This window comes from Aristolochia californica, unplaced genomic scaffold (genome assembly GCF_029961685.1).
Source record: "Aristolochia californica isolate CCGP_79_NKW_82.1479 unplaced genomic scaffold, dmAriCali1.0.hap1 SCAF_12, whole genome shotgun sequence".
Taxonomy (NCBI): domain Eukaryota; kingdom Viridiplantae; phylum Streptophyta; class Magnoliopsida; order Piperales; family Aristolochiaceae; genus Aristolochia; species Aristolochia californica.
The window spans coordinates 19,037,050-19,264,543 of record NW_027181793.1 but is presented as its reverse complement, the minus strand read 5'-3'; the positions used below and the strand labels follow the sequence as shown (position 1 = coordinate 19,264,543).

At 37.5% G+C, this 227,494-nt stretch overlaps 14 protein-coding genes across 29 annotated transcripts; 5 read left to right on the top strand and 9 right to left on the bottom strand.

Annotated features, from left to right (window-relative positions):
- Positions 1-1,298: 1,298 nt before the first annotated feature.
- LOC137946646 (putative pentatricopeptide repeat-containing protein At3g11460, mitochondrial) lies at positions 1,299-3,873 on the bottom strand. The gene is made up of 3 exons (XM_068792973.1): positions 3,797-3,873; positions 3,620-3,703; positions 1,299-3,515 (listed from the first exon to the last, which is right to left on the bottom strand). The coding sequence occupies exons 1-3, from the start codon at positions 3,871-3,873 to the stop codon at positions 1,553-1,555; spliced, it is 2,124 nt and encodes a 707-aa protein (XP_068649074.1). The 3' UTR covers positions 1,299-1,552.
- An 8,748-nt stretch (positions 3,874-12,621) lies between these two features.
- On the bottom strand, positions 12,622-28,580 carry LOC137945353 (oxysterol-binding protein-related protein 1C-like). 3 transcript variants are annotated; one of them, XM_068791213.1, is made up of 10 exons: positions 27,465-28,580; positions 27,019-27,375; positions 24,891-24,987; positions 19,865-20,313; positions 18,975-19,130; positions 16,945-17,112; positions 16,714-16,854; positions 13,417-13,647; positions 13,184-13,297; positions 12,622-13,028 (listed from the first exon to the last, which is right to left on the bottom strand). In XM_068791213.1, exons 1-10 carry the CDS (start codon positions 28,044-28,046, stop codon positions 12,861-12,863), a joined length of 2,463 nt encoding a protein of 820 aa, XP_068647314.1. In that variant the 5' UTR covers positions 28,047-28,580; the 3' UTR covers positions 12,622-12,860. The 3 variants fall into 3 exon arrangements, with proteins under 3 accessions (XP_068647314.1, XP_068647316.1, XP_068647315.1); XM_068791215.1 differs by lacking the exons at positions 12,622-13,028; positions 13,184-13,297 and adding an exon at positions 16,388-16,452 and having other exon boundaries at positions 13,560-13,648; XM_068791214.1 differs by lacking the exons at positions 12,622-13,028; positions 13,184-13,297; positions 13,417-13,647 and adding an exon at positions 16,519-16,580.
- Positions 28,581-39,056: 10,476 nt separating this feature from the next.
- LOC137946645 (uncharacterized) lies at positions 39,057-40,382 on the bottom strand. Its single transcript, XM_068792972.1, has 3 exons — positions 40,101-40,382; positions 39,655-39,993; positions 39,057-39,563 (listed from the first exon to the last, which is right to left on the bottom strand). Exons 1-3 carry the CDS (start codon positions 40,380-40,382, stop codon positions 39,057-39,059), a joined length of 1,128 nt encoding a protein of 375 aa, XP_068649073.1.
- A 4,768-nt stretch (positions 40,383-45,150) lies between these two features.
- On the top strand, positions 45,151-52,057 carry LOC137946448 (mechanosensitive ion channel protein 1, mitochondrial-like). Of its 5 annotated transcripts, XM_068792743.1 has the most exons (9): positions 45,151-45,372; positions 47,934-48,072; positions 48,166-48,971; positions 49,105-49,382; positions 49,487-49,587; positions 50,202-50,309; positions 50,571-50,792; positions 50,984-51,128; positions 51,876-52,057. In XM_068792743.1, the coding sequence occupies exons 3-8, from the start codon at positions 48,256-48,258 to the stop codon at positions 51,095-51,097; spliced, it is 1,539 nt and encodes a 512-aa protein (XP_068648844.1). In that variant the 5' UTR covers positions 45,151-45,372; positions 47,934-48,072; positions 48,166-48,255; the 3' UTR covers positions 51,098-51,128; positions 51,876-52,057. The 5 variants fall into 5 exon arrangements, with proteins under 5 accessions (XP_068648844.1, XP_068648846.1, XP_068648842.1 ...); XM_068792745.1 differs by lacking the exon at positions 47,934-48,072 and having other exon boundaries at positions 48,250-48,971; XM_068792741.1 differs by lacking the exon at positions 47,934-48,072.
- A 1,789-nt stretch (positions 52,058-53,846) lies between these two features.
- On the top strand, positions 53,847-72,159 carry LOC137946323 (uncharacterized). Of its 4 annotated transcripts, XR_011111059.1 has the most exons (11): positions 53,847-54,220; positions 54,325-54,390; positions 64,385-64,465; positions 64,570-64,623; positions 65,114-65,182; positions 70,538-70,600; positions 70,741-70,823; positions 71,299-71,364; positions 71,440-71,561; positions 71,752-71,896; positions 71,979-72,159. XR_011111059.1 is itself a non-coding variant. In XM_068792565.1 (9 exons), the coding sequence occupies exons 1-9, from the start codon at positions 53,996-53,998 to the stop codon at positions 71,477-71,479; spliced, it is 747 nt and encodes a 248-aa protein (XP_068648666.1). In that variant the 5' UTR covers positions 53,847-53,995; the 3' UTR covers positions 71,480-71,742. The 4 variants fall into 4 exon arrangements, 1 of the variants encoding a protein (XP_068648666.1); XR_011111058.1 differs by having other exon boundaries at positions 71,752-72,159; XR_011111060.1 differs by lacking the exon at positions 53,847-54,220 and adding an exon at positions 58,008-58,054 and having other exon boundaries at positions 54,352-54,390; positions 71,752-72,159.
- Positions 72,160-79,235: 7,076 nt separating this feature from the next.
- Positions 79,236-82,859, bottom strand: LOC137945996 (LRR receptor-like serine/threonine-protein kinase RGI1). The gene is made up of 2 exons (XM_068792129.1): positions 80,027-82,859; positions 79,236-79,868 (listed from the first exon to the last, which is right to left on the bottom strand). Exons 1-2 carry the CDS (start codon positions 82,854-82,856, stop codon positions 79,387-79,389), a joined length of 3,312 nt encoding a protein of 1,103 aa, XP_068648230.1. The 5' UTR covers positions 82,857-82,859; the 3' UTR covers positions 79,236-79,386.
- A 19,452-nt stretch (positions 82,860-102,311) lies between these two features.
- On the bottom strand, positions 102,312-118,601 carry LOC137946644 (pyruvate kinase 2, cytosolic-like). The gene is made up of 14 exons (XM_068792971.1): positions 118,597-118,601; positions 118,485-118,539; positions 118,316-118,393; positions 118,103-118,234; positions 117,662-117,742; positions 116,494-116,562; positions 116,315-116,404; positions 104,325-104,469; positions 104,097-104,185; positions 103,403-103,495; positions 103,242-103,309; positions 103,044-103,143; positions 102,872-102,928; positions 102,312-102,679 (listed from the first exon to the last, which is right to left on the bottom strand). The coding sequence occupies exons 1-14, from the start codon at positions 118,599-118,601 to the stop codon at positions 102,527-102,529; spliced, it is 1,215 nt and encodes a 404-aa protein (XP_068649072.1). The 3' UTR covers positions 102,312-102,526.
- An 8,655-nt stretch (positions 118,602-127,256) lies between these two features.
- LOC137946643 (pyruvate kinase 1, cytosolic-like) lies at positions 127,257-131,267 on the bottom strand. Its single transcript, XM_068792970.1, has 5 exons — positions 131,123-131,267; positions 129,947-130,043; positions 129,767-129,864; positions 127,952-128,107; positions 127,257-127,400 (listed from the first exon to the last, which is right to left on the bottom strand). Exons 1-5 carry the CDS (start codon positions 131,189-131,191, stop codon positions 127,257-127,259), a joined length of 564 nt encoding a protein of 187 aa, XP_068649071.1. The 5' UTR covers positions 131,192-131,267.
- A 5,435-nt stretch (positions 131,268-136,702) lies between these two features.
- Positions 136,703-171,177, top strand: LOC137945639 (TOM1-like protein 5). Of its 5 annotated transcripts, XM_068791595.1 has the most exons (11): positions 136,703-137,588; positions 137,943-138,063; positions 157,745-157,823; positions 164,176-164,274; positions 164,380-164,493; positions 165,525-165,682; positions 166,540-166,615; positions 166,715-166,800; positions 168,515-168,676; positions 170,194-170,521; positions 170,935-171,176. In XM_068791595.1, exons 2-10 carry the CDS (start codon positions 137,963-137,965, stop codon positions 170,507-170,509), a joined length of 1,191 nt encoding a protein of 396 aa, XP_068647696.1. In that variant the 5' UTR covers positions 136,703-137,588; positions 137,943-137,962; the 3' UTR covers positions 170,510-170,521; positions 170,935-171,176. The 5 variants fall into 5 exon arrangements, with proteins under 5 accessions (XP_068647696.1, XP_068647695.1, XP_068647694.1 ...); XM_068791594.1 differs by having other exon boundaries at positions 136,703-136,970; positions 170,194-171,177; XM_068791593.1 differs by having other exon boundaries at positions 136,703-137,066; positions 170,194-171,177.
- Positions 171,178-172,780: 1,603 nt separating this feature from the next.
- Positions 172,781-175,888, bottom strand: LOC137946224 (uncharacterized protein C57A10.07). The gene is made up of 3 exons (XM_068792442.1): positions 174,888-175,888; positions 173,613-173,737; positions 172,781-173,255 (listed from the first exon to the last, which is right to left on the bottom strand). Exons 1-3 carry the CDS (start codon positions 175,459-175,461, stop codon positions 172,935-172,937), a joined length of 1,020 nt encoding a protein of 339 aa, XP_068648543.1. The 5' UTR covers positions 175,462-175,888; the 3' UTR covers positions 172,781-172,934.
- A 2,683-nt stretch (positions 175,889-178,571) lies between these two features.
- Positions 178,572-193,976, bottom strand: LOC137945962 (zinc finger CCCH domain-containing protein 55-like). Of its 2 annotated transcripts, none has more exons than XM_068792080.1 (4): positions 193,810-193,976; positions 181,726-182,226; positions 179,239-181,183; positions 178,572-178,689 (listed from the first exon to the last, which is right to left on the bottom strand). In XM_068792080.1, the coding sequence occupies exons 2-4, from the start codon at positions 182,118-182,120 to the stop codon at positions 178,660-178,662; spliced, it is 2,370 nt and encodes a 789-aa protein (XP_068648181.1). In that variant the 5' UTR covers positions 182,121-182,226; positions 193,810-193,976; the 3' UTR covers positions 178,572-178,659. The 2 variants fall into 2 exon arrangements, with proteins under 2 accessions (XP_068648181.1, XP_068648182.1); XM_068792081.1 differs by having other exon boundaries at positions 179,239-181,177.
- Positions 193,977-202,497: 8,521 nt separating this feature from the next.
- On the top strand, positions 202,498-205,932 carry LOC137946642 (glycolipid transfer protein 3-like). The gene is made up of 6 exons (XM_068792969.1): positions 202,498-202,636; positions 202,749-202,804; positions 203,151-203,281; positions 204,300-204,435; positions 205,219-205,362; positions 205,897-205,932. The coding sequence occupies exons 1-6, from the start codon at positions 202,498-202,500 to the stop codon at positions 205,930-205,932; spliced, it is 642 nt and encodes a 213-aa protein (XP_068649070.1).
- Positions 205,933-215,153: 9,221 nt separating this feature from the next.
- On the top strand, positions 215,154-221,522 carry LOC137945812 (ATP-dependent DNA helicase Q-like 1). Of its 2 annotated transcripts, XM_068791854.1 has the most exons (10): positions 215,154-215,317; positions 215,885-216,249; positions 216,926-217,183; positions 217,590-217,753; positions 217,873-217,969; positions 218,089-218,132; positions 219,010-219,124; positions 219,199-219,552; positions 219,964-220,188; positions 221,275-221,522. In XM_068791854.1, exons 1-10 carry the CDS (start codon positions 215,200-215,202, stop codon positions 221,383-221,385), a joined length of 1,851 nt encoding a protein of 616 aa, XP_068647955.1. In that variant the 5' UTR covers positions 215,154-215,199; the 3' UTR covers positions 221,386-221,522. The 2 variants fall into 2 exon arrangements, with proteins under 2 accessions (XP_068647955.1, XP_068647956.1); XM_068791855.1 differs by lacking the exon at positions 216,926-217,183.
- A 1,351-nt stretch (positions 221,523-222,873) lies between these two features.
- LOC137946641 (endoglucanase 10-like) lies at positions 222,874-225,382 on the bottom strand. Its single transcript, XM_068792968.1, has 6 exons — positions 224,998-225,382; positions 224,605-224,915; positions 223,917-224,384; positions 223,704-223,833; positions 223,417-223,592; positions 222,874-223,251 (listed from the first exon to the last, which is right to left on the bottom strand). The coding sequence occupies exons 1-6, from the start codon at positions 225,380-225,382 to the stop codon at positions 222,874-222,876; spliced, it is 1,848 nt and encodes a 615-aa protein (XP_068649069.1).
- Positions 225,383-227,494: the final 2,112 nt, after the last annotated feature.

Below are 227,494 nucleotides of genomic sequence, written 5' to 3'. Positions count from 1 at the left end.
GTTATGATTAGGATTTATTAGTGATAATCATATGATTAATTATAATTATTAAGTGATAATTACTATAACTGCACAAAACCCTCCTCCACACAACCTCCAGCACCATTGTAACATGCTGCGAGGGGAGGGCCACATGCAGCTGCACAAGGCCTCCTCGCATTGCTCCACCCTCCAGCGGCCGCGTGCACGCAGCCTTCTTGTGCCCTACTCCTCTTCTCCTCCTTATAAACAGTTTATTCCACAAAATATTTCAAAAGATAACTTGAATTTGGGGCCTCCCTCATTGCCGAAGTAAAAAGTTTGCAGGAGAAGAGCATGTGAGAGAAAACAAGGGTAGTAGCAGCAAGAAGGAAAAGAGAGGGAAGGAGAAAGAAACCTTTCCTATCGAAATTCAGTTTTTGTTCCTCAGCCCAAAGCTCAAAACGACAAGGAGGTGAATTTCCATCTGATATCGATTTCTTGAATTGTTGCACTAAGTTCTGCATCTCGCTCAAAGGTGAGAAGAACCTTATGACAGCCAATTATTCAAGCATTTTAACAAAAAAAATCTACAGAGCTTTGTCATTTTTGTAGTTAACCATTGCTATTTACACTTGACTGGTTCCAGAATTGAACAAAACATCTCGCAAATTCAAGATGGGCTTAAAAATGAAACAGAAAACAATGAGAGAGAGTTCATATGACCCTATTAACAACAACTACAACTTCTTCTATGAATAACTTATTATCTCAATTTAACCCATACCACCACTATGCCATGGATCGGTTGATCCATCAAGTGACCCCATTAGACCTTTTCCCTTCAAGCATGCTTAATTCTACTTCAATTCCCCAAGTATCCAACCAATCCAGTTCAGAAACGCTTTAGTGTACATGATGGTTAAATAAGCTGAAGCCATGAAAGGGTGAAATAGTGGAACTTCGGATGGAACACTCCTCTCTCAGTATACTCTTTTAGTTCAATGGCTTAATCAAGCACAAAATTAGTTTTCAGAATTCATGATGGACAGAATGAGCTATAGACTCCACAACAGTGAGAGGGGAGTTCAGATGACATGCTAATCACCTCTTATCAAGAATTGAAAGGAAAAGGTGAGGACGTGTACAATCAGTTAGCAAGCATACCTTGATCTACAAAGGAGGTTAAGCCTTTGAAAACAGATTCTACAGAGATAAATAGTGTAATAAGAAGAAAAAAAATCCAATGAAATTTTTATTGTTATCACTTTTATAAATTGATACAAATGTTGATGAAAGGAAATGTTTCAGAAACATATAAAAAAGATATACACACAATAAGTGAGACTCTCACCTTTTAGCTAGCACATCTCATGAAGATCATGTAGATTAAAGCATTGTCTTTTTTTTTTTTTTGTCCCCTCCTAAATCTCTGGCAGGTAGCCAATGAATGTCTTAGGATTAGTAGAAGCCAACAAAATTGAGGCATAAGCTAGAAAAACCCTTCACAATAATAACATACTCAGGCCTTGTTGTCTCATAGTTTACCAATATCTGAGGATCTGAAAATAACCAATGATATGGACCCCATCAATCACCAGTAGTCATTACAAGAACAACTTCCATCCTCAAAATGATGGAAGCGGGTAGCGTCTCTAACAACAATTACCCGATTAGCAATCTTAGAAACAGCCTTTATAAATGAATGACAATCTCCACACACCCTCAAGTTCTTCATCACCAAAATCTTTGTTCCTGAATTTGTGTTCAAAAGTCCAAACATTATTGCTAGTTTTTCACTATGCACCCCTGTCAAATCGAGGATATCGTCTGCTTCTTTCTGACCTGTATCATGACATTTGATCTTGCATAGCTCACTCACTGAAGTCTCCAGTACAGCTAACATATTGTAAATATCTTTAGCTTGTGGATGAGATCTATCACCAACTAAAAATAGGTGAATCTTCCCTTTGAACTCAACATAGCTACAGCCTGGCTCCTTCCTTAGTCCTCTCTCTCTCATCATCATTCGAACTCTTGCTATACCTTCAAAGCTCTCTGCTTCTGTGTATATATTAGACATGATAACATAATAGCCAATGTTTGTTCGTTCAAGTTCAACTACATGATCAAAAGCAAATTCTGCAAGCTCAACATTTTTGTGAATTTTACAGGCACCCAAGAGCGCACCCCAAACAGCCCCATCGGGTCGTACTTGCATTGACTTAATGAGATCAAGTGCTTCATTGAGGCGGCCTGCACGCCCCAAAAGATCCACCACACAAGCATAATGCTCTGGCCCTGGTCGCACGCCATAACAACGTTCCATTGTTTTGAAATGTAGCAATCCTCTCTCTGTCAGGCCTGCATGGCTGCATGCAGATAACACGCTCACAAGAACCACACCATCTGGCTGAATTCCAGACCTTATCATCTCTTCAAAGAGTCCCAATGCATCTTCCCCATGTCCATGAATCCCATAACCAGATATAATAGCTGTCCATGAGACCAAACTCTTCTCAGGCATCTCATTGAAGAGTTCACGGGCACGCACCAGCTCTCCACATCTTGCATGCATATTGATCAGTGCATTTGTCAAAAATATATTGAAACCAAACCTGCTCATTGCAATGTAGTCTTCAACTTGACGGCCAACACCGCTGGCGCCAAGGTGAGCACAAGATGAAAGAACACCGACTAGTGTCACCTCCTCAGGCTGCACCCCAGATGATACCATCTCACGATAAAGTTCTACAACACAATTAGCATGACCATTTTGGGAGTAACCTGAGATCATCGCATTCCATGAAATCAACTCTTTCCTTGGCATCTCATCAAACAAAAATCGAGCCAAATCGATTGACCCACACTTGGCGTACATTGTTAGAAGGCAATTCCCAACAGAGGTATCCAAGTTAGTACCACACTTGACATTGCAAGCATGAATGGCCATGCCAGAGCTCAAATGACTTGGAGAAGAGATACAGGGAACCAAACCAAGCATTGTAATGGAGTTGTAGCTGACATTAGCCTGGCGCATGTGTTGAAAGAGAGACAAAGCATCGAAGGTGCGGAAGCTGGCTGTATAGCCGGCTATAAGCGCGTTGTAACATGGAAGAAGGAAATCATTGTTGAAACAACAATCTGACCCAGAAATTTCGTCAAACAACTGTTGAGCAGACGAGAGGCTGACAGTTTTCGAGTAGAAGGAAATTAATGCGGTAAGGACGAAGGTATCAGAATGAGACCCAGTTTTGAGAATATGGCCATGTATCTGAGAACCACAAGATGGAAAAGACAGAGTAACGCAGGACTTGAGCACAAAAGGAAAGGTGAAACGGTTTGGAGAATGGCCGGAGCGAAGAAGTTGGAGATACAGGCGCAAGGCCTCGAGGAAGAGGCCGCGTCTTGCAAGGCCTCTGAGGCGTGAGTTCCATGAGGATAGGAAGTTATACTTGTCCGGATTTCTACGAGGGGGCCAAGACGGTTTTGCGTCTGCTAGGCAAGAGGAGACGCGGGGGGAGCCTTTCAGCATGTCATGGGAAACAGCGGCTGCCCTGAGTGTCGGGAGATGACAGTGAATTGGAGATGAAAATTGGTAAAGAATTCAGTTCAAACATGAAGACTACACAAATGAGTGAGAACTTCAACTGTTTAACACGATGGGACTTGATTTGATACTTGATCCACTATGCTTCTTTCAGCACTTACAAGACGACTGTAGCTAAGGTGAACATTTGGATGACTTTAACATGATTCACACATCATCACAACGAATTCATATGATGATTTCCAATGCATTTGATGTAAGTTTTGATTTTGTTGGGATAGTTTGTACTCGTATTGTTTTTTGCTAGAAGATGGGTTGAAGCCCACAAAACCAAAGAAGACCCACATGTCCAAGAGAGGTGGCATCATGGCAAATAAGGAGATTTCTCAGAAATATGACACAAAGGATGTAATTAGTCAAAAAGGAACATGTCTACTTATGTATTTTTTATATGTAAAGTTTATAGTCGTAAGGGCATTATGGACATTATAACATCTTCTAAAAAAAACTATAAATAGAGGTCATTGGCTTGGGTAGAGTATTCCAGCTCTTTCCCCTTCTCTTAAATCGTCCAAGCTCTCTCTTAGCCTAAATGTTCTCTCTCTCTCTCTCTCCTCTTACTTTGCTCGAGGTTCTAATCATGAAAATTCAACAATTTTAAAGGTGGTGCTTGTCAATAACATTGATCATCTCCATATCCGATACTTACTGAAAAGATGGAGTAAAGGTGTCAAGAAAAGTGAGATTTAATGATAATCGTGAAAAAGTTATTCAAATAAAACCCCCTACAACAAATGGGAGGCACTTTGACAATCTATCCTATAATATGGTGAAGGTAGCATCAAGAGCAACCAATGCTAAAGAGTCATATACATTTTTTTACTAAAATCAGCTAAGGGCGACCATAGAAAATAGATGAAATCTTGAAAATATTGCTCGAAGTACAACTATGAATATAAAAGAAATAGAGGAACATACTGAAAATAGATGTGAAGCCGACCTCACTTGCAAAAGGAATGGCCGGAAAAGAACCACTTTTGAGGCATGAAGCTACGCTTTTGAAATCAATTGAATTAAAGGTACTTGGTATTGTCACCAGCATTAGGCTAATTCTTTGGCAAAGTGCGACTTTGCATCAATAAGTATGTCTACTTTCTTTATGAATAGTAATGTGTCTAAAATCAAAGTTTCTAATTTAAAAAAAAAAAATAGTAACAAGTCCTTTTGGGCAACCTTCAGAAAATAGATTGAGTACAAGAGGCACTAGAAAATAAACACTAGTTTTATCATTATTTCTCCATTGATCAAGAAATAAGATAAAGTACAAATCGTGGTTTTATACATATTAGTTAATTCCTACAAGAACTTCAATAGAAACGTTCAAGTATGAAACTCTTATAACGAAGAGATTTATTGTTTTATTTTATAGCTCTAAGATAGAGATAAAACATGTTTTATTTTATCCCTAAGTGGTTTTCTTTTTCTTTTTCTTTTTTTGAGTAGAAGATAATCAATAAGATTGAAGCCTAATCCTATATATCATGTTCTACAACGAGCATTTAGTTGGGTGGTTGATATACACTAGAACTATCAATTATATATATTCATCTAACAAGAGAATGAATGCATCGTAACCTAGTAAATCGGTGGATCTAATAGAAGAAAGAACAACTCACCAATAAAAAAATTTTAGATTTGTTTATGATTATGCACACTTAATAGTCGCCTTTCTTCCCTAATATTAGTTGGATGATTAGAGGTAGCTTCAAAATCATTTTAACTCTCATGACTAGATCATGTGCAAATAATAGGTTTTTAGACATTTAAATCAGTAATCGGTTTGTACATCCTTATAACAACTTTAGCCCTATCATTGCCACCAAAAAACATGAAACAAAAAGAGCCAGCATGGATCCCCTTCTTGGATAAACAGAAACAATTTATCATGTTAATTTATAAAAGAAGTTGTGAAAACCTAACCCATGCATAAAGTTGGAAATGTTGATCAATTGAATAGGGTGAAAAAAAGGGGAACACCAATAATTAATGAACCTTGAAAATTTGCACACCCAAAACCATGGGATTGACTAACTTGTCCACAAGAATTAATTTTAATCAAATCCATAAATGAATAGAAAAAAACTCCTCTTTCTCATTGTTCTTTAATCCATTTATTGTCCATACAAGTATAGGAAAAACTGAGTTTGGGTTGTGATCCACCTTTTGTATGCAGGAATATCAGAATGAGAGAGCAAGATACTAATGTCATCTCACAATTCTCAAAATGGCATTCAAATAATACTTAAAAATGCATACTGAACTACCTCTAAGAAGTCAATTTTTTTTCTCAATGCACAAATATTACAAAATAGTACAAAAAATACTTTGCAATCAACACTGCACCCAAAAGTAGCATGAGAAAAAAATTAAACAAAAACGCCAAAGTTAAGTTAAAATGTGAGAGTAAGATAAAGATATATATATATATGGATTTCTCTGTGGCAAGCAATCGTCAACTCTACTGAACTCCCACCTATCGCCATCTACTATGTCACGAGTTCTCTCTCATAAATGTTACCTTTGTAAAGTTAAATATATTTCCTAATTAGTTCTTATAGTCCAAGGGAGCTACTATTAATATATCCTATGAAAGGACAAATCCAACTTACCACTCTCCTTATAAAGTACTTATGATATGTCAAGGCAAAGAGTCATACAATTTGAAATATGTTTTCTTGAGGAAAGTGACAAGCAATGTCCAATGGTCTGTTCAACGCATAGGGATAAAACTCTATGGGCATCTCTTGTCTTCTCTTTATCAAAAGATAACAACATATATGCATTGAAGTTATATTGTTTCTTTCCACCTAAAATACTTATCCTTAAATATCCTCAAGTTAATGATGAGAGCATCAACATCCTTTGACATCAGTTGGTATTTTAGGATCACATCCAACAACCTCGCTAGCTTCTATGTTAGCTTTGTAAGCAGAAAAACACCAAACAATATGGCCCCAAGATAGAAATATATTTTTTTATTTATATATTTTCAAGAAATCCTTATTTTTAATCGTATTAGTGCCCAAATAAGAAATTGTTTACAAATTTAATGAACTTTGGCCATAAAGGTTGTGAGATGAACTTGATTAGATAGATAGATGGACTCAGTCGGAATTAGTTAGGCTTTATCTTATTTTAAATTAAGAGACTAATATGAGGACTTAGGATGCTTAATTTGTAACATCCTAAGGCAACATTTGGCTCTGCTCTTTGGGGTCCAAAAGCGCTTTTTTGTATCTAAGATCAGGTTTTAGAAGAAAAAAAAACCAAAAAAGGTTTGGTTGAACTTTCTCTTTGATACTAAAAGAGGACAACATTGCAGTTTGTTGTAGTCGAAAAATTGTCTTCTACAGGGAGAGATGGAAAAATTGTAGTTGGACAGATATACTATCATTATATTTTTAAATTCCAAAAAATCCCTTCTTTTAATTTTCCTACAGGAGAATCTTCTCTCTAGAAGAATTCATTCTCCCTATTGTTGAACGAGTCATGTAGCTGAAAGAGAGAAATGATTCTTTTCTCCCTTGAAAACCTGTTTATAAATCTACATGAGCATGGGACTTCATGAATAAATTATCAAGGGCATTTCATGCTTCTTCTAGCAATTTTATCCTTTATTTTTTTTAATACAAGTATTTTGTTTCTTCTTACCAATCTTGAATAAAATAGGGGTAGCTTTATTTTTATTTTTTATGATTTTTCATACTTGATTTTTGGAATATCAATGCTTTTTATATCTAATTTATGATGGAATAGCTTACTATTTTTTTAGTTATTCTCCTATGATTGTGGTGGTAGTTGTATAGAAAGGGCATTATTTGATACTATTTTATTTTCCATATTCTGATTTTGGTGCTTCATCATGAAAAAAAAGATAGTGAATTCATTGGGATAGAAGACAAAACTGATAGATTGCAAAATGAATTTGTTTACGAAAAATTAAATCGTTACTAATGAGAAAGAACATTATGCAACAAATATTTTGAGAATTTACTAGTACGAAAGAAGTTGAATAAATGAATTTCAAGGTGAAGTATTAAATGACATTGCAATACATTTTGGGCTAGTTAATTTAATAGTGAATTATATATGTGATATTTATAATATTATTTATTTGAACGGTTCATAAATATTATATTATTTATATTTTGTAACAAATTTCTTTCCTGAATATTTTTATTTTATCAGTTTTTAATAGAAATAAGAATATTTTTATATTATGTTCTTATTTGGATCAATTATAGTTTTTGTATATTTATATGCACATTTAAAAAATACTAACATAATTAGAGTATAACTTTGAAATTTGGCACACCAAGTAGTTCATATATTAGTTTTTTTATCATAATATTTCATAACTCAATCTACTATTGATGTCTTGGATCTACTTTTTGGAATAGTACGATGATTAAATATACTATCCCAATAATTATAAATAAATAATATAATAAGGGTATCCTAGTTAATATATCTTTAAAATATATTTTTTTATATTGGTGTACCAAACACAATGTGCAACTTTTCTACATTCAAAAGTTTTTTTTATTAATTATTGTTGTTGACCTAGGTTGACTCAAGTCCCTGATTTTGAAGATTACAAAACTTATGCTAACGAGTTGATAATGTTAAATTAAGTATTTCAAAATGAAGAAATGCACATTGCTTTCAAGACGCATACACAAACAAAGTCCATGAGGAAGAACCGACAAAATCAACACAAAAAACCTCAAGCAAAAGAATGAAAATGTCATCTTAAAGAAGCACCTATGAAGAAAGAAAGATGAAGACTTGAAGATCTAGAGTCTAAGTCTCATAGAAAATCTCAAGAACTCTAGCTACGTAAGAGGAAAGCTAGCCAACTTCCAATTTTTAGGTAAAAGTATGTTTTGGAGTATTAGAGCATGATTTTCTAAAACCGTGTTTTAGGAGCAAACCAGCTTGGTATCTCTATCCAAGAAGTCTTATAGTTTACACTTCTAGCTATCTTACTTTCACCACTTAGCCTAAAAATGAATTGGATTGATTTAGAGTGTGCTAACACTAGTGAAATAAAGCAAAGTTATTACTTTCCATGGGTTTAAGTTAAGATATTGAATGACTCCTATTAAGACCTTTGGAAACTTGTGAATTTTACCAAAATTTATAAGGTATTTGATCTAGGGTCATTTTGGAGATAAAAGAATACAAGTTAGTTATGAAATCTTTGAGTTAAAATTAAATCTACCTCATTAACCAATCTTCAACTAGTTCTTGTAGAATTAAGTTGAAACTTAGAATTAACATTCCACGGTAACTAGCATTTGTATAAAGCACTAGGTTTCAGCTTAGTTGAGGATTAAAAAATTAAATGAGCATGAAACGTTGAGCATAGATTGTCGAATCTATTACTCTTAGTAGTACCTGAGTGAATTTTGACCTAGAACACAACTTGAGATTTAGATCTAGTCATAAGTTCAAACTTAGGAAATAGTTGTACCCACAACAAACTGAATTTAAATTGACATAAACATTTAGCCACTTTATTGACATGAACTTAGTTCATAATAATTGATTTGCTACTCTTATAAGTCCTAATGTTTGCATGCACTTCGGTAAACTATAAGCGTATATTTGGTATTTTCCCTAAATTAGAACAATTACACATTGATGGAAAGGTTAGTTTTTTAGAGAAATAAAACTCAGTGAAATTGTATGCCTTTTTATACAAACTAAATAAGCCTAAAAAGGGGGAGTAAAGGAAAGTTTAGAGAAAAAGCTAAGGTTTATGGGGAGTGTAACTTTATGGGTACATTAAATTAGAAGAGTTTCCTAAGGCAATACTAGTTAAAGATCTAAAGGAAATATAGTCAATTTCTCATTCCCTCTCTAAAGTCTTTCTGATGATAACAAAAAAAAAAAAGGGAGAAAGTAGAGAGCAGTCATCTAGGGGGAGCAAAGTCCTTGTCTATAATGCTAGAACTTTAGGACTTTATTTCATATGGTTGATGTAATATGGAATATGAATTGAGATATTATATATTGGTAATAGTATAAAATTTCTAAAATTATCAACATATGTTGTCTTTTGTATAAAATTCAAGTTAGGGATTTTATCGTTAACAAAAAGAGAGAGATAGTTAGACCTAGGAGTAAAATCACACTAGTCTCCGTTGTTTTAATGATAACAAAATGGATAGTTTGCAAATATGCTACTAAAGGTATTATTAATGCATTTTAGACACATGTCTTCTCGTACAAATATACATGATATATGGAAAAAACTCAAGATAAAATATTTAATAATCAAGTTATCAAGTTATCAAGTCAAAACCCAAAGCAAGAAGACATTGGAGTAATGTTGTAAAGAAGAACTTACAAGAAGAGGAGCTCAAAAATTGAAGTCTAGGGTTTAGGATAAAAGTCTAGAACTCTAGCAATGTACGAGTAGTCTTCTATCTTCCCAAAACACGAATTAGAATAAATGGAGCACTTGGTCATTCAAAATTTTCAAAACTATACTTAGAATCATCAAATATATGTTTTATAAAAGTTTTAGAATTGTACTAAAATTATTCACCGGATATAAACTTCATTTTAAACTCAAAACTCATTCTTTTGAACTATATTGATCATTAAATTTAATAAATAATATTAAGGCATTAGATTTCAATGACATCTTCAAAATCATCATAGAGATGCTTTAATATGTCTTTGGAACTATCCTAAAAAAATTGATCAAGTTTTAATTCATTTTGAATCTTGAAATGGGTTAAAATTGAAGTGTTATGTATAACCTAGTAGCGATAATCAATCATTGACTGACAATGATTGCTCATCCTTTATATTACATAATTGATCATCCAGAATGCAGAATGGCAAGTTATTGAAGTTTGATAGGTTATAAGGCATGATCAATCAATTGAGAATTGTTGGCCTTTGAAAATGCATGATCAATAAAATGATAAATCATTAAGTTATGGGAGTTCAAACAACAGAGTTATTGGAGTCAAATGATCGATCATTGGAAAGTAAATGAGAACATACTCATGGAGCGGTTTTTTTTTATAACTTTTCTCTAATATTCTAAAATGGCTAGTTTTGCTTTCTAACTCATAACTTGAGAGGTCTTATGCACATTCTTGTTAAATCTTAGGATTCCATTAACCCATGTTTAAAGCTGCTCAACAAGAGGAAGGAGAGTGAGAAAGAAGAAAAGAAATGAGGAAGACTTGATCGAGAGAAAAGTCAAGAGAAGGGAGAGAAATGCGAGGATGAGTGGAAATAGTAGGGAGAGATATTAGGGTTTTGAATTTATACCCTAATCCTCCCCCTTGATTGCTTACAGGTAAAAAATTACATTACCCTCCATCTTGAGGGTTGAAACTAAGGACATAATTTAAAGATAAATTACAATTATGTCATCTTCTTTCTTGCCTTCTAACACTGCCCCTCGAGCTAGGGCAAAGACATCATAAACTCCCAAATGGGATCATGTAAAGCTTTTGAAGGAATTGGCTTGGTGAATATATCAACAACTTGACCTTGAGAGGGAACATAATCGCTTTAGATATAAAAAAACGATGACACCTGATCTGTTGCTAACAGACTCCTGCTGTAATACATTTCCGGAGAAAACTGGAAGCAAACCCTGTTCAATTAGAAACTCCAACAGCAGTTCTTATCCAACCACTTTTTCGAAAACACAGCAGCAATGATACCCAAGAAAATCAGTTTTTTTTTTTTTTTCTGAACTGGAATACAGCAGCAAATATCTCACAAACTTGTCAACTTATAACTATTCTGGATATCGTAGCAGCAACCGGGCTGAGGAATTCATCAATGTCCTTGACTCTTTTAATCATGGTTCAGGCATGGAGTTTTCGAAAATAACGCCTCTTGATTCCTCTTGGAAATCCAGCTTTCCAAAGGATGGATTGAGACAGCAGCAGCTTACGACCAAGAGATTTTCTGCTGCTCTAGAGTGATGCATAACCAGCATAAAAAAATAAAAAAACAGCTTCTTGAGCCAATTACCAACGGGAATGCATATATCAATGAATCAGATCTGATTCCAATGAAAATTAAAGAAAAGATCACCAGCTGCAGTCTTGTATAATTCTCTCTGTATCTCTTAGACTTCAAGTGTAGAAAATAACACAAGCTGAAAGGAAAAATCTTATCTTTTGATCCATCCCATGCAGCAGCCAATGTCAACCGTGCAGATAAGAAAATCTGGAATCCTAAGACCTCTACTTTAATACCATGTTAAATCTTAGGGACTCAATTAACCCATGTTTAAAGCTCCTTAACAGAGAGGAAGGAGAGTGAGAAAGAAGATAAAAGGAGGGAGACTTGATAGATTGCTTAGAGCTTTTATAGATTGCTTAAAAAATAGAAAATAACATAAGTACCCTCCATCTTGAAGGTAGGAAATAAAGAAATGTCTTGCAAATTATTAGGAATTCATTGTAGACTTCTTTTGGGATAAAGAAGTATTTTGAATCTTCTTTGTTGTTCCTTGAAGACCTGTAGAGATCTGGGGTTGCTTGTTAATTTGGGGGGAAAACTGTAGATAAGAGGAACGCTATTGATTTATGAAGCAGCCGACTATTTAAAGCATTGAGTAAACAAAAGTTTTTGTAAATGCCAACTTAAGTGCTGAGGTTTAAGATGGATGATTCAAGAGAATAAGCCATCTAAAAGATAAAATATTCATCAGATGCTTCTTGATGAGGAGGCTACTTTAACGCAGAACCCTAGGAAAGCAGATCGTTTCAATGGACTGTTTGTACCGTCATATAGGAAACAGAGCCATAGGAAAATCATTTTTCCTTTAGTTAATTTTCTAATTGGAAAAAATTCCTTTTGAATTGGGTTAGATATATGGCACAGATTCAGTTAAAAGTTCCCATTTTGGGTTCACTATTTTGCAGCTCATAATTGCCCAAAGTCATCCAACACGAAAGTAGAAAGGGTCCAAACCCTCAACTTGCCTTAACCTCATAGTGAACAAAATTAGAAACTGAGGAAAACAACAGAGTGAACAAAATAAATGAATCACAGACACACTTACATTGGAGAATAACTAAAGAATAAGTGAATTGAATATTGAACACTTTCTACAAAGAAATATCATCTACATCAGTTCCTAACAGAGAGAAGAGGGGGGGCAAAAAAACAAAAGACATCTTTTATTACATGTAGTTTTGCTTTGAGCTTCCTCACAGCTCAAGAGCTCGAAATTACCGAGCCTCAGGATGATTCTAATTTAGAAAGGAATGACAGACGACAAAAATTAAAATCTCTATGCATCTCAGTCGAAAATTTGGTCAGTAGGTACCTGGCCGAAAATATCGGGACAGGACTCCCAATTGTTCTGTTCCCTGGCTTCCCAGTATCCACCCACATATCTGTATGTGTCTGTTGCTTTGTCCTTGGCAAACCACCTGGGCTTCCAACCCCTTTCTTGCATCTTCCGCGCCTGCCAAATCAAAATTCTACTTTGAGCAGCTTCATTTAAAATGATCTTTGGTTGGACAGATACTTAAGACGTAACCTCAGTATTACAGCATAACTCCTAAATAATTAAATCCATTTCTAACTCTTTTTCATTAATTCAGTAATTAAAAGATTTACCTGACGTTGTCTCTGCTCCAGTCGCAACTTCTCTGCATTAGCCATTTCATATTCCCCATTCTCCAGGCATCGCTGATCTGGCCGTAACCTAGAGTCCGTAGGTGGCAACTTCTCCTGTTCAACAATAACTATCAAATAAAGGAGTTCTACCAAAAAAAATGTAACAAAACTGCTACAGCTACAAAAAACCAATGAATGATCAAACCGAAAACATAGAACGAACAAATGTGCACCTTCAAGCCAGGGGTCAGCTCATTTAAGGTAATAGCAAAACGAGTCAAGTTATATCTGGTAGGGTTCTCAGGTGGCTTGCTCCTTTTCCAGAGCAAGCAGGCCCCTGCCAAGTGTTCTGGGCCCTTGGTTTTACCAGAGCAGTCCCCGAACACATAATGCATGCTCTCATCCCATTTCCCAATTAGAGTAGCCACTGTTTTCCCACTCCTATCCTGTACTATACCATGGACCTGCAAAATGTAGGAGACATGCATTACAACCTGCCGCAGAGAATTATAAGAGAAAGAAATTAAGTAGTCAGCAGTACAGGATGAGTATAAGAAAACTATAAGAGAATCAATATCGACACTAACACAACAGAGGTTCACAAGGAAAAAAAGAATTTGTTACTTTTTTGGAATTTTAGCTACATTGAGAAGTTGCATATTAGCTGACAGGCTAGAAACAGTCTAAATACCATAAATTACACAGTCGACTACACTAATCGAGTTGGCAGTATTTCACACTAGGTCAAGACTACACGTTTTCTGGTTTAACAAGCTGGCACAAAAGCGATCAATAAACATTTAAATGCTAAAGAAAAACAAGTCTAAACCCTAAACTAGAAAACTTGCTTGAAATGACAAATTCTTTGCCCCTATAAATTTGATCAATTTCAGTTACCCTAAAAAAGAGGTCCTTTTCGTTTTTAACATGACAAATGATGTATTCTTTTAAGAAATTAATATGCCTAAAATAAACTAAAGTATGTAGACAGAGATGGAGCCTCCAATAAAAAGGTTTTGTTCAAAGAGTCCATATCATGCCAAATCGTCAGTAAATGGTTGGCTTCAGGGCCTGAAAGTTGTTGACAAACAAGAGAAAAGGGAAGAGGGGAGGAATGATCAAACTCCGAGCAACCATACATCACATCCACCTTTCATCATCACTGAACCGAAAAGGTGTTCTTAAATAACTTAAAGACTTCAGAAGAAAAACCAGCACCACAGCCTTGGTATCCACATGCCCAAAAGAGGCAGGAATACCAGTCTGAACCTCAAGTGCTATTTCTGATCAATCTGCCACAAAAATCCAGCATGATAAATGCCCGTCATAACCGGATTCCCAATTCCTATGTCTGGAAATTTGCTTCTTCAAAAGAGGATGCTACACATAATTTCACAAGAACTCAACATCTGGAGCAATATCACCCTTCATGAGATTTTTTCTCATCTCTTTCCTTATGCACACTACCAACTATGACATGCTAGCTACAAAAGTAACCTACAGGCAATTTAGCCAACTATCAAATTTTTGGAAGAGTCCAGAAAGAAGGCGTGGATTTAACAGATGGCGGAATTTTCACAGCATAGCATGATAAACATCAAAGACAAGGATAATTGATTAAGAGAGTCCACTTTTTCAACAACTACAAGGAAAAAATGACACTTTCCCTCCACCTCAAACCAGACTTGGACTGAAACGTACTCATCCTAGTTGCAGGACTAAACTACACCCAGCCAAACCACAATTCAGGAAGCCAGTTTCAAACATATCTGGTAGAAAAGACCATTTATTGACAGATACATGCCTGACAAAAATCATTTGGTAATAGAATCTTCAGCCTTCAAGCAGAATGGACAAAAAAAATCAATTTCGTACTCCAAAGAACTGAATAATTGAGGATGCAGAATATGAATCTTAGAAGAGCTTTCTCATTCTAACTGCATCACCACCTATCTAAATTGCACAGCCTACTAATCAGATGGACTGAAATGATGCTCTCACAGGGAAACGACTTCCATGGGTACTTTCTCATTGGCCTCTTTATACGATAAACTTGTTCTCCACCAACCATTGCATCAGCAGGTATAACACAGATATCTGTAGAGGCCATATCAAGTAATTCGTAGCAGATTTTGAGTGCCCAACAATCACAGGAAACAATGGCCACTCAGGGCCATCTGTGTAGAAATCCTTGAGGCCTTGAAAATTATCCATAACAATAAGATAAAAGTATGAGGATGAGAATCAACAAATAGAGGTTTGCAACAGAAAAAAAAACATCTACAATCACGTTTTTTACATTTTTCCTTCCATAACAGATTTGGATACGTTAGGCTCAACCTCTCAAAAGAAAAAGAAGATTAAGGAGGATATACCACATACAAGATATATGTATTACACCAGAGAAGCAACTTTGCTGATTTTTTTACGAATGAAATGCAAACATAAAAATGTATAATCTAGTTTTGCCCCACTAATATGAGATACATATAAGAAAGATGAACCATTTACTGAAAAATAGACATACACATGTATTACCACTACCACTTGGGCATTATTTATGAGTGCACCTAGTTGGCATAAGTTAAACCAGAGGTACTTGTTCCATATGATCATGGACCTAGTTGTATGCTCAAAGATGTAGACAGAACCAATTAGATATGGGAGGAGGAAAAAAGAAGATATCAAGTCTAGGATCATGCTTCCATGACAAATGGAACCCAATACAAATATGAAGTGAAAAATTTCAGTAAGGACACCTAAAGACACACTTTAACAGAAGATCTAGCAGGAACAATATGGAGGTCATGCAAAATATCATAGAAGATCCGGCAGTAACGATACTGGAGGTTATGCAAAATATCAGCCATCAGTACCTCCTTGCAGAAGAAAATTGTAGTTCAAGTAATGATGATCTAACCACTAAAAGAAAAGACTTACAACAGTGCTAATGGCTATATGGTCAATCAAAATAAATAAAGAAAACTTCTACATCAGTAAAAGTAGAAAAAAAACAACTGACTGGGCTGATGATATTGTCCTGCTCATTCTGCTCCCACTTCACACGAATAACTATTTTCATTAACCAGACTTGCTTACATGGTGTCCATGAGTTTAGATGAAAAAATCAGGGCAAAACACAAAATATAGTTGGGATAGAATTAACTGGTAGGACTTGCTGATGGACATATGGACTACATACCCCCAACAAGACAAAGATGCTTAATTTGTCCCGTCGAGAAACACTAATTGTTACTCCAAAGTGGCATCTACAGAAGGCAAGTTTTAAATCAATAAGAACTTAGATATAATCTAGAAGCTAAAGCACCAGGGGAATGTTTTTTCAGCTTAACTTGTGATAATCGATCAGCTTGAACCCTTGAGACCCTTCTGTTGTCTGCAAAAGGGTTCAAGCAAATTGAATAACCAAATATTGGGACCAATATGTCCAATGATTATGAAGAAGCCATTCAATATACTTTTATGAGCAATACCGATTAAATATACATGAAAAATGAAAAGAAAGAAACCTGGTGAGGATTTCGGTCTATGATCGACTGCTCTTTGAATTTTAGCTTGCACGAATATTCATGGTCTCCTTGTACACGCATGGTCCCATAGTGATCGCAGTAAAGCTTTCCTAATATAAGGTTGTAGATGGAAGTGGTGACCTGAAAGAGAATCCCATCTCAAATTTAATATCAGGGAACATATAGACTAATAGTTAGAAAAGAGTAACAGGAAAAGCATAAATTCCTAACCTTGCTCCACTGAAAAATTTCCCCATCATCAAACTCAAGAGTGAGAAGTCCAACTGGATCAAGCTGTATAGATCGTCCCCAAAATTTGCTTTTTAAATTACTATCCCCCCAGAATTTCCATCCCCTACCTTCGCAATGACAAGCAACAATCATGGGATGATGGCTGACCTGTCTCAAATTAAAACATGAAGTTTTATTTTAGAATAGCAATCCAGAGAGGCATTTCCTCATTCAAGACTCCTTATACTTGGAAGAAACAGGCTAAAACATTTTATTTTTTAGTGATGAAGAATTTTATAAGCACAGAAAAAGGTGCAGAAAGCCCCAACAAAGGCAACAGAAATAGTGGTTTGATTAATCGGCCATTTAAAAAACACCAAAAACAACAGAAGGATATAATCAGGTCTTAGGCACATCTCAAAATAACATAGCCAAAAAGAATATTTTCACTTTTTTTTCTTGAAAGGTGATAATTTTAATTAAAAAAAGAATAAGGGCACAGAAACAACTACGCCCAGAGCATTTTGAGGACAGAAGATGTTCCATCATTTCATTTTGAGGACCACAAACAGTTGAACAGAGGAACTTGGGAAAGAAGATTTTTTTTTTTTTTTTTCTCGATTAGGTTGGAGAGGACCTTGAGGTCAGGGTGGCAAAGGTATTGGTGTGGGCAAAGGGGGAAGTTGGGGTGTGGATGTCAGGGAAATACTTAAGAGTGAAAATAGTATTACTACTATGGCCTTGAGATTAAATAGTAGAACCATTTTGTAGGGGACTTGAATATAATTATTCTTCCTGTAGGAGTGTTTTATAAATATTGTGACAGCAGGGATTAAAACCTAACTTAGGAGGTCAACCTCCCTTGAAGTGAATCAAATCCACTGCATTTGTGAACCAGTAATCCCCATAATATCCCACCACATTTGCTCAATTTACCACCAACTTTGTCCAATTTCGTCCATTTCCATTTCCCATCCAAACCTTAAAAAATCAATAGATATCGTAAAAAAGTAAAGATCACAAACAATGTTACAGATAGAAGGGCAGGAATGGACTAAAGACGTATCCCCCATCCAACAATCATGAGGATTTCTTGGACAATTTACACCAAGAAGAGTCAATTCCTATGTTAAGCACATAGCCAATACTACCCAAAAGACCAGCCTATTAGGAGCGGAAGGCATAAGTACTTAACCCAGGACCACAACATCACACCCGCCCTTAAGAGCCAACGACTAAGGCGGCTTAGCACATAGCGACGAGAGAAATAGCCGAACCGGGAAACCCTGCATTCCGGGGTTCGCAATCACCCACGTCCATTGGGAATCGAACTCAGAACGTAGCGCAAGCTCTGATACCAAATGTTAAGCACCTAGCCAATACTACCCAAAAGACCGACCTGTTAGGAGCGGAAGGCATAGGTACTTAACCCAGGACCACAACATCCTATCTGAGGTGCCTAATGCAAGCTGGATTGCACAACAAACACCTTGCTCTCCTTCCACAAAAGAGGAGATGCAACTCAGCAGTTTTTCTATATTTTATTGATCTGCTTGCTTTTATGTCCTGAACACATCGCTGCTCCTTGGAGCTATTTCTCATCATATTTCTCTTCCTTCACTGAGAAATATTTTCCCACTCTTTAATAATATTCTCACTATTTTGAAGGAAAAACTAAAAAAATCAACAACTTAACCATTCAGTTGACTAAGATTCCTTACACAAAACAGAACAGGATAGAGATTAAGTAGCACAGCCATTCAAAGCTTTGCAGCCTTCATGTGGGTATGAATTCACTAATAGAAATGAAAGAAAAAGAATACTCAGCACACTTCATATAAACAGAATGAAGAATGCAGAAGCATATTTATAAACAGATGGTATTTAAATAGCTACAAATACAATTATAGAAGAAATGAACAATGTCTAATTTTTGCATAAAATTCATTTAATTAGAGATTTTAAAAAGTAAATATAAAGCAAACAATATTAAGGTAACACCAACTGAAGAATTTAGAGTGGAGAAAAACCTTTTCTGAGAAAAAGTGTAGCCCTTTGTCTGGGTAGTCAGCTTCATATGTCTCCCCCAAAAGGGGATTAAATGGTTTACAATTTCGTCCTTCAGTAGAAGCATATCCAGAAACAGCAAATGCAGCAACATTGAGAATTCTCATTAAGCTGTTTCCCTGTATGTATTCATGACAAAGTCAGCATTTCGTGAAAAAAGTTAAATCAATAAACCATATACCACTCTTATGTCAAAAAAGTAAAATAAGATAATCATAAAAAATGTAAATGAATTAAATATGTATATTTGTGCTGTTCATAGCACAGCACATATTTTTTGCAGAAGGTGACATGTCAAATATGAAGATTCTAATGATGGAAGATTTAGTGCTTCAATCAACCAGCACACACAAACTCAATTGCCTAGTTGCAAATATTAGACAAGGAAGAAAATACAAACATAAGTTCCACAAAAAATTCAATCATAAAAAATTAAAATAAGGTGCTACACAAAGATAAATCATAAACACAAATGAGGTGGCCCAAGCTCTATCATTCACAACGAGAATCCTTACTAGAAACTGCCAACTTTCCATCATTTATTTTAACCTGAACCCAGAACATCCAGATCTGTGGTCAGGAAAATATAAGGCTGATTAGACAGCTACACATCAGAAAGTTAAACACATTAAGATCGTGTGATTTTTGCAAAGTGACCAGTCTTTGATTGAACATGCTTATTTTTTAAACAATTCAAACTCATTTTCTCCCTTGATCCTAATGAGATTAAAACTGATAATGGAAAACATATCAGACAACAACACCCAGAACAAATTACATAATCATCCTAATGGAGCTGGTTATCATGTTTCAGAATGTAAGACACACAAATATACTACCTTATAGAACTCACCCTTTTGCCCCACTCATATGCTCTATCCAGAAGGTAGGAGTATTCAAGATCTTCAAGACACTTCTGTAAAGAGGACAGAGGCTCATTGAAGTAGACAGGCAAACAAACTTTGGTAAGATCTTTCCCAATATTATCTTTAATCATAGACCATAGGCTGACCCCTTTCTCCTTCTCAACGGGCTCTGGCAGCTTTTTACGACGTTTCACATAAGGGTAGTTACAACCCACAGATTTCATGAAAGCATCTGACTCATTCTCAGATCCAACAGGATAAAACACTTCATCATCAGAATCCAAAGACGACCTCTGAAAGTCTGATTCACTGCTTTTGAATGAACTTGATGACAGAAAATCTCGAGTGTCGAAAAATGCATTTTCATCTTCATCTGTTTCTTCCTCAGCAGCATCTTGTCTTTCATTGTCTTCATCAGATTCTGTCGCACTCCTTTCTAAAAAATAATATTCACATGGTAAAGATCATGAGAAAGACATCAAGGAAACCAAACATAGAGTCAAATTAAAAAGCTTCAAGCACAAAAGGCTAGAAGAACCAACACAAATTAAAAAACAAGAAAATGATGCAAGTCAGCTTCAACCAATGTCATTAACAAAAATAAAACAAGAGAACTAATCATAGAATTGGTGATTTCTGCATATTTAACCATTTAGGAAATACAATGAATATTATCTTTGTTTCCTTGACACGTCAAAATAGGATATCCACTTTATATATTGCGGTCCGCACTCTATCCTCAGGGGGGAAATAGATGACAGGCTAAGAGCTACACTATTGGAGAATTAATTAAGCATTGAAGACTGGATTTCTTTTTTTCTTTTTTAAAAAAGGTAAAGCTTTTTTCTAAGGACAGGAATACAAACTAAACAAAGAGTCAAAGTTTACAGGCAAATGAGAACATAGGTAGCACCTTAGCCAGCTTCCTGATGGAAAAATTCCCAAGAAAGGTTACACCTGTCTACTGAAAGAAATTTAAAAAAGGCAAAAGCAGTTGGATACAGCATTATGAGAGTCATTGCAACAAATGCTGGAAGGACTTTTGTAGATCAGTGAATTTGATTAAGACACAGATAGCTCATAGACCACCTTTTTTTGTTTTTTTTTTAAATAGCTCATAGACCACCTTAGGGTAATAACAAGACCGAAAATCTAGGAGAGAGTTCTCAGTTGTCAGTCCATAAAACCAAATAGTCTAGAGCACACATTTTTAGGCCTTAAATCAATTCTTTGAATCTGTCCACCATGTCCACAATAAGATCTTTTTAAATGGTCCACCATAAGATATTAAATAGGAAAAATAATTTGAAATAGATTATCTTTGATAGGTTTAGAATTAGCACTGTGCCACCTTAGGGTAGTAACCAGACTGAAAATCTAGGAAAGACAGTTCTCAGTTCTCAGTCCATAGAGTCAAATAGTTTAAAGCACATACTTTTAGGCCTCAAATCAATTCTTTCAATTTATCCACCATATCCACAATAAGATTTTATTTTTTTCATGGTCCTCCTTAAGATATTAAAGAGGATGAATAATTTGAGATAGGTTATCTTGGATAGGTTTAGGATTGGTGGTGCTGCAAGGTATTTTGATGTTCTACTGAGAAGGAAGTTTTTCATTATATTTTGGAAAATAATAAAAGCAAAACATAAACCCCTTGATATTATTTTGCTTCAAGAACCGCATCATAGCCCATGGACTTATCTGAATATCACTTTTCAAAATATAAAACGATGTCCCTTCCTAGCAATTATTACAGACAAGAATTGAGAAAAAATATTATATCCTATTATCTAGAAAAATTGAGGTTCAAGTGATTTTATTCACTTTAGGTAAACAGAGGAGGCAACCCATTCATGTACAACAGGAAAAAAATATGAGAAAGTAGAAATAACATCAAGAGCAAGAGAGTGAGAAGCCACTATAACAAGGCATTCATGCCTAACTCCTCTGAGGCAAATGTGAAATACAATTTCAATGCACTATTGCAAACTGTACATTGAAAAATTATTTTGCTTGTCATTCAAAAAAAATTATTATTTTAATGGTCATTACTATTACATAAATATTGTAGGCAAAATTACACTAAGCTCTATCACAGTATCTGACCATAATAGGATTAAATAAACACCGAAGAGAAACGGATCTCATATTTTTCCTTGTCTACATTGAAAGACACCATGAGACTTGACACAAGACCTAGGGGTAAGAGACAAGGGTTCAGCAGATTTCATCAAAGGTCATCTTCCGAAGTGTTATTCCTAAATACTAAAAAAATTTAAAAAAATATTTGCTTGGAAGAGACCAAGGCACTTTACAGGGTCCTGAACGGTGTTATATACCCAACCTGAATCAGGTTCAACCGAACCTGGTCTCCTATCTGGGACACTATGGGAAGAGACCAGGAAATGGGTCAACACACAGTTAAACTGGTGAACTAACTGATCCCACCCAGTCATCCAAGTCACTCGACACATGGGAATTCCCTTACATGATGCAAACTAGGGGAGAGGACTCACCCCCTCCCTTCTCATTCGGCACCGGCAAGGGAGGAGAGGGCAGCGCCCTCCTCCCCCTTCCCCCCTCTCTTAGTTTTTTACAGAGAGAAGGGGAAGGGGATCTAGATGAGTGTCCCCGTCCCTTTCTAAACAAAAGGAGAGAAATCCCCTGCAGTTTTACGATGGCGGGGAGGCGAGAGAGATCTCCCCCATCCTAGGAAGTGTAGAGGAGGGAACCAAGGGTGGATATCTCCTTATCTGACCCAGAAAAATTATTTTAAATAATGACATCATTCTGAGTCAACCAGCAACCAAACCCAGCTGATCAGGGTTCAATTGTAACCCATTGATTCACTGGCTTAGTTTTATAACTTTGTTCATAAAGGTGCTTTCAAGGGAAAGGTGGGGAACAATAATTATCAACCCTGTGAAGAACACAAACAGGTCACCAGGTAAAGTGGACTGGAATTACTAAATTAGACATATCCTATCATTATTTTACTTTCTAAGCAGCTCTCATTCTTCGTTTTTTGAAGGGTAAAGTTTTGTTATAAAAAAGGAGAACAAATACAACAAAAGAGGGAGAAAAACCCAAGAAAGAAAGGAAATAAAAAAGAAAAGGCTAAAGGGACAAACTATGCCCTACAACGAGATGTTAATGCCAAGCTCCCTCCTTAGCCAAGAAATAAGTCATCATGTTAGCCGACCTAAGAGTGTGGGACCAAGACACCTCAAGGTGTGGGAGATGACCTGAGCTTCTGTCACCAAGTTGTGAAACTTCTAAGGAACCTCTATAGATTTTCTCCATCCAACCAATGACAATCCTGGAGTCCCCTACAACAGCAATATGGCCAGCAATGTTATCTTTGAAAACCTTTAGCCCTTAAGAGTAAAGCCATAAATTTCAGCTCCAAGGGAATCTTTAACACCAATTGGCCCTGAGTGAGCAAGGAGAGTATTTCCAAAGTTATCCCTGAAGAGTGCCAAAACACCAGCTACACCGGGGCCTACAAAGAGAACAACTGTCAAAGTTCAACTTGATGGTACGCTCAAGTCCGGAACAACCACTACATTTCTAAGGAATAGCTAGGGGATAAAGAACAATATATAAGATCCAGTTTTTTTTCTTTCCTTTTTTTTACTGAGAAGAGGGGACATAATTTGATTCAAATCCCTTGAGTGCTGCAGCAGAAAAGATTCATAAGGACTCTAGCCTTAATGATTCCCCCAAAATATTTTATCTTTCCAACCCAGGGGAGGGGGACTGGGTAGACATTGCTCAAATAGATCCAAAAATGTATTTTGGAGCCAATAATTAGTTTGAAATCTCAACAAAAAAGAGTTCCAAATCTTGTTTGCAACACCACAATCGACCAGAATGTGATCAATGGTCAAATTAGCCTGTCCACAAATATTGCATAAGGGAGGCTGCCTGAAAACATGCTTGAAGAGCAGGTCCGTCATTAATAACTTGCCATGATAATGCACCAAAAAAAAAAAAAGAGAAAAACCTTAGGAGGGCAAGGGTTTTCCAAGCCAGAGCAGCACAAACAGTGTTAAGGCCTTCCATTGGTAAGGAAAGTATAGCATGAGGCAACAGAAAATTGTCCCAAAGATGTCCACCTCCAAACAATTTGATGTTAAAAGGGATATCTCAGCAAGAAGCTAGCCTACAGAGTCAAGCTCAAACTCATTAAGATCTCTTTTGAGATTTAAATTCTAACTTCCCTTGGAAGTAATGCAAGAGCTGCCCACAGATATTTAAAATCTCAAGCCATCCTGAATAGAGATGGGAAAATATGAGCAGGGAACTAGCTCCAATCATAGTATCATTCCAGAATTGAATTTTATTGTCACTCTAGACATTGAATTTGATTCCTTAATAAAGAGAAGCAAGAGCTTTAGGATTTCTTTTGATACAGTAGATTTGGTTGGCATTGCCTCTGTCGGCAGTAGGAAGCCATGCATTCCGGTCATACCCATATTTGTCAATCACAATCTCCATCCAAAAAGATGCTTTGTCATTAGCATATCTCCACAACCACACGGAAAAGAGGGTATACTTTTTTATTTTATGAAATGGCTCTTACTAGTGTTAAAATTTAGGCTTTTGTTTTAATGTTGAAAGGATTTTATGGTTGAAACAATTTTACATCAGAAGCCGAAGAGGACTCTCAGCCCTATAGGCAGGAGTGACCTACAACCAAAGAGGAGCAGGAGACACCTTCCTTAGTTAAGAATTAGTATTAAGATGACCAAAAGAAAAATAAGAAAAATTGGAGGAAACATAATGAAATAGATCATCAAAAAGGGTACTATTATCTATTAAATTATTCTGGCCATAGAAAGAAGAACGAAAGCGAGTAATTGAGCACACAAGCAAGAGAGAAACAGAGGAAGAGAGAGAGCGAGAGAGAGAGCAAGTAGGCAAATCTACCTCCCTTTTTTAATAAAAGTGAAATAATCATTGCAAGTGATCAAGATAAAAAGGGTTTAGAAAAAATATGGGTCATACCACTATATTTGTCATCCCTTCGTCTAGAAGAAGCTCCACTGTCAATTTGCCTTTGACTCTCATCAACAACAGTATTCTCCAGATCAACCTTTTCTGTCTACATCAGCACAGTGAATAACATAATTTTTTCAGTCTACTTTTACATTGTGGCCACCAAGTATATGCTAAAAAAAGATTGCATCATTGAAAATCATATAATAACTGCCAATCATTTCTGAACAGGAGGAAAACTTTATCAAAACCTTCCATTGAAGAAAAAGAAGAGAACATTGTGGTAGATTACTTCTAAATTTATGCCATTGAATTTCTCCTGGAAGCAAAGGTTTCAGAACTAAGCTATATGATCTTTGCTATTGGGATGACAGAATGTCATTAAGTTAACAGTCTTTCCAAACAGAAAATTAAATTGAAAGAATGACTTAATTTGTTAATAATCAATGGAAATAACATTAGCTTGAATCTGCGATAACATAGAGAACACTGAAAGTTGAAGGGACAAATTGGACTGTTCATGTGCTACCTATTGGACTGAAAAGTTCAGAGAAAGTGAACTTATATCCATGGGATGAAACAAAACTATAAACGATCAGCTACCTGCATTTGCATCTATTCAAAATGTTCCCCTTTCATATGAGAGAAAGGTAAATGAAGTAAGGAAGTTTATCCAAGTCAAAACATTCCATGGGCACTTTTAATTTCTCCACTCTATGTGACACCCATTCTGTCTTCCCATCTTTATCTATTTGACTTCGTCGTTGTCAACATCATTATCAACAATGTTTTAAATGCTCATCACCATCACCCTCATCATTGTCATCATCATCCTCCTCCATTGCTGACTTATCCAAAAGAACTTTTTCATTGTTCTAGTTACCTACGTAGCATGACACTGGGAATTCTTCCATTGCTGGAAGTTCAAATTATTTTAGATAAGACACACTTTCTAGGTCATAAAAGCCTCTTATAAACAAAAAGCACATAAAAGAAAGTAACATATCCACATAAGAACTGCTGGCCCGGGAGGCATCTCAAGATCTGCTTTCACATTCAACAGAATAGACAACTCGTAACTGCATAAGATATGCTTTCAAGTTCAACAGTACCATCTGTTGGAAGGTATAATTAGTTTTATTTTAGGTAACTTTGTTTTCTAGTAATAGTATCCTAGGAGTAGGGACATGGATGTAATTATTAATAGTCCTTAAATTATTAATATTCTTTAAAAGTCGCATATAACAGCAAATATTGCAAAATTTGATACACGTGACAATAATACTCCCAAGTAACTCTTGACTTGCAAGGAAAGGGTACAAGTGACAGTATACAACAAACTGTAATGTCTTACGCTCTTAGAAAACATATGGATTTTAGGGAACACTGCATTCCTTTTTGTTTAATGAGATCTCACATCTCCAAAGAATAAACAATTAACACATATGTGACTATGAGGAAATAATCTCAGCAAAGAAAATTGAATTCAGTATATAAGAACATCATTGAAGTTAGTAGCCCATAAGGTTGCAGTCGAAATATATAATTAAACAAACAAGAAAATTTGGGAATACATTTTTCAGACTAATAAAAGAGTGATCTTGCTGGTGCTCTCCAAAGAGTCATCCAACAGTAAGACCAATGGAACAAAAGAAGATGAAAGTTTTGTACAAAAATTTAAATCAAAGCATTGGAGTTTCACGGACTTCATGTTTAGAACTACATGTGTGCATGTTCTTTAACCAAATCAAATAAAAGCATAGCAAGTACAATGGATTAACACATGTAATAGTAAAAACAAAGATAGGCAACAAAACAAAACAAAACAAACAAAAAAAACAAATAAACAAAAGGGACAAGCTTTATACCACTTCCTATCGATTTTCAAATGATGAAATCATTACAGGAAAGAGTTCATTTTAGGCTATATTCACATTTTAAACAAAATTACACCAAAGAGTACCAATGTCTCCACTAAAATTATCCTTGCATGAGGCTTTAAAAAATAACAAGCCAAATTTATAAACGAAGCTAGTAACACTTAAGACAACTGCATATCTTTAAAACAAAGAAAACAAATAATATGAAATCTAAGAAACAGAATACATGAGCTCTGTAACTTTCAGGTGATTTCTACCTCTAGCTGACGCAACGCATCCAGAAGAAGCAACTGTCTCTGCTTCAACGCCACCAGCTGGTTATGCAATGCCATGAACTCGTTTCGCATGATCTGCTCACTATCTTGAATTGCAGTCTCACTCAAGCCCTCTTCCAATAATCTTTTCCTCAACTTCTCCGTAGAAACCACAAAATTATCCGCTGGAGCCATTAACTCGCTGTTGGACAGTCTCGGGTACAAATCTTTGACCGCCTGCAAGGCCTCTACCCAAGTCGCCCGATCGTCTCTCGTCTCGGCACGAAGATGGAGCCTTTTGGTCCCAGTAAAAATAGAGAACCGCTTGTCATCCGACTTGCTCTCTCGTATGGAGGATACCTGATAGGAACCCAAAATTCGACATCGAGATCCCGATGCTGGAGAATTCGAACCATTGTTCAAAAAAAACATCAGAAGAGCAGACTTACCTTGAGGTGGACTTCCCCGAAGGCCTTCCGATGCACTTGCGAGTGGCCATTCCTCCTGCGGTAGATTCGCTTCATTGACTCCTCGCCAATGACTTTTGATCCCTTCTCCGCCTCCAAATTGAGCTCGATCTTATCCCGACCGTGGATCTTATAATAGGAGAGCACCCCATCTTGGAGGACGAACCACCTCGGTCGCCAGCCCTTTCCGTAATTGACCCACTTATGCAATATGCCCGAGATGCCGTTCCCAACAATATCATTCAAAATCACCCCGCGGGGATCGAGATGCTGTGACAAATGGTCGTGGAGGACCATCGACCGCGAGGAGAGATCGATGGACGACTGTAAAGAAGAGCGTGGCCGAAGGTGGGTGCCGTTAGAGAGATCCAATGCCGCCAACGTGTACGGCGAGAAATCCCGGCTTTTGTTGGACGCCATACCGACGGAGTCGCATCTTAAGGCGGCAGAGCCTGGCGAGGGCGACTGCCCCGTCGGCGACATGTCGAGCAGGCTCGTCAACGTCGACGGAGTCGGTTGTGCCGTTCGCTCCGAAACGGTGGAGACACAACAGAATGGATGCATAAAAAACCGATCAAAACATAAAAAATTCGAAACAAAAAATGGCAAAAACCAAAAGAGAGAAAGAAAACGATGATCAAAAAGAATAATCAGATCGCAAGAATGATCGGATTGCAGATTGCAGCTCCCCGCCGGATTCCACCATCTGGAACAAAAAAACAGGGGAACAAAGAGAAGAATGGCGAGAGACTACGAAAAAGAAAGCACCACGGATCCGCGAAAAAGTCGGCGAAGATATTGATTTCCGGTAACAAAAAAAAAAAAGAAAAAAAAAAGCCCGTAAAACGTGGAAGTGAAAGAAAGAGAGGGACTAAGGAGACGGCGCGCGTCTACCCTGACACCTCAAATTCAACCAACCAAATACGCATCGCATCTATCTCCCATCTCCAATTATACCTCCGCCCAAACGACGCGTTTATCCCCGACGAAATGGGAGCTGCCCGGCGCCGGAGGACGGATCCCGTCGCCGATCCGATCTCCGAAGCCCGACCCCGTTTTGAAAAGTCGGTTGTGGGAGTTTCGTGTGAGAGTAGACGTTTGTACCTTCTCGTGGGTTCGCAACTTAATACAAAACAAAAGTTGCCTCTTGGAGCTTTTGCTTACGTGAGGGTCGATTTCTTACGTGCGACGCGTTATCTCCCCCTCCCGGGGGTGGCCTCTTCCTTACTCAAGCAAGTATTCTGCGTTTCCCAATCTTTGTTTTATCGGCCGATATGCTCCTTGGTATCAGCCCGATACAGGCTTCTTCCGTGGTTTTTTTCCTTAAAATCTAAATTTTTGAGAGGGTAGTCTTGTCAATTCCCATGTGAGCTTCCTTGTGGTCATGCCTCATGGGTCTCCACCACCCACGTCGTATATGGCCGGCCATCCATGTTGTGGGGCTTGACCCGGAACCGGTCCAGTTGGGATTAGGCTGAGTCAGCTCGGGTTGGGACACTCAGTCAAGGTGGGACCCAGAGGACGAAACGCCGGGTCAAGATTTGGACTTTAAAGCGCGGAGATGGCCTAAGAATATGCCCTAAAAGAGTGCCCTCACGGAGGTCGTTGTAGTCAATGATTTCCATTATCATTGCGCATGCTTAACAAGTTAAAATAATCAAATCGATGATTGGATTAAGATTTGATTATTATAATTAATTACCTAATTATATGGGACCCACGTAAAAGGGTCCTTCAATATCCTCCTCGATTGTTGCTACGATTTCCTCCTTGATACTCGGTGGTGAAAAAAGATGCTGACTTATTTATTTACAATAACACCATTACCTTAATTTAATAATTAAAATTTAATAAAAATAACATCCATATGAGAATTAACTCAATTTTTGGATTTTTTTTAATTCAAAATTATATGTAAATTAATTTAAATAATAATTTCAAAATCTAAAACCTGCATAATCTAGGGTTTAGAGTTTAGGATTTGATATTGATATGCTTTTAACCTGTTCTGTGTTAATGGAAGCATAAGAACAAAAGGATCTAATACTAAATTCTCCTTTGTGGGCACTAAACTAAATTTAATATTTACAATCAGTCATTCCAAAGGCAATTGGGTTTGTTCTTGAAGACTTATTGTCCACCTATAGTAGTTGGCCTTGTTCATAGGCATCAAATAGCCTTAGCATTATTATTTAAGGGTTGCCCCACCCCTCTCCCTTTGGTGTGCAAATCGGTTATATATATTATTTGTGTTCATGGATTGTTAGGTCATAATGCTTGTTTGCCATGTTCCCATTTAGTCAAGGTGGTTGTACCAATTGTTCGCTTATATTTAAGGTAACATATTAATTGATACACCTGATATGTATCGGATTTTGAGGTATTTGATATGTATAAAAAATCGGATATGTCATAACTGGTCTACTATGAGAGTTGTCTCTTAACTTTGTATATTGTTTTGATGTGGTAGGTAACACATAGAGCTATGGTAAGCCCCTTATCTAAGCAATTTAGTGGGAAAGGACTATTCCAATTCTTTAATACTTCTATTTGAACAAGAATAATCCAATAGCAACCGACACGAATTTATGTGAAATATGTTATTTATTCTAAAATCAAAGGACTATTTATATAAAATATCCTTGTTTTTTGTCTTTCCTTAAGAAATCTAGATACTTTGATGAGTTCGTTAAAATATTTCTATTTGCAATTTTCAAATATTATCCTTTTAGATATATATATTTTTCAAATGCAACCAATTACATGTCATAATTTCATAAAAAAAAATCAAATTTCTAAATAAGTACTTGTCCCATAAAAGTTGAGAATAAATGAGTAATTAAAATTTTAAAATTACTTATTATTTCAAAAACTAAAAACATAGAGGAAGAAAAGGAATGAGAGGCCCCTTATGTTAAATTCAAAAAAATTACGTTTATTCTTAGTTAGTTCAATAACCTAAAGGGTTGTTCTCACTAAGTTCAAATAGTTGACAGTAGTCCATCTATCAATTTCTAAGTAGTTTGCTAGGTATACTCTTTCTTATTAACTAATGGGCGTCCTTTGAATGTTTAGAAGTCTATTGAGTTAACAGATGGAGTCTTATTAGTCAATCATACTTCTCTTTGGCTATTTGATGTGTAGTCATTAGTTGAATTAACTATTGGTTTGATTTTGATTTTATATATCTCACAACATTAGGGGTGTCAATTGTATTCTCTACCCAACTTTCCATTCATCAATTATTAAATGGAAAAAAATTAAACAAAAAATCTTATTCGATTAGATATTTGGATAATATTAGCCGATTAATTGTCTATCATTTGTTGAATAGAAATGAAATTGAGTAAGGGTTATTTTGTACCTATTGAACATATCATGTTTACACCCATAAAAGCATTTATAATTAGATTGAGTTTGGGTTTTACACTTCACTATGACAAGTAATGTCTATGAACTTTACAAATTGAACAAATTTCACTTGACTATGAATAGCAATGGGTTGGAGTTGGACCGGTCAACTTAAACATATCTTATTATTGAAGGAGTTGACCCAACTAATTGTTGAATGAGTTGACCCAAGTTATTGTTGAATGACTTGACCCAACTTATTGTTGAATGAGTTGACTCAAATTGTTCAATTCCATGTCTCCATTAAGTAATCGTAATACTTGTCTTAGAGCGTGTGTAGACGAAGAAGGAAGAAAATGGATGAAGTGGTATAGAGAAGAAATAGAAGAAGGAAGAAGAAAGAAAGAAGAGTAGACCGAGCAAGAGAAAAAGAGTGAGAAAAGGAAAGGAGAAGAAGCTCAGGGTTCAAGTACTTTCCTTTATCCCCTAAATTTTTATTTATAATATTTATTCAAGAACAATTATAATATTACCCTTTTTCATGAGCTGAAGTAAGAGAAGTAACAGAAAACCCAAAGTAAGAGAAAATTATAAATTAACTCTTTGTACTCTTAATTCTTCAACACTCCTCAAGTTGGTACATATACATCATAGACACCTAGCTTGGAATAAGTAAAATGGCACACTCTTATTGTAAAAGCTTTGATGAATATATCAACAACTTGATTTTTGGAAAAGATATGTTCGAGATATATGACTCAACGTGCACTTTTTTTTGTATGAAATGATAAATTATTTCGATAATTTTGGTCCTTTCATGCAAAACAAACTTCAGGCAATGTATATAACTACTTGATTGTCACAATGGAGTTTCATTGAAGTATGTTGTGAAACCCAAGTTCATATACAAGAGACTTCATCAACAACAATTCACTTACTACATGTGTCATTACCCAATATTCTACTTTTACACTGGATCAAACTACAACGTTTTCCTTCTTACTCCATCAAATTTATAAATTCCCACCAACTAAGGTACAATAGCTTAAGGTAAATTTTTTATCATTTGCAGAACCAACCCAATCGGTATCTGCAAAGCTTTCAATGTTGAAATTTCCACGACATTTGTGTAAGAGGCCCTCTCTAGGTGATTGCTTCAAATATCGCAATATTCTCTCAAAAGCATGTTAATGGGAGACTTGTAGCTTATGTTTATATTGATTAACAACATTCATCGTAAAGGAAATAGTTAATCTAGTAACAGTGAGATAGATTGACTTCCCCTCCAATCTCTAAAACCTCCCAACATCTACATCTTGGTTTGAACCAACATATAATTTGACATTTGTATCTATCGAAGTATTTATAGTCCAATAGTCAAGCATACTCGTCTCTTTGATTAATCAAGTACATACTTCCTTTGTAATAGGATACTTGAGTACCTTAATTTTAATACTTCATTTCCAAAACCATACTTGAGTAGACTATATAACCTACCTTTCACTTGTTGAAGTCTATCTTAATCACTTCCTGTCAAGATAATGTTATTTACATATACTACAATGAGTATTAGTCCAGTAATCGTATATTACACAAAGATCGAGTAATCTATTGCACATCTAGTAAATGACTACGCTCTTTCGTGAGAAACACTCTCTCACAACATTATGGGAAAATAGATTGGGGCAAAAGCTTGTCTATCCGATGTGGTTGACAACTCTACCAATTTCAACCAACTCTTTAATAAAGTAATTACAACTTGGTCCATACTCAAGAAAATCTCCATACTCTATCTATAATTTCGCTAATGAAGGAATTAGTTATTAGTAACTAATCAGTTATAAAGATTTATTAGTTAATTCTACTATTAATCATATAATATTAATTTAATTTAATTAATATCCAATAGTAAATATTAAGTAATGTATAATATTCATATTTAATAATTATTTACATTAGTTAAATAAAATTTAATTTAACCACAATGTTATGAAATAATTGTAATTATAGTAATTTAATAATAAAAATTTAACCTAGTCTAGAAAAAACTATTAAATTATAATTTATTTAATCAATTACCCAAATTAATCACATTTAATGTACTTATAATGTAATTAAATAATAATATCTATATTAATTAAGTCATTTACCTTAAACATTTAATTTATAAGTAATCTAACTTATCTAAAAGAACAACTAATTAATCCATTAAACAATTAAACTATTAATCAAGTAAACTAAAATGGTTATACAATTGAATAAATTAAATTAATGTAATTAAATTTTAACGTAATTAACTAACTTCAGTCGATGGACAACACATTTGAAAAAGTATAAAAGCAACTATCCTTTAAAAGCAAAGCTAAGATGTCAATTTTCAAATTGGAGTAATTGACATTACTTCATAAATCACAAATATTCATAACAAGTCATTCAGATTTTTTTATTTATGCCTATTCAAATAAATATAAATAATATATTTCTCCTTATGTGAAGATGTTATAAGAAAAATAATCTATGTCAATCCAATCACTCATACAAAAGGAATCCATTACAAGATTTATCAAGGAGAGAAATTTTCATTAAAGGACCCAAGTAACCATCAAATAAATGTATACATATTAGTATTCTATTCAGAGTTACTAACTAAAATCCTGCGAAGCGCTGATGCCGATGGCAGAAACCCTAGACATTGTACAGCAAGAGAGACAGAATGAATAAAGTTGGAGCGAACGGAGAAAGCAGAAAAAGAAAGCAAAGAGCGAAAATGAAAGACGACAAGAGAAAGCAGAGAAAACAGAGGGAGCGAAGATGGGGAGAAAAAAATCGTCGGGAGACGAAGGCCGAGGGGGAGGGAGAGAAGAAAGGGAAATGATGATAATTTTTTCCTTTCAGGGGGGGGGGGGGGGGGGGGGGAGCAACGCACGTCACGCGCTTCAAGTGGTTGATGCGAAAAATTGGGTTGAATCCGAATTCCACGATTTTTGCCTGAGATAATGAAATGAGGTGATTCACTTTCCATGTAATTCATTCTACACTAACGATGTTATTTAATGAACTAGATAATGCGAGGAAAATTCATTCCACTTCATTGTGGACTAACCCCCCCTTAATATGCACATCTACACAAATATTTATCATAGGCTTAGCAACATCCTTGATCATAATAATATTGTGATGGTAATTTTTATCATCTTATTATTTAGAACCATTAAATTCATATTAATCTAATTTTTTAATTTTTTATGTTTCAGGATTTTTTTTTAGGCTTAATATATGCCACTTCATTGTCTTTAAAGTTTTTAATAGAGGAAAGCGAGAAAATTACAAAAATGGTAATAATATATAAAAAATTCAATTTCTATTATTAAAAAAAATCTTGAATAGGATGTCTGAATTTCATATCTTACTATTATTTTTTGCAACTCTATTAAATTCATTTAATACTTTTGTAGGACTCATATTCATCAATCAATGGTTGTGTAATTAACATGCCCTGGAATGAAATAATGCACTATAAAAAAATATTTACATTGTCATAAAAAATATATCCATTATATAAGTCATTTAACATGTATAAAATGTAGCATGATAAACCCTATTTATGGATGAAAGTATTTTTCTTACCAATGTTACAAACTTATTATTATTATTATTATTATTATTATTATACATAAATGTATGAACATGACATGATTATTAATAGTATTCAAGAGCACAAGTATCATAAAAAAATCACAATTAAAATGCTTTCAAGTACCATGGATTGTATTCTACAAGATTGTAGTGGATTTTTTTTCGGTTGCACAACAACTGAATTGCATAAAATCTTTCATGTAGCATTTATTTATTTTAATTGAAATACATTATGACAAATATACAAATTAAGCAATTACTAACATAAAAAATTTTCTTTGCCAGAAAATAATTCATCTATTTTTTAAGATTGTTGGGTTCTTGCTATAATTTTAAAATAGAAACTAATGTTTTTTATGGCATTGAAAATCAAATTACAATACGTGAAGTAAAAAACATATCGACTCGACAACCATAAATATTATTCCAACAAAACAAAAAAATGAATATTGTTCTTGATGAAAATTACTTGAACCACATAGCACTGATATTAATAATTTTAAAAATGATGATGCAAGATATAAAACTTTTTAAAATATTATTTAATTTATTAGACTAATATTGATATCTAATGAATTTAAATTTTTACTTTTATAGGTCAACAACAAGAGAAAATGAAGACAAATATATCCATGCACAAGATTTCATTGAAGGCCAAAATAAAAAAAAAGGGTATCAAATTTTAATTATTAAAATATTTTCTTAAATATACATATTCAACAAACTTTATATTAAATACAAATAAATTATTATCCTAATAAACTAGATGTCATTCCTTGGTAAATTGAGCTAACCCAAGTTGATGATGGGCTTAGGTAAATTTTCCATCTCAATTTTTCATCCACTAATTAGGGATGCTAGTAGTAATAACTTCACAATAGCTCAAATATCAATTGGCATAATTTTTTTAAGAAGAACCAAACTAAATCAAAGAGCCCAAGTAAGTGACAACTTGAACCAACTCGGCTCAAGAAAGAATCTGAGCCCAACATTCCAATTTCAACTTGAACTCAATTATTGACTTTAGTCAATTAATCATGCTTTTAATTAAGGAAATTCCTGGCTACCCAAAAATCATATATTTCTTAATAAAAAAGATGATAATCATATTATCCACCAAATCATGATCTTGAGAAGATCTTTCATAAAATCAAGCACTTCCAAATATAAATAAGAAAACTTACCCTTGTATTATAACACCACTTACCAAAAAATCATTTTTTTTCTTGCTTTAATACTCAATGATATCAAATTAGATTCTAGCAATCTTTCCAAATCACCAACAAAATCTCACAAAATTCGTTCTTGACCAAAAAAGTTCATAATTCAGAATAGGAACACTTCTTATCTTTGGCAAATAAATCAAGAAAAGTTTCTAAAGATTCTTTTTAGATATTGTTAGTTAATAAAGATAAATTTTCCAAGGGTAGATCATAATATATTTTCTTGATATTATTGATCAATAACAACAACTCAAAAATTGAAGCAAAAAATTTGGCATAAATTCGGATATTCGCATGCAACAGGATACCATCATGACCTTTGATTCTTTCATTGTGAATATCTCCTTAAATATAGATCAAATTTACATAGAATTTTCTCCTTCTAAAACTAAACTTAAATACCTTTTATAAAGTATAACTTTTCTTCATAAAATATACTTTTTAGATCAATAATCTAAGAGATTTTAGACTCTGTAATCTAGTCGAACTGAGTACTCTTTCTCATTTGGCAAGTATGACCATTGACTCTTTCGAGATCGATATCTCTATATAAAAACCATCAGATTGAGAATTGTTTGAATAGGTAAGAAAATAGACTTAAATATATTTTTTTTGATATATAATTCTCCATATAAAGTCGCGTTTTTTATGGCATAAAATGACTCAAAAGTTGAACCTTTTTGTTGATGCAACTGTTATGCTGCTTCAGATATTGATTCTCTTTCTATAAGAATATGATCTCAATAATTATTTTCGAGTTGGAAACTTGATTCAATTATCTTTCCAAAAATATATAATTTTCTATTTGAAACATATGGTAAGGGAGTTAAAATCCAATGAAAAACATGAATTGGGAAAGAAGACTAAAGGAAAAACGAGAAACTCCTTTTTTTTTTCTTTTTCTTCTTCTTCATCTTCTTCTCCTTTTCCATCTCAGATCATTGCCCACTCTAAGGGTTGAGAAGAGGAAGAAGAGTTGTTGAGGGAAGGTAAGAATGACGAATTTGGAGGAGAAAAGAGGATGAAGAATAGGGTTATGGACATATTCCAAACCCTCCCCCTTAAGCTCTATTTATAAATGACAAAAGTACCAATTTTATAATTATACCTTTCACCCTAGTAAGAGTAAAGAAGAGACAGGAAACATAAACTAATTGCATTAATAACACTTCATATTCATATATTGCAATAGTTCATTGTTTAGAACATTGCAGTAAATTCATTTGACTACTAAAGATCTATATAACCTTTCTAACTGATTTGATTTTGACTTTGGAAGCTCTCACATAAGTTCACAGTTTACGGAGTGAGATTTAGTTTTTTGTACTTGGTTCAAACAATATTGTTGCCTAAATTGTGTAAGGTGATGGATAATGGATAGAAGTATTGTACTACTTTCGTATGCTGCACAATCTGGCCTAAGTAGTTCCACAATCTAAGGTTGCCTATCTGGATTTGCTTCAACTTTGTTTTCCTGGTCGAATTAATTAACATTATGTTTGTTCAAAATCTTATAGAAAAAATTCCTACACAATTGTATTCAAAAAATATATATCACAATATAGTAAAATACCATTCGCTTATGGAACTAAAAAAAAAGAGAGCATGGGAAGAATGTTTCACATGTAAAGGTGTTTTAGTTTTGTTAGTTTTTTTATTCTTATTTAGTTGTTTAATTATTTTAACACTTATCTTTTAGTGTTTGACTTTGGGTATAACTGAGACATGAGTAATTTAATTGTAACCTCATTCTTCTTGTTTAGTCTATTAAATAGAGGTTCATTGTACTTAGTTACAATTAAGCCAATAAATTATTTTTCTTTCCCGTAAATTTGACATGGTATCAGAGCGGGTTCTGTGAGTTGACTCTATCATCCTACGGAGACAACGAAACACTCTCTTGTTCCGATGTGATTCTTCCTGTTAGTTTTCATTATTTGTTTTTTAAATGATACATATATTTTTCCATTTTCTTAGAGTAGTCACTGACATTCGACTGTTAATCCTTCTGTGATCCATAAGCTCTATCGGTCGCTTGAATCCCCAACCTTAGCGTGTTTATTCTCAACCAGAACAAAGAAGGGAGTCTTCTCAGAAATATCAAACTTGATGTAGCCGTGGCTACCCTAATGGAACTGGTTTTGCTCTCAGTTCAGTAGAGCGTCTTGTCATTATGGAGTTCTTTAACTGAGGCCAAGTAAAAGTAGAAAACGAACATAAAGATCCGAGTCCGAGGAGATGAAAGTTTCGATCCTGTGAAACATCAAATATTTGCATTTTTACATGGATTTTAGTACCAGTATCCACAAGCTGACGATCCTCATCACAAATTTCCTACCATCGGTCCACTTCCTTCTCATATTCGAATTCCTTGTCTCTAGATTCAGTAGAGTTGCGAAAGTTTCTCCAGCAAGAGAAGGACCAAGCGATTATTAGATGAGACGGTGGAGAATTCCCCTCCGAAAGTTTCTCCTCTCAGTCCTTGTTATACTACGACTTGGAAGAATAACCTGGCTGAGTAGATCAGGCATCACTTGGGTTTTTCCTGCTTCTCGGTTCGAATCATTCTTCAAGGACTCGACTGGAACGAGGATTGTGGTTTCTGCTACCATCCACCGGAAAACAGGCCTTAGGTCTATTCTGGTGTTATTGTTGCTGAATTCAGGAGGCAATGAGCTCTAACGCACGAGTTTACAAATCATTTCAGTGCTCCTCCCTTCTCGGTGCAATGGTTTCTTCCAAATCAATCGCCATCATCTTCGCCTTCGCACTGCCATTCCTGGGTGAAGCTATTGAATTCTCATTTTCTTTTATTTTCTTTTCTTCTCTAAAGGTTCCAAACAGACCCTAAGGGTTGATGTTTATATTTGCCGATCGAAGCATTGTCGACTATATTTTAACACTGGTCTTGCTGTCGAAAAAAGGTTTATCGATGGTAGTCTAAATTATATTGGAAACGCCAAACCATATAATTTATATTGGCTAAAAGGGGTTTCTCTTATGAAAGTTATCATGCTGGATTAAACCAGCAGGTTCAACTGCTCGATCCAATCCACTTACCATATCACCATTTAGAACGTAATTATATTGAAGGGGTACTGAACAGTCAATCACTAGTCAAGGAATGTTGTAAATTTATGAACAAAAAGGCTGTTATCAATTACAAGATCAGACTCCTGTCCATTGGAACAGAAATCTTCTCTCCATTTGGTGCAATGCACTCGATGAGGTTCTCTTTTCCAAATCATGGGTATGTACACAGTGGATTGTCACTCATCCTGGTTCATCTTCCTTCTAGCTTCGCCACAAATAAACAAAACTAGGACGAAAATAGCTCTTTCCCGAAGAGCATACGAAGGAGAGATCAACCAAGGGGATTTTCTCCACCGTCCAGGTCCTTCTTCAAGTCTGAAGGTGGCAAAAAGCAATCCATGGACAAACCCCAAATGTTGAAATCAACTTCTTCGATCTCCCAGACCTCTTCCATCTTCCGCTTGTGATTAGCAGACCCTTCGCCATATCTAAACAATGTCACTTGAGTTCTACCTCTATGAGCGATCTTAATACCATCAATGTAGCGATAGTCCTCGATTACCGATTCCATGCTGTTCTCCCAGAAGACACTTTCGCCTCTCTTGCCATTCATTCTTAGTAAATGGGAATCCTCGAATTGGATCAACAATCCTGTTCTGTGGCTGAAGTAGCCCCATAAGGTGTGGTGGATGATCTCGAAACTGCTACCGCTTCGAGCTTGGAGTGTTGCAGGGCTTGCATCTAGCTTGAGGATGAAGCAGTCCTCGTTGTTAATGATCTTTTCACCGATGCAGTGCGCATCTGCAAACAAGTTAGCGGTCGACCTCGGATCCAGACCCTGTAAAAAAGCAACAGCATAAGCATCATTCATGAACGATGATCACAATTTATCAGCTCCAGGTGAGGGGAGGTTGAAGAGGAAGCTATACCTGTAAGAAACGTCGCAGAGGTCGGGGAGGGCCCCTGGAGGCATGGGACTGCTGGGAAGCAAACTGTCTCCAGGCGACCTTGCCATCGCTCCCAGCGCTTACCTTGCACCCCGACAGGATGAGCTCCAAGTACCACAGATCCGGGTTCTTCTGCCAGAGAACGAACCCTCCTATATCCCCATTACCCCTCAACTTCACACTCTCATCACCCATATGAAACTCCGACGCGCACATCTTCACCTTGCCAATGGCGTACATACTGTTCACCGAGTTCAACGCCGCCGGCCCTCCGGTCGCTGCAATGTACTGCTGAATGATGTACTTGGCCGTGGAAGCTTCCTGCAACAGAAAAAACGATCGAGCCTCTAAAAAAAATAATAATAAAAAAAAAAACGGAACAACAAAATGTTACAGATCGAGAACTCAGATATGATAAAGAGATATACGATGGAGCAGTCTTTGATGGGTCGAGTGGGCGCTTGATCAGTCTGAATGGGGAGAGGGATGAGAGGCGATCCGACGACGTTGAGCAGAAGCAGCAACTCGGCATTGCGGCCTGCATTTCCCGGCGACTTATCGGTACCTTGAGACTTCATCAACATCCGCATGTTCTGCCACCGGAGGGCGTTGTTGCTGCCCATGTTGGCCAACATTTCGTCCGGGATGGGGACCTCGAGCACCGTTTCAAGGCCATCCTCTCTATCAAAATTAGGGCACAACTTCTTCATCACAGAAGAGCAACAATAGCAGAGACTTCTCCGGAAATGTTCTTCTTCTTCAGAACTGGGAGAAGAAGAAGCGGGGAAAGGGGGCCTTAGGGGGAAAGGCTGCCCTTCCCTTTTCCTCTAACCTCCGCTAGATCGGCCAACGGTAGACTGGTATTGAGAGGTGGAGCTTACCCTACTTAAGGTTTCTCCTTTCTTGTAGAAGACCTGCGTGCCCGCTTTTGTAGCCCAACCATTCGCATTAGAGCCTCTCATTTGTGGACGATGGCATCCCCTGAACTAAGCTCCGATCCCTTGAGCTGGCCAATCACTTGGGGACATTAATGAAACTGGTTCTTACCAAATATACCAGGTGATTTGCAGGGATTTTCCAAAACCAAGCTGTCCAAGTGATCCAGTTGGAAATCTTTGGTTTACTTCTCTTCATTAAAACAACCATTACATTTGCAAAACTTAATTGTATCAAATTCTTCCTGAGAAATTCTTTATTTTTTTTTATGCCTTGTATATTATCACCTATCTTGCTACAAAAAAGTGTTGTAATCCTCCATAGCATCAAACAACTCCTATTTATGCAGCCCATAATCATCTTTAGAGCGGATTGGGTAATAAAACTTAAACATCTAAATCGATCGATTTTAAGTTAAAGAATAGATTGGGTCTACATCCAGACACTAATATATATTAGGAAGTCGACGACAAACAATTGACCCTGAGTGAGACGTTTAGTCTTAGATTTTTTTCCCTGTTTGCGTCACCATAATAAACAATAGAAAAATTAGTTATGATGTTTGTATTTATACTAGAAATATATTATTTTTTTATAAATATTAAAAATAAAGGTAAAATTAAGAGATAATTTATCAAGATTCTGTTAAGCACCTAGCCAATACTACCCAAAAAACCGGTATGTCAGGAGCGGAAGACATAGGTACTTAACCCAGGACCAGGGGGTCACTGTGGCCCATAACACCACATCCTCCCTTCGCGAGCCGATGACCACAACGACGCAACGACATAGGCCCGACCCGGGTTCCATTACCTGGTGTTTCCCCTGGCCCTACCTGTATTTTAATCCAGTCTTTGCGCGCGACACAGTGACATTGGCCCAACCTGGGTTCCGTTACCTGGTGTTTCCCTTGGACCTACCAGTATTTAAATCCAGCCTTTGCGCCATTGCTGGGAATGGAACTCGCGACCTAGCCAAAACTCTGATACCAAATGTTAAGCACCTAGCCAATACTACCCAAAAGACCGACCTATTAAGAGCAGAAGACATAGGTACTTAACCCCAGGACCATAACAGATTCACACTAATGATTCTAGGTTTATTTTTCTTGTAGTTTCTTATTGAAGCAATATGAAACTTATATTCTATAATTTCTAACATTTTTAAAGGTAAGATGAATCAAGAAGAATCAAGAGAAAAAAAAATTTGTACCTAAAAATGACACAAATGCTGAAAATTTTTCTTTTAATATTTTTTTTCCTATGCTTTCTTATTGGCACACACACGCAATTAGAGTGAATTAGAAATCATACTCTAATTAAGTTACACTATGTTTTTCCAAGACATAGATATCCCATACATGGATGTCTATGTGACTATGTCCATTTAAACTTAGATATACCTAATTCCATTAAAATATTAAGAATTGATTTTTTATTAGGATTTCCATACATTAATGTTAGTTTGGTTATTTATTTTAAAAATAAAAAATGTTTTATAAATTCAATTAAATAATAATAGTCTTGTAAATAAAGTAACTCCTATTGGGGGGGGGGGGGGGGGGGGGGGGGGGGTGGGTAGTCGACAATGAAGTGGAATGAATTCCCCCCACATTACTTAGTTCATTCCACTTATGGCGTTAGTCCAGAATGACTTGAATTGAAGTAAGATAACACCATTTCATTCGCTCAAGCAAAAACCGGGGAAAGCTGTTTCCTACCTATTTTGCGAATCATCAACTTTCCACGCGCGACGCGTGTTGCTTCTTCCCTCCCCCCCGCTATTCTGCTCTCCCTCTCGTCAGCCTCTCCAGACGATCTCTGCTCCCTCCCCGACCGTTCAGCAAAGTATTTTTTCCTCCCTTTGCCCCCACCCCCCGTCGGCCGTCCTCCCTCTGCCCCCACCTTTGTCGCAGAGCCCCTCGGCCTCCCTCTCTTCCCCCCCCCCCCTCCGCGATCGTTCAGCAAAGTATTTTTTCCTCCCTCTGCCCCCACCCCCGTCGGTCGTCCTCCCTCTGTCCCCACCTCCATCGCAGAGCACGGGAGGCTCTGTCGCAGAGCCCCTCAGCCTCCCTCTCTTTCCGCCCCCCCCCCCCCCCCCCCGCCCCCGTCGACCTTCCTTCCTCCCTCTCTCGACCTCTGTCGCAGAGCATGGGAGGCCAGAGCCCCTCGGCCTCCTGGCTTCTCTTCTCTCTCGGCCTCCCTATTTTCTCCCTCTCGGTGCACCGTCGGAGCGTCGCCTCCGTCGCCGTTGCTGTTGTCCGCTGCCGTTGCCGTTGCCATGCCCGCCGCAGAGGAAGACGAAGACGATGTTTAATTTTTCCTAACTTAGGAAAACTTAAACATCGTCATAATTGGTTTAATTATCCAATTAATTAAACCATTAGTTTTTCATTTTTTGTTAATATATTATTAATTAATATTATTTAAAATGTATATTATGTTATTGATAAATTAATATATTTTTTTATTTTTTATTAAAATAGTGAGTTTTAATGTTAAACTATATCTTATGTTATTATAAAATAATTTATTTATTTATTATATTCACTTATGTTATTTTTAACTTTTTTATTTATTTTAAATAATTTATTCTAGTCACACGTAATTAGTATATTAATTTATAATAAACTATAATCATTAATTGGTTTAATTATCCAATTGTTATAATTAATTAAACCGTAATTATTGTTTTAATTTATAATAAATTATAATCATTAAGTAATATAATAAAAAAATTCATTAATTAGGATATTAATATATTTTAATACTACACGTTAAATCACTTATAAGTGTAGTAACCACGCTTATTTTTGTTAATTATATGTTTAATTATATGTTCTATTTAAGTATATTATAAAATGTTACTTATTCTTTTTTTTATATCATATTTTTCATTTGGGGGCACTAACACTGGAATCTATTTTCCAACCACTTGAACTCATCTATGGGGGGGTTAGTGCCCCAAAGTGGATTCTTTAAGATCAAGTCATGTCCAACATGAAGATCATGTCATGTCATGTTCATGAAGATCAGGTAATAATTTGTGTTAGTGTTGACGACTTCATGTGCACTGGAAAACAGTTTCCAGTGTTAGTGCCCCAACATGAGAAAAACATAAAAAACAAGAGAATTTCTAAACCTTTACAGTGCACTTAATTATAACATAATCCTTAAACCCCAAATTAGGTAAAACAACCATTATTACTACACGAATAAGTTATTGAATGTATAATTAAATATACTAATATATTTATTAATTGAATTAGATATTTTATTGTACATTAATATGGTAATTACATGAGCCAATGAAATACGTATATGATTAATTACAAATAATAAATAAATAACATTATAAATAAATAAAAAAGTAATACATTAAGTTATTAATTTATTAATAACATATGATATATTTTAACCTAAAAATGAATAATTTAAGAGAAAAAATTGATCTAATCATAACTTTAACACACTATATATTTGTACATAATATATTTTATGTATTATTAATTAATAATATATTATCACAAAATTTAAAACCATTGGTTTAATTAACTATAACAATCAGATAATTATGCCAAAATAATTTATCAAATATTTATTTTAACAATATTTTAATTATAACTATTAAATCACTATTTTAATATAGTAATTTATAAATAAAAATTATAAATTAATAATTTTGATGAAGATAGTTTAATTTTTCCTAACTTAGGAAAAATTAAACATCTTCGTCTTCCTCAGCAGCGAGCCAGCGGGGCGATGGTGAGGGGGACGGCTAGGCAAAGGCAACGACCGGCGACAGCGGCGGGCAATGCCGACAGAGGCGGCGCTCCGACGGTACGCCGAGAGGGAGAAGAGAGGGAGGCCGAGAAGCTCTGTAAATGCTCGACCTCCCGTGCTCTGCGGGAATGAGAGAGGGCTGCGGAAATGAGAGAGGGAGCAGAGAATGAGAGAGGGCTGCAGGAATGGAGACTAGAGAGGGTTGCGAAGACGAGAGAGGGTTGCGGGAACGGAGACGAGAGAGGGCTACGGAATGAGAGAGGGCTACGGGAAAACCGGAGAGAGACGACGGTAGTAGAGAGGGAGACCGGAGAGAGACGGCGGAGACGAGAGAACGAGTAGAGAGCTTGGGCTTCACGGAGACGACAGAGGGCTGCGGGAACGAGAGTCGCTGTGTGCGGGAATGAAACGATCGAAATGAAAAAAAAAACAGAGATGGTCGAGCCAGAGAGAGCCCGCACGAGAGAATCAAGTGGATGATTCTCAAAATCGGGCGAAAAGCACTTTCCGCCCGTTACTCTTTACACATGAACTCTTGGTTCATGTATATTCATGTACATGACATGAATTTTGGCGCCCCCTAACGACATCAGGATATGAACTACATAATGCGCTTGAATATCATATCCTGAGTCATGTACACTAACCCCCCCTATATTAACACCCAAACACGAGTTGAAGTGGAAGCACTTCTTTTCACTTCAATTCAATTTTCCACCTCATTTCACGTCATCGTCGACTAACCCCCCCCCCCCCTTTACTGAAGAAACTTTCAGGTGCTCCCATGTGTTGCCTCTCTCAAGTTTGGTCTCGAATCTTTCCTTTCCTTACCCGATGAATCACCGGTAAACTCCTCCTCGAGGTCGACCTCTTATGCTCGTACTTCTCTCGGTTTCTCCCCAAAACAGACCTATAAACAACATATTCACTTTCATTTCGCCGTACAGTTCTCGCGAAGTCCTTCTTCGATCTTTTAACTAGTGTAAGTTTTGGATCGGTTTTCGTTTTCTCTTTTTCTATTATTCAATTCACTTCTTCAAATAGAATTCGAACTCGTTGCTTCAATATTTCAATTTTTGCAAGTTCGTTCAGATAGCTAGCTATATTCCATCCTTTTTTTTATATTTTTTTGCAGTTGTGCGGCTGGTTTCGCCCATCACTTTTTCTCTTTTATGTGGCTTGCTCGTAATGCCTCAACTAGGTCGTGTTCCAGCTTCTTGGATAAAGAGGCATCAGATTATCATATTTTATGTCTCCCTGATTATAAACTAGGAAACAGATTTTGATAGGATTGACTCGAAGTGTTTTGGGCTATATGTATTAAATTTTTGAGTATCGAATATATGTACAGCAGAGAGCGATGTTCGTCATGCTGTTTTCCTTGGGAGTTGAACCTAAATTTTTTATACTTATTTATGAAATGTAAAGCTTTTGATGAACCAAATAAACACCCTACCACTAATTAACCACCTCTCGAAGTTAGGTTCTGATCAAGCCACTTCACTGCTTGTATTGAACCAGTCATTCTACCTAAAGCTGGCATTATAATGAGCGTCCACACTTGGATTAAGTTGGGAGATGGGGCTGACTCTGCCTGAAACCTGATTTCAAGGAATATCATAAATAGAGGATTTTATTTGGAGAGTGTATAAGAAGCTGAAGGATCTAAGTTTGATTTGAGGGGAATAGAACTAGTTATGTTTTGAGCTAATTGAAATTGGTTCAATTTAGAGGGTCATTCGATCATTATAACTAAAAACTTTCTATTTATTCTATTTCCTCAAATCTTGTTCCTTCCTAATTGGCATCTTTTTTCTATTTTTGAAATTTATGTTCTTCATATGTTTGTTTTACTGTTAGTGATTGCATTTCTCTGTTTTGAATGTTACTGTGAAGTTTTTTATTAAATGTTGATATTTTGGATGTTTGTTTTCTGTTTGATGTTTTATTTTTCGAAAGCATTTTTTTTTTTGTTTAATTTTGATATACTAGAATATTTTATGTTATACTTATGTGCTGGACTATTTTTATGTCAGTGCGAAATTTGGTTTTTGTATGTTAAATTTTTGTTTCTTATATGTGCTGTAGTTTTTAACCGTCTCAAAGGCATTGCATGACCCTCAATATGGATGTGCAACATATGCTACCTAAGAAGTCAAGTGGGTGTCCAGATAAACTGCTGAGAATTTCATTGATGAAACAATGACCCTTTTTCCAAAATGTGTCCTGAATATGCCCTCTTTGCTATTCCTACCTGGTGGACTTGAAGACTACTAAGATTGTGTTTTTCAATAACAACTATTAGAATTGAGATTTCATGAAAGAGGGAAAGAGAATGCTGCAGGGGTTACAATAATCTCAGAAAGAGAGGAAAGTACATGTGAAAGCCTACACAACATCTAACATTTGGGGATGGAGTTGCTTACAGCAAGACATAGTAAGGAAACTCCATTATTAGTTCAGATTCAGTTAGACCATTAGTGGCTTTAGGGATGTGAGTTCACATGATCATTTTAGTTCTACAAGTATCAAATATCTCATTATAAATATATAAGTGGGGTCAAGAAGCCTTGCTTCTATAAAACCAGCTGATATGCTGAGTGGCATTCGTTCAAGGCTGAGGAAACATGTCTCACTTTTATTTGAGGTCATGAAGAAGGGCATGAATCTTTTTGTTGATTGAATCTGAATAACAAAATGGAACCGTGTATACCAGATGAATTTTTTATCGGTGGCCCTGATGCCACTGTCTCTCCCTTCTGGGCTTGGGGTTTCTTTGGGAGTTGAGGTCAAAGACTGCTAAGACTTGATACATTGCCAGGTATGATCTTTGAAAACCCCAGAGTTAGGCTTTATGGAGAGCTCGGTGAGGCATTTGTCTGTTAGTGAGAGTTCAGTCATCATGAATGATTTTACTTTTCATTTTTATGGCAACAAAGATTATGTTTATTATTTTTGGAGTTTGGCTAGGTGGAATTGGGTCCAACCAACAGGTTTATAGAGTTAAATTTCCATAAGTTTGAGAATTTCAATTTTCATATTCCCTTAATTTTTTTTGAAATAAATCTCTCCGTTTTACCCTTCAACATTTTAATGGGAAAACAAGTTGATAGTGCATTAATCACTCCTGGAGTGAGAAAATTAGAAAGTATGAGAGTGGAAATGAAATCAAAGGATGCTGGTAACCTAGCTGGTTTTGAGTCCATATTCTGTTGAGACAAAATGATACCATCCTCTTTCTTGCTTTGATCTATGGTTCCTTCTGAGTTCTGTACACTGTCGAAGAGAAGCTCCATATGCTACTCAAAAGTCCCCACAAGTTTGTTGGATTTGGATTGGGGCCATGCTACATGGTAATCACTTTTTCCCCTATTAATTCAGAAAGAGAGTTCAATGACCATAAAAGTGTAAAGTGAGTTTTTTTTTTTTTTTTTTTCCTTCTAATCTCTGGGCATAGAAAAAGCCCTCCAAAAGAAAATGTCTTTGGTTGTATTATTGGTTAATGTTTTGATATGAAATTTTCAGTATTACCTTTTGAAACAGGTTGTTTGCTCTTACTATCAGTTAACCCTAGGCTGGATTCTAACATTTGAACTCTAAGGCACTTCTGGATTGTGATACTTTTGGTTCTGAATGGCTTTTGGAAGGTCGAATAGATGATAGTTTTGATAAATCCTTATATGTAAGTTCTACTTTTTACAATGTGCTAAATGGTTGAATGCCATGACTGTTTCTGCTGCCTTTTTAGAGCTTAATGTTGTGTTTCTTGTCGCAGATGCACTCTGTATCAACAGTCTATACTTTTAAATTTTAGTCATTAAGATTCTCTCCTCTCTGTTGTCCTTTTACTGGAGTGAAGTGGATAATGGCTGCAGTTAGAGCTTCATTTGCAAAGCTATTTCATGGCAGCGGCTGTTACAATTTGAGGAACCAATCTCATCAACGATGTTGTTCTTATTCCAATGTATCAGAGTGCACTATAAATACTTTTTACATCACTAAAGCTTGGTGCCCTTTTGGCGGTTCTCAATTTACAAAGGATACTCAAAATCGTGGAATTTTTTCAGCTTTTTCGTCTAGGTATGTACACAATCGAAATGCCTTATTTGGCGGTGCCAATGCCATGTTTGCTCTTCGACCATACTCATCAAATGTTGGTAGGAAACTAGATGAGATTGGAGCTTCAGCTTCACCTATTGATAACATGAATACAGATGGAAGTGATTGGAGTGATAGCCTTCAAGTTGCTTATAAATCTGTTTTGGATGCTTCAAGTTATGCCAATGAGAAGGCCGTAGAAATGGCAGATGAAATCGTTCCATATGTTCAACAGTTTCTTGATTTGCACCCTTCTTTAAAAACTGTCATCATTCCAGTTGGTGGAACCCTTTCTGCTGCACTATTGGCATGGATTGTCATGCCTAAGCTTCTAAGAAAACTTCATGAGTACCTGTCGCCTGGACCTTTTGCACTATTGTCAGGAAGCATAGGACAGGAGCAAATACCATATAAGAGAAGCGTTTGGGGTGCTTTGGAGGATCCTACACGATATTTTATAACCTTCATGGCTTTTTCACAGCTGTGAGTTCAAGTTTTAATTTTGTTTATTCCTTTTAGTCAGCTTAATACATTTTTCTCATGTTTTCAGAAAATCGCAATTGTTTTAAGCAGTTAATTAATTGATTATGCATTTGTTCTTAATTTTCTTTTCCAGAGCTGCATTAATTGCACCAAACTCGATTACTTCTCAGCATGTTGTGCAAGCATGGAGGGCTACATTTGTTCTTGCATTTGTGTGGTTTCTCTATCGTTGGAAATCTAGTGTGTTTACCCATGCCTTGGCCACTCAAAGTGTATCTGGGCTTGACCGGGAAAGGTTGCTAGCTTTAGACAAACTCTCATCACTCGGCCTGCTTGTTCTTGGATTTATGGCTTCCGCTGAGGCTTGTGGTGTTGCTGTCCAATCCATCCTGACTGTTGGTGGTATTGGAGGTATACATAGCAAACATGCATGCATATGCCCTTCCCTATTTCTTTTTGTGAATCTTGTCCCTCAATAACTTTATCGGACCAAAATTTACTTGTCTTGGATGCAGGGGTAGCTACTGCTTTTGCTGCTAGAGACATCCTTGGCAATTTGCTAAACGGGTTGTCTTTGCAATTCTCCAGGCCCTTCTCTGTCGGAGATACTATCAAAGTATGCACTTTTTGTTTCACAGCTTAGTATCTTCTGAGCTAGTTCTTTATTTCCTGTTCATTTGTGCTTTATTATTTGTAGTTTAGATATAAACCTTGAAGGATTCAATTCTTTTTGTTAATTTGTATGATGTTTGTATCCTGACAAGCACAGAGCATGTTGATAAACTAGGACTTCAAATTGCTGTGACTCCATTTTTTGAGAATAATGTCCATCTGTCTCATAAGGTTGTGTTGTTCTTTTTGTTTGGGAAGTAATCAGTGGCTTGGAGTGACTAGAATTTTGATGAAATGAATCTTACCTACATGTTCATAGGACTGATAAATATTCATGTTAGTGGATTTGGATTCCACATTCTATGCTTGCTGCACTTTCACATGTCCAGTGCAATGAGAATCAAGCTTCCGCTTCAAGTCTTTCATTATGTCTCTTTGTTTATATGCTTATATTTTGGTGCATCTGATCATCAATGACTTTTTGAATTTAATACTTTGTCAATCTGATGTTAATTTTTCGGATATTGATGTCTCAGTGTACCATTTGCAAAATATGTTTGTTGTTGATCTGTATTTTAGTTGTCGTGGAACTGCCACATGCTAATTTCTTTTCTGTAGGCAGGATCAATTGAAGGTCAAGTTATAGAAATGGGCCTTACGACCACATCATTGTTGAGTTCTGAAAAGTTTCCCATCACTGTTCCAAATTCACTATTTTCAAGTCAGGTGTTTCTCTCCTTCTGAATTTCAGTTGTTTGAGAAGTCAGGAACAATAATTAATAGATGAAATAAATGACAATAGAAAAAAATAGTTTAAGCAAAGTACCTATAATTGGTTACTGAGAGAAAGAAAGGAATCAACCAGTAAGACATGTGATAACAAATCCTTTTGAAGGAGTTACTTGCAACAGGTTCACTCTTTCTTTCTCATGCATGAGTAAAATCATCGTAAATAATAAAACTTACATTTGCTAGCAAATTTTGTAGGCTATTGTGAATAAGTCGCGTGCAAGATGGCAAGCTATTGTGACAAAGATTCCATTGCAAGTAAATGATCTGGCCAAGATTCCCCAGGTTTCAGAGGATGTAAAATCTATGCTACGATTGAATCCAAAAGTTTTCATAGAGAAAGAGGCTCCCTATTGTTACCTTTCCCGAATAGAAAATTCTTTTGCGGAGTTGACCATTGGGTATAATCTCAGGCATATGGTAATGTTTCCTTTCTTTTAAGTGTCCCTTTTACTGAACCCTTTAAATCATATCTTTTTTAATATGTTGATATCAACAATCTAGAAGTAATTCTTTTACAAAGAATTGCTTGAATTTCGAACTCTTAAAACCGCTAATTTTGTTAACTTTCATAATACAAACTAAAAGTAGCATATTGGCCGTGCTTGTAGAGTCGAGAAGAGATGTACAGTACACAACAAGATATTTTACTGCAGTCGATTCAGATAATTAAGAAGCATGGTGCTGAACTTGGTAGTATCCTGCAAGATTGGAGCTCTCATTAGTTTGCTTCGCAAGGATTTCTTTTTCCTAAAGGTTTGGTTACCTGCCTCTTATTAGGTTACCAGACTAGATGAATGCACCTGACAATGTACTAGTATTTTGGACTTCTCTATATGGCCATATTGACCGTGAGTAACGTTTTAAAAATGTTTGACCATGGATGTGTCATGGGTTTGATTGCATCTACAACAGAGAACCTTAACTATCCATATTATGGCATTTTAAACGCAGTTCCATTTGTCCATTCAATCACATCTGAAAGTAAGTGTGTAAAGGCGAATTTCTTATCTTTCTATAATCCCTTTGACTTGCATTTTGTATCTTTACTGTTAGTATCCTCCTTGGCCTGTCAAAACTTCAGTAGATGAAGGTAGGTCTCCCATGTGAACATAGCTTCTCCTATTAAGATGATGTGTGTCTCCTTTTTTTGTTAGTTTTGTGTAGTGATCTGTTTTTCAATGCTTGAACTCATTCCGTAGTTCAAAATTTCGTACCTTGATATGAAGGCCTTGTAGGAGAGTTTTTGGTGCATTAGGGTTGGTGATTTATGACATGTTTTAGCAATATTTTTTTGGATTTACTTCAGTATCTATTCAGAAAAACTGGGTAGCTTTATGGATCTGTGACACTGGTCGGAAAGAGAGTTTGAAAGAGATATGGGTGTTCTTGGTCAACAAGCTAATTTACCTTGGAAAGAAATGGGTTTGAGACATCTCACTTTCGAGTACACAAGTATAATTTTTTTGAGATTTTGCAGCTGAAGGGTTTTTTTTCTTTCAGAAATTGAAGAGCTGCCAGGGCATTGACAGGTTTAATCTCTACAGGCATAACGAGTTTAGCTATACTGCCGTTCAATTAGGAAAAAGAATGAAATGTCTTGATGTAAATAGAAGATTTGAGAATTTTTTTAGGGAGTCTTTGTAATTAACTCTTTTTTTATAGTATAACTTGTACCTTTCACGTCACCTGGTTTTGGTGTTTCAGTTGGGAATGGTGAATAAGCTCCTTTTAAGGTAGATTCATCATAATATTTTTACATGATGGAAACGCCAAATTAAATTTTTATCCTTGTAAAACTTGATTTCTGTCAGTGCATATAAAGGTTGAAGAGGCCAGTCGCCTCCACCCCTGCTCATGCTTCTAGTCTTCATCTTGTCAAAAGAAATGCGGCAAAGTCACAAACTCGAGTCACAAGACTTTGGGATCATCTTGAGTTCATCTCAAGTTGCCTTCTTAAGTTTGTATCGAGGGATCATAGTACTTGTTAACTTTTTCAATTCCTAATTCAAGTTGCCTAGACTTCTTCATGAGTTGCATCAAGGCCCTTCTTCTGTATATAAATAACTAAAATCCAAGTCATGTCACTTTATCATGCTAGTGCTAATTAAATTGAGCAATAATAATTATTTTGTTTGAAGTAGTGTTATAAAACTCAAACTAGATCAGCTAGTTGATCCAAACTCAACTAGACTTATGTCATTGTCCATATCAAAGAGGAAAGGCACATGGAAAAAATTCAAAACCTGGCTTCCGGTCTAGATGAAGGAGAAGGTAACGGGATAGTGGCCATGTCCCCCTCTACTCATTTGTGGATGTTAGAAGGTATAATTAGATTATATTTAGTTTACTTTATTTTTTTTAAGAGACTTGTTTCCTATAGGATGTAGTTTCTTTGGGTCTACAGGTGGTAGGGATATGAATGTAATTTTTAAAATTATTTTAATTATAAATAGGGGGAGAGGAGTTCGCAAGCTTTGATCCTTTGCCATCTTTTTCTCTTGCAAATTTCCAACGTAGTATCAAAGCAAGTTTGTTTACGGCTTGTGGGTTGACAAGGTCAACTTATAGAGATAATGTTTGTTGGAGAAGAAGTTTAAGAAAGTTTACATTCTTGTAAGATCTCCTAAAAACAAACTTAGTACTCATTGAGGTTGTCATCTTGTTCAGTTGTGTACATCTCCAAAAAAATATCATAAAGTTTTTGAAGATTGTCAGGGTTGATTGTATAATTTGATACAAGTTTCCCACATAATTTTTGCAGTGTCCAAGCAAACAACATTATTTGTAATTGATTCTTACATATTGTCTATCAACTAACTAATAACCACTTGTGTCTTTCTTTAACCTCTGTTGATGAGTGTTAGAGGGAAGTGGTTTGGTCCATGACCAACAAGATCTTTAGGAATTCGGAATCGCTTGATTGATTGTGACCATGAAATTATTGGGTATGGCTTTGAGAAGAATGTTTGTTAACTTGAAACAAAATCATGCTTGCCTAACTTGTGAAGTGAATTCACAAAATCTTTAACAACATCTACCATATTTGGCAAAATAAAAACAACTTAGAGCCAGAGTAACTAAAAAATATATTGCACCATTGAATTGGGCAAGTAAAAGAACTAGAGGCATGAAAGGGAACTTAAAATGCTAGAATTGAGTGGTTTAGACAGCAAACACAAGAAGCTTGCAAGGAGTGACAAAAATTAGTAGTAGAAAATTGTGAACCTTGCTCTGATATCATGTTAAATTGAGTCGAAGGTTTTATCCCAAAATGACTAATCACTTAGAAAACCTCTTCTGCCAACTAATAAATACAAGATTTCTATACTCACGTGAGACTAATTTAGGGTTTAATAGTAAGAATTGAGAGAAAACTTAATCGGAGGTTCAAGATATCTTAAACAATGAAATTGAGTATTTGAACTCCTAATGGCTTCCCAAAAAACCAAAATAACAGATGATAGACTCCTATTGAGTGGTGAGAGAACTAAACGTTATCTTATGGCTATCGCACCCACCGGCGAGAAGCAGCTCTTTTCCGAATTGCGGTAGTTCGTGAAGGTGAAAACTCGTCTAGCGGATAGCCGCATAAGGAAGACCCTCGAGCTCTTAACATAATCATGGCAACCGGAATTGCCTCCCCAACAGCAGGCGCCCTGCATTCGACATTATGCAGATTTATACTTCCTACGAGGCGCTTTGTTACTCTTAAACGAACTTCTTTCCCCGCTTTGTCACGCTCTGCTTCCCTACCACTCAAGAGGTCGCTTCGGGACTTTAGAATTCGAGCTGCAAGAACTGAGTCTAAAGGCGTCTCTCTTGGCTTCAGGGCTCCTGACTTCGAGGTTGTACTTCCGGCATCTCCGAGCAGAAAAACTATCTGGGTAGTGTTATTCTGTTCCAATTATTACTTCGGGAGCTTTAACTTTTGATCAGTTGGTGCTTTTAGCTTGTGGAGCCTCTCACTAGCAAGGTGTGGAAGTTGGATGACTTTGAACCATATCCCGCGTTACTGGTAAATGCCCAAAAGCTTCTTTCTGCATTTATCACTTGCCCCTGGTGAACTTTTCTCTATGAATACACTTTTCAACTGAAATACAGACCTCTTCAATTTGTCAACAGATAAAATATCTACCCCACGGATAAGTAAAATAGACAAGTTTTATTTAACAGCTAACCTCACGTGCATTTGCTGTGTTTATTCTCATATTTTTGTGATTAGAAGCAATTATGGTCCAGTAGTCATTCCATTTTACCTTCAAAGGAATACCTTTTCTGCCTTATTGGTTATCATCCTTAACAGACTTTAAGTAATCTGACTCTCCATATCCTCACTGCCTCTCCCTTCACTTCCTATTTCCGTTTCCTCTCAGTCACCGAGGCCTAGCGCTCAAACATAAAATGGAGAAGGAAGGGAATGGGTGCATGAAAAAGATGTGGATATAGTGGTGTCTGTCTTTACTTGTTTCCTCGATCCTCCATTTATTTTTTACTAAATGAAGTAAAAATGGAACAAAAATTCTGACCCAAGTAGGCTTAGTTTACCATCTATTATATGGAACGAAAATAGGTAAGGCTTAGTCCATACCCTATTAACAGATTACCTGATTATATATAAGAATAATTTGGTAAATATTTGAGTGAATTCATATTTGAGAAAAAACATGATTCAAGTGTCTTTTTCTAAGGATTTTATAATGTTCTTTTAAAGATTTTGTGATACATTCGAATGTCATTGTTCTTAGGCTTTTGTGTATATGACAGTTTCGTTTTTTTATAGTTTTTATGATTTATAATTTTTTTGAGTTATTTTTGTTATTATTCCATTTATTTACCCTCTTAGCTATTCTACCATTCAATGAATAGGTAAATAATGATATATAGAACAACTTATTAGTTCTATATGTTGACAATAGCGTATACCATTATACCATGTTTATAAATGGAGTGTTATATGACATAACTTATTTCATTCTGTTTATATACCATCTACATCCCTATGTGGATATATGTGCATTTGTTCACTTAAACAAGCTTTAAGGAAATTGACTTCTTTGATTTCACATCAGTATCTCTATATGTCCATTTATACTTGTAAGATGGATCAACTTTAAGAAATTTGTGAGTAATGCATATAAATTCTTGAGCTATTTATGATATTTTTGCCCCCAAGATAGAGTGTAATCCGTTGCTTTGCAGTGTGGGTTTGAACTTTTTCGTAGAGTCATGGATATGATGAAATGTGCAAAAGAAATGGGTTTCTTCAGGTTTGTCTAATAACATGATGCAAACCCCTAATGTGTGGATTAACAAGAACACAGACTATGGTTGGAACTTTTTCCATTTCTTTAGTTTTCTTTTTGTTACTTCTGTAATGATGATGAATTTATTAATTGAGCACAGTTACAAGACTGAGAGACAATCTTAAAACAGTGAGTTTCCTATGTTCAGGAAAAAGTTCCAACAAGGTCTCATGGATCTTCAATTTATTTAAGTCATTTACTGGTGTCTGTGAGTAAGAAGAACTTCTGTCCAACCATACATCTGACCCAGTGGAGTCAGAGTCAGTCAGAAGCAGAATGAAATATTATTACTTCTAGACAATCTTAAAACAGTGAGTTTCCTATGAGAATTGCTCAGGAAAAAAAGTTTCGATAGGGGGTCATGGATCTTCAACTTATCAATGCCATATGCTGCTGACCTCAAGTAGGAAGAACTTTCGTCCAACCATCCATCTGACCCAGTTGAGTCAACATCAGTCAGAAGTAAAATCCCAGTGTTAGAAAAAGAATAAAACATATTTTAGTCATTTAGGTAAAAACTTGGCTTTAGCAGAGTATTTATTCTGTTTGGGGAAGTTTGGGTATGAGAATGCAGCAGCAAATTTTTTCAGAACATCTGGAATATGTACCTACGAAGAGGGCAACTCCAAGGCTCCTTAAAGAATGAAAGGATATTTTTTAATGACTTCATACCTTTTATCAATCCTGGGTTTAAAAAGCAGTTGCTGTATCTCCTATCCATACATTTCTTTGAGACTGCCTTTATCTGGTAATGGGAAAAACCATATTGATTTGGCCTTTTTGCTGGACTTTATTTGTCAGAATACTTTCTGTTTCCTTGAAAGACAGACAGAAGAATACAGTAGAACATGAGCTTTGGAGGCCTTCCAAAGGATCATCTAATTCTAAATTTGTTGAGCATATGATATGACATGGGGAACAATGAAAAATTGCATAAAGAATTCTGGAAAAAATCTAAATATGTTAGTTACACATATTCCTTGTTCATTCTCTTCCTATGATAGCAAAATCAGTCTCTCAATCAGTTTTCACCGAAGAATACAGTAGAACATGAGCTTTGTAGGCCATCCAAAGGATCACGTACTTCTAATATATTTAGCATATATATATGGCACGGAGATCAATAAAATGATGCGTAGATGCTCCTAAAGCATTCTGAAGAAAATCTAAATTCATTATTTACACTGATTTATTGTTCTTCCTTTGAGAGTAAAATCAGTTACTTATAAACAGTTCTGTCTTGCTGGCTATTATTGCAATTCAGTTACTGCAGTTTGTTAGGAGCAGCTGATGCATGGAAAGAAATAAAGATATAAAAGGACAAATCCTTCAAAATGTCTCAAACAACTTTCCTGACAAGTTTATTAGTGAACTATAGCTAGCTACTAGGGGCTAGTGGATCTAAGAATGGATGTTCATGCCAATAAAGTTGCCACCTACCAGGTATTTTTGATACCTTGACCAGTGATTCTTCAGAATCATGCCAATCTGCAGCTCTAGATGTGACTGATGTTAGAGGTGCATCAAAATCCTTGAACATCCTAAACTAAAGCCAAAGTTTCTTATATTAGTGGCAATTGATAATCATACTCCAACTACTCACTAAAGGCTTAGAGTTGTTACTAACAACTGCATCTTCTACCTCATCCTTGCAATGCATCTATGAAATCCAGGGAGGTTTCACACATGAAAGGGGCATCCATATTTGGAAAATAGAGATGTGCAGTCCCTACCATAACATGGAGATGGGGGTCTACCTGTAGACCTATCTGTGTCATGAAGATTAGGATGTGGTCTTTGTTGAGGGGGAGTGAGCCGGCTCGCGAGCAATTTGGTTTCGGCTCAGTTCAGTTTGATTTTGTTTTTTGAGTTTGAGCCGAGTTTGACTACTGAGTGAAGCTCATTAGTCGAAACAAGTCGAACTTGAATCCAGTTGAACTGTGCTCGTAAGTTTGCAAGCCGGCTCTGTGAGAACTGGGTCAAAGTGCCAAACACTTATTTCAAACATGGTTCAAAAGCCAAACCAAATAATGATTTCAAATTTTGGTTATGAATGCTTATTCAAACTGGCTCCTCCTAAGAGAAATAAACAAGCAACTTTATAGTAAATGCTCTGAACTTTATTTAATTGACTATCTTTTTTAGTTTTTTCTACACTATTTGTTGAGAATTCTGCCCCTCCTTCCTCTCCTTTTGCTTTTCTCTTTTTCTCTTCTTTTCATCTCTTCTCTTCTTTTCGGAGAGTGATTATTCTAATTCACTTCTACGAATAATGTCGGTTTGTAAAATTTCATCTCATTAGCTCTTTCCTCTTTTATTGTTTTTACAGATACATGGTTTTGACCTCTGCTGCCATCATGGATGCAAGCCTTTTTTGTACGTGTAGGCATCTCCTGGCACCTGGCACCTTCCTCTTTCTCTATTGTTTCTATCTATTTTTATTTTGTATCTTAAGGACTCTACTTTCCCTTGTTTTGCTTATCAATTGTATAACAAATAGAAAGAACAAATTTTCTTCTCTCCTTGTGTAGTTCAGAACAAAAAAAATTTTCTTTTTCTTTTTGGTTCTTTTCTTCCATGAAAGGGTCACATAAATAACAACAGTTTCACCCATAGCGATATCCTAGCATTTTTGTTTTTAATTTCAAAAGTCTATCTTTCTCATTTCTCTCTTGGCTAATCTGTCTCTCACAATTGATTCTTGTTAAGTTGGGTCCAAGGCCTTATCCCAAAATGACAAGCCAACTTAGGAAACCTCTTTCCCAACTAATAAACTCAAGATCTTTGTACTCACTAATCAATGTGAGACTATTCCTTAACACTCCCCCTCACGTGTAGACCATTTTTTTTGTGGCTCTACAAGTGGATAATTTAGGAGTAGGCAGTTTAGGTGTAGGCCTTCTTTTGTGGCTCTACAAGTGGATAGTTTTAGGTGTAGGCCCTCTTTTGTGGCTCTACAAGTAGATAGTTTTTAGGTGTAGACCCACATATGAGTACTTGCTCTGATACCATGTTAAATTGGGTCTATAGCCCTATCCCAAAATGACTAGCCAACTTAGGAAACCTCTTTCCCAACTAATAAACTCAACATCTCAACCGTGATGCCTTTCAATGTCATACATTTATATGTTTTTGTTGAAGAGTAGGTATGGAAGAGTTTCACATGACTCTCATAGTAAGAAGTTTCACAGAGCCAGAATTAGTATGGTGGAGTTTAAGAAGAGTCTCCTGGAAGGAGGTATCTCAGAAGATTCTCAGTTAAAAGTGTTTTAGTTATGTTAGTCTTCTATTTTTTTTATTTTTTATGAATAGGTGAATAATGTTAGTCTTCTATTTATGTTCAGTTGTTTAATTGTTCTAGGACTCATCTTTTAGTGTTTAACTCTTGGGTGTAACTGGGACAAAGGTAGTTTAATTGTACTTGGATTCTATTTTTTTCCTTTATTATAAATAGAGGCTCATGTACTCAAATGACAACAAGTTAATGAAGTTTTTCTCTTTTCAAAAAATTCAACATGGTATCAGAGCAGGTTTTGTGAGTTGACTTAGTCAACCCATAGAGATAATGTGATCCTTTTCTGATATATCATCTCTAGAAGATTAGGTTCGTATTCTATCTTTTTTCTTTCTTTCTTATTTTAGTACCCGTTGTTTTCTTAGTGTTCGCACCTGCTTATTTAACTTTTCGTATTGCAAATTGACGTAAAGATCTTCGAGTCCACTTTCCAACGCAAAAAGAAATCAGAGTTTTCTACAAAGAGAAATCAATATTTGAAGTAGCAAATGTTAGACTGTAAGAGAGGTTTGAGCAACAGTAGAAAACTTCAACTTTCGAGGCGTTTTATACTATCAAGAACGAGACTTTATATGAAGAATTATTTATCAAAAGAAAATTCTGTAAGTCTATTTTCTTACCTATCCAACCAATTATATCGATCTCGAAAGAGTCAATGGTCTTGTTGGCCAAAGAAAAAAGAGTACTCAGTTCAGCCAGATTATAGAGTCCGAAATCTATCAGATTCCTTCTCTCAAAATAAGTATATTTTATAAAGAAAAATCATACTTGGATGAAAGGTATCGAAGTCTAGTTTTAGAAGGAGAAAATTTCATGTCAATCTGATCTATATTTAAGAAGATATTCGCATTGGAGTCGGTACGGGTCAAACTACAAAATGACGAAAATCAAGAGGTCATAAAAGATTCAAGAACGAATCTTTATATGTCAAATTAGGTATCAATTTAAAGCTCTTCGAGTCTAGTTTCTTGAGCAATAAACCGTTTGTGATTCTGAGCTATATTTTTTGAGATTTTGATATCAAAAGTGGCAAATGTCAGTTCTGCCAAAATTATATTTTTTTCCTATTTTCTCTCCTATTATCTCTCCATGCATTAACGTGAATTGAGTTTCCTTTTTTCCTAAAATCCGAGTTTTTTAGAAAAAAAACTCTTCTAATTAGAGAGTTTTGGTCATACTTAATCACTCCATGATGTGCTCATTCAAGGCATGCAATATTTTGTTTTAATGTTGCTTTCAAGTTTTGCGTTTTTGTTACTTAGTTGATTATCTTCCGCATAGTTAACTCAGAAAAAATTGAGGTCACCCCAAAAGAGTTATACTTGGTCAAATTTATTAAAATCTACCATTATAGTCTTCCCTAGTTATTTTTTTTAAAGTGTCATTTTGGAAGTATGAGTATTGCATAGTCGCCTCCTTTCTGTTAAGGTTGTTTTCCTCTAGTATTTCTTCAGTTTATCTTCTTGTGTTTTCATCACTTCAGAGCAATGCCTAGACCCACTACCTAAAAAGTATAGGAGAGTGCCCAACATCAAGTCTTTTGTTCTTCACCCAATAGGTAATTTGTGTTTGAGCTACCCTTAAAAAGTGAAGCCTCTTTGTTGTACCCTAAAGTTGGGCTGTTTTTTTCGCCTTTAAAATTGAATGGTGTGTTTCAGACTATGACCATTTTGATTGGTGTATCGAGTTTTGTTGTACGACTAAGAGTGATTTTCTTCTCCCATATTGTGTTTGTCCAAGTTAGATCTCTATGTCAAGTACAAGAAAGAAGTATTTTGCTCCACATGTTGTGGTATTTTTTATGTGACCAAAATATTCAAGAAAGGGGGAGCACAAAAGATGAAGTTTTTGCATCTATGAAGAATTTTTTTCAGTACAAGAAAATTGAAGACCAAATTTTTTTTTCATTGCAAGCTGAAGTTATAAACTCTAGCTGGAGGGGGAGTGTTGAAAGCTGGTATGGAAGAGTCTCACATGACTCTCACACTAAGAAGTCTCATAGAGCCATAATTAATGTGGTGGAGTCTAAGAAGAGTCTAATGGAAGGAGGTCTCTCAGAAGAGTCTCAGTTAAAGGACAAAAGTAGTTTGATTGTAATTGGATTCTACTTGTTTCTTCTATTATATAAATAGAGGCTCATGTACTCAAATTATAACAACTTAGTGGAGTTTTTTTTTTTTTCCCAGAAATTCAACTGTTATAGTAGCTTATTCTATATATTTAGCATTAGTATTATGGTTTTGCGTGTGTGTGTGTGTTGGGGGGAGGGGGGGGGGGGGCGGCGGAGGTGTTATAGACTTTAAGTAATTGGGGGTATTTTAGGAAAATGTATGCCCATGAGTTATGCTAATAAAAGTAGCAGTTTGACCAACCTCAAGGCAGATTGGATTGACTCCAAAGCACTGTATTTTCAAAGTTTAAGGAGCTTCGATTCCTTACCAGATTGGAACCAATTCACATTCAAATCCATCCAATTTCATACTCTCTTCCTCTACGCGTTTCTATTCTATTCAAGACGGAATTATCTTGATTCAAGGTTGCTGAAATCTGGTATTGTACCAATTAGTATTAGAGCAAACGGCTAGTGACTGTGGGTACTAGCAGATTTATCGGAGGAAGATCTTGTGGTCAGTACTATATTTGTTTAGTTTAAGGGATTGCAAACCTTTCAGGTGCTTTTTGCTCTGCATGTACAATCTGGCATATCAGGTGTTCGGCAAAAAGCCCAGATGATGAACTTGAGACAAACTACCTTGGAATCCTCGGCCACATGCTCTGATGGGTTGAAGGAGAAGTTTAAGGGGGTCTACATGAAGTTAGACACATTGACACTATTATTTGAACCCAAATTGACAACGTTGCATGATTTGCTTAAGGAAGGGGTGGGTCAACAAGATAGGGACCAGTGCAGCCCTTCACATGCTGGATTGAGTGGGGGCAATTACCAAACAACTGCTAATAGAACAAGGGTCATGCAACTTGACTACCCAACATATAAAGATTATGGCTAGCCCATTGCATGTGTCAAGAGAGTCGAATAAATCTTTTATTATTAGAACACTCAAGAGGATCAAAAGGTGGAGTAGGCCACAAAGATTAGCTCTTTTACTCTTAATAGTATAGTGGAGGTCATAAGGACGGTGAATATACATGAAAAGAAATGTAATATCCTCCAATCCTGGGGATGGCCCCAAGACCCACTTTCACTCCCACACAACCCGCAAGTCAACTAGCTCCATAGAGACCAGCTGCCAACATTAGGTCTAAGCCTTTTCATGAACTTACTCAGGAGGAAAGGGGCAACAGGTGGCTGTGAGGATTATGTTTTAATTACAATGAGCACTTTGCCTGGGACATTAGTGCACACTTTTTTAGTTATTGCTTTATGATGAGTTAGATGAAATAGCTAGTGGGGATGAAGTGGAATTCTAGGCTAAACTACAGGAATTTTACTCTTAAGAAGATGATAATGACTCTCTTATTCTTTGGTACACTCAGATGATGATGGCTTCCTCTTGAAGGAGCTGCACAACATTCCACGCAGCCGGCACATTTGTGTTAATGGGCACCTATAGACTGAAGTATTGGTGAAGTGGAAGTATCTTCTTGATTCTAGTACCACATGGGAGACTTAAGAGCATTTCTGCTTGCAATATCTATTTTTTTCCGAACCTAGAGGACAAGGTTCTTTGAAGGGGGTAGAATGATACATTTACAGTTTTAGTAGCTTGTAGTATGGTTTTAGCATTGTTATTATGGCGGGGTAATTTCTATCAATTTGGATTATTTTAGTAGAAATTTTATGTCTTTAGCTGTGTAAGGGTATTTTAGTAAAATACATGCCTTCAAGTTTACTTTCAGACTAAATTTTCGAAGTGGATATCCGATCCCTTCTTGCATCAGAACTAACTCTCTTTCAAATCCATCCAATTCCATACTCTCTTCCACTACATGCCTCTCTTCTATTCAAGACAGAATTATCCTGATTCAAGGTTGCTGAAATCTGGTATAGTATCACAAGGGTTCTGCATTGAGCCAAGTTCAAGCCTTTTGATTTTTTCTTAAGCCGGGCTTGACCTCTTCAATAGACTTGAGCTCGGTGGTTATAGTTTGAGATAAGCTCGAACATACCAGAGGTCGAGCTCAACTAGGCTTGTTGCCACCCCTAGTCTTTGTGCTAGCCTTCTAACATAAAGAAGAAAAGCATAAATACAGTTAATTGTGAGATAACATATACTGTGAGGTATTATTCAATTCAAGTTTCACTGGGTGAAAGGGGCAGCGTTGCAAAATGGATGAAATATAGTTGATTCGTAAAGCTGGAATATGAGATACCCAACCACTACCTGCTCAACTAGGAAATTCTTGGTTTTCAAGTTTCAAGAGAAGAACTTGAGATTTCTTGTGCTGTTTTGTAAGTAGCAATAGCTAAATACAAGAGAAAAACCCACTAAGAAATTATATCTGCAAAAGAAAAAAAACAATGGTACCTCACAAACTAAAAAAAAAAAAACTTGTATTAAATTCTCAAAAAGATCTATAAGTTTTTTTTTTTGTTGAAAAGGTAATGATTTTATTGCAAACAAAAGGAAAACAGAAAATACATTAAGGGAACCCTCCCCTTACAACAAGAGATTGCATCGAGATTCCTAATTTAGCACAAGAATCAACAATAGAGTTTGTTGATCGAGGAATATGAGACCAAGTACATGAAATAGAAAAAAAAAAAGGTCCAAAATATCCAGAAAACATCCCAATGACACCATGGAGAGCTCGAGAAGAGTACCAGTCAATCACCACTTTGGAGTCTCCTTCAATGATGAGGGGGCTGCTAAATCGGTCATGGAAGATGAGAAGACCATGAAGGAGGCTTGAAAGCTCAGCAATAGCAGAATCAGCATCGCCCAGAGGTTCAGAATATGAGATGGGGAGGGGGGGCATCTACGTCATGGAACACACCACCAAAACCCGCAACTCCAGGTTTGCGTCCTGTCGAAGTTGAGTTTAAGGGATCCATGTGGGGGAGGCTGCCACCTCGCAACTGGGAGAGGCGAATATGAGATGATCTAAAGTTATGACAGATTTATGAACTTGTTAAAAATAAGTGACATCACCAAAGTAGAACTTTCCTATGACTAAACCTCCCAATTGCAAGTGTGTTGTGACTTACTAAATGGAAAACCACTTGCTGAAAAAGAACTCCAGCAACTATCTAGATAGAAACTTCCAATGTTGGAATCACAAACTTTGGGACTTTTCTAAATTGACTATTAATAAGGAAGACTAGTTAACCCAAGACTTTCCTAAAATAAACTCTCCTAATTTATACTGTAGATTAACAAGGAATTTGTTTCTTTTCTTGGCAGTTATAGTGGGGTCCTAAGAAATCTGATTCCTCTACTATTATGCAGGTGATGTTTATATGCAACCACTGTCCATTTGTTAAACACTTGAAAACTAGTATTGTAAAGCTTTCAAATTTTTATATGAAGGTATGTTGTCTGGCATGCACACAAATCTCTGTAGTTTCTCAAATCTTCACTATTATGATGGCAGAAAAAAGAAAGTAACACCTGTTTCTCCTGTGAGACTGCAGAAAGGACTAGCTGTTGTTGCCATCTCTTCAAATTCCATGGTTACTCATCCACAGGTAAAATTTAAATGATTCTGGAGCAATTGATGCATTGATTCCCATATCCATTATTATCATTCAATAGATCTGCACTCCCATCTGAATGGTTTGACTATCAATAGACAGGATGGAAGTTTTGCTGCAGGACAAATATCACCACCCACGAACTATTTCTTACTTCATCAATGTGAATTCGGTTGTTTCTCTTTATATTTTATATATTCATTTATATTTCATGTCTTGCTACAAAATGTAATAAGTCTTGTCAACGTAATTTTTTTTCTGTATGATAGACTGCTTAAGTGTTCTTGGTTATAGGAACACTTTCCTGTCGAGTAGCAGTGAGTTTGCTTAGTAGGCAAATTTTGCTTCCACAACTGCTTACTCATTTTCTGCATTAGCTAAACTATTTCTTGATTTCTTAGAACAAGATAATAAAAATCTGATCCTCTGCAATGTTTGCTATATTTTACTTTTCTATCATCGTTTTCTTACTTTGGACTTGCAGGATGGACCGGAATATATGGCTGAGGAAGCTAAGCTATTCAAATATCCATTCCCTTATCTATATGATGAGGTAAGTTTGTAATAAAGCAAATTGGCTGCCTCCATTCTACTAGCATCGAGTAAATTACTTTGTACATGCGTTTCTAAATCATCATGTCGAGCAATGATGAGTTGGCAAATATTTTTAGGTTGAGCTGATGAGCATAACGAATGTGGACTTAGGCAAGTTGTTTATTCATTTGCTAGTTGGAGGGCTTAAGGAAATTAGTGGTTTTTTTGTGTAACTCTAGTTGGTTACTGGTGGGGGCAATTGGATGCAACTCCACATTTTTCATAGATTGTCAAGAACCTCAGATCGAAATTGAACACCTTTGGTCAAACTATTATCAATGAAAGTAAAAATTCTAGCAAGCACAACCAATATAGCCAATAAAATAGGCCAAAATTGGTCTTTAGCAATCAGGTGACCTACTTATTATCTTTGATTTAAGGACAAAAGTTCTTGACCCAAACCCTGATTAGAATAACATTCTTTACCATGGCTAGGGTTGTTCGACATGTGGCAAAAAGAAAATTGGATGTGAAATGAATTCTAATATGTCAAACAAGCAGGAAAAGGTGGTTAAAAATGACGTGGGATTGATGTAGGAATAGTGTCATTTTAGGATTGCAAGTGCCTGGCTATACAAAAGCTTGCTCATTCCTTGCCCTGCACCACCTTGTCAAATAAGAAGTGTTCTGACCCACTTTGGCTAATTTTTTAAAATAATAAGTAATATTTTTTAATTGGTCCAAAATATATTGTATATCTCAGTTCATATTAAAATAAAATATCATGATATTTTAAAGCTCCATATAAATTATGCTAAGTTAAAAATTAAACATTTTATTATATTTAAGTTATACTAAGAGTAAAAATATAAGCTTTTAGGAGAAAAAGAGAGAAAAGGAGGAAAAGCTTGTTCAACACTCAATGGGGCAAGTGATCGACCCCCTCTTCTATTTATTCATCACTTAAGTGACTTTGAGGCCAATTACAAAATACCCCTTAAGACCCAAAACTCCATATCTTACAAATTACACATCAACATAATATGAAATCAGGCCAATAGACTTCTAACATTACCAAATCATGTTGATACTCCTACAAACTCATACAGAATATATCAAATGACCAAATACCCTAACTTAATTTTTAACACTCCCTCTCAACCCGGAGCATATATGTCAAAGTCTATCTAACTCCATTGTTCATGACTTATGGGGATGTTCTAATTTTGGATGGCTGGCTATTAATGTTGTTGGCTTCTTTGGAGGAGTCCTCCTTTGAGGTGATGGACCATTTCATTGGCACCTTTTCTATCGGCATTAAATTACTGGACAAATGTACTGGCTTTACTTGGGGCCTTGCTGGAATTTATGGACCCACCCGTTATTGGGATTCTCGCTTTCTTTGGGAAGAGCTCTTTGACCTTCTTCCTTGTTAGCCTGTCCCCCCCCTCCCAACAACTAGAATATGTCCCACTATGTGCAGTTTTGCTGACTTCATTGGAAGCTTTGAATTGGAGGAGATCAGCCTTTTTTGACAAAACTTTTACTTGGTCCTATAGGCAAAGGCCTCCTATCCTATTGAAGCTTGACTATTTCTTTGCCACTAGTGAGTGGCTGAGACTTTATGCAAATGTTTGGGGCTCACTTACCGTGCGGGCTCTAATCATTAGCCCATCCAGATTGATACTAAAATTGACAAATGGGGCCCGACTCCATTCCAGTTTGACAACTCATGGCTACTTGACAAGTAGTTTACCGACTGGATTAACTCATGGTGGGGATCTATTGGGGGTACAAACTTTGATGGTTGGAGCCTCCCTCGCAAGTTAAAGAGCTCAAGAGTAAACTCAAGTCCTGGTCCTAGGAATGTCGTCTTTTTGCCACTTTTGATAACTCTTCCCTCGAGTCTCAGATTACTGACCTTGACTTAATTGAGGAGCAAAGGTGCCTTTCTTACTCTGAATTCTCTCACCGTGTTGATCCACACCGAGTGGGTGCAATAGAAGTAGCAGGTTTGTTTTAAGTGGCTGGCTGAGGATGATGCCAACATAAAATTCTTTCATGCCATTGCCTTGGCCCATCAAAGGACTAACTGGGTTACTTCTATGTCTATTGACAACGATGTCATCTTGGATAGGGCCTCTATTACTAACACCTTCCTTAGTTTTTTCACAGATTTGTACAGGGAAGAATATAGTCACCGTCCTTGGCTCTCACATCTTCAATTCTCTTCGATCTCACCCACGTTGGCTGCCTTCATTGAGCTTCCCTTCTCGTATCTTGAGATTGAGAACACCGTTATGGGCCTTTCCTGTGATAGTGCCCAAGGTCCTGACTGTTAAAATGGCGAGTTCTACAGATTATGTTGGCCTACCTTGAAGACAAACATTCTCTCTATAGTTCACAACTTCTATGACCAGGGCATCATCTTCAAAAGCATTGATACTTCCCTCGTCGTTCTAATACCCAAGAAAGCAAATATTGAGTACCTGCGTAATTTCAGACCGATTAGTCTTGTATCCAGCCCCTACAAGATAATTGCTCCCATCCTGGCCTGGCACCTCAAGGTTATTCTCCCCACTATCATTCACAAAGGTTAGAGTGTTTTTTTCCACGGTAGAAACATCCTGGACTCTGCCATGGCTGCTCAAGAGATTATCAATCACCTCTCCAAACTGGGCCACCCCTGCTTTGTCCTCAAGCTTGACCTTGAGAAAGCCTTTGACCACGTGAATTGGACACTTCTCGACGATGTCATGCAGCATATGGGCTTTGGGGACAGATGGAGATTTTGGATTTGGAGTTGCATTTCGTTGGCCTCTTACTCCTTGCTCCTCAACAACATCGTTTGTGGCTACTTTCATGGCTCCCTTGGCATTCGGCAAGGAGATCCCCTCTCTTCGCTAATCTTCAATCTTATTGCCGAGTACCTGTCCTCCATATTATACTCATCCCGCAACCTTAGTTGGCTTGATGCTATATCGGATTAGAGCGCCTTTGATATCCCATTCCTCCAGTTTGCAGACGACACAATTTGTTTTGGTTAGACTTTTTGAGATCACATCCGGCCAGAAGATCAACTGGAGCAAGATGACTATTATGGGAATTCATATTGATCCCCTTTTACTATAACTTATGGCAGACACGTTGGGTTGTTCGATCATGACTCTCCCCTCTACTTATCTTGGGCTCCCCCTCATTGACTGTAGTCCATGGAAAGGGCTTTGGGCCCCGGTGATTGAAAGACTGGAGCGTTGTTTGTCTACTTGGAAAGGACGGATCCTCTCTAAAGTTGGCAAATTGACGCTGCTCAACTCGTCTTGCAGGTATACCCAACTACTTCCTTTCTTTTGTTCCTTGCCCCGACTCTTTTTGTCGGCGTATTGACATGATGAAAAAGTGATTCCTATGGCATGGAACCAATAATGAGTTTCATTACCATCTTGTCAGTTGGGATGATGTTTGTATGTCGAAAACTATGGGTGGATTGGGGATTAGACGCACTAAGGATATTGGAGCCGCTCTTCTTCTCCTCAAGTGGTTTTGGAAACTTAATTCTAGCGCAGCGGCTTTTTGGAAACCAATGGTGGCGTCCAAGCTCCGCTTTCTTGAGGCTAGACACTTTGGGTTGTTCGATCTTGACTTTCCCCTCTACTTATCTTGGGCTCCCCCTCATTGACTATAGCCCATGGAAAGGGCTTTGGGCCCCGGTGATTGAAAGACTAGAGCGTTGTTTGTCTACTTGGAAAGGGCGGCTCCTCTCTAAAGTTGGCAGATTGACACTTCTCAACTCGTCTTGCTGGTATACCCAACTACTTCCTTTCTTTTGTTCCTTGCCCCGCCTCTTTTTGTTAGCACATTGATATGATTAAAAGGCGATTCTTGTGGCGTGGAACCAATAATGAGTTTCATTACCATCTTGTCAGTTGGGATGATGTTTGTATGTCGCAAACTATAGGTGGACTGGGGATTAGACGCACTAAGGATATTAGAGCTGCTCTCCTCCTCCTCAAGTAGTTTTGGAAACTTAATTCTAGCGCAATGGCTTTTTGGAAACCAATGGTGGCATCCAAGCTCCGCCTTCTTGGGGTTAGATGGATCATTGATTGCAGCAGGCGCAACCTCTCTCCCCTCTGGAGAGCATTTCACCATTTGTTCCTTGTCTTCCAGTTTGTTGTCCGGTATTTTGTTGGTGATGGATCCAATCTCAATTTTTGGACTGACTGGTGGGCAAGTGCTGGCCCTCCTGTCTCTTCCTTTCCCCCATTTCTCCAGCTTACTACATGTCGTGACCTTTCTGTTGTTGATGCTTGGGTTAATGGTTCATGGACTTCCATTTGAGATGTGATCTCATTGATGAGGAGGGTATTGCCATCTGCAGCTGATTGATGATCTTGGTGATGTTATGATTCAGTCTCATGTGGCTGACTTGATGATTTGCCCCCCCTCCCCATGTCAGATTCTTCCTTTGGAATGCTTGCCACAACAGGATTTTCACAGCTAACAATCTTCTTCGGCACGACAATTCATCACTAGATCCTCTCTGTCCTTTTTGTGGGGTTGAGGTGGAATCTATTGGTCACTCCTGCATTGCTCCTTCACGTGGCAAGTTTGATCATCTCTCCTCAGTAGCTTGGGCCTCCAGTTTTGCCTACCTCAGGACTTGAGCACGCTGTGTCTCTACCCCTCTGCGTCTCGCCTCCCCAGACTGGGCGGGCTCCTCCTATCTGCCTGTGTTACCCACATCCCTTGGTGCCTCTGGAAGGAGAGGAATTCTAGGAGGTCTCTTCTGCTCATGTGCTTTTGATCTGTCTCTTGCTTTTCTTTCTTTCGAGGGAGAGTGTTAGATAAAGTTGTGCTTATATGTACTCGTGGTTGTTTTTTTTTTTTTTTAAATTAGGAGTCCTTATTTTACACAGCTATGGTCAAAAGGTTCTTTTGTCACTAGATAATATTTTCAACTATTATAAATAAAGAGAAGGGCTCGACCTAATTCTAAGGGAGTATCTTCTCCTCGTGTGCTTTTGATCTCTCTTACTTCTCTTTCTTTCTCTCTCGAGCTCTCTTCTCTTCTTCTCCCACTTTTCTTTCTAGTAAACCCTCTCATTTAAGCAAGAGCCCACATGCATTAAAGCCTTAGAATTTGACACCAATGATCCTCCTCAAGTTTTTGTTTTCTTTTTTCTGGTTTTGTGCTGTTTTTTTTATTTCCTTCTTGCCAGCCGTGATGGTTGTTGATGTAATTTGTATATTCTTTCTCCTCGTTAATATAATTCTCACATTTGAGAAAAAGAAAAAAAGCAAACAAAAGTATCTACAAAAGTTTGTACTTGTATTGCTGAAATATTTTTTAATGGGGCATGATCTGATGCAGTCACAAGATGTTGCACGGGCTTTTGGTGCCATCTGTACACCAGAGTTCCTCCTATTCAAGAAGGTGATTGTGTCAAAAATTACTATTTACCTTTTCCATGTCTGAAATTCTTGAAATGCCTGTAACATCTCTGTAGTGCTGTAATAGATCATTCCTAGCACCTTTCTGCTTCATTCACTCTTCATAAAGTAAAATTGCAACAGGATGGACGAAGACCATTTGAACTTGTTTATCATGGTCAGTTCGATGACTCACGGCCAAGCAATAGTGTTCCTGTCACAGGAAGGTATGCAGAACATCTATTACTCTATTTCGGGTGCTTAACTGCAGTAGCATTAATGCTTTAACATTAATTCCTGCCTGTCTAAACATTTCACATTGGACTACTCTAAATAGACGCTTCTTTAGCACTGGCTGACGATTTACTTTTTTACCATGGAATTAGTGAGAAAAGAGTAGGGATCCAAAAATGTCGTTTTAGGGTGCATTTCCTTTTCGGTTACTTGTTTTTTCTTATAATTGGACCCTTTCCTGAGGAAAAGCCTTTGAAGCATGTTACTTACGATGACAGCTGTCACTATGTTTCAACCATGTATAATTTGCACACCCTTTGTCGTGTATCATCATGATAAGTCAGGCCTTTAAAGTTTTAGCTTTTCGGCGGTGATCATTGAATATCCATTTACATACTGAATACATTCGTGAATGAAGCAGGCATTATCATTGTTAAAAATGTTTACCGTGTGTTCTATTTTTTTAAGGGACTTGAGTTTTGCAATTGATGCTGTTCTTAGTGGTCAACCTTTAACCTCAGTGCAAAAGCCCAGGTAGCTATCTCCTACTTTTCAGGTGCCTCTGTTTGAACTCTGCGTTGTTGCTCTAAGTGCTTTTTATTTGTCTAGTGTTGGATGCAGCATCAAATGGCATCCTGAGGAGAACTAGTAATCCCTTGCTGCCGCTCAGTTTCATGAGGGCCTTGAACGCTGCAACAATTAAATTGGCAAAAACTTATCCATCTGAAATGGTAACTCTCTTTTGAAACTTTGAGCAGAATTTCCAACTAGATGTGCAAAACAAAACAAATACTGCTTTATTTCAGTGTTTTAGTAAAAAAGAGGAAAAATATTTTTTTCCCCTGATGACCAATTGTTTTCATTCCGGAAATGTCTAAACTTCTTGATTTGGACATGAACTTTGGAAATGTCATCTTGCAGGCAAGTTTACAATGAACTTTGGATAATCAAGAGCCTAAAACTTGAACCAATTCTGAACTGTTGCTAGTGATTTGAAGTTGCAAGAAAGTGAGAAAAGTCTGCAGAAATGTTAAACGCAAAAAGCTTTAATTAGAAGTACTCACTTGTAAGTGTTCCATAACACAATGACTTTACTAATTACTGGAGACTTGGGCTGTGGTTTAGTGGTCTCATTATGGGGTTAACAGGAACCACCCCTGCGCCTCAGTTATTTTGGACAACTAGTTTAGTTGGTGGCAGCTGTGGAAAGAATCCGAGATTGTATGTTTGCTAAGGTAGTGTGTTTGTCCAAGATTAGTAACTAGAGAATGGTTTTAGAATTGCCGATTTGCAAGGAGGTCGTCAAGGTTTATCATATTCAGACTTTAAACCATCCAAAAACTTTGCTATGCAAATTTGTCTTTGTTGCTTCCAAAGCTATTTTTCATTAGTAGTTAAGTGATGGTAAATACTAACCTTTTGGAGTATGATTTGCGGCTCATTATAATTGTTTTACCTTTTTTCAAATTATTAAATTGAGTCCAAGGCCTATACCAAAAAGACTAGCCATCTTAGGAAGTTTTTTTCCCAGCTAATAAACTCAAGATCTTTGTACGTCATTTTGGATGAGTTTTGGATCCAATTTAACACAAATTAAACAACTTGTCATACAATTTGTAAATTCTTGATAGATTACTTTCCTAGGTATATATCGATTTAAGAGAATTTCAAATTTTTTTTGTAGTTTCACAATTTATAATCTTACTTCCGAGTTTGGATCCTATGCTATTAAGTAGCCAAGTTATAACTTGACTTTCTTTTATTTCCTAACAAGTTATTGGGAGATGAGGTTCATCTCTAAGGTATGTAGTCTTTGTGTTTGGTCTTAAGATAGATCTTAACTAACTTGGACCAACATAAGTTACTATGGCCATTTAATTTTTCATTGGTAATAATAGTAATTGCATCTTTTCCATTTGAATTTCTTCTCTCTAACTTGAGTAAACACTTCACTAGAGTCAACCATATTAAACCAGAACAATTAGATAAACAAAACTCCCAAAAACTTCAACACAATGTCTATTATAAGCTAGTGGGCCCCACACAAGAGCAATTAGGGTAATGAGCAACTTCAATGTGGTTCTAAATTCTAATTATCTAATTCAATATGTAGCAGGTATAATTGCACTCAATAAATCGAAATTTGTCAACAAGATAGATGATGTTAGCACATCAAGAGAGGTGATGCAAATAAAGATGGAGCTCAGGTGACTTGCATTGATAATATTGGTACAATCTCAAAGGATACTACCCTCTAGGAGTACAAACTTCACATAGAATTGCACAATTGGAAGTATAAAATTTGACCTTTAGCTTCAATAAGAAGAAATCTTGGAATTTCCCTTTTTGAAAGTATGTGTAACTTAGAGAAGAGAAGAATGATCACCTAAAAAAGATTTACAATGTAAAAATTCGAATACGATGTACGAATATGATGTAAAAATATAACCTTAGAAGGGAAAATAAAAAAATGAAGAAAATTTGAGGGAGTAGAGTGCATTGTTTTGCATTCAATGGGGGTAAAAAAACATCTTCCTCTTCTATTTATTTCTCAGTTTAACTTTTGTATCCATTTACATAATTGCCCCTTACAGCTTTAAACTTCACATCTCCCTAATTACATATCAAAATATGATGTAATATGAACCATAGACTCCTAACACTCAATCAAATTTTCTAAGATTCCTACAGTAGAATATATAAAATAATTAAAATGCCCTTAATATTTGACACACTCCATGTATAGTTTTGAGCATAAGAAGCGATTTTGCTACTCAAATCCCACTTATGCAACGAAAATTTTATGTTACACAAGTTTTACTAGCCTTGTGGAAACAAGTCACTGTGCTTCTTATCAATTGTGGAAACAGTTCTTTTGTAGTAATTTTTTTTCCTTCGCCAAATGAAATAACATTAATCTTTTCGACTAAGAGTGAACTCACCTTGAGTTTGATGCTTTTGTTTCTTCATTTTAGACATTTAAATGACTGGTTTCTAAAATTTCATAAATTCAAACTTTCTTGACTGTAATTTCATTTGTTCATGTATTTGAAATCTCTCTAGATTTAAAACTGACCAAAGTCAAATGCCTAAATTTAAAAGATCCATATTTCATTCTTACCGATCCCTTTTTTATACACTTAATAATTTGGGCTGGGAAGGACTGAATTGTAGGTTGGCAAGAATGTTATTAACCCAGACTCGATGAGGTGACCGACTTTAGTTTAATATGCTTCAACTAGGTTTGACTGCAAGTTGAATTGACGATAATATCGTAATGATGTTATCATGCAATTTTTTTCTAGGGCAAGGGAAAGTGGGTGTGGAAGATACCCCCACCTCCACTAATGATATATGTCTTATAAACTATTCACAAATCATGGTACAGTAAGAATGACATAAATCATGGATGGAAGTGAAAAGCACCCATAGCCACAATTTTCTATTAACTCAATGGGAAGATATTTGTCACAATCCATGGAGTTGGAATTGATAATGGAAAATTTTATTTAAAAAAGAAAAAGTCAAAGATAGTGGTTTAACCACCCATCCTTAGCCTATTGAGAAATTCTCTAAGGGTCAAAATTTAAATGACAAGAAATTCTTATGGAGCTATTGAACCTTACCAACTTTTTAATACAAAGTTTTTAACAAGTTCTACTGTAACTTTATCACAATTCTTGAAGTTATCAAAATATAGCAAAGATTAAATTTGAGGCTAGTAATAAGTTCAACACTAGCCAATTAAGGAAATCTAAACTCAATCATCTGTTTGAATATAGGACTAATAAAGATAGTTCGTCAAGATCAAATCAAATGAAAAGTTCAAAGAATTGGACCTTACATATCCGACATTCTGTAAATCTTTCATTGTTTGTATTTAAGGTCACACATCTTTGCAAACCAACCAACTTTACATGTCAATAGGAGCCGATTTGGATAATTTGTTATTTATTCATAAGTCAGGTCAGTTTTTCATACTAATTTTGATTTATATGGATGATATCATTGTCACAAGAATCAATGAAACCTTTGTTAGTTAGCTCAAGAAACCACTTCACTAGCATTTCCAAAAAGACAAATTTTGGAATTGATTAAAATATTTATTGGGCATTGGATTTTTTTGATAGGTTAGGTGTCTAATTGTAAACCAATCACTGCCCTTTTTGCTTGAACTTGTAATAAATATGAGATTATTGATGACCTTATTGATGCTTCTAAAGTAATTAAAATAATACGAGACCATTATAATATTTGATTTGTCTAGGTTATACATATTTATCATTTACTAGATTTGTTAGTTCAAGCATATTTTGTCATTGATGGCAATGAAAGCTTCGAGAACAACTATTTGCAAGGTTGTGGTCAATAAGCTAATCTCAATAATTTACTTGGCTATTTTGACTCAAATTATGTAGTCAATCTTGGCATTAGATAGTCAATTAGTAGTTATGTTACACTTTTGGTTTCAATCTTATATTATGGAAGAGCATAAAATAGTGCATTGTAGTTCACTTCGGTATTGAAGTAAAGCGTCGTGCCATAGTCGTTACTATTGTATTGATTGTTCAGGTTTGGCAATTGTTACATTATATTTTAGGTTCTTTAGGTGACTCTATTATCTAATATGATAATAAAAGTGTGATAGTTATAGCTATGATGATTATTTTCTTCCTTCTTGATCACTTTAAGTATATTGAAATAGATTGTTGATTGATTTAAGAAAAAAAATTAGTTTAGTGAGATATGAACTACATATATACCTAGATATGATTAGCTTGTCAATACTTTCATAAACCTTCTTCCTTCACGACATCTAACAATGGGTGGGAGAGGAGAGAGGTGTCGGTCTTCCTTTCACGACATCTAACAATGGGTGGGAGAGGAGAGAGGTGTCGGAGAAACATAATTGATAAAATCTAATTAAAATCACACAATACATGAAGGTACATGGTTCAAGTGTTGCCAAATCCATGAGAAAATGTTCTTAGATGATAAATTCATTGTTCTAATGTCAAGATTTTATTTCTTGGTTTATTATTTTATTATTATTTTCCCTTTTTCAGGAACATGGAGTGTAACTTGGTCTAGTTCTTCCATGTAACAACACCAGACCCATGATCACATACATGAAAACTACTCCACCTCCTTTCTATCTTCTCTAAAGAAACAAAAAAATATTTTTATGTGTTTTATAAGCTAATTAAATATGGGATTCATGACTACCTAATGTACTCTTACTATCATGTGGCAATTGTGATAATTTTGTTCTTTCTTACTACAAGTAATTTATGATACAATATTAGCTAATTCTCTTTATTATCCTTCTATATTCGAGTATATTATGTTTGTTCTTTCTTAGTTTTTAGGACAAAATGTTGGGTCTTAAATACATACATATCATGGTACTGAATGTATTGGATCAAGATCTCATGCCCAATCTGAATCTAAGTAAATTTTGCTTTCTTTTAGGTTTATACAATCATTATATCCTTTTAGTAAAGTGGATTCCTTCGTTATTGTTCCTTACACATATCAAATAATACACTTCAAGGTTTTCCAATTTTCCACTCGAAGCTAATGCATAAATTGACAAATTTGATTTACAATATGTTAAATATGTTACAATTACTCGTACTTACTTTCGCAATATTGTTCGTGGCATGCAAACTTTAAGTTAACTTCGTGCATAAGTTAATTCTATCAATGTCAACGCCTATAAAGTATCTTAGTGGTTCTACATTAAATATCATCTCATAGTAGTATAACTACAATGCTCTCCCAAATCTTCAAATGAATATGGAGTGATATTTTTCTCCCTTATCAAATTTGTTCTTAAATACAACATTCTAAAATCAATAACTCTATATCATTTAAAAAGAAGAAGAAGCAATAACACTATATGTGAAAACATATGTTTCAAATCATAAATAGACCTCTTGAGCTAACAATTATACCTTTTGGGATCACAAAGTTTGCAAATATTCCATGTACACCTCTTCTTTGCGTCTTTGAAACACCATCATGAAAAACATATTTCTAAAATCTACCTTATCAAAAGACCACCTGAAATGCACTACCAAAGATAATTTAATTTTTAGATTTATAATTATGATTATAAAATTGAACATTTTTTTAGTTAAAATCATACAACAAATTATACAGTTTGGCTACTAATAACTTTCATCTAAGTTGTGTATTATAAACATATATATAGTTGTAAAAGTTGTTCCGTCCACTCTTGTAGGCGGTAGCTTTCTGCACTTAATAGACCGGTCTTTTGGGTTGTATTGGCTAGGCATTTGACATAATATCAAAGCTGGGCACGCCACGCGTTCGAATCACGTGAGAGGCGGTCAAGAATGGGTGGGGTGGGTGTCAGAGTGGTTTCGTGCCGCACCTAACAGATCGGTCTGTTGGGTATATTGGGTAGTCGCTATCAATAGTACTTTTAAAAAAAAAAATTAAAAGATATTATAAGTGAAGGGCACGGAAACTTTTCATTTTTCCGATTTTCTACACTGAAGAACATGTTTTTTGGAGGAAGAGAAGAGACCCAAACAAAAACGGAGATACTACTCTATGATTTTCCAATAGGTCTCAGTGGAGGAGTGTTTCCAACACTTTTTTTTTTTTTTTTTTTATCTCAAAACACATTAAAATCTGCATATGTTTACATTCTTCTCTACATCAATTGGCAAGAGGACTTTAATCTTCCTAGTGCTGGTTGCAAAACCATAATTGTACCTTGGTTCTATCTAAAGATGATTTTGATTCATATCTCCACTGAAAAGTGCCTTAGCTGAATACTTGGCAGCCTCCACTAGTGTCCCCTCAATGGAACATGATACACTAGAGGAAACACTAATTCTAATGAGCCCTTTCCTTTTCCAAATTGCTTGGAACCCAAACATATGAACCCAGAGTTTTTCTTTAATTCTATTTCATATTTCAGATTGCTTCTTGTTTGCATGAACGGCCTAATAGAATCAATGAAGTCCTATTAAAAAAATTACTATTGGAGATAAACATAAAAACCTTATAAATGGCCGGATTTTTTATTAGAAAATTTTACATTAGGATTTTTATTTTTAATAAGCTCATTAAAGTTTTAAGTATAGATGAAATGGTTTTTATTGATTCGATCAACAAATGGAGTAAAAGAAATAGTTTTACTATTTAATAGGCACATGTAAAACTACTATTTACCTGTCATCTGTCGACAACGTAAGAAGAATACCCACGAAAAAAAAAAAGATGAAAGATAAGTAAGAGAGAAATATATTATTTAATAAATGTTCCAATCTTTTGGAAGTTAATTTTTCTCTCCTCTTGATTTTCTCTTGATTTTCTCTTAATATATTAAATATTAATATATCATCTAAAAATAAGAGATTTTATCTATAGAAAAGGAGTTTGCAACCCTCTTTATATGTAATCCAAGATAAGGCTAAGGTATAGTTTAATTGAGTGTGATTTTTTTGTTTTTTTGAATAACAGAGAAATTATTTGTAAAAAAAGAAAAGAAAATAAAGTAATAACCAGAAATTTTGTACTTAAAAAATAAATAAAATATTAAAAAAAAAGTTTATTAGGGTTTTGATTGCAAAAGAAGGAAAGGAATGGAGTAGGCCTACCATATCAGCTCATGGTGGGCAGCAGTGTCTGCCATTAGAGAGTGATATGTGAGAGCTATCCCCCCTTGCCCAACCTGTAAAGGAGCTCAAAGAAACTTGCAGACACTCTCACATGACCAAAGATCCACTACACAACATTCCAATGTCCCTATCTTGGTCTGGATGTATTTTAAGCAAATGGGTGATGGAGAATAGAAGCAGAATTAAGATGGAGAAAGAGAAGGAGAGAGAGATATGGATGATAGAAAGAAAAAGAAAGAAAGAAAGAAAGAGATGGAGATTTCTCTTCTGACTGGCCCCATATTTGGACCCATCCTACTTTCCCAACAAATTTCCAACCAGGCTCTGCCAGGAACAATGGCACTTTTTGTCAGCTGGAGTGCTCGTGTGAGATAGCAACTGGTGTACCATATGGGTCCCACTTGAGAAGTGCCTGTGATGATAGGTTGGGCCATCTCCAGGCCTGTACTGAAATAGACTTTGCTTGTCGATTTCAACCAAAGGCTTACAAGGGAGAGGAATTGGACAGGCTTGTTTTCTGGAATTTTGCTTCAGTCGGCACACAAATCAAATTTCCCACTTATCCCTCTTTTACTATGTATTCACTCGATAAGATTTGATTAAAATCTTTATAATCATTGAGAGTTTACAGTGAATTTATAACTGGTCTTCTACCTCTGATTCCGGTAGTGGAAACCTGGTAATGGCGGTCTATCCTTCACACACTCATCAGTAATGAAACTTCCCTTACAAAGGTTTGAGCATTTAAGCATTTATATCACACCCAGATGCTAATTCTAATGCTACAAATGGTTACTTGGAGGTGAACTTTTGATGTTAGTTTTGATGCTGCAAATGGAGCAAAAAGTTTCAGGTTATGAATGAATTTTTGCAAACATGTAATATACAATTTGAACTCTCATTCAAAAACCACTCTGGAAGTCGAACTGCAAGAATAGAGCAAAGAAGAGGCTCCAATAAGAGGTTCAGATGGTCTGGAGAAACTGCTGCAGTGAGCTTCTTTTGGGTCAGTTTTGCATCCTTTTCCAAGCAAATCAGCCTGGGATTCTTCCGTCTCATGCTTAATTTCCAGCAGCATTGCCACTACATCATTCATTGTGGGTCTCTCCTCTGGATTATAATGCACACACAGGAGAGCTACACCCAGAACTTGAACCATTTCTTGTAGCTCCGACTCCGGCCAGTCTCGAAGTCTCTCGTCCAGAACATCTGTTGCTCTGCTTCCTCTTCTTTGCAATTCTTTCTGAACCCAATTCACAATATGGGTACCTTCAGGAATCCGACGATCGATGGGAGGCATCCCTGTTAACACCTCCAGAAGCACCACACCGTAGCTGTATACATCACTCTTCTCTGTGATATTCATACTGTATCCATATTCTGTGATGCCAACAATGACAAAAGTTAAACGAACTCAACAGCTAATTCAAGGATGAAAGCAAGTTTATAACAGGGATCGACAGTGTAGAAAGAAGGGTAACAATCGGAGAAACTGTGAAAAGAGTAGGAGGTTTAGGAGAGAAAGGAAAATCTCTTACCAGGAGCAATGTAACCATAAGAACCTGCAACAGTGTTGCCTGATCTTGTATCGTCTGATGAATCAACAAGCTTAGCAAGGCCAAAATCTGCTAGATAAGCCTCAAATTGCAGGCCAACCAAGATGTTATTGGCTTTAACATCTCTATGAACAATTGGAGGAATACAGTCATGGTGAAGATAGGCAAGGCCTTGAGCTGCCCCGATTATGATCTTGTACCTTGACTCCCAATCCAAAAACTCTCTCTTCTCGTGAAGCAATTCAAACAAACTTCCATTGACAATATAATCGAACATGAGCAATTTTGTGTGTCTGTTTCTGCAACAACCTAAAAGCCTCACTATATTTTTATGCCTGATACAGCCTAGTGTATTGACCTCTGCTGAGAAAGAGTCTCTTTCCAGTAACTCTTCTCCTTTATTCACTGGCCACAGCTTCTTCACTGCAATAACTTGTCCATGTCCAATCTCCACTCTGTAAACCACCCCGGAGCATCCTTGCCCAATAATGTTTGCTTCTGATAGTTTCTTAACAACATCATCAACCGAGAAATTTATCTTTTGATAAGGCGTCATTTCCCATTCACCACAGTTCTCTTCTTCTTTCACTCTCCGGAGTGCTCTTCTTTGAGCATGGTTGATCAACAGTATGCCCATTACAGTGAGCAGGACTCCGGATGCTATGAAGAACAAGATGCACATAATGACATATCGTGCAAGATTTTTTCGGTGGAGCTTCGAACTGATTCGAGCAGTTTTAAATTGAACAAAACACTGGTTCCCACTGGTGCAAAGCTCGGGATTGCCTGTAAGAGCTGGTAATGGGAGCTCATGGAAGAATGTTGTGTCAGGAAGATACCCAGAGAAATTATTGTGTGAAACATCCAAGCTGACTAGATTTTCAAGCTCACCCAATATGCTCAGACTTCCTGTCAGCATGTTGTGAGAAATGTCCAAGCTTGCAAGCTTTGAAACACTTGAAAATCCTTCTGGGATTGGACCTGAGAGATAATTCCAACTCAAGTTTAACGAGATCTCCAATCCTTGTAATCTGCCAATCGCATTAGGGATCAAACCGGAGATTCGGTTGCTGCTCATGTCCAGCAACTCCAAATCTTTGCAAAGTCCCAGTGACTCGGGAATGGAACCAGAGAGATAATTTCCACTCAAGTTGAGTTTATTTAATGAAGTAAGCTTACCTAGACTCTCTGGAACAGAACCGGAGATTCTGTTCATTGAAAGGTCTAAAACATTGAGACCCAAAAGAAATTCCAAAGAAGAAGGTATTGTACCTCGGAGCTCATTTTGATGCAAATCTAGCATCTCTAACTGAGAACAGTTGCCAATTTCCGGAGGAATATCACCCACAAGCAGATTTTGAGATAATTCCAGAAAGCTCAAACTGGTTATACTGCCAATTTCCGGTGGGATTCCACCGGTGAACCGATTAACTCCCAATCTTAAGCGGATCAACCCAGTGCAGTTTCCGATCTCTGGCGGAATATTGCCCGACAACCCATTTGAAATCAGCAAGAGTTGAGTCAAGTTCTTGAGATTGAATAGGGAGCTCGGAAGTGACCCTGTAAGGAAATTATGGGACAGATCCAGAGCGTGAAGTTTTGCACAGTTGCCCAACTCGGAAGGTATACTGCCGTGAAGCTGATTCTGCCATGCGAAGAACTGAGTGAGCTCTTTCAGCTCCCCAATCTCAATCGGAATTTCACCTGTAAGTTGGTTATTATCCAATTCAAGCTGTTTCATGCGCGAGAAATTTCCTATAAAGCTCGGGATGACGCCGGAAATGTTGTTACTAGATAAGAGGAATAACTCTAGCATCACCAAATCAGAGAACTGTGCTGGGATTCCGCCGGTGAGGGAATTGAAGGACAAGTCTACGACTGTCAGTTCTGTACAGTTACCTATAGTTTCGGGAATATTTCCAACCAAGTTGTTCTTCCAGAGGAGAACTCTCTTCAGATTCTTCAACTGACCGAGCTGGGCAGGAATCTCCCCCCAAAGCTGATTTTCATAGAGAAACAGATTTTCAAGAGAAGAGCAGTTGCCAATTTGAGGAGGAATTTTCCCGGATAGATTCGCAATGTAGATTGAAATTGTCTGGAGTTTACTAAGTTCACCGATACTCGCTGGAAGCTCACCTGAAATCGACGTATCTGCGAGACCCAGAAAAGTTAGTTCCTTACAATTTGAAATTTCTCTCGGGATTTCTCCATAAATACCGGAGTTCCCTCCAGCGCGAAAGGTTTGTAAGCTTGACAATAGGCCAAGTTCTTTCGGGACCTTTCCGGTGAGGAAGTTATCCACTAACTCGAACTGCTGAAGCTTTGAACAATTTCCAATTTCTCGTGGGATTTCACCTTCTAAAGCATTAGAGTTCAAGGCAAGGAGGCTCAACTGGGAGAGTTTTCCAATATCTGGAGGGACAGTCCCAGTGAGAGAATTGTAGCTGAGGTTCAAAGTTGTCAGAGACGATGATAAGTTTGAGATGGATGGTGGGATTTTTCCAGTGAGGTTGGTCTTGGATATGATGAGAGTGTTGAGGTACCTGAAGGAGATGATTTGAGTGGGGAAGGGGGTGGCGAGATTGATGGATTCGATTCTGATTTCTGAGACAAACCCATCATTGGAACATCTGATGAAATCCCAGTTGCACGGCCTCTGGTCACTTGGGTTCCAAGAATGGAAGAAAGAAGAAGAAGAAGAAGAGTTGAAGGTTGAAAGCCATGACAGGAGGGAAAGACCTTCATCATTTAGCGCAGAAATGGGCAGAATGAATGAGATACAGAGGAGGAACCAGCCTAGTGTACATGACATTGTGTGAACTTCTGTTTGATTCTGTAAAACATTCTTCGTTCTTCCCACATGTAAGCTTCCGGTGGTTTAAAAACTCCTGCCAGCCGTTTCATGCACAGACCACGTTTGGCAGAATGCCCATTTCTTCCACCATGAATTACAACTTGGGGGATAATCGCTTGTTTACTGCTTCCATCGTTTTGTTTATCTACAAAAATTTGCAGTGTTTTGATCTTTTTCTAAATTCCAGGAAAAGAATGTTCAAACTGATAAAGACAAGGCAAAGATGACTATCCAGATAAATGGCCTCTTTTTTGAAAAATACTCTTTTAGATTCAGATGTAACAGCGTAGCTTTCATTTCTTGCTTTTTCTACAATTAGTTCTATTCTCATTGTTGTTCATGTCGGAAGTCACTGCAGCTGCATTTTCTACAAAACAAGAATAATGGCAACTACGGTGAATGCGATGGATGTAGTGACAATGTAGATGTTAAACTTGTCAAAAAAGTGAAAACTGTTCTTGAGTCCTCTCTCCTACACTCGGCAACACTATACTGGTGAAAACTAATAAGAAGAGTAGCTCTTTAAAAGAAAAGTATCTTTTTAGGATGTTCTTTTTCTATTATCCCATGATAATATTACCAAGATCTCTTTTTTTGTTATTGTTATTCAAAGTTTGCTCAAGCTTTGTAAGTCATCTAATTTCCTTCAACCATCAAGCCAAACATCTCACAAAAAAAAATTTGTTAAACACAAAATTACAATGACTTCATCACAAAAAAAAAAAGTTTGTGGTTATTTATTATTAAGTTTGTCATAATTCAAATGGTTTCTTAAGTTTCATTAGTCAAATAATGTCATGATTTAGTTTGCATCATCGTGACATATGGTGACGGTTGTGGGCGGGTCTAAGTTGGGTTTAGCTATTCAATTATACGACCATTCGCACACCAATATACGAGAATTTGTTTTTTTTTTTTTTGTTTTTTGCTTTTTCGCTCTCCAGTTTGTTCCACATCTCTAATCACCAACATAAATCTCTTCTTTTTTCACCCCCATAATAAATTATCTATATTTTAATAAATAAAATTCTAAAAAAATAAAATATTAACGAGAAAAAAGGAAGCAAAAAATCAATGTGGGTATCAGTTGACAAAATAGGGGAAAAGGGGGAGAGAGAGATTGAAAGAGAATCGAAAAGGGGAGTAGAGTCGCATATGACACATCGAGGAGGGATTTTTGCATCTTATCTCCTCCTTGCATGTGGTGGGGGGACCCTACCACTAAATGGGAAATTAACTAAGAAAACAAACAAGACCTAGGGTCTCTTAATTCTTTGGAACTCTCTCAATTTCTCTTGTTCTTGGGCTACTTGAGAAAAGAGAAGTCGATGCAAGAAAGACTCTAGAGATGGGTTTCAAGGAGAAGAGAAGATAAGAAGAGGCATGAAGGAGGAACAGAATGGAGAAAAGGGTTTTTGGAAGTTCTTTTCATGTTCTTTCTCCCACAGGTTGTATTGTCAGATATTCTCTTGATTCTCTGTATTAATGCTTGTGTTTTCTTCAATAGTAAAAATTTGTCTATGCCTTTATTGCTTCTGTGGTACTTAGGTGGGTAAAGTGCCCAACAATTGGTACGATAGCTATGGTTTGTAAAAATGGTTGAGTGGAAGGTAAACAGTAGTGACCTACAAATGTCATCATTAAAATATGATATCGAGAAATTTGATGAAAAATAATTTTTTTATTGTGACAAAGTATAAACATTTTGGTGCAAAAGATATTGTTTAAGGAATCGAAGAAATATAAATATTTTCATTGGAGACGAGGAGTTGGAAGGATTACAGATGAAGACAATAAGTACAATTCGATTACGTTTGGCAAATGAGGTGGTATATAAAGTCCTTAGTGCAACTTAACACCGAATTTATAGCTACAACTGTACAAATTATATACGACAAAGAGTCTTACAAATAAATTTTATTTAAATAATAAATCACTGCCTTTGAATCACAAAGGGGACAAATATATTAGACCATTTTGAATAAGTTCAATGAGATTATTACACAACTTTTTAGTATAAATGTGAATTTAAAAGATGATGATAAGGTGTTGATTCTTCCAAAAATTTCCTTCCACCTCTCATAAGCATCTAGTGGTTATGAAAAATAGACATTGTATGTGGAGGAAGTCACTAGTATGCTCTTATAAAATAAGATCTAAAAATCACCTAGCTCAAGCAATAGAGAGGGATTACTTGTAAAGAATTCGGATAAGGAAAGGGAAAGGTCCAAGGAAGAAAGACAGAAAAAATGAAAGGTCTAAATCCAAATCCAAAGGCACAAGGAAAAATATTGTTCTATTTTTGGTAAATGAAGCATAGTTATGATTAGAATAATGGTATGGTTAGAGCTTTGGATGTATGACATGTGTTAGAGTTGAAAAAGAAATATGTTTCCCTTGGTGCTTTGAATTCAAATAGTTGCATATACAACAAAACTAGTGGAATCATTATTATAGTCATCAAGGGAGAAAAGAAAATTATAAATATTTACTTATCGATAGGCAAAATTATTGTAGGTGGAATTGACATAACGACTTGTGATAGCGATGCTATAGTTTTGTGGCATTTATTGTTAATTCACATAAGTGGGAGGGTTTATAAGAATTGCATAATTGAAATATACTCCAGAATATTAAATCATATATGTTTAATTTTTATAACCATTGTGTTCTAGGAAGATAATAAAGGTGAGTTTTAAAATGTTTACTCATAGAGCAAGAAATTTCTTGTGTATATTCATGCAAATGTTTGAGGTCTAACTAGATGTTGAGGTATTTCAACATAGCTATAGTATTTTTCAATAAATATTCAAGTACACATTGCAAAATCTGAAACTTCATTAAAATTTGAAGAGTTAAATAGAAGTTGAAAAATAAGATAGTGAATAGGTGAAGTATTTAAGAATTGACAATAGGGGTGAGTCCACAAACTTTTTTAAATTTTTCGTAAGAAGTGATCATCATTTCACTATTCCAAGAATGGCTAAACAAAATGAGATGGCTAAAACAATGAAAAAGAAAATACTTGAATGGAGAAGTGAATACAACATGTTACATTATTAATTGGTTTCGATAGGAGTTGACCCAAAGCAACAAAGGAGGTTTGATTAAGTATACCAATTGCTTATTCTAATTTAAGAAAACTTAGAAAATGACCAGTTCGTAGTCTGATTCGGGTGCTTCCGATAACACATGTAAAAGGATGTGAGTGCTTATGAAGCTTTAGAGGCGAGGGAGTAGATGGTTAACTTCATCAATGATCGGTGCCTAGACTAAATCTTTTCCAATTGGGGAATTCGAACAGGGAGTTCAATTTATATTTATATAAAAGATAGTCAAAGGTCAAAATTTTGAATCAAAATAAAAATAGTGTATTTTCTAGTATATTAGAGGAGAGTTAAGTGTTATCGATGATGAAACCACAATCCCAAGAAAACTAAAATCAGCATACACCTATGTTTGCGGAAGCTTATTTGTTAAAATGTGTCATGTCTATGTGGAGTTTAAAAGTGAAAACAAAATGGCAAACCCTAGGGAGATAGGAATCACAAAACTTTCAGCCAATTGGAGTTCAATAATGAACATGGAAGAGAGACACTACTGAGTTGGATATAGATAATTTTGTAAGTAGAGTTCAAGTTGAACAATTACAGCTAGAACTCTGTAATACTGCAAATGGGAAGGGAAGAAGAAACGTAGGAATACTAATTTGCTTAGGGTTAAAGTATACGGTTTATTTTGCTTTAATAGTGGGTATGGATCATCCAAACACATTCATAGAAGCAATAGAAGATTAAATGAGTGATTGAATACCATAAAGGAAGAGATTGATAGAGACCCAAAATTATCCCCAATGAAGAAGAAAAGAAGAAGCAAGGAAAATAGAAAATGGCACCACACAAAAATTAGAAAATAGTGCCAACTTCCTAGAAAATAGGAGCTCAAGGGTAAGATGGTAAATTTATCCCGCAAGGGCCTGGTCAAAGCTAAATTCAAAATTGCCTCTCTTAAAGAAGATGGAATCTTGTTAGAATAGAATGAGTTTTTCCTTTGATTGATGTAATCTATTAAATTTCTAGAATCTCTCTAAGATTGATGTAATATCTCAATCTCATAGGATCTCTCCTTAAATTATATAATTAGGGAACCCTAATTGATGGAAGAGTTTCTAAAATAATGCATAGGAAAAAATATAAATAGGAGTGTTGGCTGAAGTAAAAATCAATCATGTCTTTTCCAAATCTCTCTTTCCCCTAACACTCCCCCCCCCCCCCCCCCCCCCCTCTTTCTCCTCTCTCATTCTCTCTTTTCCTTCAAGATCTCGCTCTCCCTCTACTTTACTTCTCTCTTCTTCCCATGTCTCTTATTCCAACCCTATTAAACTCTTATTTTCAACTCTTCATTTTAATTTTAGAAAATATAAGGACCTACTAAAATTATGGTTCTTATCAATTGGTATCAGAGCAATCCTTCTTTGAGACCTACTCTGTCTCAACCGTTAACATAATTGAAGGTCTGTTCGGCTAGTCTGTAAATCTAGTGTTTAAGTAGTGTCGCCTAACCAAGAAGAATATTGATGTGGAAAAATTATACTTGAATGAAATATATTAAAGTCTAGTTTCAGAAGAAACAAGCTTCAAGTCAATCGAATATATGTAAAGAGAGATATCTCTATCGGAGCTAACAGGGGACCTGTTGTTGAATAAGTCAATTCAAAAAACCAGAAATGATTCAAGATGAGCTCTTTATCTATCAAATTATAAACCAAGTAAAAGATCTGATAAAAAAATTGGTTTTCAGAGTTATATTTGGAGGGATATCATCATAAGAACCCACAAAGGTCAATCCTACAGAAACTTTCTTTCTTTGTTCAACCTATTTTACCTAGCCCACCTTTTTTTTCCCCTATTACCTAAAAGCCTTAAAATTATTTATTCATCTTACTCTACATCATAGACCTTATCCTAGAGTGACATTAGGTCTACAACCAACCACAAAAAAAAAAAAAAAAAAAAAAAAAATACTTTTCCCCACATCTTAGAAGAAATAAACCCCCCATTTTCTCTCACAAACGCCCTAATTTCTCTCCTAATTTTTTCACCCAAACCCACACTCTAGAACTTAAAAAATCACATACCAACCTCCCTAAACACTCTCCCTCTTCTATAAAATCACTTATACCTAAAAAAAATAAGCATGGTGAGCAAAGGATGCCTAGACTAACAACAACACCATGAGGTTGTTGCAAGTTACAAGTTAAGCCAAGAAAGTTTGGGTCCAATGATCACTGATTTGGAAGGGCAAATGCAACTCCTAACAAGTATGTTTCAATCCTACATGGAAGGAAGGGTGGTAAAACCACCTTCCCCTCCTCAACAAGCAATAGATCATGGAACCTCAATAAAATCTGTTGTTGGTAAGTTTTTGTTGTGGACTCAATAGCACACCGAGTCACACAACGAAGAAGACAACAACAACTCACTCAATAGGATTTAATTGTTATATTTCTTTGAGTAGGATTTATTTCTAATATTGTTTTAAGTAGGATTTATTTCTTATATTGTTTTAAGTAGGAGTTATTTCTAATTACTTTTTATGTAAGGGCATTATGGGGAATTATTGTAACCCTAACTCTAAAACTCCCTATTTAAGGGATAGGTATAAATGAAATAGGTAAGCTTTGAGATTTTAGAATAACCTAGTCTAAATAGGTTGGGATCACCTCTTGATCCCGAGTTTAGGGTTTACTCCAAAAATCCAACCTATCATTCACCCTCCATTTGCCATCCATCTTCACTCAAATTCATCCACCATCATCCCTACTAAGAAAAGGAGCTTCCTGCCCCTTTTCCGAGCCCAAAGAGGAGGTCTATCCTCCTTCTCGGCAGCAGCAGCAAGAGAGGCCCAATTCCTCCCTTACCAAGCAGCAAAGTGAGGATTTTTATCCTCAAATCTTGAGCAATTCCTGGTGCAACGTGGGAGTTGATCATAGCATCAAAGAAGAGGTATTAATCTATCCCAAACTTGTGTTTCAAGTTATTTAAGAAAGAAGGATTGCATTCTTAGCTAGAGCAGCAACAAAGAGGGCCAAACCCTCTTTGCTGTGACCAAGAAAAGAGAGCACCTTGCTCTAGCAGGTCAGCATTGTTGTGGGGTCTTCTACCTAGCACAACAACTCGGTAGGACCCTCAAAAGAGGATCTTTCCTCCTGGCCAAGCATTGGTTAAGGAGAAATACTCATACACAGACCCTTGACGTGAAGTGAGTAAATTCTGAGTGCTGGATTCACAAATCCCACGCCGTGTTACTCGATCCATGACCCGGGACCGTAACAACTTGGTATCAGAGCAGGGTAACATGGGGGATAATATCAACAATGAAGAAATCCAAATCAGGATACAAAAGATAGAAGATAGCCTTGAAACAGCACAACCAGTGTTGGGAAAGGTTTGTGGTTTGGAAGAAGAGATGAGTCGAATCATTAGCATGCTACAGGAGTTGAGGACAGAGAGACATCAGAGTCCAGAGATGAGAGAGGTTGCTCAACCATATCACAGAAGAGGGGAGCAGTGGCCTGGGCGCACTGCTGTCCAAGCACCTCAGCATGGAGGCACAATCCCAAGGTACACCAAGTTAGAGTTTCCCTCTTTCAATGGTTCTGTGGATCCCGTAATTTGGTTGCATAGATGTGAAAAAAAAAATTGAACCAAGGGACTACTGAATGGGATAAGGTGAAACTAGCCTCTTTCCATATGACAGATGAAGCCATGTTATGGGTGACTCAAGTAGAGAAAGAGAGACCGGGAATGACTTGGGGAGAATTTAAAAATCTATGCACAGTTAGATTTGGGCCTCCCGCCAACAGCAACCCCTTGGGAGAGTTAGTCCTATTGAGACAAACGGGTTCGGTGGAACACTATCAAAAATACTTCCAGGAAAAGTTGGCTCGTGCTGGAGAGAGGGTATTGGTTGACCAACAGGTCTCCTTATTCACAGCAGGTCTCAATGAGTATTTACGGCTAGAGGTAGAACTCCTTATGCCCACGGATCTAGCTCATGCCATGAATATGGCCCGAGCAATGGAACAACGACAACAGTTGCAGCAACGTAAGCCGGGTTGGTCGAGTGAGAGGAACACTTCCTCCACGTGGCAAGGGTGCCGCTATAATTCATCTCAGGGAGCATCTACAGCAGCACAATCCAGACACACTCCAACTACGACTCGGGTAGCCGATCCCCGCCCTGGTAATTCCCTACCGAGCTTTATAAAAAAATTGACGAGTGCAGAGATGGCAGAAAGGCGGTCCAAAAATCTCTGTTATAACTGCGATGAGCAGTATCGGGTCGGACACCAATGTAAACGATTATTTTGGCTCGAGATGGAGGATTCAGAGGATCCAAAGGAACCAGAGGATATTATCGAGGAGGAACCACCAGAGATATCCTTGCATGCTATTACTGGGCAGAAATCGCCTACTACAATGCAAGTCCGAGCTCATGTCATCGACCGAGAACTGGTGGGATTAGTCGACTCGGGGAGTACACACAATTTTCTGAGTTTGACAGCCGCACAGCATCTCCAGCTCTAGATACACACTCATCCGACAACCACCGTCTCAGTGGCCAATGGCGAGAAGGTCCCTAGCTATGGGATTAGTAAGGCGGTAACTTTTTCCATTGGATTTACTTCATTTAATGCGGAATTTTTTGTTATTCCCCTAGCGGGATTTGATATGGTTTTAGGCATTAAATGGTTACAAACATTGGGGCCCATTCTGTGGGACTTTTCGGCTTTAACCATGAGCTTTGATTTTGCGGGAAGTCGGGTGCTCTTACAGGGCTGTCAGGTGGACATGGCCCACCGCATACACACTTTGCAGACACAGGATTAGCCTGACAGTACTAGTGATGGTCTGGTTGAGGAGTTCTATGACCTCTTCCAGGAGCCTTCGGGGTTGCCTCCCATGAGGCACTGTGACCACAGGATCTGTCTGAAACCAGGTTCTGAGGTAATGGTCGTGCAACCATACCGTTACCCACACCTTCAAAAGGACGAGATAGAGCGTCAGTGCCATGAGATGTTGAAACAAGGTCTTATTCGTCCCAGCCGTTCCTCGTTCTCTTCACCTGTCTTACTTGTGAAGAAACATGATGGGACATGGAGGTTCTGCGTGGATTATCGGGAGTTGAACGTGTAGACAGTAAAAGACAAGTTCCCGATTCCGGTAGTGGATGAGTTACATGGGTCGTGGTTATCCACTAAACTCGACCTCCATTCGGGATACCATCAGGTCTGAATGTACCCCTCTGATATCGAGAAGACGGCGTTCCGCACGCACCATGGCCACTTTGAGTTCGCCGTCATGTCGTTCGGGTTATCCAATGCACCCTCCACTTTTCAAGCTTTGATGAACGAGGTATTTAGCCCCTATCTTCGAAAATTTGTTCTTGTATTTTTCGATGATATTTTGATATATAGCAAGTCAATTGAGGAGCACTTGGCACACTTGAGGATTGTTTTCGACTTGTTAAGAGCACATCAGCTCTATTTGAAACACTCCAAGTGTTCTTTTGTGGCTTCACATATGGGATATCTGGGACACATTATCTCACATGAGGGGGTTACGGTGGATCCCGAGAAGATCCGAGCTATTCACGAGTGGTCGGAACCACAATCGTGTTCTGCATTACGAGGTTTTTTGGGTCTTGCGGGCTACTACCGTAAATTTATTCAGAACTATGGGCCAGTGGCAGCACCATTGACGAGTTTACTCAAGAAGAATTCCTTGATTTGGAATGAAGGGGCCACAACGTCGTTTGTGGCACTCAAAGCTGCCCTCGCATCCGCACCAGTATTACAACTTCCCAACTTCGACGAATTGTTCGTGGTAGAGTGCGACGCTTCGGGCGTGGGCATGGGGGCCGTTTTACAGCAGCTGGGCCATCCTATTGCTTATTTTAGCAGACAGTTGGCAGTCCGCCATCACAAACTGGCAGCCTATGAGCGCGAATTGATTGGGTTGGCCAAAGCGGTCCAACATTGGAGGCCTTATCTCTGGGGCCGGGCTTTTCTCATACGCACGGATCACTACAGCCTTAAATTCTTACTAGAACAACGTTTGACGACGTCGCCACAACAACACTGGATCAGTAAGTTGTTGGGGTTTGACTTCTCGGTGGAGTATCGTGCGGGGAGATTAAATAAGGCGGCAGATGCCTTGTCACGGTGTTTTGAAGATCAGCAGTCGGTCTATTCTATCAGCCAGCCGAGATTTCTCATTATGGACTTGGTGCGAGAAGCACATGCTACTAACCCTGCACTGCAGGAACTGCATCAGCAAATCTCAGAAGGGACAATGAATGTGAAGTGGTCCATCCAGGATTCACTTATTTATTATAAGCATCGGATTTTCCTTCCACCTGAGTCCAAGTTGATTCCAGCTATTCTCTCGGCCTACCACGACAGTACACACGAGGGGATCCAGAAGACCTTGCACAGAATTCGAGCTGATTTTTACTGGCAAGCCATGAAAGCCTCTATTGCGACTTATGTTGGCGACTGTCAGGTATGCCAGCGCAACAAAGCCGAGCACTTGACTCCAGCCGGTCTTCTCCAGCCTCTGGCCCTTCCAACGCAGGTTTGGGCCGACATTTCAATGGATTTTGTGGAAGGCCTACCCTTGTCAGCCTGCAAATCCGTACTTTTCGTAGTGGTTGATCGATTCTCCAAGTACGGGCATTTTATATCGATGGCTCATCCGTATACAGCAACACGGGTTGCTCAGACTTTCCTGGAGCAGATAGTCCGCTTACATGGCATTCCAGAATCCATTGTGAGTGACAGAGATGCAGTTTTCACGAGCACCTTTTGGCAGAAACTGTTTCGCTTGAGTGGGACGAAATTGACGTTCTCCTCCGCCTATCATCCACAGACAGACGGGCAGACTGAGGTGGTGAACCGCACCATCGAGATGTATCTACGGTGCTTGGTGGGGGATCATCTGCGGCAATGGGTTCAATGGCTTCCGTGGGCCGAATATTGTTACAACACTTTGTTCCACTCTGCATTGCAATCCACTCCTTTTCGGGTTATATATGGCCGGGATCCACCTCGCCTCCTCTCGTACAACCCAGGGTCCACCCGCGTGGACACGATTGATCAGGCACTCATAGACAGGGATCTACTGCTACAGAATATCACAGAACGGCTACGACATGCCCAAGCTCGAATGAAGAATGTATACGACAAAGGCCATCGTGAGGTCTCTTTTGAGGTTGGAAAGTATGTGTGGCTACGGCTCCAGCCCTACTGTCAGCAGTCTCTAGCGGGACCTCCACGTCATAAGCTCTCACCCAAATTTTTTGGGTCGTTTCCCATTCTTCGACGCGTGGGACCAGTCGCCTATCAACTCAAATTATCGGACACAGCCAAAATTCATGATGTGTTTCATGTCTCTCTTTTGAAGCCGCATTCCGGAGCACAGCCTACATCCACTCCATTCCTACCACCAGATGATCATGGTGAGGTTATTCTTAACCCAGCTGCGGTGTTACGTGCACGGCTGACCAATGATCATTGGGAGATTCTCGTTCAATGGACGGACACTAACCCCGATGCTGCAACATGGGAACGTGTGGACATCTTCAAACAAGTCTACCCAGCTTATGCGCTTGAGGACAAGCTCTTTCTCCATGGGGAGGCAAATGTTGTGGACTCAATAGCACACCGAGTCACACAACGAAGAAGACAACAACAAGTCACTCAATAGGATTTAATTCTTATATTTCTTTGAGTAGGATTTATTTCTAATATTGTTTTAAGTAGGATTTATTTCTTATATTGTTTTAAGTAGGAATTATTTCTAATTACTTTTTATGTAAGGGCATTATGGGGAATTATTGTAACCCTAACCCTAAAACTCCCTATTTAAGGGATAGGTATAAATGAAATAGGTAAGCTTTGAGATTTTAGAATAACCTAGTCTAAATAGGTTGGGATCACCTCTTGATCCCGAGTTTAGGGTTTACTCCAAAAATCCAACCTATCATTCACCCTCCATTGCCATCCATCTTCACCCAAATTCATCCACCATCATCCCTACTAAGAAAAGGAGCTTCCTGCCCCTTTTCTGAGCCCAAAGAGGAGGTTTATCCTCCTTCTCGACAACAGCAGCAAGAGAGGCCCAATTCCTCCCTTACCAAGCAGCAAAGTGAGGATTTTTATCCTCAAATTTTGAGCAATTCTTGGTGCAACGTGGGAGCTGATCATAGCATCAAAGAAGAGGTATTAATTTATCCCAAACTCGTGTTTCAAGTTATTTAAGAAAGAAGGATTGCATTCTTAGCTAGAGCAGCAACAAAGAGGGCCAAACCCTCTTTGCTGTGACCAAGAAAAGAGAGCACCTTGCTCTAGCAAGGTCAGCATTGCTGTGGGGTCTTCTACCTAGCAGAACAACTCGGTAGGACCCTCAAAAGAGGATCTTTCCTCCTGGCCAAGCATTGGTTAAGGAGAAATACTCATACACAGACCCTTGACGTGAAGTGAGTAAATTCTAAGTGCTGGATTCACAAATCCCACGCCGTGTTACTCGATCCATGACCCGGGACCGTAATAGTTTTTTTGTTCACCACCACAAGATGTTTTCACAACACTAATTTAATCAATTCCAAACACCACCCACATACTCCACCATTACCCACCTTAATGCCACAATATCTCAAACCTATCCCCAACATCAAAAGACTTACTTCCACTTTCACTCTCAATTCAACCTACCTCTAAACCAACTCACAAATCCAATCATCCACACTACATCTCAAAAATAACACTCATTATTTCCCTCCTCACCCCAACTCATATAGATCACCAATGTTCTATTCACATACAGCTCACCCAATTCCCTCAAATTCTCCATCCATCTCAATCTCTCCCTCTCCTCCCCAAACAAATCATCTCTATCTCCACCACTACAACCATGAAACTAACCACCAAACTATGCACCACCAAGTTATTCTTCTAGACACCCATCCCCATGATGATCTCCCCCCCATATTCCTTCCAAGAACCACACCACACATGATATTCCTTTTTCTTCTCACTTTTCAAATGCAGACCCTAACTTGCCCCAACCAATCAAATCTCACTCATACCAACAACCAAACCCTCACCCTCATACAGCACCTATGTATTACCCACCATCCCATTCAGCACAACTATGCCCTATTGTCCAAGACCAAAATGTTTTCACTCTAAAAAAAGCTTGGTTGCACTAAGATTTATCTCCCAAACTCAACAATCACCAACTCAGCATACCACAAGAGCATAAGCAAAATAAGCTTAACAAAAAATATGCATCATGGGAGATTGAAGACAAGTTCTTACAATGCTTTCATTGTACTTCAATCTTAAGGACAAGATTGATTTTCCATAAAGGAGGAATGATAAAACCCAAATTTATGTGAAAACACGCATGTACCAAGCTAGGGGACAAGTATAAATTTTAATTTGGTGGGCATTTATTTGTACAATGTAAGGGGCACCACCTTAAGGGTAAATGTGGCAATTTGATTTTATTTTTTAAGAAAATCTAGGGTGTGCTACTTTCAACACGTGAAGATGAATTCCTTCTATGATTCCTCGACTTTCGACCTTTAGGATAATGTTGATACTTAAGAGGGGTGGAATGATAGAGACCCAAAATTACCCCCAACAAAGAAGAAAATAAGGAGAAATATAAAAAAATGACACTAGCCAAAAATTAGAAAGCAGTGCCAACATCCTAGGTAAAAAGGTAAAAAAGTAAATTTACCCCCAAGGGGCTGGTCAAAGCTGGATTCAAACTTGCCTCTCTTGAAAAAGATGGAATCTTGTTAGAATAGAAAGAATTTTTCCTTTGATTGATGTAATCTTTTTAAATTCCTAGAATTTCTCTTTGATTTATGTAATATCTCAATCTCCTAGGATCTCTCTTTAAATTATGTAATTAGAGAACCCTAATTGATTGAGGAGTTTCTCAAATAACGCATAGGAAATAGTATAAATATGTGTCTTGGTTGAAGTAAAAATTAGTCAAGCCTTTTCCAAATCTCTCTTTCCCCTCTCAAATTCGTACCTAGCAACTCCCCCTCTCTATCTCCCTCTCTTCCTCTAGTTTACTTTTCTCTTCCTCCCTCTCTCTTATTCCAAGCCTATTAACCTCTCATGTTCAACTCTTCCTTTCACTTTTACAAAAGATAAGGACCTCGTACAATTAAGTTCTTATCAGAGATAAAATCTTTTTAAAAAAACTTGAACTTGAGAGTTGGTGACCCTTCAAAAGGAAATGATCTATCGGTTGTAAGTAGGTTTTCAAAAAGAAGTCATTCAAGTAAAAATGAAGCAATGAAATACCAGGCATGTTTTGAACTGAAAGGGTATGGACAAAGGAATGGTGGACACTTCTATTTGGGTCTCACTTGCATCATGTCCCACCACTTAATGGGTAAGCAATGAAGGGAAGGGTCATTTAAAGTGAAGGATTAGGTGTAACACAAAGCGGAGAACAAAAAGAAAGAAAGAATGCACAAGATAGTCTCACACCTCTTTCCAATTGTGTGTTATATGTAATGGGTGAGTTAGCCCCTCGATTCTTTTTACATCTTAGTGGGTGCCCATTTATTTGTAGTGTTGTCACCTTCTCCTACAAGGTCAGTTTGGTTTTTCTAGGAATCTTAATGACATACTTTCAATGTAAACTTCACTTTTTAGTGCACATGACTTCATAATATGAAAAGAAGACTAATTGTGGAGTTTGCAAATGTTGTTCATCTCAAAAGTTGAGAAGAGTAGTAAAGTGTTAAAACCATGTCATTGTTAACAAAAAGGAACACCTCATCGTAGCATAGGCATACTTTAGGGTCTCCAACCCAACTAATAGGTAAAAGTCGAACTAATCCCTAGTGTAAGGGCAAGTCGCTTCCCCATTTTCTATATCTTAGCAAACTGAATTTTCTATTGGATGTCTACTAGCTTATTCAACTTACTAGTGCATGCATTTGCACATTGTTGTAGTGTTGTAGTGTGGAATGAGACCTCGTGACAAAAAAAATCATAGGCCTTACATAAATTATTTTGATTATAGATGATTTTGAACCATTTTCGTCTCAAATTGACTATTTTATTTTAGATTTCCTAAAAGAAAACTTTCCATTTTAGTACATTAAAATTAGTGCCTTAGAAAAATAAAATCTCAATGAAGGTTTACCTTCTCATCTACCTACCTTTTACGATTTTATTGAAGAAAATGTTAAAATGACTATTTCCTATAGTAAAATTAATATTAATTTTCTTCAATAAGTATAAGGTTTTGAAAATTATTAATACTACAAGATAGACCAACAAGAAATAAAGAAAGGTTAAAGTTTACTTGGAAAGGAGCGGAAAAACATAAAGACTTGAAGAAAGTCAATACAGCAAAAGAACCAAAAAAAATATAACAAAATGGAAGAGAATTCATGTAGTTAATCTTAATAAAACAATCATAGACACTATAGTATGAAAGATCAAAAAGATACTCCAAAGGATAAGCTAAGAGTAGAGAATATGACATTTAGGAGGAACATCAGTGAATATGCTCCTTTAAATCATACTATTTTTTTTATCAACAATTATCATGGAGTAACAATTAGAAAACTTTTTTTTTCGCACAATATGCATCTAAAACTATCTAGAATGACACTTCAATATTTCCCATTTAAAATGTTCACTCCATTGTATTTTGTCTCTATAGCATTATCTCGCATTTGCATAGGAAAATGAAAAGAAAAGTATAAACTAATTCAAAATGTATTCTTAGCATGACTTCCCTATGTGGTGTTACCAAATGTTCATAGATTTTAACATTTTTTGAAAAATATAATTTGCATAGTTAGGAGGATGTTGGTTTCTTAAGATGCATAGTGTTGTGGTTAACAGTGTTCATGTATTATTGGAATAAAATCGGTTGGACTTTCACTTGTATGAACAAAATGGTTGGACTTGAATTGATCAAAGGAAAATTTTTATTTCCTATTACTAGTACTTCTTAGCTTTCTATGGCCACTAACACACCACTATTATTTTATTTTATTCTACTAGGTTTCAGATTAGTGCATCAGTAAGTAAGTCCCAGAGGTTGGATATATAAAAGCCTCGACCAACCCAATTCACCTCTTTGTCAGTGTCTTATTACAATTTGTTAACCAACTTTCTCAATTGGAGGTGTTTCAAATGAGAATCCACCATTTCATTGTCATTCAAAAGGGCGTAACTTTAAACAATCTAAAAAATAGGGTCAGATTAAGATTCGTATTATAATGATCTTAACTCTTATGCCTATGTTAATTTAGTAACTATTGGTAGGGTTAAAAATTGGAATTTCAAGTAAGAATTAAAAAGTATAAATCATAAAGGCTACTCAGTAACAATTTTTTTTGCTCAATGAAGTAATAAGATTGAAATAAAATGATAATCTTCTAATTAATAGAAATTAAGACCTGCAATGTAGCAATATGTTTGTTGCTTCTAACATTTTTATACTGTAACTATGCAACTTTTTATGGTTTTAGGTGGTTTCAAAGTTTCCACTTAATTTCTTTATGTTTGACATTATATTATTGCTTTACAATGAAATTTAAATTCTTTATTTTTTATTCTTGATTATGTGAATCAAGTAATTGAATCAATAAATAATAATATAACAACTTTAGGCAATTGTAACGAAAAGGAAATAGAAACACATATATCTAAATGAATACAAACTAAACAATTGTTAATCATTTTGTTATAATTTGAGGCATAAAAATTCTTCAATAAAAAAAATAGTCTCAATTGTTATATCAAGACCTTGATAATTTATTTTTATATGTTTTGGAGGCATTGAAGCATAAAAAAGAACTTGTCACCAAATGGAATTGCACAATGACTCTATGTCACATGTGTTATTATTGCATAAAGGACACACGTTCGTATCAAGTTAAAATATTTGACTTAAAGATGTAAAAAGTGAGAGAATTACATAACCAATCTAGGTCTCAGGTACCTTTTCTTTTCTTGAGACAAATGTTCAAAACTCTGTTTTAAATTGAACTTCTATCGTTTTGTATCTATGCTACAAGTATACATCAATTCATTGTGCTATCAGATAAACTACAAGATACAAGGTTCTATTTTAGATATGATATGGTGCCTACAAATGAATTAATCATTAGTCAACCAAGGAAGTTAATATAATGTTGTCTATTATTTGCCTAATTGACAAGACCATTTGTTGATATTGAATTGTAGGTGTAAATCTACAAGTTGTGCTCTTTGCACTTGTTCTTGCATAATTTTAATTTTTTGGATTGTTGTTTAATCTTCATATATCAACTAATGGTAGTTTTAAATTTACTTTTATATTTCTTAGCTTATCCACCAAATACAATGATGTTTAGCTTGTAACATCAATAACGTTTATTAAATAACATTTTTTTTGAAATTTTTTCTAATTAATGCAATGATGTAAGCTTGTTCTTATATTTGATTATGTTACTCGTCAAAATTGAATATTTTAATTTTTTTAGAGGCCCTTGATAATTTTAAGAGCTCCTAAGCTAAAATAATTACCTTATCTGAAGAGATCGTCTTACAAAACTTTAATACCTAGATATAAGATTTTCAATAAGATTCGAATATCATTTAAGAATTTGTTGAGGGTTAACATGTGCTTCAACTAAGACAAATGTTAATGACTTTGGTTCAAATAAATACGTAAACGTCTACCTACTTGAATGGATGAATTGGTTCATCTAAAACCCGTCTGATCAAAGAATTTAATTTGGTTAAGTTATACTTGTTCGTAGAATTCAAAATTAATAGTAGAGTATATAAAATTCAAATGGGTTAATAGAAATAGAAGAAAAAAACTACTAATCAATTTAAGATTTTGGTAATATTTAAATGAATAAAATTGTGAAGGATAGTGTCAAGTATATTTATTATTAATTATGATGCCCCATCCCTAGACCATGTTGAACCATAGTTGAACTACAACTAGCCATAGCACACATTTAATATCCTGTCAGGTTTTTATAGTTTTGAAGCACACTCTACTCCAAACTCCATTCCTCTCCTTCTCAAAGGAAAATTGAAATTTTAAAGAAAAAAGAAGGAAAAAATTACTTTCTTGGGAGCAAGTGGAGTGACATTGTCCAATTTGAGAAAACCAAAGTATCAAAGGATGCCCACATGAAACCAAGTTTCTCAGTTGGGGATGGGACGAATACTTTTAAGAAGAAGACAAGAATGATATTGTTTTCTTTTCTAAAAGCTTCTCGTCCTCTTCTTCTAAAATTACTATTTACTATTGGCATACTCATGTGCAGGCAGTGAAGACTGAATCCACCCATGTTCTCCATCTATAACCTCCATTTTCACCCATCTACTGCAAACTACTTTGAGAAAACTTAAAGCTACTTGCAGAGAATGTTTCCCTGGAACACAGTTTTCTCTTGCTATGTGACATCTGATATGATAGACTGCTCTTCAAGTAAGAAGCATTGGTTGATGTGAAAACAAAGGAATCAATAATGATGAAAATAATGATTTGATAACTGGGGCAGATCCCCCACCATGAATGACAAGATGATGTTCAGTAAAAGGTGACCTGTTCTTCGGAACTAAGCAAGCCAAAACCCTTTTTTTTTTTTTTTTGAAGAGATAAGGAAGTATTTGTTGTTTACCTTGTCACCATATGCTTGGGACCCGTGGAAAGGTTTAGTACATGAATCTGACCCATCCTTTTTGGGTGCATGAACCTCAACCAACATAGGGGTCTCCCCTTTAATGTTTTTATGAAACTCCCACCATGATCTGCTCATGAATAGTCCCCTCACCTTTTTGTCCCGGATGGTTCCAAGATCAGACCGGGTTTGGGGTTTTTGGGTTATCGGGGACCGAATTGGGTTTTGAATCTAGTTAAGTTTGGCGGAAATTATAAACGTGAATTACTTTTTTTTGTTAGTGTACTTAATGTCAAGCAGAGTGTAACGAATTTTCTTGAATTAATATGTACATTGAAAAATTTAATGCAAAGTGGAAAATAAATTTATTAATAAAATACTTGGATAGATTTAACTTTATTAAGAAAGTTTTATTTAAAATTTTAATTAAAAAAAGATAAATTTTTACTTAAAAAATTAAATTAATTAAAAATAAAAAAAATATACCTAAATAAAAATGAAGATTTTTATAATGTATAGATACTTAATAAAATTCTTACTTTTACAATCTTTGACTTATCACTCTTAAATTAGTAATTTAATATACTATTAAAAGTTATGAATATAACAAATAAATAAATAGGATATTTTATTAATAAAATAAGATAGATTTTTATTTAGTATAAATTAATACAATAATTACAAAGTAAAATAAAAACATTAATTTAATTAATTATTAAAATAAAAATAAAATTACTCTGTATACTTGATCAAATTCTTATTTTTATAATATCTTAATTATTGCTCTTAAATTAGTAAATTATCATAATATTAAAAGTCATGAAATAATAAATAAATAAATAAAGTATTTTATTAATAAAATAATATAAATATTTTTTTTAAAATCCATCTAAATTAGGTTAGTATCAACACGAAGTGAAATGACGAATAAAAGTGAATTAATTGGTCTCATAAAATGAATTCACTTTCCTTGTATCACTCACTTGAACGAGTATAAATGAATTACCGGTAACTCTCGAGTTTTGGTGTCGTAAGACATGTAAATGATTATTTAGGTGGGTATCCAGTCATTTTAAAACGTACAGAATTTTACGCGTTCCAACAGTTGATGAATGGTGATGGCAGAGGAACGTGAAAAGGTATCTGCAAGCCCAGAAGCCGACATGAAGAAGAGATATCATACCTGCTTTAAAATGCTGTTCTTTCACTTTCTTCGCTTCTTGCGAATTCAGATTTTTTTTTTTTTTTGGGCTGGGACAGGACCAGAAAGCTCCACCCAGCAATCAGTCGCGCACTCAAGCACCACCTCTCATCACAAGAGGATCACATTAAACATGAGATCTCTCCTTTCATCTGCCACTCTCGTTTTCTCTGCTTTTCACCGATGTCTGACAGGGTTGGGACCTTGCTGATAAAAGAAAGTTCTGTTTAACGTTTTCATGAAACAGATCGTGAGCGGCATCAGCCAAGACCGTCTTTTAAGGAAATCTAGTGTAAAGAATCAAAACTTGAGAGAGTCTCTTCAACTGTTTCCTTGGTAAATTCTAGTTAGTTTTGGGATGAACTTAACAAGGGCAATGACAGACACATCAATTATTTCACTTCTACTCCTGTCTGCCGATGTCAGAAATACCAGCAAACTGCAGTTTGTGAAGATTCCAGCTACTCTTGATGGAAAGAGAAGCAGAAAAAGAATGGGTTGTTGTCATTCTCTTTGTGACCAGATATAGGTGGTTCACCTGATTAGAAGCCTCACAGAGGACAGACATAAAACAAAAGCAAGACAGATGAATGGCGCAGTTGAGGTTATGCTTTCAGTAAATGATAAGAAGAGATGGCCAAAAGAAAAAATATGGAAACACAGGCTTCCTGCACGCCCATTCATATCTTCAATCACAAACCTCAATGACCTTGAATACGGCCGAATCACCTATCTTTTGGAAGACAACCACTCGATCATTAGGCTTCAGTAAACCAACCATCTTGCCATGACTCAAGGCAAGTGCAAGGCTAGACTCCTCGCTCGGGCCTTCCAAACCAACCTGGGATATAAATTAAGAGCATTAAACGAGTCCCACGCACTATCTAACTCTGTTGTTGGAGGTAAAACCAGAGATGTTTAACTTGGGGACAGCAGTTAATTTTTTGTGATTTCTTATCGAGTCAACACAAGTTGATCATCTCACAAGTCCTATGACGGAATCCATGCATGGCTGAGAGATTCTTGATCTTACCTGATCATGACTTGCCAGAATAGGCCACAGTCCTCTCACTGCAAGACAATGCCTAGCCTGCATCACATATGTCCATCAAATTTTACTTATCTTGTGATTATCACTACAGAAATGAGAAAGGCATCCAGTCTTTCAATTTCCCCATAGTTTTTTTGGCCTACAAAGAGGTTACCTGTGATATACCAGCAAAGCTCCATTTCAAGGAATTTCCTTTAAGATGTGGGATCACAACAGCCAGAACAGGAATCATAGGTCTATATTTAGCAACCAACCTGGTATATGAACCTTATTGACTTGAGTGACCGGAAAAATTTCATCATTTCTTATTATACATGAAAATCTGGATCTAGAAGTGGTCATAGAAAGATACCTTGCAGCTCTTCCTGTGGAAGTGAATGCAACAATTACTGATGCTTTGACTCTATATGCTGCTCCCACCTTTGCAAAGAATGAAAAGCAAACAAAACCATTATGCTCTTAGTGTCCATCTGATTATTGATAATCACAACAAGGGACGAGATGAAATACTACCGCAGATGAAGCAACTGACTCGGCATGTGACATGGGCTCAGCATGGTGGGCAATTCTCTTGAAATTAATAGACTGGTTGTAAACAGCTTCAGCCTAAAGATACAGAAGCACTCAGTATCCTCGAGATCAATACTAATAATTTCATAATTCTTTTTAAGGTCACGGTTGTCATCTTCTAAAAGCATTGAAAAGAACAGATAGAAGAACTCTTAAGAAACACAAATGCCACAAACAAAAAGAAGGAAAAGCCCTCCATTTTCAAGTGAAAATAATGGTCCTACTCTAATTAAATTGATCAATTCAACTCACTCTAAGATGAGGAGTCCACGCTTCATTTTATTCACACATGCTAACATGGAAAAACTCTTCAAAAGCATACTCCCAAGACGAATGCTTTAGAAATCTTATAGCATAAAAATTATCATTTTGGCACCTGCACTATGTTTTAAAAGATGGCCAGATTTGATTGCTTATTTATGTAATTACAATTTTGCACCACTTTAGGTGGTCTCATTGACAAATCAATACAGTTACCAATTTATGGTACATTACCAACATTTAACACCCCCTAAGTGGCAGCAGAGATGTCAAGCCAGTCGAATGACTCACAAAATTGTGATGTCAAGACCGAAGTTCATTCACTGTAGAAACCAACAAGCATGTATTATAGAGAGGTAAAAATGCAGAGCCTTACTTCAGCACATATTCGACCCACAGTTTTTATTGTTTCTACAGGATAGAGACCCCGTAGCGTCTCTGCACCTAATAAGATACCATCGGTTCCTGCAGGGGGTATTAAAGATGCAGTTCACGGTTATAATTAATTGAAAATACATGCAATAATATGTACAAGGATAACTAAGACTTTATTGTTCTTTTAAGGAATAACACTCTATTGTCAGCATCTTAAGATTACACCAACCATCCAAGACTGCATTTGCTACATCAGTTGCCTCTGCACGAGTTGGGCGCAGGTTGTTGGTCATGCTATCAACTACTCGAGTGATTATGGCAGGCTTTCCAGCCAAATTGCACTTGTGTATGGCATATTTCTGAAACAAGAAAACCTGATAGAGAGAGAGCATGCATTAGTATGTGCAAAATTCATGAAAATCTAGAAAATGTTCAGTATCAGCTAACTGTAGAATGGCAAAGGCCATTATTCTGACATGATGGTCTTTTTGTTCATCAGGGGTATTTTTGTCATTATGGTGTCCAAGGTTATAGTTGTAATTATTCCACTGACTACTACTGCATTACAGTTCAGAGGTAATAGTTTATTTTGTCAAGGGTAGTGTTATATTTACTGAAACTGTAGTTAAGAGACTGCTACTAATTGGCTTAGGGGTTTGGGGGGGAGCAATTTAGTCATGGAGCTTCATATTGGGTTGATTTGTATCTGCTGTCCATTCCTGCTCCCAAATTGTACCTTCACAGACTTTTTTTCTGGTTTACAATTTGCTATTGCTGTTTTCTGCTAGTTGTCGATAGCTGCTGCTGTCTGAAGTACAATTATAATGTCATGGTACTGTTAGATATGCCTTAAGTGCTGGTTTTAACATTGTGGTATTTCTCTGGTGTGAATAAGAGTGAAATCCATACTTATGCAAGTTATTGTTTGATTCTGATTGCTGATTAATAGTGTATTTTGCTGGATTTTGGGGGCTCAAGTCTCATAGTGGTTAGTTAATTCCTCTACAGAAGTTATGGCAGCTCCTAGAGAAGTTGTAGCCTGCTAGTGCTCAGATTACTACAGTCAATTGAATGGAAAGAATTCTACTGTGGGCTAGAACAGAAGAAAAATCTTTTTCGGTGCAAAGGAAAGGCTTCACTTCATCAGTGCAGCATTTCCATCTCCTCTACCCAAGCATTGGAGATGTGAAAATTTTCTGGTAATGTCATGGCCACTTTATGATCAGAATTATTCATTTTTTTAACAAGCAAAGCTAGAATGAAAGAGTGAGAGCCAAAACAGGGGGTCTCCCAAAACAACGATAGATTGGAGAGAGACTCCTTGTTTGGCAAATTAGATCTTCATTAATAATTAGTGTTGAACCATTGCTCAATATGTGCAGAATAATTTATAGAAGAGATTCTCTTGGGAGAGGAATCTCTATAGGATATTTTTCAGACAAGTATGTCACAGATTTTATTAGTGAGATAGGTGCCATGTGGCAGGAGATTAGTTTCTATCACCCGTTCACTATGGATGAGCAGTAAGCTCAGAGACAAACAGAGAGTGAAAGACGCCCCTCCTTCAGCCTCTTGGCCCATTGTATGATCTATGCACGCCTAGGTGTTGGCTAGTATAGATGAACTTTACATGGAGAATCTTTGTGTTAGGGTGTTTAAGAGTTTAACCTGCAGTTACATCAGTTACTAACCCTGGTAACGAAACAAATACCTGTCTTAAACACAAATTTCACACAGGCTATCAAAAGCTGAAGGGGTGGTTAAAGAGGCAAAGGCTGAGAGAGGGAAGGTCGCAGTTGTAGTCAAGGAGATAGGAAGTATGTTCATCATGGCATTACTAATTACTTTTCTTATTGGTGTAGGGACAAATTTGCTAAACCTACATGGGCCAATCAGGCTATGCATGAAGGTGGAAACACATCTGCTGGTGGGACTAAATTTGATGTGATGCCAAGTTCTAAGGATAACCTTGAGAAGTTGTTACAATTTGCACAGTAATTTGCAGTCTACTTCTTCCTCAGCTAGTGCCACTTTGTCTCATCCAAGTATTTCTGTTTTTCATCTCTTCATAAAAAAATGGGTCATTGAATTAGGTGTCGCAGCCCACATGATAGGTAACCCTCATTTTTTTCTGTTCTATCTGTAAAACTACATCCTCTGGATCTATTACTTTGGCAGGTGGGCTGAGTCTCATGTGCAGTAAAGGATGGTTGAGTTACTCCTATTTTTCTTTTGTTTCATATACACCAAAGTCTCCCATAGCGGTACAGGTTGGTTTATGATGTACTCCTATGTTTCTTTTGTTTCATATACACCAAAGTCTCCCATAGTTTGTTATCAATGAGTCAATTACCTAAGCTTTGAATTGTACAGTCACTTTCTATCCTTCTATATGTGTGTCTGTCAGGACTTTTAGAAGAAGAAGATGATTGGTAGAGGGCATGAGAAGAACAACTTGTATTATCTAAATGGCGTGATTGGCTGGAGATCTCAAGCATTACAGCCATCTGTGTCTTCATATGAATGACACCTTTGGCTTGGTCATCCATCCTTAGTAAGTCTCCACCAATTATTTCCTTCCCTAAGATCTATGTTAGCTTTAGATGTAGAGCCTGACAGGGAGGGAATTATCACTGAACAACCTTTCCTCTTCAAGTCAGTAACAGGTGTTCTACTCACTTTCCTCTAGATCATACAGATGCCTCTAGTCCATGTCGAGTACCAAGTCAATCTCTTTTCAAATGTTGTGTCTTTTGCTAATGGTTGCAGTATAGTTACTTGGATTTACTTGTTGAAAGACAGATCATAAGTTCTCGATGTGTTCAAACCCTTTTATAATGAAATAAAGATTCAACTGGCTTCAATATTTCTGTGTAAACATCAAACAATGGGCTTGAGAATAAGAGTAATTTTTTATTATTATTTCTATTCATTATATGATCTTCTACATCAAATTTCTTGAGCTTTATCCTGATACGCCTTCAGTCTTTTATGTCATTAATAAGTGCTTTGTAGAGGTTTATTTACATTTTTCTTAGAGGAATACTATTATTGTAAGCTAGGGAAGGGGCAATAGAGTCAATTGGACTGATGGAAAGAGGGATATAAGGGAGCGCTTAAATTGTAGGGGTAAAGTTGTCTTTTTCATTAGGTTTGAAGGACTGTATAGAAAACCCTACAAGCTGCACAGCAAGGCAGAACTTCCTCTTCAATTTTTCACAATCATATCATCTCCCCACAATAGAATGGACTAACTGGAAGAAAGAATATAAACCTTCTCACTATTGCCTGTACTCTCTTAGGGAGATGTGTCTTGCCTGCTTGTTAATTAATTGCATTACCATTCAAAAAATTAAAAACTTGATTAATTGCATGTCTGCCTGTGTTGTAGAATAAAATTCCTACTCAGGTTTTGAATGCAAATATTCTTTTCTTTTTTTTTGCCATCTTATTTGTTTGGGTGTACTTTTTTTTTTTTTTTTAGAAGAGGTGTGAACGTATTACAGAAGAAAAAAATTACATACCTTGAAGCTAAAAAGACATTTCCTCCACAACAAGATGTTGGAGGGTAACGCCTTTTTTCGCTTAAGCATCGGCTAAGTGATTAGCAGATCTTGGAACATGTTTCCAAGTGCATTGTAAAACAGAAATGAACTTACAAATTTCATCAAAAAGCTCCCAATGACGCCAAGGAGGTTTTGATGGCTTCGAGCACCAGTTAATAATGACTTGAGAATCCCCTTCAACCAAGAGAGCACCCTCCTTTTTTTGCTTGAAAAGTTTCAGTCCGTTGAACAGCCCATGCAATTCCGCGCAAGTAGAGTCAGATACTCTAATTGGACCCGCATATGTGAAGAGAAGATTCGCTTGATCATCGTGAATTACTCCACCAAACCCAGCTGGCCCCGGACACCCGAGAGCACTTCCATCAAAATTTAGTTTAAAATGTCCAAGAGGAGGTTTGGACCATTCAACCATTACAGGGGCCTTCGATGGAACAGACATACCCACAACATTTCACCAATTTTCACGCATGTTTGTCGCTTTTAAGTTACAGAATTCTTTGCGAAGGAGAACCCAAGAGCTAACTTGACCGATGATCTGCTCACAAAGAATATTTCGAGGGAAAGCTTTCTGATTGAATTTACGATTGTTTCTTTCTTTCCATAAATTCCACGTAATGTGCCCAACACAGCAAGAGATCAAAATTTTCCCCAACTTTGGAAGATGCGAGCTAACCAAAGTTAAGATAGTGTTATGTAAATCTTGCGATGGGCAATATAATAAACCGATTTTGTCCATTAATTCGGTCCAAATCTTATGAGCATATTCGCAATGTAGAAGCGTGTGATCTGCTGTTTCAGGGGATGTGTTGCAAAATGGGCATTCTGGATTAGGAATATTAGTGTCACGTCTTTGCAAAGCGTCAGAAGTTAAGATTTTCTTATGACATACCGTCCAGATGAAGAACTTAACTCGAGGAGGAATCGGGAGCGACCAAAGGCAGCAGGATGTTCTGCGTGGGGAGGCGGATACGAAAGCATATGATGGTACGCAGAAGCTGTAGAGAACATACCTTATTTGTTCAGCATCCAGATGAGTGTATCGGTAGAGCTTTTTAAAGTCACATCAAAGAGCAAGTTGACTAGGCAAGTGGCTTCAACAGCTTCAGAGTCATTCAACGCTCGCCTGAGATGAAGATTCCAGCCGCCCGAAGACTGCCAATGGTCAGAAACCATTGTGCTACGAGATCTTGACAGTTGATATAAACGTTGATGACTTTCCTTTAAACAACTTGACCCTATCCACCAATCCGTCCAGAATAGAGTATCTATACCGCTCCCAATGTAGCATTTGACGGCAGATTTGAAGGTAGGTAAGAGTTTGGCAATTTTCTTCCAAATAGGGGATAACTTGTAAAATCTTTCCCCGTCCGTCCACCAGCCATTGTCTATTCCGGATTTTATTGCAACCATTCGGCGCCACAGCAGATTGGGTTGCATGTTGAACTTCCAAATCCACTTTAAGAGCAGAGCCTTGTTTGTGGTAGCAATGTCCCGAATCCCGAGGCCTCCCATTACAAGTGGTTTACAAACATCTACCCATTTTACAAGATTAAACTTTTTTTCCCCATTTGGCCCATCCCATAGGAATCTTCTTTTCAAAAATTCAATTCTATCCCGAATAGATGTTGGACAATGGTATAAAGATAAAAAATAAAATGGGATACCATGAAGGCAAGATTTGATAAGATAAAAATTTCCCTTTCCAAGAAGCCAAACGCTTCTCAAGCCGCTCAACAACCGGAAACCAGGAGTTTTTAGTAGGCAGGAGTGGAGTCAAAGGTAAGCCCAGATATGTGCTCGGAACGGACGCTACCTTACAACCCAGATAGTTCGCCATTGAGTTGAGAATAGAGGCTTCAATATTAAATCCAAAAATTGATGTTTTTTCGCAGCTAATCTTTTGACCCGAGGTCAATTCAAAGATGTTCAAAATTGCTTTCATGTGTTTAATTTGTCTCATGGACCCTTCTCCAAAAAAGATAGAGTCATCAGCATACTGTAGAATGGGAACGTCTTGGTTTGGATCAGAAAAAACAAGACTTAGCCAACCCGAACATTTGGCAAACCGGATCATAGAGGTAAGGTTTCCAACAAGAGTAAAAATAAATGGAGATAGGGGGTCGCCTTGTCTTATCCCCCTAGAAGCTTTGAAATAACCTCGAGGTTTTCCCTTTACCAAGACAGAATAAGGAGAGGAAATACAGCTCCTCATCCAGAATTTCCATCTTGTGCCAAAACCCATAGGGTCAAAAAGATAGTCCACCAGTTTCCAATCAACCCGATCAAAAGCTTTCTCAAAATCAATTTTCAAAACAAACCTTGGAAGGGAAGATTTTTTAAAAGAATCAAGGAGTTCATGAGCTGTTAGAGAAGAGTCCATGATGTTTCTGTTTCGGATAAAAGCACTTTGACAAGGATTAATTACCTTGTAAAGGATTGCTTTCAGCCGATTAGCCAATAGACGCCCAATAATTTTATATGAACTGGAAGTGAGGCTAATAGGGCGAAAATCTTTGGGTAACTCCGAATTAGTTTTTTTAGGAATAAGTGCAATAAAAGATGCGCCGATTCCAGAGTGAGTTATTCCCACTTGGTGAAAATTGTGAACGAGGGCACAAAGATCATTTTTTAACAGGTCCCAAAAACAGTGATAAAATTCACCATTAAAGCCATCTGGTCCGGGGGCTTTATCTTTAAGAAGGTCAAGGACAGCCCGTTCAATTTCTTCTGAGGAAAATGGTTTTTCAAGATCAGTAGCGTCTTCAGCTGAAATGTGCTCGAAGTCGAGCTGATGGATATTTGTACATCATTTTTGTCAAATCTATAGATAGAGTGTCACCTAGATTTTTTATGTGTGTATTTTTGGGATATTCTTGAGTTCAAAAGGGATACAAATGTTTTATATCCTACTCGTAAGGTTTATATTTCTGCTGATTTGACATTCTACTACTCTTCCTCTTCTAGTTAGCATGCCTTGCTCTATTCAAGAGACACAAAAGCCCTAACAGGTGCCGTAGTTGGATGTCTCGGGGTATTCACAGTTACATATCATCTAGATGGATCTATTAAAAGGTGGCCAAGTTAGATGCATAGGTTGTACCCAAACTTATGGTGTAGATCACTTTGAAACTTTCTCACTTGTTGCAAGTAGAGTTTAGTGTACATATTGAATTCTATAACTATAAGGGTTAGACCTTGCATCAACTTGATGCAAAGTGTTTTTCTATATGTAGATGCTGTTGAAGAGGTGACACAGATTCCAAGATTTATTGCTCAGGGGGTGATAAAGTTTGTAGGTTACAGAGGGTAATATATAGTTTAAAACAAGATTAGAGTGTTTGGTTTTATAAGGTTTTTAAGGCAGTGATAGTTTTGGCATTTAAATGAGGTGACAGATTCTTCAGTTTGTGTCCTCAAGCACGATATTGAAGTTGTATTAATTGTTTATGTTGACAATATTGTTTTTTTTAGTAGTGACTTGTCAGTACTTGAGAACATTAAGGCATATCTGAAGCAACATTCTCAAAGCAAGGACCTGGGACATTGGAAGTATTTTCTCAGGATCAAAGTTTCTAGAAATAAGGCTGAAATTTTATTGTCTGAAAGAATGTACATGATCGATTTGTTGTTTGAGACAAGCTGACTTGGCACAAAAGAGACTCATATGGAAGCCAATGTGGATTTCCAAGATGATTACTCTCACTCTGAAAGACAAAACTCAATGGGAAGCTTGTGGCATGTTGATCTATGCCAGAGTAACATAAGGACATTTCTTATGTAGTCAACTTACGCAGAATCAGAGAAAAATCCATCAGGATGTTGTTCATGGAATATTGGGTATATGAAGGTGCACCAAATAAAGGGTTGTTAAATAAACCTCATGATCATCTTGACATCATGGATTTTTCATATACAAGTAACAAAGTTAGCGAGATGTCAACTAATTGTTACTATAATTTTATGGGAGAAAATTTAGTCACATGGCAAAGTAAGATACAGACAATGGCAGCTAGATTGAGTGTAAAGGGTGAGTATAGGGCCGTAGAGTGAACAACATGTGAATTAATGTGGATTAAGCCTTTAGTGTTGGACTTTGGATTCACATTTGATAAGCCCATGATAATGAGGTCTGATAATTAGACAACCATTTTTACTCTACAAGAGGATCAAGCTTATTGAACTGGATTGTCATTTTATTAGAAATACAGCCATGAGTAGAAAGATCACAACTCCTTAAGCATATGATGCAGACCAAGTTGGAGACTTCTTGACAAAAGCTTTAAACAAGAAATAACTCAATGTGCTTTATAACAAGTTGGGATTGTTTGATTATAAATGCTTCAGCTGGAGGGGAGAGTATTTGTGATATTTGTTTTCTTTATCAGGAGTACTTGGTCATTATGTTGTACAGGGGAATAGTGGTAATGTTGGAAGATGGGCCCAAACCCACACGACCAAGGAAGGCCCACATATCCAAGTGTTGGAAGATTGACCCAAGCCCATAAGACCAAAGAAGGTCCATAGGTCCATACAATGATGGCAGAATGGTAAATAAAGAGTCATCTCATAGAGATGGCATTGATGTAATTAGGTTAAGTTCTAGGGGCATTATTGTAATATTATAGTTAGATTAATCTATAAACTGAGCTTAGCGGGAGGGTTAGGATAATAAGTCCATAACCTCTTCTTCATCCTATTTTCTCCCAATGGGTGTCTCTCTCTTTTTCTCCATGAACTAAATCCATAGCCATAAAAATCAACATGGTATCAAAGCAATGATTTTTAGGACTCGTAGCTATGTTTTTTAGCTACGAGTCCATAACCCTTTTTTTTTTTTCTTTGTCATATTCTTTTTTTCATAGTTATTGGGACTTCGTTTTTTATATTATTGCTCATTTTCTTCTGTTTCCTGGCAACGTGGACGGCAGTAACCAGTGGATCATTCTAATGATTCGAGGAAGACGGATTTTTTTATGGCGCCTCATCTTTATCGCTGACTGTTGTAGCAACCAAACCGTGCAACTCGAAGCCCTTTGAATGGTCTATGATGAATCGCAATGTTTTGATTTGAAGCTGTTTTTTTCCAGCCCCGAGACTCCTCATCGATGCACTTTCATCACTTTCCTCGCCTGAACCGACGATTCATCACCGACAACTCGACTCTACCACTAGAATCTGGTCCAGCTCAAGGGCTGGTGCACTAAACAAGGAAAAGTGCTCGTCGACTTGATGAAGTCATGCAAAGAAAAAAATACCCACGAGAAGAGTTTTGGATATTATTCTGGGAAGTCGTAAATCCTTACTACTACAAACTCGCCATCCCTTGTTTGAGTTGCTGTATTTTATTTCTTTCTCTGGAACAAACACTTCACCATCTCTCTGGCGTCTTCTACAGAGAAAAGGACAATGGCGATAATACGAAGATAATCTACTTGAAGAATATTGCTGGAAAACGTATCCGAGCAAGTTTCTAGCAACTTTTCGTTCCCATTTTTTGCAAAGCTCCCCTCCAGCAATCAACCAGCATCCAGAAAAAATTTCGCTGCTGCTTATTATCTTCTAGCGAACCAGGAAATCTTCCAGCCGTAGAAATAATCTGATTTCGGAAATTCTGTCACTGGCTCTTATCCTCTTATTACGGAAGATTAATTTATTTCAAAAAAGGAGGAACAATTGTTCTTCGCTGATTTATTTTCTCCGCTGCAGAAACAGGTGCTCCATTGCCATTTACAGAGAGCTGTTTTTTTCCAAAAACTCTTCTGCTGCTGCTTATCCAGGATCTTTGATTCAGAGGCTGCTGATTTCCCGTAATTCAGAGACTGGATTGATTAATTTGCCAACAAGATTATCTTCAAAGATTTATCTAGAGATCCATACAATCTATAACTGTTTCCAATATCTTGGGTTGATCTTAGTTTCCAAAAACATGTGATATTCCCCTGTTCGGAAAGATCACGAATCTGTTCGGAAGTCAGCGTCACACTAAAAGGCAACGACACTGTTTTTGTTCATCGACAGCTCTGTTGCTGTTGCCGGGGACGACGACCCCAAACTCCGCTTAGTCATCTTGCCATCACAGGCCTCTGCTGGTTAACAGTAGATTTCGAAGAATTCTTTTTTCCCGACTGGAAAGTAATCTCCTTGTTTCAGACCACCGGCTGGTTTATTTTGGGAAGTCTCTGACTAGTTGGAACTTGCTCTGTATTCCGTAATTTCCAACCAGCACTGAAGTTGCCGACGTCGTCAAAATCATACCTTCGACGTTGTTGGGTTATCGTGTTCATGACATCATGTTCTGCTTGATTCCTGATGATGTTTCTTATTTCGGAAAGTTCTCTGGCTCCTCGGATATATGTTCCAATCTCTCTGCTTGGTTGCCGCGGGAGGACGAAGATGTCATGATTGCTACCAAAGACAATGACACTGTTTTTTAATTAAATTTTCCTAAGTTAGGAAACTTGGTTTAATCAGGCGGCGATTTAGCTCAACCCGGACCGGGCCTAGTTAACCCAGCAACCCGAGGCTACTTACTGGTTTTGTTCATGACCGAGTCAATTCGGACCAACTTGGACCAGGTCAACTTCACTCGGTCCACTTTTTCTTTCTTCGGTATACGGGTCTGGATCCCAAGTTCTATGCCGATTCCTTCTGCGACTCGGCTATATTGGTGATATCTGACTCGACTCGACTCGACTTGGTCCCTTTTTCTTCGGCTGGATTATTATTTTGAAGTATTGGCGGTATATTCCTTGGTCAACATATTATTTGGTGCAGATACTCGCATCGGATTATTTCATGGGTCCTTTTATAAGGATTTTTATTATTCGGTACGTGTTAATGGGCCCAGGCCCATTTTAGCTGTTGCTATTGTGTCTCTTTGGATGAGACATTATTATTGAAGAAGGACTTCTCAATTACTGATTTTTATCAGTATCGGCTATTATGATAATGAAGAAAGCCAAGGTGGCCCCAGAATATTATCTTCTGGGTAATTACCCATTACCCCCCTTAATTGGTATTTATTACTCCTACCATTTGAGAGTTGGTGTCCTATAGAGGGAAACGGTGATGGAGGAGTTTTATTACACTTCTGAGCACTGCGTATAGACCCATTACCTACAGAAGATAGGAGTGTGTCCTACATCCAACATGAGTTATGACTGGAGTATGGAGCAATGTCCTATAGCTTGGAGTGATTTTACTCTCACTTATCTTATGCCAGTTGGGCCTCCTAGAAGAGACCACCAGCGTGAGGGGGAGTGTTGGAAGATATGGAGGACTGTCATTTTATACGAGAAGATCTTATACACCGTGCATGATGTTCTCTCACCCCAACTTGAGGGGGAGTGTTGGAAGATGGGCCCAAGCCCACACGACCAAGGAAGGCCCACATATCTAAGTGTGTTGGAAGATTGGCCCACACATCCAAGAGATATAGAAGATGGGCTCAACAGACCAAGGAGAAGGCCCACAGGCCCATACAATGATAACAGGATGGTAAATAAAGAGTCATCTCATAGAGAGCATTGATGTAATTAGGTTAAGTTCCAGGGGTATTATTGTAATGTTGTAGTTTGATTAATATATAAATTGAGCTTAGGAGGAGGGTTATGATAATAAGTCCATAACCTCTTCTTCTTCCTGTTTTCTCCCAATGGGTGCCCCTCCCTTTTTCTCCATGAACTAAATCCATGGAGTTCTGATATCAACAGTAATTGTTCTACTCAATGCTATCGTGTTAGAGTTTGATGATAGTAGTTTATACTGTCAAGGGTAGTATTATATTTACGTAAACAGGAAGCTAAGGGGCTGTTATTGGTGAGGGCAATTTAGTCAATGTAACTAATTGTTACTTATGTTTATGAGATATGAGGGGTCAAACCCAAACCCTCTCTTCTCTTTTCATGCCACAAACTTTCTCTCTTCTCCTCATTTCTTCTAATTTCTCTCCAGGAATTCAATCTTAATCCATTTTTACAACATACCCATCTTTCACTTAAAGTGAATAAATCATCCTAGATTGCAGCCAACAAAACAAGGAGCCGACAACTCACAAGGGAACTCGATAAGCATTTTTTTCCTTTTTTTTATTTAAAGGATAAGAATATCATAAAAAAAAAAGAAATGAAGGAAAGACAAACAATTTTTGTACCAAAAGTGGCAAGAAAGAGGTAAAAATGAACCTTTCACCTATGATATGATACATATTTACAATATCAAAATTTCTGACTAAAACTTTTCAAAAAAATATAAAACATTGGTGTGTTGATGCCCCCAAAAGTTTTCTGTTCGCGACCTTGCTGACATTGGCCATATAAATCAAAAGCTTCCACAAGTTTCTATTTGGTATCATGTATTCCATCAGATTCTTTCTCACACTGATTCTGAACTGGTACCAAGTAATTGGTCTTGCTAATGGTCCTTACTTTTCATGTTTTAGCAAATGAACATGATTTGTTTTCTTTCTTTTCTGTTTCTTTTTTTAGATGTGAATCACACTCATACATAACATCCTAATCCCCTGGTGAGATTTGTATCCTAGACCTCAGCTAGAAGCCCTCATTTAGCCATTGCAAAAAAGGCCTAATACACTATTGAACACAGATCATTAAATTTTACTTTATAGGAATACTTAAAAGTGACGACTGCTTACCTTTTCAGGAGGGAGGTCAATTCCCAAATTCCCACGACAAAGGATAATACCATCTGCTTCTTGAAGAATTTCATCAAAATGCTTCAAGCCCTGTTATACCACCACAAAGTATGATGATCTAAACGCCACAGAACACATGAAGGACATCATCAACTTTCTGTTCATTACATTTTGTATACCTCCACATTCTCAACTTTTGCAAAGATCTGTGTTTCCTCAAGATTGTGTGTTTTAAGGAAATCCCTTAGCTGCACATTGAAATTAATATTTAAATCAGCCCAGAAAATGCAAATTTAGTGATTCAGGGTGGCAAACTGTATTTTTAGACATCAAATGACTGTCAAGAAGGATTTAAGCAACATATAAATTCTTTAACTGAAAAACCCACAAAGCATTACATTTCATAGACTAATATTTCATTTGCATTATGGTTCGTGACATTTCTGAAATGATTTTGAAATGCTTCATGTGGTTTTCTGTGCTTCTTTGGCAAAGAAAAGACATGTGTTCCTACACTCTTTATGTTTCTATTTGCCACTGGTGCAAGTCCATCTCACTGCACACAAGAAGACTGGCCTATATGCTAAAAAGAATTTTTACTACATAAGTTGCTGAACCCCTAACACGAGCTACAGATAGAATCTGGTGATTAGAGGAGGATAAGTATCTCAAGTAGAGTTGTATCAAAGAACACAAAACAATTGAAAAGAACATAAACAAGTGAAAAGACCCATCCAAAGCTACCTTTATAATTTTAAAGTAGCACAAAATTTCACAGGCCTTAGAGTCAATCCACACATAAACTGAGCTTCTTTAGGAATAAATAATATTTTGCAGACAGACAGAGAAAGAGAACAAAAATATAAGGAACCATATAAAAGGAAACAATACTATCGGCGCTCAAATGGGGGAAAACAAACTAAGGTTTGACTAACAAACAAAGACATCCTTGGACTTAATTTCATAGATTGAATAAGAAAAATAGTAGAAATACCTAGTGTGCGATACATGGACTCACACCACATTCAGCCATTAAAGAAAAGAGAGCTAGTTGAACCCCACATTTTGAATAACTTCTCTATCGACAAAATCAGCATACCATCAGCTATGGCAAAAAATTGTTGATAAAGACCCAACATTTAGGCAGCTGATTTATGAACTAAAAGCTGACTGTCTTGGCCAGTCCCTTTTAAACTTCAGAATTCAAAGTAGGACAACTGAACGGCTCTGAAGATTTATAGGCTTCAAGAGCCTTGAAGTCACCGTTTTTAGCCATCAAATTTCTTCTCCATGAAAATAAAGATAGAATTTAAAGCAAAAACAAGCTACTTGGATACAGAACATCACCTCACATACATCCTCTGCATGGCGTGTATAAGATAGGGAAATAAAATCAACCTTGTTACGAGAACCCCATGATGAAATCACCTTTTAAAGAACAGGAAAAGGACACAAGAGCAGGTTAGTGCCTGATGCAGTCAATCACAACAGTTTAATGCGGGGCCTGATGTTTTCAAGCAAATAAAGACTTATTGTTACAAACTATCAGAAAGTTTTCTTCTCATTTTAAATGATTTATCAGAGAGAGAGAGAGAGAGAGAGGGTATGGTTACAAGAAAAAAGAAGCATAGATCTGTAAGAATTTCAATTTCTAAAAAGAGTAGATACCCTTAACAAGAGAACTATCAAACAAAGCACTGCTTCCCTGTGATTTTCATGATCAGTATCAAATTTGAGAAAACAACAGCACATAGGAGAAGATGTGATCATAAGATTACATAAGACTACCTTCTTGTCAGTTTCACTCAAAGTGGGCAAACTGATGTCGACTTGGGATACATGCATCATGAAAATGAAACCTTCAAGTGTCGCTGTGTTCTTCACCAGACAAATAACATCTGACCCATTTGTGTCCACTACCTTTAGAAAAGGTAAGAACTGCGATTAACATCCTGAAAATTTTCTCTGGGCTCAAATAAATAAATAAAGTACATCACCTACCTCAAGCCATACTGAGGTCGTTTCACTTCCTGTGAAAAGATGTTGGCCAAGAAAGATAGTGTCTCCTTGTTTAACTGCCTAAAGTACAACAGGGGAAATGTAAAACAACATCAACAGAAACTCAGGAAAAGCATTGTTGATGCTGCAATTCTCATAATGCCTAAAAGACCTTTTTTAATGGAAAACAAAGAACGGGTATTGTTTCTAAAACATAGCCTGTGACACTATAAACCCACCAACAAACAGAAAAGTGATTAACAAGAAATTATAACAAGGGAAACCTCATTATCTCAAATAAACCACACATACTAAACATATGATAAACAGATGTTTAAAAGTTATTTTTCTCAAACATGAAGCCTGAAGGTCACAATATTTCTTTTTTTCAACCTTGAGGTAATTTATTGATGATAAATGTTGGGTCCAGTCCACCCCAAAATACCTAACCAAGTTAGGAGATCGTTTGCCATCTAATAAGAACAAAATCTTTCTCATCTTCGACCCGTGTGGGAATTTTTTACATACTCCCCCTCATGTGTGGGCCTCTTTGTGGCTACACTTGAACAGGTCCAGGTGGAGGCCAACAGCCAAATATCCACTAATACCATAACAAAGTTGGGTCAAACTCCATCCCAAAATGACTAGCTAAGTTAGAAGGCCTCTTTCAAACTAATAAGCACAAGACTTTCTAATCTTTGATTCATGTGAAACTATTCCTAGCAATTGAAGGAGGAAAAAGAGAACAAAGAAGAGCGACAATTCTGTGTGCCAAAGATACAACAAATGGAAAAATAAACCTTTAATAATTTTTTTATAAAAAAGAGATCATGAAGATCCACTTTATCTCCCAGTAAATCATCCATAGTTTGATTAACAAAGAGTGGAATGTTGGTCCGGTAAACTGCAGATAGAAAGAGATCAAGCAATGTCGGAAGTCTTTCCACAAAACTGAAGCTATCATAAAAAAATATTCAACATGCTCACACCAGCCAATGCCCACTTTGGAATCACCTTCCACTAAAAAGGGTATTCTGGATTTAATTTCTAGTGACTTAAACCATGGAGCAAAGTTTAAAAAAAATTGGAGCAAACAATCCTAGACTTATATTACCTATACTCTATGACTAAGGTGGGTTGACAAGAGAGGTTGTTAGCATATCGAATGCATTAAAATGATTATGTTTTAAATGACCCTCAATTTATTAATTAGGAAAAGACTTTGTAACTTTGGCTAGTAATTTTGGAATAGACCAGGAAATTCCAACAAATTCAATCTTCATAGAGTACAAAACACCATGAAGCCAAGGAAATGCACCCAATGTGATGCTAGATGACTTCCTTGAAATCCGTCAAGCATGAACCACCATCATATTTTAGCTCTTGCTTATCATATGACAAGGCTCTGAAGGAGTAAAATGGGAGATCGCAGAAACAGAAGAATTTTCGTTCCACTTCGAATGATTAGCACAATTGGGTAGCCATGAAATCAACAAGAGGCCTAGATGGATAATCTCCTCAATTAACTGATTTGGACTTGCTTTAGAATGTCCTACAATTATTTTCATTCCAATTTCACCGTGTTTCTCTAGAGATTTTCTCCTTTCCTAAAGGAAGCCACCATATAATTGAGAAATTAAATAATCGAATAAGGCAGGAAAGAGGAAGTGAACATCAACATGTAAAACACACGTACCACAAAAAGGAAATGAAAATGAGGTTTATACAAACAAATGCTCATTTCGCATTAAAAATGTTAAGGAATAGTCCCACATAGATTAGTGAGTACAAAGATCTTGAGTTTATTAATTGGTAAAGAGGTTTCCTAAGTTGGCTAGTCATTTTGGGATAGGGCCTTGGACCCAATTTAACATGGTATCATAGCAGGTACTCATATGTGGGCCTACACCTAAACTATCTACTTGTAGAGCCACAAAAAAGGGCCTACACCTAAAACTATCCACTTGTAGAGCCACAAAAGAAGGCCTACACCTAAACTGCCTACTCCTAAATTATCCACTTGTAGAGTCACAAAAAGAGGGTCTACACGTGAGGGGGAGTGTTAAGGAATAGTCCCACATAGATTAGTGAGTACAAAGATCTTGAGTTTATTAGTTGGTAAAGAGGTTTCCTAAGTTGGCTAGTCATTTTGGGATAGGGCCTTGGAGCCAATTTAACAAAAAAGATTGCAAAGACAAACACCTGATGCAGTACAATAGTTTACATTTAACGGATAATAATTGAAAAGGCATCCCCAGATTCATCCTCAAGATTGACTTCGGAAAGGCATTTGACAGAGTTAACTGGAAGTTTCTGGACACCTCCTAGGGAAGATGTGATTCAGGGAAAAATAGGGCTTCTAGATCCAAAGTTGCATCTCCTCTGCAAGCTACTTCGTCCTTCTCAACGGAACAGTTTGTGGGTTTTTTAAGGGAACCAAGGGAATCAAACAGGTAGACCCCCTCTCGCCCTTGCTCTTCAACGTGGTAGCAGAATATCTATCCTCCTTGATCTACTCGGCCAAGAACATGGGATGGCTCCTTCCCACAACAGATTGCACAGCCTTTGATATTCCGATTCTCCAGTTTACGGATGATACTATTTGCTTCAGGGCTGGTACTATGGATCAGATCAGAAAATTGTGTGTCGTTCTAGGATTATTTGAATTGGCTTCCGGTTAGAACATAAACTGGGAAAAAACCACTCTTCTTGGCTACCACATTGATCCAGCTGGGCTTCGGGATATGGCGGACTACTTGGGATGCTCTGTGGGAAATATGCCAGCTACATATCTTGGGCTCCCACTTTTCGATTCTCGGCCTTCAGCGTCACCATGGTCCCCCCTCATTGAGAAATTTGAAAAGAGGTTAGCCACTTGGAGGGGTAAACTCTTATCAACAGCGGGGCGTCTCACTCTCCTCAAGTCTTGTCTGGTTGGGCTGCCAAATTATATGTTATCATTCATGCACTGTTCGGCCTCCATTTGCTCCAAAATTGATGTCATCCGTCGGCAATTTCTATGGAGAGGTCCAGAAGACACCTTCAGATACCATTTGGTTAGTTGGAAGGATATTTGTATGCCTCATAATAGGGGAGGATTGGATATCCGGCCTACAAGAGAAATGAACAAAGCTCTTATGCTCAAATGGATTTGGAATTTCAACAATAAGCATAACAGTGTATGGAGGAATATGGTGAAATTCTACCTTCAGTTTTCGGGTGCCTGGTGGAGAAAGGGTGGCGTTGCTCGCCTCCTTTCCCCGATATGGAAATCAATTTTCAAGCTCCTTCTAATATTCAGATATGTGACCTCTTTTCAATGGGAAATGGAAGGACCATTCTCTTCTAGTCGGATGAATGGTGTAGCCCCAATCCCTCTCAGAGGACTTCCCGAGGCTGCATAGGGTGGCTAGTGACCTCTCTTGCTCTGTGGCTAATTCATGGAGTGATCAGTCGTGGATTAAATGATGAGGAATCGTTGGCTTTTTTCTCTCTTCTTACCAGACTCAGTAGTACTATTATCTGGGAGCACTCAGTTGATAAGCTGATTTGGAAGACCAACAATAATGGCCAATTCACAGTTACTTCTGCTTACTCTCATATCAGAAAGCAAGACTACAGTATTCATGAGCACAAGGCGAATTTGGCTTGGAAACTCTCTGTGCCAAGCAAAATCAAATTTTTCGTGTAGTCGGCCATCAGAGAACAAATTCTTACTTCGGACAACCTTCATAGAAGAGGTTTCACCGCCCCTGATCTTTTTTGTCCCCTTTGCGGTGAGTGTGAAGAGACAGTCTAGCATGTCCTCTGACACTATGGATTTTCGTGGCAAGTTTGGATGAAGATTTTTCAGAAAATTGGGCTCCAAGTGGGGGTACATCAGGACCTCTTTAGGACCTTTGAGATGGTTCGAAGGATTCTCCTTCCTCGGCTGGGCAAGTTAATACTTTTGGCCTGTCTTGCGCATGTTCCATGGTGCATTTGGCTCAAGCGGAACAACCGAAGATTCAACTCCAAAGCAAGCACCCCGGACATCATGGTTTCGCATGGCGTTGGCCTCATCTCGAGTTGGCTTGATACAAGGAAGGATTTTGCCACTCTATCGGGGGTTTCCCTTCAGGAAAATTGGAATTTGATCGCTCATATATCTGACCCCAGCAGAACTCCGAGTATGGCCATCTGGGATCCTTCTCGTTGCGACTGCATTAAGCTGAATTTTGATGGTAGTGCTATTGGATGTCCTGAGCCGGCTAGAGTAGGTGGTGTGTTCAGAGATCACAATGGAGACCCTATTCTTTCTTATGTTAGTCCTGTGGGCATTGTCGATTCTAATACTGCTGAAGTTAGTGATCTGTTGTTCGGCCTCCAAATCTTCAGGGATCCGTCTCCATGGCAAGTTAATTATTGAAGGCAACTCGAAGATGGTTATTAGTTGGTGTTCCAAAGACAGCTTCCCCCCTTGGCGCCACTAGCCCATCACTGATAGTATTGTTGACATTGTATCTTCTGCTCATTGTAATTGGAATCTCATTCTTAGATCAGCCAACTCTTTGGCTGATAAATTGGCAAAATTCAGAACTTCCCAGCAATCTTTCATTGTTTGGGAAGGCTTCCCTCCTTTGTAAATTGCTCTTTTGAACTTTTGTCTTAATAAAAATCAGCATCATTTCAAAAAAAAAAAAAAAAAAACAGATAATAATTGAAAGCTTCCTCGGGAGTGTAGGTAACTAAAATTTCAGCAACTACTTAGAAAACTACCTCTGAATTCAAGTTTGATCCGTAAAATTTGAAGGACAAACAGTAAAGGTTTTGCAACCATTAAGAAAAAATAATATATAGAGAAAAACCATCATGTAAAAAGTGTGAAACTTAGAGAGAGAGAGAGAGAGAGAGAGAGAGAGAGAGAGAGAGAGAGAGAGAGAGAGAGGAGAAGACAAAAGGAAGCGGAAGCTCTAAATGAGCTGCGTTGAGGCAGCGGGGACGGGGTTGGTTTCCCAACCCTGTTCTGGTTTTTTTTGGGGGTTTGGGGATCAGGTTCGGGTTTTGGGAAACCCATCCCTAACCCATCTTGTGCCCACCCTTAGTCTCAAATATACTTTGTCCTCCTTCTACCCTTCAAGAACATTTTCACTGATCTTGCCCAATTGAGATAGTTCGGTCCAGTCAACTTTTCAATAGTCATAAACACAACATCTTCACCATCAAATCCACCCACCTCTCTGGATGGTACATAAAATTCACCCAAATCAGCCATAGAATAAGTATAGAATCACTAAAAAATATGATTTCAATTCCCAAGCACCATCGCAAATTTCAATGATCTAGGCCCCACTTCGTTAAAGTTAGGGTTAGGGTAGGAATGACATGTGTGCAACTAGTATGCACTCAAATCAACACCATATAGCAATTAGATAGAAAATCTTTCAAGAATATCGATTAGGGCTGACATCAGCATAAGAATTGATGACGCAAGCACTGGTCTAGGGATAGTTGATGCACATCCCAAGATCACTCAAAAAGAACCCTTTTTAGGGAAATAAAAGCATGGATAATCCTTCAAAGGATTATTGAACCAGTAACCTAGGGTTATGGCAAAAGAAAAATGAGAAAATTGAATTTTTACCAACCAATCACTTAGGAGATTTGAAAAACCCCGTTCTTGTGAAGTTATCTAGATAAAAGAAGGGGTTTTACTGGCTAAGATGCACTCCCAACAACAATCACGACTCTAATACCATGTAAAAAGTGTGAAACTTAGAGAGAGAGAAAGAGAGAGAGAAGAGGAGGAGAGAGAGAGGGAGAAGAGAAAAGGAGGCAGAAGCTCTGAATGAGCTTTATTAGCTTTATATGAAAAATTACAAAAATACCCCTCTTTACATAAAAAATCACTTATTCCCTTATAACTCCCATTCTACTCTTCTTATGAATATGAAAAATTGTACATAGACTAAATCAAACATGCTGAACAAGATAGATGTTCGATCATGTGAAATGACCAAAATATCCTTGAGTTGATTTTATCACACATCAAGATAAGGTTATCCAACAAAGCATAAAAAAACAAAACTTCATTAATAGACAAAAGATTATTTTGTGTTACATATGAAGCCCTTTGATTGACATAAAAATTCAACTAAAGACAACTTCTTTTCTATCTCATTCGAGGACTCAAACTCCAATTAGAATATAATAAATCTGATTTCACTTGTTTGACAAGAAATTTTTAAACACATGATTTTAGGGTGATCTCGTGCCCACAAGTATCTTTCATCTAACTCTTCCACATTATGATATATTGCATCATTCTCCTCTTCTTGAAAGAACTTGCCCTTGAGTCATTACTCATGTTCCCCATAGTAAGAAAGAAGATGTTTACAATAAAGACATTACTAGTCTACAAGTCAATAGATAGGTCCATCTCATAAGCATCATCAATTATTCTTGCAAGTATCTTACAAGGCCCTTTTTTTTGTTCCAATTAATGATATTCACCGCCAAGATATTATTCGTTAAAAAGCTAAACCAAAACTTCATCACCAACTTCAAAAGCAAATTCTTGCATATGTTTGTCAATTTTACCCTTGAATATTCCATCTAGGATCTTTTTAAAATGATCATCTTCTACTAGTTGCTTTCAAATCATCTCAAATATGAACACGTCAACTCACCTAGAATATAGATGTGCATACCTTCTACTCAATGCTTTGGCCACCATGTTTAGTTTGCCTGATGTATGTCTAAGAACAAATGTGAATTCTTGGAGATAATTTACCCACTTGACATGTCTTGGATAAATCTTTTGTTGGCCGCTTATGTGCTTTAATGCCTCTTGATCATAATTCAATGCAAAAACTCCTTGCATAATAACTAATGCTTCCAAAACATCAAAGCCTTAACAATAGCATAAAACTCAATATCATAGATAAAATAGTTAATTGTAGCTTCACTCAACTTAGCACTAAAAAGCCTACAGGTCATGACTTTTCACTGAGGAAAACTTCAATTCCTACCTGAGATACATCACAATCTAGTTTAAACAAGACAATGAAATCTGGTAAGGTCAAGCACGGTGCACTAGTGAGCAACTTTGAAGTCCACTCAAAAGAACCTCATCACATCGGAAATAGGAGCTAGGATGATGCCAAATGTGTAAAGATTGAGTCTGATCATCCCAAAATGACTAGCCACTTTGGAGGCATATTGCTCAACCTAATAAACTAATAATTTTTCTTAATATTTATGGATGTGAGACTATACTCACTAACACTCCCCCTCACATCTAAAACTTACACACACATCTGAGAAGTGGACAACATAAATAAGGTACAAACTCAACAAAGTGTAAAATGGGCCCAACAAGCAAACGTCCTGCTTTCATATCATGTAGGTCGGTTTCATCACAAAACGACTAGCTACTTAGGGGGCTTATTTCTCAACCTTACAAATCAACATTTTTTCTTAACACTTATCTATGTGGGAGTGTTCCCACATCACAAAACGTTTTTACAAAATTTTGAGAAAAACTAGCAAAACCATAGAAGAACCTTACCTTCAATGCATGGGAAGGTGGGGTCCACCAAAAGATTGCTTAAATTTTGGCTGCATCTAACTTGATATCCTCCTTAGAAATCTCATAGCCCACAATATGAGACTTGATGTGGCTAGAATGCCTTTCTTAATGTTGACACATGGTCCTGCTTTCGTAAAAGTCTCCACAAACTCGATGGAATCGGGTGTCTTCAACATACTAATAATACTGTTTAAATTCCTGAAATCAGTTATAAATGATCTAGAACCTTGCAATAGAACTTGGTTTGGGACTCTCCACTATAAGCCTGAGTTTTGACAGTAGACCCTTGGAGCCTTGACCCAACATATTCAAAACCACACTAAGGACCTTCACATGAATAGGTTGTTGAAAATAGCCTCACACTAGATTCTTAATGATCCATAATCTAGTATAAAAGAACTTCACTATGGAAGAAAGGGAATAGGGTGCCCAAACAATCTTATGATGGTCCTTCAAACAATAAAGCATGGCATTGAGGCCTACAATCTCTTTTCTTCAGCTGAAACATACCAATTTTCCTTCCATCTCTGGAAGAGAAAAATGGAATGTCAAAGCTTGGAAGGATGGGAAGGCGTAAAGTGTTTGATTCCCTTCATGAATGAACGCATTGCATGAAAAAAACATGTAACCTGGCTTGTATCGTCTAAGGGACGTGCTCGATGGTTAGAGCAAAGAGACATAGGAGGAGTTGCGGAAATGGCTGGCATAAAAGATGAATGGGAAGAGAATTGCATAGTCAAAAGGACATCGGATTGCTCCAATGATTACCCTAAAGGAAAAATATAAAGAAAAAAATGGTGGCAAAGAGCTCTTGGAAGTAAGTTATCAAGTTTAGGTAATTAGAGTAACTAAATGAATTAGAGAACCTGCTCAAAGGCAGGATCCCATGTTTTGAAACAGCGCTCCCACTGGGGTTACATGTTTAGAGATAGCTCAACAAGGATTCTTGTCGAAGGAGAATCTTGACCCAAGTCAACTTGGTGGAGGGGTGAAGGAAACTCCATTAAACTTCTAGTTTTTTATGAAAGGCAATTTTATTAAGAGAGAGAACCAAAGGAAACAAAAAGGGGGGAGCTAACCCCTAACAACAAAAGATTGCAAGGAGGCTCCCTGCTTAGCCAAAACATTGGCCATGAATTAGCTGATCTCGGGATGTGAAACCAAAAACAATCAAAGAGGCTAACAATTTCCATAATTTCAAAAAAATGTCCCAATGATACCACGGAGGCGTTGAGGATTGCTCACACCAACCAATCACCACCTTAGAGTCTCCCTCAATGTGAATGGGATCAACGCAGTGATCAAGGAAGACACGGAGTCCATTAAGGAGGCCATGGAGTCCGCAATATCGAGAGGGCCAACGAAAGAGACGATCTAGATCCCCAGAGAGTCACAAATAACTCCGTCGAATCCCGCTATCCTAGGGTTGCCGAGGGAGGAACCATCAAAGTTTAACTTAAAGACGCCAAGCAGCACTTTGTGCTGAGATTGAAATGCCAGTATGAAACATGTCAGCCTCTGCAAAATCCAGCAAATATGATTGTATGACATGCAGACATGTTGCCTGCTTCTTTTTGTCGAAGGAAGCCGCTTCTCTCCCTTGGATGTTTGATTATCACATTATGGAATTTGAGGACACTTTGCCATCTCTTGTGCCTATATTCCTAAAACCTGGATTCACCAAAACAGTTGTAGATCCATTCCTAGAGGAGGGATTGCTCGTCCATATTTTGTTGAGAATAGCTAATTCCCTTCGTAACCTTTTTTTTTTTTTTTTTGAAGTTCACTAGTTGGCTATCCTTCTTATATAAATGATTTTTCACTTTAGCGTTCCCCTTTTCAAGGTGAGTTATTCTCTCCTTCTCTTTCTCTCTATTTATAAAATCAATCTACTAAACAGTGAAAGAAAAAGAAAAATAACATTTGGCAAACAACATTTGAATAGGCATGAATCCTTTTACAACCATGAAATATTACTGAAATAATCCAAGACAGAAAATTTAGATAAACAAAATAATATACGAGTACAAATCTTGTAGAAGTAGAAACAAACCAAATCTCAAACATACCTTAGCAAGAGCAAGATAATTAATAGGTAAAACCTCATGTGATGGTTCCCCAGAGAGATCTGGAGTAATGGTAATATGATCATTAGCCTTCAGCACAATGGGTTTCCCAGATTTATTAATCACTTGAATCTCAGGACCAACTGTGTCCAGCATGACCTGAACAAGAGTGAATAAACAATACATTTGCAGAGATCAACAAACTTTGTTGGACTGCCAAAAGCAGACTTCAGTGTATGTATATAAAATTTCTGTTAAAATGATTGAAAGTCTATACTAGAGTATTCAATCTACAGGAATTGCAAGAGCTCCCCTCCTTATAAATAAAAGAGAGAACCGTAGCCCCAATAAATTGTTGGTGTGTGCAATCTCCAATTAATACTGCGAGTACAACCGATCAAATTCATTGAGAAAACTAAGATCTGTACTCGATTAGAGAAACAGTATAATAGACAAGCTCATTCTAAGCGAAAAAAGGTTGTTTTCATGATGTTTAATAAGCTTATGATAGAATTTGATTTTTATTTTTTCCCAAAAAATACTTCCAAAATTGGATGTGAAAGGAAACAACCAACATCAATTTTGTCAATCCAGCTTATTTTAGAAAACAATATTGGAACTTCTTGAGAATATCTAATTTTGGATCAAAAGTTCGAAGCATGTGGACTTGATGTGCTGCCTGCTAACCAGATTGTCAAAGAGAAAAAAGTGTACATGTGTGTGTGTACGTGTGTACGTGTGTACGTGTGCGAGTGTGTGATGGCGCACATGTGTGTGTGTGTGTGTGTGTGTGTTTGTGTGGAGAGAGAGAGAGAGAGAGAGAGAGAGAGAGATTAGCCTCAGATTACTCATAAAGCATTTCTATGTGAATATGTCATTTCTACAAGGGCCTAACCTAATTTACGTGAGCAGTGTCATCCATCTGTGGAGGAGAGACAAATGAGCCATATTTGTCAAACTTGAGCTCTAGCCATAGTGGCATGTTAAAGTTATGCCAAGTTGTTATGACTCACCTGTTAAATGTTGTCAAATGTTAGCTTGATATAGGTTACTCTAGATTTTGGATGAAGGATTCTAATCATTTCAATTTAAACCCGACAATAATATGAAGCTAATATGCATCATAAATACGCAAACATAAGTCATGCATCCATGTCCCTATCTGTGTGACTTAAGTCCAACCAACTTTAGCTACACCCACCTATTTCTTCTTTAAAAAATTATACTAATTACAGGAATGTCATTTACTTTAATATATTGTCTTCATTATATTATTAAAAAATAACAAAAATAAAAAGAAACTCAAAATGAACATCAATCATGAATACATGAGAAAAATATATAAAACAAGAAGAAATCAAGTATTAAGTCATTCAATTTAAATAGTTTAATATAAACAAATTTAAATCTATATATATAGATATATATGTATCTACATATTGATCTCTGAGCATTTTGAGGCATTAAAATTAATTATTTCTCTGTTGAAAAGCCCTTCTAGTTTGTGTTTTATTTTCAGTTTTCTCTTTTCTAACTTTTAGATTGATATGATTAGTTCATTATCAGATAAAACTGTACATCAGTAACACAAAAATGTTAGTTTTTATCAACATTCTAGTATCATCCTAGTGTAACTCCATCCACGTTTTCCTTTTCAAAAAAAATACATATACGCATAATGTACATATGTACATTATGAATATTTATACATGTTAGGTGCATTACAAAGACACCTGTAGACAAAGATAGGTAAACTATCAACATAGTCATAATATTTTGAGAAAAATAAAGTATAAACAAGTGGAATTTGTAGCTTACAGCACATAGTTTTTTCACATTTTCCATGGCAGCCCTCAAACTGTCAAGAGTTTCTTGGTGGTACTCATCATTTAACCAAGAAAAGTCAAAGCGTGCAACTGCCAAGATAATACAAGAAACATTTGTCACAGAAATGCTAACATAATACATGAGTTAATAGGCATTATTTTTTATAATCACCTGACATTCCTGCCTTAAGGCATTCAGATAGCACTTCAACTGAACGAGATTTAGGCCCCAAGGTCCCAATAATTTTAGTCAATGATGGGGAAAAATTCTGGCAAGGTCAAACACCATAATCAGATTCATAGGGTAAGAACCTTAAGATTTAGTTGCAAACAATGAGAAAACGATAAATAGAAAAAAAAAAGTAGATCTTAAAATAGCTGTAATGGGCTAAAATGTAAATGATGAACAAAACACAAAAGACCAACATAGAAAAATAGTAGAGCTTAAAATAGCTTGAATGGACTGACTGACTTTTTGTTTGAATGCTGAACACCTGATCCTGGGGAGACTTGGATCCGAAAAACGTGGATGGAGTTACACTAGGATGATACTAGAATGTTGATAAAAACTAACATTTTTGTGTTACTGATGTACAGTTTTATCTGATAATGAACTAATCATATCAATCTAAAAGTTAGAAAAGAGAAAACTGAAAATAAAACACAAACTAGAAGGGCTTTTCAACAGAGAAATAATTAATTTTAATGCCTCAAACTGCTCAGAGATCAAAATTTACTGTGAGATGGAAGTTTTTTAGGACACAGACTGCAACTTTAGGCACCAAAAAATAGGAAGTCAACGATGAGTTTGAAAGCAAAGGAACATATTGAAACAATGAGTTTGAAAGCAAAGGAACATATTGAAACGAGTTTCAAAACAAAGGAACAAATTGAAACAATTGAGTTTGAAAGAAAAACTAGCTAAACAACATAATGAGGACAACAACAACAAGACGCATAAAGAACGAAACTAATAGCCCGAGATAAAGTTCATAATGATACACCAGATACGAAAGCCGGCTCAAATCTGACAACATGTGCCAAAGCACCACAACCAAAGCAACGTGACCAGATCAAGGATAAAAGGAGATTCAAAAATGTAGAAAAAAAGGAACTATATGATCTACGATAGCAAAATGGAAAAATATTATGACCTAAAATGTCCATTCAACGGCAGAAAAAAAGTTGACAATTTGAAGATCAAAGAAGTCATAAGAGAAACGAACTTAGCCAGCACATACAGTAAAACCACGATATCACCACATTGCAGGCAGACCGATAAGTCCCCTGATCAAGTCGCTTATGGGGAAAAAAATGAAGCTTGTCGTTCGTTAGAAGGAGACATCACCTGTTTAGCGGACATGAGAAGAGAAGCAAGCCTTACAGGCTCTTCTACCACCATCCGACCACCCTGCATTGTGTCCCACCGTTTCGATGAAGAGCCCTGCAGCTAGGTATCGCGTTGGGAATCAGAGTCAGAAGTTACGAAAGCAAGTTCGTTAGAGGAAGCGGAGAAGATGGCCGTTGTATAGTGAAGACGAGCGTAGGTGGCGGTTTGGTACTAGCGGAGTTGTTGGAGAAGTTGGAAGAGGTTGAGTGACGGAACTAACGAAAAAAGGACTACTCCAAATTAAAAACAATTTTTTGTTGAAATTTAAATAATAGACGAAAATAGATAAATACATGATCTTTTCCAATTTTTTAAATATAAAATATTCATAATTATTTATGATAAATGCCACGTCCATAACCATCGCTTTGAAGTGGCATCAATATAATTACCCTCTCCACATAAGGACATGGCAAATGAGGTAATTTAAAGATCTTCTCGTAAGGATGACACAATAGTGTAATTATCTAAGAAGAGGTATGTTTACTTATGTTTTTTTTCCTTTTCAAATATTGTAACCCTAAGGGCATTGTAATTATTATAAACTTTATTCCACAACTATAAATAAAAGTTTAAAGCATAGGGTAGATCATAAGTTTCCCCTCTCCTCTCTCAAATTCGTCCTTAGAATTGTCTCTGCTCCCAAGTATATTCTTTTCTTTTGGAGATCAATGCTTCATGATTTTCCGCAAAATGTTTTAGCCCATGATTGGTTTTAATTAATTTCTTGTCTTGCAATTTTTTAAATGGTTTCCCCCTTTTCTTGTGTCAAAACTAGTCATTCTCATTAATCAATTGATTTTAAAGGGTCAAATTTTGGAAGTATAAGTGTTGCATTGTGTGCCTCCTTTTGTTTGAAGTACGAGTGTTGCTACCTTTTACATACATTGTTGAGTGCCTCTAGTATTTCTTACCTTTTTAAAGTAAATAGTCTCTTTTTCATGCCCTAAAATTGGAATTATTTTTTGCCGTTGCAATTAAGCAGAGTTTTTTTTTTCAAACTTCGATATTTTTTTACTAATGTCTGGAGTTTTGTTGTTTGTCAAGGAATAATTTTTTTTCTCATATTTATTTTGTCCTAGCTAGGTTTTTGTGTCTTTTTGATCCCCAACTTGAGGGAGTCAACTAGTAAAAGAAGAAGTACAAAGAATGAAAAAGTTTTTACATGACCAATGATCAAGAGTTCCACAAGTTGTTATTGAGAACATCGGGGGAAATGGAAGATGAAGACTTTGACACAAAGATATTGAAGTTTTATGTCTATAGAAGCACATAGACTTGATGATGCAGGCGAGAAAATCTGATGCGGGTATATATTCGGATCCTTAATCGAATATGTGTAACAAGTCGGATCCTTAGTCAGATTGATGTAAATAGTCGAATCCTTAATCGAATCTTTAGTCGGAGTTTGTCCATACTCGGGTCCTTAATCGGATCTGTATTGAACCCGGGTTGAACCATAATTCTTAGGGTTCGGGTTCGTGTTATTCTGAGTTGCAGCCCGGGCTTGTCGGGGGCGTTGAATTTGTTTAAAAGGTTGTTTAGGTTTTCTCTGGGTAGTTGAATGATAATTATATTTTGAATCGACTTAGAGAATTTCTCTACGATTTCAAGGCGGATTCCTTACGTTCCTCCCGTGATTCTCAATTTGATCCGCCTACAGGATAATCGCTATCTTGTCCGGCGTCAGTTAGTATCAGAGTTTTAGACTCAGGAAGAAGCTGATCTAGCCAGAGACACTGCAGCGAGCAGAAGGGTCGACGAAGATGACGTCGTCGCCGTTGAGCTACCGCTCAACGTTGTTGCCAGAAAAAAAACTCGGGATTCGATCGAGCAGGTGCAAAATTAGAGCAGAAGCTCTGGAGTTGCCGAAAGATAGGGAATCGACAGGGAAAGGGTTCGGCATCGACGTCGTCACCGCCTGAACTATCGTACGATGTTGCCGTTGCCGTGGCTGGAACAACCGTCGACGGAGTTGGCCGAACGGACCAAGTTCGGGACTGACCGAACACAAAGGTGCCGAAACAGAGGTTTCGTGGTGCCGCAACAGCGGTTCGTCCGAGAGAGGAGAACCTTCGGCGAGGCAGGCGCACCTCGGGTTGCTGGAGACGACGGTCGGAAAGGGCCGCCGGAGAGGTCTCGATTTCGTAAAAAAAAGGGGCTCCGAAATTTCCATCGGCGTCGGGACAGTTTCCAGCGTCGAGGTATTTTCGATTTGAGGAAAAACCCTAAGTTATCTTATTTCTTTTTATTTTTTTATTAAAAAAAAGTGGACAAATATTGTCTTCCATGGCTGGTGGTCGTGGTCGCAACCGTAATGTTGAAGCAGTGATAATGGAAGATTTGCAGAGGCAAGTCGCCAAGTTAGTGAAAATTGTAGATTTGTAGAGACAAGTTGCAGAGTTAACCTAGCGTCTCATGACGCAGGGTTTTAGGTCTCATGAGATGGAAGCTCACCATTACGATCCCAGGTTCAACAACCAGAGTTTAGGATTCAGGGAGCACTGCTGTCAGGGAGATCAATCTTTCGACCTCGGTTTCAGAGGAACGCTACCCGAGTTTTCTAGTATGTTACAGGCTGAAGGATTCATCGACCGGTTACCTGACAACGAGGCATTTGGTGACCCTGTGTATGATGATGATGTTGAGGAACCTGTGTTTGATGCTGATGATGTAGAGGAAGGCGTGGTCCATGAGATTGACGTGCTTGGTGACCCTATCTATGATGATGCCGATGTTGAGGAAGACATGGTCGGTGATACTACGGGGCTTGGTGCACCTATGTATGATGTTGCTGATGATGGTGTTGTGTTGTGTGGTGATGGTCATGTGCCTCTGGTTGTTCGTCAGAGTTTGGTGCCTCCCCAGGGGGCTTTCGGGGATGATTGGCTGAGAGCCAATCTTTTCCACTCGACCTGCTTCGTTGTTGATCCAGTCTGCAGTATGACCATTAACCGTAGTATTTGTGCGATTGTTGTGTCCGACGCGACTGTTCGATCTCGTAAGGCAAGACCCACTCATCCTCCACTCGCCATGTTTTTAGTAGAGGTTGAGCATGGAGACGTCGCGGAGGATCCACCTCTTGGCCTGCCGCCTGAGCAGGCAAAGCTGGCCATTCTCATTTGCGGACTTCAGATGTTTTTCATGTCTCACCCTTGTGTCCTTCATTTTTGGGTTCCACTAAAGCTATTATGAACTCGAGGGCGAGTTTTTTCTAACCCGAGGAGACTGATGCAGGCGAGAATATCTGATGCGGGTATATATTTGGATCCTTACTAAGATCTTGGGTAACAAGTCGGATCCTTAATCGGGTCGATATAAATAGTCGGATCCTTAATCGAAGACAAAAATGAAGCTTGTCATTCATTAGAAGGAGACATCACCTGTTTAGCGGACATGAGAAGAGAAGCAAGCCTTATAGGCTCTTCTACCACCATCCGACTACCCTGCATTGTGTCCCACCGTTTCGAGGAAGAGCCCTGCAGCTAGGTATCGCGTTAGGAATCAGAGTCAGAAGTTACGAAAGCAAGTTCGTTAGAGGAAGCGGAGAAGATGGCCGTTGTATAGTGAAGACGAGCGTAGGTGGCGGTTTGGGACTAGCGGAGTTGTTGGAGAAGTTGAAAGAGGTTGAGTGACAAACTAACAAAAAAAGGACTACTCCAAATTAAAAACATTTTTTTGTTGAAATTTAAATAATAGACGAAAATAGATAAATACATGATCTTTTCCAATTTTTAAAATATAAAATATTCATAATTATTTATCAAAATGCCATGTCCATAACCATCGCCTTGAAGTGGCATCAATATAATTACCCTCCACATAAGGACATGGCAAATGAGGTAATTTAAAAATCTTCTCGTAAGGATGATACAATAGTGTAATTATCTAAGAAGAGGTATGTTTACTTATGTTTTTTTTCCTTTTCAAATATTGTAACCCCAAGGGCATTGTAGTTATTATAAACTTTCTTCCACAACTATAAATAAAAGTTTAAAGCATAGGGTAGATCATAAGTTTCCCCTCTCCTCTCTCAAATCTGTCCTTAGAATTGTCTCCGCTCCCAAGTATATTCTTTTCTTTTGGAGATCAATGCTTCATGATTTTCCGCAAAATGTCTTAGCCCATGATTGGCTTTAATTAATTTCTTGTCTTGCAATTTTTTAAATGGTTTCCCCCTTTTCTTGTGTCAAAATTAGTCATTCTCATTAATCAATTGATTTTAAAGGGTCAAATTTTAGAAGTATAAGTGTTGAATTGTGTGCCTCCTTTTGTTTGAAGTACGAGTGTTGCTACCTTTTACATACATTGTTGAGTGCCTCTGGTATTTCCTACCTTTTTAAAGTGAATAGTATCTTTTTCATGCCCTAAAATTGGAATTATTTTTTGCCATTGAAATTGAGTAGAGTTTTTTTTTTTTTCAAACTTCAATATTTTTTTACCGATGTCTGAAGTTTTGTTGTTTGTCTAGGAATGATTTTTTCTCTCATATTTGTTTTGTCCTAGCTAGGTTTTTGTGTCTTTTTTATCCCCAACTTGAGATAATCAAATAGTAAAAAAAGAAGTACAAAGAATGAGAAATTTGGTAGAAAGCTTCCATGAAAAAGTTTTTTACATGACCAATGATCAAGAGTTCCACAAGTTGTTATTGAGAACATCAGGGGAAATGGAAGATGAAGACTTTGACACAAAGATATTGAAGTTTTATGTCTATAGAAGCACATAGACTTGAGCTACTTGAAGACCAATTTTTCAGTTCTTTTTATGCTTATGAGATTATGAGACAAATTTTGTAACAAGTTAAAACAATATACTTCGGTTTGAGGGGAAGGTATAATTAGGTTTTATCGAAAGTGTTTTTTACTTAGAAACTAAATTTCTAGGGTTCATAGGCTATAGGAACATGAATGCAATTTTTATATATTTAATTTATAAATAGGAAAGGGGGGTCGAAGTTCAACATTTTCAATAACCAAGATGGTTTCTCAAGGATGGGGATTTAGGTCAACTAGGTGGCTTCCTAGAGGCTAATATTTATCCTCCTACATATTCTCCCTTCCTTGTCCATTATCTTGGGTGATTTACCTCTTCTCCATTTTTGGATTTATTTTCATTCTTATGATTTTAGGGGGGGTTAGTCAACTTGAAGTCCGAGATGAAGATCAACCGTATTTAGCCCTTCATCAGTTGAAATCATTTCATCTGGATACTGGAGATGAAGCGGTTCTTCATCTCCACATTATAAAAAAGTTTTAAGTGGTTTCCCACTTTTTTTGTCATTCATCGAGATGTTAGAATCCAAAATATTTTTTTTTTTATAATTTTATTTCTCCTAGACTTCGAAAACGACCTGCACTCCCTCCTCTCGACCTTCGCCGTTTCGAAAGTTCCAGAATCTCACTCGCCTTTTTCATAATCCTCGTCATCACTGCGGACCCCACGAAATCCATCTGTCGTTCATTATTTACGTCAGGCCAGTTCATCTGGTTCTGTTCATCTGGTTCTTGCCAGCCGTGCATCAATACCCTCGGGAATCGACCTTGCTCGTTAGGCACCGCAAAAGGCGCTCCATCGTGGCACGGAAACGTCCGAAAACACTCTGTCCTGTAGTTGTTCCCTCCTTTCTTTTATATGCTTTTTTTTCCCCGTCTCTCACTGTCATCTCCCTGGCGGTGCTCCCCACTCCTCCTTTCCGTTCTTCTTTTATTTTCGGCCTACCAATGCGACGGGCATCTTCCTCCCTCTTTCCGGCTCTCGACACCGAAAGATAAACCTAGCGGGAGTCTGGAATAACATCACTTGCTCGGTATTTTCGGTCTTTTTTTTTTTGTGTTTGTCTGAGTTGTTTGGTTCTTCGAGTGGAGATTCGGCCCAAGCCTTGATTTGAACTCCGTCCTTTCAGGTGCTTGATAGTTGTTGGTTGCGATCTGCGGACTAGTGATCTTGGTTTTTATGTTAGTGTGCTGTAGTCCGCGTTAAGATGGAACAGTTTTTGAGTGTGTCCGATTGTTGATTTTCGTAAAAATTGTCTGATATTGTTGAGATGTCAAATTCTCTTATTGGCATATGCGCGCCAAGAGTGTGTACTTGTTGTGTCGTTTTGTATAGAATCCTCGCTTTATGTGTCTGTGTGTTTTGTTTGTATTCCATGGTTTACATACTGGATTTAACTTCTGTCCTGATTTAACTTCTGCTCGATTCTCGAAACCGAAACTCTCTTCCATCTCTATTCCAGTCTGACTTCTATTAACAAGAAGTGCACCGTCAAATTTTTTGTGTATATACTTTTTGGAAAAATGTCCTGAATCTTTTGCAGTCCTAGATTCTGCTAATTTGCTCACTTTAATGATGCAACCTGTAAAACACTTATAACTAACTTTGCCAGCTACGTCATTTTTGGGCACAAGTTCTTTATTCGTCGACGGTACATTTCAATATCCTGGTCTCCAGTTTATGATTTTGAAGTTAAAAATATTTTCCTACTCTTGATTTCATTTCTGGCATGAGCACTGACTTTCTTGGTTCACTATTTAGTGATATCTGAAGTGTTTGTTTGTATTAATTTAGTGTCACTTGGAGTTGGTATTGGTTCTGGCTGTCATTACCTTCTGTGGAAAGTATATTATGAAGCCTAATTTTAGGACTTAGTCATGCTGATGTACTCCTTTTGTGATGATATAATTGAATTTTTTAATTTCGTCTTATTTTATTGAGTTCTTATGCAGAAGTAATTTGCCTAAGTTGCTCTACGTTTTTGGTGTTTCTAATCTACTTTTAGGTGGTTTGGGGCTTCAAACGATGTCGTCAGAACTTGTACATTTAGCAACAAGTGAGAAACTGAAGGAGATGGACTGGCAAAGAAATATTGAAATTTGTGAATTAGTTGCTCATGATCACGGGTGTGTTGAGGACCTTACTTCTTTTTTGGTTTAAATTCTTACAATTCGTGAATTATATATCTACACATTTTGTCTTTTCCACCAACTGTTGGTTGGTTTCTTTAAATTTGTTTTCAGCCAGTTTCTATTTTATATGTGCTCTTAACTTTGAGGAGGAATTTTAACATTCTAACTTTTTTTTTGTGGCTACTTCTTGTATGTATCATGCTGCACCACTAAACTGTATGAGTCCGTATGTATCTAGTTTAATGCTGCACCACTAACTGTACCACCATTAGGAATTATACACATACACACCGCTTCCCATAGTGTTCTTACCTTGTCTTTCTTTTCTTTATATCAGACCTTTATTTCCAATCTCAAGTAGATAACATTCTAAAATAGCTCTGTTGGAAATTGTAGCCCTAGGGCATTTTAGTTTGTTTATTTAAAGGGTATTTGTTGTAATTCTATCCTTCTCTCTCATAGGATGCTGTATGAGTCGTTATATATCAAGTTTAGCCGATCTTTATTAGGTTGTACACTTTTTTTCATGTTACTTGGAAAGATAGGCATTTTTATTTCTTTACTATAGTTTTCGTTAAGTAATTTAAAGGAGAGATTCAAGGTCAGGCTCCTCAAGGCTGTTAGACTTCCTGTGGCATCTCTCTTATCTGTAGCCTTCTTCTTGTTTGTTCTCCCTATAATTTTTTTTCTGGCCTATAATCTTGCTCCTTTAGATGGTACCGTAATGGGGGGCAAATATTTGGTGTGCCTTTTGGGTTAAAGCATGTTTATGTCCTATTCCTGCCTGAATGGTGAGCTGCACAGGTCTTTGTTTAGAGACCAAAATGCTATTATTTTACCTCTTTTGGATGAAACTTGCTTTTGGATTCCGTATCATGCAGAATTGATGAGTTATGAAAAATATGTGATTTGGGGAGAAAATAGAAGAGGAAAAGAGTTCTGGAAGAGGGGAAACTTTGCCTCCTTGGAATCCAAACCAAAAAGGCCCTTCCTGTTTCATTATTTATTATTTTTTTTGAAAAAGATGTATTAATAAAACGAGAGAAATTACAAAATTTGGGGGAGCATGTCCCTTACAACTAGCGATTGTAGGGTAGCTCCGTGCTTGGCAAGCACATCTGCCGCCGAATTTGCGGATCTCGGAATGTGAGTCCAAATACAAGAAATAATTGAGGTAATTTCTAAAATTTCCTTAAAGGTATACCAATGCCTCCACGGGGGAGAGGATGCACTCTCACACCAGCCTATAACCACTTTTGAGTCGCCTTCGATATGAAGAGGCCCACTGCCTTTATCTCTGAAGACGCAGAGACATGTGAGGAGACCATATAACTCTACAAACGTAGAGTCAGATATACCAAGAGGGCCAGCATAAGTGAAAAGCTGATTACCGGAATGATCTGAAATAACTCATCCGAAACCAGAAATCCCAGGATTACCAAGAGACGAGCCATCAAAGTTTAACTTGAGATAACTAGGATCGAGAAGGGTCCATTCTTGCATGACAGAAAGCTTTTTCCCATTGTGCATCATAGCCAAATTTCTCTAGTTTTCACGAAAAGAGGAGCCCAGAAAGGAAGAGAAGGCTTTCTTGGCCATAAGCCAAGTTGATAAATGACCTACCACTCGGTCCGCAACCCGATCTAAAGATTCACATTTTGCATCAAAATGTCTTCTATTGCGCTCATTCCAAAGCCCCCACGGTATGAAACTGGCACAAGCAGAGAGCATCAGTTTTCCAAGTCTAGGTAGAGGGGTACCATTGAGAGATTTATTGAACGAGAGTAGATCACCTGCCATGCAGAATTGTAGCCCAAACTTTCCAAGAATGCTGGTCTACACCTTCCAAGAGAACATGCATAGAAGTAGAATATGGCTTGTAGTTTTAGTGTCAGAGTTGCAGAATGGGCACAAGGGATCAATGGAGGGGTGTCCTCTTCTTCTCAACACGGTTGCCGAGAGAATCTATCCTTGACACGCACTCCACATGAAGAATTTTATCTTTGGAGGGGCACATATACGCCATACAAAGTTGATCTCATTCTCCCTCCAAGACGAATTACTGCCATTTAAGAAGCCATATGCGAATGAGACCGTGAAAGAACCCTTTTTATCTGGCCACCAAATGAGCTTATCGGCCTCCAAAGGACAGATTTTAACCGAAGCAACAATGTCCATCAAACGACTAGCCTTCAAAGCCTCACTATCCGAGAGACCCCTTCTAGGATGGAGGCTCATAACCCCCCCTCAAAAGCTTCTGCTACTAATATGTCTCTGCGAGACGTGAGGAGAAAGAGACTTCTGAATGCAACCTGCAGAGGCTCTTGCCCTACCCACAAATCTTCCCAAAACTTCAGTGATTTGCCATTGCCCACATAGAATCTACTTGCATAATGAAATTTTGGAAGCAGAAGGTATAAAGCTCTTCATATTGAGGAAAGACCTCTTTGATTCCCACCAGGCATCCACCAATGAGGGTTCCCACCCAGCTTAGCGAGAACCATTTCTTTCCAAAGATTTGAGGAGTGGGTATTAAACTTCCTTAGCCATTTTAGTAGCAGTGCTTGATTCATGTCCCTAGATTTTCGGATTCCCAGTCCGCCCATATTCTTCGGCATGTATACATCATCCCAACTAACCAAATGGTATTTAAAAGCATCGCTCGATCCCCTCCATAGGAATCTTCTTTTTAGCCTATCCATAGCCTTACAAATTGCAACGGGACAAGGCATAAAGGACAGAGCATAGTTGGGGATTCCTGCAATGCAAGACTTGAGAAGGATGAGCCTCCTCGCTTTGCTAAGAAGACGCCCCTTCCATGAGGCAAGGCCGGATTCAATTTTTTCAACCAGCGGATTCCAAAGACTCTTGCATATACGACCATTGAAAAGAGGTATACCAAGATATGTTGCAGGTAGGTGGCTTGTTGTGCATCCAAATATACTTGCCATCTCTGTAAGAAGCTCAGGGCTAACATTGAAGCCTATGAGAGAAGTCTTTCCCCAATTTACTTTTTGACCAGAGGCTAATTCAAAGAGCCCTAACACAACTTTAATCCTTCTTGCACTATCAATGTTGCCAACTCCAAAAATGATGGTATCATCTGCATATTGAAGAATGGGAATATTAAAAGCTTGACTGGTACTAGTAGGAGGAAGCCACCCAAGATTACCTGTCGAGTAGAACATCACAGATAGAAATTCACCAACCATATTGAATAGAAGCGGGGAAAGTGGATCTCCCTGTCTAATTCCTCTGGTCCCTTTGAAATAACCACATACTGAGCCATTGATGAGGAGAGAATACGATGCCGAGCCCACACAACTTCTAATCCAGAATCTCCATCTGTTGCCAAAACCCATCTTTTCCATAATCTCATCCAGCAGGATCCAATTTACTCTGTCAAAACCCTTTTCAAGATCTAGCTTCAGGGCAATTCTTGGGTCCTTGTTGTGCCAAAAATGGTCAATAAGTTCATGTGCAGCCATAGTAGAGTCTAGAATCTCTCTTCCTTTCAAGAAAGCGCCTTGCCCTTTGTGAATAACTGTTGGAAGGAGAACTTTTAGACGGTGAGCCAAGATTCTGGCTATAATCTTATAAGCACTTGAGACGAGGCTGATAGGTCTGAAATCCTCAAGTTTCTCCACACTTGGTTTCTTCGGGACCAAGGCAATAAAAGACGCGCCGATACTATTGAATGTGATCCCATTGTTGAAAAACCCATTAACTATGGCTATGATATCCCCCTTGAGACGAGGCCAAAATCTTTTTAAGAAATCTCCATTGAAGTCGTCAGGGCCCCGCGCCCTACCACTTTCCATGCCTAAAACAGCACGTTCAACTTCTCCGACTAAAAACGGCAACTCTAGGAAAGAAGCAGTAGTTGGACAGAGACGAGAAAACCTGATATTCTGAAGTTTCGGTCTATTAGGGCATTCCTCCGAATATAGGTCTGTGAAAAATTTGAGCAACACATTAGTAATCGAAGTCCGACATGATGTTACCTCATTATTAATGCATAATAAGGTAATACGATAGGACCTACGCTTAGCCAAAGCCACTGCATGAAAAAACTTTGTATTGGCATCTCCCTCCTTTAGCCATTTAAATCTGGCACGTTGTTTCCAACGGACCTTCTCTTGATGGAGAATTAAATTAAGATTAGAATTTAGAGAGATTTAGGTAGAGAACTCCGTTGGAGATAAATACCTCTGTTCTTCCGCCAAGTCTAGGTCCGCAATTTGAGAGAGAATAGAAGACTTCTCAGCAACCAGAGAGGAGCGATGATTTGTGGCCCATTCCTTAATTTTCTTTTTTAGGAGTTGAAGCTTTAGAGGAAAAGCACACTCCCGCTGCCAAGATATGGACCCGTAGTCCACCATTCATCAATATGAGCCTCAAAAATTTTGGTAGATAACCATGAATTCTTGAACCGGAAAGGAGAAGGACCCCATTTCTCGAAAGAGGTGGTCAACATGATTGGCCAATTATCTGACCCCCCACCTTGTTCAGAACCCGACCAGAGACATTCCCAAATAACTGCAACCAATCAGGACAAGCCAAAAAATGATCCAATTTTTACAAAATTGGCTGCTGTTGGTTGTTCGATCAAGTGTAATTTTTCCCTGAGGGGGGGGATCTCATCCAGCCCACATCCACCAATAAAGTCGGAGAAACCCCTCATAGAAGTAGAAATGCGATTGACCGGCGGTTTCTTCTCATTGCAGTATCGAATAGCATTGAAATCACCTGCGAAAAGCCAAGGGAGTCTCCAGGACTGGTAGAGGTTACTGAGCTCTTCCCAAAAAAGGCCACTTTCACGGTAGCTAGTCGGACTGTAAACTCCCCCTACACACCAGATTCTACCCGAGGAGAGATCCCTGAGCTGCAAACCCTAAGAGAAACGACCTTCAAACACTTGCAGGGAATTCAAATGGGTCGTGTCCCAAGCGACTAGGATACCTCCAAAATGACCAGCAGCGTTAACAACCACCCATTTTATAGAAGAATTCGCCCAAAGCTCTTTGACAATAACATCGAACATCGCTTGACATTTTGTTTCTTGGCGGATTACAATAGAGGGTTTGAATTGAGAGAGGAAACTCGAGATCACTCCCCGCTTCCGGAAAGCCCCAATTCCTCGAACATTCTAGGAGAGCACGATCATTTATTACTGTGCTTCAGGACTCCAGATGAATTCCTGTCCCCAGGCAACGGACCTTTGAAAACTGCTCCCATAAGGCAGGCCAAAACCATCATTTGTTGCCATGTTTCCTCATCATATTTCTGACTTTGGAGTTCCTTGACCAGACGACCAGGTCTACGAGGAGAAAGAGGAGTTTGGGCACTGACTGGTCTCTCCTGATTTTGGGGGTTAACCGACACCGAACTTCCCAAAGCAGTAGTATCTATATCTTGCCGTCGCCTTCTTCTTTGGTAAGTAGCAATGACTGGGGGAGAGGTTGGGTTTAGATGCGGCTCAAGATGAGAGTTTTGGGGCACCATGGGCGGTTGAAGGGGCAAGTGGGATGACGCTGGTATTCCTGATCCGGGGGAGCGAGGGAAATTTGAGATATCAGAATCCTTACCAGTGATCATAGAAGGGCCTTGATCAAGTTGTTTCCTTTGGCTAGTTTCTCTTAGAGGCTCGGGAGTCGTGAATTGATAGTCATGGTTAGTTTGAACATTCCGAAGTGAGAAGGAGAGCAGGCATGTTTCAATGCTCGGGCTGATGTAATGGTTCTGCTCGGAATCAGTGTTGTGCTGAGAATACACGTGACACTGATCGCGAGAAGGTGGAGAACAAGGACGGGTTGAGAGGGAAGATGGGGTAACGAAAGGACCTTTCTGGGGGGGAGGGTTGGTTAAGCAAGTTGCACGACAACTTTTTTGGGAATTTGAGAAGTGAGATAAGGATGTTGGGGAAGAGGAGGACGTTGGGGATTGTGGGATTTCAGGGTTCGAAAGGGTAGGGGTAGGTGAGTGGGAGATAAAGATTTGGGGATTTGAAAGAGTAGATGGGGGGATTCTTGAAAAAGACACTGAATTTTCTGACGTACAATTTGAAAATTGCCTTGAAAAGCGTGTTTGCCCTTCTTTTGACGTTGAGCCGAGCCAACTCCACCTATTGAATAATCCCCATTTGAATTTGAACAAGCCATTAGACCTTCGAAGCTTGCACCTGAATTGGACTTTGGTCACCTTTTTGGAACTGCCCTTCTTTGGGCGGGGAGCCGGAGTATAAGCACGCTTCGCCCTTTTGACGTTCACCATCTGTTTTTTATTTTGAAATAGCAAATACCGCTTTGGAGAACGTGACCGTATCGGACTTTGTGTGAATTTTTTGGGGCATATACGGTGTTTGAGGACACGCCATTGAGTCTTCGGGAAGCTGCCCATCCTTGGGGGCAAAGAACGCTGCCAATAGCTAGCTGTTGCTCCTGTTTGCGGACACGTATTGGAGTCATCGGGACTCTGTCCAGCATTGGACAGAGCGCCACGCCAGCAGCCATCTGCTTCTGGGACTCCGCACATAGAGTTTGATTTTGAAAATGCATTGTAAACTTCAAAAGCCGAGTTGTCAGGATCTCTTCTCGAAATACTCCCCCGAGATTTTAAATTTGAAAGTGAGTTAGATCCAGAACTCGGCAAGGAGGTTGACTCACCTGGACCCGACGGGTTAAACCCTGAGTTGACTCGGTTGGGAGGTGAGTTGGAATCCAAAGGTGGTCGTCCCCTTCGAGTCTGGCGAAATTCCAGCGATCGCAGAGTCTTCATGTCTCTGAAAGATACCTCAATCCAGACGAAATTCCCACAAAAAATTAGCTTTGTGAAGAGGGTTTCATGCCAACACGAGTTTGGGGCAACGAAGGCCGTGGCAGTTTCCATCTTTCGTTTCTCCATCATGTTTTCTGCCTAGAGTTCAATTGGAAGTCCTTTGACGGAAATCCATTGTCCGTGGGGATGATGCAAGGTGGTCTTCCTCCCATTCCGACATTGCTATCTCTGTTTCGAGCTCCCATAAGCTTGCATCGAGGGTTGCCTCCACTTCCTCCCTCGAATTAAGAAAAACCAGCCACTGCCGAGAGCTCAGCCAGGAAGTTTTGGGAAGGTAGTCGACTTGGATTTTATCTTGGATCCAGGATGCGAGGGATTCGTTTGTCCAAGCGTCGGACTTGGTCACCACCTTGAGAGCTGATTGTAGCGTCTTAAATCCATTCGAGAAGAGGTCAGAGGGTAAATGTATGACAATGTTTTGGGCCTTGGAGGGCGGGGGGGGGGGGGAGATTTTTGGGCGGACGGTAAAAGGCAGCTGAGGTTCAGAGGTGGGTTAGATTTCTGAGATGGAAAAGGGAGGGGGAAGAAGGTCGTCTTTTCTGGGGGGAACGGAATGAGTGGATGGAAGTCTCGAACCAGATTTCGGTGGAATGAAGCTTAGTATCTTTTCCTTCAACTCTTTCCAACAGAGCGATGCGCCAAATTTTTCTGGGAGGTAGACCTGGGCTATGATCTACATACCCCTGCGCTGGACGATTTTAAGTTCTCTCGTTCCTCTTTTTTAGAAAACCGAGACGGAGAATGAGAGTTCTCTGATTCTGATCTCTCGAAGCCGAGGGATAGCTGACATTTCGTCGTCTACGAAACAACTCACAAAATCGAAGGCTTCGGCCAGCGGGATTAAGATGAAGGATCGTTTTTTACCATTTTTCATGGTTAATCGTATCACCTTGTCGAATCTTCCTGGTTTTAGCTCCAGCGAGATTTCCGAATTCCCGCAAACCCACGATGCTTCCCCTTCCTTTCGTTTTTCTTTTTTTCCGGAATTCCAACCCCTTGCTGTGCACCATTTTCCGTCTCCCTTTGCCTCCACTCGGTTGAGATCGAGAAGTCCGGCAGAGCTGGAAAGGTTGGAGACTTTCATCGCCGTTGTCGTCGTCTTCATCGGCGTCGGCGTCGTTGTCATCGTCGGTGGTAGGTGCTCAGGCGCTTCCCCACGCAGTGACTTTTGGGGAAGAAGTGTCGTGGAGGGGGAACACTCCTCCCAACGACGCCTCATGCCTCTCCCAATTCCTATAACTCTTTTTCATTAGTAGTAAATGGGTAACAAATGCTAATTTTCCTTCTTGCTTCTTTTTTATTTTTTTTATTTTTTATGAAGATGTAATTTTATTAAAAAGAAGGAAGAGAAAACTACAAAACTACAAAAGCCGAGGGCGCAAATCCTTAACAACGAGAGATTGCAGGAAAACTCCCTCCTTGGCAAGCACATCTGCTGCCGAATTAGCAAATCTCGGAATGTGAGACCAAATACAAGAAAAGGAAGAAACAATATCCAAAATTTCCTGGAATACATCCCAATGCCTCTATGGGGGGAGAAAAATTGCGTTGGCACCAACCAATCACCACCTTGGAATCTCCTTCGATGTGAATAGGCCCACTACATTTGTCTTTGAACACCCGCAATCCATTAAGAAGGCCATATAATTCCGCCGACATTGAGTCGGATATGCCTAAAGGACCAGCATAGGAAAAAGATTGATTCCCAGTTGAGTCTGAAATGACGCCCCCAAATCCCGCGATCACGGGATTTCCAAGAGAAGATCCATCAAAGTTTAGTTTTAGGTAGCCAGTTTCCGGAGGGGTCCATTCCTGCATAGCTGGGATTTTAGCTCCGATGTGCATCCTCGCCAAATTGCTCCAGTTGTCTCGAATGTCAGTGCCTTTGAAAGAGGAGAGGGTTTTTTTTTGTCAATAACTAGGTTGATATTTGCCCTATCACTCTATCAACAATTCTAGCCTCATATTCACTTTTAGCATCAAACCGCCTTCTATTCCGTTCATTCCAAAGCCCCCAAGGAACGAAGCTAGCACAAGCTGAGATAATCAATTTACCGAGGCCAGGAAGGGGATATCCCAAGATCGACTTGCAAAAGCTTATCAGGTCGACAACAATACAAAATTGAATCTCCAATTTGCTTAAAATAGAGGTTCACACAGTCCATGAGAATTGGCACTGAAGAAGAGTATGACTGGTGGATTCATCTTCATTGTGGCAGAAAGGGCATAGTGGATCTATAGATGGGTGACCTCTTCTTCTGAGCACATCAGCCATGAGAATTTTACTTTTGACAGGCACTCCACATGAAAATTTTTACCTTAGGGGGGCCACATAGATTCCAGACGAAGTTGATGTCATGCTCCCTTTGCGTCGGATCCCAACCGTTGATGTATCCATATGCCGAAGCAACTGAGAATTTCCCACTTTTGTTAGGCCACCAAATGAGCTTGTCTTCATTGGAAGGCCAAATTCTGACATGATTCAAAGCATCTAAGAGGCTGTTGGCTTCCATGGCCTCCATGTTTGTTAAACCCCTTCGGGGGTGTAGGTTCACATTCCCTCCCTCAAAAGCATTCGCAACTGTAATTTCCTTGTGAGTGGAGAGAAGGAAAAGAGTGCTGAAGGAGTTCCGTAAAGGTGCCTGTCCTGTCCACCAGTCATCCCAGAATTTAAGAGATCTTCCATTACCCACAAAAAATCTACAGGCTGAAGAGAAATTCTGAAGAAGCAAAAAAATAGATCTCCATATTGAGGACAGTCCCCCAATAAAATCAGAGAAGCCTCGCATAGAGGCCGAAATTCGGACTGCCGGAGGCTTTTTTTCTTGACAATATCGGATAGCGTTGAAGTCTCCTGCAAAGATCCACAGGAGATTCCAATTCTGCTTAAGAGTATTAAGTTCCTCCCAAAAAGAGTTCCGATCTCTGTATCTGGTCGGACCATATACTCCTCCCACACACCAGAGTTTCCCGGAGGAGAGATCACGAAATTGAATACCCAATGAATATTGCCCCTTAATGACGTTGATAGAGTCAAAGAAAGTTGAGTCCCATGCTAGAAGAATACCTCCTGAGTGACCAATAGCATCCACAACTTCCCATTTAATTGAGGGACACGACCAGAGCTCTTTTGCGATGGTATCAGTCATTTCTTGGCATTTGGTTTCTTGGAGGATTATTATAGAAGCCTTGAATTGAGCGAGGAAACCTGATATCATGCCGTGCTTTCGGGCGGCGCCAATACCTCTGACATTTCACGAGAGCAAAATCATTTACTATCTCGGTTTTGTACTCCTGATGTGATTGTGTCTCCCGGTAACTGACCCTTGTATACAACCCCCAATATGCTAGCCACTCTCATCATATTTTGCCATGTTTCATCGTCATATTTATGACTTTGCACTTGGAGGGCCTTCACCAAACAAGCAGATCTATCATTTGGAGCGGGAGATGTTTTAACCATGCTCATCTTCTTAGCCAGTCTGTTAGATTGCCTCCTTTGTAGGGCGGTTTCCACTTGTCTTCTTCTTCTTCTGTTTTTGGTCAGGATAGGTGGAGAGGGTGGAGCGGAGGGTATTTCTGGAGTTGAGTTGGAAAAGTCCAAATTGGCGGTCTCCATGTGAGTATTCAGAGTTTGGGTAGATTCCATCTGCCTCTCTGTTCTTCTAGATTCAGGGTCCATATCAGGCTCAGTTCCTGAGGGAGTTTTTGGGCCCTTTGTTTGACTTGAGGAGCTATCTTCAAGACTGATATTAGAGTCCTCTTTTCGGTTTTCTGTAGTCCGGGGTTGACTACCTTGCTTGTACCCATCGAATTCAACATTCTGCGTGTTAGGGCCATAGGGATAGTCTTTCTGGGGGGAAGGGTATTTCTGGAAATGGGAATCAGGTGGCAGATTTTTGATGGGTGTGGGGGAGGGTGAGAGAAAAGAGGTGGAGAAAAGAGAGGATATTTCCGGAATTTTCAAAATCAGCCACGCCGGTACTAGAAGAGCAGCCATAATCAGAATACTGTTCAGGAGAATCAGGGACGGACTGAAGCTCGTTCTGCGTACCCTGCGCACTCATGGGGTGGGTAGGCTCGCTTTCCGAGGCAAAAACTGATTTCGGAGAGGCTTCCTGATTCATCAACTTTGAATTTGAAAGTGGGCTGTGATTTTTAAAAAAAAATTTCCGGAAGGGAGCTGATCTGAGACGTTACCCCCATTTGCTTTTTCGAAAGTTGGGCCCGAGATTAAAGTATTTGGTACCACACCTCCCGTCTTCCCAGATAGGATAGGCAGATTTGAATTAAATAGCTCTGACACGCCATCAATATTCCTCGGGAGGGCACCCTCTGACGCACCGTAAATGGTTCTCGGCAGAGGGGTTACTGGCTCGTATCCCATCTTCCCAGATGAGGGGGACGGAATTAATTTTGAAAATTTTGACTCATAGTCAGTGGGTCTCGGGATAAGGGAAATCTCGGGATAGCTCTTTGCTGAAAGATTTTTTGAATTTAGACCTGAGTCAGGACTCGGGAGTGGGGATGACTCACCTGAGTGGGAGATATTCGGACTCATGTCTCCGGAGTTGACTCGTTCAGTGCTCTGAGAGGCTGAGTCCGAGGTCGAGCTTCTTCTTCCTCGCGTCCGGCAACGTTTCGGTGGACACAGTATGCAGAGGTCCTCAAAAGATACCTCTATCCACACGAAATTTCCCCCGAAGCAGAGCTTTTGGAAACATTTCTCGCTCCAGCGTGAGTTTGGATCGACGAATGCCTTCGCAACTTCAAGGTCTGTTCCCTCCATTGTGGCGTCCGACCACTTGATGACCTTTCCGAAGGTTACAAAAATCTCGTTGAGAACCTTCATCGTCCACAGCTTGATCGAAAGGCCGCGGATCGAGATCCATTGGCCAAGGGGCTTGCATATTGTAGTTTCTGTCCACTACGAAACACAGGTCATCTTCTTGGAGCCATTTCCTGTTTTCCAGGATTACTTCCGTCTCCTCCATCGATTGTGGAAGAACAAGCCATTTCCGTGGCTCCATCCTCGCGACCATGGGCTGTGTTCAAAAGAAGTCTCCGAACCAAATCTTGAGGTTGTCGCAATTCCACTTCTTAGAGGTCGATTCTACGATCAAGCCGGCAGTGAGGTTTTTCTTTCCATTTTCGAAGATTTCGGGTAGTAAATCTATGGTAGGAAGTTGCTGTGTTGTGCGGGAGAAAGTAGGGGGGGTTGATACGGGGGACGGTGGTTGGGAGGCTTGACGGTTCTGAGTGGATTGGGTTAATGGGGGGAAATTTCGAGGATCGTTGATGAGAGGAAGGCTTATTTTCCTCGTCGTCGGCTTGAAATATATAGAGTGCTTCTCTCTAATTTCCAGAATTACGGCTCGCATCTCCTTCCAGCACTGAATTTGCCCGAGCGTCTCCGGTAGTTATACTCGAGCCATTATGATGAGCTCACGTCTCTGTATCACCTTCAGTTCTCGAACGCCATATTTCCTGAATACAGAGAGGGAGAAAGAGATGTCTCCAATTCTGAGTTCCCGAAGTCTCAGGTCGTGGCCGGCAAGAGCATCTTCCAGGCAGCGGGCGAAATCCGAGAGTGCAGCCATGGGAATCGAGTTAAAAGAACTTTTTCGGCCGTTTCGTATCGTGATTCTCACCACCTTGTTATTTCGCTGTTGATTTAGAGTCATTGTGATCGCAGAGTCGCCGTATCGTCATGTTCTGTCTCCCGGCTTCCCATTTTCTTTCCTTCTGGTTGTTTTTCCTTTCATTGTGCTCTAGGGTCCATCCTCCGTTGTCGCCTGCGGATTGCCTCCGTTTGTTTGCTGCGGAAACACAGTGTCGGGAGTAAGCACAACATCTGGCTTGCCGAGATGTAGGGGACGATTTTTCTCCTGCTTCCCAAATTCCGATAGGGCCTTCTTCCCGAGTGACGATGATCCCTCATCTTGCTCCTTCCGTCGCCGCTCCAGAGGTCGCTCCTATCGCCGCTCCATTCAACCTTGGAAACTGCCTTCAAAATATTGAACACCTGAGAATTCCAAAACCAGCAAATTCAATTCAAGACCAGATGTTTTTCCTTCTTGCTTCTTTATAATCAAGGTTTAAGTGAATATTTACGAAAGGACAAAAATACCCCTCAATACGCAAAATTCCGTCTCCTAAAATACATGTCTAAATTGAATAAAAATTTAACTAGAGATAAAATAAGACATTCTCTACCTAATAGCCATACTATAAGAGAAAAATATGGAATATATAGGAATTGACCAAAATACCCCTAAACTTGTATTTTAACGCTCCCCCTCAAGCTGGAGAGTAGATATCAAACAATCTCAACTTGTCACTAAAGGATACATGTTCGCATTTTCCCCAAGGCTTGGTAAATATATCTCCCGGTTTAAAGACTTTACATGGTAAGAGTTACCACCTTCCCCTGCATAACTGCATCTCGCATGAAGTGGCAGTCAACCTCTATATGTTTCATTCTTTCATGGAATACATGGTTATTGGCAATAAAAATGGTTGTCTGGTCCTCACAATTCATAACCATATGGTCAAGTAACGTAAAACCAAACTCAAGAAGCACAAACTTAATCCACATAAACTCACTAACTGTATGAGCCATTGCTCGATACTCGGCCTCTGCACTGGACGTAGCCACAAGTATCTGTTTCTTTTTTTTTTTTCAGCTAATCAGGTTGCCTCCAACAAAACAACAGTAGCCTGATGTAGAACATCTATCCATCTTATACCCAACATAATCAGCATGAGAATACCCAAGTACATCAATTTTTCGTAGACTAATAGGTTGGTCCAAGTCAAAGTAATAGGATCTGCAGGCAATGAGGAAGCTGGTGGATCATGAGAAGAGAGCTTTATAGAGGTAACTGCTAGAGGCATTGTAGGAGTACGGGAGCGACGACTGTAAACGCGAAGAGGCAATGAAGAACTCAATGATGCTGGTACAACCAAAACTGCAACAGGAACAAGACTGTTTGAAGGAGATCCATGTGATACAGGAAGCTCAATAGATGATGAAAAATACGGAGTATGTTCAAAGAGGTCACATTGGCTGACACATATGTCTTCGGTCGAATAGGATCATAACATCTGTACCCTTTTTGTCGACGAGAATATCCCAAAAAAACACATTTGACAGACCGAGGTGACAACTTATCGACCGAAATTCCAAACATATGAACAAAACATGTACATCCAAAAATACAAGGAGCCACACCAAACAACTTACAATTGGGCTTTAAAACCTGAAGAGGAACTTGACCACTTAAAACAGACGAGGGCATACGATTAACCAAGTAGCACGAAGCTAAAACCGCATCTTCCCGAAAAGATTTAGCAAGATTCATATGCAGTAATAGTCTCCTTGTAACCTCAAGGAGATGTCTATTTTTACGTTCAACCACCCCATTGTGTTGTGGTATATAAGGGTAGGATGTTTGATGGGTAATACCATGAGAAACACAAAATACTGAAAATTTATGGTTAAGATATTCCATACCATTGTCAGTATGAAGTACATGAACACATGCACCAAATTAATTTTTTATTTCATTGACAAAATTGAGGAATACATCAAATACTTCGGACTTCTCCCATAGGAGATACATCCAAGTGACTCTACTGAAATCATCAATGAACGACACAAAATATTTAAAACTAAATGGGCTAGAACCTAACATGGACCCCATACATCAGAGTGGACTAATTCAAACAACTTGGTGCCTTGACTAGAACTAACTAGGAAACTGGATTGGTGATGCTTTCCCAGTTGACAGGATTCACAATCAAATAAAATATCGGCTGGCAGAGAAGGAAAAAACTGATGCAACTTAGCTAGTGATGGATGTCCCAAGCGCAAATGCCACAATTAAGAAGAATTTGCAGTAGTGAGAGCTACAACTCGAGAAACGGATACATCATCCAGCATGTAGAGCCCTCCCTTCTTATGTCCTGAACTAATCGTCTATTTCAATTCGATGTGAAGAATGTCTTTTTATATGGTGATTTACATGAGGAAGTGTATATGGAGCAACCTCCTGGGTATGTTGCTCAAGGGGAGATAGGAAAGGTGTGTAAGTTTCAGAAGTCTATTTATGGACTTAAATAGAGTCCACGGGCCTGGTTTGAAAAGTTTAGTGATGTGGTACTGCAATTTGGGTTCTATAGGAGCCATTGTGATCATTTTATGTTCCTACTTAAAAGGAAGGCTAGTATGGTGGTTTTGGTTGTCTATGTAGATAACATTGTGTTATCTGGTGATGATCTTGATGGTATTACAGAAGTTAAACAATATCTGGCCACACATTTTCAGACAAAGGATTTGGGCTCTCTCAAGTACTTCCTTGGCATTGAAGTCGATCATAGCAAGTGAGGTATTGTTCTTTTTCAGAGAAAATATAGGAATTGACCAAAATACCCCTGAACTTGTATTTTAACAAGTTATATGCTTGGTTTGGTGAATTGTGTCTTTGATTGATACTGAAATTCAATTTGGAAATAAGTTGTATATCTTGTGCAAATAGTAGGTCCATATAGAAGTCTAATTTGTGATTTCTTCTCTTTGTAAGGCTGGAATTGGGTTTAATTAATTTTGATTTTCTACTGAATTTTGTGCTGATGAGCATTGGGTGTTGAAGTATGGCCTCTTCTAGTTCAAGAGAAGTGAGTGATACCTCTGACAAGTCTAGTAATGAGGATGAAGAAATACTCATGTTCAGATCACCACCAATAACAGGTGGTAAAATCTACCTATTGTGGTCTAGGCTGTTAAGATAAACTTTGAAGAAAGGCAAAAGATTGTCTTATACGAGATGACTCCTCATCTCTTCCTGTTGAATGGGAAAAGAAAAATGCATTAGTTGTAACATGGTTCTTAAACAACATGGAGCTGACTATGAGTAATCAAACACTCTTTTCTACAACTGCTAAGGGCATATGAGACTCAGCCAAGAAGATGTTTCCACAATATAGGGAATCTATCTAAAATTTATGACATATTATAATTTTTTTGCTTGTCAGTGAGAGAATAGTGTGTTTGCAAGTTCATTGGAGAAAATGGCTGCAATTTTTGTCTACCATCCATTTACTTAGTGTTGAAATATCTGTAAAAATGGTATTTTGATTATTTACCATAGTTTATGTACCTCCTAGGATATCAATTAGCTTTCCTTTATGCTAGAGTTATATGGTTAATTTGTTTTATTCTGAGATGTAATTAAGGAGATGGTCTGGTATTGAGGGAGAAAAGGAGGGAGTTAGACTTTTTTTTTTTTTCTTAAATTTCCAAGTTGGGACCCTTGCGGTATAGTCCCTCGCTTGAGGGGGAGAGACAAGAATGTACGAAGCACAAACTTGAAAGTTTAAGACAGTTTTTGGAAGACAAACTTTTTGTTGAAGACTAGTTTTTGTATTTCTTTTAGTGCTTAAAATGGAAATTGAGAGACAAATATTTTTACAAGCTAAATCTATGTGCTCCAGTTTGAGAGGAGTGTTGGAATTGAAGGGACAAAATTACAGCATTTACGAACCTCTCTCCCTTATTTATAACTTAATCAATATGAAGACTTACAATCTTGTCTTGCACCCGTTAAATATCAAGAATTTACTTTCTATGGGAAACAACTTTCGTAGAAACAAAGTAAACTAGGACGGACAAAATTACATAAATGAAAAATGATTAAATACCCCCCAAACAGTGGGCTTTATGTAATCCGCCGGATGGAGCAGTTACGCTTGCGTGTAGAGTAGTTTACACCATTAAATACAATCCCGATGGAACTATACAGAGGCATAAGGGCAAGACTGGTGGTCAAGTATTTTGACACATTCTCCTAGTTAGCTTGACCAAGTTTTGTTAAAATTTTCATTTATTTAGCAGTAAATAATGGGTAACTTACGTTTCAATTAGATGTAAAAAATGCATTCTTTATTGAAATGTTATAGAGGACCTGTATATAGAGCAACTTCGCAGTATGTTATTTAGGGGAGAGTGGGAAAATTTGTAAGTTGAAGAAGGCTGTATATGGCCTTAATGAAAGTCCTTGGGCTTGACTCGAGAGAAAGTCCCGGAGACAGATTTTGGACCTAGTCCATGTGTAAAGAAAGGACTTAATTGCATGTCCAAGAGAGTTAATGTGCTGCTGTTAATGACTATTGCTTTTGGGAATTCAACACAAGTTGCGTACCAGGTGTGAACAGGTGGGTGACAGATGCCAACCAAGATCAAGACAGCAACTGTTCTTTACTGACGTTTGGAGAACCCATTGAGCCCAGAAGAACTCCAAATACTAATTGACGGCATGGTGACAATTCAAAAGCAGCAAGACTAGAGAATCATTGCTGGGCGAGCACTGAATGAGACAATGCTCTATAATTGTTTCCTTTGCTGCTGCTCTATGATCATAACCCGAGTAGGAGGACCCTAAGAAGATGATGATTAAAGAGAAAGTTGAAGTTGCTGATAGTTGGGAAAGTAGAAGTTGCTGATAGTTGAGAAAGTAGAAGTTGCTGATAGTTAACCCGAGTAGGAGGAGCCTAAGAAGATGATGATTAAAGAGAAAGTTGAAGTTGCTGATAGTTGAGAAAGTAGAAGTTGCTGATAGTCGGCTGGGTGCTGCTGCATGAAGGATTAAGAATTTCAAGTGGTTCCATATCAGCCACCATCACAATGAACTCTGAAATACCCTTGTTTGTCTGCCATGTACATCTAAGCAGCCATCAATGACCAGAAATATATGAGCCGGCATTCTTGAATCAAAACTGAATAAAGCTGGTCTTCGATTTCCTGTTCGGATATAATCCACCATTCGATAAGAGAGTTCAAGGCAGCTATTAAGGTCTTTCTATCTGCTAAGGCAACCTTATAGGACTCTGCGATTGGTCTCTGAAGAAAGACAGCTCAATTAGAGTTCTGATTTTGCATGCTGGGCATCAAGAGGCAAAGCCAAGCAATATGAATGACTAGAGTTTCTGAAGTGCTTGTCTTCTCGAAAATGAAGATCGTGGGTTCTGAAAAAAATTGTATCACTTCAGAGGGCAGAAACAAGGCTGTAATAATGAAGGCAAGCATCCGAAGCAACACATCTTCACATCCAAATGTGACCACGAATTGGTAGAATACTGAGACCGCAATGGCGACCTCTCAGTTTCTCCTCTTTTTTATCTTCTTCAACTGCTGCAGTTATAGATGTCCAACACCTCACGCAGCTTCATTACATGATTCAGCAAGAATGCATTACCTCTTACTTTCTCAACTGACAGTGAAGAAGACGCATGAGATGAGGAGACTCCTATTTGAAGTTGAATTGCAAGTGTTTTCTTTTTCTGGTCATGGCATCAACTTAGCATCAAGCATCGTGGCTGTTGAGTCATACTTGAAGTAGGACAGCTTGCTGGGCCAAGGTGACTATATTGAGAGGCCTCAGTATGAATCCGAGGTGATATCCTCTGCTTCTTGGTTGAAGAACACACGACGGCAGGAAGAAACACAGAACTGCAGAAGTCTTGGATTTGGACAGCGACGTACTGTTTGCTGGGAACATGCATTTTGAGTCCTACTCGAAGTAGGAGAACTTGGTTAAACTCATTAAATAAATCCCATGTGGCAACAGTCATGAGATGTGAGGATTGATCTAATCCAGCATTTCGAGATTAAATAAACCAGCAGAGTGGCCCACAGCGACAACTTGTTCCTCTTCTGTCAGGTCCTTCATGAAGACAGGGCTTTTCTCTGGAGCTTTAACAATTTCATTCGCAGTTCCCATCATCATCAACTTTTCACTCTCTTTCCCTCCTGTTGCCATATTATCACAACTTTGCTTCATGCGGGTGAGAGAGAAAGATTTGCTTGCACGAGGAGAAATTCATAAACATAAATTCATGGTAGACTTAGCAGTAGGAGGAGCCAAGACTCTGCCCAACAAACACGAGTCCCATGTGACTATGCTACCACCTAGCCCAGATTGTCATACGGTAAAGCGAACCGACTTTTACAACCCTTGGACAATAGCATAGGGGAGAACAAAAAGAAATGAACTTTCAGTAGCAAACAAGCTGCTCACGGGAACTAGACATATAGATTTTTTGGAAGGAATTATTACAAAAGTTATTCTTGAAGAACAAAAAGAAACAAACCTGAGGAATATGGCAATTGAAATTCAATAAGGAATTAAAAAATTATGAGTGAAAGAACTTGTAAAAATAAATAAATTACACTAAACCTGGTTTGAGAGAGAAAACACATCATCTCTGTAAATTGACGTTGTGTCAATTTACAGACCCCTCTCAAATACCATGTTGAATTTCTGGAAAAGAGAAATAATTCTTGACTTGATTATAATTGGGTACTATGAGTGTCTATTTGTAATAGATGAAATAAGTAGAATCAGATTACAATTAAACTACCCATGTCCCAGTTACACCCAAAGTCAAACACTAAAATATAAATCCTACAACAATTAAATAACTAAACATACTCAGAAGACTAACATAACTCAAATACCTTTAAACTAAGAGTCTTTTTGTGAGAGCTCCCATGAGACTCATGTTAAACTTCATTATAGTAATTCAGGCTCTTGTGAGACTTTTTACTGTAAGAGTCATTTAAGACTTTCCCATACATGTTCTTCAACATTAGACAAGTTGGCTTAGCTCTTCAACTGTTTTCACAATGTTGTTTTGTACTCATGATTGCAATTTTTTAATGCTCGAGTGGCTTGCCTCATATTCCGAATGCAGGATTGTTTTTGCAATTTGAACTGTTCCTTTCCGTTTCTATCTCTTATAACTTATTCAAAAATGACTTGCTTTTTTTAATTGGCAGGCAAGCTAGAGATGTCATCAAAGCAATAAAGAAACGGTTGGGGAGTAAAAATCCGAATACTCAAATTTTTGCTGTCATGGTAAGTGGTAGCTTCTGGTTTGCACCATTTTATGTCCTTTCATATGTTAAAAATTGTTATGCTAGAATTCAGAATGTCTGAAGGGCACATAATTTCAAAAACAGTAATAGGATGTATACATCATTGGATAAGTTTTTGGTGCACCGTATGTTCAGTATGTTTATAACTTAAATAAAATGAATTTAATTTCATCTTACAACGTTCATTAACTGAATCATGCACAAGATATGGCTGAAAGTGAGTCCTTGCCCCTTTACTTCCCCAAAATATTACTGGAAAACAACTGTGGATGTCAGACCTCATCATTCAGGATTGCCAAATTGAGTACGTAAAGAAGCAATTGGAAAATATTGGTCCATTGCTTCCTCATTGGCATTGGAAAGCTTACATGTGGGGTTTGAAATTGTAGAAAACCTTGCCTTTTGAAACTGATGTATTGTGGACTATGTCACCCAATGAAGAAGCTGTAGGTAATTTGAGTGAACTTTCAATAAGGGGTGGAGAGGGACCTTGAATTATGTGAAATTTTTTGGAAGATGCTACTGTGTACTATCCTTGATGGGCCAGGAAGGTTGCTCTTACCAAGACAATTTCAGGATGATAGGCTACTGTCACATGATGCTGATCAAATTCCTTGTTAGAATCTTATTCTTGCTGTCAGCAGCTTGAGAAGTTTGAATGGATATGGTGATTGGTGAGGTCATGGGCCATCTAGAGGAGATTGGGATATTGATTGAGGCATGGAACAAAGAATTCAATATGAAGATCAAGTTTGCATCTTAGATCTGTAGGAGATCAGGAAAAGCAGCAATTCTGCACTTCAATTTGCCTCTGACCCAGAAATATGCTATTATTTTGTCCTAAGATTTTATATGTCCAGCTTAACTAGGAATTAGTCTTGGAGAGGAAACTAGCAATTTCTGTTCAAAATTTGTAACAGGAATACAAAGAGGTGTAATACTAGGATATGAAACCTTATAGCTTCCTGGAAAAGTGGCATAGTTGCTTCTCACTTGTTCTTCCTATCTGCAATTACAAAGAGGCTTCTTCATACTTAATAGATAATGGGCTTCTCAGAACAAGAGTATAATTAAAGGAAATTAAAGAACTTACTACTAAAGTCAAATGAGTGAGATCTGCAAATTCGGCGGCAGATGTGCTTGCCAAACAGGGAGCGTCCCTTCAATCTCTTGTTGTTAGGGTTCTGCTCCCTCTTCCTTTGTAAGTTTTTCGCTTGTTACTACAATACATCTTTATCAAAAAAAAATACAATGCCTTCTTTTTTTTTAAAAAAATAACTTCTTGTACTTGCAATATCAGAGTCATCTACTCAAACTTCATTTAAGCTCAGAAACCATTTTTTTTGAGAACTTATTCTCTAATTTTTTGTCTAGTATCTCATATTGATTTTCTAGCAGCTCTTTTCCTTTATGAGGTTTTTGGCTCACGTTTAGCTCCTTAGCTGAACTTTGGGTTACACTAGATATGCTTCCCAGCAGGTGACATCCCCAATATACATGTCTTCTAGAACTTGTGGGCATTGATGGGATCTTGAGCACAGCCATTGGCTGAAAGTAAGCATGTGTGAGCTGTTGGAGGCAACCGGTTCCATTTGTATCTAGACTTGCTTGTCAGAATTATATAGTAGAATGTTGCTTTTTTTTTCTTCCTAAGAAGGTGGAAAATTTATTTAGCATAACATTAAGGTTATATATTCAAACTTCCTTTAAGCTCAGAAGCCTCCTCCTTAAATCTGATTGCTTCTTTTGAGAACTTTTTTTCTCTAATTCTTCTTCTAGTATTTCATATTGATTTTGTAGCAGCTCTTTTCCTTTATGAGGTTTTTGGCTCACGTTTAGCTCCATAGCTGAACTTTGGATTACACCAGATATGCTTCCCAGCAAGTGACATCCCCAATATAAATTTCTTTTACGAACTTGTGGGCATTGATTGGATATTGAGCCACAGTCCTTGGCTGAAAGTTGATGCAGGACGAGTGCGCAAATTTAAATTGACGCGTTGGGTTGTTGATTAATTGGTTCCATACAGAGAAGAGAAACAGAGAAGAAGAAAGAAGAATTGGAAATGAGAAAAAGGAGAATTGAGGAGGGGAAGAAAGAGAGGGAGAAAGAGGAAATTGGAGAGGAGAAGAAGAAGAATAGAGAAGAAGGGGAAGCGAAGGGAGAGAAGAGAAACAGAGAGATTTTATTAATTCATCTTAAAAAAAAAACTACATCCAGCATGCTGCTATAGCCTATTAATAACTAAAATTAAAATTTAAAACTTAAAACAGATGGGCATTCTGGTTTCCCCACCAAATTAATTTTAGGGAAGCATGTACCAGGTGCTTGAGGCAGCCAGTTCCATTGCTTGTCAGAATTATAAGGCAGAATGTTGCTTTTTTTTTCTTCCCAAGAAGGTGGAGAATTTTATTTGAAAGCAAAAATTATGTAGGACTTAAAGAAGTCTCAATAGCCTAATGAAGCCATAGTAAGAGGCCATACTAAGAGAAGACCTTACTAAACATATCAGTCAAATTAATTACATTAGCAGGCTGTAAATGACCCAACTTTGTTAGATTATTCACATCAGAAGTTGAAGATCTTAATTACAATAGCAGGCTGTGAATAAGGATACTCCACTTCCTTCTTGGCCTTACTAACTACTGACTTTGAATCTCCTTAGTGCCACAGACAAATAAGAAATTCTACTTAGGCTGTAATCTGATTCTAATATCTAGAAATCAGGAAATTAGTATCTACTAATTTACAGCTAATATCCTATAATTAGAAATACAAATATGTCCCTCCAATTACTGTTATTCATAGAAATCTTGGGCTTTCAATCAGTTCTGAATTTCTAACACTCCCCCTCAAGCTGGGGAATAGATTTTTTCCATCCCTAGCTTGCTCACAATCCTCTGAAATGCTGAACTCGTCAATCCTTTAGTTAAGATGTTTGCTAATTGGCCTTCTGTAGAAATGTTGGGAGTGCAAATCAATCCACTTGCAAGTTTCTCCTTTATGAAATGTCTGTGAACTTCCACATGTTTAGTTCTTTCGTGCTGAAGAAGATTATGAGCTATGTTGATTGCAAACTTATTGCCCCAATAAAGTTTAATTGGGGTCTCCCATTTAATCTTCTAGTCTTCTAAGTTTTAATCTTGAACCATAACAACTCACAAATACTCTGCCTTTGTACAAGATCTTGCTACAATTTGTTGTTTCCTACTCCTCCAGGTTACCAAATTTCCACAAAGAAAGGTACAATACCCAGATGTTGATCTTCTGTCAGTTAAAAAGCAGGCATAATCAACATTTGTGTATGCTTCTAGTTCCATACTTGTGCCCTTTCTGAAGAGAATCCCTTTTCCCGGGTTGCCTTTCAAATATTGTAAGATCTGATATAATGTATGGAGATGGACATCCTTAGGGTTTTGCATGAACTGACTCACCACACTCACTGTTTATGCAATTTCAAGCTGCGTGTGTGATAGATAGATTAGCCTCCCAACAAGTCGTTGGTACTTGCCTTTGTCAGCTGATTCTCCTTCCATAGACTCTCCTAGTCTATGATTTGGTTCAATAGGCGTGTCTGATGGTCTACAACCGAGTTTACTTGTTTTTGTTGAGAAACAAAGATTCCTTCCTTGGACCCAAATACTTCTATTCCTAAGATGTACTTCAATTTTTCAAGATCCTTTATTTCAAATTCTTTTGCTAAATACTTCCGAAAAGCTTCATTTTCATCTGGATCATTCCCAGCTACTATAATAACATCCACATAAACTATTAATGCCATGACTCCCCCTGGTTGAATGCTTGATAAAAAATGTAAGATCACCTTGGCTCTGTTTGTACTTTATATTCAACATTGCTTTAGGAGATTGTTTGAGCCCATACAAGGCCTTTTTCAGTTTGCACGCTTTCTTTTTACCCAAATTTATGCCAAATCCAGGTGGAACTTCCATTTAGATTTCTTCCTCCTCCATATAGAACTTCCATATAGATTTCCTCCATGTAAAAAACATTCTTCACATCGAACTGTTGTAAAATCCAATCATAGTTTGCTGCTAGAGATAACAACATCCTTACTATGTTCATCTTCGTCACCGGTGCAAACGTCTCCTGATAATCTACCCCATAGGTTTGTGTATATCCCTTGGCTACTAATCTCACTTTATACCTCTCAATGGATCTATCCGACTTATACTTCATTGTGAAGAGCCATTTACAATCCACTGGTCTCTTTCCAGGATTCCATCATCTCTGAACTTAAAGGCCACATGTGATGAAGGAGAGGAAAAAGGAGAGAAGAAACAAGAAGAAGAAGAAGAGCACGAGAGAAGAAGAAAAGAAGAGGATGGCTAGAGAGGAGAAAGAGGGAGCACGTAGAGGAGGGAAGAGATTAGGGTTGTGTTCAATGACCTAATCCTTCCCCTTGCGCTTTATTTATAGTGGTTAGGAATACATCATTTACAAGTATACCCTTCACTCTTTTTTTTTTGAAATTAGGTGTTTACCCTTCACTCTAATAGGTGTGAATAAGAGGAAAAAATAAAAGGGTTATAATAATGCCATTTAAGCTTGACCATATCTTCCAACAGTAAATTGTAGCGAAGGAACATAGAATTTTGAGTTGCTTTGACTGCAACCAAACTCTTGCTGTGCCACATAAAAGAATGTGTTTAGAGCGTCCCTTACAAAAGCAAAGGGAGAGGGGGGTTGCATCCACCTGTCTCAAGTCCCTTGAACCCTTAAAAGTACCCTTTCATTGTACCTTTCAGCAAAGGAGAAAAAGGATGGAGATGAAATGCAGCTGTTAATCCAGACCGTCCACTTCTGGTCAAACCCTTTTAGTCCAAGAAGCCTGAATTCACCTGGTCAAATGCCTTTTCCATGTTTAGTTCAATGACAATTTCTGTTTTTCCCTCTTCTTATACTCATCCAAAAGCTTCTATAAGACGAATGCTGAGGCCCCTTGGAGCTGTTAAAGTACAGTTTCAGTGTGCCATTCAGAAAGAGAAAAAAGGATGGAGATGAAATGCAGCTGTTGATCAAGCCCATCCACTTCTGGTCAAAGCCTTTTTTTTTTTTTTCCATTACAAAGTCCAAAAAGCCTGAATTCACCCTGTCAAATGCCTTTCCATGTCTAGTTTAATGACAATTTCTGTTTTCCCCTCTTCTTATACTCGTCCACAAGCTCATATAAGATGAAGCTCAGGCCCCTTGGAGCCGTTAAAGTACCCTTTCAATGTGCTATCCAGCAAGAGAGAAAAGGATGAAAATGAAATGCAGCTGTTAATCCAGCTCATCCACTTCTGGCCAAAGCTTCTTTTTTTCCATTTCAAAGTCCTAGATTCCTGAATTCACCCTGTCAAATGCCTTTTCCATGTCTAGTTTAATGACAATTACTCTTTTCCCCCTCTTCTTATGAGTCATCCACAAGCTCATAAGAGATGAATGCTGAGGCTCCTTGGAGCCATTAAAGTAACCTTTCACTGTCCGATTCAGCAATTGAGAAAAAGGATGGAGATGAAATGCAGCTGTTAATCCAGCCCATCCACTTCTGCCTAAAGCCTTTTTTTTCCGTTACAAAGTCCAAGAAGTCCCAGTTCACCTTGTCAAATGCCTTTACTATGCCTTTACTATGTCTAGTTTAATGACAATTTCTTCCCCCCTCTTCTTATACTCATCCACATGGTCATATAAGAAGAATGCTGAGTCTAGTCTCTGCTTACTCTCAATAAAATCACTTTGAGAATCGCTGATAACATGTGGCATCACTTTTTTTAGTCTTCTGGCAAGGCCCTTTGCCAACAACTTGTGAGGACATAAGACCTAGCTGATTGGTCGATATTCACTCAGCAGTGCAGCCTCCTCCTTCAGAATTAAGGTTATAAAGTGAGACTTGCATATAAGTCAGCAGAAAAGATTATTCTAACAGGAATTGGTGCTTTAGGGATATAAGCTTCTGTTGATGATGTTCATATTCAGGGATTTGAAGAAGGGCCTCTTTTTGTCTCAAAGTCCTAATTTATGCATTCTCTATTGGAGGTTATTTTGTCCAATAGTGTAACAGGAATTCAGAAATACATGCCGACTACTAGTGAGATTCACTGTAGAAACCACTCATATAATGTTATACTTCCCCCAGGTGCATTAGGATCACTCGGTGTAAGAAACTAATTGATCAAGTTCCTCTAATTACAATCTTACGCAAGGAATAAGCAAACACTTTATTTTTTTATTTTTGGTACAAGTGAATAGTTGGATAATGAAAATTCATTTCATTTTATTGTACGAAATATGGCTCATCTCTTTCCACTAATTCACTTTTTTGGGTGTTGCAGTTATTAGAGATGTTAACGAACAACTGTGGAGACCATATTCACCAACAGGTGATTGAAACAGGACTTCTCCCTGTCCTTGTCAAGATAGTGAAGAAGAAGGTGAGTCCAGATCTGGAGTAATTTTAGTTTTATGTGAGCAATGTATGCCTGAGTGTTCCCTATATGCTTCACAACCCAATATTTGGTCTATCTTCTACTTTGCAGACAGATCTCCCTGTGCGGGAGAAAATATTTCTTCTCCTTGATGCAACACAGACATCCCTTGGTGGAGCTTCTGGAAAGTTTCCTCAGTATTATGCTGCATACTATGACTTGGTGGTGGGTATAATATTTGGCTTCTTTTCCCCTCAAAGTCTCTGTTGATATGATCTTAACTATGCTATATATCATTTGAATTTGCACTCGTGAAGAATAGAGCTGCTCTGACCAACTCGTGTCTTGATGGCTTTTCAAAAAAAAAAAAAAAAGTCATGGGTTCTTAAAATGTGTCCAATGGGATGCATCCATTTTATATGGCAGTTTGTCTTGTACACTGTTTAAGTTTAATAAGCAACTGCGTAGAAATATGGGTTTTACCCTCATTATGAAAGCATGAACATTTCTGGATTGAAGCACTTGAGCACGGTGGATGATACTACTAATGATCTGAGCAGCTTTGATTAAATTTACATAATGGTTCCTTAAAATGCACATTATGGTTTTGCTGTCATTTTACATGCCTCTTGGCCCCCTATGGGTATTCTAAAAACACCACTTTGGGTGTTTTGTCTCTTAAAATATTGATGCAAGAATACAATGATTCAACAACTGGGAATTATTTGATGAACATTTACTTTCAGAAGCAAGTGTCATGATTCCAGATGCGAATGAATTTAGTTAGTTTTTGGATGACAATAAACTACATTTTCGTTTGGGATAAACTTTCTACATGAATTTTTCTAGTTCTTGATTGGTGTTCAGAGTTCTGTATCATTTCAAAGGAAAATATTTTCTTTAAATGAAAAGCTAGCTTCAATAAATTGTAGTGTTAATTAGAAAATTCTGTACCACCGTGGTTCTTCAGGTGAATCCATGAGGAAATCAAAGACACTTGTAACCCTTTAATTGTCTCTTGGCATCGCACTTTGAGGGCTCATATATTATCTCTGGTGTATTGGCTAAGGAGGTGTCTCCTCCCGCCACTCTCCCTTGTGATTGGTGACTCCTTCCCTATTATAGTGTGAGGGGTTTCCTGCTCCATTTTGTTTTTTACAGCAAAAAAAGCCATCCAGCATTTCATAAAAATTGTAGTTTTAAATTGTATTATCTTGACCAAGTTGTGGAAGTTCACGATGGGTGGTTCTATCCAGTGCTCAAGGGTACAGTTTCCACAATGTGCTCCTGCTCGCTCTGCAGACCAGTCATCAGAAAATTCTAATTCGATTAACTTGCCATCTGTGAGTTCTGTGCCTCCAAAGCTTGATTCTGCTGTTCAAGAGCCAATTCCTCGGTCTGGGTCTGACTCAAGGTACGATTTTCTTGAGGTAGATTGTTATTTCAAGTCTCCGTGTCCCTAAATTTTTTCTTGGATTCTCTGTTCTAAAATTATAATTGTTTGGAAACAAATTTTGCTTTGTGGTTTTCTTGCATTCCTATAATAAGCATGCTTAACCTCCTCCTTCCCCTTTTAAATATGATCAAGGAAATTATAAGCAGCCTCTCTTAGTGTCTTTCTGTCTGTCATCTTAAATCAGGATATTAATATGCCTGTGAAATTATTATTATTTCTGTGGCATGGCCTATGGGTGATGTGATACTGCTGATCTGATGTCTCACCTGCTTCATTGATGCTGAAACAGAGAGCCATCATTGGACAAGTGGGTCTCACTCAGATAGAACGGTACACCTTGAAATGATGAAGCCCAAGAAATAATCCACCCACAAAGAACTGTTTTCAGGGGTCATTTAGTGTTGTCAGCAATTCGACTTAATTTAACTGAATGAAGGTGATGGCTAGGGGAGGCTAAAATCTTTCCATTTTTCTATTTTTAAGTTCAGGATCTCAGTATGCTATTCCAAATGGTGTTTCTATAGAGATCTTGATTCTACAAAAAAAATTAATAGAGCTCCTGGTTGTAGATAAGCTGATTTCCACTTATGCGTCTTTTTTGTTTAAGATTAAAAACCATATTTCTGAAATCAATGACGTTTGCTCAACATAGTTTTTTCTGTCCCACAAGGAAATCAATTTTATTAGTCTTTTTTTTCCAAGTAACAGCTGTTTCAGCTTGCTTGATCTGGAGAAAACTTGGGAAAAAATTTTAAGTGAACTCCTAGTTTTCCTTGCACTTACATTGTTTTCCCCTGTTGTCTTTGTTTTTATAGTATAATTCTCAAAGCTACTGCTGCTATGGATGTTTTAAGAGAAGTGCTGGATGCTATTGATCCTTTGCATCCTGAGGTATGAGTTGATTGTTTGACTTTTAAAACTGCGATTTGCTCATCTTCCCTGATATTTGGCCTTATAACAGTAACATGTGATTTTAATATGTTCTTGCAGGGAGCAACTGATGAATTCACTCTAGATCTAGTTGAACAATGTTCATTTCAGAAGCAAAGAGTAGTGCATCTGGTGATGACCTGTAGGTGAGTCCATCTTTACCTTTTCTTCTCTTTCTATAGATATATTTCATAAATTGAGGCAACAAAGGTTGCATATGGAGGCCCTGTTAGAGGGATTCTCATCATGAAGTTTACAGGGGTTGTTCCACTGCTTTCTTGGGGGAAGCAGTTCTTAGCTCCTGAAGGGAACAACTCTTTGCTGACGGAGCATTATCCAGGAGCTTGGCTCATGAAACACATGGTATGTATGAGCTCCTCCTACAAAATTTGAAGGGTCAGGAGCTGTTGAAATGCACAGGACTGGGCTCAAAGTGCTTAGAGTTTGTGCCCAATGCTGACATATGCAGGTCATTGCAATTCTATGGTTGCTAGTTTTGTTGATTGAAACTGGACTCTTTGGCTTTTTGGGATCAGTGTTTCTTCTCTTGTTTCTTTTACAGCCTTATTATTTGTTTGTGCACTTGGAGAGAAACTGATGTGGATGTAGTTTGGATGACTCGTGTACAAAGAGATACGAATAAGAAAGGATATAAAATACCCAGATTGCCAGATGTTTGGAGTACTTCGTATTAATTTACAACATCAGTGTTCATTCTTTAGGCAAGAGGCTGTTTCGAACAGATTCTCTTATCACTAAATTTTTTATATCAATATAAGTATTAAATCGTCCTTGACTGATTCAGTTATTAATCTACTGTCCACATCCTTCTCTGTTCATACATGGTTTCATATAAACATTCGTTTCTCATACCTAATGTCTTGGTGGGTAAAATGGTCCAATGAGTAACCTGTAGGAATAGCCAGTCCTGCACTTAACAATGGAAAGTTCAGTGGATCCTTGTTACTGTGAAAAAACAATATTTTGTAGGAGATTAACCCAAAGTAGTGGTGGCATCATCACAAAGCCTGTTCACATTGTCAAACCATGGTCTTGTGCAACAATCTAATAATTTAAAATATTTAAGAAGGTTAACCCAAAGTATTGCTGGTATCCTCAGAAATCCTTGTTCATGTGGTCAAACTATTGGGTCGGGTACAACAATCTAATAATATTAATAATGGGTTTTGTATCGCATTTTTTCAATGTTTAGGAGGGGATTAACCCAAAGTAGTGGTGGTATGGTATCCTCACAAAGCCTGTTCACGTGGTCAATATTGGGCCTGCACCTAAATTATCCACTTATAGACCACAAAAAGAGGGTCTACACGTGAGGGGGAGTGTTAAGGAATAGTCTCACATAGATTAGTGAGTACAAAGATCTTGAGTTCACTAGTTGGTAAAGAAGTTTCCTAAGTTGGCTAGTCTTGGACCCAACTTAACATGGTATCAGAGCAGGTACTCATATGTGGGCCTGCACCTAAACTATTTACTTGTAGAGCACAAAAGAGGGCCTACACCTAAATTATCCACTTGTAGAGCCATAAAAGAGGGCCTACACCTAAACTGTCTACTCCTAAATTATCCACTTGTAGAGCCACAAAAAGAGGGTCTACACGTGAGGGGGAGTGTTAAGGAATAGTCCCACATGGGTTAGTGAATATCTTGAGTTTATTAGTTGAGAGAGGTTTCCTAAGGTGGCTAGTCATTTTGGGATGGGCCTTGGACCTAATTTAACAATATTCATAATGGGTTTTGTATTGCAACCGGATAACATCAAATAAAAAAAAATCTATCTTCAGCAAATCTCACAATTATTGCTGATACTTCTTTTTACTCTGATGCTTCTTTCTAATGCAGGGATGAGAAATTGGTTTCTCAGGCAATAGAACTAAATGACAAGCTTGACAAGTTACTTGCTAAACATGATGCACTTCTTTTGGTTCGTGCTACTTCTGCTGCAACTTCTTTTAATCATGAAGAAGCTGAAGAGGAAGAGGAAAAGGACCAGCTTTTCAGGAGGTGAGTTGTTCCTATTATGATTTGTGATTTTCATCACTTCTCTATCCTACTCTATTTCTTAAGAAGAGAATGCAAAGATATTGCTCCAATATCTGGCCTATGAAATTTCTATTTCAGTAAGTTTGTGAATGGTTTCTGAAATGTAGCTTGAGACTTCTAAAGCAGCTCTTATATTGACATTCTCAATATAAAGCTTAAACTAAAACAAAGAAACGTGGGAATTTGGTTTTCACATCAATTATCTACTGGGTTGTTGCATGATCATGGTTGTGGGCTTGGGGTCTTCCAAAAAACTCTCTCAGTGGAGTGCCTATGTGTGTTTTCATGGTTCCGTCAAGTAGCTTCTTGTTCTTGAATTATATGTATCCATAGGATGACCATGATATATGGTTGCATGGCCAGCAATTGGGTCTTTTTCTCTCTCATATTAGCACTTTATATTTTTTCTTGAATTACATTGAAAATAGGCTGACAGGTGATGTTCTGTTGCACATATATTTTTCTTGAATTACATGGATAAATTGGCTGACCAATGTATGTACTGTTGCACGGCCAGCAATGGGGCCTTTTTTCTTTCTTAACCTATATTGGCCCACCTGTCCTGATTGTTAGACTGGCCAAACTCTCAACTCTGGTCTCGTTAATTACATGATAAGCTTTGTAAGTTTTGAAACAAAAACATCGTACTTACTGGCTTATGAAGAGTGTAGAGGTACTTAGGTTGTTATAATTTCCAAAATACGATAGAGTAGATTCTTTTACAAAGGAAAAAAATTGTCAAAATTCAGCAGTGTCTAGAGGCCATAACAATTTTGTAGAGACTTCTTGAGACTGAACTTTGACTTCACTCTCAGCTGGGTCTCAAAGGCTTCGAGTTGCAGTGTTGTAGGAACTGGAGTTGACTTTAAGATTGATTTGGTGCCCCATTTAGTTTTTGCATGGGGCAACCTATTTTTTGCCATACTGGCTGATCTGGACATGTGGACCAGTTTGACTGGAAAACTGACCAACCAAACTGATTCACTTAATTAGCTGGTGTCCTTTGCTGTTAAAAAAAATTTAAATGGTTATAGTGAAAGAGGTAAGAATTTGAACTTTTCACTTCTCTGAGAGGGGTGAAGTATCTTGCCACCAGACTTCTGTTGTGACTTGGAGTCATACGGAAAATATTATGAACCGATTATTTAGTTAGCTAATGCATATTATGATGTTACTGTTTCAGCTGGTATCTGAACCTGGTTGAACAGGTTGAACCCAATCGGACATGTCACCATCCTGAATATAATAATAATGATATTTTTTCACCATATTTGCATATGTAGTTGGCTTCTGCAGTTCTTGTGTTGTCGGTTGTCTAAAATTGGAAGTGATTAAAGGCATGTTATGCAATGGACTTTCTTTTAAGGATAACCTAGTTGACCGACACTTTTACTTACCTGCAGATCAAGGTTTTTGGCATCCATCTTGTTCCTTACTATTATTATTTTTTTCTCCTTGCTTGTGCTACAATTTCTCAGATTGCGGAAAGGAAAAGCCCGTGTTCAGGACCAACCAGAGAACTTACCAAACTTGTATGGACCCATCCAGGCTGTAAGATTGCACCGGCCTCTCATACGCCCTCTTTCTATAGATCCACCAGCAGAATCTATTACACCCATTCCACAGTCAACTGTTGCAATTCCTCCACCTCCTGCCAAACATGTAGAGAGGGAGAAATTCTTCAAGGAGAAGCAGGAAGATGGTACTGATTTGGCAGGTCACGTGAGGGGCCTCTCATTGCATAGCCGCAATGGAAGTAGTTCAAGGAGTGGAAGCATCGATTTTAGTGACTGAATGGAGGCTTAGGTAATTTCTAACTTTTTTTTGTGATTGATACATCATTGTGATGTAAGTGGAGATTCCAATATGCCTTTGATAGGCTTGGTATGGTCGACTCTCATTTGAACAAGTAAAATCGCCTTGCTGAGGCAGCTCATTGGCTTGACCTGAAAGAGCTTAGCTTGGAGTCTTTAATTGGCTCTAGTAGCATTTATCTTACAGAACTGACTTATATCTATGTGATTGGGTGGGAGCTGTAGAATATATGGGTAGTCCCACTACAACGTATTTAAGCTTGTATAGCATTTGGGATTTATTTTTTAGGGGGTGGGATGCTCATCTAAGCAGAGCATATGTTCTGGTCAGTCATTAAGCTATACTGCAAATAAGTTAAAAAAAAAAAAAACTCCTTTTACTGATTTCTGTGGTGTGTGGAATAGTAACGAAACTGTGGATCTCCAGAGTCTGTACACTAGCATGCTGTGGTACGAGTGGATAGAACCTGAACCGTGCACTAAAAAAAAAACAGTTCCATGATGATTCTGTCGAGGAAATTTGTTTTCGGATGTTTTTTTTTTTTCCCTGATGATCGTCTCTTCTTATCATATTTATTTCTGTAATTTTGACAAATTCGTGAAATGTTGTTATATTATTTGATTTTTACTGGGGTACCTGTCTCGATGAACATGGAACATATTGTTGATGCCCGTTGTCCGAAATCTGAAATTTGTGAACGTTCCAGTTTCCTCGAGCCATGTTTTCATGAGACAATGAGACATCAAGAATTTCATGGAATTCTTATTATGTCAAAACATCAATTGAATAAACTTTGCTAAGCGCACTAGTGAGGCAATGTGAGTCGTATCATCAAACTACCAACTCGTGTGCTAAACTTGCAGATCACAAGGTATGGTCCAAATGTGAATCTTGTCGAGCCCTCATGTAAATCTGTCTCGAGATTCAAACGGGTTCTTCATGGTTTCGAAAATCAGGTGTACAGATGCTTTTATGGGTTTTTATTTTTTTAAATCTTTTTGTATTAGTTGGCATAGGCTTACAAGTGCCTATAAACAAGGCGGGGTACCAACTTGGAGATGATGCTTTCAAATTTTTAGGGTTTGGAGGTTGCACATTAAAGGATATATTATTACAAGTTTTCCATGGAGGGGGAGAACAATCAAGCTTCATCTATATGTTTGATGATTTATGTTTTGAAACCAGATCCTACGCAATATCAAGCGAATGGTGATGGTGAAAATTAAACACAGAGTCAGTGAGGAAATCATGGAGAGTTGTTGCTAGGGTATTCCAAAATGTACTCAAAGAGTTGCTAATACGTTTCTAGTTCTTGTGCTGCATACGTTGTGCTAATAACTTTGGAAGTTATCAATTTATGTAGTGTTAATTTCAACAAAATTTAGTCTTTCAGCCTGGGATCAACTGATTCCTAGAGGACAATGCAAATGCAATTAGAAACATTTTCATACAGCAAGGCCTGCCTGTTCTTAGCTGAGAGTATCCCCTTAGTCCAAGTTTGAGATAAATATATTACCAAGGTTTAGTGTTGGGGTAATCCTTACCTTGACTTGAGATGAGAACCCCACATTATTGAAGAGATGGTTTGCTTCCCTCCTCCCTCCTCCCTACGCTCTATTCTAAGATTTAAATTTGAAATTGAAAAGATAGAAGAGAAAACATTAGCTACACCAAGCAGGACCTTTTCAGCAGAGCTGATTTTCTGTTTGAACCGATCTGTCTAGCTGGTTCAGCCATTTTTGAGGAAAGTAGTCTGACCTATCTGCAAATCGGCCAGTCTAGTTCTTACAACAATAGAAAAGACCAAAGAAAGGAAAGCCTCACCTTCCATTTTCTATATTAAGTTCCTGCATTGTTCATTAGATAAGGTTGAAAACGAGAGAAACAAACACAAATAGGAAGATTTCAAACAGGAAAGGTCAACTTCGTTTTCCATACTCTGTTTTTATCGCTCTGTTTGAATTTGGTACACAAGAACACCAAGCAGTTTTTCTGTCTTCATTTTCCTTCTGTATTTTCTTTGAACAGTCAAAAAATGAAAAGAGAACATTTCCTCTTCTTTTTTGTCACTCGTCATATTCTCTTGTCTCCTACTTTCTTTGTAATCAAAGAACTCTGAATGGAGAAAGATAGCTGCATAAACTACCAGTCAAGATGGCAGATTATAGCAAATTCCAGGTTTCCACGATCTATCTAGAACATTGTCAAAATGGTGAAGATGACATTCTGACATTTCCGTAAGTGACTAAAGCTTACTTGCATTGGACCAAAAAGTTTTTTAAGTCTTACCTGTAAAAAGCTTCATTTTCATCATTATCATTCCATAAGTACAACAAAGTGAAACATGAATAAGGGAAACTTCACAATAGGCATGACAATGGTCAAGCCTCTGCATTTTCGATTGTCATTGTGGCCAAGGAAGTGTTCCTGGATAAGGAGCTGAACCACAATAACTGAACAATCCTGACAACTCAGGGCACCCAACAGGATAAGGGATAGAACGGTGAAATGGGTCTCGAGTGAGCCTCTTTCGCCAAAGAGATCCTGAACACCCATATGGGTCTTCCAGAAATTGAGCCCTCACTAGAGCTTCACCTTTCATGGCTGCCTTTGTTGAAGTAGAAGATGTTGGGGTACCAACATAAAAAAACCTTGCTTCTGGGAACCCAATCGCAGAGCGGTGAAGGTGTGCAAATCTCTCCTCTTTGAAATCGTAACCCACAACCTAATGATAACAATGGCAAGAACTTTAAACCCTTAAAGTTATACTTTGATGTTGCAGACAGATTCATAGACTATAAAAACAAGGACAGTTCCTATATGAACAGTTATGAATAAAAGTAGATGTAAACAAGCATATTTCAGAAATGCAGGATTAGTCTGTATGTTTAGATTATTTCATTGTTTATTATTTCTTTTCTAGAAAAGTAGATTATTTCAGCAATAAGAAATATTTAACTCTTTCGGTAAAATATCATAAATTTCAAAGCTTACGTAGCTGAGGCATTTTATTGCAACATTGACTCTAAATGCAAGACGACTGAACATCAGAATACAAGATATCTGGAAGAAAAGACTTAACAGTTATGTTATGTGGATACACGCCAGTGAGCTCCCGAAACCGGCAAACACTAAACAGAAGGTTTTCAAAGCTGTCTCTTGCATGTTCTTCAGTAAGAGCTCTTGATCTGACAGCCTCTTGTTTGCCTACAAGAGAAATGGAAACAATACAACTAAAAAAGATGATCAAAACCATTAAAAAACCAACCTGATCTATGTGGATTGCATGAGGTAGTTTATGCGTTCCAAATGTTGCAAAAATTCTGGATGTTATGCTCAATTAAAAAAAAAAAAAAAGTATCCCATACTAGTCCAAAAGTGTTATCATTTGTGCAACCATCGAGATCCTAAGCATGTATGCTTTGTTCTCTGTCAGACTCTCTGATCACAAGCATCTCCTTGGAGTTTATTAAGTAGATAAACGGCGCATCACAATTCAATGGAAAATGAAATAAATGTAAGGATCCCATGCCATCTGATGGTACAAGTGTCAACAAGAAATACTGGAATGCAATCTTTTGAGCGACAACCAGATACATTTTTTGAACTTGCTGGATGGAAAATATAAAATTCATTTGGAGGCAAAACTCCACCCATGACTAATCTACGAGATCACAAAAGATGAGACTAGTCTTTAATGGCTACATGGGCCTCTGCTCTCTCTGTTGACTCTTAATTTCATCTTTGAAGAGCTTTATTGCTCTGCTTTCTTTTGAATGTTTGGAGGGCTTATTTTGACCTAGTACAAGATAGGATTGTTATTCAACATGCAGTAAAATCTCCCCACAAATATTTTTAGAACTTCGATAGAAGGCAGTGGTCAGGAGTTGTTCATCAAATCACTAGCTTCTTTGCTTTATATGAAAAGTCCATCACATTGAAGGAAAATATTTCATCATGAGAATAAAAATTAAAAGGTAAGTACAGAAGCACTAAACAGAAATCAAGAGAAAGGATGAAACTAATATCTCCTAACTAGAAGTAGACTTTCATGAAGACTCATTGAATATTAAATCAGATAAAACAAGTGACAGGCTAAATTGAGTCTTAGATACTTTATATTTTGGTTTCTCTACATACGAGTATGCTGGTCCTAAACATTCTCTTCATGAAAGCAGATCTACTAGTACAGCCTATAGAAATGTTATTCTTTCTTCATCTTCAGTCAAATAACCCACCTATATAATACTGTTTGTACATCAAGTGCATTTAGGAAGTTCCAGTTTCAGAGAAACCAAAGTACTCTTTTCTCAAAGAAACCAAATTAAATTAAAAAACTGAAAACTCAGTAACTCACCAAACCAATTTTTTGATTCAGAAACTGTCCAGTAACTCTGTGCTTCACTTCTTGGCCCGGCATCTTTCCGAGTCTCTCCACCACTAAACAAAAGCAAAGCTCTCTCATCTTTTGCAGCAATCTCAACACCTTCTTTAATATGTGTTAAGAAGGTAGCAGATTGGCCTGGATGCTTCTGATACGGCTCCAGAAACCAAGAATCTTCCTCATCAACCTTCCCACAACTACTACTAGTATAAATAGAATGTCCAGCCACCATAACAAGATTTCGCAGATTTGCAAAGGGATAAGAGCTCGAACTCAAATCAAGTTTTCTTTGGGAACTTGTCACTCGAAACCCATGTTCATAAGCCGACAGAATCAGTAAAATTGTAGCCGCCAAGGATAGTGAAATGAGGAAAATTAAGAGAGGATGGAGCTTGTAATAGTAATGCAGTCGGTTAACAATTGATTTGAGCATATTAGACGACGAAGCCTTGGGTCTTCGTGTTTTCTTAGAGTTTCCCGATTCTAAATCGAAGTCCCCACGTCGGTAAGCAGGAAAGGACTTGGGGCTCCCCTGCCCAAATTTCATCGCTGCATCTGTTCCTCCATGCGGATTATGAAATAAAAATAAACCATAACCAGATGGAAATTCCTACGTCTGGTATGACTAGAAGGGGCAATCAATCATATCCAGCTGAGGTTATAACCGATAAAATAATAGAGTAACTGGTATGAAGTCACTTATTCACAGGATGCAACCAGAATCGAAGCAGAAAATGTCACAAACACACTTGCTTCATCCTTCTTGCAAGAGACAAAAGTGGCATGATGTCGAAGATGTGTCTGGTAACTGGAGTGCGGGAAATAAGGAAAACTGACCTGGGTTAATCGATCTTTATTCAGAAACTAGGGAACGGAGATTCCCCCCGGGACCAACTCTGCGTGCTCGTTCCAGTAAGGCTTCTGCAAGATTGAGATTCAAATAACCAACGAGAAGCTGACTCAGGACGAGGCAGTCGGAGCCTTGACCGACGAAAAACAAACCTTTGACGTGAGCCATGACTGTAAACGGGTAAGAATAGAAATGGATTACTTGAAATTTATTTATTTCCTATTTTATTGAGAACGTGTAAAAATTAAATAAATTATAAAATTATATTCTGTATTTATAATTAAAATAAATTTTATATAATACCTAAAAATAATAATATCAATAACATTAAATATTATAAAAAATAAAATTAATCATTAAATATATATTTATATTATATTTAACTCATTTTCTTTATTTAAGTAATCTAATAATTGGATACAATATAATCATTTTAATAAAGCGGGGTACAAATATTTTCTCATATGAATAAAAAATTGTTCTCGATAAGAAAACATTTTCACTTCAAATAAAAAAAATCTTGAGTATATTAGTTAGGAAAAAACATCTTCACTTCGGCTAGACATTCTATGGTGGATTTGGATCGAAAACCCTAAACCCTAAACCCTAAAATTCCGCCTTTAATTGCGCAGTTCAATCATAACAGGACAAGGATGGTCTTCCTCCATTTCTAGAGAATTTTTACAATTTTATTTAATAAAAAGAATACTATATATTTAGGAATTTTATAAATATATGCTAATTTTTACAGTTTTCTTGAATTTCTACTAATAACATTAAGAACCAAAGCATTAGTAGAAGCTGCAACACTTAGGGGGGGTTAGTGCCCCAAAGTGGATTCTTGAAGATCAAGTCATGTCCAACATGAAGATCATGTCATGTCATGTTCATGAAGATCAGGTAAGAATTTGTGTTAGTGTTGACGACTTCATGTGCACTGGAAAACAGTTTCCAGTGTTAGTGCCCCAACATGAGAAAAACATAAAAAACAAGAGAATTTCTAAACCTTTACAGTGCACTTAATTACAACATAATCCTTAAACCCCAAATTAGGTAAAACAACCATTATTACTACACGAATAAGTTATTGAATGTATAATTAAATATACTAATATATTTATTAATTGAATTAGATATTTTATTGTACATTAATATGGTAATTACATGAGCCAATGAAATACGTATATGATTAATTAAAAATAATAAATAAATAACATTATAAATAAATAAAAAAGTAATACATTAAGTTATTAATTTATTAATAACATATGATATATTTTAACCTAAAAATGAATAATTTAAGAGAAAAAATTGATCTAATCATAACTTTAACACACTATATATTTGTACATAATATATTTTATGTATTATTAATTAATAATATATTATCACAAAATTTAAAACCATTGGTTTAATTAACTATAACAATCAGATAATTATGCCAAAATAATTTATCAAATATTTATTTTAACAATATTTTAATTATAACTATTAAATCAATATTTTAATATAGTAATTTATAAATAAAAATTATAAATAAATAATTTTGATGAAGATAGTTTAATTTTTCCTAACTTAGGAAAAATTAAACATCTTCGTCTTCCTCAGCAGCGAGCCAGCGGGGCGATGGCGACGGGGACGGCTAGGCAAAGGCAACGATCGGCGACGACGGTGGGCAATGCCAACAGAGGCGGCGCTCCGACGGTACGCCGAGAGGGAGAAGAGAGGGAGGCCGAGAAGCTCTGTAAATGCTCGGCCTCCCGTGCTCTGCGGGAATGAGAGAGGGCTGCGGAAATGAGAGAAGGCTGCGGGAATGGAGACTAAAGAGGGTTGCAGAGACGAGAGAGGGCTGCGGGAACGGAGACGAGAGAGGGCTGCGGGAAAACCGGAGAGAGGGAGACCGGAGAGAGACGGCGGTAGTAGAGAGGGAGACCGGAGAGAGACAACGGAGACGAGAGAACGAGCAGAGAGCTTGGGCTTCACGGAGACGACAGAGGGCTGCGGGAACGAGAGTCGCTGTGTGCGGGAATGAAACGATCGAAATGAAAAAAAAAACAGAGACGATCGAGCCAGAGAGAGCCCGCGCGAGAGAATCAAGTGGATGATTCTCAAAATCGGGCGGAAAGTGTATCGGGCGGAAAACACTTTCCGCCCCCTAACGACATCAGGACATGAACTGCGTAATGCACTTGAATATCATGTCCTGAGTCATGTGCACTAGGCCCCCCCCCCCCCCCCCCTTAACGAATTAACTCACAAACAGGACGAGTTGGTTTCGTTATCAATGTAGGCGGTTCAGTTCAGGTGTATTCAACAAATTTGGCTTAACTCAGTTATGACTCAGAGAGGAATGAATTTAATCTGAGGTTTTTGTACTCGGATCAACCTATTGGTTGGTTTCAATCAAACTGAACTCAGTTAAGACTTCAGTTAATCATCAGAAGAAACTTTTGAGTTCCTGCTGGGTTCCATCACTTGCATTCTCTTCTGAAACGGCAACACTGAAAGCTTACAACAGCATGTCCATAGATCCTTCTCTAACACGAATTGAAAGCTTTTTTTTTGCAAGAAAGGCTAAAACTATGAACCCCCATTGCTCACCAGAATAAGCCTAAAAGTTTTACTCTTCCTGAAACCTGGTATCACATCATGCATTTTTTTTTTTTTCCCGAGACAAATAGCCAATGGTGACACTGATGTCTTATGATCTTGCAGAACTGTAACATAAGTCAGTGATCGAACCACCTTCAGGCAGGTCGACCTGGATTTGAGAGAAGGCAGATATACAAAATTCAACACGCGAGGAGAGGGGAAGAACAGAAAACAATGTAATAAAAATAGAACCAGTTGAGCTATCTTGACTACAGAGACCATTTGCAGGGTGCCAGTATTGTACTAACTCTTCATATACTTTTCCACGTAAGCCTGAAAGTGAAATAATACACCAATTAACAGCAATAAAGGATTACTGTAAATACACTAAAATAAAATCGTCGAGTTTCCTAATATTCTGAAAGATAGGACAGATAAATTAGGGTTGCCCCAACAGAGTTCATGGTTCCATTCAATCTGACAAATAGTGTATGTCTAAGAAGTCATTAGAAGGTTGGAAAACACTTCAAATATGATGAGTATATCTTCAATTCCCAAAAAGGAAAAAAAAGGGAAAGAATTTTCTTCAAGAATATCGAAGATTTAATGTCAATTTTGGCAGTCCTATACATTTCAAAACTAAGATTCTTAAGTAAGATCAAAATCATGATTTTCTTTCGTCGAACAATCTCATAATCATGATAATCTTTTTTTATGATAATCTCATAATCATGATGTTTGCTGCCTCAAGAGTAGCCTTATTTTACTAAGAAACTTGAACATTTGTCAGATTAAGAACATTTTAAGAACATTTTAAGAATTAAGCCTGATATATAAAATGAATAAATAACTAATCTGAAAAAAAGGAATAACAGCACAAACCTGTACAAGTTTTGAAAGTTTGGGTTTAGAATGTGAGAGATATGAATCAATTTTCTCTTGTGTCTGAGGTACATTAGGGACACGTACAGAGCTTGTCACTTTATCAACCACTTTCTTGACTATGGTTTTGTGTGCCTCCTTACTCATGTGACCTTCTTTCCAGGTAGGTTTCAGCATCTCTTTAACAAACTCCACAAGTGCAAATTTGAACATTCGAACCCCCTTGGCATCCTTACTTCTCTTACCCTCTGCATCAGTCCCAGCTTCAGTCTCTATGTCCTCCACATTATTAGCCAGTTCTTTCTCATCCTGTCCCTGCTCAGTAGTTGGTGCATCTGCTTCACTTACAATTCCAGTTTCCGTATTCTGCAGAAGTTGTTGGAACTCTGGATTTTCATGCACTGATTGTGGCTTTTCTTCTACAACGCAACTCTTGTGAGGATCACCATCAGTAAGTTCATCGGACAGAGGAAGTGGATCTAAGGTCTTCATCGGTGTTTTTGATTCTTGACTGGGAGGATGTTCAATGATGTTATCTGATGACAACTCTGACTGATCATTGACATTGGGCTTAGCAGCTTCAACGGAGTCAGATAGAGGGTCATACTGTTTTTGATGAATCCCAGAATTCAGTTCTGGAAGAGCGTTGGGAGGGTTTAAAGACGCAAATAATTGAGGAAGGTTATGTCCATTTGCAAATATCTGAGCCAGTGAGGCAGAAAGATGAGTTAACTGTGCCACCTGTTCACTGGTTACAACATTTGATGCAGCAGGAGCTTCAAAAATTTTATCTGAAATAACTTTCTGATCAGACAATGGTAGTGACTCTGTATTTGAATAAGACTTCAGGTCCAAACTCAGTCCAACTGGAGAAGAGAAAACTATTTGTGGATTCAATACAGGTGGATTGAAGCTTTGCAGTGCTGGGGGATTAACAGCATGATTTTCAGGTGTCTGGATGTCGTTATTTACTTTAACAATTTGAGGAGCCTCAGGTGGCAACGTCGGCAGCCTCATGTCCTTGTTAAGATCCTGATGATGTACAAAGTCTTGAAGATCCCGTACACTTTCCTCTCTATCCATGCTGTGAGAATTCATCTCTCTGGTTGCCTCCTCGGGAAAACCTCTGCTACTGCCATTGTCTCTTTTTCCCCACGTTAAAGACACTGATAAATTTTTATCAGACATAAAATTATTCCTTTGCCCGTCAAATGATTGATTATCCTCAACACCAGAACCCGCATTCACACCCTTTTTATCACAGCCTTGAAGAACAGAAGCAGGCATATTTTCATCAACAGCATTATTGCCCCATTTTGGACCTTCTCTAGATCTATCCTTCGTACCTAAATTATGACTCCACAAGTCATCCAAAGGTGACCCTGCAGACCCACCATGTACTGAACCTTGATGAGAAAATCTGCAATTGTCTCCATTACGGCAACATCCTTCGGCAAAATACTTGCATGGGATGTCACTAAATCTACGGGGTTCATGTTCATGCCTCCGGTCATGTCCAGAGGATACATCAGTTTCTCTTCTGTCATGGGCCCATTGTCTGGTTGTGTTATACCTGACATTAGCACCTTGATGAAGGTATTTGCAAGTGGAACCTCTCTGGCATTTCCCTCTCTCGAAATCATGGCAAGGAATCAGAGCTCTGCTATTATCTCTTTGTGGTTCCCGCGAATCCGTATAAGCTTCATACCCTGAATGATCTCCAATCTCTTGTCTACTTCCACCTCTACTTTCAGATGGCAGCGTGTCATACTGCTTCTGACCATCAATATAATCATGAAGATACCTACATTGGCTTTGCCTCCTGCATCTCCCAGCAATGAAATCCTTGCATGGTACATTTGATCCTCTTTGACCACCTCTACTTTTGTCTGTCCACCTCTCTGGCTCACGCTTGAAACCAAGATCAGGGCCTGGGCTTCTGCTCCTGCATAGGTCATATCCACAAAATGAGGAAAACAAATAGCAAACTAATGGCAAGAGCCTGCATCATGAGCACTAATAAAAACTTTGTCACACAAATATGTTAGTCAGGACTCAAACTTGTACCCATTCTAAAAACCATCAGAATGGCCATCATCAAGGGAAACTAGTAGATGGAACAGTAATATGTTATTAGTTCACATTAAAGGCAATTTCATTTAGTTGATAAATTCTCCTTTCTCTCAACTATTTATCAAATAATCATAGACCAATGATATTATATTTTAGCAATTACAGATTTCATTTTCAACCCTTTTAATCCCAGGCACTAAAAGTGGCATTCCATACTAAAAGAAATTGCTTACTGTCATCATTTTAGATTGTCTGGTGGAGGTGGACCAACATTTCCAAACCAAGATGCTGTTTTCAGCTAGGGAACATCAGTTAGCCATAGCAACGTCATGAAAAGTTGCCCAATATGACACTCTTAATGAAGAAATGATAAGCAAAGCACACATAATCGGGTATGGAGTATGGACAACAAACCTGCGTAACCTTCGGCCATAATTTCCCCTTGGAGACCGACTACGACTCCTTTCCCTCCACGAATCATGACTTGGCAACTTTCTATTACTATAATCCTCATCTGCTCCATGCATCCCAGCTGTAGGTGAAATCTTCTCCCTATGAGTATTCCCACTTCTCCCTTTTTCCTTATTCTCATACATATGTTCCCAAGAAGATCTCCCCATTCCTTCTTTAGATTTCACAGAATCATTTGATTCCATATAGAGGTGCTCTGAATCATGGGCATGAGGACTTCTCAAAGAAGTCCATCCCAGTTTCTCACTCTGTTCCTTATTTAATGCACCATCAGTTGGGTGATTAGGTTCTGCTACTAAATCCCATTTAGAGCGTCTCCTCCTAACTTCTTCACGCATATTGGTCTCCTCCTGAAGAAGCCACAGGTCCACTTATTAAGATTTCTCGAGCCAAGTAATATTCACTGTCGGTTTCTTATTTCAGAGAGCAAATTTTGTGAAGTACCTGCAGCATTCGAACAAGAATAATAAGTGGTAAGATGGTTGAGATAAAAAATTGACAATAAGCATAGTGAGTTATCACAGATGATAGCTTTCTGACTAGCTGCTGGATCAATATGAACAGAAAATGTATGGAAATATTCATAAAGAGGCTTTTCTTTTCTTTTTGTCTTTTTCTTTTTTTTGAAACTGATTATAAAGAGGTCTTCTAACCTTTTTTTTTTAAGTAAAACGAGAAATTCATCAAGAAAGATAATATAGAAGGAACATTACAAAAAAAAGTAGAAGCATTCCCAAAAAGACTAAATTCAAGCCCTAAAGGGAATGAATCACCCATGAACATTGCAAAGAAACCCCCCAAGCATGCTAATGAATCAGTAATACAATTTTCAGTCCTTACAACATGATTCCCACCAAAAGAAATATACAAGAAACAAGAGCGCGGATTGGGCCAACGGTGGTTTTCTAGTGAGGTCTTAGATTCAAGTCTCACCAGGAGAAAGGGGTGTGGCATGCGTGTACAATAGCATTGAAAAAAAATTAAAAATACAAAAAGGAGCCAGAACAATTTCCAGTAGAACATCAACAGCAAAAGGAATAAATAGCTACAAGAGATTGCAATGGGACGCCAGTGAAAGAGAAATTATCAGCCAGGGAATTAGCATTTTGAACAACAAGAATCCAAGAAACTCGCTAAGAACCAGATAGAGCACAAATTTCACCACAATAACTGACCAAACACCATAGCAAAGATCCTCTGCAAGCCAACCTACTAATGATCGCACATGTATCTCCAATTGTTGACGAAAAATTTTAATACCTTGAATGAGTGCACAGAGTTATGCCCAGGTAAATCACATCATACAAATAGTTTGAATAGTGAGAATTTCATTGGTGAAGGAAAGAAAAGATACAAAAGAGGTCATGCTACTAGACATAAAAGAGAACAGAGCTGAAACATCATGGCGAACATTATGCTACAATTAATTGAAATACAATCAGTGAACATTGTCATACCAAAATGATCAGCTAAAGTTAAGAAGCCTCTTCCAAAATAATCAGAACAAGATCTTTTCATGCTCTAATTAATGTGGTTTTTATTCCTACAAACAACTTTGGCCTTTTTTTTAGGAAAACAAATTTTATTCAAGGCAAGCCAGGAACAAAATACTGTTAAAATACCAGTTCAGGGGCACTTGTTTATTTCCCATGTTTTGTGTTATCCCAGTGAAAAAAGTAAGAAGAGAGAGAGTTGAAGAGAGAATGAGAGGGAGAGGTGGAGAGGTAAAAGCTCAAGAGAAAGAGCTTGTTTGGGAGGGGTGCACGTCCCCTACCTCTATTTATAATGCTGATCAAGTACAAATTACAAATACATCTTTTCTCCTTATATCTCCCATTCAACATATATCCTCTTAACATGAAACTTGGATTCAGCATCATTTAAAAAAAAACATGAAACTTGGATCATAGACATAATTGGACATAGAGAACAAGATTACATAAAGACATATAAATATAGATAAAGTAGAATGACCAAAATGCCACTGTACTTGTTTTTCAACACTCCCCCTCAAACTGGAACGTATATTTAAAAAAGTCCAAGCTTGCCACAAAAGTTCAGAAACTCACGCTTTCTTGGCGCTTTAGTGAAGCCATAGCCGAGTTGACCACCACATCAAATATATGAGGTTGTTGCCTCTTTCTTCATCAATGTATCTCGAATGAAATGACAAACTACCTCTATATGCTTTGTTCTCTCTTGAAAAACCAAATTGCTAGATATGAAGATTGTTGCCTAGTTATCACAATACATAGTCATAAGATCCTTTTCACAGAGGCCTAACTCCTGGGTAATAGATTTCAACCACATTAGCTCACGGACAGTGTGAGTCATTGCTCTGTATTCAGTTTTTGCTGTAGACTGGGCAATCGCATTTTGTTTCTTACTCTTCCATCTGATTAGGTTTCCTCCCAGAAATGCACAGTATCCAATGGTTGATTTTCGGTCATACTTGGAGCCTGCATAATCAGCATAAAAGAAAACGTCAATCCTCAAGTGATCATTAGGTCTAAAGAGAAGACCTTTTCCTGGTGCTTTTTTCAAATATCGTAAGATTCTTTGTGCAACTTCCAGATGAATCTTCTGTGGATGCTCCATGAACTAAGTCACCTCGGTGACTGCAAATGAGATATCCGGTGTAGTAATTGTAGCATAAATGAGTTTACCAACTAATATCCGATACATTGTTTTATCTTTCAATTCTAAACTTTGATCATCATGAAGATCATGTCTTACCTCCATAGGTGTATCAACTGGTTTAGCTCCCAAAAGTCCATATTTTTTAAGCATGTTAGTGATATACTTCCTCTGAGTCAAAGTCGTTCCCTCCTTGCTTCTTGCAACTTCAATACCATAAAAATATTTTTAAGTGACTTAGATCTTTAGTCTCAAAGTGACTAAGTGGGATTTAACTTCTTCAATGTTGATCTGTCACTCCCTGATAAGATGATATATAAGATAATAATTCCAGATGATCTCTTCAAAATAAATAGTGAGTGATCATAGTGACTTCTATGAAATCTCATGGACATAACCACTTGACTAAAATTTCCAAACCATGCTCATGGCCTCTGTTCTAAGCCATAAAAAGCTTTCTTGAGTCGACATACCTATGCGTCTCCGCCTGAGCAACATACCCTGGAGGTTGCGCCATGTGGACCTCTTTTCAAGATCACCATACAAGAATGCATTTTTAATATCCAACTAAAACAGAGACCAGCCTCGATGTACTGCAACAAATACCAGTAATTTGACAGAAGACAAGTGAGCAACCGGAGAAAAGCTCTCAAATACATCCACCCCAATGGCCTAGGTATATACTTCGGCAACGAGGCATGCCTTATATCTTTTAACAAACCAACCAACTATTGCAACCCCTAGAGGCAGATCGGAAAGCTCCCAACTCCCTCTATTAACCAGTGCTTCCATCTCAACATCCCTGGCTTTCTTCTAATGAGGAGTCAACAGAACATCCTGCACTGAAGAAGGAATAGTGCAAGTAGAGATAGACAAAGCAAACTTACAATAATTGTCAGATAAGGAATCAAAACAGACATAGTGAGATAGAGGATGGAGAGTACTTTTACGAACACCTTTTGCGAAGAGCAATAGGAAGGTAAAGATCACTTACTTTATAATCAAGGGATGATGCAAAGTCTTGGTCTGGCGGGAGAGAGGGGTATGGAACGGGAGGAGATGGTTGTTGTTGGCACTGATATACCTGTAGTGGTTTCTCAGTAGAAGCATCATGTGAAGTCTGAATACAATCATTAACTGGAATAGGAATTACATGACAGGGTACCAAGGGAATAGGAGAAATTGATTCAGACCTTGAAGACTCAAAGAATGGAACATCCTCAAAGAAAGTAACATCAAATAATACAAACGTTTTTCCTCATAGATGGACTAAAACATTTGCACCCTTTCTGTGTCCGAGAGTAGCCCAAACTATACATTTAACAATATGAGGAGACAATTTATCCCTGGATAGATAAAAAATATGTGCAAAACATACACACCCAAAAACACGAGGTGGTATAGGAAACATAGACGCAGTGGGCAGTACAATCTGAATAGGAATTTTACCGTTAGGAATAGAGGACAACATTCTATATATCAGAAAACATGCAGTGAGGACAGCATCACCCCAACATGACTTGGGGACATTCATATGAAGTAACATAGTTTGAGTCACCTCAAGTATGTGACGATTCTTGCGTTCAACAGCTCCACTTTGTTGTGGAGTGAACACACAAGAAGTCTGATGAACAATCCCTTGAGATTGACAAAAAGAGTCAAACTTCCGATTCATAAATTCAAGGCCATTGCCTGTACACAAGATATTGACAAAGATTGCAAACTGATTCTTTATTTCATTAGAAAAGAGTTGAAATACATCAAAGGCTTCATATTTTTCTTGAAGGAGTTCTACTGATATCATCAATGAAGGAAATAAAATACTTAAGGTCAAACTGACTAGTTACAGGACAAGGACCCTAGAGATCTAAGTGGACAAGCTCAAATAGTTTGTTTGTCTGATGAGATGAAGTTGGAAAGGAACTCAGGTGATGCTTGCTCAGTTGACATGACTCGCACTGAAAAGTAATATAGGAAGGTAGTTCTAGAACTACTTGAATCTGCTTTACGGGTGATGGATGACCTAGTCTGAGATGCCATTGTAAAGGTGAATCAGTTGTTTATAGCGTATGCAGAGTGTTATCTGGTTTGTGGCCGTCCAAATAATACAGTCCCCTCTCTCACGAGCGGAATCAATCATCTTCTTCGTCATGAGATCCTGAAAAACACAATGAGTAGGGTAAAAGGTTAAAGAACAATTCATGGACTTAACAAACTGACTGATGGATAGCAAATTCAAAGGAAATTTTGGAACTAGCAATGCAGACTGAGGCGAAAGAAAGGAAGCAAGCACAACATTCCCTACTGTCTGTACTAGTGAAACTGACCCATCAGCGAGGTTAACATGCTTAACAGGGAGAGACTCTTTTAAGTCAAAAAATAAGGACGACATACCGGACATGTGTTTTGTAGCTCCAAAATCAAGTACCCAAGATTGGGAATGAGACACTAAAAATGCAGACATACCTGTGGGAGGAGCAATATGAACCAAGGATGCAGAAGGAATGGAGAGTTGTGCCATACATTATGAAATCTGTTGTTGCTACTGAATTAATTGTTGCAGTTCATCCAGGACACCAGGTGTTGTAGTGTCAGACCCTAGGGCAATACCCTCGTGTGTAGTAGAGTTTGCCTAAGTAGGTTTCCCAAACTTGATCCAACATATGTCCGAATAATGATTAGTGCGTCCACAATGGACACACTTTCACTCAGATTTTCATCTCCACGGCTTCGTCCTTTGCTTGAACTGTCTCTAATGCTACCTCTGCCAGTCCCTGTGCATCCTCTAGATGACTCAGTAGAATCAAGTGTTGCAACTGATGTTTTAAGAGCAGTAGTTGCACCCGCTTTAGTGCCTTTACCTGTTTTAGGCAAAATAGTCTTTTCAGTTCTCATTACCCTATTAAAAGTAGTACAGAGGTTAGGACTTGTGCCTTTATGCTATCAAATTCAGCACCCAAACCATTGAGGAATTTCGCCACTAAGAGTTGACTTTATTGTTTCCTAAGTTCCCATTCATCCGTAGTAAATGAATGAAAAACATTGATTTCCTGTCAAATTCACAAAAAGGAACTACAATATTTTGTCACATTCCTATTACCTCGCTTCAAGCCAAAACAATTTGTATATAACTCGTATACCCTGGAAAGATTACTCTCTGGATCATATAGAGCTTCTAAAGATAACCACATAGCATTGGCAGTTTTAAAGTTCATAACCGGACTTCTAATAGTAGATTCCATGTTGTTGACAATCCAAGTCATTACTTGGCTGTCCTCGGCTTCCCAATCATCATCCTAAGGGATAGAAGGATCATCCCTAATAAATTTCAGCTTCTTTCGGCCCTTTAAATACATCCTAACAAATCTGGACCAAGTAATATAATTATCACCATTCAATTTTTCAAAGGTGATGGTGATAATATCTTTTCCATCAGGATTATAAGATTCTTTAGATGGAGTGTAAACTTCACCGGAATCAGCCATAACAGATATATAGAAGCACCAAACAGATTAAACAAGCTTTCCAATAACTTCAAATTAAGGAACCCAGGTGGGCCCCACCACAAAAAATTAGGGTTAGGGCAATTAGGTGATGTGCGCAAATCAAAAAATCCAGAAATCCAACACAAGAATCAAATTCCAGATCAAACTGTGTAAAAAGAGCAACACTAGGGCTGACATCAACAGATGCCAAGGATGATATCGGCACAGGTAGGCTTGGGAGTTGGCACACATCCCGAGATCAACATAAAGACCCTCTTTTGGGCAGTTTAAAACATGTTCTAAGAATAGTAGAACCAGTAACTTCAAGGTTATGACAGAGAAAGAAAAAGAAAAATTGGATTTTTACCAACCAGTAGCCAAAAAACTTGAGAAAGATCCTTCCTTAAAGTAGACATCTGCTTCAAAATGATGAAAAACTGACAAAGAACCTTCCCAAATGCGATCAGTTGCTCTGATACCATGAAAAAAGTAGGAAGAGAGAGAGTTTAAGAGAGGGAATGAGAGGGACACACGGGGTAGAGGTAAAAGTTCAAGAGAAAGAGCTGAGTTGAGGGCCATTCACATCCCCCAACCTCTATTTATAATGTTGATCGAGTACAATTATAGATATACCCTTACTTAAGTGAAGCCCTAATCTCCTTATATCTCCCATTCTACATGACCTTTTTACATGAAACTTGGACCACAGACATAATTGGACATACAGAACAAGATTACATTCTTATATGATTACTTTACATTCTTATGTATCAAGTTTCATTCAAAACAGAGTCGTATTGTAGGAGTTATATGATTTCTTGTAACTAAGGGCCTTTTTGTCCTCTCTATAATTATCTCTTAAATCCCTAATAAAGGAGAGAGAGAGAAACTCATGCTTTCAGGCAAGAACTCCAATGCAGCCAAAGCAGCTCCTTCCCCTCTTCTTCTCTCAACCTTCCTCCTTCAAACTTTTTTCTTTACAAATACAAGATGAGGTAAGGAGCTCTCATATTACAACAAGTGACTGAAGGGAGGCTCCTTGCTTGGCAAGGGAGTTAGCTGATCCAGGGACATGATTACAATAACACTCAAACAAAGAGAAAATGTCAACAATTCGCGAAAAGCTTTCTAGTGATGCCAAGAGGGGTCTGACTTTAAAGAGCACCAACATATCACAACTTTGGAGCCGCCTTCAATTAGGCGTTTGCCGCTCAAGTGGTCTCAAAAAATGATTAGCCATTGGAGAGGAGCCTGAATTTCTGCTGATGCAGAGCGAAAATACCTAACGGACCAGAGTAAGACAGCACCTTCACTATCTAAGTTATGGTAGATTTTTATTTACCAAATATAAACATGGAAAAACCCAAATCTACATGGCATTATCATATTCCACTTAGAGCTAGATGGAAAAGAATAAGAGCTCTGATCCAGAGACTCCAAAGTTGGCCACAACATCCAACTTTGCTGACCGCATCACACGTGAGCTCAAGAAAGAGACGAATGTTCTTATTACCAAGGAAGATAGCCCCTGCCCAAGTGGAAATTTACTCTAAACAGGCTTAGTTATTTGAAAATGAGATGCCTCTCATGATTCTAGAAACTACCTAAACAGGTTCGGTAAATAGTGAAAATTGAAGAGAGAAAAGATAGAAATTGAGAAAAGAGAGAGAGAGAGAGAAAGAGAAAGAGAGAGAGAGAGAGAGAGAGAGAGAGGACGAGATAACTCAAAAACTCTCATCGGGAGTTGTGCTTAACCTCCCTCTCTATTTAATAAGTGGGTTTAATACATTTACAAAAATGCCCCTCATACACTAAAACCACTCAACTCCTCATATCTCCCACTCTACTTAGCCAAATTACATGAAATTCAGTTTATAGACATAATAAAACATGTAAAGTTAGACATCATAGAGATCTGTAACACATACTGAGGTAAAATGACCAAAACACCCCTCAGTAGCTTTTCTAACACCCCCTCAAGCTGGAATATAAATGTCCATAAGGCCCAGCTTGATGCAAAATATCATAAATTCACGTTTTCCCAAAGCCGTAGTTAACACATCTCCAAACTGATCTTCAAAATGAACATATGGGGTGATTACTTCCTTCTTCATTACAGCATCCCAAATAAAATTTGATAATCCACCTCTACGTTTTTTTTTTTTTTTTTTTTTTTAAATGATGTATATATTAACAGAGAAAATTACAGAGGATAATCCACCTCTATGTGTTTTGTCCTCTCATGAAACACTGGATTTATGGCAATAAATATTGTTGTTTGATTGTCACAATACATAGTCATGGACTCATCCTACTAAAATCCCAACTTTTGTGTCACAGACCTCATCCACATCAATTCACTAAAGGAGTGAGTCATTGTTTTGTACTCTACTTCAACATTGGATCGAGCTACAACATTCTATTTCTTACTTTTCCAACTTATCAAATTTTCACCTAGAAACACACAATATCCAATTGTAGACTTCCTATAAGAAACTCAAGATTCTATAAAGGAAAAAAGCTCCCAAAAACAAGATATCGGCGAGAAACACCCTCTTTGGCAAGTCAGCCAAGGAATTTCTAGTCCTCAATGTGTGCTGCCACAACCAACAAAGGTCTTGCATAAATCCATATATCTTCATTAGTATATCTGTAATGCCAAGGGGGATTGGAGCTGCCTTTCATCCAACAAATCACTATAGAAGAATCCCTTTCAACAATCTATGAGGCTGATTAATTTTCAAAATACAGCTTGCAACGTTGCCTTAGTGCACTCATTGCAGCTTCATCAGAAACTTTCCAGCCAATAGGGCCAGAAAATACAAACTAACTGTGCACCCTCATCTCTTATGACCCCAACAACCCCAGCCCAAGCCTCTTACAGAAGGAGCTTTGATCAAAATTTAATTTAAGGCAACCTGACGGAGGGGAAATCCAGATTCTTATTCACATTCCTTTCTTATTCCTTTCTGAACAACATTCAAAAAACCAATGTTTGAAATGCAGAAGAAACAATCACTCATCTCCTTGTGCCTGGTGCTTGTATTCGTTTCGCTTGCAGCCTAATGGAATTAATAGGCCGCAGGATTTTTTTTCCTTTTCTTATAATGCCAGCAGGTGTTGTTCTTCTTCTTATAATAGCCAGGAGAAAACTTTCATTCAACAAAACAATACATTGACAACAAAAGCCCCCCAAGGGAAAACAAGATACACCAAATATAATCAAATGAATCCATATCCAGCTAAAGAAACAAAAAATGAAAAGCAAAAACCACAATCACTACTGAGGGACAGTTAAAATGACAGGCCATAACAACATTCTGTTGCAAATGAACAACAACAGGAGAAAGGAAATCCTCCAACACAAAGTGCTTCCTTAGGAATATGCTTCCGTATAACACAAAGTTGTGAGGCAATGTCAATAATCTCAAGAAAAAAAAAAGCCACTAAAGAGATAAGGACCACCCTCAACCAAGCTAATCACCACTACAAAGTCAACTTCTACTAGAAGAAGCACAGAGAAGGAATCACAAAACACCGTAGACCATCTAAGAGGGCATGCAGCTTGGCCTTTGTTGAGCAACAACTCCATTAGCACCAAAGCATACAGGCATGACCCTTCCCAAACTGTTCCCAGTAGTACCCACACTCCCCTCCCCCAGTAAAACTACCATCAAAATTACGCTCAATGCTTCCCTCATCAAGGGGTACCAAATATGAACCTCATGTAATCTCGACACAGAAAAGGTTGCAACATTCCACTCAAATAACTGCTCCAAGGAGATGGTAAAACTTATGAAGCTTACAAGCCTATTTCTTGTTTTCAGAAAATTCAGTGACGCTAATAGCACCAATAATCATATGAGATTTTACCCCCAACAAGACAGAGGCCATTTGTTGGCGCACATCCAAGCATCATATAGAATTGTGTCCCATTTAATAAAGAACTGCACATAATGCTTCATTTTGAAACATTACAATGACAAGAAGTGATGAGACTAGTCATCATCTTAATGTAGCATACACATTCTCAGCCCAACAGTTTCCTCCAATTGGACCCCAATAGCAGTGATTTTTCATAAGGAAGATCTATCTCACTGCATATTTTTTGTCAACATATCTTCTTTTGATGAGAATTTCATTACAAGAAGAGACATTTACAAAAAGATACAGTAGTCAAGGCTGCAAATACATCAAAAAGCGGTCAACTACCTAACAAAAAGAGATTTTTTTGAATGGTGAGAATTTTATAAGGGAGAGAGGGGGCTAGAGGCTGAACAGGAACAAAGAACCTCAAAGCCAAAATAATAGAAACAAAGGAAAAAAACAAAAGCAAAAGAGAAAAAGTAGAAAACGAGCTAATAAATTGCAAAGGCAATAACAGCATTATTAAGGGGGACAATCATTGTAAAGCGTCAAACTAGAAAGATGGTCTGCTGACTCCTTTTCTAAGAGAATTGCAAAAGTGGAAATTGGGAAATAGAGAGGAGATGAGAGAGAAAGAAGAGCAAGGGAGAGAGAAAGAGTGCACAGATTTCAGCACTCATTGCGGGGTCTGGAATTCGACCCCTCCATATTAATCCTCAATGAAGTCACAATGAGTCAAAGATACATAAATGCCGTCTAGACCCAACTTACAATAACTCCTTAATTACAACCCAGAATCAACTAAACTTGAACGACATGGCAAATACATCAAGACAAACTTAATCATAACATAGAGGAATAATCTAATAAATAAGAATCAACCAAACTACTCTTTTTCATATGATTCAACACCCCCCTTCAAGTTATATCCACACATTAGAACTAGATTCAGTAACTTCTAATTGGAGTCTATCTCCTAAAATGAGATAGCAAAGAAGTTTTTTACTTTGTTGAGTTTATGTGCATACAAAAGGGTTCCAAAAGCAACAAGGAAACCATCTTTTGCCTATTGAATGAAATTCTAGTTTTCATTCTTTGCTCGACAAACTTTTCAAATTGTTTTTATCCTCTATTTGATTTTTTAAATAGCTAAAAAAACCCTACTTTCCGTCCTTCAAATGTTCCCCACCACATTTGAGTTCAAATAGTAAAAAGCAAGGCCCTTAAGAGAAGGAAATCAAACTCTTAATGACTTTCAGGAACAGAAAGAAAGACTAATGAAATCCCCTAACTGATTATCTAATCAAGTAACAGCTTTTTTTAATGGCCTAACTTCATTTTTAGCTTCTTGATCAAACAAAACTGGCATCAAAAACAAAAAACATGCAGTCATCTGATAGAGTTTTTACAGTCATATATACAAATACCTATCCGGTCTCTTTTGGCTCTCTTTAGTTCTTTTGCCCCCTGAGAGCTTGTTCACACTCTAGCTCATACTAAACTTAGGAACATAAGAACTGTTACAATTATAATAAAAAAGCAAAGAAATGTTGCAAATAATAATTTTTTAATGGCACAAGAAGTTTGAGTAAACAGACAAGACTTCGAATCCAATTGCACAAACAAAAGAAAAACAGGGATAGGCCGCTAAGCAAGCAACAAGAAGCATTGAGATAAAGCACACAATTCGTGAGGGATTGAAAACAAAATAAAGGGTTCAAAGCTGAAAAGAACAGAGTACCACAACAAAGTTGCCACTACTCGTTTACAGCTTAACACGTCATATATACCAGTAAGAAGTTTGAACCATGTAACCAAATAATTACTAGAAAATACTCTAGAAACTGATTTGCCACGATAGCAGCTTCAACACACTATGATACAAGGGTATTCACCATATTTCAATTAAAAGGACAAAACGCAAAGCAACAAATACACATTGCAAATCCGCTCAAGCAGATCAAAAGTACGACGCCCAAAGGGTCAACACAAACATGCCGAATTAATGAGTATTCATAAGAGAAAAACGAAAGCAGACCCTGGACGACACATTGAGACGGTCGGAGGACATTGGCTAGGACGCAGCAATGGTGGGAAGACGTCCGTGGGGTTTTGGGGCATTCAAACCCCAAGCACGATGCTGCAGCAATTTTTTACCATTCTCCAGCCTGATCGTACAGGAGAAACAGGGGTACCCTCGTGACTAAGGAGGGAAAGCTCGGCTTAGCGGCTTCAAGCCCACATTGAATGGGAAACTCAAGGGTATTTAGCTGCTGCGATATTTCGCTATAGCTCATGCAGTCGTGCACTAGCCATTCTTCTCAGTTTTTCTCTCCCTTCTTCGGTTTAAACCCCTATTAGTTTTACTGCACATAGAATGTTAAATTTATATTTTTCTCTACATAATTGTAGATAATTAACTTTTAAGAGTAAAAAAATAAGATTTGAAAATTTATGCTTTAATCATAAAAACTACAAAATATTATCATTTGTTCAAATTAATGCATACTTATTATTGGAGAAACCAACAAATATATGCATCACATATGTTTATTGATTTCTTGTCTGTGCCAAATTTCCTTAACCGGTTTGTGGTTTGTAGGATGAAATCTAATCAACCAACTCATTGAACTAAATGGAATTTTTCATTTTATATTTTCAATATTTATATTTGGTCCCATAATTATATTAGTTTATTATATATTTGTATCTTATTGTATTAAAATTTACATAGGATAGTTGACAATTGTAAATTTAGTATTTCAGATAATTTTTCTTCAAGAGACATTAATTTCAAGGTCTAAAATATTGAATCGATACAACCTTCTCAAAATACCTCAAGTTTCATGGAATATCAAGAACTCTTGAAGAAGTACCCTTTTAAGTTGAAGAAAAATTGAAGACTAGAGTTTTAGGAATCACGGAGAAATGTCAAAAACTTAGTCTATGTAAGAGAGTTGTTCACTCCATCAAAATTTTGAGGTACAATGCAAATTTGGAGCTTTATGACATATTTTGCATTCAAACATGTTTTCACAAATACATATACACATTTCATATATGTTAGTCAAGATCATTCATTCTCATGCTTTAAAAGTCTATTAGATGAACTGGCACTAGAATGGTCGATTAACTAGAAGTGCACAAGCCAAAAATATACAACATAATCGATCATCCAGAACATGGCCAATATATGCTATAAAGCATGATTCATCAACCCATTTGGACTGATTGATCAATATTAACTAGGTAACCCAAATTTTTGTTGATTGTTCGATCAACTTCTGATACTGATTGATCATACAAAACTTTGCCAGTTAAGGACGATCGATCATACTTGCAATGTAAAACCAGGGTGAATTTTGATTAATTGTACATTAATCGATCAATTTAAAATGTCAGACACGACGGGAAGATATTGATCAATAAGTCACATTCAAATGGAAAAATAATTGTTACACTCAATTGATCGATCATCCATTTTACACTGATCAATTAATGTAAACTCAACTTTTTACAAAAGGGGAAAAAAATAACAAGTTTGGCTTGGAGAACTTAAAATTACCCACTGAACCTCCCACTCAGAAGTTAATGAGCCTTTATTGGTATAAATCCACAAGCATCTACTCTCAATCCTTTGTAAATTTCCCTAAAGTGCATTTTTTTAGAAAAAGTTTGTCAAACACTGAAAAAATCATTTCTCTTTTCTCATGCCATCTTTATTGCATACATATTAGACAACCTAGACAAGCTCCAACATCTTTTATTATACTACAAAGGTCGGAGGTTTGGATCTCTCAAAGTGGAGAATGATTTTAAACTCAAAAGAATATTTGATTCCCACAAATGATTTTATAAATAAGAATTTTAAATTAATCTAAAACTATATGGGAATTGGGCACTATGGTATCCACTTGTTGGATGTCATATTTGAGATCAAACTCAGTTGTTCAAGGACGCCTTAACTAGCTAGAATTTGAGTTTAAGTGAGAAGTTTGAGACAGAGTAGAGAACTTCTTTAGAATCCTGGTATATTACTATGGAGGTCGGAGAATGGGATTTACCATTTGCTGAGTTTTTCTCCTTAAAGAACTCTATTTGTTGATTTACATAAAAATAGAGGGCCCAAGGCTGCTTTGCATTCCAAAATGAAGAACAAGGTGAAGCATCTTACCATTGATCTGAGATTGTTTTAAAAAGGGGTTTCACAAATGATCACATAAGAAAGAGAAGTTTCTTCCCAGAGAGGTTCTCCATTTGATGTTATCACAAAGTTTGAGAATCTTCACGTAGGGCCCTGCCTTACAGATGCTTCTGCTTTGTCGGTCAACTCCACCCAAAGCATTAGCATCTTATTCTAGATTAAGAGCCTTAAATATGATTCATCCCTGAAAATGGAGAAGATGCAGGTGTGAATGCCTCAGATTCCTTGGGTAAACACAATTTTTTCCCTTGTAAATTACTTCTTGTCTGAATCAGAATCAGTTCTTAGCTGATAGTTTGAGTCACCTGGTTCATATTTATAAGCTCTTCGACTGTAGTCATTTGGACAGTCTAGGATGAGATGATTGTTTTGTTGGAACATAACCTTAATCCATGAAGCCCAGCAAAAGGAAGGTTCGGATTTTCAGTGTGCTAGCACAAAGGAGGTCGGCAAGAACCATGCGCTAGCAAGTAAGTTGGCAAAGGAGGTCAGCAAGAACCATGCGTTGGCAAGGAAGTTGGCAAAACCAGTAAATGTGTTCGGCAAAGATGAGAATTGTATGCGGTGCCAATTAAATCTTAATGTCTATAAATAGGACTGTAAACTATGTAATCTACAATCCAGAAATAAGAGAAAAGTTCAAGAAGGCTTTGTTGTCCAAGAGCGTTAAAATTTATGTGAGTAAGAGAGCGTCGGTTATATTTCCAACAGTGGTATTAGAGCAGGTTAAGGCTTGAGTTGACTATTCGACGCCCGGGGAAGGCCCCCGAAGGGGCCGTTCTAGGTCCGTCCCCCGCTACAGCTGTCGTTGCCACAGTAGCTCCGAAAAAATTTCATCCTGCTGCTTAAACCACCAACGGAGGACTCCAAGAAGCCGGAAGAGGAGAAGGAGAAGGCCAAGCGAGGAGAAAAAGAAGGAGTTTCCGGCCAAAGGAGGAAGACGAACAGTGCTCGTCGGCGTTATTGATAAAGAACAGAAGAAGCAAGAGAAGAAGGATATGCTCGCTGCCCATGCGGTCAAGGTTGCCCGCCAGGAAGCCCTACGTGACGATCGCGTTGCCTTCACTGTAGTGATGGGATCCAAAGCTTCCCTTCTGGATGGCGGAGATGTGCATTTTCGGAGAAATCGAAGAAAAAGAAGCTCAGGGCAGAGCGACCTCCATCAACGAAGATAGCGAGATGAAGTTTCCCCTCATCTACGGGAACTCAGCGAGGCAGCCCAGCTCATCTTCATCAGGCGTTTGAGCAGGAAGATTGAGGACCTGTAGGGGCCAATCCACGGGCTGGAGAAGAGGACGATGATGAGCAAGATGGGTATGGCCAAAGTGACTGCTAGTGTGTCAGAGAGATCTAATGAGAACCATTATGCTGAAAAGGAAGACAAGAGGGACGAGGAGGAGGAAAACCCGGAAGAGGTCCGGAAGGAGAAAAAGAGTTTTGGGCAGAAGTTGTGGCGTGTGCGGTTTATTTATCAAACCGATCTCCAACAAGAAGTGTTTTGGGAAAAACACCACAAGAAGCATGAAATGGGAAAAAACTTGGCATCTCCCACTTAAGAGTCTTTGGGAGTATAGCTCATGCACATATACCAGATGAAAAAAGAACCAAACTTGATAACAAAAGCGAAAGTTTTATCTTCATTGGTTATGATGCACATTCCACGGGCTATGAGCTGTATAATCCAGACAGTAATCAGCCGAGACGTGGTGTTTGACGAAGAAGGATTATGGGATTTTGGATCTCATGATAGTGACTTCAATATCTCCCCTCCATCTTAAGACGGACCAATATCGGTCAAACAAAATGGAGAAATGCAACTAGAGCCTACGACTTCATTTACTACAATTGCACACGAAGATGAGTCACCTTTGTCACATTCAAGTGGGAACCAAAGAATCGCGCCATGGATACGAAGTCTTTGAGAAATATATGAAGAAACCGAGCCATCTAGTAATCTCACTCTTTTCTGTCTTTTTGTTGATTGTGAATCAGTAAGCTTCCACGAAGCTGCTCAAGAGAAGAAATGGCAAAATGTCATGGATGAAGAAATTAAGGCTATCGAGAAGAACAATACCTGGGAACTCGTTCCACTCCCTAAAGGGCATAAAACCTTTGGTGTTAAATGGGTTTACAAGACGAAGAGAAATGCCAAGGGAGACGTCGAAAAACAAAAGGCAAGATTAGTGGCAAAAGGATACAGTCAGAGAGCCGACATTGACTATGATGAGGTATTTGCTCCTGTTACTCGTTTAGAAACTATAAGACTAATCATTTCTTTTGCAGCTCAAAACAAGTGAAAAATACATCAAATGGATGTAATGTCTGCATTCCTAAATGGAGTTCTCGAAGAAGAAGTTTACATCGAGCAACCTTTAGGTTACAAAGAGAAGGGAAATGAAGACAAAGTTTTGAAATTAAAGAAGACTCTTTACGGGCTAAAACAAACACCAAGACCATGAAATAGCTCGATTGACAAGTATTTCCAAGAGCATGGTTATACAAAATGTCCATATGAGCATGCCCTCTATATCAAGATCAAAGAGGAAGATGTGCTGATTGTGTGCCTATACGTGGATGATTTGATCTTTACAGGTAATAATCCAAACCTGTTTGATGACTTCAAGAAAGAAATGGCCAAAAAATTTGAGATGTCAGATATCGGGCTCATGGCGTATTATCTTGGCATCAAAGTGAAGCAAGAAGAAGATGGCCAACCAACACACCAATAGAATACGGAATCAAAATATTTAAGCATGAAGAAGGAGAAAATGTAGATCCAACTTTTTTCAAAAGTTTGGTAGGCAGTCTACACTATCTAACCTATACAAGGCCGAATATTCTTTATGCAGTTGGACTGGTCATCCTCTAATCTCCAACAACCACCCATTTTTAGGCCGCAATGAGAATTCTTCGCTATTTAAAAGGTACTATGCACTTAGGCTTGTTTTATTCAGTTTCTAAAAATTACAAGCTTATTGGATATAACGATAATGATTGGGGTGGAGACATAGACAACCGAAGGAGTATTACTGGATTTGTATTTTTCATGGGAAATACCGCCTTCACATGAATGTCAAAGAAACAACAGATTGTTACATTGTCGACTTGTGAAGCAGAATATGTTGCAGCTGCTTCATGCGTTTGTCATGCTATTTGGCTCAGAAATCTATTGAAAGAAATAGGCTTAATACAAGAAGAGCCTACCAGAATCTATGTCGACAACAAGTTAGCCATTGCTCTAGCAAAGAATCCAGTATTCCATGATGGAAGCAAGCACATCGACATTCGCTACCACTATATACAGGAGTGCATTGCAAGAAAGGATATGCAAGCTGAATATGTGAAGTCACAAGATCAAGCTGCAGATATTTTTACCAAGTCAAGGACAAGTGAAGACTTCATAAGATTAAGGACTCTACTTGGAGTTACAGGATCAAGTTTAAGGGGGAGTGTTGGAACATAACCTTGATCCATAAAGCCCAGCAAAAGGAAGGTTCGAATTTTCAATGTGTTGGCACAAAGGAGGTTGGCAAGAACCATGCACTAGCAAGTAAGTCGGCAAAGGAGGTCGGCAAGAACAATGTGTTGGCAAGGAAGTCGGCAAAGCCAGTAAACGTGTTTAGCAAAGATGAGAAGTGTATGCGGTACCGATTAAATCTTAATGTCTATAAATAGGACAATAAACTATGTAATCTAGAATCCAGAAATAAGAGAAAAGTTCAAGAAGGCTTTGTTGTCAGAGAGCTTTAAAATTTCTGTGTGTGAGAGAGCGTCGGTTATATTTCCAACATGTTTGGTATTACTTGGTTTTACTTCAAATAATATTATTCTATCAATCAGATTAAGTTTTTTTTTTTTCTTAGTTTTCCTTCTCTGATTTGTTATTGGCTTTAAACCCTGGTTAGTTCAAGAGAAATCTGATAAAACGATTAGAAGAACTTAATGAAATTCTTAGTTTTGAATTTTGTGTATCGACCATGAGTCGAGAACCAACCACCAAACTCGGCCACCTAGAAAACCCAGTTTGATCGCCTGAATCCAAGTTGACATTAGCATGGCAACCTGCGTGGACGCAGTCAAGTTTGAAGAACGAATTCCTGTTCTTGCGTAGGCGTGACGAGCCCTCCACTATCAACAGCCAAGTCCTGAACATTAAAGATTTTGAAAACAGTTCTGAGATTACGATCTACAAACCGAAGAACAAAAACGAAAGATCCAACACGCAGGGCCTGAACTGAGAGAATGTAGGGATCCAAAACCTCAGGATGCATGAATCTACAACAAGAACCCGTTGAACCCCAGATTTTTAATATTCTTTAACGACTTGAATTCGAGCCAAATCTCAACCCAAATCTCCTACTTCTCAACCAATCTGGTGTTCCTTATAGTGAAGGAATTCTCAACGAAATTCTTCAGGGTTTATATTTCATTTTGATTAGTTTAATGCAAATCAAGATAGGCTTAGAAATATGATAGTGGCATCTTATGTTTTGAGAGGAACTTGGATTTGCCCATTTTTTAGAAAAAAATGATCGGGTCTTCGTTTAATTGATCAAAAGAGTAAAAACTGGACTTAAACTGGTAAAAATAACATATCGATCGAGATGAATGAAGGGTTTTAAAACATTTTCGATGGCGTTTTAAAAGTATAAACTTTAGTTTCATATGTATTAGATATTAATCATGTTTACCGATGATCGAATGGGCTGAAGTGGGTAAGGTTGCAAAGTGAGAACATGATTTCCAAGGAATCTTACATATCATGAAACAGTTCTAAATCAAAAGAAGAATTCTATCTCATATGTTTGACCCTTCCATTTATTTTTTATTTTGTGCATAATTTACTTGTTTTGATTAGCTCACTCTTGAACTACTACTTCAACTAAAGTTTATTTAAAATAGATTAGGAAAAACAAGAGGCATCCCTCTAAGTCAATGTTACTTCACTCAAAAATTTGAAGTAATGTTTGAATTTACATTAAAAATATTTTTTTACATTCAAGAAACTTTTGTTTAGGAAAAAAGAAGTAAATTTTAAAACAATTCACCCAACCAATTGACCCTTTTTTCTGATGAATTGAACCGCTAACAATTTCCCAAGTTTCTAATATCTTCAAGTTATTATGTACAAAAGAAGAGAAATAACAAGAATTAAGAACTCCATTTTTCTTGTAAAAATTAATAAACTCCATGTTTGATCTAATAATAGACTACAACAAAATCATAAATTTCTAAGCTTCTTTAGTCGAAAATAATAATTGACTTGGTTTAGTATCACAAATCTGATGTTTCTTTAATCGATAAAATATAGTCAAATCTATCGTATAATTTTATTTTGCTTCATATTTTGGTATTTTTTAAACGATGTGCCACATTTCAATCTCCATGTAACTTGATCGACACAACATCTAAATTTTTTGTTCAATTTTCCAAAAAAAAAAAAATTGAAGTAATGATACGAGTATTTGAACATGGAATGCTTAATACCTTAAATTAGATCCTTCCAAAGGTGCAATATAATTAAACATATGTTCTTTGTCTTTTTTTTTTTTTTTTGTCTTAGTGGGAAAAATTGTTGCCCCACTTTGATCTATGTTGCTTATCATTTTATGGAAAGAGCAAGTGGCTAAACTCATATAAAATTACTTAAAAAATCTAGTCTCCTTAGTAGTTATTTAATTAACTAAAACATGTTTACTCTAAGATGGATCCTCTTAAACCATTCAATTTTAGACACTTTCATTTCTTTCTGTCTTTAATCTCTTTTCATTTAGTGGAAGAATATAATTTCTCTCTCCTCTAATAGCTGAAAATACCCCATCAACCTAATCTTCCCTCTCTATTTTATTATTAAAACTAATAAAAATAAAAAATTAAATAAATAATAAATGAATCGATTTTTAAGTCATTTAATTCAAGTTGGGAGATGGTTAAATCGCCTATTTTTTTTCCTTTTCCGTTCTACCCCGTTATATATATACGAAACAAATACACCCATATTCCGATTTGTGGCTCCAATCCATGTTCCAAACCAATGGGTTCCAATGCTTTTAGACCAATGTTACTAAATGTATATTTGGCAAATTTTTAAGGTATGCATGTAATAAACTAATGATACAATTTACTGTGACATAATAGGATAAAGCTTGAGGAAGAAGAAGGGCATTTCATTGGACGTAAGGGAGGAAAATAAAAATGAAAGTGTGTGTGGGAGATAACTGCGAGGTCAAATTACTTGTCGTGATTGATCTCTTAAAATACTGAATAAACAAAGTGGTCTTAGCTATTATATAGCAAAGATTTGAATCGGTTGGGGTGTATGTTTCTGGGAGAGAGGGCCATGGCGACTTCACTCTGGATATAACGCCTCTGACTTCACCCAATAAATTTCTAGAGATCTGATATGTTGTAGCATCTATAAACAGATAGAGAGGAGAAGCGAAGAAGAAGCAGAAAGGTAGATTTCAAGGTGAGAGTGGAAGGAGGAGTAGAATAAGAAAGAAGTGGAAGAAGGAAGGATCAATGAAAAGAAAGAGGGAAGGAATGGAGAAGTTTTCTGAGATCAAGTCTGCGATTCAGCTACTGTCTCCGGAGAGAACTGAAGGCCAGGTCTCCACCACCCTTTTTCTAAATGTCTGCAGCCTCCTCCTTCAAGTTCTAGGTCTGCTCTCTCTCTCTCTCTCTCTCTCTGTATTGGTCTTTGGCAGTTTGGTCGTGGAAGAAGACGATGTTGCAGCGGCTAAACAACTTGGTTCTTTCATGTCTTTTTGCAGATAAGATTGGACCCACACTGGCTGTTCTCAGACAAGACATTCATCAAAATGTTCGGGTACAGTTTCCTTTCTCGTCCCTTTCGATTTTAAAAAAGTAAAAAAAAATAATTATTATCTTTCATTATTACCTGAAACTCCAGCAGCCATGAACAACCTGCTGTAGATCTCTGCAACACTGGAGAACGGTTTTATATAGTGAAGAAACTAGACTTTAAACTATAAAACAAACCACTACGCTGTGAAATGACTAACCCCACTTTAGATTACAAACCAAGAAGACGAAGAAGAAGAAGAAGAAGAAGGAGACAAGATTTATCTGAAACTTTAATCTGATCAGATGAGTTGATTTCGTTTACTTCTTCGTGCGAGAGCGATTGATTCAGTCTGTGAGTTTCATTGCAGAAAGTAGAAAAGCTGTACGAGACCGATCGTACCGCCTACTCCAACTTGATAGAGATTGTGAAGAAAGAAGTGGGAGAAGGGATTGCCAAAAACACCCAAAGCTGCACAAGAGCTATTCTTTGGCTTACTAGGTAACTTCTGTTTTCATTCTAATATTTTTTAATATTTTATTAAATAATACACGTAAATGAGTTTTATTCATTTTAGACCACCTTACAAAACCTCTGTAAGACAGATAAGACGCAAGGCCCCCCTTCCCTACTGGTGAAAAAGAGAAATAAGGGAGAAGGAGAAGAACTAGTATAAGAACATAGGAAACAAAGTAATACAAGAGAAACAATTTGTTTAAGGGGGGGGGGGGGGGGGGGGGGGGGGGGGGGGGGGTTAGTCAACAAACTGGAAATTTGAAGTTCATATTCATCTTCTTTTTCATCTTCATCTTCGAAATGGGTGTTAGTATGGACAAATTCATCTTCGAAATCTTCAAAATGGGTGTTTGTGTAGACAAAGACGCGCGAGAGGGAGGAAAAAATGGAAATGAGGACGCGCGAGAGAGGGGGTGCGAGTAGAGAGAGGGGAAAAAAAAAAATCAATCGCGGCGCGCGTCCTTCATCTGGAAGAATGGGAAAAATTGTCTTCAACGAGATGAATTTTTTTATAACGTGGAGATGAAGGACCACTTCATCCCCAACATCCAAATGACATGTTATTTGCACTCCACTAACGACTTCAACTGATGAAGGGCATAATGCGGTTGATCTTCCTCTCGGACTTCAAGTTGACTAACCCCCCCCTAAGGCTCAATAACATGAGTCTCCCCATGAACTTCCATTATATTGTAGAAAATATAGTGTCTTCCCAAGACAATCCTAGTAGATGTTGTAAATATCTTTAGAATATGATCAATACCGTGTTATACTAAGCTAGTAATTATTAGTCATTTGGATGTAAAAGAATACTTGTTAAGTATGAGTTTTAGAAATCTAGTAATGGCTTTGAGTTGACTATAAGTATTAGCATGTCTGATACAACCATTCTCAAAATGATTGAGTTCATTATAAATATTTGTAGAGTTATTTGAACTAATCACTATGATTTTTGTTATTAAGGTAAATTCTAATTGTCCATATGTGGTGTGAATTTGAACAGGTCATTAGAATTTACAATATCATTATTAGAAAAAGTAACAGAAGATCCTGACAGGAATCTCCAAGAAGTTGTGGAGGAATCATATGGAACCACTCTAAAGCTTTGGCATGGTTGGATCTCTTATGCTGCTTACAAAGTAATTCACTGTACTTAACAAGTATTTGCCTTATTTATTTATATTTTTTGCTTTAATAACTTTTTTTTAACATGGAAAAATATAATATCATCATTCTAAAATTCTTTTATATCCACTGGTGCTATTTTTTTTAATGTGGCCTTTTAAAAAACATTTAATAAATGATTAAGGTGCCTTCATATTAACTTACTAAAATATTTTAAATCCCAATAAAAAACCATTAAACAATTTATTTATTTTTAATTATAAATAAATAGATGAAAAGGCATTTAGCTGGTCTGTTTTTTGAAATTAATAAAATAATTAAATACAATAGAAAATAAAAAGACAAATTATTTTTGGACATTATTTTTTACCATTTTCTCCATGAGGATTTTATTTAACATGACATAGTTTACGTCATAATATATTTTATTAACAAGAAAATGAAAATAAGTCAAAATAAAGAATTAGTTAGATGTGAGTAAAAAAGAACATTGTCCTACTTTGTGCATTATGAAAATAGAAATTGATAGAGGATTTTTAAGAGATAATTTTTTTCTATTTGAAGAATTTATTTAAGTATTTTTTATGATTTATTAAATGGTGCTTATGGGGCGAATATATTTTACTAAAATAATTACTTTTTATGCCATTAAGTTTGAAATGATATTATATTTTTCTATATATTATCTTTCTCATTCTAGACCTATTTGTTTGACATACTTGCATATGATATTCAGATAATTTAATCAATTTATAATTTGCTTTTGCTTATAAAATTTCTTATGAAAAATTATGAAGGTGGCATTGAAGTTGATTCCGAACAACAAAACCTTTATTAGCTTGTTGGTGGCTGATGGGGAAGACTACAAAATGCTTAAGGAGGATGTCAAAAGTTTTGTGACCTTGCTTTTGCCTATTCTAACTGATATACATGCTATTCTGGTAAGTATTGAATCAAGTAAAAAATCATATGTAAAACTATAATCTTCTATTTATCAGAGACACTGATATGTAGGGAGTATCCATGGGGAAAAAATTTCAATACCCCAAACATCATATTGGTCTACATTGTAGTTGCAAAATTCTCTAGGTTTGAAATTGGTTGAATTTTTTGTTACAATATAATTACATCACGATATATAACATTACAATATAATCTATTTTTCCTAAAACATTTCTTAGTATCTTCCAAATTATATAAGTAGCTATTGTAAATGTAAATGGAAAACTCAACTTAATTACAAAAGTAAAATTAAGAAATTGCGGAAAGTAAATAGATGGGCCTTTGGGAAAAATCAAGCAAATGGTCTAAAACTAATAATGAATGGAAAATTATCTTTATAAGATTCAAATAAGTTTATGAAATGCCTAGAAATGGTCATTTGAAACTTCTAAAACGTTTACTAAATATTTACTTTCCTTAATAATAGGTTGATGTTTGCTTTACCCTAACATATATGTTTTTAATTTTTACAGACCACATATGGTGTGCACAAGTTAAAATCTCCATAGGGAATATGGTGACATGCATAATTGTACAATAGAAGCTCATATTTTACGTCTTTTGAAATGTTTGCGTCTATGTAAATATAGCCATTTTTGGTTGATTATGCATTGTAATATATCTTTTATTTGGTTTATATGTACAAGCAATATCTATTTTCATCTTTTCATGTATTTGTACTATCTTTTGTTAATTTCATAATCTCTCTCTCTCTCTCTCTCTCTCTCTCTCTCTCTCTCTCTCTATTTAATAGGTAAATGAAAATGGGTGTAAAAAGAAGAAAGACACTAGTTTCAAACAAAAATAATCAAACTTCAATCCCTAAGAGTGACCAATCATGTTTGGTTCAAAAAATTTGGACCAAGATTGCTCAAGTCACCTTTCTTGATAAAATTTAAGAGTTTTAAAAAGATAAAAACAAAAAATAACCTTGACATATGAACTTAGTTAAGATCTAAACTAGTTTGTTAAAGGATTTGTGTTGGTTCTACTATGTAACTGTAATCTTAACTCGCATGAACCAATGTCCCGAAAACCGTTAAAATGACAATTATAAATCAATTTGTCTATACTTCCTAGTTTGAATATATTTAGACACACTTGGCACTTATGTCTTATCAATGCAGGAATATGAGCCTAAACACTAAAATGACTTTCTCACGTGGGATGATTGCAAAAGTATTATTTTCATTTTATATGAGTCTATATCTCTCTTATACATAATTAACTGAAAGTCATAGAACCACATTGATCAAGCATTATTTTTGTCCCCAAGGAGTAGGGTTTTCCTGAACTACATATGTCAATTGTGTCTCCTTCTCATTGTTCTCTTATGATAATCCATCATAACATGGTATAAAGGTGTTAAGGATTAATTTTCAAGTGTAAAGATCCATGTACAAGCCAAAAGTTGAAGAAGTTTAGTGTTTAAAAATTGTTAGAAATGTTGAGATCTAGCACACTTAAAAGGCTAAATTGATTTTGCTTCTTTTCTTGTAAGGCTAGTATCACACAACCTACCAAGTGTTTGAGAAAATATATCTTTTCTGTCACATTACTAATATTAGATCTCATTGGTATTTGCTTGTGTGAATTAGGGTTTTGGTCTCGAAGAAGACCTTGAGTAACCTTGAGCATAAGTCGAGTTGACTTGACAAGACATGGTTACTAGTGAGAATGCCAACTTATGGCATAGTTTTGATTTCTCGTTTGACTTGAGTGAGTTGACTCAAAATGAGCAATTGTTGCTTTTTGTCATTTGACATTTGTAGTTAATGGACGTTTTCAACTTCCTTGCTTTTTTGTGTTGTGTCAAGTTCTTGCATGGATCAAAGACACATTGTCATTGGAGTTTTTTTCTTAAATGACTGAAGTATAGAATGCATATAAGTTGTGGTAGCTATTAGGCTATACTAATGGTATTGAAGCTAATGTTAAGACATTTAAGTTAAACATGTGATTGTTATACCACATTCTCACTGGCATTTTTTTTTGAGTGGTTGAAATATAGTGCATATGAGATGTGACAGTTGTTAATAAATACTAATGCTAAGGCATTTCAATGATGCAATTATAAAATTCAAAAAAAGGTGATAAAATTGTTGCAGAATTCTAAAATTACAAGTGGAGGACATAATTTGTTCGAGAGACAAAGTGTCTTATGCACTTAGAGGATCAAAGGATAAGTATTGAAATTTCATTGGGGTCACTTATGGCACAACAATACTCCCCACATTTGAGATGCTACTATCTAAGTAAATACAATAAGAACAATTTTTTTTAAGGAAAAAACACCTATAACCTAGGACACTACCTCGGTCCTTGCCACCAATTTTAATAAAATCAATCAAAGAAAAAGAACAAAAATGACTAAAGGAATGAAATGACCTTAAAATAGAAAAGACTGCTACCTTCACATTAGCTATTGATAAGACAAGTCCACAAATTGATCAAGCACCAGATAAAATTTGGGTAGGTGATAGTGGAGCAGCTCAACACATAGTCACTATCTTGTGAGCTCCTTAAGTTATCCTCTTTGGTCATGGTTTGGTATAGTGGTGACAAAAAATCACACATATCCCACACGTACACCCCATGGTCCACTAGAACTTAAAAACTTTCTTCTTGCCAAAATATTTTTGAATGATATTCGAGAGAAGAAAATTCTAGAAAGATTTATAGAATTAGAAGTAAAGGTGGCTTTGAACCGAGCCGGCTCGCAAGCGGCTCGAGTTCGGCTCGGTTCGATTCGTTATCTACCGAGCTCGAGCACCAAAATCGACTCGTTTACCTTAACGAGCCGAGCTTGACCGAAGCCAGGTTCGATTTGTCGGCTCGCGAGCCGGCTCGAGGTGAGTCGGAATCGGTATTGGGAGCGGGGGAGCGGGAGTGGGATCGAGAGTGGGGGGGGGGGGTGGGGATTTTTCCTCACCTCGTCACTGCCGAGCCCCTCCCGTTGGTTTTTGTCGCCGTCGCAGCTGTTCGCCGGGCGTCTCTACCGCCGTCGCAACTGTTCGTCGGCTGCCTCTGTGGCCGTCCGTTCCATTTCTGCCTCTCCTCGACGTCGCCTCGATTTTCGTCGCCGTCGCTTCTATCACTGCTGCTTCCGTCGCTGCCGCCTCCATCACATCCGTCATCCCCGACGTCATAACCCCCTTCCCTCCGCGTCGTCTCAGCGAAAAACCAGAACCTAACTTCAGGGGAGAGATAAGGGGAGAAATAATCTCCCCCCTTCCCCGTGTGAAGATGATCTCACACGTTCCTCTCAAAAAAATTAAAAATAAATTTTATAGAAATAGGTTTCTATAAAATATTACTGTCTCATGTTTTTTTAAACATTTTTCTAATTGATTTTTTATTAAAAATCATATAATTTTCTAAGTAAGATTTTCGTACCAAGATGGGGTAGAAAACTGTATAGAAAATTTTTGAATAAGTATTTAATAGTTGATGCTGTAATACTTTTAGCATGAAGCAATTTTTATTGTAATTTTGTGTTTGATATTTTATTTATTTAAAAATTTATCGATAAGTATAATAATATATTAGATTGATTATTAATTTTTATTTATTTCCCTAGAAGAGATGATAAAAGGTCCATTTAACTTTCCTAAGAAAATTTTAAAATATTTCTTGTAATTTTCTAATAAGTCACTAATAGTAATAAGATTTTATTTAAAGGTTTTTTTGGGAATATGTATCATAGGAAAAATATTTTTAGTTTTTCCTAGAATATAAATTTTCATCTAGGGAGATTCAAAAATTATAAAACAAGCTATACAACAATTGGAGTAAAAAAGATTAATATTGGTGCATTTTAATCCATTATTGAAATTCAATCCTGAACCTCCCCTATCATTATATTTTTTTAAAATGCATGCATAATTTTATATGTAATTTATTCAAAGCTACCCCTACGGGCGAGATCATAAACAAGGAAAAAAAAACTCTTTGTCCCTTCCTCATGGCTCTTAAAGAAACTGAAAAGATATTTTAGTAGAAATATGTTTCTAGAGACTATTAGTGGTTTTTTCAATAAATGTTGAAAAGACATTTTCAGTAGAAATATAGGGACCATTAGTGCCTCAAGTTTTTTTAAAATATTTTTCTAATTATAAATTCTTTTTTAAAAATCTTATAATTTTCTAAGTAAGATTTTCTTGCCAAGATGAGTTAGAAAACCATATAGAAAAATTTTGAATAAGTATTTGACAGTTGATGATATAATACTTTGAGCATGAGGCAATTTTCATAGCAATTTTGTGTTTGACATTTTATGTGATTAAAAATTTATCGATAAGTATAATAATATATTAGATTAATTATTAATTTTTATTTATTTCCTTAGAAAAGGCAATAAGAGGTCCATTTAACTTTCCTAAGAAAAATTTAAAATATTTCTTGTAATTTTCTAGTAGTCTCTAATAGTAATAGGATTTTATTTAAAGGATTTATAGTTTTTATTTGGGTGATTGTAAATTGATAGTGATATTTCATTTAATTTTGTTGTGTTTGATTATTGTATGAAGTTTATTTATAATGTTATGCAGTGTATGGAGTGTTTAGACTATTTCATGGAGTGTATAAACAATTTCATGGAGTGTTTATGGAATGTATAGACAATTTTATGGAGTGTTTATGCAAGTATTATGTATATTGATTATGCCCAATTTTAAGTAGAGGTCATGCCGAATTTTATACAAGTATTATATATATAGATTATGCTCAATTTTAAGTAGAGGTTATGCCCAATCTTATACATGTATTATATATATATAGGTTAGGCCCAATTTTATGTAAAATGTATGCATAATTTTATATACATTTTATTCGATATATATTTTTTGAAAAGTTTTAAATGTATGTTGAGGCTCGAGCTCGGCTCGAAGTTTGGCTCGAACTCATTGGGCTCAAGCTCGATAACAATTTTAGGCTCGAGACGAGGCTCGGCTCGAAATATTTAAATCAAGCTCGGCTCGAACATAGGCAGGTTCGGGCTCTCGGCTCGATGCCACCCCTAATTAGAAGAACTATTTTTGTGAATGAAATGATAAAGGAGTACCCAAAGACAAAGATACAAAAGCTTCATATAGGAAGCCACAAATTGTCAAAATATATAATGAAAATAACATCCATATTATTTTGCACTTCTCAGTAAATATAATTTGTTTCGCTATTCTAAAATCATTCTTAATTCTTGGATTCAGGAATTCCTATATAACTTAAGTGACACAATAAAAGCTTTTTATATTATTTTCTTGACTGATTATGTATTGGATTCCACTCACCCCATGGTTGGGAACTAATGATCGATTAGGTCTAAGAAGATTTTAGATTTTCTTATAACGATCAAATTATATCTAATCTTGCATCCACTTTTTTAATCATTCTAGATAAAATTTTAAAATATTGGATCTTCCAATATTTAAATCAGGTATCATCTTCACTTGTAGTTATTTATCTTTCATTGAATGAATGAAGAATTCATTTGACCAGCAACTGCAATCAAATCATATTGTTACTTCGTGCATAAACAAACTTTTTTTTTTAATTTGACTAACTTTATACTTCTACCCGTGGAGGGGGCTTGATACAATTTCATTTCAATTCCTATAGTTTATCCATTAAGATGACATTGAAGGCTTACTTCGTCCATCATATGTTTTTGTGAACAATCGACAATCCAAGGAGATCATTGATAGGGATTAGAAGATAAAATGTCTTTATCTTATTAAGTTCAACTGCCAATTTAAAGAAGACTCCACTATGTTGAAGCTTTGTGTACTTTTGTCTTCCACAACAATGTTAAATTTCAATTCCTATCAAGATTTTCTAGTCTAGTTTCCAATTTAAAATAGTGTCTTTGGTATTGTAAACTTTGCCATTGTCCAAGTAAAACAATTCATAAGTTATTTGGACAACAACTTAGTAGTTCTAAGAATAAACTCCGTGATGTTTACAATATTTATCTATAATGAATGTATACAAAGTTTTCTTTTCAAATTATAATAGTAAAATTACTTATGTTCTCATGTAAATAACATTGACGTGTGGGGCTCAGTGCCAGTTGCATTTATGTCTCATTCATGATGTTATGTAATCTTTGTTAATTATTTTATTTTTTATTCTAATTCATTTAGTAAAAATTAACGTTTAATCGATTTTAAGAAAAGTTTTAATGCATAGGTCAATGCCCTCTAGAGTGAAGGTGGTGGTGAGTTTATTTCCACCATGTTTTAATGCTATTTATGAAAAATATGATTCACTAGCAATGTCTATGCCCCTATACTCCTAAACAAAATGGAGTGGTTGAGTGTAAACATCACTATGTTATTGAAATTAGTATATATTGCCGTCAAACTTGTAGTCGTGTCGTGTAGTGAAATTGTATTACCTTTTGAAGGCTTATGCAAAAGCGGGCATGAGAGAATTCTTTCAAAGATTGTGCATCTTGGGTCTTTCTGAAGACAAGCCTCTATATGAATGGATATTTATGGATATTTGGAGAGCCTCCTCACGTAATTATTTGAGTCTTTTATAATCAATCTTTTCTTCTTCTCTAGTGATTCAAGTGTTGGGTTGAATGGTATTTTTGGCAATTCATAAATCCTACCCACTCGCCTATCACCACCGGGACATTCCTTGCAATGCCTTGGACTTCACGAGCAGCAGAATTTACAGCTTTCATTTTGCTCCCATCTTTCTCTCCTCATATCCTTAGGCACCTAGCCTCCTCCTCCGAAAGGAAGTTGTGGGTGGTGCCAGTGTCCACTATTGCTTTAACAGTATGTCCAGCAAGCGTTAGAGAGATAAAAAGAAGTTCTCTTGAGGGTCTTATCGGAAGTGGAGCAGCCTTCTCCTCCTTGGAACGGACAACAACATTGAGAAGGGTTAGAGAGCCCATCCTAGGCTCAATTCCTCCATTGTCCGTTTTTGTTTGAGCAGCATTGAGGAGTCTCTTTTTAGGACAATCCCTCGCATAGTGCTCTCCCTCGCATATGAAACAATGGACCTTCTTCCTCTATTTGTCCCGTTTCTTCTTCTCTTCCGGCCTAGCCTTGGTATCCTTTACCCATGGCTTCTTCTCCCCTTTCTCCTTCTTCTTAAAATTTGTTTTAGCATTGATATTTTCCTTATACACTTTGTTAGCCGAATCATTCCTTCTCTCGTATTCAGTTAACTTTTCAGCCGTAGATAAAACTGAAATTAGTATATTTACCTCCCGTCTTCTTAATTCTTGCTCAACCCATGGACGTAAGCCAGCAAGAAAGGAAAAGAGATGGTCCTCATCCGTCATGTTGGAGATACAAAGCATAAGGAAAGTGAAGGATTGTACATACTCTGTAATAGTACCTTTCTACGTTAATGCACGAAGTTCCTTCCTTGCATGGTACTTGACATCTTCCGGAAAAAACTGCCTCTTCAACTCCCTCTTGAAATCTTCCCAAGTGTGGATGGGGTCCTCTCCCTCTTGCTCATCTCCCATGCGTCTTCTCCACCAAAGAATAACATCATCAGATAAGAACATGGCAACCGTACTAACCTTAACTTGCTCGTCGGTGAGCTTGCTAGCATGGAAGTATTGCTCTACTTGCCATAAAAAAATATCTATGACCTTGGCGTCTCTCTTTCCGTTGAAAGACTTTGACTCAGGCACTTTTATCTTTGCTTGTGTGTGAACAACCCCTCTATTTGCCAAGGCTTGTTCGCACAAAGAGAGTCTTGCCCGCAACTCTCCAGAGAGGTCTTTGACATTCTTCCCCAACTATGCCATCTCCACCCTCATGACGGCCATGGCTGAATGGATGTCCTCCTCAAATCCTCTCAGCCAATTCGGAGTTGGTTGATGCTCCTCAATCGTCCTTTGAATGAACTCCTCCCAATTCGTACAAAGGTTTTCAACAGTGTCCAAACGATGTTCAAGAGTAGAAAAATGAAAGTTAACATCACTTGTTCTTTGCCTCTTGAAGCATCTTCTCCACTTGTGGAAGCCATTGATTGCAACGTACACTCTGATACCAGTTGTCACGCGGTTAGATTTAGGCTAAGTCCGTCTAGCCAAGCGGAATATCTACCCCGTGTGGCCTAGTCCTTCCCAAGAACTAGTCAGCCTCCTTGAGCCTCAGATCCTCTAACTAATACTTCACACTAGAAGTTGCAAGCCAAAAGGACAATGGAAAGATCAAAGGATTTCTTAAGGCCAAAAATCCACCAGATCCTAAAAATTTGAATTCTGGCGTTAGAGGCGCCCTGGTAGTGCGGGCGCCTGGTGTCCTGGTCAAGCGGGCGCCTTTGAAACCCCATTTCACGCGCCTTAAGAAATGCTTGGGCGCAACCCCGCTTCGCGCGCTTGCGGATGCGTTGGAGTCTGGGTCGCGCGCTCGCCTGCGGAAGCGCCTGGAGTCCTTGTTGCGCACGCACATGGAGTCCTTGCCGTGCGCAACCCCATTTCGATCCTCCTGGAGTCCTAATCGCGTGTAACCCCATTTCAACCCGCCTGGAGTTCTGGTCGCGTGCAACCCCATTTCGGTTCGCCTGCGCGCCTGCTGGAGTGCTGCCTTGTGTCTGGGCTGGCTACTGGGGTTGTTGCGTGCCTTGTTGTTTGGTCATCCGTTTGGCAAGCTCTACTGCAGCTGATGCTGGGCCAACCATATATGTGTACCCCTTTGGGGCGTGCCATTGCACTTAGCCTTGACCTTCAAGAGTGTTTGACCACCCTTTGTAACATTGTCTTCTCAATACAAAGTTGGATTTTCTCTTCTATATCTTTGATCTTTCCGTTGTCCTTTTGACTTGCAACTTCTAGTGTGAAGTATTGGTTGGAGGATCCGAGGCTCAAGGAGGCTGACTAGTTATTGGGAAGGACTAGGCCGCACGAGGTAGATATTCCGTTTGGTTAGACGGATTTAGCCTAAATCTAACCACGTGACAATGTAATTATTCGGCTGGGGCCTCAAACAAGTTATGGTTGTGAATATACAATGACCCTTTATTGTTTATTAAGCTTGACAATAAGCCCAAACATGACCCAAATTAGACTGACTATGTCCTAGTTTTGGTGGATTCGAACATTTTCTCATAGTCTAAAAAGAAATTTGAATTCAAATTCAACCCATTAGAAAATTTCTCAATTGGACCTTAGGCATAAAGGTTTTGACTTGGATCCAACCTCATACTTAGCTAAATGTGGATGGTAGATCAATGGTGATAGCATGGAATATGATGATTCTGTTACATACATTTTATTTTTATCTTTTTTTTATTAGAATCACTCTTGTAAATTTTTTCTTAGATATTTTAATATTTTCTCTTACTATTTTTAGTATAATTTCAAATGTTCTATAAAAAATTATGATTTAAAATATTTTTTAAATAACATAATATAAAACCGAAATCTATATCTAAATTCAGCTTGAATCCATTATTGGCAGGCAAAATCGAACTCCACCCGTTGAAAATTCATCTGGATAAGATCTAGACATAGGAGGTCCAAATCCAAATTCAACCTAAATTTATACTGATTCCAACCTATTATGCATTGCATCTCTTAATGTTCATATTTGTGTAAAAAAATTCATATTTAAAAATATTGTTTAAATAAAGTAATACAATCCGAGTTCGACTCAGTTGGCGGGCTAGAATATTCTCACCTTGTCCAGAAGCCCGACTCCGAATCCGACCGATTGCAATTCATGTAGACGGGACCTATACAGAGGGGATCCGACCAAGATCCCACTGCTTCCCAAGAACGCGATTTTGCGCTGGACAAGACTTCCATGGAGCAAGGGCACGATCTCGACCTAGAAAGGGCTCGCCTTTTCAGTCTCGCATTGGAGTTTGGTTTCGATGAAGAAGCCTCACAGCAATGCTTAGATCGTTTAATCCGTCTTTACGGTAAGTTAGAAAACCACACTTAATCCGATTCAAATTCATTTCGCACTGGCATTTCTGTTTGGTATCTTCGTCTTATCAACATTGTCCCATTGACGAAACATTTCTAATAATAAATTCCGTTTTTTGGGAGTGTTGTAAATTTAACTGACTGACATCATAATATCTTCGTAGTCCGTGTGTACCGGCCAGTTTTATTTTTTATTTTTTATCATTTATGTGTCAGTCGGGATAAGAACAATATGTCCACAGAAAAAATCAATGAAGGAAAAAGAGTTTCAAATGTGTCGATTCGTTGGAAAGATATTGAATTAGTTCAGACGAAAAAAGTTCAATTTCAAGGACGCTATGCAACGCTGGCTAGTTGGAAAATACTCTATGGTCAAGATTTAAAAGAAAATCTAACCCGTTTAATGAAAAGGAAAAACCTAAATTCCTATATTTTTATGATCGCTTGCACTAGTTATGTTTAATGTACTACTGTACACAATGTTCTTTTCTTTACAAAGAGGATAGCAAAATTGTTACTGCTATACCTATTAAATTGCATGAGATGGTCCACTTTTTCAGGAAAGGATGGTGAAGATTTTGTGACTGTTGAACACTGTGGTGATGATTTCTTAGCGGCATTAGCTGATACAGTGCAAGAGCATGAGGATTGGGATGATCTGCAAGTGGTAGAGTCAGAAGCCTGTGGAGCCTGGAATAAAATTTTAGGAACAAATTTTTTTGATGATCATGGAAGAATAGAGGAGGGTGTTTCAGGAAGGAATAAACGGAGTTCATTTGAAGATTTGGATTCTTCTAGCGAGGGTGAACAAACAGATTTCGAGATCTTGAGCCAAAAAGATATTAGCACCAATGCCTTTTGCCGTAACAACAAGAAAAGCCGTGTCACCTCTCATATTGCCAGTGGAAGCACTTCAAAATATCCTGTAGGAGCTTACTCAATGGACTTTGGAAAATGTAGTTTCATGAATTTATCGCATTGTTTATTTGTGTTTGCATGATAAATCTTTTCCTAATGACTATGAAGAGAACTGGCCGCTACAATGATTTTGACTGTTTTGTATAATCAATGGTTCAATTTGGTTTTGTGGTTCGATCTATTTATCTCTTTAAAGGCTAAATTTGAAATTTTTTCATATCATTGCAAGCTGTGTTTTATTTTGTTTTTAATTTCTTCTTGAAGGTGTTAGTTATTACAAATTTGTTCATGAGACATATTACTTTCCTAGTGGTTGGGTTACAGCTGTTTTGCTTCGATGTCATCACAGACAAAAGTTATTGTACTACTGTTGTGTTCCATTTCAATTGTAATTTCTTTGCTGAAGATTCAGACTCAATAGAATAAGTTAATGTTGGACTAAAAAGGTATTTTGACTATCAAATTTATTATCGCGAAACCTGCACTAGTTGAATGGCAATTTAGAATTTAGTGGCTTTATCTAATTTGCAAAGATAAAGGTGAAATTTACTAGAGTATTATCAATATCATATATGAGAAAATAGAATCTGATAATGTTAAATGACTCAGTACATTCCATAATATTCTCTTTTTTCCATCTAATTTTACTAATATATATATATATATATATTTTTAAATTTAAGGGAAGATCAAGCAGTATTACACAAGAGTCGGTCCAATGTTTTCCTGACATGACATGCTCCGCATCTGTAAGTAATGACCAAGAAACTTTGGGATATGAGGAATTGAAGGCATTGGATGATGTTGAGTTGGCAAATGTTGTAATATTTGGCAATAAAGCATTTAGACCTCTGCAACATAAGGCATGTATGGCAGCTATGGCTAACAGAGATTGCTTCATTCTCATGCCCACTGGGGGAGGCAAAAGCCTCTGTTACCAGGTAAAATCCTCAACTTTCTTTAAGGATTTTTCCTGGCTTTCGTATCCATCATTTTTTTATTTTTATTTTTTTGCTGATTACATGTGGACATTACACACTCTTTCCCCCCATGAAACTTGAACGATGGACATCTCACTAGAAACCATCCTTGTGCCCATTGTGCCAATGGCCCAATCCATATATCTATCAAATATTAAGGATAAATAGTTACCTTAGCTTCGTTTTGTTTTTTTCTCTCATTATATCAAAATCTCTCTCTCTCTCTCTCTCTCTCTCTCTCTCTCCCTGTATGTGTGTGTATGTTCTGTCTATCTCTCTCTCCCTCTCTCCCTCTCTCCCTCTCTCTCCCATCAACTTCAATACTGGACCTGAGCTCATGATTTACAATATTCTTGGCTTGCCACAGCTTCCTGCTACACTCCACCCTGGTGTCACTGTTGTTGTGTGCCCTCTACTTTCGCTTATTCAGGATCAGATTGCCACTCTGAACCTCAAGTTTGGCATACCTGCAACATTCTTGAATTCGCAGCAAAGTGCCACCCAAGTATCTGCAGTTATCTGTGAACTAAGGTGAGGTTTTCTTTATTGTTTAAACCTGATATTTTACTTAAGTGGTGTGGTCCCGTAGAATAAAATTGCCTTTATCTGGTTATTTATTTTCTTTGTTATTATTTTTTTCTTCCTTGTAGAAAAAGCAAGCCATCATGCAAACTCTTGTACGTAACACCAGAGAGGATTGCTGGGAACCTGTCTTTTATGGAGATCTTGAAATCCCTCTACCAGAAGGTGACTACAAGTTTTATCTGAACTCTTATGCTTTCTTATAATGGTGCTCTTTAACTTTGAAATGTAACTCTTATTGGAAATTACCTGGGCAATGAGACTGATGATTCTCTCATGGACAGGAGCAATTAGCAAGATTTGTCATTGATGAGGCACATTGTGTAAGGTATTTCCATCAAATGGTATACGCTGTTGTGTGATTCCCTGTCATTGATAATAACTGAATATATTTCAGTTTAGCTGGATGTGACATCCCTTGGGTGCACTAGTAATCATGGTAAGCATGGGTGTGATTCTTGCAAGTTGAGTGCCTGGTCTATCTGTACCTGTCTTTTGCAACCATTTTTTAACTTTATGGAGGCTGGTCGGAGATTAGCTAAGGTTTGTCCAATATTGATATGGCTGTCATCAGGACTAAAAAGGATAAAAAACTGTAAGATGTGATTGCCTTTGCCTGAGTTACATTAGGCGAAGATGCTTCTTAAGGAAACTAAAGTTGGTGTTGAAATCTTCTAACAATTTAAAAAGTTCATGAGTGCTCAGCTTGTCGATTGATAGTAAAGAGATTTTCCTTGCGGGGACCATCCTAATCTTTTGCCATTGGTGGTGGATCTTTATCAATTTTGGTCTGAAGTAGTATCAATCTCACGCTAAAGGTAAGAATTATACAAATTGGAGGGAAATTAGTATTTAGTACACATCCATAATTTGAACTTAGTGTTCCTATAAAATAGTCAAAGGTTGGAAACTTTATCACAGCTTGACAAATCTTCATTTAAAACGTATTTATAATGTACTTTGACACAATAATGTTGTTATAGCTGGGCTTGAGTCCATCCCAAAATGACTACCTAAAGATAGGAGCCTTTTCTTAACTAATAACCATAGGATATTTTGTTACTTTAACCTATGTGGGATTACTCCTCATTATAAATATTGAAAGCTATTTGAGTGATTCTTATATATATATATATATATATATCTAGATTAATGAGTCCTTTGTAGATTGTTAGCTTATGTATTGCATTTACTCTTTGCAATAGCCAGTGGGGGCACGATTTTCGGCCAGATTATAGAGGACTGGGATGTCTCAAACAAAATTTTCCAAGAGTACCTATTATGGCATTAACTGCGACAGCAACTCAGCATGTTCAAAAGGTAGATTTGTTACACAATTTTCTTTTATCTGCAAGTATTGTGGTGAATTAACAGGTCTCCTAAATGCTTTGCAGGACATCTTAAATGCGTTAAGGATCCCGCATGCCCTTGTTCTTGAGACAAGCTTCGATAGACCTAATCTGAAGTATGAAGTGATAGGTAAAAACAAGGATTCATTGAAGCAGCTTGGGGAACTACTGAAGGATCATTTTCAAAATAAGTGTGGAATTGTGTACTGCCTCTCAAAAAGTGAGTGTGTGGATGTCTCCAATTACTTGAATCAAAAGTGTAACATAAAAAGTGTATATTACCATGCGGGTTTAGCTGCGAAGCAGAGAATTGAAGTTCAAAAGAAATGGCATGCTGGGGAGGTGCATGTTGTCTGTGCCACTATAGCTTTTGGGATGGGGATTGACAAGCCTAACGTGGTGAGTTCAGTATTATACAGGAATTTTTTAGCTCTGTTATTGTTATTTTCCATAAGTGCTGTTTTGCTTGCATAAAAAAGTCTTTTGCTCTGTGTTATGTTCTCCTATGAAATTTCTGCAGTTCTTTTGGACAATAAGAAATTCTAGTAGGACAACACATGTTGGAAATGTGTGTGCAACCTTGGATCTACCAAATCAAGAATTCTATTATGCTTATGGTTAAAAAATATTCAGACCAATGGCAGTTGGTGAAAAACAAGCTATAAATAGTTGCACTTGCTATAATTATCAATGAGTCCAGGTGCATAGCATAGAAAATGATCCATTGGTTTTTCTATGGGAGCGTTTATCAAGAGGGGTATGTGGTTATCTATCACTGGTTTTATCGTAACAAATTTTCATGTTTTTCAGCGGTTTGTTGTTCACAACACATTGTCCAAATCAATAGAGAGCTATTACCAGGAGTCGGGCAGAGCAGGAAGAGATAGCCTTCCTGCAGTTTGTATTGTTCTTTATCAGAAAAAAGACTTCAGTCGTGTTGTTTGCATGTTACGGAGTGGCCAAGGATGTAAATCTCAAAGCTTCAAGACTGGTATGACTCAGGCAAGAAAAATGCAAGAATACTGTGAGCTAAAGGTACCTTTATTTTCTTAAAGAAATGTACCAATTGATTCTTATCTTGATCGAATATTGTGAAAGTTAGGTCCAAGGCCTATCCCAAAATGACTAGCCAAGTTTGGAAGTTTTTCACAACTAATAAACACTATATTTTTCTACTCATTTGTCCATGTGGGATTACATGGACAATTTTCTAACACTCACTTATGTGTATGCCCTTTTTGTGGTTCCTACATATGGGCAATTAAAGTGGAGCACACGTGTGATTGCTTTGATACCATTTTGAATTTCTAGAAAAGAAAAATAATTCATTGATCGTTATCAATTGAGTACATTGAATCTTATTTATAATAGAAAGAATATATAGAATCTGGGTTAAACTACGCATCTCCCAATTTCACCCAAAGTATAACTCTTAAAAGATAAATCTTATAACATTTAATCTACTCTATCAAGGTAGAAGTCTGATAATACTAAAATTCTTCCTTGGTTGCAGTTTTTTCTCATGAGACCCCTTTCCATGAGAGTCATGTAAGACTTTCCATATTTATTCTTCAACAAATATTAATGACTATGCCAGAAGTGGAGACTGCTGTGTAGAATTCAGATTCCTTTTTCTTGTGTGATCTTCTGGTGGGCAATGAAATAATTTCTATTTATAGGTGCTCCATGTAGAAAGCTTTTCCTTTGAACATGAGGCTGTAGAGCAATGGTGATGGATCAATCAGTTCCCTCTGAAAAACTTGGATTATGGTTCATTATTCTGCAGGTTTTCTTGCATAGCTATTGATCACGTTTGCTGTTTAATTTTTTCTGACAATATCAGGAATTGAAAAACCAATTTCCAACTTCCTATCCCTTTCTGTGAAGCTGGCTTTGCAGGCCTGTAACTGCAAAGTTTCTCTAACTACAGAAAAGGGCCTTCTTACAACCCAACAGGAGCACCAGCCTTGTGTTGAAGAAGGCTCTTGTTGTCTCTATTACTAATGTTGTTGTTGCTGATGTTATTATTTCCATTGTAATGGAGTAATAGTATCTTCCTGCTTCTTCCTTTTCTTTTTCTTTTTTAAATGAATTACAGTGTTAAAAATTTCAATTTTGCAGACTGAATGTCGGAGGAAAACTCTTCTTCAGCATTTTGGAGAACACTTTGAGAGGGAACATTGTAAAAATGGAGCAAGTCCTTGTGATAATTGTTTTAAGATCTCTAATTAGACCAGGAGCTGAATTTAATTTGTCCTTGGTAAAAAAAAAACACGGTTGAACCAACTGATCTCATCTATCATAAATAAATAGTTTGTTTGTGTAATATAACAGTATGTGGTTCCCATTATCAATAGGAAGTTGTGAAGTTGGAATTTATCCTGAAGAGCCTTGTACTATTAATGCCTTTCATCGTAATTGTTCTTTACTTAATTTAAAATCTTTCAGATGATTGAAAAAATGTGACAAAATATCGTTTTGGTTTCATTTGGTTTTCTACACTGTGTTCCTCTTGGGCAAAAATGTGCAATTATGTACAATTTTTTCATTTTCCTGTTACTGTGGGATTGGTGCCTAATTCTTGAACAGTAAAAAAGAGTAGAATCTTCATTTCTCTTTGTAGAAACTTACTTGATTGAATTATACAGTTATAGAAGTTTTTTTTATTTTTATGAAAGTGCGTATATTGATAAAAGAGAGTAATACAAACTTAGATTTAAGGGCCTGACTCCACAACAAAGTGTTGGAGAGACACACCAGCTTTAGCCTGAGAGTCTGCTAAGTGGTTAGCAGAGCGTGGAATGAGTTTCCACATACAATTTAGCCTAGATAGTAAATTAAAAATTTCATTGAATCGCCATGGGGGGTGGCCATGATTTGCGCACCAATTGATGATTACTGCTAAGTCGTCTTCAATACAGAGTGGGCCAGAGAGATGATTGGAGAAGACCTTGAGCCCGTGTAGAAGTCCAGCGAGTTCTGCCGTAGTAGAGTCTGACTTGCCAAGGGGGCTAGCATATGAGAAGAGGAGTTAACTATTTCCGTTGTGAAGAACACCACCGAAACCCGCAGGTCCAAGGCAACCTAAAACACTACCATCAAAATTGAGCTTTATATGTCTAGGTGGAGGGGGAGTCCATGTGGGACATAGTAGGGGGGCGAGCGGGAAGGGACATCTCGGCAATAGATAACCAATTTCTCCTAAGTTTGAGTCACTGAATTTTTTGCATTCTTTTTGGCTTAAAAGCCAAACAGAGACCTGGCTTGTTATATGGTCAGTCAAAACCTCAATAGGGCAGGATTTGAATTTGAATTTATATAGTTACAGAAGTTAGTGCTCATATACTACCCAGGTACACTCTAGACGTGACATTCAAGTAGGCATTTGCAACTCTCTAGCTACAAAAACAAGTCATGTGGCAGCCTTCCATAAAGACGCTTTTCAACCAGTGATTTCATTCTCTTTATTCATTTTTGCTCTTCTAGATCTTACTTGGTGACATTATATGCAAATAGTTTCTCATAGATGAGAGGGAAAACTTGAAAGACTTTCAATTAGGGCAGTATTCTGTGTGTTCAATAGCTTGGGGGTGACAGGAGTTTGTGTATATCTTGGTCGATTTCTGTCATATGACCATCTCTTATTCAAATCAGACCCTAAGAGTCATGTTCAGCTTATGAAACAGTTAAGTTAGGACATGCATGAGCCTTGGGAAGGTTTTAAGTGTGAATGTTTGTGAAAATGCCTAACTTGTCTAAACCTCCACTGATGTCATTTGATCTGGAAGGTGGATCAAGGACAGCAACCAGGGCTGCAACTAGACCGGCATTTCCAGATATTGTTGGTTCTGTGTACTCTGGTGCATCCCTCTTGTCTGAGAATTTGTCATTCTTGTCTGGTCCTGCCACCATGGCTCCCAGCAGAAGGTTTGGATTGGGGTCTTTGGAGAACAGCCACCTCTTGCCTGCTGCACAAGAATAGCTTTGGTCGTCTGGAGGGATTGATGCTGCCCTGTGATGGACGTGAGCTGGATATTTGTTGCTGAATCCGACCAAGTAACTCAGCTTCAGAGGATTATCCCCAAGTATGTATCCTACCTGCAATTAGTTTTAATCACCATAGTCACTGTAACTGAAAGGTCAAAATGCTACCGTCTTCAACAGGAGCAGGTTTACAATTTTATCTTGTCCCACCATTTTCAAGGCATGCATAAAAAACAACAAGAAAAAACAGAATCAACATTTGCAGAGGTATTGGCATGCCTGAGATGCAGAGAAAGCCTGCAACATTTGCAATGAAAATGACTCGGTACTGCTGCAACTTCCTCCTAATATTTGCATAACATGCAAGTAGTCCTTGTATAATTTGGCGAGGAATGCTGCTGTTGCTGCATACTGAAGTGGTGCTCTGTTACTAGGCCTTAAGAGGATCAACCCTCCTGTTGAACAACATCAAGAATAGACTTTCCAGTTAGGGGTTTCCACCATCTTGCTGGTAATTTAAATTACTGTGTGTTTTCTATGTGGATGAAACTGTGTACATTCCTAACCTGCTGTCATGTTGAAGTTGTCATGAAGATAGGAACACATAAGCATGGTTGTGATGTTTGAGCAGGTTCTCAATGTGGTTTCATATGGATAACCGGGGTCAATGAAGTATCTGAGCCTTGAGAGCAGAACCTAAAATAACAGAGTATTTCTATTAGTAAATCACAGACCACCAACATCATTTTGATTGGTTCCAGACTTGGTTTCTCCATTACCACATTAGCTGCCAGTTTGCTGTTCCAATCCAGAACACCTTTATCTTGGACAAGCTCAGCCTCTACAGCCCCTTGGAAATTATGCACTGTATACTGAAGATAAGTTGAATTTCCTGTAGCAAAAAACAGCCATGTTCCTGCCCAAACCAATTCGTCCAAATAGCCAGAGGAATTATAATATTTCCTGGCTGCCCCTCCACAACCATTTAACTGAGTGTACACTCCTTGATTTTTATCTTGTGTGGCGAAGTCGAACAACTTCTGTGCAACATGGACTAATTTTTCTGAGTATAGTTTTTCATTCTTGAAAACTATGGATGCTGCCGATAGTGCAGCCGCAGTTTCACCAGCGAGATCTGAAGCAGAGGTTGTACATACAGATACTGGCCGGAGATAGCTCATGTCCTCTGGTCTTTGCCAGCAGTTGATATCATTATCTGCTTCACTGCTGGTATCAGTGCTGCCCACCTGAATTTTCAAGGAAAACTTGGTCACCAATAAAGATTTAAAGTTCCGATTTGGGGTTTTCGAAAAGAAACCAATTGATCTGGTAAGAATACAAGTTTCCCTTCTAGTGAAGTTCATAAAACTACAGTAATCAGTCTAAGATGGTTGACTAGTTCAAGAACTACCCTTCCCTGGTACAAAATATATCAAGCACTCCAGTAACATCTATCAGATAACTTGCCTGTGAATAGAGTATTCCAGTATCAGTAGTAGAATTTGGGGGCTCAAAGACTTTGAGCAAGTAATCACTTCCCCATTGTATAATGTCCTTGACATGGTCAAGCTCACCAATGGCCTCATACTTCTTGTTATATTCAATCACAGACCAACTAAGCAGGGTGATTGTGTAGGCTGCAGGGAATCCAAACTTGATGTTGTTACCAGAGTCATAAAATCCCCCCACTAGATTAACATGTGTGTCACTTGAATTGCCATCATGCAAGCCGGAATTTCCCCGAAAATTCACCAAATTGTTCGCCGGCAAGCTCCCCGCTGCAAACATGAATCACACCCACATGTAACACAGGAAAATATCAGCAGAAATCCATTTTCAAATGGTAGCAAGAGTATTTACATTTCTGGGCATCGAAGAACAATAGTGCTTGACTCAGAGCCTGCTTGAGGTCCTCAGCAGAGTCACTGTGGGGCTCTTTATGTGGCAAGAACTTCAGAATTAGAAAGACAGTGAGGATGAGAAGAACAAGGGAGATGGAGATGGTGATGAAACGCTTGAGGCTCGTTTTATCAGTAACAACTAGATTGAATGCAACAGATTTGGAGTACTTAGAAGGGGTGACATCATATGAAGATGAAACAGGATGCAGGCCATAGTCGATCTGTATGGAATTCCAACGACTGGCTGAAGGGACGAGACGGCCGGCTTCCGATACCGAATGGACGTACAGAGTATGGCTCCCATCCGGGTCTGTGGAGCGAAGAAGTGATTTGGTATCAGGCATGGCTTTCTGAAACTATTGAAGAAAACTCCAAGATGGGGGTGAAGATTGTTGGTGTATTCAAGTCAAGAGAGATAAGATGGAGTTGGCAGTAGAGGCATTCTTGGTCTGATTGGAGAGGGATATTAAGAAAGCAGTCCTGCGGTCATTCCAAAGTGCTTTCGTCTCCTTGTGCATGGCTGGTAGTTGTCATGCAAAGAAGAAGAGAACATAAACAGGGTAAGGAAACGGCGATATTAAGGAGAACTTGCCATTTTCCTTTTCTTCGCTTCTTTAGCTCTATCAACTACTGGTTGGCGCCTTGCTTTCACACTACTTCGTGCCAGAAAAGCAGTGTTATCAATTGTTAATTTTAAAACACAATAAATCGACATTTTCATCTTGTCAGAAGAAAACTAAAAGAAACTAGATCCAAAGAAATTTAATTTTATACCTATTTTGATAAAAAAATCTCTGTTTTTGAATTTGTTACGACCTTTTTATTTTCTTTATTTTGTAGGTTGATGATTACTAATACCAATATGAATATCTCTTTATACATAGATCAGATGGACATAAAATTTTCTCCTTCTGAAGCTAGACTTTGATACCTTTAATTCAAGTATAATATTTTTTCATAAAATATATTTCTTTATAGAGAAAGAATCTAATAGATTTTGGACTCTATAATTTGGCCGAACTGAGTGTTCTTTCTTCTTTGGCCAACACGACCATTGATTCTTCCGATATTGATATCTCTCTCTAAAAAACTCAGATTGAGAATTATTTTAATAGGTAAGAAAATAAACTTAAAGATCTATCTTTTGAAATATAATTCTTCATATAAAATCTTGTTCAAGATTGTATAAAATGCCTTGAAAGTTTAAGTTTTTTACTGTTGCTCAAACCTCTCTTGAGGTCCGATCTTTACTTTTTCAAATATCTATTTTTCTTTGTAGAAAACTCCAATTACCAAAATTCTTTTTGCATTGGGAAGTAGAATCAAATATATTTTTGTAAATATATAATTTTTAATATGAAAAGTTCAGTATGAAAGTGTGAACACCACGAAAAAAATTGGGTATTAGGACATGAAAGAAAAAAAATAGAATATGAATCCAATTACACCTAAAGTTAAATACTAAAAAATAAGTCCTAGAACAATTGAGCATTTAAACATAAATAGAAGGCTAACATAACTAAAACACCTTTAACAAAGACTCTTTTGTGAGATCTCATCCTATGAGACTCCTATATGACTCTATCATATTAATTCTGGTTCTGTGAGAGTCATGTAAGATTCTTCTATATCTGCTCTTTAACATTTTCTATATTGGTCAAGTTATGTTAAAATGTAATTGCCTTATATGAGAAGTCTATATTAAAAAAGTTTTCATTATTATGTTTCATCTCAAATCTTTTTTATTGAAGATTTTATTAAGTTTTCTCAATTATCATGTTCATAAAGGAATTATTTTTTATCTCCCTCTTGAGTCAAACTTAGTCGCCCCCAAAAGTCATACCGTTATAGTCTCCTCTAGTTTTTTAAAAAAATGTCACATTCTAAATTCATTTGGAAGTATGAGTGTTGCATAGTTACCTCCTTTCATTTAAAGTTATTTCCCTGTAGTATTTCTTCAATTTATCATCTTGTGTTTTTATCACTTAAGAGCAATGCCCAAAACCACTACCTAAAAGCATAGGAGTGTATCCAACATCTAAATCAAGTCAAGTTTTTTATTCTTCAACCAAGAGGTGATTTGTGTTTGAGTTATCTTTAAAAAATGAGTAATCTCTTTGTTGGGCCATAAAGTTGGGCCCTTTTTTCACCTTCTAAATTGAGTCAAGCAGTGTTTCAGACTATGACCGTTTTGACAGGTGTATGGAGCTTTGTCATTGTTAGTAGTGATTTTCTTCTGTCAACATTATTTTGTGCAAATTGGGTCTCTTGGTAAAGAACAAAGAGATCCCCAACTTGAGGGGGAGAGGTAGAAGAAGTACAAGAAAGAGGTAACCAACAATGAAGAATTTTACGTATTGTGATAATCAAATTTTATGTGACTAGAATATCCAACCAAGGGAAAGAACAAGATGAATACCACAAGCAAGATTTAAACATAAACAAGATGAATCGAA

Coding starts and splice junctions, on each gene's coding strand:
- LOC137946646 (XM_068792973.1), bottom strand. CDS start 3,873: ATGCCACCTCTCTTGGACATGTGGGTCTTCTTTGGTTTTGTGGGCTTC. Junction 3,704..3,796: donor TCTAGCAAAAAACAATACGA/GTACAAACTATC, acceptor ATCATGTTAAAG/TCATCCAAATGTTCACCTTA. Junction 3,516..3,619: donor GTATCAAATCAAGTCCCATC/GTGTTAAACAGT, acceptor CCCGACACTCAG/GGCAGCCGCTGTTTCCCATG.
- LOC137945353 (XM_068791213.1), bottom strand. CDS start 28,046: ATGCATCCATTCTGTTGTGTCTCCACCGTTTCGGAGCGAACGGCACAA. Junction 19,131..19,864: donor CATATGAGTGGGGCAAAAGG/GTGAGTTCTATA, acceptor GAATACATACAG/GGAAACAGCTTAATGAGAAT. Junction 13,029..13,183: donor TGGAGCAGAGACAACGTCAG/GTAAATCTTTTA, acceptor TTGATTTGGCAG/GCGCGGAAGATGCAAGAAAG.
- LOC137946645 (XM_068792972.1), bottom strand. CDS start 40,382: ATGAAGAAGTTGTGCCCTAATTTTGATAGAGAGGATGGCCTTGAAACG. Junction 39,994..40,100: donor CCATCAAAGACTGCTCCATC/GTATATCTCTTT, acceptor TTTCTGTTGCAG/GAAGCTTCCACGGCCAAGTA. Junction 39,564..39,654: donor CTCTGCGACGTTTCTTACAG/GTATAGCTTCCT, acceptor GCTTTTTTACAG/GGTCTGGATCCGAGGTCGAC.
- LOC137946448 (XM_068792745.1), top strand. CDS start 48,256: ATGGCTGCAGTTAGAGCTTCATTTGCAAAGCTATTTCATGGCAGCGGC. Junction 48,972..49,104: donor TTCATGGCTTTTTCACAGCT/GTGAGTTCAAGT, acceptor TTTCTTTTCCAG/AGCTGCATTAATTGCACCAA. Junction 50,793..50,983: donor GGTATAATCTCAGGCATATG/GTAATGTTTCCT, acceptor CCGTGCTTGTAG/AGTCGAGAAGAGATGTACAG.
- LOC137946323 (XM_068792565.1), top strand. CDS start 53,996: ATGGCAACCGGAATTGCCTCCCCAACAGCAGGCGCCCTGCATTCGACA. Junction 54,391..64,384: donor AACCATATCCCGCGTTACTG/GTAAATGCCCAA, acceptor ACTATTATGCAG/GTGATGTTTATATGCAACCA. Junction 64,624..65,113: donor CCATGGTTACTCATCCACAG/GTAAAATTTAAA, acceptor TTGGACTTGCAG/GATGGACCGGAATATATGGC.
- LOC137945996 (XM_068792129.1), bottom strand. CDS start 82,856: ATGTCATGTACACTAGGCTGGTTCCTCCTCTGTATCTCATTCATTCTG. Junction 79,869..80,026: donor TTATGGTTACATTGCTCCTG/GTAAGAGATTTT, acceptor TTGGCATCACAG/AATATGGATACAGTATGAAT.
- LOC137946644 (XM_068792971.1), bottom strand. Junction 104,470..116,314: donor TTGACCTCCCTCCTGAAAAG/GTAAGCAGTCGT, acceptor TCTCTCTATCAG/GTTTTCTTGTTTCAGAAATA. Junction 102,680..102,871: donor TTCTGGCAAGTCATGATCAG/GTAAGATCAAGA, acceptor TTTATATCCCAG/GTTGGTTTGGAAGGCCCGAG.
- LOC137946643 (XM_068792970.1), bottom strand. CDS start 131,191: ATGCAGGGTGGTCGGATGGTGGTAGAAGAGCCTGTAAGGCTTGCTTCT. Junction 129,865..129,946: donor CCTTAAGGCAGGAATGTCAG/GTGATTATAAAA, acceptor TTATCTTGGCAG/TTGCACGCTTTGACTTTTCT. Junction 127,401..127,951: donor ATTATCTTGCTCTTGCTAAG/GTATGTTTGAGA, acceptor TGGATTTTGCAG/AGGCTGACATGTTTCATACT.
- LOC137945639 (XM_068791594.1), top strand. CDS start 137,963: ATGTCGTCAGAACTTGTACATTTAGCAACAAGTGAGAAACTGAAGGAG. Junction 138,064..157,744: donor TTAGTTGCTCATGATCACGG/GTGTGTTGAGGA, acceptor TTTAATTGGCAG/GCAAGCTAGAGATGTCATCA. Junction 164,275..164,379: donor TCAAGATAGTGAAGAAGAAG/GTGAGTCCAGAT, acceptor TCTACTTTGCAG/ACAGATCTCCCTGTGCGGGA.
- LOC137946224 (XM_068792442.1), bottom strand. CDS start 175,461: ATGAAATTTGGGCAGGGGAGCCCCAAGTCCTTTCCTGCTTACCGACGT. Junction 173,738..174,887: donor TGAATCAAAAAATTGGTTTG/GTGAGTTACTGA, acceptor TTTCTCTTGTAG/GCAAACAAGAGGCTGTCAGA. Junction 173,256..173,612: donor TGTATCCACATAACATAACT/GTTAAGTCTTTT, acceptor TGTTATCATTAG/GTTGTGGGTTACGATTTCAA.
- LOC137945962 (XM_068792080.1), bottom strand. CDS start 182,120: ATGCGTGAAGAAGTTAGGAGGAGACGCTCTAAATGGGATTTAGTAGCA. Junction 181,184..181,725: donor TATGGCCGAAGGTTACGCAG/GTTTGTTGTCCA, acceptor TGACCTATGCAG/GAGCAGAAGCCCAGGCCCTG. Junction 178,690..179,238: donor AACTTTCAAAACTTGTACAG/GTTTGTGCTGTT, acceptor TTTCACTTTCAG/GCTTACGTGGAAAAGTATAT.
- LOC137946642 (XM_068792969.1), top strand. CDS start 202,498: ATGAAAAGAAAGAGGGAAGGAATGGAGAAGTTTTCTGAGATCAAGTCT. Junction 202,637..202,748: donor CCTCCTCCTTCAAGTTCTAG/GTCTGCTCTCTC, acceptor GTCTTTTTGCAG/ATAAGATTGGACCCACACTG. Junction 203,282..204,299: donor GCTATTCTTTGGCTTACTAG/GTAACTTCTGTT, acceptor GAATTTGAACAG/GTCATTAGAATTTACAATAT.
- LOC137945812 (XM_068791854.1), top strand. CDS start 215,200: ATGGAGCAAGGGCACGATCTCGACCTAGAAAGGGCTCGCCTTTTCAGT. Junction 217,184..217,589: donor GCAAAAGCCTCTGTTACCAG/GTAAAATCCTCA, acceptor GGCTTGCCACAG/CTTCCTGCTACACTCCACCC. Junction 218,133..219,009: donor GATGAGGCACATTGTGTAAG/GTATTTCCATCA, acceptor TCTTTGCAATAG/CCAGTGGGGGCACGATTTTC.
- LOC137946641 (XM_068792968.1), bottom strand. CDS start 225,382: ATGCCTGATACCAAATCACTTCTTCGCTCCACAGACCCGGATGGGAGC. Junction 224,385..224,604: donor CTGGAATACTCTATTCACAG/GCAAGTTATCTG, acceptor TTGAAAATTCAG/GTGGGCAGCACTGATACCAG. Junction 223,593..223,703: donor CAACTTCAACATGACAGCAG/GTTAGGAATGTA, acceptor GTTGTTCAACAG/GAGGGTTGATCCTCTTAAGG.